This window comes from Schistocerca serialis, chromosome 1, assembly GCF_023864345.2.
Source record: "Schistocerca serialis cubense isolate TAMUIC-IGC-003099 chromosome 1, iqSchSeri2.2, whole genome shotgun sequence".
Classification (NCBI taxonomy): domain Eukaryota; kingdom Metazoa; phylum Arthropoda; class Insecta; order Orthoptera; family Acrididae; genus Schistocerca; species Schistocerca serialis.
In genome coordinates this window covers 280,908,638-281,196,995 of record NC_064638.1, presented here as the reverse complement: position 1 = coordinate 281,196,995, position 288,358 = coordinate 280,908,638, and the positions used below count along the sequence as shown (strand labels likewise).

General features: G+C 42.8%; 1 protein-coding gene across 1 annotated transcript; it reads left to right on the top strand.

Annotated features, from left to right (window-relative positions):
- The first annotated feature begins 80,374 nt into the window (after positions 1-80,374).
- On the top strand, positions 80,375-266,544 carry LOC126457291 (protein couch potato-like). The gene is made up of 8 exons (XM_050093465.1): positions 80,375-80,448; positions 88,367-88,420; positions 94,527-94,589; positions 110,821-110,962; positions 189,985-190,145; positions 213,556-213,767; positions 260,103-260,280; positions 266,293-266,544. Exons 1-8 carry the CDS (start codon positions 80,401-80,403, stop codon positions 266,323-266,325), a joined length of 891 nt encoding a protein of 296 aa, XP_049949422.1. The 5' UTR covers positions 80,375-80,400; the 3' UTR covers positions 266,326-266,544.
- The last annotated feature ends 21,814 nt before the right edge of the window (positions 266,545-288,358 follow it).

Sequence of the window (288,358 nt, the reverse complement as noted above, 5' to 3'; positions counted from 1 at the left end):
AATGGCTGTAGTTACCTTCGCTTTCATCCATTCACAGTAACATAACGGCAAGGCAGTACTGGGTAACGATGCGTGGCCAGATTACTCAGTCACAAAACCTGTTGGCCTTGCAACTACTGAAAAGGCTGCTGCCCGTCTTTAGGAACCACGCGTTTCTCTGGCCTCTTCACGGATACCCCTCCATTGCGGACATACCTACGGTACAGTTATCTGTAGCATTGATGCTATCAAACCCCATCACCTCAGCACGGTCCATGGTTTATGGAGAAAGATGACTCTCTCTCTCTCTCTCTCTCTCTCTCTCTCTCTCTCTCTCTCTGGTCCACTGATTGAGCCCTGCTTTGGGTATCAGATGAGCAGTGGACCGGAGTTCGGGGTATGTCATCTATCTTACGTTCTGATTACAAGTGGTCTATTATTCCTCTTTCTTTCTCCCCCCTTTTTATTGTCATTCTCTTCTACACCTGCTCGCCATCCACATGTCTACACCTCCCAGTGCATATAAATTATAAATGCTATATAGAGCATAATAAATTACAAACACTACATTTCTTTTTCTTCAAGTACAACTAGTACAAAACACACCTTGCATCTCTGCCAAAATTTGGCAGGAAATAAGTTGATGAAAGTTATTAAAGTTTAAAGTTATTTAACTTGTTCGAGTCTATAGAAATACCTGTTTCACAATTTGGCTATAACCAGTAGGATGTTAAATGTGTAAGATTTTAGCCGGCCGAAGTGGCCGTGCGGTTAAAGGCGCTGCAGTCTGGAACCGCGAGACCGCTACGGTCGCAGGTTCGAATCCTGCCTCGGGCATGGATGTTTGTGATGTCCTTAGGTTAGTTAGGTTTAACTAGTTCTAAGTTCTAGGGGACTAATGACCTCAGCAGTTGAGTCCCATAGTGCTCAGAGCCATTTGAACCATTTTTTTTGTGTAAGATTTTTCCTTTTGTATTACAGGTTGCCCGTTAAGGACAGAATTAGGTTTGAACTTCAAACTTCAAACTCATTCCAGATAGTTTTTAAGATTCTAAAACTAAACTGTTAATCGTACATGTTAGGGAATTTTGTAATGAACACAGTTAGGAAGTCTAACTTAATAATTGCAGTTTATTTAAGTGATGTAGGTTGAATGTGTACGAATCTAAGCCCATAAAATGGTCCTACAAGACGTGATTTTGGCCACAGTTCTATGCTGTAATGTACGAAAAGCCATCAGAAAGGAGCACTTGCCTAGTGTTGTGAAGAATACTGAAATCAAACTGACAAGTTTGTGACATCACCCTTGTCCTTCTAAACGATGATGAAATTTAAAGCGATTGTAAGAAGCTGTGGATGATGTGTTAGTACATTTCATAAACTCGCTCACTCACTCGCGTGCGTGCGTGCTTTTGTATGTGTGTGTAAGGGGCAAAGGGGGGGGAGAGACCACATGCTCAAAGTTAACAAGTGATACAATAAGTGCCATCCACCACGCACCGTAAGTGCTTTTGAGGACCATATATTGAGATGTGCTCTTACGTCGACCATCGAAGTCATTACGGTAGCCGAACACGGTCCTGGTTCTGCTTGAACATAAAAAGAGAAAGTCTTGTCACGATTACAGGCGCGGCGGAACTCTCGAGCGAAGACGCGTCAGATATCGTAACCAAGCGTCGTTTTCATGAAAGCTACAAAACGTGTATTCAGGGTGCCCGCGTACTGCGCCATATTCCTTTGTGTCCGGCAATCCGTGGGCTAATTTGTATGCGCGACACGACTCAATCTCGTAACATAAACCGCGCTGGCACGGCGCGGCGGGCGCGCCGGGGATTAAGGGAGGGACCAGGACGGACATACGTGTGCCTGGCACCGGGGCAGGCACCAGCCGGTCCCCGCCTCTAGGTACCCCCCCCCCTTCCCCCCTCCCCAACCCCACACACACAGACCAACTGCGCCGCTCCCACCACCCAACTCCCCAGACGGGTGACATCCGCAGGGTTGTCCCAGCGCGGTCTGCGGTCGTGAGTACCTCGCCCCAGCGACGCGGACTGCGATGGCAACCACGCTCAATAGTTTACACACCTGCATTGTCCACACAAAGCAATGCAGCCAACATCTGCACCTGTGCGAGAGGTACTCATAAAGCTGTAGGGGAGAGTTGCCTAAGTCGTACCACGTTCCAGATTTTACTTATTATAGCGCTATCTTCAACTGCAGTTGCTACACTTAATTTACGAGGGTTATTCGAAAATAAAGGACGTATCCGCCGCGAAATGGAGAATGCAGTGAAAATCGGAACTGACTTATTTTCAACAGTTAGCTTGTAATCTATCCCTTCCTTCCTATATCGATGTATTGTCCACATTAAATTCTTTTATGAATATTTGAGAGTACAATAAACTGTCAAGTTTACTTAGCTTAAACGTGTAGACTTTCACGGCCAACGTCTTCATTAGTTAGAACTTCCGGGCTGAGAGGCCGCGGTCGATTTATAAAACTACTTCTTCCTGATGTTTCGTTGCCAACTGCGGGCAACATTTTCCGAGGTGAATCAACGACTGGATGCCACGCAGGACAGGTCACGTTTACATAGAGCGCATAGAGAGCATCACATCACGTGAAGTGGCGCCGACGTCATTATTTTCGATTTTAAATAATCCTGCGAACGGTCAAAGGTTCGCAGTAGAGCTTCTGTCAAATTTTGAAGGTAGAAGACGAGGTACTGACGGAATTAAAGCTGTGAGGACGGGGAGTGAGTCGTGCTTGGGTAGCTCAGTTGGTAGAGCACTTGCCTGCGAAAGGAAAAGGTCCCGAGTTCGAGTCTCGGTCTGGCACACAGATTTAATGTGCCAGGAAGTTTCAGTGTAAATGTAACTGCACTGTGCCGCCTCGGTGCAAGACCGTGGACACAGTGGCACCCCGCACGCTGAAAGCCCTGTGCAAGCGTTACCACGAAGTGTCAGATACACTGGGCAAACATGATGAATCGCACTCATATCATTGTCGCCCACCTGCGATCAAGTGCACGCCCATGGCCACTAGATACTCTTCCTCCAGCCAGATCACGTAACAGCCGCAACTATGCATTACACGTCAAGCTATCCAGACGTCATCCCACTACTACAACGCGCATCCGGCTGGGTCACAGTTGTTACTCTTCACTTCCTTATAGGATGAAATTTCAGCCCTCTCCGTACTGTGAAGTCCACACAACTGAGATTGCAGACCTCAGCCACGTGATACTAGGGTGTACACGCTATGACAGACAATGCCGCTAGTTTTCTAAGGCTTTGATCAGATCAGGAATTCCCCAGTCGACATCTGTGACGTACCTGTTTCGACAGCTGACAACAACGGACTATGCCAGTATTGCCCGGTTTCTGCAGGAAGCAGATATCCAGTCAGACAAAGGTTCCAGCGAAAGAAGTGGTGATATGTGGATCGTACTGAGTATATGAATGTACTAATTGTTTCATGAAGTCTACCTGGAATTAATGTACGTGGCGTGTTCTTTAAGTAAGTATCGTTTTGAAGTTAAAAAAAGACGTGCTAAGATATCTCAATAATTTTATTTTTACGTGAAAGCCTGTACCTTAATCTACTTTTCTACATAATTTCCGTCAATATTGAAGCACTTGTCCTAACGTTGTACCAGTTTTTGAATACCCTCCTCATAGATGTCTCCCGCCTGACTTGCTAACCACTGCATCTCCACTGTTTTGATTTCGTCGTCGTCTTGAAGACGCTGACCGCCCAGGTGTTTCTTCAAGTGCAGGAACAGACGGAGGATGATCTAGAGTTTCCCATTGAAAAGATGTGATGAGATCTTTGGTCTGATTCGCCACATGCGAACGGGCATTGTCTTGCAGAAAAACGATGCCCTTGCTCAACTTCCATGGACTGTTGCTTTGATTCTGGTGTGACGTAGGCCACCCATGTTTCATCGCCCGTAACAATTTGGCTTAAGAAATCATCACCGTCGTTGTGGTACCGCTCAAGGAAAGTAAATGCACTGTCTAAACGTTTAGTTTTGTGCACAACCGTCAACATTTTCGGTAATTCATGTCGTACAAAACACTACGAGAAACATTAGCAAAGTCATCCCCCAAGGAGGAAATCGTAAAGCGTCTGTTTTCTCTCACCTTATCGTCCAATTCCTGCTCCAAACTTTCATTAACGACCGAAGGACGCCCACTACATCTTAAACGCTCAGTACACAACGTAAACAAGGAAGAATCAGACTGTAGTGGCGTCTGTACGTAGAGTAAGGTACAGGCTTTCATGTAAAAATAAAATTATTGAGATATCTTAGCACGTCTTTTCTTAATTTCAAAACGGTACTTACTTAAAAAACACGCCTCGTAATAAATGGTTCAAATGGCTCTGAGCACTATGGGACTTAACTTCTCAGGTCATCAGTCCCCTAGGACGTAGAACTACTTAAACCTAACTAACATAAGGACATCACACACATCCATGCCCGAGGCGGGATTCGAACCTGCGACCGTAGCGGTAGCGCGGTTCCAGACTGTAGTGCCTAGAACCGCTCGGCCACTCCGACGCTTCGTAATATCTAATGCCTACGCTGTACGTATAAGACTGTATACCAAATCTGTAGTTACTCACTGTTGTTGTTGTTGTTGTGGTCTTCAGTCCTGAGACTGGTTTGATGCAGCTCTCCATGCTACTCTATCCTGTGCAAGCTTTTTCATCTCCCAGTACCTACTGCAACCTACATCCTTCTGAATCTGCTTAGTGTATTCATCTCTTGGTCTCCCTCTATGATTTTTACCCTCCACGCTGCCCTCCAATACTAAATTGGTGATCCCTTGATGCCTCAGAACATGTCCTACCAACCGATCCCTTCTTCTGGTCAAGTTGTGCCACAAACTTCTCTTCTCCCCAATCCTATTCAATACTTCCTCATTAGTTATGTGATCTACCCATCTAATCTTCAGCGTTCTTCTGTAGCACCACATTTCGAAAGCTTCTATTCTCTTCTTGTCCAAACTATTTATCGTCCATGTTTCACTTCCATACATGGCTACACTCCATACGAATACTTTCAGAAATGACTTCCTGACACTTAAATCTATACTGGATGTTAACAAATTTCTCTTCTTCAGAAACGCTTTCCTTGCCATTGCCAGCCTACATTTTATATCCTCTCTACTTCGACCATCATCAGTTATTTTGCTTCCCAAATAGCAAAACTCCTTTACTACTTTAAGTGCCTCATTTCCTAATCTAATTCCCTCGGCATCACCCGACTTAATTAGACTACATTCCATTATCCTTGTTTTGCTTTTGTTGATGTTCATCTTATATCCTCCTTTCAAGACACTGTCCATTCCATTCAACTGCTCTTCCAAGTCCTTTGCTGTCTCCGACAGAATTACAATGTCATCGGCGAACCTCAAAGTTTTTATTTCTTCTCCATGAATTTTAATACCTACTCCGCATTTTTCTTTTGTTTCCTTTACTGCTTGCTCAATATACAGATTGAACAACATCGGGGACAGGCTACAACCCTGTCTTACTCCCTTCCCAACCACTGCTTCCCTTTCATGTCCCTCGACTCTTATAACTGCCATCTGGTTTCTGTACAAATTGTAAATAGCCTTTCGCTCCCTGTATTTTACCCCTGCCACCTTTAGAATTTTAAAGAGAGTATTCCAGTCAACATTGTCAAAAGCTTTCTCTAAGTCTACAAATGCTAGAAATGTAGGTTTGCCTTTCCTTAATCTTTCTTCTAAGATAAGTCGTAAGGTCAGTATTGCCTCACGTGTTCCAGTGTTTCTACGGAATCCAAACTGATCTTCCCCGAGGTTGGCTTCTACTAGTTTTTCCATTCGTCTGTAAAGAATTCGTGTTAGTATTTTGCAGCTGTGACTTATTAAGCTGATAGTTCGGTAATTTTCACATCTGTCAACACCTGCTTTCTTTGGGATTGGAATTATTATATTCTTCTTGAAGTCTGAGGGTATTTCGCCTGTTTCATACATCTTGCTCACCAGATGGTAGAGTTTTGTCAGGACTGGCTCTCCCACGGCCGTCAGTAGTTCCAATGGGATATTGTCTACTCCGGGGGCCTTGTTTCGACTCAGGTCTTTCAGTGCTCTGTCAAACTCTACACGCAGTATCATATCTCCCATTTCATCTTCATCTACATCCTCTTCCATTTCCATAATATTGTCCTCAAGTACATCGCCCTTTTATAAACCCTCTATATACTCCTTCCACCTTTCTGCTTTCCCTTCTTTGCTTAGAACTGGGTTTCCATCTGTGCTCTTGATATTCATACAAGTCGTTCTCTTATCTCCAAAGGTCTCTTTAATTTTCCTATAGGCGGTATCTATCTTACCCCTAGTGAGATAGGCCTCTACATCCTTACATTTGTCCTCTAGCCATCCCTGCTTAGCCATTTTGCACTTCCTGTCGATCTCATTTTTGAGACGTTTGTATTCCTTTTTACCTGTTTCACTTACTGCATTTTTATATTTTCTCCTTTCATCAAGTAAATTCAATATTTCTTCTGTTACCCAAGGATTTCTACTAGCCCTCGTCTTTTTACCTACTTGATCCTCTGCTGCCTTCACTACTTCATCCCTCAAAGCTACCCATTCTTCTTCTACTGTATTTATTTCCCCCATCCCTGTCAATTGCTCCCTTATGCTCTCCCTGAATCTCTGTACAACCTCTGGTTCTTTTAGTTTATCCAGGTCCCATCTCCTTAAATTCCCACCTTTTTGCAGTTTCTTCAGTTTTAATCTACAGGTCATAACCAATAGATTGTGGTCAGAGTCCACATCTGCCCTGGAAATGTCTTACAATTTAAAACCTGGTTCCTAAATCTCTGTCTTACCATTATATAATCTATCTGATACCTTTTAGTATCTCCAGGGTTCTTCCATGTATACAACCTTCTGTCATGATTCTTAAACCAAGTGTTAGTTATGATTATGTTGTGCTCTGTGCAAATTTCTACCATGCGGCTTCCTCTTTCATTTCTGTCCCCCAATCCATATTCACCTACTATGTTTCCTTCTCTCCCTTTTCCTACACTCGAATTCCAGTCACCCATGACTATTAAATTTTCGTCTCCCTTCACAATCTGAATAATTTCTTTTATTTCATCATACATTTCTTCAATTTCTTCGTCATCTGCAGAGCTAGTTGGCATATAAACTTGTACTACTGTAGTAGGCGTGGGCTTCGTATCTATCTTGGCCACAATAATGCGTTCACTATGCTGTTTGTAGTAGCTTACCCGCATTCCTATTTTCCTATTCTTTATTAAACCTACTCCTGCATTACCCCTATTTGATTTTGTGTTTATAACCCTGTAGTCACCTGACCAGAAGTCTTGTTCCTCCTGCCACCGAACTTCACTAATTCCCACTATATCTAACTTCAACCTATCCATTTCCCTTTTTAAATTTTCTAACCTACTTGCCCGATTAAGGGATCTGACATTCCACGCTCCGATCCGTAGAACGCCAGTTTTCTTTCTCCTGATAACGACATCCTCTTGAGCAGTCCCCGACGGAGATCCGAATGGGGGACTATTTTACCTCCGGAATATTTTACCCAAGAGGACGCCATCATCATGTAATCATACAGTAAAGCTGCATGCCCTCGGGAAAAATTACGGCTGTAGTTTCCCCTTGCTTTCAGCCGTTCGCAGTACCAGCACAGCAAGGCCGTTTTGGTTATTGTTACAAGGCCAGATCAGTCAATCATCCAGACTGTTGCCCTTGCAACTACTGAAAAGGCTGCTGCCCCTCTTCAGGAACCACACGTTTGTCTGGCCTCTCAACAGATACCCCTCCGTTGTGGTTGCACCTACGGTACGGCCATCTGTATCGCTGAGGCACGCAAGCCTCCCCACCAACGGCAAGGTCCATGGTTCATGGGGGGGGAGTTACTCACTACTCTGGCAAAATTATTAATGCCAAGTACCAACAAATTTTTTAAAAAATGTATTAGAAGTAGCGAAACGATCGCTGTATCTCTAGCACATCAAACGTCTCGAAATGAATTTCGTTTTTAGTGCATTTTATGATTTCTTTATGGGCATCCCTCCAGGATAAAACTGTTCAGTAGCATTCTGAAGGTTCAAAAGCTGTTTGAAAAATGAGTTGCAAGAGGAGCACGTCAGAATAAGAGCAGACTTTCGGATGTAAGGACAGAAGTTGGAGGATCGGTATTACCGTCTGTGAGAATTCTGGAGCGCGGCGCGTAATGCAGTAAGCTGGTCGCAGCCCCTAAGAGTCCGGAGTTGTCCACAGGAGTCAGCGGCAGCCGCCTGCAGGTGAGGATGAGGCAAAAGGGAGAAAATCCGCCGTGAAGAGCGGCCTGAGGACGCAGTGGTGGGAGGCAGGGGGGGGAGTAGCGGCGACGTAAACTCGATTAAAAGCGCCGCCGGCGGGCGCTGTCCCTGAATTAGCATGCAGATGAGCCCGGCCTGTGTGCTCTGCCGCGGCATGTGTTTAATTACCATTAGAAAAGACGTCCCGGAGTCTGGCGGGGCTGCACCCGCTCTCACTACGGCGACCGCCTTGCAGGGACCCAGCGCTGCTGGGCCAGTAGCCGCACCGCAAATGTTTCCGCACAACGTAGCGAGCAGGCGGGCTTAGTTCTCGGACGGTCCCACAAGTGGTCCAGCGCAAGAGCTGCCACACACTGATAAACCCTACGTGTAAGCGTACATTACTGTTAGACCACGAAACAGTCTTCTTTGCTTATACAGAGCACTGCAGTATTGCTAGTTCTTACTTTCTACATCTACATCTACATTTATACTCCGCAAGCCACCCAACGGTGTGTGGCGGAGGGCAATTTACGTGCCACTGTCAGTACCTCCCTTTCCTGTTCCAGTCGCGTATGGTTCGCGGGGAACCGCGCGACCGCTACGGTCGCAGGTTCGAATCCTGCCTCGGGCATGAATGTGTGTGACGTCCTTAGGTTAGTTAGGTTTAAGTAGTTCTAAGTTCTAGGGGACTGATGAACTCAGAAGTTAAGTCCCATAGTGCTCAGAGCCATTTGAACCATTTGGTTCGCGGGAAGAACGACTGCCGGAAAGCCTCCGTGTGCGCTCGAATCTCAATAATTTTACATTCGTGATCTCCTCTGGAGGTATAAGTAGGGGGAAGCAATATTCGATACCTCATCCAGAAACGCACCCCCACGAAACCTGGATAGCAAGCTACACCGCGATGCAGAGCTCCTCTCTTGCAGAGTCCGCCATTTGAGTTTGTTAAACATCTCCGTAACCCTATCACGCTTACCAAATAACCCTGTGACGAAACGCGCCGCTCTTCTTTGGATCTTCTCTATCTCCTCTGTCAACCCGAGCTGGTACGGATCCCACACTGATGAGCAGTACTTAAGCACAGGTCGAACGAGTCTTTTGTAATCCACCTCATCTGCTTATGGACTACATTTTCTAAGGACTCTCCCAATGAATCTCAACCTGGCACCCGCCTTACCAACAATTAATTTTATATGATCATTCCACTTCAAATCGTTTCGTACCCATACTGCCAGATATTTTACAGAAGTAACTGCTACCAGTGTTTGTTCCGCTATCATATAATCATATAATAAAGGATCCTTCTTTCTATGTATTCGCAATACATTACCTTTGTCTATGTTAAGGGTCAGTTGCCACTCCCTGCACCAACTGCCTATCCGCTGCAGATCTTCCTGGATTTCACTGCAATTTTCTAATGCTGCAACTTCTCTGTATACTACAGCATCATCCGCGAAAAGCCGCATGGAACTTCCGACACTATCTACTAGGTCATTTAAATATATTGTGAAAAGCAGTGGTCCGATAACACTCCCCTGTGGCACGCCAGAGGTTACTTTAACTTCTGTAGACGTCTCTCCATAGAGAACAACATCCCATTCGACCAAAATGGCCAGGGATTAAGTTGGCAGTGCGATAAAAACGTGAATAAATTTCATGGTACTTTATCACTCGTTAGAAGGGTACAAGCTGTGTGATTTGCTACGCTTGACATTGAAATGACGAAATTCATGGGATAGCGGTATGCGCATATACAGATGGCGGTAGTGTCGCGTACACAAGGTATGAAAGGGCACTGCATTGGCAGAGCTGCCATTTGTTCAAAAAATGGTTCAAATGGCTCTGAGCACTATGGGACTTAACATCTGAGGTCATCAGTGCCCTAGAACGTAGAACTACACATCCACGCCCGAGGCAGGATTCGAACCTGCGACCGTAGCAGTCGCGCGGTTCCGGACTAAAGCACCTAGAACCCCTCGGCCACCACGGCCAGCTGTCATTTGTACACAGGTGATTCGTGTGAATAAGGTTCCCATGTGATTATGACCGCACGACGTGAATTAACAGGCTCTGAAGGCGGAATGGAGTTGGAGCCAGACGCATGGAACATTCCATTTAGGATATCGTTAGGCATTCAATATTCCACAGTGTCAAGAGTGTGCCGAGAATACAAAATTTCGGGCATTATTTCTCACAACAACGCAATTATCGACGGTCTTCAGCGAGCGACCGTCCGCACCTCGTGGTCTAGTGGCTAGTGTTGCTGCCTCTGAATCACGGTGTCCCGGGTTCGATTTCCGGCCGGGTTGGGGATTTTCTCTGCCGAGGCACTGTGTGTTTGTATTGCCCTCATCATTTCATCGTCATCTTCATCATTCGTGACAGTGCATCGATTGGACTGTGTAAAAAATTGGACTGTGAAAAAATTTGGTACTTTGAACGCTGATAAGCGCGCAATTGAGCACCCCATAAACCAGACATCATCATCACCACCACCACCACCAACACCATCACCGAGCGACCGAGAGAAGTGGCGTTTATGTAGAGACAAAAATGTGCAAATGTGTATGAAATCGTATGGGACTTAACTGCTAAGGTCATCAGTCCCTAACTACTTAACCTAAATTATCCTAAGGACAAACACACATACCCATGCCCGAGGGCAGACTCGAACCTCCGCCGGAACCAGCCGCACAGTCCATGACTGCAGCGCCAGACCGCTCGGCTAATCCCGCGCGGCTATGTAGAGACGTCAGTGCTGGCAGACAAGCAACACTGCGTGTAATAGCCGCAGAAGTCAATGTGGGACGTACGACAAACGTATCCGTTAGACAGAGCAGGAAATTTGGCGTTAATGGGCTATGCCAGCAGAGGACCGACGTGAGTACCTTTTCTAACAGCGTGACAGCATCTCTCCTGGCCGCGTGACCATATCTGTTGGACCCTAGATGACTGGAAAACATTGTCCTGGTCAGATGAGTCCCGATTTCATTTGGTAAGAGCTGATGATGGGTTCGAGTGTGACGAGTTGTCAGTAAGACATTGCAGGATGGTGGTGGCTCCATAACGATGTGGGCTGTGTTTACATGGAAAATAGACTGGGTCCTCTTATCCAACTCAACCGATCATTGACTAGAAATGACTGTGTTCGGCTACTTGGAAACCATGGCTATTCATGATCTTTCCAAATAACGATGGAATTTTTATGGATGACAATGCGCCATATCACTGGGCCACAACGGTTCGCGATTTGTTTGAAGAACATTGTCGACAGTTCGAGCGAGTGATCTGGCTCCCCAGATCGTCCAACAAGAGTCCCATCGTCCATTTATTGGACGTAATCTAGAGGTCAGTTTGTGCACAGAATAAAACAGCGGCAACAAGTCCGCTGTTATGGACGGCTACAGATGCAGCATGGCTCAATATTTCTGGAGGTTACTTTCAACGACTTGTTGATTCCGTGGCTGCACAACGCCGGGCAGGGGGAGTCCCCATAACCTACGTCAGCTCATTGTACACTAACGTCGTCAAATGTTAAACTAATATCCTTCCTGTAGTGTGGCTAACACCACACTTTTACCAGAGAAGAGGTTAAAGTATGCTTCGTTTCGTGTTAATTATTTTTTCTTATCCGATCAAGTATCAGTTCCCCAGTCGTGAGTCGCTTCACAAGAATGGGCTCTGGAGATCAGTTGTTTGGTCTCCGATTTAGGCAGCATGGTTGCTGTTTCTAATTCAGTATAGGTCGATAAATTCACAGTCAGTCTAACATGTCTTCTTTTTGCTGCTTACAAAGTCACTCCGTTCTCATGAACTAACATTTTTAAAAGCGAGTAGGAGGTTGGCAACCCAGGCACATTAAAAAAAAAAAGTGGAGCGTTTCCACGGGGTAAAATACTGGTTATAGAAGACGTAATGCAGTAGCTATAACCCCAAACCGCTTTACCCACATATGACATGTATTCGCAGTTGCGAATACGGGCAACCACCAGCTGTATAGGCTCATCGAAAATTATTTCTTGCACTGTTTGTGTCAGATGATCTGCCACTGAGAAAAAAAACAAGCAGAGATTGAATTATTCGTAAAATAGTGACTGTGATAAAAACTAATGTAGTAGTTTTCATTACTGCACTAATTATCTTCGTTAGATGTATTTCGATTTCTTTGTTCGCCTGATAACTAGAGGCATATTCACGATTTTGCACTTTAGCTTCCACACAGAATATTTAATTCTCATCATATAAATACAGCACAGTTTTAAAATTCTGAATTTCAAAATACGACATGACACACACACACACACACACACACACACACACACACACACACACAGCAGAGTGCAGCCACGTCCCACAAACCTCATACAACAGGCTCCCACGACTGCTCTCTAAGAAGCACAAAGATTATATATGTATCACAGAAATCCTCTTGCATAACAAGTAAGTTACTTATCAATCGCATTTTCTTTAAAGTTATTTTGTTAAAAGTATATAATTAACAATTCTACTGTTGATGACTTCAAATGGAAATAAAAGTAAATAAGTGAATCTCGAAATAAATCCAATATATCAGAAACAATTAAGTTTTTTGAAAAGTAATAGCTTTAATATTATTTTTTAGACTCACGTATGAACACACATTCTCTGCGTAAATTCAAATGACTCTAAGCACTATGGGACTTAACATCTGAGGTCATCAGTCCCCTAGACTTAGAACTACTTAAACCTAACTAACCTAAGGACATCAGACACATACATGCCCGAGGCAGGATTCGAACCTGTGACCGTAGCAGCAGCGCGGTTCCTGACTGAAGCGCCTAGAACCGCTCGACCAAAGCGGCCGGTTCTGCGCAAGTGTACCAAAACACTTTCTAGATGTTATTAAAACTATGCGGAATGAGAAATTACAATTTCGAACTTATATGTATCGTATAGTAAATTTGTGGTTTATATCGAATAACCTGTCCTTTAAATCAATCGACAAGTACTACGTGTACAGAAAGATGAACTATTGACCAATTCCATTACAAACCGCATTTCCAAAATCAATACTGCGGTGTTTACATTACCAAAGAGAAACGGCATGGCACTTAGAATTCTGTTTATGAATAACGTAGCGGTCGACTGTAGCAGAGAGCTTTACAGTTGTAGGAATACCCGACGTCGTGAATTTACGGTAAGGCGCTCGAAATGCCGGTTAATGGAAGCAATTTCCTGTGGCAAGCACCGGGAACGAACGCTTCTGGAAATTGTTTGTCGGCAGCTCTGACGTTTTAGCTCTTGCAACAATAGGACAAAATACAGCGTAGAAGACGTCGCGATTCCATAACACAAACAGGTCGTCGAAACACTTTAGTCCATAGCTCTATTTACCAATGCCTGATCTTAGTCCTCGTTTAGTATTCCGTTGCTTTGAAGTTGCTTGCAAGCTATTAAAGCCGCTTGCGAGCTATTAAGGCTTCTGATCGCCTATCTACAAGACAAATGAAACCGCCATACTGTCTTAACGCTCACAGTGCAGGAATTTCTCCGGAATTACAGACAATTACGCAGAGTGGCTCGCTTTACCGGGTCTATTGTTCGGGCTGTTTCTGCGTCAGCTCTTCGTGAGTAATTCGTTCGTGTGTAATAAACAATTATCGTTTAACGTAAGATGAGGTACAGCGTCGGTGTGGTAATCGTCGATTGACAGTTGCCTGATATCTTCTGTGAATTATATTCAGCGCACATGCCGTAACTGTTTGGAGACGTGCAGTGATGCAGAGCAGCGCCAAAGCTCTATATTTGCATAACTTTACGTAGCATATAGACTGATAATAACGAAGTTCAGTTTCCTGTGTGAGTAGCCCGTTACCTCTAAATCACTCAGTTGAAATGGTGCGACGATCCTAAAGTTAATGGTTCCTTTTTAAATGACCGGCTGTCAACAAATTGGTCGACTTTAAATAAGAGTAGTTTGAAGGGGCTGTATAATCATCCCGTGCTCGATACATATTTCTTTGTACGAAAAATTAGTCGATATTATAGCGAAAGTAAAAGGGAGGGATTTTGAAATGAAAACTTTTCGTTAATCACCTCAACCACAGTGTCATCTCGCTGGATAAAAAAAGAACAAAAAAAAAACAGAGACATTTGGAGCCAAAGGGCCTGCATACGTATTCTGTTTTGCTACGTGAAATTACCCGACGAGTACCGCCAAAGAGAATTATGTATTCATGAAAATGCATATCTTTTCTGGACAGTCTTTCTTTTCTGCTGTGGTTGTCGCCACATTCCTTTCGCCTATGTATCGAATATTAGTAGGACTTTCAGCTGCTGATATTTATTCCAATGATATTGAATAACCGGGTGGCTGTATTTTATATTTTATTTCGATTATACAAGTACAATCGATTTCAAGACAATATTGCCGCATGTTCAGGTAGCTGGTAGGTGCTCTTTATGTATCGAGTGCCTAAAGTGCGTTAACAGTGATCCCAGCAAGGGGGACGTCTTCCACACAGTTTGATAATCCCTGTCAAACAACCTCTGCTCTCTGCGTTCTGTGACCAGCGAAACAAGCATTCGTTTCATATTCACAAAATAAAGTTTTCCCCAGACGGCGGAACAGAATGTGATGTTCAATTTATTCCACAATCCATTTCAGCATACAGACCATTCGCAACTGGTTCTTAAGCGCCTAAACCCTTGGAATGATCTAGAATCAAACAAGACTGTGCAAAAATATTTGACAATGACAAAGTTCATGAATGTGCACGGGATGATTAAGTGCTCCATTTGATGACCTGCTGAACAGTGCTGAATTTTGTTCGCATCAAATACTTTGGCACATTTTGGTTTGATGTTAGATCACTACAAGCGCTAACGCACTTGAGAACTACTTGCCAAAGTGTTATGTATGCTTAAATGTAACGTGGAATAAATTGAACATCTCACCCCCACACATTCGTCTGACGGAAACCTTGATTAGTCCAGACTGTCAATTGCGGCTCAAAACAACCGTTTTAATAACAAACTTGCTGAAGTTTTTTCTCAGCGGTTCTATACGTTTTTGTGGTGCCAAAACCGAATTTCATATCATCTACCTCGTAAGAGATTAGCATCACAACGAAAAATGTGCAAGACCTCAAAATCTCCAACCTTTTTTCCATTTTACGTTTATATCTAGAAAACTATGTGGTTTTTGAAGATGACCTCTCGATACTAAATCAAAGTTTATAATATTTCCTGAAAAATGCGCTAGTCAGATGTGATTTGCTGACGAGCTGAACTGGCGCTAAAGCACGCTGAAAAGCAGCCATGTTTTGGTTCCTCTGCAAAAACATCAAAAAGCCCAATCCCAACAACTTAATAAACATACCTATTATCAACGAAAACCTCTACACCAAGTGAAAGTACATTGCGTTTTCTGCAAGAGACGACTGTTACAATCAACTTTCTGTCAAGGGTGGTGAAAAAGCAAAACGAAAATTACGAAAAATGCCTTTTTCAGTCAAATGACACGTCTCACCTATCTCTCAACGGCGCCATTCTTTTGGTGTATTTTTTTTTCATCAGATTCTGACTGGTTTGATGTGGCCCGCCACAAATTCCTCTCCTGTGCTAACCACTTCATCTCAGAGTAGCACTTGCAACCTACGTCCTCAGTTATTTGGATGTATTCGAATCTCTGTCTTCCTCTAGAGTTTTTGTCCTCTACAGTTCCCTCTAATACCATGGAAGTCATTCCCTCGTAACAGATGTCCTATCATCCTGTCCCTTCTCCCTATCAGTGTTTTCCACATGTTCCTTTCCTGTCAGATTCTGCGCAGAACCTCCTCGTTCCTTACCTTATCAGTCCACCAAATTTTCAACATTCGTCTGTAGCACCACATCTCAAATGCTTCGATTCTGTTCTGTTCCGGTTTTCCCACAGTCCGTGTCTTGCTACCATACAATGCTGTACTCCAGACGCACATTTTCAGAAATTTCTTCCTCTAATTAATGCCGATATTTGACATTCTCTCGGCCAGGAATGCCGTTTTTGCCATTGCTAGTCTGCTTTTGATGCCCTCCTTGCTCCTTCCCTCATTGGTTATTTTACTGCTTAGGCAGCAGAATTCCTTATCTTCATATAATTCATGACCAGTCCTGATGTTAAATTTCTCCTGTTCTCATTTCTACTACTACTCATTACCTTCATCTTTTTTCGATTTACTCTCAATCCAGATTCTGTACTCATTAGGCTGTTCATTCCGTTTAGCAGATCAAGTAATTCTTCTATACTTTCAATCAAGATAGCAATGTTATCACCGAATCGTATCATTCATATCCTTTCACCTAGAATTTTAATTCCACTCCTGAACCTTTCTTTTATTTCCATCATTGCTTCTTCTAAGTACAGATTGAACAGTAGGTGCTAAAGACTACATCCTTGTCTTACACCCTTTTTAATACGAGCACTTCGTTCTTGGTCGTCCTCTCTTATTACTCCCTCTTGGCTCTTGTACATATTGTATATCACCCGTCTCTCTCTCTCTACAGCTTACCCCTACTTTTCTCAGAATTTCGAACATCTTGCACCAACTCATATTGTCGAACGCTTATTCCAGGTCGACATATCCTATGAACCTGTCTTGATATTTCTTTAGTCTTGCTTCCATTATTAACCGCAACGTCAGAATCGCCTCTCTCGTGCCTTTACCTTCCCTAAAGCTAAACTATCATGTTTGCTGAATCTGTCCTTCCGACAATCATTTCTTTTTCGAGGTCTTCACATTTTTCGTGTAGCCATTTCGTCTTAGCTTCCCTGCACTTCCAATTTATTTTATTGCTCGGCGACTTGTATTTCTGTATTCCTGAGTTTCCCGGAACAGTTTTGTACTTTCTCCTTTCATCGATCAATTGAAGTATTTTGTCTTTTACTCATGGTTTCTTCGCAGTTACTTTCTTTGCACCTATGATTTCCTTCCCAACTCCTGTGATGGCTCGTTTTAGAGATGCCCATTCCTCTTCAGTTGTACTGCCTACTGAGCTATTCCTTGTTGCTGTGTCTATAGACTTAGAGAACTTCAACCGCATCTCGTCATTCCTTAGTACTTCCGTATCCCACTTCTTTGCGTATTGATTTTTCCTGACTAAGTTCTTAAACCTCAGCCTACTCTTCATCACTACCATATTGTGATTTGAGTCGAGATCTGCTCCTGGGTATACCTTAGAATCCAGTATCTGATTTCGGAATCTCTGTCTGACCATGATGTAATCTAACTGAAATCTTCCGATATCACCCGGCCAAGTATACCTCCTCCTCTTGTGATTCTTGAACAGGGTATTCGCTATTACTAGCTGAACCTTTTTTTCTACTCCTTCCCCTACAGCTGCATTCCAGTCCCCAATCACTATTAAATTTTCATCTCCCTTTACATACTGTATTACACTCAAAAGATGTTTCAAATGAACTGACGGGAAAGCATGTTTGATGAAAACACTAAAAAATTATTTTTCCAATATATTAGGTACGTAACACTAAATGGAAAGATGAATATAAAGTCTTTATGCTGCAATGTACATCTGTTCTGAATAAAGGAAATGTAGAACTCAGGGTTGGGTCATCACTTCTAATAGGTTCTCCATCTCGAAAAGAAAGGCGACATTCAGTGAAAGAACATGGATCAAAAAGACGGATAGGTTGTATAATAAAATATAGACGCAAGAAAAAATACCTATACTGATGTCATGAGCGCAGTTTTTTCATTCGTCTCCATTTGGCTTTTGTAGGTTCCTCCATTTTGTTACGGGGAAACCACCATTTGACTGGGCTAGATCGAAACCGGAGCGCGCGGTATTTGGTAGCAATGGCATATCTTGGAGAGAATGTAATTTACCTTTTTTTAAAAGAAATCACAACAGCAAACTAATGATATAGCGGGAATACATATGTCTAGGTAAAACATTTCAGTTATTACTATACGAAGATCACGTTTTAATGTAAGCACGAGATAAACCATTGCAAATGTGAAATTCTGGTATATTAATAACCGGCAGAATGTTGAATGCTAGCATGCAAATGAGCATACGCTGTGTTGTACAGGTGCTGAATGTCAGTTTGTGGGATGGAGTTCCACGCCTATGGTCAATAAAGAGGCGGTTAAAGCTATTTATGGATGACACTGGAGATGTCGTCTGATAATGCCACATATGTATTCGACTGGAGACAGATCTGGTGAGCCAGCAGGCCAAGACATTTCGACTCTCTGTAGAGCATGCTGGGTTGCGATAGCGGTATGTGGGCGAGCGTTATCCTGTTGGAAAACCCAATGGAATGCTGTTCATGAATGGCGGCAGGTCGAATCGCCAGATAGCCGTCCAGTTCTGTAGTCAGGGTGCGTGGGATAACCAATAGAGTGCTACTGCCGTCATACAAAATCACACTCCAGACCAAACTCTAGATGTAGGTCCAGGGTATCTAGCACACAGCTTTGTTGTTAGCCCTCAGCTGGCCTCCTCCTAATGAACACATGGTCATCATTGGCACCTAGGCAGAGCCAGCTTTCATTAGAAAACACAGCACACCTCCACCTTTCCCTTAAATGAGCTCTTGCTTGACTCCACTGAAGTCGTAAATGGTGGTGGTTCGGGGTCAGCGGAATTCACGCTGCACGAGCTGTTTTGAAGTAACAGATTTGTAGCAATCCGTTTTGTCACTGTGTTGCCACTTGCTGGTCAAAGTGGTGCTGCAGATGCTGTACTATGCTCCAGAGCCACACTCCGGAAACGATAGTCTTCTCTCTCAGTGGTGCCACTTGGACGTCCGGAGCCCGTTCATCTTGTGAGCGTACATTCTCGTGAGCACCACTGACAGAAATCACGTACAGTGGCTGCATTCCTATCAAGTCTTTCTGAAATATGACAGGAGGATCATCCACCCTCTCGTATGCGTATTACACGACCTCATTCAAACTCAGTGAGATGTTGATAATGACATATTGGTCAAAGGCATTCTGGATCGACACCATCTCACCACGTCCAGTCTCAAAGATAACGCTCACGATAGCTATGGGTTGTATTTAAAGCAAACTTGATTTGCACCCTCATAGTGGCACTACTAGCGCCATTCTTATGTGACTGGCATAGAATTTGAACAGGTAACATCTATCAGATATAGAAACGGAAGTGCCAACTCCCTTTCATCTCGCACTTCTTGGTATTGCGATTTTTTCGGTCAGTGTGTAAAAAAATGATTGGCGCTACTTTTTAATTTTTGCTGAGGCGTATGAATGACTCTCTCTCTCTCTCTCTCTCTCTCTCTCTCTCTCTCTCTCTCTCTCACTCACTCACTCTCTCTGCCTCTGTATGTCTGTGTGCGTCCGTGTGTGTGTGTGTGTGTGTGTGTGTGTGTGTGTGTGTGTGTGTGTGTGTGAGAGAGAGAGAGAGAGAGAGAGAGAGAGAGAGAGACAAAATATAGTCGATGACTTGCGAGCCGGCAGTAGTACGCCATAAGCGCTGCCTAGGTCCCTGGTATTAGCTGGGGCATCGCTGGTATTGGGGCTGCGCTAATATTGTGGATGTGCCGGCTGCTAGCGGAGCGATTGTCTGCCCGCACCCCTCGCCGCCTCCGCCGCCACCGCCTCTTCATAAAAATAGCCCGCATTCCGAAGGCGGCGGCATCCTCTATCGGCTGTGCCGTGCCTCAGCTCTGGAGGAACAGATTGAGTGCCGCCTGTATTAGCCGCGCCCCCGCCAGTCTGCAGCGCGAAGACACAGCTCGGCGCCATTTAATATTGTCCACGCCAAATTCTAATACCGTTCCTCCGGGCTAAGGATTTCTCAGCGCGCCCTTTTGAAGGTGCCCTCGCAAGAGTAATTATAAATTTTTTCCGTGATTCCTTTCTGATAAGTCGCTCCATCTCTGACACTTTTATAATTATATCGAGTACCTAACTAAGCACGTTGCAACGTGAATCAGAATTACATGAAATGTAAGCGTCGCAAAACTTACGGTACCAACCAAAAATCTACATCTACATCTACATGATTACTCTGCAATTCACATTTAAGTGCTTGGCAGAGGGTTCATCGAACCACAATCGTACTGTCTCTCTACCATTCCACTCCCAAACAGCGCACGGCAAAAACGAACACCTAAACCTTTCTGTTCTAACTCTGATTTCTCTTATTTTATTTTGATGATCATTCCTACATATGTAGGTTGGGCTCAACAAAATATTTTCGCATTCGGAGGAGAAAGTTGGTGACTGAAATTTCGTAAACAGATCTCGCCGCGACGAAAAACGTCTTTGCTTTAATGACTTCCATCCCAACTCGCGTATCATATCTGCCACACTCTCTCCCCTATCACATGATAATACAAAACGAGCTGCCCTTTTTTGCACCCTTTCGATGTCCTCCGTCAATCCCACCTGGTAAGGATCCCACACCGCGCAGCAATATTCTAACAGAGGACGAACGAGTGTAGTGTAAGCTGTCTCTTTAGTGGACATGTTGCATCTTCTAAGTGTCCTGTTAATGAAACGCAACCTTTGGCTCGCCTTCCCCACAATATTATCTATGTGGTCTTTCCAACTGAAGTTGTTCGTAATTTTAACACCCAGGTACTTAGCTGAATTGGCAGCCTTGAGAATTGTACTATTTATCGAGTAATCGAATTCCAACGGATTTATTTTGGAACTCATGTGGATCACCTCACACTTTTCGTTATTTAGCGTCAACTGCCACTTGCCACACCATACAGCAATCTTTTCCAAATCGCTTTGCAACTGATACTGATCTTCGGATGACCTTACTAGACGGTAAATTACAGCATCATCTGCGAACAACCTAAGAGAACTGCTCAGATTGTCACCCAGGTCATTTATATAGATCAGGAACAGCAGAGGTCCCAGGACGCTTCCCTGGGGAACACCTGATATCGCTTCAGGTTTACTCGATGATTTGCCGTCTTTTACTACGAACTGCGACCTTCCTGACAGGAAATCACGAATCCAGTCGCACAACTGAGACGATACCCCATAGGCCCGCAGCTTGATTAGAAGTCGCTTGTGAGGAACGGTGTCAAAAGTTTTCCGGAAATCTAGAAATACGGAATCAACAAGAGATCCCCTGTCGATAGCGGCCATTACAATATAACAAGGAAACTTATGACTGCACAAAAAATGGTTCAAATGGTCTGAGCACAATGGGACTTAACATTAGAGGTCATCAGACCCCTAGACTTAGAACTACTTAAACCTAACTAACCTAAGGTTATCACACACATCCATGCCCGAGGCAGGATTCGAACCTGCGACCGTAGCAGTTGCGCGGTTCCCGTTATGACTGGTAAATAAGCTACTAATCATTCTTACTTTGATTTATTCCGATAAAATTATTGACAAAGCAAATGAAAAACAGTGGTAAAATATGTATAATAAAGCCTTGGCATATCTGACGCAATCATACAAGTGAATTGTCAGTGCAGTCAAAATTCTTTGTCGAACCTCACTTCTGGTTTATTTCGGTAGGGCAATTTCTGGAATTATTACGTCATGTAAACATTTGTTTTTTGCAGAGTAACGCGTCAAACCCTGCCTCGTGTCTTCAAAGGCCCCATTCTATTTTAAGAGAGCTTTGTCTGCGGCATCCGGCGCTGTCCGGAGAAAAACTCTGCTTTCTACTTTTGTGCACGATAGTGTTTTCAGTTCACATTTTTCTCTCTTTTTGAACTCTGTCGTTAGTGGAAGCTCACACAACAGGAGGTCCTATCTTTGTGTCCATGAAACTTGAGGCACTCCAGGGCGTCGTCGGAAAAAATTGCCTACCTATGGGCTACTGACGCTATCTCCCTCGGGTGGCATTCTACAAAATAACTCTAAGGGTGCCGGCCGACTCTTTACTGTCCCTGCACTGTGCAGAATGCTTTCAACATTATCTCACTTCTGGAAGGCATCCAAATCTGAATCAAGAATAACTGAAGAGTAAGATTACCCCGGAAGGAGTGGCCGAGCGGTTCTAGGCGCTACAGTCAGGAACCGCGTGACTGCTACGGTCGCAGGTTCGAATCCTGCCTCGGGCATGGATGTGTGTGATGTCCTTAGGTTAATTAGGTTTAAGTAGTTCTACGTTCTAGGGGACTGATGTCCACAGTGCTTAGAGCCATTTGAACTTACGCAGAGAATGTGCGTTCATACATGAGTCTAAAAAACAATATTAATGTTATTATTTTTCCAAAAAACAGTATATTTTTGTATCTTTTTTAATATTACGGCTATATCCCCCAATAGGAATTTGGTTCTGTACTAACACAATGTCACAATATTTTGATCTGCGATTAATGTCAAATAGTTTGCGACATTGTTGTTTCTGTCTTCAGTCTGGGCGGTGGTTTGAAGCAACTCTTCCTGCTTGTCTATATTGCGAAAGTTTATTTCTGTGTAGCTAATGAAAACCATCCATTTGAACCTTTCTGCTGTATTCGAACCTTCACCCCCCCCCCCCTCCCCACTACCATATTATCATCCATTACCAAACTGACTATTCCTTGATGCCCCACCGAGCGAGATGGCACAGTGGTTAGCACACTGGACTCACATTCGGGAGGACGACGGTTCAAACAGTCAGCCTTCGGCGGCGCAGCGGCTCGGACGGTGTTTACGTCCCTGCCGCACGTCTGAGCGAGAGGTGTTTACGTTAAGTGTGTAGCGGTGTGTCGCGGTATACATAGAACGAATCATGGCCTTGTCGTTCCGCAAATCGACACTGAAATTTAGTTTTGTTAACGAATATGCTCGACCGAAGGCTTACAAGATCGAACGTTATTTACGGGACGAGGTGAAAATCGAACCTGACGTTCTAGTTGGAATACACTTATCTATAGTCAGCAGCGTGGTCTATGTCAAGCTCATCAATGAAGCGGCATGTGACGAACTACTACTTCGACACCGACAAGGACTTCGTTTCTGTCATTCGGACGGGAATGTTGGAGTGGTAACAGTTGAACACGCCGGCATGGGCCTCCGAACGATCCGCGTCTTTGAGCTTCCATTCGAAGTGCCAGAAGAATTGGTGACAGACGCCCTGCGTCCTTACGGAACGGTCCTATCCCACGTGGCTGAAAAATGGGCGAGTTTCAAGACGTATCCTGTCCTCAATGGCGTCAGACAAATACGGATCGAACTCCGAAAACACGTCCCGTCATACTTGTACATCGCCGGTTGTAGGGCGATTGTCATTTACGACGGACAACCGAGGACGTGCTCTGGATGTGGGAAGGAGGGACACATACGTTCTGAGTGTGCTCAACGAAGGTTATTACAGCTGCCACGGGATGATCCACCCCTCACGCCGCATCCGACTGTGCTCCCTATGACTTACGTCGCCTCATTAGGCGATGACGTGAGCCGCGAGACAGACGCGTACCAGAACACACAGCCAGCGGCGGATCGTGGCGAGCCACAGAAAGACGACGTTGCGCTGGACCGTCTGCAGCAGTCACAGGACGCCCTCTCTTCGGTTCCGCTTGCGGCCCCTTCAGATAAGGCACTTGGAGACGTCGATAACACGACGGCGCACGATTCAGACGCCCCCCACGAACAACTGGAGACCATGCTGACCTCTGATTCCGAGGCCCGGCAACGTAAACAGCGATCACCAAAACGCCGGAAGAAGCGCCGCCTCACGGTGGAGAACGACCACTCTGATCTAGCAGACAATTCTGAGAAGTTTACGGGTACAGAACAGACGACCATGGATACAGAAGAACTGCCTAGCATGGATGCAATGGTGGCCAGCGGGACGACGGTACGACCTCCGGCTGACGATGCTCCAGAGACAGCGAAGGAGCTCGATAGACGGCAACAGGCTACTGAGGAGGCTACGGCGCCTGCACCGCACGACAACGATGGGACACTAGGGGACTGGTCAGAAGAGCCACCCCCGTGGGGAACAGATGATGCCGGAGGAACTGCTCCCACGCACTCTCCCGGTGTAAGACCGGCAGAGTGCACGGAATAATGACAGACCATATGAGGGGACGGCGGGGGACGTTGGTCCGACAGCAGCCTATGTACGGCAAAATTAGAGACCGTCCGGTACCCTATCTACGTTGACCGCCATGCAACAAGCTTATCGGATAGGGTCTGTTAACATCAATAGCATTGGGGCGCCGGTAAAAATCAAGATGCTCAGGGACATGATAAAGGCTGCGTATTTAGACATAGCACTATTACAAGAAGTTCGGTTACTTCCCCCCTCAGACTTTTACGGTTACGACATTTACTGTTCCCCGTGTGGCGAGAGAGGCGTTGGCACAGCCATACTATTAAAGGAAGGGATACGTGCAGACGGAGTATTTGCCTTCTGCCCGTGGTACGGCCGTGACCATAGGTGGGATACGTTTGATCACCATATACGCACCGTCAGGCTCGGATAAGAGAAGGGACAGATCAGATTTTTACGCCCATGAGGTTACACCGTTGTTCCAGGGACGATACGATGGTTGCATACTCGGCGGAGATTTTAATTGTGTGCTCGACAGAAAGGACCAACAACCTAACTATACTACTAGCCAAGAACTTAGGGAGCTGATCAACGGGATGGAATTAGTCGATACATGGGACCTGAAGTATCGCAACCAACCCGGATATACATTTTTAACTAGCCACTCCGCTGGCCGTTTGGACCGGATCTACGTTTCGAGGGCGTTAGCAATGTCGACGGTGGACGCAGAAATATGGCCGACAGCGTTTACAGATCACGAGGTATATATTTGTACCGTTAACCTTGATAGACAGCAGGTGTGGAGACGGAGGGGTAATTGGAAGATGAACGCCTCCCACCTACGAGATGCAGAATGCCGACGCATGGTGGAGGACGCGTGGCATGGCTGCCTCCGTCGACGAAATTCTTTCGGTTCTGTCCTGCAGTGGTGGATCGAGTGCGCGAAGCCAGCTTTACGGAGGACGTTAATAGGTTACGGGAAGGAGGTTTCTCAATGGCACCGCACGACCACTGAGTTTTACTTTACGGCTCTCCGGGAACTGTTAGCTCAACCGCCTACACCAGAACGCCAGACGGCCGTCCACAGAGTTAAGGCGAAGCTGGTACAACTTGCGACACAGAGGATGGCAGGTACGATGATACGCGCGAGGTCGCAGGATTTCCTGCCCAACGAGGTTCCCTCGATGCATTATGTGATAAAGGAAAGACGAAGAAGACGCAGAAATTTAATACATGAGATCGATCTCGGCAATGGCCGTCGTTTTACAACACAAAGGGGCATAGCACAGGCGTTCACGGATCATTTTAGCAGCTTCTATGCGAGCAACGGGGAGGGTCAGAGGGAGCTGGGGAACGTCCTGGAAGAGATCCCAAACGCGACGAGTATGAACGAGGAAGCGGACGGGTTATCTGAAATTACGTGTGAAGAGCTGGAGGAAGCGATTACACGAGGTGCTTGCAACAAGTCCCCAGGTCCAGACGGATTCCCGTTGGAATTTTACCGTGCCTTTGTGACCATTATGACGCCGATGTGGCTATGTATGTTTAATGAGCTTCTGCGGCAAGAAGTACCGGTTCACATTCAATTCACGGAAGGGCTCATGATACTGATACCGAAGCCCCGTGGTGGCAAACGGCCTTGTGATTATCGCCCCTTGACCCTCCTTAATAGTGACTACAAGATCTTCATGCGCATCCTGGGAAGTCGTATCAAAAAGTCGCTGGAGAATCGAATACATGCCGATCAGACTTGCCTTGGCGGCATCAGTAATATCCACACAGCCTTGGGAGACTATCGTGACGTCGTCGCCCTCGCGGCTGCATGCCGCCTCCGGGGGGCGATGGTTGCAGTAGATTTCGATCATGCTTTTGATCGCGTGGATCATGTGTACCTCGCGGCGGTGATGAACAGGATGGGTGTCTCGCCATTATTGACCAATGTTGTGATGCGGCTGTTGCACGGCGCCAGATCAGCGATGGTGGTCAACGGAGGGAGAACTGAGTATTTTAAGATCTTAAGATCAGTGAGACAGAGTTGTCCCTCATCGATCCTCCTTTATGCGATCGCCTTAGAACCGTGCCTCGCAGGCCTACGCCGCCGTCTTACCGGGATCTCCCTACGGCATTTGTCATTCAAATGCAGAGCATACGCGGATGATATTGTGTTCCTCGTACGGAATGAGAGGGAGACTCAAACAGCACTGGATTGGCTACAGACGTATGGGATGGCAGCTGGAAGTGTGGTCAACTACCGAAAATCACAATTCATGTATGTGGGGCGTGGACTAGAACCAGGAACGGAAGGACCCTTACCTGCGGTGGAAACCCTCCGCTGTTTGGGTATCACCTTTCATAAGGAGACAGCGAGAACGGCTGCGGACAACTACCGAAGACTGTTACTCAGAGTCCGAACGGCAGTACGACTAAACGCCCTACGGTCGATGGATATGCTGCAGCGAGTGTTACTCGTCAACCTTTATCTCGCGCCCATGATGTGCCACCTGACACACCTTCTCCCCTTGACGCGCACGATGGCTATGAGGCTTCAAGCGGCTTTTGGGTACTATGTGTGCCTGGGACAACTCTTTAAGGTACAGTACAACACGCTTACCCTCCCAGCGCGAGAGGGGGGCGTTGGTTTAGTGAACGTGCACGAGAAGGCGCATGCCATGTACATTAATACTATGCTCAAACGGTGACGCAACAGAAATCACTCGCTTACTGGGACGATCATCGAAGAACTCGTACCAACATCGCATCTTCCTCCAGTCAGTGTCGGCCATATATCGCCCCCTTTAACGTATGTGCGCACGTTCATCGTGGAACACAGTTACGTTCGAGAGCGTTTACCGACGACCCGACAGTCGACATCGAAGGACGTGTACCATCTGCTTCTTCGACAGATCGCCCGGAATAGGGTGGAACGCAAACATCCAGCTGTTAATTGGCACGTGGTGTGGCGCACGGTCCACAACCCCCACCTACCTACATCAGTCAGATCAACATGGTACATTGTCGTGAACCGAAAATACCCTACAAATGATAAAAAGTACGCAATACATTTGGCAGATTCACCCTTGTGTCAGCAATGCGGCGTGCTGGATACGGACGACCATCGGCTGGCCTGAGGCGAGGCATTGGCTGTCTGGACTCTCGCAAGAAAGATAATTGCGTTCATGCGGCGGACTATCTATACAGCAGTCTCTTCTGATATAGTATTTTTTCCAGAGGAAACGTATTTTCCGCGTCATAAGACAAACGCAGTGGCGTGGATCACAGGTATGACGGTCCATTACATCTATAGAGACACACGTACGAACTTACTGAACGTCCTGGATTACTGGCAATACTTGCAAGATGGACACCCAAAAGGATTGGTATGCCAATTTCCTAGTAACGGTTTTTGCGGACCCGCCATTTACTTGGGGTGTGCCGGGTGCGCAAAGATGAGCGGCGGTGCTTTCGTTGTGAAACTGACCAAGTAATGTGAACGACTCAGAACACTATGCGAGTATGAGACTTATGAAAAACACAGGCTTGAACAGTTAGCAAATGGATGTACTTCAAATTTTGTTTTCATATCTATAAATACTTTTCTTCAGGGTGCCGGAGATGGTCAAACTTTGATTTTGTTGTTATTTCATGCTGCATGATAGGACGGCAGCAAGGTTCCTTCCAGGACAGTTGTCATGTGACAGGACGTACAGTATTTATTTTGTGAATAATAAAGGTTTCTGTTTCTCCTACCTTCCTTCATATAAAATAAATAAATAAATAAATAAAAACCCCTCACTCCAAAAAAAAAAAAGGACAGAGCGTATAACAAAAAAAAATGGAAAAAAAATCCCGCGTCCGGCCGTCCTGTTTTAGGTTTTCCGTGATTTCCCTAAATCGCTCCAGGCAAATGCCGGGATGGTTCCTTTGGAAGGGCAGGGCCGACTTCCTTCCCCGTCCTTGCCTAATCCTATGAGACCGATGACCTCGCAGTTTGGTCTCTTCCCCCAAACAACCCAACCTTGATGCCCCCATTATTTCAGTCAAGACGAGTGACTTGGACCAGTTGTTGGCACAATGAATATGCTTTCGGGAGGACAGTGGTTCAAATCCGCGTGTAGCCATCCTGATTTAGGTTATATGTGATTTCCCTATATCGCTCCAGGCAAATGTTACGACGGTTCCTTAGAAAGGATGAAGCTGATTTCCTTCCCCAACCATGAAACACACCTTTCTGTGCTCTGTCTCTGGTGACCTCAACGTTGACGGGATGTTAAACGCTAGTATTCCTTCCTTCCTTCTTTCTTTCGGTCAAACTGTAACAAATTTATTTTTCCCCATTTCGATTCAGAACTCCTTGATTTGTTACTGGGTATATCAGTATAATCTTCAGCATTCTTCTGTAGCACATTTCAGAAGCTTCTATTCTCTTCTTGTCTGAACTGTTTATCGTCTATGAGTTACTTCCGTATAAGGCAACACTCCAGACAAATGCCTTCAGAAAAGACTTCCTAAGACTTAAATTTTTTTCAATATTGATACATTCCACTTTATCAGAAATCAAAAATGCGTTTCTTGGTATTGCCTGTCTGCATTCTATATCCTATCTATTTCAGCCATTATCATTTTGCAGCCCAAACAGAAAAACTCATATATTACCTTTTGATTTAACTCGAGTACACTGCATCACTCTGTTTTACTTCTGTTGATGTCCTTTTTATAACCTCCTTTCGAAAGACTATCCATTCTGTTCAACTGATCTTCAAAGTCCTTTCCCGTTTGCAACAGATCAAGCCATCGGCAAAACCACAAATTGTTTCTCTCTTCTGCCTCAGCTTAGCCCAAATGCCCTTTCCAGATTTCTCCTTTGATTACTATCGGCGATAGCCTAAAACTCTCTCCCATTCCCAATTACTGATTCTCTTACGTTTTCTTCTCTGACAACTGCAGTATACCGCAGTTTCTGCTCAAACTGCAGATAACCTTTCGTCCACTATATTTTCTTCCTCCAACCTTCAAAATTCGCTAGAGTGTATTTCGGTCAACTTTGCCAAAAGCCTCCTTTTAATCTACAAATTTTACAAAAGTAGGTTTGGCTTTTTTCAATATGACTCCCAAGTTAAGACGTCGATTCACTTTTCTCCCGCATTTTTCTATATTTCTGCGAAACTTAAAGTTATGCTCCCCAAGGTCAGCTTCTTCCTATCTTTCCATTCACCTGTAAATGAATCGTTCATCGGAATAACGGCACTAAATATATCATTTTATCCCTAGCATCCTACTATTTCATTTGTTCGTACAATTCTATCTACATTTAACCAATTATTAGGTTTACCCTATTTGTCATTCACTCTTATTGAGACCTTCAGTCACCTTTTATATTTCACTACTTCATCTCCATTTTTTGTCTTTTCCCTGATTTTCAACTTATTCTCTCTCTCTTCTCTCCTGGTGCGAAAATATTTCAAATTTCGTCCAGGAAATTATTTGTGTCGTAGGGAAGTTAACAACTCTTTTCTACCCGCATTTTTATGCACTGCCGAAAGTAAATTACGTCTTCAAGAGAGGAAACGTTATTCATATTAGCGTGAAATATGATTGCAGAATCAGCTACGCACGATTATACATACCGCCATGATGTTTCTGCAGTCATGATTGTAATTTCCATTTGGAATGCTTCTAACATCCTGAGCAAAATTTCGTTCTCTGTGACACTGCATACATGGAGTTTTCTCACTGCGTTGTTAGTTCACTTGAATTAATATTTTAAGTAAGATATTGTTGAATTTACAGTACAGTCAACTAACAAAAGTCTTCATACGGACGGACCACTTCATGCTACTGAGAGCGCATTACGTAGTAATGGTTATTGGAGGGATAGCATTTCGTAAAAGATGTTGGACGGAAGAGTTGGGCTGGAAAACCCCGAATGTAACATTTGGAAAGGGAGGGAGGAAAGGGGGGGAGCGCGGGAGTAGGGAGCCTTGATGTGGTGACAACTGTTCTGTTAAAGCTGTAAGCATGGATTGATTGTAGCGGTTATGAATTTACTATGGTTGGGATCCTCCCCCCAGGAACCATGGACCTTGCTGTTGGTGGGGAGGCTTGCGTGCCTCAGCGATACAGATAGCCGTACAGTAGGTGCAACCACAACGGAAGGGGTATCTGTTGAGAGGCCAGACAAACGTGTGGTTCCTGAAGAGGGGCAGCATCCTTTTCAGTAGTTGCAAGGGCAACAGTCTGGATGATTGACTGAACTGGCCTTGTAACAATAACCAAACCGGCCTTGCTGTGCTGGTACTGCGAACGGCTGAAAGCAAGGGGAAACTACGGCCGTAATTTTTCCCCAGGGCATGCAGCTTTACTGTATGATTAAATGATGATGGCGTCCTCTTGGGTAAAATATTCCGGAGGTAAAATAGTCCCCCATTCGGATCTCCGGGCGGGGACTACTCAAGAGGATGTCGTTATCAGGAGAAAGAAAACTGGCGTTCTACGGATCGGAGCGTGGAATGTCAGATCACTTAATCGGGCAGGTAGGTTAGAAAATGTAAAAAGGGAAATGGGTAGGTTAAAGTTAGATATAGTGGGAATTAGTTAAGTTCGGTGGCAGGAGGAACAAGACCTCTGGTCAGGTGATTACAGGGTTATAAACACAAAATCAAATAGGGTAATGCAGGAGTAGGTTTAATTATGAATAGGAAAATAGGAATGCGGGTAAGCTACTACAAACAGCATAGTGAACGCATTATTGTGGCCAAGATAGATACGAAGCCCACACCTACTACAGTAGTACAAGTTTATATGCCAACTAGCTCTGCAGATGACGAAGAAATTGAAGAAATGTATGATGAGATAAAAGAAATTATTCAGATAGTGAAGGGTGACGAAAATTTAATAGTCATGGGTGACTGGAATTCGAGAGTAGGAAAAGGGAGAGAAGGAAACGTAGTGGGTGAATATGGATTGGGGGAGAGAAATGAAAGAGGAAGCCGTCTGGTAGAATTTTGCACAGAGCATAACTTAATCATAGCTAACACTTGGTTTAAGAATCATGAAAGAAGGTTGTATACATGGAAGAACCCTGGAGATACTAAAAGGTATCAGATAGATTATATAATGGTAAGACAGAGATTTAGGAACCAGGTTTTAAATTGTAAGACATTTCCAGGGGCAGATGTGGACTCTGACCACAATCTATTGGTTATGACCTGTAGATTAAAACTGAAGGAACTGCAAAAAGGTGGGAACTTAAGGAGATGGGACCTGGATAAACTGAAAGAACCAGAGGTTGTACAGAGTTTCAGGGAGAGCATAAGGGAATAATTGACAGGTATGGGAGAAAGAAATACAGTAGAAGAAGAATGGGTAGCTTTGAGGGATGAAGTAGTGAAGCCAGCAGTAAAAAGACGAGGGCTGGTAGAAATCCTTGGGTAACAGAACAAAAATATTGAATTTAATTGATGTATGGAGAAAATATAAAAATGCCGTAAATGAAGCAGGCAAAAAGGAATACAAACGTCTCAAAAATGAGATCGACAGGAAGTGCAAAATGGCTAAGCAGGGATGGCTAGAGGACAAATGTAAGGATGTAGAGGCTTATCTCACTAGGTATAAGATAGATACTGCCTACAGGAAAATTAAAGAGACCTTTGGAGATAAGAGAACCACTTGTATGAACATCAAGAGCTCAGATGGAAACCCAGTTCTAAGTAAAGAAGGGAAAACAGAAAGGTGGAAGGAGTATATAGAGGGTCTATACAAGGGCGATGTACTTGAGGACAATATTATGGAAATGGAAGAGGATGTAGATGAAGATGAAATGGGAGATACGATACTGCGTGAAGAGTTTGACAGAGCACTGAAAGACCTGAGTCGAAATAAGGCCCCCGGAGTAGACAACATTGCATTGGAACCACTGACGGCCTTGTGAGAGCCAGTCCTGACAAAACTCTACCATATGGTGAGCAAGATGTATGAAACAGGCGAAATACCCTCAGACTTCAAGAAGAATATAATAATTCCAATCCCAAAGAAAGCAGGTGTTGACAGATGTGAAAATTACCGAACAGTCAGTTTAATAAGCCACAGCCGCAGAATACTAACACGAATTCTTTACAGACGAATGGAAAACCTAGTAGAAGCCGACCTCGGGGAAGATCAGTTTGGATTCCGTAGAAAGGTTGGAACACGTGAGGCAATACTGACCTTACGACATATCTTAGAAGAAAGATTAAGGAAAGGCAAACCTACGTTTCTAGCATTTGTAGACTTTGAGAAGGCTTTTGACAATGTTGACTGGAATACTCTCTTTCAGATTCTGAAGGTGGCAGGGGTAAAATACAGGGAGCGAAAGGCTATTTATAATTTGTACAGAAACGAGATGGCAGTTATAAGAGTCGAGGGACATGAAAGGGAAGCAGTTGTTGGGAAAGGAGTAAGACAGGGTTGTAGCCTCTCCCCGATGTTATTCAATCTGTATATTGAGCAAGCAGTAAAGGAAACAAAAGAGAAATTCGGAGTAGGTATTAAAATCATGGAGAATAAATAAAGACTTTCAGGTTCGCCGATGACATTGTAATTCTGTCAGAGACAGCAAAGGACTTGGAAGAGCAGTTGAACGGAATGGATAGCGTCTTGAAAGGAGGATATAAGATGAACATCAACAAAAGCGAAACGAGGATAATGTAATGTAGTCGAATTAATTCGGGTGATGCTGAGGAAATTAGATTAGGAAATGAGACACTTAAAGTAGTAAAGGAGTTTTGCTATTTGGGGAGCAAAATAACTGATGGTTGTCGAAGTAGAGAGGATATAAAATGTAGACTGGCAATGGCAAGGAAAGCGTTTCTGAAGAAGAGAAATTTGTTAACATCGAGTATAGATTTAAGTGTCAGGAAGTCATTTCTGAAAGTATTTGTATGGAGTGTAGCCATGTATGGAAGTGAAACATGGACGATAAATACACTCCTGGAAATGGAAAAAAGAACACATTGACACCGGTGTGTCAGACCCACCATACTTGCTCCGGACCCTGCGAGAGGGCTGTACAAGCAATGATCACACGCACGGCACAGCGGACACACCAGGAACCGCGGTGTTGGCCGTCGAATGGCGCTAGCTGCGCAGCAATTGTGCACCACCGCCGTCAGTGTCAGCCAGTTTGCCGTGGCATACGGAGCTCCATCGCAGTCTTTAACACTGGTAGCATGCCGCGACAGCGTGGACGTGAACCGTATGTGCAGTTGACGGACTTTGAGCGAGGGCGTATAGTGGGCATGCGGGAGGCCGGGTGGACGTACTGCCGAATTGCTCAACACGTGGGGCGTGAGGTCTCCACAGTGCATCGATGTTGTCGACAGTGGTCGGCGGAAGGTGCACGTGCCCGTCGACCTGGGACCGGACCGCAGCGACGCACGGATGCACACCAAGACCGTAGGATCCTACGCAGTGCCGTAGGGGACCGCACCGCCACTTCCCAGCAAATTAGGGACACTGTTGCTCCTGGGGTATCGGCGAGGACCATTCGCAACCGTCTCCATGAAGCTGGGCTACGGTCCCGCACACCGTTAGGCCGTCTTCCGCTCACGCCCCAACATCGTGCAGCCCGCCTCCAGTGGTGTCGCGACAGGCGTAAATGGAGGCACGAATGGAGACGTGTCGTCTTCAGCGATGAGAGTCGCTTCTGCCTTGGTGCCAATGATGGTCGTATGCGTGTTTGGCGTCGTGCAGGTGAGCGCCACAATCAGGACTGCATACGACCGAGGCACACAGGGCCAACACCCGGCATCATGGTGTGGGGAGCGATCTCCTACACTGGCCGTACACCACTGGTGATCGTCGAGGGGACACTGAATAGTGCACGGTACATCCAAACCGTCATCGAACCCATCGTTCTACCATTCCTAGACTGGCAAGGGAACTTGCTGTTCCAACAGGACAATGCACGTCCGCATGTATCCCGTGCCACCCAACGTGCTCTAGAAGGTGTAAGTCAACTACCCTGGCCAGCAAGATCTCCGGATCTGTCCCCCATTGAGCATGTTTGGGACTGGATGAAGCGTCGTCTCACGCGGTCTGCTCGTCCAGCACGAACGCTGGTCCAACTGAGGCGCCAGGTGGAAATGGCATGGCAAGCCGTTCCACAGGACTACATCCAGCATCTCTACGATCGTTTCCATGGGAGAATAGCAGCCTGCATTGCTGCGAAAGGTGGATATACACTGTACTAGTGCCGACATTGTTCATGCTCTGTTGCCTGTGTCTATGAGCCTGTGGTTCTGTCAGTGTGATCATGTGATGTATCTGACCCCAGGAATGTGTCAATAAAGTTTCCCCTTCCTGGGACAATGAATTCACGGTGTTCTTATTTCAATTTCCAGGACTGTAGTTTGGACAAGAAGAGAATAGAAGCTTTCGAAATGTGGTGCTACAGAAGAATGCTGAAGATTAGATGGGTAGATCACATAACTAATGAGGAAGTATTGAATAGGATTGAGGAGAAGAGAAGTTTGTGGCACAACTTGACCAGAAGAAGGGATCGGTTGGTAGGACATATTCTGAGACATCAAGGGATCACCAATTTAGTATTGGAGTGCAGCGTGGAGGGTAAAAATCGTAGAGGGAGACCAAGAGATGAATACACAAAGCAGATTCAGAAGGATGTAGGTTGCAGTAGGTACTGGGAGATGAAGAAGCTTGCACAGGATAGAGTAGCATGGAGAGCTGCATCAAACCAGTCTCAGGACTGAAGACCACAACAACAACATGGTTGAGATGCAAATGGATTAATCAATTGTTCTTGCTGCTGCTACTTCCCTACGAGCAAGAAAAGTAAATACTACCACCACATCTTGTGTCCACTGACAGTAAATTTATTCGACACCTTCTCTTCCTGCAGGTATTCTGGTGCAGTAGTAAATGATATTAGAAAGGTGCAGAGGGGAAGCTACAAACAAATCCGTAACAAGCAGTTACAAGAAAACATATTGCGACCTAGAATAAAGCGAGGTAGCTTGTTACACTGTTGGCCGACATAAACTCACAGTTCTGAGCTACTCTTCTAGCAGGAAAAGTTAAATTCATTGAAACGCAAAAAATGAATATGAGGGTTCCGTTTACGGAAATGATATGGAACGTTGGATGTACATGACGAGGGGGAACATAGTTGGATATGAGGAGTATCGCTTAATGTCACAAATGGGAGGTAAGCACAACAGTTAAACTGTTATCCCGGAATCCAGCATCATTGCATGTATGCCTATCTGACGACTTCCAAGAAGGAAAAAAATTCTTTTCATTATTTTTCTTGATTATTTACCAACTAACCAAATTTAAAATGCTGTCATAATCTACCCACTTAGAGGTGCGATCGTATATTACAGATTTTTACGGATTTAGACAGGCGTTTCAGTTGGAAACTGTTTATGTATCGAGGCAGCGTAACACACAGCACGCAAATACATGGATTATATCCAGTATTTGGGAATGAGACCACTTAGCGACTTCCTACATATTTAATACATCCTGTTCATGCAGTAACACTGCCACATCAGACATTCAGTTTTAATGTATTACTTCTTTACTGACAATTCTATTCGCAACACATTTTGCAGACAGTATTCATATATAGCACTGAATGCACGTGCAAAATTATATCATAGTACGACACATAGTTCATGAGATATGAGATCACTGTTGAGATTGGTGAAAAACTTCCTTTTAACTAAAATATTACGCAATAAATCTGCAAGATCACGGATGACGCTTTAACCTATTACTTCATCACTACACAGTTTACAGACAGTATCTTCATAGATCGCTGAATGTACCTGGAAATTTATGTCAGTCTACGACATTTAGTTCTGGAGATACGGCGGTGTAAACATTGAGGTGCTTTGCTTAAAATGGAGATGAAATTACCCAGACTATATTCATCCGTTCGTTCATAATAAAAGTATTTAGCGCATTCCAATAAGCTTCAGGCACAATTTAAAACATTTCTTAAGCCTCTTCTGGCGCACATTCTTACAGTCAAATATTTAACACGTTTACTCATTTGCCAAGTAAGGAGAGATTTGAAGCTGTTTTATACTGCACGTGGATAACAGGAGTTTACTGGTACTTACTAAGAGAGCACCGTAGAATTCGTGATACCGACAGTAACTCACGGCTAGGTCTAAGCTGAAGGAAGACAGTACGTATTCAATAAAAATCGTGGCAACTTCCATGCTACCGTCGTAAGCTCTGTACCGAAGTGTTACCTTCTAATGTGTGCAGTGTAACAGGACGGAGAGCATCTCTACGTGGTAGAGCGGGTTGCAGCACAGTCCAGAGAGAAATACTTCCCATTGCCAAATAACGGGGGGAGGGTGGGAAAGGCTGTGAAGACAGTTCCAGAGATTTTCACCCTAGGGGCGAGTAGACATCCTGGAATTGGAGTTGGGATACCTTTCGTGATGCCATTACAACGAACACGTGAAAGTTTCGTCTAGATGCCCGACGGGGTCGGTCTGCGGCCTAAATTTTGAAGCAACACCTCTGGGCCCTCCTGATTTACGCCACTTTACGACTTTCTCAGTGAAAGTACGTGTAGGATATTAAAACTGAACCGCCCCCCCCCCCCCCCCGACCCCTCCGATGGCCCTGCAACTAGGTAACACATAGACAGGTACAGATTGCTGAAAAAAATTAGTATTCATGCTTTAATTTGCTTTTTACATCTACTGACTTGCGAATTAATTATGAAATATATCGGTCCCAGCTGTTGATATATTCATAAATAAGTATCCTTTCTCAAACTGTTGAGGCAACGCAGTGGATACACCGGTTCCCGTGAGATCACCGAAGTTAAGCGCTGTTGGGCGTGGCCGGCACTTGGATGGGTGACCGTCCAGCCGCCATGCGTTGTTGCCATTTTTCGAGGTGCACTCAGCCTCGTGATGCCCACTGAGGAGCTACTCGACCGAATAGTAGCGGCGTCGGTCAAGAATACCATCATAACGACCGGCAGAGCGGTGTGCTGGCCCCACGCACCTCCTATCCGAATCCTCCTCAGAGGATAACACGGGGGTCGGATGGTCCCGGTAGGCCACTCGTGGCCTAAAGAGGGGGTGCTTTTTTTTTAATTAAACCGTTATCTGATGCTTGATTGTTACTCAGTGTAACTCTCTTTGTATTGGACTGGATAGCTGTTGAGGTTTCTCCAAGCATGAGGCGTAAGACCAGCAAACGGCTTCGTGAGGTTAGTGAAGGCAGTGCACGAGACATAAAGGGGAGGAGAGAACAGAGGCTTATTCGCACACAAGCAGTAGGGTGGCAGTTATTTGTATTTTTAATAGCGGCAGAGGATGGTTAAGTAGTTAAGATAGTTGCAATAAGCGCAGAAGTCTGGTGTGGAAAGCAGGCCAGAATGCCATACATAGTCACACGCTTTCTCAAGATAAAGGTTGGAGAAACTGGGGTGGAAGCGATAATAACAATAGTAAAAGGCTGGTCGTGGTTCAGGTGTTCATGGACGTGTGAAAAGAGGATGGAGTCAAAGACCTTGTTAAACACTGAATATACGGAGACAAATCAAGAAATTAAAAATGGCCACTAGGGACCGAAGTAGGCCAGCAGTGGGTTCAGCGACGCCATCTGTGCGTAACGAGACAAGGACGTTCTTTCAGCTCGTGGAGACGGAGACGGCAGTTCTCTGCTACCGTGCCCCACCCTCGACCATCCCCCTGGCAGCCGGGCGCCGTAATCCCGCACAGTTTATCTCGCTGTAAATGGGCGCCCGGCAGACGTCAGCGCCGCGCCACGGCCGGCTGCGGAATTAAAAGCGGGCGATGGCGCCGGAATCGCTGATGGCTGCGATAAGGCCGCGGCTTTACCGGCTCAGCTCTCGCCAGTGCGACTGCCGACACATTACCCCGCCCCTCACCCCTTCACCACCGTGCCTCTCCTTTGCCAGCCCCTTCCATCCCATCCCCTCCCCACTCCCCCTTCTCAAGACTTACATCTACTTTCACGTCATTTCCGGGCTGCTGTCACCTCCCGGCTGAAACAATTACCGACACCGGAAATAAGGCACACCAACTCTTCCCTCCACGTGTGCGCTGTACAGTCTGATGTTGCTCCACGGTTAACGTAGCAACCATATTCAGCCTTTAGCGGCATGTAAACATCAAAACAGTAAGGTTTACTGCCTAGGACAGACTGAGGTCATTTTAGTAGTATGTAACAATTGACTGTAGGGTTGACAATACTGTTGTTGCTGCAGACTTCAGAGACTGGTCTGATGCAGCTCTCCATGCTACTGTATACTGTGCAAGCTTCTTCATCTCCCAGTACCTATTGCAACCTACATCCTTCTGAATCTGTTTAGTCTATTCATCTCTTGGTCTCCCTCTACGATTTTTACCCTCCACGCTGCCCTCCAGTAGTAAATTGGTGATCCCTTGATGCTTGAGAATATGCCCTACCTACCGATCCCTTCTTCTAGTCAAGTTGTGCCACAAATTTCTCTTCTCTCCAATTCTATTCAATACCTCCTCATTAGTTATGTGATCTACCCATCTAATCTTCTGCATTCTTCTGTAGCACCACATTTCGAAAGCTTCTATTCTCTTCTTGCCTGTTTATCGTCCACGCTTAACTTCCATACATGGCTACACTCCATACAAATACTTTCAGAAACGACTTACTGACACTTAAATCTATACTCGACGTCAACAAATTTCTCTTTTTCAGAAATGCTTTTCTTGCCATTGCCAGTCTACATTTTATATCCTCTCTATTTCCGCAATCATCAGTTATTTTGCTCCCCGAATAGCGAAACTCCTTTACTACTTTAAGTGTCTCTTTCCTAACCTAATTCCCGTAGCATCACCCGACTGAATTCGACTACATTACATTATCCTCGTTTTGCTTCTGTTGAAGTTCATGTTATATGCTCCTTTCAAGACACTGTCCATTCCGTTCAACTGCTCTTCCAAGTCCTTTGCTGTCTCTGACAGAATTACTATGTCATCAGCGAACCTTAAAGTTTTTATTTCTTCTCCATGGATTTTAATACCTACTCCGAATTTTTGTTTTGTTTCCTGTACTGCTTCCTCAATATACAGATTGAACAACATCGGGGAGAGGCTACAACCCTGTCTTACTCCCTTCCCAACCACTGCTTCCCTTTCATGTCCCTCGACTCTTATAACTGCCATCTCGTTCCTGTACAAATTGTAAATAGCCTTTCGCTCCCTGTATTTTACCCCTGCCACCTTCAGAATTTGAAAGAGAGTATTCCAGTCAACATTGTCAAAAGCTTTCTCTAAGTCTACAAATGCTAGAAACGTAGGCCACTAGAGAAAACACTGTAGGATTACCTAATTTTGTCCTGATCTTCAAGCACAATTATTTGCACCAGTGGTGTAGAAATCAGCGATGGTGGGCTTTTACATTACTGCTTCCTACAACAGTTACACATTTATAAGCAAAAACACAAACTACTGGCGTTGTGCAGCTCCGCATTTTTCTTGTTAAGCTGTTTTCGACTCACAGGATCTTTATCATAAAACTGACTGAAGGATTGTTGTTCAACTTGAAAGTAATCGTTATATTCGATAGTACAACCATAATAACGAAGAAATTGTAAAAATATTAACAATGATTGAGCTGTGTAGATGTGAAACAAAATCGCGTATCAGTTACATTCTGATCAATTAAATTAAATTTTTGCAGTAAGAAATTATTTTCATTTATTTGTTTAGCCTGATCTGATCACGGTCATGAGGCCCTCTCTTTCATCAGACCAGGGTTGCACATGTACGTTATCTATTGTATCATAGTTATCTAGGAAACAATAGTTTAAATGTGACAAAGTATTAAATGATTTGAGTGTCTCTAGTGGCAGCGTGAATAAATTATACTATGAAATAAATTTAATATTGGTAGTACTAGTACCACCGCAGCCGCTGCCACTGATAGTGATAATAATAGTAGTAGTAGTAGTAGTAGTAGTAGTAGTAATAGCAATGAAATTCGTAACGGTAATGATGGTGGCAGATTTAAGAAGAATTTATAGATGCACAAAACAGATGTTTTCTGATATAGCGAGTTCTGGGAAACTGTATCAGCTAAGAATATTGGAAAATGAAGTCGTTCGGATTGGAAAGAGCGATGTACAAGGGTTAAGAGTGCGTGCAGGACAGTGGTAATTCTTATTGTTGCTTTAGTGGATATGTCATTACCCTGAAAGTTCCTGGCAGATTTAAACTGTGTGCCGGACCGAGACTCGAACTTGGGTCCTTTGCCTTTCGCGAGAAAGTGGTCTACCATCTGAGCTACCCCAGCTTCATTTCCGACAGTACCTCGTCTCCTACCTTCCAAACTTCACAGAAGCTCTCCTGCACTTTCCCGCGGAGGCAAAGGTCCCCAGTTCGAGTCTCGGTCGGGAACACAGTTTTAATCTGCCAGGAAGTTTCATATCAGCGCACACTCCGCTGCAGAGTGAAACTCTCATCATGTCATTACCCTACTTCTGAAGCTGGAAATTACCTGCTCTCATAAATTTTAAGTTCATTGGAGAACAATTTTTAACCAGGAATGTAATTAGTTTCATCTGTTTGCACGCTCACGTACATACAGGGTGATAATTATTGAACTATATGAAATAAAATCGTAATAACGTCTCAACACTTCGCGTGAGGACGTTCAAACTGCACTGTTGGCCGCGGGGCATGATGGGAATTAGTATGCGCATATGGTTTGGTTTAGCGACGAAGCCCACTATCATTTGAATTTGGGGGACTGAAACTCTGCATTTCGCGATCCAGAAGTCTGTACACCCTCAACAGGTGACTGTGTGGTGTACAATGTCCATTCATGGAATAATCGGTGCGGATATTCCGTGATGACACGATGACTACGCCCGCATCTCGTGGTCGTGCGGTAGCGTTCTCGCTTCCCACGCCCGGGTTCCCGGGTTCGATTCCCGGCGGAGTCAGGGATTTTCTCTGCCTCGTGGTGGCTGGGTGTTGTGTGCTGTCGTTAGGTTAGTTAGGTTTAAGTAGTTCTAAGTTCTAGGGGACTTATGACCACAGCAGTTGAGTCCCATAGTGCTCAGAGCCATTTGAACCATTTTGAACCACGATGACTACCGAAAGGTACGTGTAGGTTTTGGAACACGATTTAATATCCATTATCAAAGTGACACTGATTTCAACAACATGTGGTTCGTGCAAGACGGAGCTCGACCCCATCTAAACAGTAGAGTGATGTTCTGGAGGAGCATTTTGGGGACCACACTCTGGCTCTTGGGTACCCAGAGATCACTGGCATGGGCCACGATTGGCCGCCATATCCTCGCGATCTGAACACATGAGACTCTTTTTGTGGGGGGGTATATTAAAGGTGTACAGCAATAACACCAAAACGATTGCTGAGCTGAAAACAGCCGTTCAGGTGGTCATCGATAGTATCGGAGTTCCGACAGTTTAGCGTGTCATGCAGAATTTCACTATTCGTCTGCGCCACAACGTCGCCAATGATGGCAGGGATATCGAACATTTCATAACCTAAATCCTAATACCTGTAGTGACGTTTACATGTTGAATCAACTGTGTGCACGCCGTAGTTTGTAAATAATTTACATTTTTTTTTCATACAGTTCGATAATTAACATTCTGTATGTACACAAACGTTTTTTGTTGCTGTCACAGCTGTTTCACCAAGATAATACTTACTCTGAAAAATTCACCAGGACATCTCTCAGCTGTACTAATTTGGCCAGTATTGGCCATCAGCATTCCGACATGTCTGTAACCAACAGTTAGCCTTTATCTAAAAATGGCCTTCTAATTGAAGACTAATTAAGACCCGCACCCATTGTTGTTCGCTATTCATACTTTGTTTTCATTCATTTACTGAGATCAAGAAAAAAAAGTTCTACTGTAATCTTTATATTGACAAACCTTAATTGTAGTAACCAAGTCTGTAGATATAAGATAGCGTAATTGTTATGCTATACTTGTGTCGAACCTCCATGCTATGGTTTCTAAAAACGGGAGATAATTAGCTTTTACATTAACACAACAAATTTTTGTATCACCCTCTGGTGGCATGCATACAACACAGGCTGGAGAGGTTAATTCTCCACAGTAGATTTTCTTTCTGAAGAAACAACTTCATAAGTATCATAAATAGGTGATAAAGAAAATATTATGATTGGAATGTTACGTACTGATAAGATTTCTCTATGAAATGTCACTAGGTGACGCAGAAAATGTCGCATCTCCGGTATGTGCTCAAATGTGTAAAATATGGAAAGAGGAACGGCTCTTTCCGCACAGGAAGCGAATAACGACGATTTCACATGAAAAACGAACAACGGATAATTTCAATAGGCCTTCCATAATAATTACTACAGATTTAGTATGGCTGAAAATGCGGATCAGAACTTTTTCATTCTTTTTACTTCGATGTGCAGCAGCGTGTGATTAAAAATGAACGCCACGAAGAATTTCGTTCGTTTGTATCAGTCTAAGTATCGATTGATAGCGACGACTGGTATTTGCGCATATTAATTCATCCATCAAACGCGTTCTGAATTACATCGGAGGCCTGATAGCGATTGATAATGAATGATGGGACCCGTTTTGTGCGCGGACGAGACAAAAGGGCAGGCCGGTCTTTCCGCGATGAATCTGTCCCACAGGCAGACAACGCAACCGCGGCAGCGAGCGACCACTGCGGGCAAGCATACCACCCAGGCGCGCAAAAACATGGGCATGCATTCCGTCAGGGAGCCTTTTGAATAACGCGTGCTAGCGTGCTCGGTTAGACCAGATCACGTGAACACTTTATGGTGTATAATGAAAATTCGCCATACTTTTCCGCCAAAGTCAGTATCCTGCAAACCGCAGACGTAGGTGAACGTAGAACATCCCTGTCCAATACTCCAATGTAATATAAAAACCCTTTACCTATTCGTATGTTACGACCGGCAAGAGATTAAAACGTTCTCCTGAAATCAGCATCCACTTAAAATTGCCTCAGTTTCATATTTAATTATTTGGCATCTGAATGAAAATGGCTACGTCAATTGTATAAATCACGGAAAGGGTTTTATTCTCCCAAATACAGAAATGGCTTAGTTCCCTGTCTTGTTTTTGCGTCAGTGCAGCCAATACCACAGCAAGAGCAAACATGAACCTTGTCTTTCATCTTTATTTTCGTAAGCTCGGAAGTACTTTACGATCGCTGGCATGAGTCGGCTACGTAGATAAAGCCAAACAGACCTCCGCTTCCGCTGCTGCTTTCCTTCCTTTTCAGAGTTCTTATCCCGTTATCTTCACCGGGTCCCATCCTTTCCCTATCGATACGAAGTTTACTTACCGCCCCTGTCTGCGTGTACTGGTGTCTCATCTGAAAGTGTGAGAAGGAATCCGAAGTGTTTGTGAATCGTAAAACTGAGGCGGGATATGAGTACCAACACAGATGTGGAATACCGCCTAAAAACCACATCCAAGCTGACCGGCGCACCTGTGCTCGTTAATTCGTTTCAGCGTTGGTACATCTCCCCAAATCCCAGAAGCGGCGCGTTAACGCACCTGGCTATCTAGGCGGATCACAAAACTCAATGGACCTCATCGACTGCAATAGTAAAACAAGCACAAAGACGACACTGACGCGAAACTGTGCTTTTCACCTTACTTCGTCCACGCTGCACTCTCTCCTGCTATGAATAGTAGCTTCGCAAATGAGTATTTGGCTTGCAGAACACAGTAAGTTATACTAAATGGCGCATATTCGACAGGAACAAAAATAAAATCCAGTGAAGTCCGATGAAATGTGCTAGGACGCATCATGCCCTGAATATAATAAAACATTTACCAATAGGACCAGCAAAAGTGTCACATTCATCGCTGAGAATATTACTGTCTGCAGGATAGTATGGTCGTTGGAGGGTGTCGAGGAAATGCAGTAACACTTGGAAAAAAACTGTCATTTCGAACACTCCAACGAAACTTCAGGTTGGGTATTCGATTCTGTCAATTATGTCAACTGCTGCTTTAAATCAGCGCCATTTTTGCTCTAAATAACAGTTCTAAAGTAAATCTTTGCTGTAGTGTTTCATATATGTATATTTATTTCGGTTATAGGCACTTCCCGCCCCCTTCTTTAGGTTTAGCCGTGATGTGCCTCGAAGGCAAACGGTGGTTTTGTTCCTCTGAAAGGAGTGGGGCAACTTCTTTCCACGTCTTTCCGCAGTCCGAGATTTTACTCAGTCTCTAATGATGTCATCGCCGACGGGACCCAAAACTAATATTTTCTTCCTTTATTTAGCATTTATGGGTAGAAAATATAATAAATAAACGTAAGACTGCAGTAAATATGTAATTAAAGCCAAAATAGTGTCGCCAACAGGCAGTTAAATGAGAGACATTGTAAAGACAAGATGACCGTGCACTGATACCTCAGGAACTAACGGAAGGTGCAGAATAACAAAAGAAAATTTGTCTACTACAGTGTTAGAAGTTATCTGTAGGCTTCACTTCCCCTAAACGAATGCAGACGTAAAATTACACGTGATTACAAATTTTATCACCTATGTTGTGAAGAAAAACTGGCACAATAAACAAACGCTGTAATCCTCATCTTGTTGTATTTGCAGCATTCTTCTAATTGATCTTTTAATTATTCGTAAGTTGGTATCTTCATATTATAAAACAAAATGCCATTTGATAATCTCCTGTTTATTTTGTTTTGACACATATTAAGGCAAATGTTAATCCCATCTTTTCCTCTCGATGAATTTGACAACACAGCTTTGGAAAATTCTACGCTACGAATCATACATTACATATTTTCACCAAGGGCTCTTCTTAAAAGCTATCAGAAGTGCTTTCTACAGACAGTCTTCAACATTGTTCGTGACAAAAAAAATAATACAACACAATATTTAATGTGACGTTGGTGTATAAAATTGTTATTTTATATGAGAATATTTTTAAATCAATGATCGGTTCAGCTGGACGAGAGGATCCAGTCCATTCTATGCAAACACAGCTCAGTCCGTTATGGATCCACCACCATCTTTCACAGTGCCTTGTTTACAACTTGGGTCCATGGCTTCGTGGGGTCTGCACCACACTTGAACTCTACCATCAGCTCTTACCAACTGTACTATCAGCTCTTATCAACTGAAATCGGGACTGATCTGACCAGGCGACGGTTTTTCAGTTCTCTAGGGTCCAACCGATATCGTCACGAGCCTAGGAGAAGTGCAGCAGTCGATGTCGACTGTCAGCAAACCCACTCGCGTCGGATGTCTACTGGCACAGCCGATTAACGCCAAATTCTGCCGTACTATCTTAATGGGTAAGTTCGTCGTACGCCATTGCGCTTGTCCCTTAGCACTGACAACGGTACTCAAACGCCATGTTCTTAGTCCTTAAGTGATGGCCGTCGAACACTGCGCTGTTCGTTGTCCGTAGTGACAGGTAATGCCTGAAATCTGATATTGTCGTCACGCTCTTGATACTGTGTATCTCGTATTAGTGAAATACACTCCTGGAAATGGAAAAAAGAACACATTGACACCGGTGTGTCAGACCTACCATACTTGCTCCGGACACTGCGAGAGGGCTGTACAAGCAATGATCACACGCACGGCACAGCGGACACACCAGGAACCGCGGTGTTGGCCGTCGAAAGGCGCTAGCTGCGCAGCATTTGTGCACCGCCGCCGTCAGTGTCAGCCAGTTTGCCGTGGCATGCGGAGCTCCATCGCAGTCTTTAACACTGGTAGCATGCAGCGACAGCGTGGACGTGAACCGTATGTGCAGTTGACGGACTTTGAGCGAGGGCGTATAGTGGGCATGCGGGAGGCCGGCTGGACGTACCGCCGAATTGCTCAACACGTGGGGCGTGAGGTCTCCACAGTACATCGATGTTGTCGCCAGTGGTCGGCGGAAGGTGCACGTGCCCGTCGACCTGGGACCGGACCGCAGCGACGCACGGATGCACGCCAAGACCTTAGGATCCTACGCAGTGCCGTAGGGGACCGCACCGCCACTTCCCAGCAAATTAGGGACACTGTTGCTCCTGGGGTATCGGCGAGGACCATTCGCAACCGTCTCCACGAAGCTGGGCTACGGTCCCGCACACCATTAGGTCGTCTTCCGCTCACGCCCCAACATCGTGCAGTCCGCCTCCAGTGGTGTCGCGACAGGCGTGAATGGAGGCACGAATGGAGACGTGTCGTCTTCAGCGATGAGAGTCGCTTCTGCCTTGGTGCCAATGATGGTCGTATGCGCCGTGCAGGTGAGCGCCACAATCAGGACTGCATACGACCGAGGCACACAGGGCCAACACCCGGCATCATGGTGTGGGGAGCGATCTCCTACACTGGCCGTACACCACTGGTGATCGTCGAGGGGACACTGAATAGTGCACGGTACATCCAAACCGTCATCGAACCCATCGTTCTACCATTCCTAGACCGGCAAGGGAACTTGCTGTTCCAACAGGACAATGCACGTCCGCATGTATCCCGTGCCACCCAACGTGCTCTAGAAGGTGTAAGTCAACTACCCTGGCCAGCAAGATCTCCGGATCTGTCCGCCATTGAGCATGTTTGGGACTGGATGAAGCGTCGTCTCACGCGGTCTGCACGTCCAGCACGAACGCTGGTTCAACTGAGGCGCCAGGTGGAAATGGCATGGCAAGCCGTTCCACAGGACTACATCCAGCATCTCTACGATCGTCTCCATGGGAGAATAGCAGCCTGCATTGCTGCGAAAGGTGGATATACACTGTACTAGTGCCGACATTGTGCATGCTCTGTTGCCTGTGTCTATGTGCCTGTGGTTCTGTCAGTGTGATCATGTGATGTATCTGACCCCAGGAATGTGTCAATAAAGTTTCCCCTTCCTGGGACAATGAATTCACGGTGTGCTTATTTCAATTTCCAGGAGTGTAGAATAGCCCATGCGTCTAGCTCCAACTACCATTCCGCGTTCAAACTCTGTTAATCGCTGTCGTGGTTAAGACCACATGGGAAACATTTTGACATGGACACCCGTGAGTATAAAAGACAGCTTCTCCAATGTACTGCCCTTTTATACCTAGCGCACGTAATACTGGCGCCATCTGTAAATGTGCGTGTAGTGTAAAGCAAACGTTGCCATATGAAGATGGGCATAATGGCCCGAAACCGGTTATACCTATAAAATAAAGGTTCTTCAGAACAATTCTCACTTTTGAAGTAGTAGATGAATCGCCTAATTACACGAGTGCGGAACGTTCAGTGGCATGCACCAGGCACTGCAGTTGCTGTGTGGAATGCAGCGACAGGTGCGCAACAAGTCGGCCGCTGTATTTTTGGAGCGAGCACAGTGGATTCCCCATCTGCAGTCGGCAGCCATTATTCATCTTTCAGCACAGCGGAGCGGACGTCTGCGCTACAAAGAAAGGCAGCACCGGAAGAGGGGCCACCGGGAGAGAGAGAGAGAGAGAAATTCTGCTCCGCCCCGACTGGCACAGCACCGCGATATTGCGCCGAAGAAACCCTGCCGCGGCAACTTCGCTACAGTCTGTCGCCCCACTAGCTGCTCCCCGGCTCACACATCGCGTGCCACATAGGACCGGCGTTTGCCTCAGAAGCCAATAATGGCGCGGGATGGCGAAAATCCCTCTCTCTCCACCCGGCTGCTAGCGTTCGATCCCACCCGCCGAGATATTAACGGCATAAAATTTCGCGGTATTTGCCTCTCTTATATGCTCCTGCGCGGACCTCGCCGAGCTGAAACGAAGGAATCGCCAAAGAAAGAGCCTCCTCTGCGCCAGTGTATAAAGAGGGGCTACATCTCCCTTGCGACACCTGTTTCGTCTCCTTGCCGGTTGCGCTTTCCACCTAGTCACTGTATGCATTTGTCAGTTCTTTCGCTTCTCCAGTACAGCCTCTTTTTTCCACGGGTTTTTCATCATCGCTTCAAGGTTACGAGCTCATTTCACGTGCTACCGCGGTTCAGCTCTCGGTTAGCATTACCGGGTGGTACCACCCGGTAAAGTACAGCTAGCGTCAGAGCCATTGCGACGTTGGTTTTCACGACAGAAGTACTGGTTTAATTTTAGACATTAGCGCTAGTGTTGCTTCCGTGACTGTATTACAAACAGGCTTCAGTCACATAACGCGTTTTCTACACTCCTGGAAATGGAAAAAAGAACACATTGACACCGGTGTGTCAGACCCACCATACTTGCTTCGGACACTGCGAGAGGGCTGTACAAGCAATGATCACACGCACGGCACAGCGGACACACCAGGAACCGCGGTGTTGGCCGTCGAATGGCGCTAGCTGCGCAGCATTTGTGCACCGCCGCCGTCAGTGTCAGCCAGTTTGCCGTGGCATACGGAGCTCCATCGCAGTCTTTAACACTGGTAGCATGCCGCGACAGCGTGGACGTGAACCGTATGTGCAGTTGACGGACTTTGAGCGAGGGCGTATAGTGGGCATGCGGGAGGCCGGGTGGACGTACCGCCGAATTGCTCAACACGTGGGGCGTGAGGTCTCCACAGTACATCGATGTTGTCGCCAGTGGTCGGCGGAAGGTGCACGTGCCCTTCGACCTGGGACCGGACCGCAGCGACGCATGGATGCACGCCAAGACCGTAGGATCCTACGCAGTGCCGTAGGGGACCACACCGCCACTTCCCAGCAAATTAGGGACACTGTTGCTCCTGGGGTATCGGCGAGGACCATTCGCAACCGTCTCCATGAAGCTGGGCTACGGTCCCGCACACCGTTAGGCCGTCTTCCGCTCACGCCCCAACATCGTGCAGCCCGCCTCCAGTGGTGTCGCGACAGGCGTGAATGGAGGGACGAATGGAGACGTGTCGTCTTCAGCGATGAGAGTCGCTTCTGCCTTGGTGCCAATGATGGTCGTATGCGTGTTTGGCGCCGTGCAGGTGAGCGCCACAATCAGGACTGCATACGACCGAGGTACACAGGGCCAACACCCGGCATCATGGTGTGGGGAGCGATCTCCTACACTGGCCGTACACCACTGGTGATCGTCGAGGGGACACTGAATAGTGCACGGTACATCCAAACCGTCATCGAAACCATCGTTCTACCATTCCTAGACCGGCAAGGGAACTTGCTGTTCCAACAGGACAATGCACGTCCGCATGTATCGCGTGCCACCCAACGTGCTCTAGAAGGTGTAAGTCAACTACCCTGGCCAGCAAGATCTCCGGATCTGTCCCCCATTGAGCATGTTTGGGACTGGATGAAGCGTCGTCTCACGCGGTCTGCACGTCCAGCACGAACGCTGGTCCAACTGAGGCGCCAGGTGGAAATGGCATGGCAAGCCGTTCCACAGGACTACATCCAGCATCTCTACGATCGTCTCCATGGGAGAATAGCAGCCTGCATTGCTGCGAAAGGTGGATATACACTGTACTAGTGCCGACATTGTGCATGCTCTGTTGCCTGTGTCTATGTGCCTGTGGTTCTGTCAGTGTGATCATGTGATGTATCTGACCCCAGGAATGTGTCAATAAAGTTTCCCCTTCCTGGGACAATGAATTCACGGTGTTCTTATTTCAATTTCCAGGAGTGTATTTCAACGCACGATGCCTTTCGAGCCATAGCAACTCATCTTCACGTACTTGATCAATCTACGTCGGTTTTCGACTTTAGGCGTATATTGGTCCTCTTACGTCGAAGTACATACAGGATGCAATGGTTATATGTGCAGACACTTTTATTACGTCGTACTGTAATGTGTATGCACATCACTGTGCTGGATGATTTTCTCTCTGCATTGAACACTCTTCTGACAAACATAGCACAGACTTTAAGAGCTGATGTTTTCTTTATGGACATAACTGAAACATTAAGTGGGCTACACTGGTCAATGTCGTGTGACTAGGGCCTCCCGTGGGGTAGACCGTTCGCCGACTTGCGGGTCGATGGGGATGAAATGATGATGATTAGGACAACACAATACCCAGTCCCGGAGCAGAGGGAATCTCCGACCCAGCCGCGAATCGAACCCGGGCCCTTAGGATTGACATTCTGTCTCGCTGACCACTCAGCTACCGGGGGCGGACACACTAGTCAATAAAGACTAACCATTTAGCATCCACGCATCCACATTTCAACACCTCGCCTGCTGCACAGAGGAAAATAAACATTAATGGCTTGCTCTTGCCGCACTTGAGTGTACTAACGAGTCTCAAAACGTGCTACCCCTAATGGCTGTAACCATTAGATGACAAAAAATGCTGATGTAATGTTGTTCAGTACAGCGCCCCTGTAACCAATTGTGCGGTAATACCCATTACACTCTGTATATTACAAAGTGACACATCGTGACATCAATTTTTACAAAACTAAGTCAACACCGAAAAATATCTTACTGCTTCCAAAGTTTTAAGTACAGTATGAGTAGATATATTAATATACATAGAAATCCTTTAAGTCCTATAGGACATCACAAACGCTATTCAAAACAAACCAAAATCAAAATGTAAAGATGCCAATTTGTATCTACAAACATGTTATTTCTAAGAAGATACAAAGTGATACTTTATTAATTATGCATAGATGTCATTTGCAAAACAGTTATTTGTATAGATATCCTACTATATGTTATGAAATGATTGCACTTTTAAATTCGTTCAAAAATGAATTTTCTCGCTTTTCTTCTATCGTCTACCCGTTTTCTGTTAGGTCTTCGTCTCGGACTTTCGTATTTCTCGGAATCCAGGGAGATTTCCTGATATAATCATCACCAGTTCGTCTTAGTGCACATCTCGGTCACCTCTAGTTCACTTACATTGCGGACTTAATTACAGGGGACAGGCCAAATAATGTGAAAAGGGGTAGTAATAACATGGTTGTGTTTGACGGCCAACAACGCACGTGTCTCGCTGGATTGTGCATGTTCAGTATGGACTAGTCATCAGTGCAGACTGTTTACGAGTAGTGTATACTTCGTATTTGCATTCAGAGGCCGAGGTTGACGTACAACAGAAGACCTACCAGAGTTCCAAAGAGGGCAGATTGTGGGGGCCGATTAGCTGGAGCATCAGTAACAAAGACAGCCAACTTATTGAATGTTTCAAGAGCAACTGTTGCAACAGTCATGACAGCCGACAAAAAACTTGGAAAGACATCATCGTGTAAACGTAATACTGGACGCAAATAAAAACTAAATGACAGAGACCGTCGTACGCTAACACGAACTGTGTCGAAACAAAAAACTACTGCGGCTAAACTGACGGCAGAGCTCAATAGCTATCTTCGAGACCCCGTATCTATCGACACTATCCGCCGAGAACTCCATAAAGTGAATATTCATAGACGAGCTGCTATATCGAAACCATTTGAGACGAGAGCCAATGGAAAGAAGCGTAAAACATTTAGAAGCATAAATCCTGGACGACTGATCAGTGGAAACACGTCAATGGTCCGACGCGTCAACATTTTCTTTATTTCCAATTTTGGACTGGGTTTAAGTCTGGAGAATGCCAAAAGAAGCCTACAATCTTGATTACTTGATTCCAACGGTTAAGCATGGAGGTGTAAGTGTGATGGTGTGGGCAGCCGTATCATATTCTGCTGGCCCCACACTGCTCTCAAAGTCCGTATTACAGCCAACGATTATGTGAACATTTTAGGTAATCAGGTGCACCCCATTATTCAAATGTTATTCGCCAACAATGATTTCGTATTTCAGGACGATAATGCACTCATTCAACCAGCCAGGACAGTACAATCGTGGTACGAGGAGCATGCAACTTAAGTACTGCTTCTTCCTTGGCAAGCTCAGTCCCCGGACTTGAATATTATCGGACCCTTGAGGGCGGTACTGGAGCGCAGACTCCGGAGAGGGTTTCCGCCTCCCTCGACACCAGGAGTTGGAAGAGCTTCTGATAGAAGAGTGGCATAACATTCCACTGGAGACTATACAATCATTATATGCCAGTATTCCTAGAAGAATTGCAGCTGTATTACGGGCAAATGGGAGTCGAACCCGTGATTAATAAACAAAAAATTGTTCAAATGGCTCTGAGCACTATGGGACTTAACATCTTTGGTCATCAGTCCCCTAGAACTTAGAACTACTTAAACCTAAGTAACCTAAGGACACCACACACAACCATGCCCGAGGCAGGATTCGAACCTGACACCGTAGCGGCCATGCGGTTCCAGACTGAAGCGCCTATAACCGCACGGCCACAGCGGCCGGTATTAATAAACAACTCCCAAGTAATTATAGGCGTACACATTAGTTTGCCTATCCCCCGTATGTCTTCCAGTCCAACGTGATCACTGATCAGTTTGTTCGTTTTTCTGTCTCCCAGTAACCTATAACGTGCTAGCTGGGAAATCCTCAGTTTTTACTGCTTTTCGGCTTGGAGGCTCCACTGGAATTAAATCAAAACAGATAATACACACTGATTGAAAGCTACAAGAGCTATGTAGTGGAAGGAAACGTTAAGTCAGCATTACAGAAAAGGAGCATAAAGTGGATGAAGATGAGATGAATGATGCGATACTGCGAGACAAATTTGAGAGAGAACTGAAAGACTTACTTCGAAGAACTGAAATATCTGAAATTTACTCGTAACTATTAAGGTCATCCTGAGACCCCAACCACTTGAATTTTGTCATGTGCAGCCACTTGATTGAAGACAATATGAAAAGAATGGATAGTGTCTTGAAATGGAATTATACCGTGGAAAGCAGGAAAGTGAAACGCAAGTTAGGTGGTAGAATTATATCAGACACTGCTGCGAGCATTAGACTACGAATTGAGACACTGAAAGTTTTACATGTGTTTTGTTATTCGAAGAGCAAAATAAACGACGGCAGCAGAAGCATAAAGAATGAAAGATGCAGTCTGGTAATCTCGAAGACGGCTTTTCCGCAAAAATAGAAAATATTAAGATCCAACGAAAATCTAAGACTTATAAAAACCGTTTTGAAAGCCTTCGTCTGGAGAGGAGCCGTAAATGGAGCCGAGCGATTCTAGGCGCTTCCGTCCGGAACCGCGCTGCTGCTACGGTCGCAGGTTCGAATCCTGCCTCGGGCGTGGGTGTGTGTGATGCCCTTAGGTTATTTAGGTTTACATAGTTCTAAGTCTAGGGGACTGATGACCTCAGATGTTAGCTCCCATAGTGCTTGGGACCATTTGAACCTGAAATCGAAATTGTTGTTGTTGTGGTCTTCAGTCCTGAGACTGGTTTGATGCAGCTCTCCATGCTACTCTATCCCGTGCAAGCTGCTTCATCTCCCAGTACGTACTGCAGCCTGCATCCTTCTCAATCTGCTTAGTGTATTCATCTTTTTGGTCTCCCTCTACGATTTTTACCCTCCACGCTGCCCTCCGCCATTAAATTGGTGATCCCCTGATGCCTCAGAACATGTCCTACCAACCGATCCCTTCTTCTAGTCAAGCTGTGCCACTAATTAAATATGGATGATAAACAGTGAAGAAAAAAGAGCATTTGAGATTTTTAAATGAGGTTTCACAGAAGAACGCTAAAGATTAGGTGGATAGATCGAGTAAGTAATGAAGAAGTACTCTGCTGAATAGTGGGGTAAGGAGCAGTGTGATTCTACTTAACTAAAAGGAGGGACCGTTTGATAGAACACTTCCCGAGACGTCAGGGAACAGTTACTTTGATAATGGAATAAATGATGGGATCGGAGGGGAGGAGGTGTCGAAATTGTAGACCAAGCCAGCCGGTGTGGCCGAGCGGTTCTAGGCGCTACAGTCTGAAACCGCGCGACCGCTACGGTCGCAGGTTCCAATCCTGCCTCGGGCATGGATGTGTGTGTGGTGTCCTTACGTTAGTTAGGTTTAAGTAGTTCTAAATTCTAGGGGACTGATGACCTCAGAAGTTAAGTCCCATAGTGCTCAGAGCCATTTTTTGTAGACTACATTTAGCACGTTCAAGTGGATGTAGCCTGCAGGATTCATTCGCATATGAAATACGTGTTTGTCACAGGACAGGTTAGTGAGTACAGCTGCATTAAGCCAGTATTGGAAATGAAGACCACAACAAAAATTCGTTTTTCGAAGTAGCAGTTGTAGAGATAACGAACGTGTGAAATGGACCGAAAACAAAAATTATATTGTCGCACATTTCTATAATCCAGTCTCCTGCAATCCATTCCAGTCGAAAAACAAAGCAAACATTCCGATGCTACGCGGTCGAATCCTCTCGGAACACCGGCGATAGCTTATTGCGCGTTGATCGTACCGGAATGATGCGGCATTTCTCTCCGTGAGTAGGCTTTTATTACTAATCCCCGATATCAGGTGGGGCGACGATACCCAACCCAACCGGGCAGTAATGGCGGCCCGCGAATTACTCGCACTGTGTAGAGGACGTTTTAAATTGCTCGCAAATGAGAGCGCAATTTTCTTTATTGAGATAGTCCCCACTCGGTGGTAGTATTTCCTTACCTGTTCCGTTCCGCCCTCGCCACCTTCCTTTCTGTTTTCCAGTCTCTCTCTCTCTCTCTCTCTCTCTCTCTCTCTCTCTCTCTCTCTCTGCGTCACTCTCGACTTCGCCTCTCCTTTCTCCGTTTTCGCGCGCTTTGCCTGCGGAAGTAAAACGCCGAAATAACATTTCTGCGAGCGCAGCAGGGCGATGTCTGCAAAGAGGTTTAAAAATGGGAGTGGAAATGTCCATTACGTTAAAGCCGGCGATAAAAGTCCAATGCGTTAGTCTGAGTCTTGTTTCCACGTAGATCTCTCGCTGCAGCCACTCGCTCCTCGATATAATGACGTCACCATTCTTACTCCGTAGCTTTCAATGCTGAGTCTAGTGTATAAAGCGTATGCGCGCACGTCACTCCTCGCGTTTACAAATGCCCGCGACTTCGTCAGACAGGTCTCTAGCAGTGCCAACGAAATTATTACGTGTCGGTGTCTATTATTAGGACAATTTTTTGTGACGCAAATCTTCTTTTCACGGTATTAATAAGCATGCTTCCGCGACCACATTACTTTGCTCTGTGTAAGCCCTTATGTTATTTTTCATGCATCCACCATTTCATGGAAGCTGAAATCGGTTTTCTCAGTAGATCAAGATTTTTTTCTTAAATGACCACGTCTGTATTTTAGATAAGTTGCACACCTCATGTTTCTTTGAATGGAAACTGTACTATGTACAGGGTGTCACAAAAATATTGCGACAGACATCGAGGAATTGTTGAGGGAATCTTGAGGAATAAATCGAGGATAGGAAACCCTGCCCAGAAACGTCTAGTTACAGGCTCCGCCCCTTGCCACCTCTACGGCAAAAAGCGAGACTTAGTACGCTGACGGACCGTAAGCGGAGCGTTTGCTTCTACATCTACATCACACTCCGCAAGCCACCTAATGGTGTGTGGAGGAGGATACTTTCGGTACAACTATCTGATCGCTCCAACCCTGTTCCACTTGCGAATAGTGCGTGGGAAGAGACACTGAAGACTAAATTTGTCGTGAAGAATTAGAACTTTAATAAATGGAGAAGTACTAGCATAGGCATCCAGCGAAACTTGACTACTTGAAACCTTTGCAATAAGAAGATAGGTTAGTAGAATATGTGATACGTTTCCTTAGCCCACTGCGTGCTGGTTTCCAAGACTGCTCAGACCCATTTAAAAAGCCCAGCAAGCTGAGACAGCAACGAAAATCTGACGATGTTGCAGAAGCCAGTCAAGAGGAAGCGTCGCAGGAAACTATCCTATGTGATGTTTTCGTTCCACGACAAACCCCCAGCTTACTCAGCCCTAGACACACTCATATATACTGTTTATTCAGCCTATCAAATTTTGACTCAAATTTCCCACCGCTCCCGCACGTTTTCCAGACGTGACAGTCAATAACTTTGGTCACTTCTTCTTCTTTCCTCGGATTAAGAAACCACACATGTCAGACATTTCCAGACTGTAAACGATAGGACTCGAAGTCGGCAAGGGATGATCTAAGGGACTGCTTGTGTTAAGAAGAAATCTACTGTTACCAGTCGTTGAATACTGCCCCCGTGTTTGGACAAGAGGTGAGATTCTTCCTGCACGCGAGTCAGAGGTTCTGAAGTTGGCGTAGTGTAGCACTCAAAGTGGTTCCACAAATAAAATGAAACTGGAAATTTAAACGCCTGAAGGTGTTTTGCTTTGACCTTTTAAATAGAAATTCTGTCATCGTGTGTCCTTGTAAAGCCACTCAAGGATGACACTTCCACGTATACTAAGCGTCATCAACAAACAGTCGCAAAAAGAGCTGTCCCACCACACCACCCTGGGCCACTCTTGACGACATCCTTGTCTCTGATGAACACTCGCCGAAGAGGACAATGTACTGGGCTCTTTTACTTAAGAATACTTACAGCCACTCACGTATCTGAGAACCTGTGTCGCATGTTCGGACCTCCTTCAATAGTCTGGCGTCGTGTCAAACGCTTTCCGGATATTTTGGAGTATGGAATCTGCTTGTTGCCCTTCGTCCATGGTTGACAGAATATCATGCGAGAAGATGGCAAGCTGAGCGTATCACGAGCGATACTTTCTAAATCTGTGCTGATTTGTGAACGGAAGCTGTTAGTTGTCAAGGAAATTCATTATATTCGAACTCAGAATAAGTTCAACTAATCTGCAGCATGCCGATGTCAAGGGTATTGGTCGCTAATTTTGCTGGTCCGTTCTTTTACGCGTCTTGTATACTTCACTCGCCCGTTGTTCTTTACAGTAAAAAAAATGGCTCTGAGGACTATGAGACTTAACTTCTGAGGTCATCAGTCCCCTACAACTTAGAACTATTTAAACCTAACTAACCTAAGAACATCACACACATCCATGCCCGAGGCAGGATTCGAACCTGCGACCTTAGTAGTCGCGCGGTTCCAGACTGTAGCGCCTAGAACCGCTCGGCCACTCCGGCCCGCTCTTTACAGTCGCTTGAGAGTTTGCGCTGAGCGAGGAACCCGCGATAAATGCAAGCTATCTAAGAGGCCAACTCAGTAGATTACTCTCTCTAAAAACGAATAGGGATTCCGTAAGCACTTGGCGACATACCGGGTGATTAAAAAGTGAGTAAAAATTTGAAAACTTAATAAACCACGGAATAATGTAGACACAGAGGTAAAAATAGACACACATGCTTGGAATGACATGGGGTTTTATTAGAACAAAAAAAAAGTTCACAAAATGTCCGACAGATGGCGCTGGACAGCAAAACGTCAGTGACAGCGCATGATAATCGTGTATAAAAGGAGCTGTAATGAGAGAGAGAATCAGATGCGCCAGCAGTCGCAGCATGTTGACGTTACCTGAAAAGGCACTTTTAGTGAAGCTGTATTATCAGAATGGAGAATGTGCCAATTCAGCGTTACGATCCTATCGCCATAGGAAGGGGATTCGAACGGGTAAAGGTCCGTCGACAAATGCAGCTGTGGCGAGAATGATACCGAATTTCGAAGCCACGGGTCGTTTAGACGATAGACCCCGAAGTGGCCGACCGAGCACAAGGTGTAATGCTGCTGAGACAGTTCAGGAAGAAATGGAGACTGTAGCGGGTTCGTCTATGCACGGGGATGTCAGTGCTCGTGCAGTCGCACGTCGCACCGGCATTCCACAAACTACTGTTTGGTTGGCACTGACAAGGGAACCTCCCCATCGCACCCCTCTCAGATTTAGTTATAAGTTGGCACAGTGGATAGGCCTTGAAAAACTGAACACAGCTCAATGTAGAAAACAGGAAGAAGTTGTGTGGAACTATGAAAAAATAACCAAAATATAGAAACTGAGTAGTCCGTGCGCAAGACATGCAACATCAAGGACGGTGTGAGTTGGGGAGTGCCGTGGTCCCGTGGGTAGCGTGAGCAACTGCGGAACGAGAGGTCCTTAGTTCATGTCTTCCCTCGAGTGAAAAGTTTAATTTTTATTTTAAGACAATTATCAAAGTTCAGGCACTCACACATAATCAACTTCGCTCTCCAAAATTCCAGGACATGTTGAGATTTGCTTTGACATATGCAGGATTTGACGGTCTACACACGGAAAATTTGAAAACGTTAAAAACATATGTTTTGACAGAGCACAGGGAAAATTGTGCTACTGTGAAACTGTTCCGTTCATTTGTTGCAGTTTATGTGACAAAACTCTTATGTTTTCATCACTTTTTGGGAGTGATTATCACATTCACAAGAAAATCTAAATCGGACAAGGTGGAAGAATCTTTTTACCCATTCGCCAAGTGTATAAGTTACGTGGGTCGACAACATATTCCTGTCATGTGACGCACATGCCGTCACCAGTGTCGTATAGAATACATCAGACGTGTTTTCCTGTGGAGGAATAGGTTGACCTATGACCTTGCGATCGAATGTTTTCGGTTCCCATTGGAGAGGCACGTCCTTTCGTCTACTAATCGCACGGTTTTGCGGTGCGGTCGCAAAACACAGACACTAAACTTATTACAATGAACAGAGACGTCAATGAACGAACGGACAGATCATAACTTTGTGAAAATAAAGAAAGTAAGACTTTCAGTCGAGAGAAGACTTGAACCAAGGACCTCTCGTTCCGCAGCTGCTTACGCTAACCACAGGACCACGGCGCTCCTAAGCTCACACTATTTTGATTTGCCTATCTTGCGCATGGACTACTCAGTTTGTATATTTTGCTTATTTTTTTTTCGTAGTTCCAGACAACTTCTTCCTGTTTTCTCGATTGATCTGTGTTCAGTTTTTCAAGGCCTATCCACTGTGCCAACTTATAACTAAATCTCAGGGGGATGCGATGCGGAGGTTCCCTTGTGAGGTGTACCCTCTGATGCTATCCGTACAAAATCCATCCGCATGATGAACTGTTACCTGGCGATTTGGTGAAGCGGAGGGCATTTGCGGTGTGGGCGTTTCAAAAGATGGCGGAAGATGACGATTGGTTGAGTAACGTGTTGTGGACTGACGAGGCTCATTGCACGCTCCGAGGGTCTGCCAACGCCCACAACTGCAGAATTTGGGCTACCGAAAATCCTGGAACTGTCGTGGAAACTCCATTGCACGACGAGAAAGTCACGGTATGGGTTGGATTTACCACACCTACCGTTATCGGGGCTTTTTTCTTTGAGGAAATGCGTGATTTTGGTTTTGCACCTGCTACCGTGACGGGTGAGAGGTACACCGATATGTTACAGAATCGCATCATCCCCAGCCTGTCTGATAAACGCCTGCTGGAACGTACGATGTTTATGCAGGATGGCGCTCCACCCCATATTGCTAGACGCGTGAAAGATCTCTTGCGGGAGTCGTTTGGTGCTCAGCCGCCACTTTCGTCATGCTTGGCCTCCCAGGTCCCCAGACCTCAGTCCGTGCGATTATTGGCTTTGGGGTTACCTGAAGTCGCAAGTGTATCGTGATCGACCGACATCTTTAGCGATGCTAAAAAACAACATCCGACGCGAATGCCTCAGCATAACTCCGGACGTGCTTTACAGTGCTGTTCACAACATTATTCCTCGACTAAAGCTATTGTTGAGCAATGATGGTGGACATATTGAGCATTTCCTTTAAAGAACATCATCTTTGCTTTGTCTTACTTTGTTATGCTAACTATTGCTATTCTGATCAGATGAAGCGCCATCTGTCGGACATTTTTTGGACTTGTGTTTTTTTGGTTCTAATAAAACCCCATGTCATTCCAAGCATGTGTGTCAATTTGTACCTCTCTATCTACATTATTCCGTGATTTATTAAGTTTTCAAATTTATACTAACTTTTTGATCACCCGGTAGTTCAAGTCTTTTCAGTAACTTCTCAGTGCCAGGGATGCTTGTTACTGTGTTCCTTGTCAATGAGTTGTCGCAAGGAGTTCTCATGCACGCTTTTCCGCTGTCGTATTAGCTTTGTGTTGATGCGTAGACAGAGAGACGTCTCCGGGCAGTATACAGAGAGGTCGGCTGCTTACCTGTTGGCTGTGTCACGTGTAGGGCGTGCTCATCTCTGTGAAGCCACATCGCGGCGCATGCTGAAGCCCCGCTCATCTCATCAATGCCGGGATTACATTGAGCTGCCGGGACGAGCCCCGACTACCCCTCTATGTCCCGGTAACCCTCCAAGGCAGCCGATTATTCACCAGTGCACTACGTCTGTGGAAATACAATAGTACAATACAATACAAATATTCCGTGTCTACAACATAGCAATGTTACATCCTCTTAAAAATATCGCTTGCTATCAAGTTTTGGAGGACCTGGAGCTCAACGCACGATAGATTTCTGTAAGTCTTTGGGTCCGTTCGCCTGTCTCCCCATCTTCGTACGGTTATACAGCGATGAAAAGTACGAGAAGTGGTCATCAAGTTTAATTTATTACCTCGAAATGATCATACTGCAGACATGAAACTTGGCGTTGCTCTCCTCTACGTATGCGTCCATCAGTGCGGCACATTTTTCCCAAAGATGAATTATTAATGACTTGGCGTGCGCTTTGGTGGCACATTATTGCATTTAGATTGTTCAGAAACGTCGATCTCTTTAATAATTCGAGTAAAATACTGTATCGCATTTTTGTCTCGCATCGCATATTACGAAACAGAGAACCACATCTGAGTGATGTGGCGCTCTGTTTATGACACTGGACTTGCATCCGGGAGAATCAGAGCTCAACTTTCCAGTTGACGAAATTACTTCAGGCAAATTAAGTATGGTTCATTTGAAAACGTCACAGCTGATTTACTTCCCCATTCACCTTCAGTCCCAACTTATCTTGTGTCTCTAATACTATTTTTGAATTCTGATGAGCAGAGACGTCCGCAAAAATTTATCCAAGGGAGGGCACTGTCGGAAAATAGCCAATATTTATATTGCTAATTCCTGTCTCAATAAAACTCATTTAACAGGAAAGCTATTTTATCTCAAACATTTGACAGTGACCCATTCAATACTTTTTTGATTCATACTTTTTTCTCTCTCTTCCTAAAGCAGAAAGTAATATTTCCTCTTTGTGACTAATGTACCTGGGTCCCATAGACGAAGCCAGGTACAGTGTCATATGGCAGTGTTTTTGTGTGCCTCCTGCAATCCCTCTGCCATGTACAAGTGCACAGTTTCAAGAAAGTTGGGAAGTCTTTCGTGCCTGCAAGCAAATGGTAACCTACAGCTGTGATTGAGTTGTGGAGCCGGGAAAGAGTGTGCCCTCGTACGAACTGCAGATTTATTTCGGGCTGGTTCAATTTTGTTACTGTAGCGGTGTTTATGTTGTGGTGGTTGTTGCAACTGTTCCTTCCTGGAGCTCTGTAAGAGAAGATGGGCGGAGAGACAGCGAACAAATGGTTCAAATCGCTCTGAGCACTATGGGACTTAACATCTGAGGTTATCAGAACTTAGAACTACTTAAACCTAACTAACGTAAGGACATCACACACATCCATGCCCGAGGCAGGATTCGAACCTGCGACCGTAGCGGTCGCGCGGTTCCTGACTGTAGCTCCTAGAACCGCTCGGCCACTACTGCCGGCGATAGAACAGACTGGACAGACTGGGGCTCTGTATTGGCAATGTTGTGTAAAGGTTCGCATCCGCCAGGATTGCGAAACAGCGCCGAAACAGCTCCAGAGTAAACGTATAATTCAGCATTAAAATAGTGAGAAGCAAAGAAGGCCAATTTATATACTGCTTTCTAAGGCCACTGGGTTTTGGTAGCACTAAAGCTGAAGTTTAGTAGAATCACAGACATCATATCTAAAAATGTGTCAGAGTCTGTATGTAAAGTCCATGCCTCAGACTGCAGGAAGGGCCAAGTGCCCGTGTGCCCCCCCCCCCCCCCACCTAATGAACTGGACCAGCACTAGCATCATGCAGGGAAATATTTCCTTATCCTGTGTAAATCTCCCGAGTTCTAATCACCTCAAAGATTCATTCTTTCTATACGAGTTTTTGACGTGAATTTAGCTACCGAAATGAAGTAAAAGTTACTAAAAAGCATTAAAAATGACATTTTTCGCTTAGTTTCTGCACTTGAAACTGTGTAGTGTATGGCCCCGAATTGTAGCAACATGCAACGCGCCATTCTCATGTCACTGTTTCCATTGGATTACGAGACGAGCACTAAATAGCGTACTGAAATCTATTGAAATGTTACTAAACATTCGTAGAGGAATACAACTTTTATTTTATCCAGGATGTTCTTTCTAAATTGGTAAGATGGTTCAACCTAACGACATCAACACATCCATGCCCGAGGCAGGATGCGAACCTGCGACCGTAGCGGTCGCGCAGTTCCGGAAATTGGTAAGAGATAGACATAAATTAAGACGAGATTTCCAATATGTGAACAGTAATTTTATGCTTACAAGTATTGTAAACATATGAAATATTCATAAACACTGCGAATATATATGACATGACTTGAAATAGGGGCGACATTTGATAGCTGTTTGAGTCGCAGACACATTTCGACGGCTTTCCACAAAATGGGGGAGTTAGGAAAGATGTCTAGCGCGTATCAGCACGTTTGGAGCTGTACTACGTGTATTTAACGCATCTATGCCCAGAGGATCGATAACAACCCAACTTCAACCCGACAGGGTCAACGTATAATTCTCACTGGTTAGTCACAGAAGCTTGCAAAAATAAAACTGTGAAAATGTGTCGCAAATGTAACGTACATTGCATGACATATGCTTTGCAGTGTTTCAAGCATAATGATAACACGTTTTTATTCCTTGCCTGCCTAATATGCTTATTTAATAGTTCATAACTTCTGATAATAAAGAGTGGTTATCAAATTCCTGTTAATAAACACCGACTAGCGTACAATATGTTTTATTTTGATTATTACTATACCACATTAGCGTACGACCTTATGTGCCCATAGGGCCATTGTCAACCCACTGAACAAAACCCTTTGAGAACTCACAACTACAGATTACTTCTGCAGCTGTTGTCTGTGGTCACTAACAAATGACACATGTGAAAATCACAAAACTCCATGTTAAATAAAGTTCTGGGCATATGTGGATTGATCACAATTTACTGCTACGTAAGAAAACTGTCACTATCGTTCAAATGGCTCTGAGGACTATGGGACTTAACTTCTGATGTCATCAGTCGCCTAGAACTTAGAACTACTTAAACCTAACTAACCTAAGGACATCACACACATCCATGCCCGAGGCAGGATTCGAACGTGCGACCGTCGCGGTCGCGCGGTTTTTGACTGTAGCGCCTAGAACCGCTCTGCCACTCCGGCCGGCAACTGTCACTATGCTAGGCTGGTAAATACAATCTGATCATCCTTTGTTAGTACTACCAAAGCAACAAGCAAACATGCCGTCAAACAGAAAGCCAGATTCTGACACGCACAACAAAATTTTCCACCGCTGTGTCGATTTAATCTCCCAGGCGAGAACTTAATTATGGGAGCTCTTCCATAAGTCGGCGTAATCAACTGAATCCTTAACGGTGGAGACATCTGTCGGGAGGTGCACGGCTGCCACTCGCTAATTGGGTGCCGGCGCTGACGTCACAGGAGTTCGCGTCGCTAATTGGCTGCCGGACAATGGCGCGACCGCTGCGCCGCCGGTGGCAGGGCTGTGAAGCAGCCGCAGTATTAATTATGCGCAGTGCCTAATCCGGCCAATTGGGCGGCGGGCGTCGGCCGAGGCGGCGGAATCCTGTCCCCGTGGCTTGCTGCTGCAAATCCCTGCGCGCCGCTTCTACCGCACACACCGCTACGCCACTGTCCAAGAGTTTACCCAACTGTCGCGGAGAGCTGCGGGCCGCAGGTGTTTCAGCCAAGAGCCGCTGCTCCCTCTAGTGCTTGCGCTGTCTGAGGCCTTCCTGTCGGAACCCGAGTTTCCGACGCCCCTCTTTCCTCGTCTACTGCGCCGAACACATACAGGCTTCTCATTACTTCAAGGGGGCGAGGAGGGTGGCGGAAGAGGCTGAAGAATGGAGGCAGGGAAAGATGACATCTGGCTACCTATCTTGTAAGGTTCCTCTGCGCCATTGTTGTGAAATACGAACGTGATCAGAAAATGGATAAGCATCGTTTCATTTAGGAAAACCAGTTTCTTAGCGTCTTTTTTTTCCGAAACCGGCATCTGCTCATTTTCTCAACCCTGAGCTTTCCACGACAGAAACGAGGTTCTTACCTGCTAGTCAAGGGAAGGTAGGATCCGGTTACGATTGTGGACGGGGCTGTAATCAGTTACAATTGGTTGCCTTTTACAGTCACACACAATTTATTTTAAACTAGTAATTCCAGACTCAACAATAAATAAAAATACCACATGTTATTAATGAAGGAATAAACAACTGTGTAAATAATAGTGTTTTCAGTGAGTTGCAATTTAGCAAATCACCATTACATACAGATACAGCAGATAATGTTTTAAAAGCAAGCCACTGCTATCCGGGCAGAAGGCCTTACACGAGAATGGCAATAAATTAAGAATTGATTAAAACTCACTGCAACTTACAAATTAGGTATTGAAATATTTAAGGTAAGTCGCCACAAACACAGCAGAATGCATCAGATGCCAGGAATGGCAGTAAATAAGGTTTTAAGGCTTACTGCTAAAATACCGGGTGATCAAAAAGTTAGTATAAATTTGAAAACTTAATAAACCACGGAATAATGTAGATAGAGAGGTAAAAATTGACACACATGCTTGGAATGACATGGGGTTTTATTAGAAACAAAAAATAGAAATAAACAAAGTTCACAAAATGACCGACAGATGGCGCTGGACAGCAGGTAACTGCTACCGTGACGGGTGAGAGGTACGCCGATATGTTACAGAATCGAATCATCCCCAGCCTGGGCTGATAAACACCTGCTGGAACGTACGATGTTTATGCAGGATGGCGCTTCACCCCATATTGCTAGACGCGTGAAAAATCTCTTACGCGCGTCGTCTGGTGATGATCGTGTGCTCAGCTGCCACTTTCGTCATGCTTGGCCTCCCAGGTCCCCAGACCTGAGTCCGTGCGATTATTGGCTTTGGGGTTACCTGAAGTTGCAAGTGTATCGTGATCGACCGACATCTCTAGGGATGTTGAAAGACAACATCCGACGCCAATGCCTCACCATAATTCCGGAAATTCTTTACAGTGCTGTTAACAACAATATTCCTCGACTGCAGCTATTGTTGAGAAATGATGGTGGACATATTGAGCATTTCCTTTAAAGAACATCATCTTTGCTTTGTCTTACTTTGTTATGCTATTTATTGGTATTCTGATCAGACGAAGCGCCATCTGTCGGACATTTTTTGGACTTTTGTGTTTTTTTTTGTTCTAATAAAACCCCATGTCATTCCAAGCATGTGTGTCAATTTGTACCTCTCTATCTACATTATTCCGTGATTTATTGATCTTTCAAATTTATACTGACTTCTTGATCACCCTGTACAAATGCCAAATTAGAATTCTAAGGAAATTGACCACAATCACGCCTGAAGGCCTTACACGCCAGGAACGGCAGTAATATAAAAAATTTAGAAACCTGCTGTAAAACGGAAAATACAATAGCAAAGGTCAATTTAAAAAAAAAAAAAAAAAAGGGAAACAAGCAACTGATCACCAAACGGGTGATATAAGATGCTGGTAAACTTTGTAACACAACCCTTAACATCCATTGAACACTACACTGCTACATTTATTCCAGAAGGTGACCAGAACTATTAACTAAACATATATAACCTTTAGTGTAGGCATTACAAGGTATTGTAATAAGTAATACAATAATAAAACAAAAGGGCCAGTACATAAGTCCCTTAAAGGGTACTGAGGCAGATTATACCCGCAGAAGTCGTGGACTGAAGGAGCGTTACAATGAACTACTGGCCATCAGACCTCCTTTTAGAACACGCATGTCTTACAAGAACCAAGGGGCTACAGACGGTGCTCCAGAAATCGACCTTTGAGAAGGTCCTGCAACAAACAACTTCGCGAGCGATGAGATAGGCAGCCAAAAGTTGCATTCAATTCACAAGATGGTAACTAGGACTAGTGACAGTCTAACGAATGACTGATGATTCTAGCTGAAGCTACTTGACGTACGATAAACCAAATGCAACTATGGAACAATACGCCAAAGCTGGAACTGGCGGTCTGCACTACGTCCCCAGAATACTGTCCTTAGAGCGTCCGGAACGAGAAAGGAATCACTACCACCAGAGTAGAAGATTCACAAACCAGCCCCCAGGGCAGGTAACTGGGGCGTTAACGGCCACCAGGCAAGAAAAATTACCGCCCGTTGTAACAATTTGAACACAGTAAATAGTAATAAGATGTCGAGGAAAGCTAATCAGATCAATCTTTCCCAATCACTCCACTCGCTGCTCTTTGCCTTGTCGACACTACGAGCAGCAACACGAACCCAAGTCACTGCGGAATCGCGAGATATCACAATGGTGGAGGTTTCTCTACTTGGATTGAAATGCACTCATCTTAAAGCTTGCTAGACCCGGTTTACGACCAGGTCGAGCACGCTCGTGACCACAGCCCTTCCATGCGGCAGTCCATGTGTGCCGCCAGCGGTCCCGGCGTGTTCTGGCACTGCGCGGACCTGGCTTCCCCTGAGTCCCCAACCGAACTGCTACACTCACACGACACGGAAAACCGACAACGTCGCCCCAAAGATAGGGCAACAGTTACTACATATCGATAACCGCCGCGGCTGCCACTAGCGGGCAGGCAACGATTGCTAAACGAGTGGCGCCAGTCAAAACGAGAAGAAGAGAAACAACCGCAACCATGCCAACTAAACGATACCGTCTGGCCTCCAAGAGAGAGCGAAAACCTACCAACAGCACCAACGCGAGCCGCAGCACGGCTCAGAGGTACTTAGGTTTTCCATTGCATTTTTTTTTTTTTTTCATCGATCTACTGACTGGTTTGATGCGGCCCGCCACGAATTCCTTTCCTGTGCTAACCTCTTCATCTCAGAGTAGCACTTGCAACCTACGTCCTCAATTATTTGCTTGACGTATCCCAATCTCTGTCTTCCTCTACAGTTTTTGCCCTCTACAGCTCCCTCTAGTACCATGGAAGTCACTCCCTCATGTCTTAGCAGATGTCCTATCATCCTGTCCCTTCTCCTTATCAGTGTTTTCCACATATATCTTTCCTCTCCGATTCTGCGTAGAACCTCCTCATTCCTTACCTTATCAGTCCACCTAATTTTCAACATTCGTCTATAGCACCACATCTTAAATCCTTCGATTCTCTTCTGTTCCGGTTTTCCCACAGTCCATGTTTCACTACCATACAATGCTGTACTCCAGACGTACATCCTCACAAATTTCTTCCTCAAATTAAGGCCGGTATTCGATATTACTAGACTTCTCTTGGCCAGAAATGCCTTTTTTTGCCATGGCGAGTCTGCTTTTGATGTCCTCCTTGCTCCGTCCGTCATTGGTTATTTTACTGCCTAGGTAACAGAATTCCTTAACTTCATTGACTTCGTGACCATCAGTCCTGATGTTAAGTTTCTCGCTGTTCTCATTTCTACTACTTCTCATTACCTTCGTCTTTCTCCGATTTACTCTCAAACCATACTGTGTACTCACTCATTAGACTGTTCATTCCGTTCAGCAGATCATTTAATTCTTCTTCACTTTCACTCAGGACAGCAATGTCATCAGCGAATCGTATCATTGATATCCTTTCACCTTGTATTTTAATTCCACTCCTGAACCCGCTTCAGTACGGAACTGCGCGACTGCTACGGTCGCAGGTTCGAATCCTGCCTCGGGCATGGATGTGTGTGATGTCTTTAGGTTAGTTAGATTTAAGTAGTTCTAAGTTCTAGGGGACTGATGACCTTAGAAGTTAAGTCCCATAGTGCTCAGAGCCATTTTTGAACCTGAACCTTTCTTTTATTTCCATCATTGCTTCCTCGATGTACAGATTGAAGAGTAGGGGCGGAAGGCTACAGCTTTGTCTTACACCCTTCTTAATACGAGCACTTCGTTCTTGATCTTCCACTCTTATTATTCCCTCTTGGTTGTTGTACATATTGTATATGACCCGTCTCTCCCTATAGCTTACCCCTACTTTTTTCAGAATCTCGAACAGCTTACACCACAGCTTACACCATTTTATATTGTCGAACGCTTTTTCCAGGTCGACAAATCCTATGAAAGTGTCTTGATTTTTCTTTAGCCTTGCTTCCATTATTAGCCGTAACGACAGAATTGCCTCTCTCGTCCCTTTGCTTTTCCTAAAGCCAAACTGATCGTCACCTAGCGCATTCTAAATTTTCTTTTCCATTCTTCTGTATATTAATCTTGTAAGCAGCTTCGATGCATGAGCTGTTAAGCTGATTGTGCGATAATTCTCGCACTTTTCAGCTCTTGCCGTCTTCGGAATTGTGTGGATGATGCTTTTCCGAAAGTCAGATGGTATGTCGCCAGACTCATATATTCTACACACCACCGTGAATAGTCGTTTTGTTGCCACTTCCCCAATGATTTTAGAAATTCCGATGGAATGTTATCCATCCCTTCTGCCTTATTTGACCGTAAGTCCTCCAAAGCTCTTTTAAATTCCGATTCTAATACTGGATCCCCTATCTCTTCTAAATCGACTCCTGTTTCTTCTTCTATCACATCAGACAAATCTTCACTCTCATAGAGGCTTTCAATGTATTATTTCCACCTGTCTGCTCTCTCCTCTGCATTTAACAGTGGAATTCCCGTTGCACTCTTAATGCTACCACCGTTGCTTTCAGTGTCACCAAAGGTTGTTTTGTCTTTCCTGTATGCTGAGTCTGTCCTTTCGACAATCATATCTTTTTCGATGTCTTCACATTTTTCCTGCAGCCATTTCGCCTTAGCTTCCCTGCACTTCATATTTACTTCATTCCTCAGCGACTTGTATTTCTGTATTCCTGATTTTCCCGGAACATGTTTGTACTTCCTCCTTTCATCAATCAACTGAAGTATTTCTTCTGTTACCCATGGTTTCTTCGCAGCTACCTTCTTTGTACATATGTTTTCCTTCCCAACTTCTGTGATGGCCCTTTTTAGAGATTTCCATTCCTCTTCAACTGTACTGCCTACTGCGCTATTCCTTATTGCTGTACTATAGCGTTAGAGAACTTCAAACATATCTCGTCATTCCTTAGTACTTCCGTATCCCACTTCTTTGCGTATTGATTCTTCCTGACTAATGTCTTGAACTTCAGCCTACTCTTCATCACTACTATATTGTGATCTGAGTCTATATCTGCTCCTGGGTACGCCTTACAATCCAGTATCTGATTTCGGAATCTCTGTCTGACCATGATGTAATGTAATTGAAATCTTCCCGTATCTCCCGGCCTTTTCCAAGTATACCTCCTCCTCTTGTGATTCTTGACCAGGGTATTCGCTGTTACTAGCTGAAGCTTGTTACAGAACTCAATTAGTCTTTCTTCTCTTTCATTCCTTGTCCCAAGCCCATATTCTCCTGTAACCTTTTCTTCTACTCCTTCCCTTACAACTGCATTCCAGTCGCCCATGACTATTAGATTTTCGTCCCCCTTTACATACTGCATTACCCTTTCAATATCCTCATACACTTTCTCTATCTGTTCATCTTCAGCTTGCGACGTCGGCATGTATACCTGAACTATCGTTGTCGTTGCTGGTCTGCTGTCGATTCTGATTAGAACAACCCGGTCACTGAACTGTTCACAGTAACACACCCTCTGCCCTACCTTCCTATTCATAACGAATCCTACACCTTTATACCATTTTCTGCTGCTGTTGATATTACCCGATACTCATCTGACCAGAAATCCTTGTCTTCCTTCCACTTCACTTCACTGACCCCTACTATATCTAGATTGAGCCTTTGCATTTCCCTTTTCAGATTTTCTAGTTTCCCTACCACATTCAAGCTTCTGACATTCCACGCCCCGACTCGTACAACGTTATCCTTTCGTTGATTATTCAATCTTTTTCTCATGGTAACCTCCCCCTTGGCAGTCCCCTCCCGGAGATTCGAATGGGGGACTATTCCGGAATCTTTTGCCAATGGAGAGATCATCATGACACTTCTTTAATTACAGGCCATATGTCCTGTGGATACACGTTACGTGTCTTTAATGCAGTGGTTTCCATTGCCTTCTGCATCCTCATGTGGTTGATCATTGCTGATTCTTCCGCCTTTAGGGACAATTTCCCACCCCTAGGACAAGAGAGTGCCCTGAACCTCTATCCGCTCCTCCGCCCTCTTTGACAAGGCCGTTGGCAGAAAAAGGCTGACTTCTTATGCTGGAAGTCTTCGGCCGCCAATGCCGATTATTTATCAAAATTTAGGCAGTGGCGGGGATCTAAACCGGGACCTAAGACGTTTTGGGTCAATGCATTTATTTCTCGGCCAGTTTTGGTTGAAAAAAGTAGGGAATTTGTTGTGAGACATCGTGGAATATTCCCACCTCAGTTCCAAAAGGTAGCGGCGATACATGCAGCCTTCAAAGTGGGATCTTTATCGGACGAGTTTCTTTTGGTGGAAAATCGGAGCATCGCACATATTCAATGGAGAGAGCAGGATGTCTACGGAGATTTGGCAGTAAACAAAAGCACGGTGAGTCGCTGGGCGACTCGTCTGTCATCATCGCAACAAGGTCACGCAAACCTGATGATTAAAATAGCTCTGATCACTAAGGGTCTTAACATCTGTGGTCATCAGTCCCCTACACTACTTAAACCTAACTAACCTAAGGACAGCACACACATTCATGCTCGAGCCAGGATTCGAACCTGCGACTGTAACAGCAGCGCGGTTCCTGACTGAAATGCCTACAACCACTCGGTCACAGCGGCCGGCCCGCTGGGTTCCTTGCCCCCTAATAGAAGAACATAAAGGGCAACGAAATACCATCTGGGCTGAATCACTTACGCGTTACGAGGCTGATTGTGAAAATTTTTCTCGAACATCGTCACAGGCGATTAAACATGGATTCATCCTTTCGAACTGGAAACGAAAGGGCAGTTGCTGGAGTGGCGCCACACTAAATTTCTTCCGAGGGAAGCCCCGCCTTCTATCGGAGAAGACATAACGATGGTCTTCTGGGACTCTGAAGGAGTTATTCTGTTTGTCCTGCCTGGTGAGGCAACGATCAACTTTGATCATCCATCATACAGCCCGGATCACGCATCTTCCGACTTCCATTTGTTTGGTCAATGAATGATGCCACCGCGGGAAGCAGTATGTGGATGATGGGGACATTATTGATGCAGGAAGATGTCTCCGACGTTGACCAATAGAGTGGTAACAGGCAGTCATACCGAGCTCCCGAGTAATGTGGCGTAAGGTCGTCATATTGAAAGCAGATTATTTTGCCATCGGTTTTTTGTATCCAAAAGAGTGGGGAATAGTGTGTTGTATTGGAATCCTGAATAAAACCAACCTAATTTCAGGAAAAAAAGTGTTTCATTACTTACTGAACGCCCTCGCACAAAGAGCACTCAATACGTTCGATGAGCAGACCGATACAGAAACAGCAAAAGCGTTTGTAATACGTGCATATCAAAACACAGAGATTGCCGCCCATGTTGATCACACATGCAATTACGGACCCCGTCTCGCCTTTTGACCACGGGATGGACATAGATCGTGGTGAGTTGAGTGTAATAATTGTCTTTGAATAAAAATGTTATTTCAGTTCGTCTCATTGCTTTTGTCTTTCAGTTACTTCGTGTACTATACAGCATCAGTTCTTCCTATTTATGGTCCAAGTTTTAGCGAGGTGTGTTACTTGGCAGTCACGTATCATTTGAAAGATACTTTCGTCCTGGAAATGGAACTATGCTGAAATGGAACTATGTACACTACTGGCCATTAAAATTCCTACACCACGAAGATGACATGCTACAGACGCGATATTTAAACGACAGGAAGAAGATGCTGTGATATGCAAAATATTAGCTTTTCATAACATTCATACGAGGTTGGCGCCGGTGGCGACACCTAAACCGTGCAGACATGAGGAAAGTTTCCAGCCGATTTCTCGTACACAAACAGCAGTTGACCGACGTTGTCTGGTGAAACGCTGTTGTGATGCCTTGTGTAAGGAGGAGAAATGCGTACCATCATGTTTCCGACTTTGATAAAGGTCACATTGTAGCCTATCGCGATTGCGGTTTATCCTATCGCGACAGTGATGCTCGCGTTGGTCGAGATCCAATGACTGTTAGCAGGATATGGAAACAGTGGGTTCAGGAGGGTAATACGGAACGCCGTGCTGGATCCCAACGGCCACGTATCACTAGCAGTCGAGATGACAAGCATCTTATACGCATGGCTGTAACGGATCGTACAGCCATGTCTCGATCCCTGGATTCAGCAGATGGGGACGTTTGCAAGACAACAACCATCTGCACGAACAGTTCGACGACGTTTGCAGCAGTATGGACTATCAGCTCGGAGACCAAGGCTGCCGTTACCCTTGACGCTGCATCACAGACAGGAGCGCCTGCGATGGTGTACTCGACGACGAACCTGGGTGCACGAATGGCAAAAAGTCATTTTTTTTATGAACCGACGTTCTGTTTACAGCATCATGATGGTCGCATCCGTGTTTGGCGACATCGCGGTGAACGCACATTGAAAGCGTGTATTCGTCATCGCCATACTGGCGTATGATCCGGCGTGATGGTATGGGTGCCATTGGTTACACGTCTCGGTCACTTCTTGTTCGCATTGAAGCTACTTTGAACAGTGGACGTTACATTTCAGATGTGTTACGACCCGTGGTTCTACCCTTCATTTGACCCCTGCGAAACCCTACATTTCAGCAGGATAATGCACGACTGCATGTTGCAGGTCCTGTGCGGGCTTTTCTGGATACAGAAAATGTTCGACTGCTGCCCTAGCCAGCACATTCTCCAGATCTCTCACCAATTGAAAACGTCTGGTCAATGGTGGCCTCATGAGCTGACGCTGATGGAAGCCCAAGAAAATTTTATTAATTCATATCGCCGCGAAACTATGCATTCATACATACATTTATAGCGATTATTTCCTAGTTTCGTTGTCACATACTCGCCCCTTTCGTTTGTACTTACAACAATCAAACAACCTGTACATTTCCGGTCGCAACAGAAGGTATATACCTGTATTGTTTCCCAACTTTGACAAGTAATTAGTTTCACCTCACTTTAGTGTCAACCCACTAGTGCAGCTTTCGTCCAAGACGTTAGAGCGCTAGTACGTCTCCAAGTCTGGAGGCTGTACAGGAAGACGAATGATAAAACCAACTGCTGTTATACACAAATGTACGAGACTAACGAGGAAATTTTTACTGCAAATTCTCGCTTCGGCAAGCTGACAGATTGCTGGATAGCATGGTGCGCTACCAAAGGGACTTGCTGCCACAGTGGGTGTCAAATGCTAATGTTCAGACGAAAGCAAGTTGCAGTACTCTGAGGAGTTCCCCGAAAGTGGTGAGTGTCAGCTGTCTCAGGGTCCCGTGGGCCACTATAGCTCCCCGAGAGGCCGTGTACTGTGTCCGCAAATCCCAGGGGTTGCAACTGACGCCTGACGACACGACACGCAGCACTCTGAGCAAGTCTCCCCTGTTACCCACTGTTCTGTGGTATGGGAGCCTACAACAGAGGTGACCTGTTACGAATACACTACTGTTCGCACATAATTTGTACCATCGCGATACAAGACGCATAAAAAGCCTACTGGAGAAAAATTAGACAACCGCAGGAAACATCGCGCTAATACCACAGTCTAACAGATACAGCCGCGACACCCTTGCTCCATTTTGACATTCACAGCGCCGGCCATTGTGGCCGAGCGGTTCTAGGTGCTTCAGTCTGGAACCGTGCGGCCGCTACGGTCGCAGATTCGAATCCAATATACAATGACATTATACACGTCTTCACGCAGCGCACTACGATCAGGTAGAAGGCGTTGCACGCAGAGAACTGGTAGCCAGACTTAAGAAAGACATACCAGGAGACGTAAGTTTAAAAACGGTTTCCTAATACGGAGGGTATCAAAACATGCAACATAGTTCGTGTTCTGTAATGCGTTTATAATTTTCAGGTGAATGAGAGCGGAGAAAACACTACTGAATCTGCATTTCGAGCAAGCTACAGGGTCACTCGCATCATTGCGACGAGTGGCAAGCCGTTTTCGGTGGGACCAGTTGCAGAATGTTTGTTTCCAAGTGAGGTGCAGGCAATTGAAGGGGTTTGCCTGTCGAAGCAAACAGTGTCTCGTCGAATCCTGGACATGGCAGCGGATTTAGAGACACCGCTCAGGAAAAAGGCGGAGAGCTTTGTTGCATTTTCACTAGCGCTTGACGAAAGCACCGACATATTGGACTGTGCTCAGCTTGCAATCTTTGTGCGTGGTGTCGACATGGAGCTGCAAGTAACTGGAGAACTCTTGGATATGGTACCACTGGATTACACCGCAACAGGACGTGACGTTTTTGAAGCTGTTTGTGAATCAGTGGACAATATGAATTTGCCGTGGGATAAGCTCCATTCTGTAGCGACAGACGGTGCCCCACAAATGATCGAGCGTCATCAAGGTTTTGCTTCTCGTTTGAAAAATAAACTCAGGAACGAATTTGGGAAAGACATTTTGACTCTTCATTGTTTTATTCACCAAGAGGCACTGTGTGCTGAAACAGTAGAGCTAGGTGGCCTAATGAAAAATGCGAAGTGTGTGAATTTTGTGCGGCTTCACGGTATGAATCATCGCCAATTCAAAGGATTCCTGAAAGATGAAAGCGGAGTATGGGGATATACCTTACCACAGTGCAGTTCTTTGGCCGAGTCGGGGAAAAGTTCTTGATGTTTTCTTTTAAATCTGTCATTGCAGGGCAAAGGGCAGCTAATCGTTGACATGCACGATCAGATCAAAGCGTTCATGAAAAAGTTACGTTTATTTGAGTAATGGACATTTAATGTTCTTCAGTCGTCTTGCTTCTTTAAAACTACCTGAAGGTACTACTTTCGGCAATTACCAAGCAAAGTTAAAGCAGCTCATCACGTCGTTTGAAACACGATTCCGAGACCTCACTAGTTTGGAAATGGAACTTAAGCTGTTCAGCACTCCTTTTGCAGTTTCCCCCGATGACTTGTCATCGTCACTTCAATTGGAGATTATTCATCATCATCATCATCATCATTTAAGACTGATTATGCCTTCCAGCGTTCAGTCTGGAGCATAGCCCACCTTATACAGTTCCTCCATGATCCCCTATTCAGTGCTAACATTGGTGCCTCTTCTGATGTTAAACCTATTACTTCAAAATCATTCTTAATCGAATCCAGGTACCTTCTCCTCGGTCTGCCCCGACTCCTCTTACCCTCTACTGCTGAATCCATGAGTCTCTTGGGTAACCTTGCTTCTCCCTTGCGTGTAACATGACCCCACCATCTAAGCCTGTTCGCCCTGACTGCTACATCTATAGAGTTCATTCCCAGTTTTTCTTTGATTTCCTCATTGTGGACACCCTCCTGCCATTGATCCCATCTACTAGTACCTGCAATCATTCTAGCTACTTTCATATCCGTAACCTCAACCTTGTTGATAGGGTAACCTGAATCCACCCAGCTTTCGCTCCCATACAACAAAGTTGGTCGAAAGATTGAACGGAGCACAGATAACTTGGTACTGACTCCCTTCTTGCAGAAGAGAGTAGATCGTAGCTGAGCGCTCACTGCACTGGCTTTGCTACACCTCGCTTCCAGTTCCTTCTCTATGTTGCCATCCTGTGAGAATATGCATCCTAAGTACTTGAAACCGTCCACCTGTTCTAACTTTGTTCCTCCTATTTGACACTCAATCCGTTTATATTTCTTTCCCACTAACATTACTTTCGTTTTGGAGATGCTAATCTTCATACCATAGTCCTTATATTTCTGATCTAGCTCTGAAATATTACTTTGCAAACTTTCAATCGAATCTGCCATCACAACTAAGTCATCCGCATATGCAAGACTGCTTATTTTGTGTTCACATATCTTAATCTCACCCAGCCAGTCTATTGTTTTCAACATATGATCCATAAATAATATGAACAACAGTGGAGACAGGCTGCAGCCTTGTCTTAGCCCTGAAACTACTCTGAACCATGAACTCAATTTACCGTCAACTCTAACTGCTGCCTGACTATCCATGTAAAGACCTTTAATTGCTTGCAAAAGTTTGCCTCCTATTCCATAATCTTGTAGAACAGACAATAACTTCCTCCTAGGAGCCCGGTCATATGCCTTTTCTAGATCTATAAAGCATAGATACAATTCCCTGTTCCACTCATAACACTTCTCCATTATTTGCCGTAAGCTAAAGATCTGGTCCTGACAGCCTCTAAGAGGCCTAAACCCACACTGATTTTCATCCAATTGGTCCTCAACTAATACTCGCACTTTCCTTTCAACAATACCTGAGAAGATTTTACCCACAACGCTGATTAAAGAGATACCTCTGTAGTTGTTACAATCTTTTCTGTTTCCATGTTTAAAGATTGGTGTGATTACTGCTTTTGTTCAGTCTGATGGAACCTGTCCCGACTCCCAGGCCATTTCAATTATCCTGTGTAGCCATTTAAGACCTGACATTCCACTGTATTTCATGAGTTCCGACTTAATTTCATCCACCCCAGCCGCTTTATTGCACTGCAATCTATTGACCATTTTTTCCACTTCCTCAAATGTGATCCTATTTCCATCATCATTCCTATCCCATTCTACCTCGAAATCTGAAACATTACTGATCGCATTTTCACCTACATTGAGCAACTCTTCAAAATATTCCCTCCATCTGCCCAAGGCATCCACAGGATTCACCAGCAGTTTTCCTGACCTGTCCAAAATACTTGTCATTTCCTTCTTACCTCCCTTTCGAAGACTGCTAATTACACTCCAGAATGGTTTTCCAGCAGCTTGACCCATAGTCTCCAACCTGTTTCCAAAGTCTTCCCACGATTTCTTCTTGGATGCTGCAATTATCTGTTTGGCTATGTTTCTTTCTTCAACATTACTTTTCTGTCTACCTGGGTTCTGGTATGTAGCCATTTTTGATACGCCTTCTTTTTCCTTTTACAGGCTGCCTTGACTGTATCATTCCACCAAGCTGTTTGCTTCATCCTACTTTTACACACTACTGTTCCAAGACATTCTTTAGCCACTTCTAGTACTGTGTCCCTGTACCTTGTCCATTCCTTTTCCAATGACTGTAATTGGCTACACTCAACTAACTGGTACCTTTCTGAGATCGCTGTTATGTACTTGTGCCTGATTTCCTTATCCTGAAGTTTCTCCCCTCTTATCCTCCTACATATGGACCTGACCTCCTGCACTTTCGGCCTCACAATTACTATTTATTTGCAAAATTCAACTTTGTTGAAAGAGAGGTACTACAACACGTTGGATTTGTCACGATGGGACCGTTCATGACAGCAAAAAACATCTCCCAAGCTTCACAAGAACGCCGCTCAGATCATGTGCGTGTTTGCATCTACGTACTGTTGTGAGCAACTTTTCTCAGCAATGAAAAGAGTAAAAAGTCAGGAACGATCGTTTCTTCAGGGTGCAACAATGAAGGCCATCCTCCGCATTAACGCTGCGAACACTTTTACGCCTGATATTTCCGATCTTGTAAGGAAAAGAAAATGTCAAGCTACAGAGGCCCAATAAATGTAGTATGCAATTTCTTGTAAAGCAGTTGTTTCTTATTTATTTCCTGAAGATCGTATTTCCTGGTGTAGCATGTCACCACGTCTTAGCAGCTAAGAGTACGAGGTTGTCGATCTTGTAAGACGTAGCTGGCACATCAAAACGCTTGCCTTGGCGCCTGCCTCAGCCAGCCGTGGCACGTGCCGGTGTGCCGGCCCACTTGAATGGCCACAGCGAGTGACACGGTTCCCTGGAGCAGGGAGCGCTCCGCGGCTCACAACGGAGCCGACCAGCTGGAACAGCCTGTTCTAGGGGACTGATGACCTCAAAGTCCCATAGTGCTCAGAACAATTTGAACCATTTTTTGAACATTCACAGCGACAGGAGCGCTCCGTGCGCGCAGAAAACGATTCTGAATACAATATCGGATGAGTGCGAATATTATCGTTTACAGTGATTTGTAACAAAGGTTTTACAACAGGGAGCGTTGTAGTGGCATAACAATCGGCACTGATTAAGAAGTAACACCACGTTTGTCTTGCTTTAGTTTCATAGGAACCATGGAACGGATAATGCAGTATATTACAGGAAAGGTTATTTACGATTCCCTTACTCGTATTACTTCAGAATGTGGTTTTCTTTTAAGAACAAAGTAATTATTTTCAAAAAGAAGACGACCTGGACTTTGGCAGAAAGACGTTATATATCCACTAGACAACATGAAATTATCCTCACTACACTGCCAGTCAAATTAGTGAATGTAGAAAGTAAGAAACTTCTACGGAATTCAAGACCTACGTTATTCAACCTGATAAATAAGCCACCAAAAACTGAAGATGAAGGGAAAAACCAAACAGATGTGATAATAAAACGTCGACAGCAATAAAACTATTTCCCAACACACAAGAAATCAATTCCTCATTTGTTGCTATATCTGAACCACAACCGGAAAGAGCATTTGCGCATTAGACTCTGAAGAAAAAGAATTACATTTACAAAAATATTCGTGATTAGAAATTGGAGTGACATGTACGCACGTGCGAATCATTACATTCCACACAAAACTTATGTATCACGGGAAGTGGATATGATGATAAGAGCAGATAACAACAAAAATGTATACTTTTAATACAAGATTTTTTTTGTAGTCTCTTGCTTTCACCGGAATAAGGTGTATATTCATAGTCGAAAGTACTTCTTCATGATTAACTTGTAGCTTATGTCATTCAATCAGTTTTTACATTTATTTCACAATAATTCATGTCTTTTCATCATTTCTTAATACTTGGAAGACAAAAATATGATGACAGTTTCGGCAACTAAGTAGAAAAACAGTTAAGAAAAAACATTAATTTTACGGCTGGTTTTCTCATCGCTAGGGGTGTTAGTGTCGTTCCAACGATCAGAGGGTAGCAACTTTGACACCAGTAGCCGACGTTACTGTTTATGTTGGACTGTGCTTATACCGTGTAACATCGGCTCAACCCTTGATAATGCTTTCGATTTGGAGAGAAAGATGGTCAACAAGTTTCTTCAAGATGTGACAAGCAACTGAAGCTACCCGTTGATGGTTGAATCCCGTAGAATTACCAAATTGCAAATATATTGATTGTTACGTTTCACCTGCTGTTTCCAAAGACTCCCAAAATCTTCTGTCGTCTAAGATCGACTGATTAAGTGTACCTGCGGAGGTGCAATACTGTGCCTCAGTGCTCGTCATATTAGAACGGTGTATATTCGACCATACATGGCAGTCCTCTATACATGCTATCTATTACGGGTGTGAAGTAACGGTTGTTGTGTTTCAATTAGTTGCACTCAACCGTAGTGTTTGTCATGGACAAAACTCAACAACGCGTTTCAAGACGTAATGCTCTAATTATCAGGTTAAAAAAAAAGTTCAAACGTGTGTCAATTCCTAAGGGACCAAACCGCTGAGGTCATATTATACGTCGCAAGTTTATATACTTGTTCACAAAATTCTGATGAAGAAAATTTTTTCCCACAATGACTTTAATCGGTTATCTCTGCCATTGCGCTTTCATAATGGATATGGAGAAAATAATTATAAAAATATATTCCCATCGCTTATTATATCGTTTCAGTATTCTTGGATCACAAGGTTTTTAACGTGGCTGTCAATCAGCGACTGTAGCAGAGGACACATGGCAGCCCCTAGTGGCTTGCTCTTCTGTTGCATTTCATTTTAATTCTGACTCTCTGACGCTGTCAGTTATGACCGCAGCTTTCGTATTTTTTGGTACTTTATGCTGTAACATTTAGTTTTAATTTTGTCCGTAGAAGGTGTCCCTTGTGATATCGAAACCTAGGTCACAAATTAATTGTGTTTGCGACTGAGGGCTGTGTTTTTCAAAATTTTGTATTCTTGGATCACTTTGCATTCATTGCGCGGATGGTGTACTAACGAAAGATTGTCCGAAGAAAGTCTAACTGAGGTTCTATTCTTTGCAGGTGCGCACGCTGTTCGTGAGCGGCCTGCCTATGGATGCCAAGCCAAGGGAACTGTACTTACTCTTCAGGGCCTATGAGGTGAGTCTGCTGTCGTATGAATTCCACACTTTTACCTAGTTTAACTTCCTAGTGCTTTTCAATCGTAAACAAATTTGTCTATGGCTGCAAAGATGATTTTAATTTCTTTATTGCATAATCGATTTTGCAATAAAGAAATTGAAAACCACCTTTGCAGGCAGAGGCTAACCTATTTATAAGTACACATCATCGAACGAGTTGTTCCCATTGCCAGCTACGATGGAAAGTCAAAATATTCTTTGAAGTGAAGGCGACAGCGATCCAATGTTACAAAATTCTGTAAATGTCAGAACAGTCACAGATCGCAAATATTTGTTTATTCAGTTACTGGTTTCAATCATTTCGATCATCTTCAGATTGATCTAAACACAGAAATGCCCGTATGTTATTAAAAATGTACGTGAAGTTAGGCTTTCTACTGTAATAATCAGTATCGTAATGCACATAGACTGGAAAATTAGCAGACATCCCTGTCTTGATGAAATTAACAGAGAAAACTGTTAAAATACACAGCCACAAGCAGCACTGACACATAAAGTACAGTCATGATAAAACAGATTCCACACACGTCCCGTAAATCCGGGCCCTCGCTTGCATGACAGCTCAAAGTCTTCGGCCGAATAATGTTTGCAATGGTGTAATACAAATTTAGAAATGTGGTCCTAGACCACTCTGCATACGCCTAAACTGAATGCATTAAAATGCAGTTGAAAGGGAGCTACAGTTATAACATGAGTCAAAAGAGAAATTTTACGTTGAGTTTGAAAGGATAGCTGCAGATTTGTGTATGCGGCACATGCATTAAATAAAATTTACAGTAACTTGCCAAACGATAAAAAAAGTCGCGTGCACGGTAGGCGTACCAAAAACAGTTCAGAGGGACAGCTGGCGACACGGGACAAAGAAATAATGAAAGTGGGCAAAATGAGAAATGAAATTAATAAAATGTGCAAACTGTAGTCGGCTAAGGTAATCGAGCGGCCATGCCCCCTCAGCTGTTTGGACGCGTATTCAAAATAAATACACACGTGTTTCTGCCTTTTGCTAGAACTCCCCAGTTTTTTAAAAAATCTGTGTCGAAGATAATGACGGAAAATCGTGTTTTTAGTGCTAGACATCGAAAGCTCGTCTAAAACTAAACATTTTTTTAATATAACGTGGGGTCGAAAGTTAATACTATTCGAGCTGTTAACGTTTTTGTGTTTCCCTGCTGAAGCTATGGTACCCGTCATTGTACGCGTCTACCAAAGTGAGTTCGGCGGTCGAGGCGTTCGACTACCAAACTCCTGATCCGTATTCGATTCTTTATCGTATCTTTTTCTTTCATTCGATTTTTTTTCATTGTATCTGATAACATTCAACTAATGGGAATACCTTTCTATGCCATTTTTGAAGTAAAACGTTGGGAGGCGTGATTAATCAAATTAATATACGAGGGGCGTTCAGAAAGTAAGCTCCGATCGGTCGCGAAATCGAAACGACTATGAAAATCCGATAAAGCTTTGCACAGATGTGTTGGGTAGTGTCTCTAGTATAACCCCAGTTAGCATCACGTCGCTCTTCTCATTTCTGAGCTCGCAGTGAGTCTAGAAAATAGTGTCTGCCGCCAAGTACGAGGGCCTGGTGAGAAATTTCGCCTGAAGCTATGCAGCTAACATTACATAACTGTCGTGCTGTTTCGTCTTCACGACAATTCTCAGCCGCATTCTACAGGGGCAATGAAGATGCTCCTGCATCGTTTTCAAATGGAAATGTTAGATTACCCACAATACAGTCCGCAATTGTCTCCCCCTGAGTTTCATCTCTGGTCACATGAACCGCTGTCTTTGAAGACAACATTTTGACACAGACAACGAGGTGTAGGCCAGCGTGGAGAATTGGCGGAAAGCACTGGCGGCTGCCTTCTATGATGAGGCTATTGAAAAGTTGGTACAACGCTATGACAAAAGTCTAAGTCAGAACGGCGACTACGTAGAGAAGTAGCTGAAAGGTGTAGCTAATTGTTACAAGTAAAACATTTCTGATGTTCACTGTGGTTTCAATTTGGCAATCAATCGGAGCTTACTTTCTGAACGGGCCTCGTATATATAATGTATTGATAGTTATTTTCATCATGACACATGGCGCAATATGATAGATATGATAGAACTGTCGTAGATGATGATGCTCAACGGACCTGCGCGGTGAAAGTGGTATCACCGAATCACCGAATTGTACCTCTCTTTGTCAACCGTGTGAGGTTTACTTCTACCGACAGTTAAAAAATTTCACCGCACGAAGGAATCATGCAACATCACAGCAGAGCAGTCAATTAGAAGTTAGGTCGGATGTTATCAAAATTCGTGCCTTGGACCATAACCAGTTGTCCGAGCCTGTCTTTTCACGATATGCTTTAATGCGCTTGGTACGCATCTATGTTGATATCTGACAGATTTGTTTTTGACAATGTGAATCAAATATGCTTTCCACGAACAATGTACCAAAAAACATATCAATGAGTATGGTGCGAGAATTGTCTGATTATGATAAGTTTCATCACACTGATTGCGAGAACGCTCACGAATAGATGATCAGTTAGGATTACCAAATAACGTACTGTATTTTGGTTCTGTGTACAACGATAAAAATAGCTGTCAGTACATTATATATACTTGTTTGATTATTTATCACACTCACTGATGTTTTACTTTAAAAAAGGCAAAGAAACGTATTCCCATTGGAATATTATCATATACACCGAGGCATATATCGAATGAAACAAAAGGACACCACCAAGAATCGAACACGGACCGGTAGTTAAGCAGTCTAACGCCGTAACAGCTGGACCGCCGACCTGCTCTGCTGGTTGATCAGAATGACGCTTACCCTAGCTACAGCATGAAAAAATGCAAATATTAGTAAGTCCAACTTTGGATCCCATATTACACTTAATGAAAAATATTTTTGAGGATATTTCGAAGTTTAGCACTGATAATACTATTTTCGGTCGACATCGACCTCGATTGTCTCACAAATAAGTGAGTGTCTAGCAATAAGCCCGAATTACCGTGTCTCTTTGTTTTCAATTAAGATCGTCGTCGCTAAACTTGATTAAAATCTGTTACCTATAAGTCAAACCCACTCACTTGGAGACTCCTCAGTGCTTAGTCTTCCTGGTTTGGCGGACAAGAAATGTTTGCATAGATTTTTTGGCACAAAGTTTATTTAACATGAGAGAGTACGTCGTCTCCGGCATGTGTTTTGGTAAATCGTAAGATTTATTGAAATCCTTGACCACGTTTTCGGTATATCTAAGTATACCTTCATCAGAAGCAGACATACACTAAAATCGCATCCTGCAGTGGAGATACATAAAACAACCGTGCCAAAGGCGTCGTCAGGAGTTTAAATTAAAATATCACCTCCATCTGTACAGCATAATTATGAAGAGAAGGTCGATGCGAACACGCCATATTATCTGTACTTTTAACTACTTACGACGCCTTTGGCACGATTGTTTCATATATCTCCACTGCAGGATGTGATTGTAGTGTATTTTTGCTTCTGATGAATCTATATTTAGATATACCGAAACCGTTGTCAAGGATTTCAATAAACCTTTATCCTGCAACCCTTTGGTTGTTACCATTTATCGAAGGTTTTCAACAGCTGCTGCTTCAGCCATTTTTAAAATTGTGATACATTGTAAGAATTAATCACTTGCCAAAGACGACTACTTCATGAACGAGGAATAAACAGTACTAAAAAGAAACTCTCTTCTCAACTAATGAAATCACAGTAACATCATCAGAGAGATCCAAGGCGTGAACGAAAACATTCACTTTTTGGAAGAACGAATAAACATCAATATGGTTTGAAGGCTGAAGGTCTTTAGGTAGGAAACAAACACTGGTCGGAAACGTTCTAACTCTACGCTAGCCAAATTTCAGGTCCTGACGGGACCAGTCCAAAATTTTATACATTCAGACACAGTTCGAGTTAGTCTCAGAAGGACCAGTTTCTAAGTCCCAGTATGCCGAAACACAGTCAAGAAATGTTGCAGGTCCACTAGCTGACTACTGACGTGAAACGTGGCGTCGTCACTGCGGTGGCTCCAAGGTGAGTTCCTGATTGATGGAATTCGGCACCTAGCCCAGTAAGCACTGTCGAAGTGAACTGCTCGTCGTCGCTCCAGCTCCAGGATACCAAAGACACTGACCTGCAGAGGAGAATAGAACCGTGGTGCCAGCGATCTCTATAGGCGCTTGGAATGCCATCTGATGGCCGAGCGAACCACGGCCGAGTTGCGTCTGTCCCCAGGAAGGCTGGCCCCTGCGAGTTATGTGACCACTTTCCTCTGATGTAATGTTGGTGGCTGCCTGCGTAGGGGCAATGCCTACCCACAGCACTCAGAAAATACAGTCTTCCTACGTAGGTGGTAGCCTGTAAAACCCTTCTTAGGGCGATGCTGGTCAGTTGGAGACCCTTGGCAGGTATTGTTCATAGGGAAGTAGAGAAGTTCCAGAGAAAGTCAGCACGTTTCATCACAGGTTTCTTTATAAAGAGCGAATGCGTCACAGGCATGCTCTTCCAACTTCAGTGGCAGACCCTATAAGAGTGCCGCTGTATATCACGGAGTTGCTTACTGCTGAAATTCTGAGAGCATATGTTCCTCGAATAGTCAATCAGTACGTTGCTCCTACCACGCAAATCTCGCGAAAAGGCTATGAAGGTAAAACTGGAGAGTTTCTAGGGCTAACCACTCTCGTTCTTCCCGCCTACCATTCGTGACTGTAGCAGAAAAGGGGGGAAGTGAAAGTGAAATACGAAGTGCCCTCCTCCACACATTAAAGATAGCTTGCGAAATAAATGTAGATGTAGATGACAACCTTCAATGAGGCGCTTAAGCAGTCTCGTTCCTCACCTTCCATATACGAATGGAACGGAAAGGAACCCCAATATTTAGTACAGTGGGAAGTGCCCTCCGCCATGCTCTTCACAGCAGTGTACAGAGTATGACTATAGACATTATAGACGATAAAATAATAGAAACGAATGTCGTTTCTGACTTCAGACTCACCTGTGATTATCACTACATTTCCCCGTTCCCTGAGGAAGACAGGTAGCGAACTTCCGCGATTGTACCCGCCAGGAGCGTCACATCCCTCTTCTTTCCCTTCGGGTTATTGCCGAAAGCTCAAGTGTTTCACTACGAACGTGCAGAACAGGGCGGCGGTGGAAGCGGAAGTTTCCGGTGCCTGCAGCCGAGGCAAGTTATGTGGGAAAATATTTACGGTTTGGTAGATCCCTTCTGCTGCGGCCAAGTTATGAAACAATCCGCAAGTTTGGGATTTCCATCTTCAGCTGGCGCTGGGGTGGGGCGGTAGAAGTTTATCATCGCCCAGATGCCGCTCTGTCCCCGTGTTTTGTAAGCGTCCCGGTCTGCCTGCAGCGCACAAGTTGCGCCGCCCGACGAGAAACGAAATGGATAAGTAAAAAAGAAGTTCATCTTGACAAATGCCTTTTAAAAAAGCTGCTCCGACAAGAAAGAAGTGAAACACGTAACGCTATACCTTGGTTCTTTTTTTAAAGAAAGATGTTTGGAACAGTATTTGTTCAACATGGTGTTATCTGTGGAAAACTCTGAATTGAGAATCAAACGACAAGAAAATCTATGTAGCTACTGCAAAGACAGATGCATTTCAAATATAAAGTTACCTATTAAGTTCACGCCTAATTCGGTTCAGATATTACCCATGGCCCATGGTTAATGAATTTCATAAACGCGTGATAGTTCCGCGGAACATTTTTCTGACTGTGTAAGAAGATATCTGAAGCGGCACTGTGGGCCAAGATGGTTGAAGCCAGCTGGGCATGTGCCCTGGCCTACAATTTCACCTCTGGACTTTTCTGTCTGAGGCCACCTCAGAAGTGAAACATACAGCACTCTCGTTGATGCGGTTGTAAAATGTGGAGCAGTGAGTTGTACAGTCAAAATCCACAAGATGATATGGAAATGTTTGAAAGACTCGGTATTTCACTGCTGATACGAGTGCAGTGTTACATCGAACTGCGAGGAAGACACGTGAAGCCGTTCCTTTAATGGGTCCCAGTATACAGTAAACTGTAAAATGTCAAGTGCTGTAGTACTATCGTATTTCTTGTTACAGTAGACCGTGGGTCAAATTCCAGCCCAATTAGATGGTAACTTAATGCAGAAGTTTTCATTTCAAATCGTTTTTACTACACTGTCCAGTCACATTAATGTCACCACTTGTAAAAAGCCTGAATAAAAACCTTTTACAGCGCATATTGCTGCGAGACGTGCTGGAACGAAATCAGTGAGGTTCTGGAAGCACCAATAGGGATGTGAAGCCTTGACGACTCCAGTGCCTTGGCTAGCTGCACCAGGATTTTCGGTTAACGATCCATGGTGCGAACTGCTCGATCGAGTTGCCCTCACTGATTTTAAATCCGGGAGTTTGGTGGCAAAGGGAGTACGATAAAATTCTCCTGGTGCTTTTCGAGCCACCCACGTCCCTGCGAACTGTATGACACGTTGTATTGTCCTGTTAGTTGATGCCATCGTGCTGACGAATAACAAACTGCATATAAAGCTGGACATGGTCTAGAATGGATGCATACTTCCGACGAGATAATCCAGAGAAACCGGCTATTATTGAAGTACAAGTCAAGAAACACCAGCAGCGCCAAAACCGAATGCTAAAGTAGGTTAAGTTGCGAGAGGTTTTATTTTATACTGAAGAAAATATATTATAAACAAGTGTTGTATCAAATTTAAACGTGATGTAGAACCAGATGGTAGGCGAAAGCTCGAAACATATTAGTATCAAAAGCATGAAAAGAAAAAAAATTAAAATACGTATTTTACTCGTTACAGCCTTAGATATAGATGCTGAGAATAGTAAATAATTTATTTCTGATAACTTCTAACTACCTATTAATTTCCTTCATATTGTTTCATATTTGCACATTATGAAAACCAGGAAAAATAATACATCTGATTAAGCTGTGGTGTTTGGATTTAAGAGGGAACTGCATGTGCATATCATTTTTATAATTACTTTGAAAGCGTATAATCCTACCAATAAAATCGTTTCAAGTTTATATCGCGGACGAAACGTGTATAATGCGACACACAGATAAACCAGGGTACTTTTTTTTACTTCTTTATTTGCTAAGTATATGGTTCCCAGATTCTGAAACTGACTGTTCATTACATGTACAATGATACTCTGATGCACGTAGAATTATACATTTGGCTGTGTATTTCAACATAATGGTACGTGACTCTCTGAAATTATGAAATCACTTGTCTGTACACAGTTTTATTCAGGAAGGGGTTTCTGTCCAATCTCAATGGTATATGATCCAATTAAACGATATAAGTACTAAACTGTGTGAAACTTAATTCAAATATTTTTATTTCGTTGTTTACCGACTACAATATAGTGTTTTCCACGCTCACAGCATACACAACACTGATGTGTTGTATGTAAGATTCAATATTTGATAATGTATGTAAAAATGATTGTAAGCGATTTTTCAAAATGATGTAACTGCCTGTCTGTATATACAGGATACTTAAAATAAAATCTGGCTGAAAAGTGTCTCCAGCATTTTGTGACAACGTAATGTTAACAGCAAAGAAACTAATCATCGAATTGTGTCCATTTTCAGACTCTCTGTAAAGAGCAGAGCTCTGAGTCATTAACTAGGGTACTTTATTTCATTTCGGATTTCCGAAAATTTCTTGGTAAGTTTTATGTTGCCTTGGGGTAGCTTAAGTACTTGATTAATGGGTACTGTATGTGTTACCCCTCCTAAAAACCTAATTCCTTTTAAATAGAGTATATGTATTACGTATTATAGCATACCTTATTTTGCTGTTGGTAAATGTTGGAATACGTTGTTTCAGGGTTACGAGGGATCACTGCTAAAAGTCACAAGCAAGAACGGGAAGACAGCTTCGGTAAGCTACTTACTTTGACTGATTGTTTACATTAGTTTGCTGATGGGTTAGTTTAAATTCATCCGTGCCTGTAAACGTCTCATACGGTTTTTTTGAAAGATGACCAAAACTTCCTTATCGAATCTGATTCTAGTATTTAACACTAAGAAAGTACTTTGCAAAACGTCAAGATTTGCTGTTTTATTAGAAATGCATATGTCTTTTTTTAGGCATTAATCAGGATATTGTAGGGTGTGTGGTGATGTTCGAAGTGACTCCAGTTCTTCAGATTTGCTCAGTTTTCATACTTTTCCGACAGTATATCGCAACTTACAACGTTACACTCTCACAGCTTCTGTAAATACAATACAGTCGTCAGGAACCTACTGTTGACTGCTGGTTGACTTTCGACAATAATGCTCGGCATTAATTGTAGTTCTGTAGACTAATTAAACTGATTATAACGACAGATGTTCCTCCGGAAAGAGCTGCCAACACACAATGAAACGTGTGATTTTCGTACTTAAGATGTCGAATTAATGTTCATTTGTTTCATTTTTGTGTCCACCCCATTTTACATACATATTTGTCCTCTCATTCAGCTACCTGCCCCACGATGAGTGCTAAAAAGAAAGTAATTTTTTCGATTTTCTTGTTCATGACGAACTTCACACTTTCATAATTAATCTTATAATTTTTGGTCTAATTATACATTCATAGAAACGCACGAAAAATGTGAGATGGAAAACATCGAAATTTGGAACGATACAATTAATTCGCGAGGGGGAGCACTCGGTTTTTTACAGTAGCTTCCCTGTTAACAAATACTGAAATAGAATTGAGGAAGAAGTTTCTGTTGATAAAAACAGTCATGGAACTCCTTCACTTACTATTTTAGGTTCTGAATGCGAATGCCCCGGTACTAGACAGGTAGTGGGTTCTTGCATGAGGTTTATCTGGCAGTGAAATTTATCACACAAAGCTCCAATGGAGTTGCCTAGGCAGGTATAGGTCCAAATAAAATTAGCTCACACAAGGAATTCACACTCTCTGTAGTACAGCAGCACTATCTTACTGCCTTGTATCACAGTACGTCATTAAATGTTCGAGAAGCTCTATGTGTTTATTTCAATACTTACTTGTATTAGTTTTAAGTGTTGGTGAAATGAGACTCCTTTTCATTTCTAAAAAAACATTCCCTTAACATGAAATGAGAAAAGTGGCAATGTCATCATCAAACAGTCAAAAGGAAATTAGTATGGATACTAATAAAGTGGTAATAATAATGTTAGTGGTAATCATTGTAATAATATGGCACAGACGATATGAGGCAGCAGTTAGATTTAGAGTGTGGAATTATAATAATAATTATTATTATAGTAATGGGGCACAAAAGGTATGTTTGAATTATGGACTGCATTTTTAGGAGTGAGTATGAAAAAGCGAGGAGAAAGGGCCAAGACAGAAGGATATTACAAAATATGCGATGAGAGCCGAAAAAAAATTGACGAAACAGGATGAAAGCCCAGCGATCAATATAGAAGATAGGAAAATAATGAGAGAATGAATACGGATTTCCTAATCTAGTGGCTTAGAGAACAAAAAATTGGTGTTATTCTAAGCTACTGTCATTACAAGAGAAATAATTTCAGGTTTTTTTAATTAAATGTGACATTCCACTGTAAAACCCTCGACCTTTCCAGATTTGACGGAATACATAGTACAGGTAGAATTCGTGGTAGCGTCTCAGATACATACCACAAGGGGACATCGTCCGGTGACTAAATGTCTTTTGTGAGAATAAAATCAGTCGCTTGTGAGCCTTATTGCTCCACTGAATAAATGTGGCACCTCCCAAAGTGTAACGGATTTATTAATGGAACTCTAATGCTAATGTTTCGGACGTATGGTTCTTGTGAAAACTAGTTAGGAACATTTCGAGAAGTGATACTGAATGTTCACTGCACATAAATTCTTCTCGTTCCATGTATATTTCAGGAGTCAGAAAAATAAGATACGAGAGATCCTGGCGCGCTTACATATGGATAAATGTTTTACCCTCTCTCAGTTCTCGAAAGGAATGTGAAAGAAAGGCTTTTTCTGAAGGCCAAAATCAGTTTGTGGATCAGAGGCTGTTTAGTTTATTGGAACAAGCTGAATGTTTACTTCAATATTTATTTTCCACTACCTCTCTATTCTCTTACCTCACGTCCTACCATCCCTTGCCTCTTTCTTGTCAATTCCTTCCTCGCCGATTCTACTGAAAACCTCCTCATTTCTTCCATTGTTAGTCCATCTAATTTTCAACGTTCTTCTGTTGCACCACGTCTCAAATGCTTCGATTCTCTTCTAATCCTATTTCCCCACAGTCCATGTCACACTGCCATATAACGCTGTGCTCCAAACGTACTTCGTCAGAAACAGCTTCCTGAAATTAAGGCTTATGTTTGATAGTAGTACATTTCTATTGACCAGCTGTCACGATAAACTCGTTAAAAGGTATAGTCTTACGTTGGAACTGTCACACAATATATTAAGTATTCAGTTTATAAATTGTGTCTTGTGGGAACATAGTACACGACGAGCTAATTACTCAGACGATACTCATCCAGTATCGTATTTAAGAATGTGAGCACCTATTGACTTCGAGCAAACCTTCATAATTTCAAACCTTTTCTAAACTTCTCCTTACTCACACCCTCTAGAAAATAATGAAAGCAAAAATATTATCGTCTACTACATTTTCGCTGTTCATGCAGCAGAACTTCAGCATCGGATATTACGTTTTAAGCTGCTGTTCCTTTACTACTAACTCCATTCGTAACATATTTCGCAGACTGTATGCACGCATACCACTGAATGTATTGCAACAAAATTGTGTCATTATACGCCACATAGTTCACTAGACATGACGTCATAAACTTTGAGATGCGTGAAATACTAGCTTACATATTAACTTATTCAGTATTTGATAACGACAGCACTTAACAACTTTAAATGTAATTTCAAAACTTTTCTCGATTACAACTTCACGAAATAATGAAAGGAAAACAGTTTACATTACTAAATGTTGGTTGTCCAACTGTAAAGATCTTACACGCTCAACATTCTAACTAAACGATCGTCGGCTAAGATCACGAAAGTTCCGACAGCAAACAACACGTCAAGAAAAGAGCGGGAAAGCCTCTTAGGCTGTTGATGTTGGATAAAATAGGAACTTTTATCAGTATATTGACGTTGAATATTACAACTGCGTTTGGCAAAGGAACAAAACTAACTATGAATGCAAAGTAAGATCCGAAATAAAAGTCCAGCTTGTTCTAATAAATTAAACACCCTGTGTTGCAAAATGTGATAGTGGCTAATATTGATGTCAAGTGCCCACCAGCATGGGGTACGCACTGGGTGAAAAGAGGTAGTATACAAATTTTTACAGTGTTTAGAGGAAGTAAAAACATCACCTTTTTATATGACAAAAATGTCAGAGATGCATCGTTTCCCCATTAAGGTTCCATGAAGGCTTTGGCGCTGATGATGTTCATAGCAGGTTTTCGCACTCCCGTGTCTCGAATATTGTCTTAGAGATGTTGCTGACCTCCTATAGAATTTTAATGGGAGCAGATGAAGCGTTTGATGTACGAGATACCGACACACACTCCAGAAGTGCAGGTTGCCACTTGGCTGAAGCAGCAGCCATTATTCGTAAACTACCAGCTTGTTTAGGGCACGTTTAATAGTCATCAGCACGCAGATGCCAGTTCTACACTAATGTGAACGGATGACATTTTCAGCAACTTCTCTAAGACTATACTCATCACAAGGGCGTTTGAACACCATCTCTGAACATCACTAGGGTCGAAACCTCCACCTATCCCTAGCGGGGATAAGGTGCATCGGTGACATTTGTCTCACATAATAATGTATTTCTTTTTTTCTCTTTTAAATACCTTGATATTTTGTATATTCTACACAGTGTATATATAAACAAAGCAAGAATGTTATTCCATCATGTGAGACTGTTCTGCCCAAAAAGAGAAAATAATCTTCACACGCTATTCGAAAAGGATTTCTGATACACACCATGTTTCGTGTATTTGCCCTAACATCTTTAGTAAATTGTAGCATCATCAGTAAGTTATTTTATTTCTTCGTTTCAGCGCTTTTGCATTGTTTCCTGCAGCTAAGCTGCAGGATGGGCAAAATAAAACGACCCGAAAAAATACTTAATACGTCTGAAGATAGGCAACCCAACTTACATCATCTGACTTCAATGCAGATGATAAATTCTGGTGGCTATCTTAAGGTGCACAGCGTGACAAAAAGAGTGAAGCATCCAGAAGGGAAGGAGGAAACGAAGTGAAACTTCATGGGTTGATTACAAATCGAGTCAAATTTGTAGAGAATTGGGCAGTATGAGACCAGTTGCCAGTATGACGTTGCACTCCCTTGGCCTGGATGCATGAAGTGACTCGGTTGGGATAAGTGTTATACAGCCTTTGTATCTTCTCCTAAGGAATGCTTTCCCACAACTGTTGTAACTGGTCCTTGGTATCCTGGATGTTAGCACTGGGACACAGTTGACGACCAAGCTGGTCCCATACATGTTATATGAGAGACAGATCTTGAGATCTTACTGTCCGTTGGAGTACCTCAGCAATACGTGGACAGTTCCTGGAGACATGCCTCATGTTTGTAAGAGCATTGTCCTGTTGAACGTGACATCAGAATTCTGTCGCGTATGAGGTAACATGCGTACTCTTGTGATGTCAGGGTTCCCTCAATTGCTACCAGACGTGACCCGAATTCATACCCGAGGTCTCCCCACGCTATGACATGAAAACCCCTCTGGATCCCCAAAAAATGGAAGAATGGGACGCCTCCCCAGGCCGCTCCTATATTTTCTAACGATTGTCATTCAGTGTAGTGAAGAACCACGAGTCATCGCTGTTCACAATGCGACACCGCTCATCAGCAATGTAGGCTTCCCAATCATGGCGTCACTCCAAACACAGCCAATTGTCCTGTGGGGTTAACGGCAACCCACACATGGAATAGTAATTCACTAGACCGGCTACTGCTTTGCCTCTACTGAAGGTACAGGATAACACCAAATATTGCAGAAAGTCCATTACTTGTTCTTGGATGGCAGTCACAGATGTCGAGAGGTTATTATGTGTTTGGTGCACAATAGGGTGATCTTTCCTTGTGGCGATCAGACGTGGTCGATCGGAACCTCAAAAATATGCAGGCCAATATCGAGCCACAGTCACATGAGAATGCCCCGCAAATCTGCATTGCAGTCGTACAAGCCCCATGATGAGGCACCGCTCAAACACTGTCAGACGCTGATAACGCTGTCTCACACGAATACGCGGCATTTCCGTATCCTTCACAGTGATCATTCTACATCTGACTCTGCCTGTCCGTCTTATATGCGTATACCCTACCAGGTCAGATAACAGCAGTAAAGATGAACAAGACTTATGCATTCTGGTAGCCTCTCCTCCTGTCACCGAGAATCGCAACTCCAATCATTTACATACACGGCGACTATGTTTGCGTGTACCAAGCTACGTTGACACTCGACCGAATGTACTGGGTACTTCAGATATAATATCAAGACGTGTGATTTTTGGAGCCAGTTTTATTTTGCCCACCCCGGAAAACCTGGAATTCTCAGGGAATTAGATTTTACCTGGAAAAAATCAATGAAATCTCAGAGAGTTCTCAGGGAATCTCAGGTAATTCTCTGTTTTTAACTTGGCATTGAAATTTATTTTTATTGAGTTTTATAAATCACAAATTTTCAAGCAAAATTTCAAAGCACGTTAATTATGTGAATATGTACCATATAGATGCCTAGAAAATACAGTCAAACTTATGCTTAGGCTAGTATCAGCTGAGCGGCTGAGAGAAAAGGAAAGTTGTTATTGTGATATCACCCTTCCCATCCGCTCACCGTTAATTTATCCTTCCAGTAATGAAAGTTTGTGTAGCCACTAGCCACCCTCTAAATAGTCACGATTTTCTCCATCTCGTTAAGTGCTGCAGTTAGTCTAGTGAATATCAACGAGTGCTGCGACGCTCGCTGTTGAGCTGTTGGTATATGTAACGTGTTCTGTTGCAGCCGGTGGGCTTCGTGACGTTCAACACTCGAGCCGGAGCAGAGGCGGCGAAGCAGGACCTGCAGGTGCGGACCTCCAACTGCCACGACGCCGCCTTCCAAGAGACATCCCATTCCCCAACCCTCACACCCAACCCCCATCCCAATCTCACATCACATACCATTAAAGTTGACGGAGCGACCTATTCCTGTCGTGTAGCAACACGTAGGAAGGATTGATCTAGACACATGATCAATTTCAGGCTCGGTTCATTGTGTGTCTCAAACCAATATAAAAGATCTTAGTTCGATTCCCCGAAACTCGCAACAGAGAACTCACGTAAGCGTAGGAGATCAAGACATTCACTGATTTGGTAAGAAAATGAACAATGATACGTTAATTATAAGGAAAATGAAATATCTGAGAATAGGCCACAGCCTAATCCTAATCAGTCTCGTCTGGCAGGTAGCAATGATCGGTCATCTGTTCAAATCCACAGTAATCGCGTAGTCGTCAAAGTTGATCTGCCGACGACAACCATATTACTATCTCTTGTAGCCGATACTGCTGTTAAAAAAAACACATATAGCTAAGCTCACCGGACAAAATATCACTCACACCATTAGTCGCTTCGGAGCGCTATAAATGGTGTACAACTGGTACCATGAAATTATGAGAAATTCCATTGGTGACGTGAGTCATGCTAATGAGCTAAAGTGTATGTGCCAGTCGGTTGTACAGAATCAGCGCAGTAAGATTAGAATAGCAGAAAAGACCTATCGTGTTTGGATGAGCCAATGACCACACTTGACGTATAAATGTTGACTGACCAACATGTTTGGTTACTCGGAATCGTGCATCGCGGCGTAAAAGCAGTGCTCGGAAAAACATCCTAAGCGACAGTGGCTGGAAACGATTGTCTAGTCTTGACAATGACAATCGGTTTCAAACCTGAAGGCGACTGCTGCTATCAATGAATGCACGGCCATCGCAGTCAAATCGAACATTGAAAAGGGGTATTTCCAATGGGAATTTGCAATTAACTCACGAAAGGCCACACGTAGTGCTGCACGTATTACGTTGACAAGATGATTCTGAACGGTAGCTGACTGGAGGCGTGTAGCATCAGCCAACGATTAGCGGTTTTGCTTCTTTACAAATGATGCAAGGCTTCGAGTGCGCAGACAACACAATGAAACGTTTAACCCCTCACTAACTGGAAGGTTCATTGCATGCTGGATGTCGTTCTGCGATGCTTTGGAGGTGTTTTCCACACCACTACTTGTGCTCATATTGGTTACAATAATCGTGAACCAGGCTGTTTATTCCAACATTGTCAGTAACCAAGTGATGCCCTTCCTACCAAACCATCAGGATGAGTATGCTGTGGTGGCCTGTATTCCTAGAAGACAACAGCCGTATTCACAGGGCTGTTCGCTTAGACCATAGATGTAGCTATGGTCCAACGCTGCATGCATGCGCATCCCATCGCACATTGACTGGCCCTCCACATAACACGGTATTAATGCCACAGAAAATGTTTGGGCCCATTTGGAACAGGGAGTCGAAGGTAGCCATCAACATCTCTGCAGTGTCGTAGCGCTGCGAGACCTAATCATCAGTGAAAGGTCCGTCTCTGCAGCTGAGTCATCAGGCATCTGCCATGCGAAGGGCCCTCTACTGCCAGGGACTTTTCCCTGCACGGAGGACTTCAATTGCGTCTTCACAGCCTAGTGATGCCATTTGAGGAGCTACATGAAGGAGAAAGACCGACTTCAAGATCTCGAAAGCCGACAGCGAGACATAGGGTTCTGTGGCGTATGCCGCAGCACGTGACACTACAGGTCTTACCGGTTGCAGTGATCGCCTTTGGTGGGGAACGAGTTGTTATTTCGCACATATTTTACGCACCACAGCTACACATTCAGATGTAGTCAAGCAGTGGATAACAAATGGCAAAGTTTAAGACATTAGTCGCTACCTTATCATTCAATTCACATACTGAGTTCCTTCCTGGCCCCAGACGTAGGCAAGCGTTCGCGACGTACGTCGGGCAAGGCAACTAGTGTGACAAGTTCGGTGCGAGGCCTGTATTCGCCTGTCTCGAGAACGGTTAAATGGATCAAGCTGAAATGCATTTCTTTTACTAAAATCTACGGTCCTTGGTGTTAAAGGTTCAAGCTTCGCATTCAGTACAGTCAGAAGATACAGCCATTTATGTCATATATTTTGATACTCGAAAACTCATTTATCGAAACCTAAAGGGTGCTTCATGTTGACCTAGAACCATGAAATTCGCCAAGAGGTAAGCTTTCACAGTAAAAATAAATGACAAATTCGTAAATTATCAATTTGTAATCATATCATATAAAATTATTTTTTTGCCATTTTGTCCGTCTGTCTTTCTGTCCGTCTGTAAAGACCCATTTCCTCAGAAACGGGTAGAGGTATCAAATTGAAATTTATGTCAAATGCTAATGTCTGTGGTCCCTTGGTGGTGTAAAGTATTTAAGGTTCTAAGTCAATGTAATCAGAAGATATGGATTCTTTTAAGACCCCTTTCTATCAGGAACGGGTAGGGGTGTGAGGGTGAAATTAATGTCAATACTAAGGTCTACGTTCCCTTGGCGGTGTAGCAAATTTAATATTCTATGTCAATCTAATCGAAAGATGTGGCGTTTATGACACATCATTTGATACTCGCAAACTCCCTCATCGATACGTGTAGATGAACTTTCCGTATACTCCATTAAGTTTACACGGAATTCTGAAAGCGCGAGCCCTACACGCATTTGTCCGCCCTTTTTATTTTTTTGAGTTTTATAGAATAATCTGCCGTGTCACACCGGAAGCAGGTCAATAGTTGTACTGTTTTAGAGTACTGTTATTGTAGAGAATGAACTTTTCGTCTATAAGCAGTCATACAAAGACAGAGCTACACTTTCTCGAAATTGTGCACACACTCGTATTAGTTTAGATTGTAACACGGAAGTAAGACCCCAGAAAAAATTTAGCTACACGCTGTGTCGCTCCGTCACGTTTTACTCCTAGACTCCTGTACTTAACCCATAACTTCACTTTCATAACGATTTGGTATTTCATATTATCACATTAATAACTCTTATTACTGCCATTAAGAGATAATGTTTCATCCAGTAAGTTAGTCAGCATAAATTTTGGCAGATAATCAAGTATATTTATTTACGGCAATAACGCTGGAAAAAATATGAGTTTGATGTATAAGACAGCCACTTCATATGAAGTCACAACATTGAGAGCGGGTCCTCATATGAGGTGGTGTGGGCTGGCGCCGTGGAGTGTGCAAGAGGCCACTGGGTAAGTGACACACATGGTGCGGCCTTCCTCCGCATGGACCTCACAACGAGCTACTCCCGCTCTCACCAGATTTTTTGCAGCACCTTCTCAGAGAACAAAAGTGCACCTCGTTGAGGAAACGGTCGCCGGAGAAGCTTCGTAGGCACTTGTCAAGGCTGCAAGGCACTCTCTACCTCACTGATCTCCTTTCTGCGTCACGCCCTTGCGTTTCAAACCAACCGCGCCACAGAAGCAACTTCCGTGAAACGAGGTTCGTTACTACGAGTCAAAAAAAAAAAAAAAAAAAAACATTCAGCTCATAACCGACCACGGCCAAGAACAAAAAGTGAATTCAGTTCTTTCAAATGTAAAGCTGCTCTTAACCCACAATGATGAGCATTGTTTATAGGATTTTGTTCTTCCTGTTTTTACATTTATGGCTGATTTTTTCCTGTCAGTCATGCTAATTGTAATCTAACTAGAAAGTAACATTCTTAATGTAGGTTAAGAAACACTTTGTTTTACAACAAAGGAGAAGAAAATAATGTTAATGTTTTTTTATGTAGAATCAAGGACTTCATTTCAACTTACTGGCAGATTAAAACTGTGTGCTGGACCGAGACCCTGACTCGGAACCTTTGCCTTTCAGGCAGGCAGTGCCTAAGCCATGTCTCCGCAATATCCTTTCTTCCAGGAGTGCTACTTTTGCTAGATCTGCAGGAGAGCTTTCCTGAAGTTTGGAAGGTAGGAGACGAGGTTCTGGCGGATTCTGAGTCGTGCTTGGGTAGATCAGATGGTAGAGCACTTGAACGTGAAAGCCAAAGGTCCCACGTTCGAGTCTCTGTCAGGTGCACAGTTTTAATCTGCCAGTAAGTTTCATATCAGCGCACACTCCGCTGCAGAGTGAAAATTTCGTCAAGGACGTTATTCGTTGTAGAAAACCAAACAATGCGATTTAATCCAATTATCAGAATTTTTAATATTCATTAAGAAATACCTTTTTCATACTTCGAGAAAAGAGAGCCATAGTGGGTTTAGTAGGCGGAATGATTATTTCAGTTTCTAGAAAAGAATATTTCTCGTTATTTATTTTTCTTTTGTCTTTAATTCCCATTACAAAAGAACTTTTAATGTAAAACAAAAAGAAGTCAAGTTAGTAAAAAATGACTCATTAAAAAATAGCTTTTCCATTGGTTTTTTCGTTGTACCAACAGATGTATTGTGTTTTCATACACAATGTGATAGAGAAGATATCACACTACGTGAAAAGTACAGAAGAAAAAGAAGGCATAGGCAGCAGGCCGAGAAGGCAAGGTGAGTGAGACTGAGGGCTATAAGTGGAGATGGAGGGAACCTTAAAAAAGAATGGTCAAGCAAAGAGGAAGGAAGGAAGCCTAAAGCCCAGCGTGCTAACGAGCCTGATGCTTTGAGCCAGAATCCGTGCAGTGAATCTGTAGTCAGACAGAGTATGGTTTTAGGTGCTTTTCCAAATTCAGTTAGGCAAAAGCTAGGTTAGTTCCCATTCTCCGCCTTGGAAAATACGTCACACAAACTGTTAAATTACGATAACACATAGAATGAAGTTTACACGATTCATTGATGGAGGGGCACTCGATTGGAGATACTGGAACAGGGAATTCCCTGCTCGAGATGGAAAGGGTATGTTCCATGCTCAGAGCTGCTCTACCCACTAGACTACTACGGGCACCTTGCTAAATACAAGAGGCGATCAAAAAGTTTCCTTTCGAAGGCCATACATTCCAGAATGGGTATGCCAATCAGGCAAAATCACCACGAGCAATGAGACAATCATCCCACCGACGTACCAGGTTGAAGATACTCGTTTGGTAGTCTGGCTGCATGAGTAAGTCCGTATCTGCCTGCTGCACATCCTCGTCCAACATGAATTGTCGACACTTGTAATTAATCACATGGAGAGAGATCAGGACTATAGGGCAGATAGTGGAGTGTCTTTCACTTCTGGGTTACGGCGTTTGTGATGTGGGGACGTGCGTTGAGCAGCAGCACCCCTTGGCCATGCATCCCACAACGGCTGTCCCACACACATTCAGTCTCCGATTGATATCTGTTTGTGTTTGTCCTTCAGCTTCCAAGAAAACAATAACAGCGCGCTGGTCCTGTTTGGACGCATTTGGCAATAAGATCGGCACAGTTTACGTTTCCGCATTTACATCGGAAAGACACGAATGCCACACTAATTACTTGCGTACGTGACATTGCTTCAACTGCCCCTTCTGCTGTGTTTTTATATACCTCGCAATACCTTCAGAAACAACAAGCGAGATTTTCTTATTCTCTCACTCGTTATGTGTAAACTATTAGTCCTACAGAAAAAATATACAAGACATTTCTGAAGGAAATTTAATGTAATTAAATTTTGTACTGCGATACGGTTTTACAGGAGACCACGGTTTTTGATTATTCAAGAAAAACACCTTTGCATGTTGCTTTTGTACATCTTGCATCAATAATATGATAACTACAGCCTCTGTTGAAAACATCTCCGATTACAGTATTTAACTACATTAAATTTCCTACATAAAGGTCTTGTTCATTTCTTCTGTAGGACTAATAGTTTGCATGTAGCGAGCGAGAAAGAGTAACAAAATTTTGCCCGTGGTATTTGAAGGCTTTGCAGGGGCAGTTGAATCAACCTCTGTACCCATATCGGAGTTGCGCAGCGTTGCACATAACACTGCAGCAATGTTCTGAAATAGAAACCTTTAGTTTCAAAAAACTCGTGATACTGAGCTGCATTTAGTGGAATTTATTACCAATACCGGTTTCGGCGTAACCCATCGTCTAGTGCCTAACAGCAACACGGCGCCTAGCAGTCACTTAATAATATACTTACGAAAATCACTTAAAACATTTCACTTGTCATGAATATTGAAACACAAAACACTGAATATTTTAATCCACATGAAACACGTAATAAGAAAACTCATTCATAGCATTTACAACTGCAGCAACCGTCCTATTCATAAGAGATGATAACAAAAAAGGCATCACAACCCAAAGATCTCGTTATGCTGAAGATATACCAATGAAGATATATAGACAAGCACATTATTCAATTACAAAACGTGACAAATAATGGAAAGGAAGCTAAATCTTGTCTCAAGTATCGTCATGCAACATAGTAATTCTTTTAATACATTCATGTCATGCTAACAAACAGAAAAAGACATAATGAGAAGCGTACATCAAGGACCCAATTGACCTGGTCACTACGTAAAGACTGAGAATGTAACGTTGTATAAATATCTGCATTACAGTATTTCAAAAACATAACATATAAATGATCCAATAACAATCACGTACTTAAAGTTAGTGACAGGATAAGGTGCTACCTTGTAATTTTGTGGCTCATACAGGTTATTAGAGACCCTGCCCATAAGTTTTTCCAGCTGTATGTAACTTGCTGATGACGTAGATGATGTATACAAGAGTCATTATTCTGTTAACGTACAGTAAAAGTACAGAGAGTGAAGAAGTAGGACACTGGAATTGCTGAACCCATGGTAATAAGATCAACAAACCATACCTATCTCCATAGTAAGTTCAAATAGTAAAAATTTATCTTGATTTCTAACCATTTCAGCCACATCTTTAGGTTATTTATCAAACAATGTACACTCAAATACAGAAATTCAAAGAATAAAAATCTACCTATATTAAAAACTGACAACAGATACATTTATCTAAAAACTACAATTTACCCTATGTCAAAGCAATTTTATAAATACTCTGAAATTTAATACGAAAGGACTATTACAGGTCACTGTGTAAACTACTTCTTCGTGTTAGGATGGCATGATTGTATTAAAAAAAATTACTGTGCTACGTGACGATACTGGATGACATTTCGATTTCTCTTCATGACATAATGAGATCTTTGGACTGTGACGCCAAGTCACTTCATATTTGTTGTTGCCTTCTCATATGAATAGGACGATTGCAGAAGACGTAAATGCTATGAATGAAATTTTTATTACGTGTTTCATGTGGATTAAAATATTCGGTGCGTAGTGTTTCAATATTCATGACAAATGAAATGTTTTAATGATTTTCGTAAGTATGTGATTCCTAGACGCCAATTTGTGTTGTCTTAACGTTGTTCTACAAATTGGAATGTTGTGCTGTTCCGTACCAGATGTTGGCTTACGGCCGAAACCGGTAGTACTAATAAAATCCGGTAAATGCAATTCAGTGTCATGCGTTTTTTGAAACAAATATCGACTGATGTAAATTGCGTTAAAAAACCTATATTCTTTTTATCGGCCCAGCCCTCTCACTAATATTACAGAATAACGACCACTGGAGTATATAGCTCCTTTTCATACATGTCTGCAAGCTTTCGTGGCCGTTGCCATTCAAGGTTAAATTGTCTAGGATGTAAGGGCATGTCATATTGCTCTTCAAATTTCATATCCAATAGTCGCCGTTTCAGACAGTCGAGGACAACGGAAGAGTCCTGAAGAAGACACCAGCAGAAGGGCTGAAACGTCAACAGTTGGAGAAGAAATTGAAGACGATCATGACGCAGCCTTATAACACAGATATTAACTTGAACCTCCTTTACACCTCAGTGAAACGGCCGCCCGCTGAAACACTTGTTGCTTGTTCCGATACCTTTAGAGACAACCGCTATGAAGCAGCAGGTTTTGTCCAGAGTCGGGCAGGAAGCGCCTCGCATCGGCCACAGTCCAGGGTAAGAGGCTTTATCGAGCGCGGTCACACCTCTGCCGGCGGGAGCACCGGCCGTGATGTATGCGTCTCCGGAGCACCATCCCTCAGCCGTTGCCCTCTCGAGGCTGCGGAACGGAATACAGCGCAGCCCTCTCTCTACAACCGGCACCTCCGCAGCCCGGCCGGGGCTTAATGGTTTCCACACGTAACGGCCACTCGGCCAAGTTTTCTGCCCTCAACCCGTTCTCCACAACACACGCCAGCTCTGCGTTTGCCACGAATAGTGAAAACTTTTATAGAACTGGGAACAACGTTGCCCGTGGACAGGTGGTCGGAAACAGTGTCACACATTCTTTAAAAAAATCTTAAGGGTCATTGGAGCGAAAGGTTATTTACAATTTGTACAGAAACCAGATGGCAGTTATAAGAGTCGAGGGGCATGAAAGGGAAGCAGTGGTTGGGAAGGGAGTGAGTCAGGGTTGTAGCCTATCCACGATATTATTCAATCTGTATATTGAGCAAGAAGTAAAGGAAACAAAAGAAAAATTCGGAGTAGGGATTAAAATCCATGGAGAAGAAATAAAAACTTCGAGGTTCGCCGATGACATTGTCATTCTGTGAGAGACAGCAAAGGACCTGAAAGAGCAGCTGAACGTAATGGACAGTGTCTTGAAAGGACGATATAAGACAAACATCATCAAAAGCAAAATGAGGATAATGGAATGTTGTCGAATTAAATTAGGTGATGCCGAGGAATTAGATTAGGAAATGAGACAAAGTAGTTGATGAATTTTGCTATTTGCGGAGCAAAATAACCGATGATGATCGAAGCAGAGAGGATATAAAATGTAAACTGGCAATGGCAAGGAAAGCATTTCTGAAGAAGGGAAATTTGGTAACATCGAGTGTAGATTTAAATGTCATGAAGTCGTTTCTGAAAGTATTTGTGTGTAAGTGAGACATGTACAATAAATAATTTAGACAAGAAGAGAATAGAAACTTTCGAAATGTGGTGCTACAGAAGAATGCTGAAGATTGGATGGTATACCACATAACTAATGAGGAGGTATTGAACAGAATTGGGGAGAATCTTGTAGCACAACTTGACTAGAAGAAGAGATCGGTTGGTAGTATATGTCCTGAGGCATCAAAGGATCACCAATTTAGTATTGGAGGGCAGCATGGGGGGTAAAAATCGTAGAGGGAGGCCAAGAGATGAATACACTAAGCAGATTCTGAAGGATGTAGGTTTCAGTAGGTATTGGGAGATGAAGAAGCTTGCACAGGATAGAGTAACATTTAGAGCTGCATCAAACCAGTCTCTGGACAGAAAACCACAACGACAACAACCGTAAAAGTTATTATAAACATACGTGCAGAAATACTTGTTCCAATTGTTGTGAGTTTTCACTCTGCAGACTGGTTTGATGAAGCTCTCCACACTAGTTCACCCTCATCTCTGCATAAGTACTACAGTTTATAAGAGATGATCCAGAATGATCCATCTGAGGGCGTTGCCCCAGTGTATATGCAACATAGTGCGACTAAGCAGCGATGGTAGGCAAGGGATTAGTGTCTTTCCAACATGTGCAAAGCAAATGAGAAAAATTGAAGTATGGCGACGTTATTACCAAATGCGTCCAGACATGACCAACTTGCTGTTATTTTTTTCTTGGATGCCGAAGGACAAACAGCGATAGATATTCATCGGAGAATGAAGAATGTTGAAACATGGGACTTAGGGAACGACAGGATTCGGCGTGGACGAGGCCTTACTCAGTTACTGTTGGTTGCTCAGCTTTCTTTCGAAATCACGTACACTTTATTTGGAACCAATTGCAAAATGAGGTTGACAATAAGGAACAATCATCAAATTTGACTATTAAGACACAATGTCTAATAAAAAAATTCTTAAGCAAGTTGCACTCACGGATGAAGGCCTCATTAACAATCATCACAATCTGATCAAATCAAGATAGAAGTGGGCCTCAGACAGTGCTCCAAGGATCGACCTGGGAAAGCCGCTCAACTTCGTAAACGATGAGACAGGCAGCCAAGAGTTGTATTCACTGGACTAGATGGCAACTCAAACTAGTGACAGTTTAAACGCAGACCAACACTCTTACGAATTCTACAATGGAATAACCCAGGCAAGGTGGAACTGGCAGACAGCACTCCGTCTTTAGAATCCTGTGTTTAGAACACCCAGAAGCAGAAGGAACCACTACGACCAAAGCAGTCCAACAGAAACGACATATCCGAACCACAATCGAGGAGGCTGTCGAACTACACGCCTTACCGGACAGCAGCGGCATGGCGAAGAAAGGTACACTGCCGCGAAAATACGCTAACCTCCAGGGCAGGTAACTGGGGCGTTAGCGACCACTAGGCAGAAAAATACCGCTGGCTGAACTTCACCAATAAAGGAACTCAATGACTAATAATAAGAAGCGGAGGATGGCTAACTAGTTTCGCCAACTCCAAACACTCCACTTGTTGCTCTTCGTCTCAGCGACCCTGCGAGCAGCAACGCTTGAGGAAATGGCGTGATCTCAAATTAGTGGCGGTTTCACCACTGGGTTAGTGTTCACTCGGCTCAAACGTCCTGGGTCTGGTGGACAACGAGATTGTGGCCCTCGCAGCTACAGCCCCTCGGTCTGGCAGTGCCTGCGTGCCGCCGGCAGTCCCGGCCTGTCCTCACGCTGCCGGACCTCACTGCTGCTCCATCCCAACGGCAACTCATGTCACACTCGGATCCGGAAAACACTTGATGTCCCTCCCAAGATAGTACCACGGTACTAGATATCGATAACCGTTGCTGCTGCTGCCACTCACGGATAACTCTAGCAGACGTCGTGTCGCCAGTAAACACAAGAAGGAAACGAGATGCCACTATCCCTATTACACGATGCCAACTTACCAACGGCACCAACGCGAGCCGCAACATGGCTCAAAAGTTTATGGGGCAGCATGTCTGTCGAAAACCAACTTTGTGGAATGGTGCACCAAGCTCCGTGCTGGTCGCAATTCGACACAAGACGCCTGTCGATCTGGGAAGCTAGCCTCATCCTACGCCATATCAAGTGGGAGACACTGAAGCGCTCGCCCTACATTCCTGATTTGTCCACATGCTATTTTCGTGCCTTTGGTCCCTTAAAAAAAACGCCCTGAATGGTCGACGATTCCTATCGGACGAGGATGCGCAGCAAGTAGTTACGGACTCCTTCGCACAACAGAATGCGGTGTAGTACCAGACTGGTACCTTCAACCTGTTGAGTCGTTGGGATGATTACATCAATGCTCACTGCGTTTTTGCCTGGTTGGCGTAGCTATCTGGACTGTACAGCCTTCTAGCAGGAACTTTTTGATCGCCCTCGTATACCAACCTGAACCTGCTTACTACAGTGAATTCTTTAGTCTCCTCCAACTATTTTTATGCATCACGCTTTCCTCCACTGCCAAACTGACGATTCCTTCTTGATGCTTCTGAACGTACCCCTCAACCTATCCACTTTTTTAGTCGAGTTGTGCCAAGAATTACTTTTTTCCCAAATTACATTTAGTACCTCTTCGTCAGTCAACATTCTTCTGCTGCACCACATTTCGAAAGTTTCTGTTCTCTTCTTACCCACTTTCACGTTGGTATAAGACTACACTCCAGAAAAACAGCATGACAAAAGACTTTCTAACATATAAATTTAATTTCAATATTCCTAAATTTCTCCTTTTCTGAAATTTTTTTCACGCTATTGCCAGTCTGCGTGTTAAAACTTCTCTTCTTCGGCTTTCGTCAGTCATTTTACTACCAAAACATGTCTGATTTTAATGTCTCATTTAGTAATTTCGTTTTCTCAGTAGCACCTAGATTCCATTACCCTTGTTTCTATTTTGTTGATGTTTGTCTTAGAACTTCGTCAAGACGCTATCCATTCCAATCAACTGATCTTGCGAGTTCTTAGCTGTATGACAGAATTACAGCGTCAACACCAGACCTCTAAGATTCATTTCTTCGTACTAAACTTCAGTACCCTTCCCTAAATTTCTCCTTTGTTTCTTTCACAGCTTACTCACTGTACAGATTGAACAACATCGGGGATAAGCTGTAACCATGTCCCACTTCCTCCTCAACTACCGCCGCTCTTTCATGTCGTACGACCCTTATATTGCAGTCTGGTTTCTGTAAAAGTTGTAGACGAAATCTCATTCACTGTATTTTATCCCCCCTACCTTCAGACTTTCCAGGAATGTATTCCAGTCAACACTGGCAATGAACGAGGAGGACCAGATTTTTGGTGATAATGACTCATTGACCGTGTTCACTCATTACAGGTTTGTATATATCATGCACGTGACCAAATCAGAAGGCAGTCAGGTGTGTTCCCATGAGTTAGTGAATTTTTGAGAAGGATGCTACTGTGACTTATTCTTCAGTGCTGCTGAAGTGTTTAGGATCCGCACTGCTCGGATTAAAGGAAGACATCGAAGCAATTCAGAGGCGGGCTGCTAGATTTGTTACCGATGGGCTCGAACTCAAATCGTAATCACTGGAGGAAAGGCGACATTCTTTTCGAGTAATGCTAGTGAGAAAATTTAGAGAACCAGCAGCTGAAGCTGACTGCAGAACGAGTCTACTACATCCAGCGCATATTTCGCGTAAGGATCACAAAGAAAAGATAGGAGAAATTAGAGCTAAAATGGAAACATACAGACAGTCGCTTTTCCCTCGCTCTGTTTGTGAGTGGACCTTGAAAGGAAATAACTAGTAGTGGTATGGAGTACCCTCCGCCATGCACCGTACGGTAGCTTACGGAGTATGCATGTAGATGTAGATGTTTACAGTGGCTACTAATCACGTTGACCACCTGAGTTTTGGCCTCTTTGGCTTTCGCAGCAACAGAGTTACGGCTCTTATTTTAGCATTAAACCTATAAAGATAAAATTAACACTTAGTTCATTTTTGAATTAATTTAAAGAACGCCCTTATAATCCGTCATTATTTAATCGTCAGAGAGTAATAAGCCCATTACCTCATAATTTTTCCCGTGTAATACATTCTGAAAAGTATTACGTCGTTAACATACCACAATTTCCACCATAAAAATTTACGTTGTGTTGGTGATTAAAGAATGACTATCCACAACTATGTTTTGATAGAAACTTGCAAAAAGATTTAGAACAAGCTTGTTACTTTCTGGCATTAGTTAACAGTACAAACTGAGATATCAATATGTATTTGAAACAAGGGCTCAAATGACGCAGAGAGGAGACAATTTCTTAAAACTTTTTAAAAGTTGCTTCACGAAGTAATTAAAAAGTTCTTCAGCCTCTTTCTTTTCCCAGAACACCCTTGCACACTTTACAAAACTAGCCTGTACTAACAATGTATTTTTTGTATATAGAGCTACAGAGACCATAACGTTTTTTGATTTTTTTGTTGTGTTGTGTTGTGTAAGCAACCGACCGCTCACCAGTCCCACGCAGTGCTTTAAATGACCGCCGAATCTGGGTGCCGCAACGACCACCACAGCGCGCATGCTGGCCGGGATGACCTCTCGCTGACCTCTGGAACTAAACGTAGTGACCTCAGCACCGCAGCTTTCCAGAGGGCTAATCACTTGTGTCCATAGCGCTCTGGCGTTTAAGACTTCCGCGGAAACAAATCAGCTCTGTCCGACCTCATCTCGCGCACAAGTTTATTTCAGAACTTTCTCGCCTATAAATGGGAACTGAAATTACACAAACCATAATAACTAATCCACTGAATTTTTTAATCCCAGAGTTCTACCCATTGCGTGAAGGTGACATATTCTTTTGTTGCCCAGCAATATTAATAACTCAGTTTTACGGACAATAGTCTGACAAGTGATCTATTCATCTTCATTACACGCAGCTAGTGATGTTCTTGCAGCATTTGTTTATATTACAGTGCAAATAGTTATCTATTGGATAAACACAACAACCATATCCTAGATAATTATCATTCTATGGCGCTATTCTAGACGCCTAATTGTATCGTAGATATATTATTCAAGTACACGAGTGTTATATTATGTATGGAACTCTCTTGTACATTTTATGCCAGATGCTACACTGACTGAATAATGAGCGCAAAAAAGTTCTGTTGATGACTTAACGAAGTCGAGATTGTATATAAGCGTACAATAGATAGTTATCTGGAACGCACTGAAATGAAATACTTTATTATTATTGATACCTGTAGGCTCCACTTCACATTTTACTAAAAACTATTGACGTTCCTAAATGTGCTCGATGCTTGGACTTCAAACGGACATGTCCTGTTTGTTTCACACACCACATTCACTAAGTTGCGATATAATGTGTCAACCAATTTACAGAAATAAACTGTTTGCTAGGTGACTCTGCAGTTACCCTTTACTTGAATGACCTGTATTTAAAAGAAAACCACTCACCAGCTCTACGAGGAGGAGGAGTTCTAAAGTTTTTAATGACAACCTCGAAAAAAAATCCTGTCGACACAGTACCAAAGTATGCCACTAGAGGAGCCCCCAAAAAATGCTCGCGTTTGTCCACGTTTTGTTGATATGAAATTGGCTTTCGGGACGTGTCTATACATCCATTTCAACGGAGAAAGATACAACAGTGTAATTCGTAGGCTTTCGCTGCCGTTGTCATTTTGGATAAAATAATATTAGGTCACTGAACCGCTCTGAAGAGGGCCGCAGCAACTCGGTTGAAATACAGTCGGTTTACTTGTTTTAGTAATTTACAATGATGTGACCCAATACCCAAAATTACTTTATCCAAACACGAGAGTGGATTTCAAAAATTTAGAACATTCTCTAGCGCAAAGCCGCGCCCAGCTACAAAGTCACATTGGTTGAGACGTGTCATATGACATCATGCAGGCGATTTCGTGTCTGTTATGACGGTACGACAACACGACACACAGTCAGTCCTTTTCTTTTCTTTTCTTTCTTTTTTTTTGGCACCTAAAACGCCGTGCAATGGTACTGTGTCAGGACGATTTCCGTTTGTTCCAGGAGGACTACAGACGGACAAAAACTTCACTGCATAAGTTCATTTTTCCTAGGTTATAATTAAAACCTTTACGAATCCTCCTCGTGGAGTTGATGATGACGATGTTTGGTTTGTGGGGCTCTCAACAGCGCGGTCATCAGCGCCCGCACAAAGTCCCAGTCTTTACACAGTCCAATCTAGCCACTTTCACGAATTATGATGAAATGATGAGGACAGCACAAACACCCAGTCGCTGGGCAGAGAAAAATGCCCGACGCTGGCGGTAATCGAACCCGGGATCCCTTGATCCACACCACGAGCTGCGGACTCCTCGTGGAGTTGAACAGACAGACTTTACTAGGCATGCTCCAATTCTAGATAGTTTATATTTATCGTCCCCGGACCTTAACACTGGTCCACCCAGTTGACGCAAAGATTAATTTGTAATGCAAAATATGGTGCAATTCCTCCTCTTTCACGTACACAAGTCTTGGACGGGTGTGAATTTGGCATGAAGAGAGGGGAAAAGCCTAGTGCTGATCGGGAAGTGAAGCCTAAAACTCACACACACACACACACACACACATACACACATACACACACACATACACACACACACACACACACACACACACATATGGAATAAGAAACGTTCTCATGCAATAATTAGGGCACCTAGTTCCCAGTTTTTTTTAAATCTATAACCACCCTTAACTTAGTAACCACAACTTAATAACTGATAATTTACGGTTGCACCACACAGGTGTGATCAGAATCAATGCAACGAGCACGACTTAAAGCATCCTTCACAACACCAGACGGAAACGGCTTGATTAGATTTCGCATATCGTCAACTGGTTGGACACAAGAAAATATATATTTCATAAACAGATTTGCACTGTCCTCTAAATCGTTGGCAGCTTTATTTCATATTAAACTCACTTCAAATTTTTCTCTTTACTCATTTCCCTACTGATAAAGAGGACCGCACTCACCTGTAAGTTTCCCCGTAATATAGCTCCTGTTGCTTAAATATTTCATTGTCAAACAAATATTAATAAAATAAACTGCACTGATTGGCTGTTAGAACACGCTATATTACATTACCACCCTGCTAAACACATACCGAACGTCCTGACACCCATCTCGCTGTACTGTACTTTATCCGCGACCCCGACAACTGGTGAACACTTGGCCGGAGTCCGGAGTCATTAAAAGCACTGCTTCCTGCCAGTAATTTTCTCTCTCTCTCTTCTTTTTGTTTCCTTCTCCACACAACTTTGTTTGCAGCAGGGCGTACGGTTCGACCCCGACATGCCCCAAACGATCCGCCTCGAGTTTGCCAAAAGTAACACGAAGGTTAGCAAGCCGAAGCAGCAGGCCGCGACCGCTGCGGGCACCCACCCGACTCTCATGCACCCACTCACAGGACGTAAGTAGCTAGAGCAGCTCATCACATCACATCTCACCTCACCTCACCTCACCTCACCACACCACACCAGCCCCGTCCCAACCCACTGACTCACTCGAGCACCAACTCTTCACCGCTAACCGCTCGATTGCCGTCGCCGAACGCACCTCGTCGCCAACTGTCACGCCTGCCACCTGGTGGTCAACTCGTTAACTCGTTGTCGCGACTACTTGTTGATTGGCAACATCCCTATCACAAGTGGGGCACTTGTTTGATTTTGTGACGAGTCAAAGGAGCAACTGGCTGTGAAGAAGCATCCTTGCATTCCTATAGTGCTATTTTGTGATCAGAGGGAGGATATTTAGAGGTATCAACATTGAGATTTTATGAGACAGACGAGTTCACTTCGACAAGGATGGTCGCCTGAGACTTACCATAAGTGTTTATGGAAACCACAGAAAATCGAAATAAATGTAGCTGGACGAGTGTTTGAAACTCAGCCGTTCTGAATACATCACATTAACAACTGTGCCACCTCACTCTGTAATATGGCAGAAATCACAAAACTGAGAGCCATGTCAATGCAAAATAATGCAGCTGCCATCCTTAAATTTAGAGTTGTACCAGCTGGCTCAGTGACAGAAATATGCTTCCAATCCATGCATTCGAGTTGCTTGGGTCAGCAAATACATTTTATCAACAATATTCAGTAAATGTTTCTGTGCATTTGCTAGGCTTTTTAGTGCAGATCCTAGTATCATCAGTTCTGACCCAAACGTGCCACAATGGTCTCTAAATCAAAATTACCGTTGAAAATAAAGGTGGTTGCCTAAATTCCTGGCAAACCACTTTCAGATATTCTATGAACTAATCTGGATGTGCTCCACAAGCCTTTACTGCAATAACATGGGTAAAGTCTTATGTCACCAATATCTGAGGCTTCCTTTTACTCACAATGGGCATTAGGTAGCATTAAGTATCAGTTTAAAACCTCACACTAATGTATTAGTTTGTACAATTTTATTTGAACGCCACTGTCCCTCACTGGATGTGATCGTTAGCTTGGTGTAAACTATGAAAATGAAATGAGCGTTTGGCGTCATTGGCCGGGAGGCCCCTTACGGGGCAGGTCCGGCCGCCTTGGTGCAGGTCTTTTTACATTCGACGCTGCATTGAGCGACCTGCACGCCGGATGGGGATGAAATGATGATGAAGACAACACCCAGTCCCTGAGCGGAGAAAATCCCCGATCCAGCCGGGAATCGAACCTGGGCTCCGGAGGACGGCAGTCTGTCACGCTGACCATTCAGCTATCGGGGCGGACGGTTTGAACTATGAAATGATTTCTCCCAACTGATGCGGGTGGACCTGTAATTTTAACCAACCCAGAATCAAAGTGGAGCGGTGGCAGAACTAATTAACTGTTAGCGAAATCCTAGGACCCACCAGAAGTCTAATCGCGAACTTTTATTTTGTATTCTTACAAGAGACTCCACTATATCTACTGCATGGGGTACAAGAACGCAAACCAAAGAGGATGGATGTTAAATGTATTTTGTAATGGATAACTTTCATCAGCAAGAATGCCCGTTACTATGAGAAGACATACATCTGTAAATCTGTGTTAAAGAATGGTCGTCTAATTGACAAAGATTTTTGAATAAGGTACTAGCCTTTTACATGGAAAGATGTGACATCAAACATATTCCATTCACAATAGAGAACATCGTACGTGGTTTCCATACGTTACATGAGATGAATGCTCGGATGTTTGCTCCCAGACCAATGGATAGCTCATTTATCCTTTCTTGTCTGACCACCTATCTCTCTACGATATTTCAGTGCCTGTGTTACTCCGAATTATGACGCAAAATTTCATCGGACATGCATGCAAGTCCGAAGGAAGAGGCACTACGGCGACTGCTGCCGTTACTCGTACATCCATTATCTACACAGTCACTGAAATATCGTATTTATCCACCGATACCGGGCGAGCCATGTCCCACCTGTAGGGGAATATACGCAATGGATGTGCGAGTACAGGTTGCAGACACATGGTTGACGATATATCGAAGTTGGGGTCTGGCCGTGAACCGTGCACGGATAGCCAAATGGTAAGGCGACCGCTCGCGATAAACGAGGAATTAGGCACAAATTTTCGTTGTCGTCATTCCATTATACAGCTGATGGTTGACCATATTCGCAAATGCGAATATATTTCATATACCCCACTCTCTCTCTCTCTCTCTCTCTCTCTCTCTCTCTCGTGACCACCCTGAAAAGGAATTGTATACTCACAATTGAAAAACACGTACTTTTAAGTACAAAAAGGGCATTAAAATGCTGCTAGATTACCATCTTCCCTCACGTTACAGTTACAAGGTAAAATGAAGTGTTTCCTCCTTTATCATGACGGATCATTTTGCAATGTGTGAAAGATATGATGAGGTGCGTTGGACGGCGATGCAATCACATCTCACCCCCATTTCATCCAACCCGCATTGTACAGTACCATTGTAGCTTAAGAATACTAGTGTAGCGCTGGGTTTTGTTGTATAGCATTTGTAAAACTAATCAAACTGTAGACACAGCAGCCTTTTGGATTACGTAGTGTATAATCTAATTCCATTTAATTTTAGAATGTCCGTCGTGCTACGGGGAGAAGGTAGGTGAACTCTGTCTATGACAAATGATGCCTAACTATGTGAACATGCCTGTATTGTTCCTTCACAAAAATTTGAACTTCCAGGGAATGATTTGTTAGTTTATGTTCGTGTATATGTACAGAGAAGGTGTAACCGAATAAGGTGAGTGCTCTATATGTACAAGTTAATTAGCTTTCTCGATATAAATAGACTTAAGACTTTTGTAAATTGCAAATTAGTGTGGATTGACAGGTAGACCAACAGCAATCAGCTAAGATAATTGCGCTTCTAATTTCTTCATTTCGCAGATACCTCCTCGAGTGCTTCGATGACTACGATTTTTGTTATGTAACATTTAAGAGAAATACTGTGTAAACATGATGTGTCTTCGCCATAATTGTGGAGAAAATATTTCACAAAGCCAAAAAACAGAAGTTATTCTTCCTTTCAAAAGGAAAACAATAAGCATTTGCCATATGTTCAGTCTATATCTATATATTCTTTCCTCTACTGATAACAGAACTGTAAGATCGATGTGTCCATTTGTTTCATTGAATTTTTTTTTTTTTTTTTTTTTTTTTTTTTTTTTTTTTTTTTTGCCGGGGGGGGGGGGGGGGGGCGAGGAGGCTTTCACAGGCAAAATGATCGTACCCTGAGGCAGCGCATAGGCTTTATTTCATCAGAATCAGGTCACGAGAAGAAAAGAGATCGTGATCTAAAGTTTTATCGAAGTCGGTCGTGTCTGTCTGTCTGCTGGAACACGCTGATCTCCATAACTAAAAGACTAATTTTCATGGGGCTGTCACAGGTAACTTGAGCATAGCTTGGGGCTCTACGTCTGTATTTTATCAAAATCAAATCATGAAAAAATGATATCCCAATTTAAAGTTGTATACGTACTAATGCTATAAATGCGAAAATAGTTCTGTTACGTTTTGACGACAAAGCTGCTGAACCGATTTCGAAGAAATTTGGTATGCAGGTAGTCTGAACCCTGAAGAAGAACACAGGCTACTTTAGAGAGCAAAACAAAAAAGAAACGACGACCTTTCAGGCGATGGAGAGGTGAATGGAATATATTTGCACACATCAGTAACAGAAATCGTGTTAAAAATTATTACATTTGTTACATAATAACGTGAAGTCTGGATGACCGGACTGGAATGTGTACCTTGCTCATCTCAAATGCCTACCCAGATTCTCAAGCACTGCCCAGTTGACTCGGTGAAAGAAGGAAACACCTTACGCAATAGAAGCAGCACAAGTTGAAACTGTCGGGACTGCACTATGTTCTGAATCTCCCAGTTAGCTACACTTTGTAAATAAAGCAAAAGCTCAGATAGTTTTCTGCCTTAGAAGACTACCCTTTAACACAGCTGCAAATTTTTCATACACTGCTTCTTCCGCTGCGAGTTTGCGAAAACTTTGGGCAAATTTTGCAGCCGATTTTCCGACAGTACTCAGCCAGCAGACTTAGCGCTCACAATTCGAGGTCGTCTCGTTCCATTTTCACCGAGAAAAAAAAAAGCTTGCGAATTTTCAAGCTTCTCTCTCTCTCTCTCTCTCTCTCTCTCTCTCTCGTTCTCGTTAATTCACAATCTGCATTTTTTTCCATGCATCCCGGAAAGGCGCAAGTTTATCTCGAAAGTAAATTTAATTTTTCCGCCTGCAGGGCTGTGTCACCGGCACAAAGGAGCGGCGCGAGCAAATAGCGTTAGGCTTAATTATTACTTCTAGGCGAAGGTGAGGAAAAGGGTAAAAAGTTCTTTTGCCGTAGTGGGCGCAGTCAGGGATTCCTTCTTCGCTGCTGGCTCCGAGGCGCAGAGACTGCGTGGGTGGCGCTTCCGCCCCGGCAGATGGAGGGTGCAGAACTGTGGGGCGGTCTTCCCCCCCCCCCCCACCCCCACCCTTCCGCCGCCTTTATCCGGGGGCACGCGAGCCGACCTCTCGTTTATTACTCGGGCTGTAAAAACTTGGCAACTAATCTCACGGGAGCGGTGGGGTTCGGAGCTGGTGGGGAGTGGGTGGCAGCACCTCGTCTGGACTCACATTGCTCATTAAAAGCCAGAATTACGATTACGCTAAATAATGTGCGGGAAGCGTGTTATGGCAGCGTTAATGAGGCGCTTGTGCGGGCGCAGAATTACTTGGGGGATGCGTCCTTTGTCGAGAGCACCGGCTGCACGCTGCAGTGGCCCGCCGTTCGCCAGCGCTATCGCCTCGCAGCTCACTCCCCTAACCTACCAGTCCGTCACCCCGCGTTTCTTTGAACTCACCTGGAAAATTTATCTCGGCTAGTTGGTGGGTGAATGAACACATCCGCCAAAAAGCATACTGGACCCGCTGAGAATAAACAGGCTTGAACCTTTCGGCTCAGTGAACGTGGGGTTCGGTTGTTTGGGGGCAGTGACGAAACATCGAGGGCGTCGGTCTTGGTTGGTTGGTTTTTTTGGGGAAGGAGACCAGACAGCGAGGTCATCGGTCTCATCGGAGTAGGGAAGGACGGGGAAGGAAGTCGGCCGTGCCCTTTCAAAGGAACCATCCCGGCATTTGCCTGGAGCGATTTAGGGAAATCACGGAAAACCTAAATCAGGATGGCCGGACGCGGGATTGAACCGTCGTCCTCCCGAATGCGAGTCCAGTGTCTAACCACTGCCCCACCTCGCTCGGTCAGTGAACGTGGACAGTGTTCAGCGACCGCGAGGCTATTACGGTATCTTTGATCGCTGTCGTTGGACAAGAAGTCAATAAATATGAAAACATTTTTCGTCAATATTCTGACAAGTTTGATGCGGCCACCGTTGCTCTGCAGTGTCGAATATCTTCATCTCACAAGGGACACCTATGACCGCGAACACTCGGAACCACACTAAACCATGCTTATATCAGCATTCGATCATAAAAAAGCAGTGGTTGCATTCTACCACAAGTGACATTTTAGTAAAAGAAAACAAAGTAACAAGATATGTGTACCACAGTAGGAAAATTGTCCGTAATTCAATGATGTCAGTGTACCATTACAATCAACAATGCCAAATACAACAGCGCAAAACACACATATCCTACACACCTGATAGTGCTTATATTAGCCCTCGTAGTGCAGATGTGGGATTTCGATGAAGTGGTTAAAACAAACTGGATCAGAACAATATGCTCACCTCAGTAAAGACACGTTTTCACATTTAAAATCTCTTTCCCATTCAAGCAGTCCAATATGAAAAGCCACACTAATTACGTTTACTGATGATCATACGGGTATATCAATGTCATATCCTGCCTTTCGCCAAGCATATTGCAACACAGGCGTATACTTTGGTGCAGAAAATTGATTGCAAATTGCATAGTGAAGTTTGATGATGAAATAACGATCCTGTCTCTTTTCACTTGTGGTTTGGCACATTGTATTCCTATGAAATCAGCAATCCTTCTGATATATACCTCATATTTCCGAAAGAAATAAACATCAAGGGGTTCTCAACATTTTTTTCTCGTCGGTGGCAACATCTTCAGCATAACATCTTTGTTTGGAAAACGTGCATCTAGAAGGGTACGATGTGTATGATACGATGTGTATGACCTGACCAGGAATCACCAGTAGACTACTTTCACTTGACACATGTTCGCCAAGGAGTGAAGTTATAAAACGTTTCATGTGTTCTTTAGTTATTTTTGCATTTCCCTTGCTTCCACATGAATGCTTTGCGGGTAGGCTGTTTCAAGTTTCTGGAAACATTTGGGCCAAAAGTGTCTTGTACCTCTTGAAAACAGATGTAAAATTTGTTTGCTAGTCTGCCTATCATTCACAAAGCCACATCAATTGTGTAGCTGTGGGTAGAGCTCTTTGCAGACTACGATACACTAGCTATAGTTTTCTCTCCTCTGTGAGACTGCGTTAATGATGACGACAACTCATACTGGAACTGACTCTGGTCACTGTTCCAAAGATTTCCTTTCTCCACAAACCGCTATGTCGGAAACATGCTCACTTCCTCCACAGACTGTTATGCCTTCGTACTATTACCGTCTTCCGTGTCCCTAGGTGTGACAAGTGCAGTAATATGCCCGGATGAAATGCCATATTCAGCCTGAAGATTGTCGATAAAAGAAATCAAAACTTTGGATTGCCCATACAAACCATTTTTTGCCCTTCTAGTGACCACATGTGCAGATTTCAATAGTGAACTGTAGATCCATACGATCTTGCTCAATAAAATTGATGTTTTTTTTCCTTTATTGTAATTTTAAACACCTATACAGGAGGGCTGTCAGCAGCATAGTACGCTGCTCTTCAGCCTTAAGTGGAACAATAAACATGACAGAGAGGTGATATATACAATCCAAAAAACGGCGGGCAAAAAATGGAGATACAAAAAAACAATAAACAAGAAGCCATTCACGTTGGACGAAAAAAACACTAACACTTGGAGACACGGCGCACAAAACACGGAGAACGGCGACGGCACATGTCAACAGTTGAGTTGTAACTGCACGAAACACAAAACGATGCACACACACTAAACACTGATGGCGATGAACTCCGGCGCGCGAATGTTCACTGAGCGTGTACGAGTCCGTGGACCTGACAAGAGAGGAGGTGGAGGAGGAGGAAGGGGAAATGGGGGAGAGCAGAGATGCCATGGGCAAAGGAGAGAGGGGGAGGGAGGAAAGGGGGAGGGGAAGCCCAGGGGAGAGGGTAGGAGGGAGGGGGGAAAGAGAAGGGAAGGGAAAGGGCGGGAGGGCGAGTGCCTAAAGGAAAGGACACAGGAGGTGGGGGGGAGGATCAAAGTTGATAGGAGGGGTAGATGCAGGGGAGGAGGACATCATCAGGGAGGGGGAGCTGGCGGAAGCCACCTTGGGAGAGGGTAAAATTGATGATATTACATGCTCTTTTGTAGTTTTTAGTTCCGACAGTATGTTTCTTTTGAAACGAGCTCCCTACCCGATTTCATTTCGATATTCAAAACGTCGAAGCTTTTTCCCTAATATTTGGACCACATTAATAGGATTAATTCTCTTCATGATATCACTGTACTCAACAACACGCATGCGAACACTCCAAGAGACATTAGCACTGCAGCTATACCATTCACGCAGCTCGAGCACTTGATAGTGCAGCTACAACATGCCACCGTCTGATGGCGTAAGCAGACAATCCCTGAGTTTTGCATGGAAATGACGAAAATCACTGTTGTTTTTATGATGTAATGTTAGTCTAAGTATGATTTCGTGTGGTTCCGAACGTTCAAGGTCAAAGCCCTTATCAGAGTAGTACTTTCACTCAACGTCCTCAATACATTTTGTATTCTTCTTTCCGCTACAGTTTTCAAACTCTCTGGCACTGTCTGGTGACACAGAATATATCTCCTGTCACATGCAGACGTTTCGTGGTGCCACTCAATCTGTCATCTCTTCCCGGATTTCCATATTTTCGGCAGAGCCCGTCAAAAAACCGTGATAATAATTTGAAATTTCTCAAAGTCGAAAAGAAGGCGGTACGTTGCACATGTACGTCCTCTGGATATGTTATATTGCAATCTCCATCTTGTAAGCTGTAGTAGCTATACACTTACCCAATAGCCACCATGTACTCGCACCACTTTTCATCTGAACAATTTTTTTCTATATTGAAGATTCTGGAAATAATCTCATATGAGAATGGAAGCTCAATGAACGTATACCACAGACGTAGTAATATGGAGTATCAATTCCGGCACCAGGGTCTAAAAGGCAAACGTAAGATCGATCATGGAATATCAACAAGACTTAGTTAAGTACTTCGTTGACTACACCACTTCTACTGCTTGTATTCGCTCCTTGGCCAGCAAGGTCGCCGAATCTCTCATTAATGGAGAACGTTTGGATCATTGTGGCCAAGGCCCTCCAACATATCCAAGGATTTCGACGATCTAACGCCCCAACTGGACTGAATCTGGCACGATTTCCCTCAGGTAGACATCCAGTAACTCTATCAATTAATACCAAGCCTAATAACTGCTTGAATAACGGCCAGAGATGGACCAACGCGTTATTGACTTGCTCATATCGTGAAGCTCTTTCTCTTGAATGTTGTTGTTGTGGTCTTCAGTCCTGAGACTGGTTTGATGCAGCTCTCCATGCTACTCTATCCTGTGCAAGCTTCTTCATATCCCAGTACCTACTGCAACCTACATTCTTCTGAATCTGCTTAATGTATTCATCTCTTGGTCTCCCTCTACGATTTTTACCCACGCTGCCCTCCAATACAAAATTGGTGATCCCTTGATGCCTCAGAACATTTCCTACCAACCGATCCCTTCTTGTAGTCAAGTTGTGCCACAAATTTCTCTTCTCTCCAATTCTATTCAGTACCTCCTCATTAGTTACATGATCTACTCATCTAATCTTCAGCATCCTTCTGAAACACCACATTTCGAAAGCTTCTTTTCTTTTCTTCTCTAAACTATTTATCGTCCACGGTTCACTTCCATAAATGGCTACACTCCATACAAATACTTTCAGAATCGACTTCCTGACACTTAAATCTATACTCGATGTTAACAAATTTCTCTTCTTCAGAAACGCTTTCCTTGCCAGCGCCAGTCTGCATTTTATATCCTCTCTACTTCGACCATCATCAGTTATTTTGTTCCCCAAATACCAAAACTCATTTACTACTCTAAGTGTCTCATTTCCTAAACTAATTCCCTCAGCATCAGCTGATTTAATTCGACTACATTGAATTATCCTCGTTTTGCTTTTGTTGATGTTCATCTTATATCCTCCTTTCAAGACACTGTCCATTCCGTTCAACTGCTCTTCCAGGTCCTATGCAGTCTCTGGCAGAATTACAATGTCATCGGCGAACCTCAAAGTTTTTATTTTCTCTCCATGGATTTTAATTCCTATTCCGAATTTTTCTTTTGTTTCCTTTACTGCTTGCTTAATATACAGATTGAATAACATCAGGGGTAGGCTACAACTCTGTCTCACTCCCTTCCCAACCACTGATTCCCTTTCATGCCCCTCGACTCTTATAACTGCCATCTGGTTTGTGCACAAATTGTAAATAACTTTTGCTGTATTTTACCCTTGCCACCTTCAGGATCTGAAAGAGAGTATTCCAGTCAACATTGTCAAAAGCTTTCTCTAAGTCTACAAATGCTAGAAAAGTAGGTTTGCGTTTCCTTAATCTATCTTCTAAGATAAGTCGTAGGGTCGATATTGCCACACTTGTCCCAACACGTCTACGGAATCCGAACTGATCTTCCCCGAGGTCGGCTTCTACCAGTTTCTCCATTTGCCTGTAAAGAATTCGTGTTTGTATTTTGCAGCCGTGACTTATTAAACAGATAGTTCGGTAATTTTCACATCTGTCAACACCTACTTTCTTTGGGATTGGAATTATTATATTCTTCCTGAAGTCTGAGGGCATTTCACCTGTCTCATACATCTTGCTCACCAGATGGTAGAGTTTCGTCAGGGCTGGCTTTCCCAAGGCTATCAGTTGTTCTGATGGAATTTTGTCTACTCCTGGGGCCTTGTTTCCACTTAGGTCTTTCAATGCTCTGTCAAACTCTCACGCAGTATCCTATCTCCCATTTCATCTTCATCTACATCCTCTTCCATTTCCATAATATGGTGCTATGTGTGGTGTAAGTTCGAGAACCTTTTGTCGACCCCTATTCAATAGTCTGGGAATTCTGACATTGCCCTCACAGTATATATTTTCTTTAATGTCGTTTGTTGTTAGCAATATTAGCTTATTCCCAAGAGCTAGCAGCTTTCACTCAGTTAATACTAGGCAGAAATGAAATCTGCACGTGGAATGCACTTCCTTGACTCTTATGCAGAAAGGAGTGCAGTATTCTGCTGCATCCATTTTCAATAAGCTACCATAAGAACTCAAAAATCTAAACAGTAGCCGAAACACTTTTAAGTCTAAACTGAAGAGTTTCCTCATGGCTCACTCCTATTATTCTGTCGAGGAGCTGAAAAATTAAGCAAATTCCAGTGTTACATTATGATTTTCTTTATTTAAACTTACGAATTGTCGCCTGAATATGTTACTTATATTTCATTTTATCTGTTTCTACTATCGTGTTATAATTTCATGTATTGACTCGTTCCATGACCATGGAGACTTCTCCTTAATTTGGTCCCACGGAACAATAAATAAATAAACAAAAATAAAAAGTACATCGCCTTTGTATCGACCCTCTATACACTTCCATCTTTCTGGCTCAATTGGCTCTGAGCACTATGGGACGTCACTTCTGAGGTCATCAGTCCCCTATAACTTAGAATTACTTAAACCTAACTAACCTAAGGACACCACACACATCCATGCCCGAGGCAGGATTCGAACCTGCAACCGTAGAGGTCGCGCGGTTCCAGACTGTAGCGCCTAGGACCGCTCGGCCATCTCGGCGGGCCCATCTTTCTGCTTTCCCTTCTTGGCTTAGAACTGGTTTTCCATCTGAGCTCTTTATATTCATACAAGTGGTTTTCTCTTGAATAAAGCACCCAATTCTTCTGAAATTGTAATCATTTGTTTGTCTGTACAAGTACATCGTATCTACTGATTTGGGTCACATTCGGACAATTTTTCTTTCTTTCTTTCTTCACTCTTTTCTTTCGTTCCTTTTTTTTCTTAGAGTGTATAGGGTGATACTATAGCGGTAACAGCTCTTCTGCTGCAGTTCCACATCGCCCCAGTCGCTCAGCCGCGCGCCCAAGATAGCTCCCGTAGCGCCCCTTGCGGCCCTGGGGAGTCGCCTGCCAGTATGAACGGAGACGGTGGCAGGCGGGTCTCGCCAGCTGCCAGCGAGGCGATCGTTATTGGCTGACGGCGATCGGTGACGTCAGTAAGCCCCTTAGGCAAGTGCCGGATCAGGCAGCAGCCAGGTGGCGGCGGCAGAATTCCTCCCGCGAGGCCGGCCGCCTGCTTCTCCCGAAGCCGCAGCCCCCTAGCAACCCTTCCCCGCTTCTCCCCTCTCTGTCTTCAAGCACCCATCCCTGTTTCTGTTCTCATTACGTCCCGTTAATATGTTGCTCTCGTCTCATGTGTAATTAACAGCTGCGCCAACTACAGGCGAGCAACATCTAACAAGGGGAGGCCACGCGGATTTACTGTAAACTTCGTACACTCGTAGTACTCCATGATGACAACAAAATGTGTAAGCAGTATCGCGTACTTCTCAAGCGTTACTGAGAAAATAGCAAGATAATTTCGGTCGTCGAATATATATCTCTGCGTGGCCATTTTAACCATGAAGCGGCTGCAGCCGAGCGATGACGGCACTGTAGCTCAGCGTGTTGTTCGGTCAGAGGGTTACGTACCCTCTGTAATAAAAAAAAAACTGAGTTAATCGATCAACAACGAACTTGATTGGATGTCTTACGACGTCCGCCCCCGCAGGTTCGAATCCTGCCTCGGGCATGGATGTGTGTGATGTCCTTAGGTTAGTTAGGTTTAAGTACTTCTAGGTTCTAGGGGACTGATGACCTCAGTAGTTAAGTCCCATAGTGATGATGATGATGAGCGTTTGGCGTCATTGGCCGGGAGGCCCCTCGCGGGGCAGGTCCGGCCGCCATATCGCAGGTCTTATTACATTCGGCGCCACATTGGGCGACCTGCACGCCGGATGGGGATGAAATGATGATGAACACAACACAACACCCAGTCCCTGAGCGGAGAAAATCCCCGACCCAGCCGGGAATCGAACCCGGGCCCAGAGGACGGCAATCCGTCACGCTGACCACTCAGCTACTGGGGCGGACAGTCCCATAGTGCTCAGAGCCATTTGAACCATTTGACGTCCGCCCCGAGCAGATAGAACGAACAAAAGCGAACAAAAATGAGATTAAAAAAAAAAGCGTGTTCGGCCAGAGCGTTAGCTTCCCTTTCTAATAAAAAAACTGAACGAACGGATGAACAAAGGAACTGAACGGGTGTCATCGGACCTCCGCCCTGAACAAATTCAGCGAACAATATAGAACAAAATGTATTTTTTTTTTTTTTAAGTGGTTGGCGTTCAAGCCGCTGGATCGAGTTCCGCTCGTCAGTTTTTTTTATTTTCAACACAGTCATTTTCTTTACTATTTATATTATAGTTGATATAATGGGAAAAATACGTGGAATCGGATGAACTTTTATTAAATTTACAATGTTATTTGGCAGTCTACTAATTTTTATTATCACAAATAATATAATATTCATAACTATCGACTAGTAAACGACCAAACGCATGAAGTGATACTGAAAATGTATGCTTGTCTGTGTCTTCAAAACTGTTCGTATTTAATCGAAAGAGAACGAGAAATTGCTTCTCGGAAGACGCCACCAAAATACACTCGTTATTGCATAACCAATTATCAGGAAATACTGCGTTATGCATTGCTTGCTTCCAAACTATCGTCTGAAAGAGAGGTCTTTGAAAATGTTAACAAGGTTTGTTTTTCCACAGAAAACGTCAAAAGACCTTGCGTATGCGGAAACATAGTATTTATTCATTGCAGCTGGTGCCGTTTAACTTTATGTTTTCCATGTTTTTACGAAAAGTACCATCCTGCAACTTCACCTCGTAATGTCGAAAGTGACGATTAATTGTACATCTTTCGAAATCCGTCTGTGCCGGTCAAAACTTGGAGGTAACAAGTCGTTTCGGGCTCCTTCCAGGTATAAGGGATTTCTCAAATCACGGACAAGCGTACATTTTCAGTATGACTTTATGCATTTGGTCGTTTACTAGTCGATATGAATATTACATTATTTATGATAATAAAAATTAGTACACCGCGAAATAACATAAATTTAATAAAATTTCATCCGATTACACGTATTTTCCCCATTATATAAATTGTAATATAAATAATAAAGAAAACGACTTTGTTGAAAATAAACAAAAACTGACCAAAGGAACTCGATCCAGCGATTCAGCGGCTTGAACGCCAAACACTTTTTTTTTTAATTGTTCTATATTGTTCGTTGAATTTATTTGTTCAGGGCGGACGTCCGATGACACTCGTTCAGTTTGTTCAATGATCTGTTCGCTCAGTTATTTTACTATAAAGGGTAGCTAACGATCTGACCGAACACGCTGCGCTACCGTGCCGTCATCTTTCGGCTGCAGCCGCTTGATGGTTGAAATGGCTACGCACAGATATTTATTCGACGACCGAAATTATCTTGTGATTTTCTCAATAACGCTTGAGAAGTACGCGCTACTGCTTACACCTTTTGTTGTCCTCATGAAGTACTACGACTGTACGAAGTTTGCAGTAAATCCGCGTTCCAAACGTCGTGACCTCCCTTTGTAAGTTTGCCGACGTATGCTTCTCTGACAAACTGTAGCGCTTTTCAACCGTATTAGCGAATAATTCGGAAAGCCACGAAACTACGAGTACTTTTAAGAGGTCAAGAAGGAAAGCCAAATTTAACAGTGGACAGATTAACTACCTCGTCTCGTTCAAAAGCAGTTTTTAAAAAATGCCGTGGAGGCAATTTATTTTTTATTGCAGTTACAGTTAGTGTAGTGTTTGTATTTGAGAGTGTCTAGCCAGCCGCTGTGACTGAGCGATTCTAGGCGCTTCTGTCCGTAGCCGCGCTGCTGCTACGTTCGAAGGTTCGAATCCTGCCTCGGGCACAGATGTGTGTGATGTCCTTAGGTTAGTTAGGCTTAAGTAGTTCTAAGTCTAGGGGACTGATGACCTCAGATGTTAAGTCCCATAGTGCTTAGAGCCATTTGAGGCTGTCTGTATAATTCGATGGATATGTCCTTCAGACATGCATAATTCTAAAAAGATGAACATCAACAAAAGCAAAACGAGGATAATGGAATATAGTCGAATTAAGTCAGGTGATGCTGAGGTAATTAGATTAGGAAATGAGATACTTAAAGTAGTAAAGGAGTTTTGCTATTTGGGGAGCAAAATAACTGATTATGGTCGAAATAGAGCGGATATAAAATGTAGACTGGCAATGGCAAGGAAAGCGTTTCTGAAGAAGAGGAATTTGTTAACATCGATTATAGATTTAAGTGTCAGGAAGTCGATTCTGAAAGTATTTGTATGGAGTGTAGCCATGTATGGAAGTGAAACATGGACGATAAATAGTTTGGACAAGAAGAGAATAGAAGCTTTCGAAATGTGGTGCTTCAGAAGAATGCTGAAGATTAGATGGGTAGATCATATAACTAATGAGGAGGTATTGAATAGGATTGGGGAGAAGAGAAGTTTGTGGCACAACTTGATTAGAAGAAGGGATCGGTTGGTAGGACATGTTCTGAGGCATCAAGGGATCCCAAATTTAGCATTGTAGGGCAGCGTGAAGGGTAAAAATCGTAGAGGGAGACCAAGAGATGAATACACTAAGCAGATTCAGAAGGATGTAGGTTGCAGTAAGTACTGGGAGATAAAGTAGCTTGTACAGGATAGAGTAGCATGGAGAGCTGCATCAAACCAGTCCCAGGACTGAAGACAACAACAACAACATGCCAAATACGGGCAAGCTGGCGAGAAAAACATTGCCTCTCCCGGTGCTGGTATCACACGAACGGTGTGCAATCGCTATGTGACGTAGACACTATTACATACGGAAGCTTGGATCGGTCCTGGAGGTGAGCACGGATATCCGAAGTGGTGAAATTGAACGCTCGCGGTAAACGGGAAATCCAGGTCCGAGTCCGGTTCCGCACTGTCAGCCGAGAAGCAGGCAAATCTACGTTTATAACATTTGTAGATTTAAAGAATGCTTTTGATAATGTTGTCTAGAATATGCTCTTTGAAATTCTGAAAGCAGCAGGGATAAAGTAAAGGGAATGAAAGTTTACTGATACTTCCTACGTAAGCCAGATTGCAGTTATAGTAGCCGAAGGGCATGAGAGGGAAGTAGTGGTTGAAAATAAAGTGAGACAGGGTTTTAGCCTATATCAGATGTTGCTGAGCCTGTGCATCGATCAGACAGTAAACGAAACCATGGAGAAATATGGAAAAGGATTACATTTGAAGGAGTATAGCCGGCCGGAGTGGCCGTGCGGTTCTAAGCGCTACAGTCTGGAACCGAGCGACCGCTACGGTCGCAGGTTCGAATCCTGCCTCGGGCATGGATTAGTTCGGTTTAATTAGTTCAAAGTTCTAGGCGACTGATGACCTCAGAAGTTAAGTCGCATAGTGCTCAGGGCCATTTGAACCATTTGAAGGAGTAGAAATCAAAACATTTAGGTTTACTGTTGACATTTCAACTCTCTCAGAGACGGCAAAGAATTTGGAAGATTAGTTGACCATCATGAATAGTGTCTTCAAAAGAGAATCGACAGAAGTAAAACTTGGTGTACTAAATGGCGATGAACAAAATTGTGAGATGCTGTAGGCACTGTATTAGGAAACGAGACACAATATCTAGTAGATGAGTGTCGCTAATTAGTAAGCATATGATGGCCGAAATAGAGCGGACAGAAGATGCAGACTTCGTGTAGCGAGAAAAGAATTCTGGAAAAGAGAAATCTGTTAACATCGAATCCACATTTAAATACTAGAAAGTCTTCTCTGAAGAATTTGCCTGGAATGTAAGCTCGTACGGAATTGGAACGTGGTCGATGAACAGTTCAGACAAGAAGGAAACAGAAGTTGTGGCTCTACAGAGGAATGGTGCAGATGAGATGAGTAGAACGAATTAATGCCATTTTAATTTCAAGATTTCTACGGTTAGCCCAGCTCCAGTGGTAATGTTTTTAATGGATTTTACGTTGTTTTACTGCTGGTCACACACACCACGTTACTTCAGATGAGCTTCTCTGCTCCGAAATTTATCGTCACCAATATGTGATTTTTCTGTACACTATCTCATCAAAAGTACCCGAACACCCCCAAAAACATACGTCTTTCAAATTAGGTGCATTGTGCTACCACCTACTGCCAGGTACTCCTTATCAGCGACCTCAGTAGTCATTAGACGTCGTGAGAGAACAGAATGGGGCGCTCCGCGGAACCCACGGATTTCGAACGTGGTCAGGTGATTGGGTGTCACTTGTGTCATACGTCTGCACGCGAGATTTCCACGCTCCTAAACATCCCTAAGCCCACTGTTTCCGATGTGATAGTGAAGTGGAAACGTGAAGGGTCACATATAGCACAAAAGGGTACAGGCCGACCTCGTCTGTTGACTGACAGAGACCGCCGACAGCTGAAGAGGGTCGTAATGAGTAATAGGCAGACATCTATACAGACCATCACACAGAAATTACAAACTGCATCAGGATCCACTGCATGTACTATCACAGTTTGGCGGAAGGTGTGAAAACTTGGATTTCATGGTCGAGCGGCTGCTCATAAGCCACATATCATGCCGGTAAATACCAAACGACGCCTCTCATGGTGTAAAGTGCGTAAACATTGGACGATTGAACAGTGAAAAAGCGTTGTATGGAGTGACGAATCACGGCACACAATGTAACGGTCCGATGGCAGGGTGTGGGTATGGCGAATGGAGGTGAACATCATCTGCCAGCGTGTGTCGTGCCAACAGTAAAATTCAGAGGCGGTAGTGTTGTGGCGCGGTCGTGGTTTTCATGGAAGAGGCTTGTACCCCCTTGTTTTGCGTGGCACTATCACAGCACAGCCCTACATTGATTTTGTAAGCCTATTCCTCCTCCTCACTGTTTAAGAGCAATTCGGGGATGGCGGTTGCATCTTTCAACACAATCGAGCACCTGTTCATAATGTCTGTGGCGGAGTGGTTACACGATAATAACATCCGTTTAATGGACTGGCTTGCACAGAGTCCTGACCTGAATACTATAGAACACCTTTGGGATGTTTTACAATGCCAACTTCGTGCCAGGCCCCCCCGACCGACATCAATACCCCTCCTCAGTGCAGCACTGCGTGAAGAATGGACTGCCATTCCCCAAGAAACCTTCCAGTACCTGATTGAACTTATGCCTGCGAGAGTAGAAGCTGTCATCAAGGCAAAGGATAGGCCAACAACACGCTGAATTCCAGCATTGCCGATGGAGGGCGCCATGAACTTGTAAGTCATTTTCAGCAGGGTGTCCGGATACTTTCGATAACGTAGTGTAAGTAATATCGATCTATTTTATTTTTATCCAGTGGCTTTGTACATCCTGTGCATCTCCAGGGTATTTTTTAGCTATGATGTAAAAAGTTCGCTCTATAGATCTATATGCATTCTTGAAGAAGACGATTTTACAATTGTTGAAACCATAGCCAAGAGCTGTTAATAAACCTTCACATCTGCAACTGGGTGGCTGATTATCTCAAATGTCTCATTAACTTTCACCGCAGCTGAAAGGCAGCTATGTTCAATATTTTAAAGTCAAATAGCATCTAAAATTAAGATCCAGCCTGATTAGTTAGTTTTTTATAATAGTACCGACCTGATTTTTTTGAAAAATGTGATCCGTTAGATGAGGAATATATCACAGCAATATGTTTTAACATTTTTCCCCAACGGAAACTAAAACATCTGAAAGTCTTTAGAATTAACTTTTTCTGTTGCGAGAATCAAAACTTTGAACCTTAACCCTCGTTAGTCGTAAGACTGGCTCGTTAGAAGTTTGTTTCCTCTTAATAACAAAGTTTATCTCGTCGTTACTTTTTTGCCCTCTACTTTCTTCGCTTCTCTGTGCTGGGATCTGAAGGATGGAGCGGTGGGATGGCTTAGAGACAGTGAGCAGACAGGAGAAGTCAAGATACAAGCAGAGGAAGACGACCACGGCAAAGCTGAAATACATTTTCTGAGGGGTGACGCTTTAAACTTCTCCGATTAGTTCGTCAGTCCTCTTTAAGAACAGCGTAACACGTGCGTCTTTTACGAGCCGTTGAACAGGTGACGAGGTCTTCGCGTCTGGGAAAAAAGCTTCCGGTTCACTAGCGACAGATGTTATTCGGCAGAGTCGGCTTCGTGATGGCGGCAAAAGAAAAGATTTGACTGTCTCAGAGGAGCATGAAAGGGCTTCCTCTTGAATAACGCTCCGGTTGTCACAGGGAGTGAAGGAGAGGAGAGGGCGCTTCTGCAAAGCCAGCATCTTCCACGATTGAAAGTTCTGCTCCGACTTCTGACGCATCGGGCCATCTTCCTCCAACGCTTTTCCTTTCTCGTAACTCGAGCACTACTTGACTTCTTGCACACTTTTTTGCTGTGGTTAACCGCTCCACAATGCTTTGGGAGTATCTAAATCGAGGTTATTTATAAGACACCGCTTATTAAATACGAGTAGTAGTGGCTAGACCGATAGTCGAATTGCGGTACGCTTGGTTCTTATCCTTTACTATCTACACATACTAATTTAAAACCGAATCACTAGCGACTTATAAATTTACGAAATCATCGTGTTCGATATGAATGAAGATATCTACATTTATAAATGGCTCACTCTCTCATGAATCTTCTATAGCTGTATGGCTTGAAGTTGTGCCTTTTTTCACTATACCCAGTCTCCTCACAGAAACCCACTGTGGACTTCGAAAAGATCGCAACACCACGACAGCTATCACAAAATCTTTGCACCAAGTCTATAGCTATCCAGATGAACGAAAGGATATTGTAGACACGTTTCTAGATCTCGCGAAGGCTTTTCACCTGGCCAGCTATGCTCTTCTCTAGCAGAAGCTGAGGGCATGCAATATCACACACACATCTCTTGAATGAAAAACATGAATTATCATAATGTTGTAAGGAAAATCATCATTCGCTATACAACTGACACAGTAATTCATGGTACCCCGCAGGATTCAATACTGCGGTGATTTGTGATTTGTTTTTCTTGTGTATGTAAATGATATTTTATATATATATATATATATATATATATATATATATATATATATATATATATATGTGTGTGTGTGTGTGTGTGTGTGTGTGTGTGTGCCTGTGTGTATTTATTTATTTATTCTGATGACACCTGACTACTGTTTCTTGGTGGCAATGAGGAGAATATCGTGTATTTTTCAACGTGTGGGATATCTGAGGTAACTAAATATTTTAGCGATCAAGGCCTAAAAATAAATACCACAATATCACACTTACTGGACTGAAAAGCAGGCAACTCAAGCCACAGATGTGTAGGAGAGATTTGTGGAATTTCGTCTATAGACAATGAAGAGCATACATTTGTTGGTCTGCAGTTGGATGACATTCTTTGGTGGGAAAACCATGTTAACTATATAAGAAAGAAAATAAGCAGTGCATTGTATTTGTTTTGCCAACCGTCCAAAACTGTGTGTAATAAATACTAAAAACAGTGTACTATGGAACAATTTTCCCATTTATAAGTTATGTAATGGAGCTGTGGGGCGTGTCGTTGGTGTGCACTTGAACAGAATATTGCTGTAACAAAAGAGAACTGTTAGGCTGACAAGTGGTTTAGGAAAATGGGAAATCTAACGTAATGCTCTCATCAAAATAAATATCTCACTGTAAATTCGTTTATAAATATATATATCCACATTTTTGTAAACCGTTAGGGTCTAGACCCAAATGCTACGATGTACACAATCACAACACAGGAAATAAGAACAATTATTGCAGACAAAGAAAAAATTTAAGGTAACAGACGACAGTCAATATATCAGTGGCTCAGTGTGGTGCAACAAATTGCCAAAATCAAATAAAGTATGTACTGAGGATCCATTTAAAACAAAATTAAAACTTTTCTTGTAAATAAATGTAACTTTTTTAGTTAAATATGTTACGTGTTTAACCTCTGTAAGAAAATATGATACATACTATACGTTTGTAGCAATATTACGTTTGAAAAAGCCATCATTTGATGACTACACGCTAAAAGAAATACAAATTAAATAAAAATAGAGAGATAAGTAAATAAAAAATCGTCGCCAAATATGACGAATCGCAAGAGGCACTTCACGGCACCACTGGTAATAATAAGACGTTTAATGGCTCCGTCATTGTCAAAGGAGCTTCGTCTAAAGTAAGTTCACGACACAAAACATTAGTCATTCTCTTAAAAAAGGACTCGGGTCATCTTGACGCGCTATGGCACTAAAATGGTATGCCTGTGCCAAGGATTAGCGCAGTAAAATAAGTCGATGCATAAAAGCGATATAACGGCAGAACGACCTGCCGTGTTTCGACGTGCCCATGACAACACGTTGAATCAAATTGCTGCATTTGTTGGTGTATCTCAGCGGTCAGTGGAACGTGTTTACAAGTATCAGTGTCACTCGCAGCCATCTAATATTGCGTAATAACAGTGGCAGTAAAGAGATGTTAACCATCACAGACTGCAGATAAATGTTACGACTTCTCTGTGACAGTTGGTTTCAGTTGTTGTTGTCAGTGAGTGCTTGTTCAATTCAACCATTTTCAGAGCGGACTTTGGGAATGGAATGCCTTGCGATAGACATTTGGAGTAGGGCACCTCGCAAAAGGTAGTTGCTAATATTAGCAATTACAGCTGCTTTTCTTCAGTAGGCCGGATAACATCGAATTGGGACAGCAAATGACTGTAGTGCGGTCCTATGAGATGCGGCTTTGCCTCTTCTCAGATGATACAAGTCGTCGAGTGCGCCCATGGTCCAATGGGGCTTTTAACCTACAAGACATGGAGATGTATTTCGGACTGGACGTGGTACCGTGAAGTTTTGGGAATGTTTTCCGTTCTTATTTATGTCAACTTCAACCAAGATGTTTATTTAATCATTCCCGATGGGCAAAAATAGTTCAGATGGCTCTGAGCACTATGGGACTTAACTTCTAAGGTCATCAGTCCCCTAGAACTTAGAACTACTTAAACCTAACTAACCTAAGGACATCACACACATCCATGTCCGAGGAACGATTCGAACCTGCGACCGTAACGGTCGCGAGGTTCCAGACTTTAGCGCCTAGAACCGCTCGGCCACGTCGGCCGGCCCCGATGGGCAAGTGTAATTCTCTCTTCCGTATCTTCGTGGTGACTGCGCTGTGATTACTCCGTCTTCCAAGATGACAAGAGCCGCATTCACGTTGATGCACGCATACGTTGTCGGTTCGACGAACAGCCACGCACCCCATCGCATCTCGGCTGACCCGCTACACCACCTGATCTTAATGACACGGAGACTGTTTGGGGCTATCAGGAACTGCTGCTGAAACTTAGCAGTCAATGTCCACAAACTTTTATAGCTCTGCAGGATTCAGTCATCAGCGAGTGGATCCAGCTTGTTATGGAACACAAGAGGTAACTTCCTCGCGCAACTGAGACGATTATCAAGGATATAGGCAGTGTCACCTTAAGGACTAATTTCTTTTTTCCAGTGCCCTAACGATGCATGCACGATAGCAAAGCCAACAAAGAACAGGTACTGATGGATAATTACGAATGTGTCTAAGCGTATAGGAAGTAATCTGTAGTCTTCACTGAAATATTTTTACGGAAGAGACTAGCGGTTCTAATATCTGCATAGGAATGCCTCGATAAAGGTAGTCATTGCGAAGTTTAAGAAAGACATTGATCGGAAGAACGCAACAGACATGAGATAAAAGGTTGCATCGGTGTTCTTGGGAAGGAGAACGAAAAACATACTGAAGGAAGTGTTGCAGCAATTGCTATGGAGACATCTTGAAGAAAACTGTGACTGTGACCCCTAATAATATAAATTTTCGAAGAACATTGCAAAAATGATCTGAGCGTTCAACGTATGTAGTGAGAAGACAGAGACAACCGATTTCGTTCAAATTTAGGGTGTATGCGAGGCTTGGCCAGAAATGAAAGTAAACAGAAGTGGGAGCTTAGATGGCCAAGCGTTTAGAAAAACAATTTACGCTCTATGAAATAACAGCACATGCCCTCTCACCCTGTCAAGTTCCACTAAGTTTCTTCCTCCCGTTCAGGCTGCTCCACCTTTTTTGTCAAGCAGTGTTTGAGGCTTTTTCTGTTTCACTCAGGAATTTTTCATTAAATTTTTGAGCTTGTGTTTTCTGTTTGTATGAAATTAATATATTTTCATTATTTTGTAGTTTGCTGGTTACGAGATACATATTGTTCAACGGCCGTTGTGGTCGAACGGTTCTAGGCGCTTCAGTCCGGAACCGCGCGACTGCTACGGTCGCAGGTTCTAATCCTGCCTCGGACATGGATGTGTATGATGTCCTTAGGTTAGTTAGGTTTAAGTAGTTCTAAGTTCTAAGGGAGTGATGACCTCAGATGTTAAGTCCCATAGTGCTCAGAGCCATTTGAACATATTGTCCATCAGTTGTACTTTGTTTACCTTTGGTATGGAGCAAGGATTTAGGTTGAGCGGAAAGCGCCTCGGCCACGAAAATATTAAAAAAAAGTAAACAGTCTATTTAATGGTACCTGAGGATATTAAATACACCTAGGACAAGTGAACCAGTGAACAAAGAGAAGAACATCTCATTACCAAACTTAGTATTCCAGAACAGGAAGAAATTAAAACTAAAACAGAGGTAAGGTACATTGTATAAGTAGCAAAACATAAAATCTTAAAGCCGCGCGGGATTAGCCGAGCGGTCCCAGGCGCTGCAATCATGGACTGTGTGGCTGGTCCCGGCGGAGGTTCGAGTCCTCCCTCGGGCATGGGTGTGTGTGTTTGTCCTTAGGATAATTTAGAGACTGATGACCTTAGCAATTAAGTCCCGTAAGATTTCACACACATTTGAACAAAATCTTAAAGCCGGCCACAATCGGTCACAAATAACCTAAATAATGAAATTCTAAGGATATCTTTTAACAACTAAGCAACAAGTCCTTAAATAATTAAAGCTTTAAGCTTACTTTGGATAGTAAAAAAAATGTTGAAAACTAGGAACGTTAAAAGAAATTAAACAACAAGTAAAATTTAAGACTTGTGGTATTAACTGTAGGAGATGAACGCTTTAAGGACATTTAAATGACAGTGACCTACTGCAAAAATTCAACTTCACGAATATAACGAAGCTAAACTTTAGAGCAAACTCAATAAATCTGTCACTGCACCGCAGCAGACAAATGATTTATAAAAAACAGCTTACGTACTTGTGATAGTGCACAAGATTCACAATGAGATCAACAAGAAGTCGGAGTTCCACAACTTACAGTTTGTGGTAATATTAGTGTTCAACAACTTAACAGTTAAGCAGAGAGCAAATGGCCCGAAGAAACTAATAACGAAAAACCAATAAAATACTTAAACGGTATTTAAGGTGAGTCCTTAGGACACTACCACGCGGAGCAAGTGGCTCAGGCAAACAGCTCGTTTTCAAGGGGGAAAATATGGTTCAAATGGCTCTGAGCACTATGGGACTTAACATCTGAGGTCATCAGTCCCCTAGAACTTAGAACTACTTAGACCTAACTACCCTAAGGATATTACACACACCATGCCCGTGGCAGGATTCGAACCTGCGATCGCAGCGGTCGCGCGGTTCCAGACTGAAGCGTCTGGAACCGTTCGGCCACACCGGCCGGCTTTTAAAGGAAACACCTCACACATTGAACACACGCGATGCTCACCTTTATAAAACAGCGCCCAGCCATTTGGGCCAACAGTTTCTGCAAACGATCTGCTCAATATCTGCGGCCACCATACCACAGAGTATAGCAGGTCATACCTCGTTCCAAAATAACCAACTACGTTCGACGTCCGACAAATGACTCAGGCGTACCAAGACACCAACACATCACGTAAATCACAAGTGATGCCTGAGTGAGAGAGAGGTTTAACCCTTGCACGTAGCCCTATCACTGCTGTGCCTACTCACCTTACGGACTTCGCTCTTAACTCCGGAGATAAACGTACGCCGACAACAAGCCACAGCCATGGGGCAGAACCTTACTGCTTCGCTTACTGGACCGACTCCTGGTGAGCGCCTCGGCTCACCCTAGAAGGAGCCTCGCCAAAACCCACGGTAGGCCACCAGAACGGCCGCTACAAACTTAGGCGTTTCACAGCACGTGTAAAATCGAATCGAACTGTCGCACTCGAGATCGAGCCAACACCAAACTGGCTCATTCCTCTCCTGGCAGAACTGAAGATAGTCATCATGGAGCGAAGTTGATAGTCCGACGCTAGTTTGCTTCTCATCACTGACTGGAATTAAGTAAAGAAGCTTAAATAAGGCTAAATTAGAATTTGTAATTTGAAATCACTAATACACTACTAGCCAGCTACACCAAGAAGAAATGCAAATGATAAACGGGTATTCATTGGACAAATTAATATAGAACTTACATGTGATTACATTTTCACGCAATTTGGGTGCTTAGATCCTGAGAAATCAGTACCCAGAACAACCACCTCTGACCGTAATAACGGCCTCGATACGCCTGGGCATTGTCAAACAGAGCTCGGATGGCGTGTACAGGTATAGCTGCCCATGCAGCTTCAACACGATACCACAGTTCATCAATAGTGACTGACGTATTGTGCCGAGCCAGTTTCTCGGTCACCATTGACCAGACGATTTCAGTTGGTGAGAGATCTGGAGAATGTGCTGGCCAGGGCAGCAGTCGAACATTTTCTGTATCCAGAAAGGCCCGTACAGGACCTACAACATGCGGTCGTGCATTATCCTGTTGAAATGTAGGGTTTCACAGGGATCGAATGAAGGGTAGAACCACAGGTCGTAACACATCTGAAATGTAACGCTCACTGTTCAAAGTGCCGTCAATGCGAACAAGAGGTGACCGAGACCTGTAACCAATGGCACCCCATACCATCACGCGGGGTGATATGCCACTATGGCGATGACGAATACACGCTTCCAATGTACGTTCGCCGCCATGTCGCCAAATACGGATACGACCATCATGATGCTGTAAACAGAACCAGGATTAATCCGAAAAAATGATGTTTTGCGATTCGTGCACCCAGGTAGTCGTTGAGTACACCATCACAGGCGCTCCTGTCTGTGATGCAGCGTCAAGTGTAACCGCAGCCATGGTCTCCGAGCTGATAGTCCATGCTGCTGCAAACGTCGTTGAACTGTTCGTGCAGATGGTTGTCGTCTTGCAAACGTCCCCATCTGTTGAGTCAGGGACCGAGACGCGGCTGCACGATCCGCTACAGCCATGTGGATAAGATGCCTGTCATCTCGACTGCTACTGATACGATGCCGTTGGGATCCAGCACGGCGTTCCGTATTACCCTCCACCGTTTCCATATTCTGCTAACAGTCTTTGGATCTCGACCAACGCGAGCAGCAATCTCGCGATACGATAAACTGCAATCGCGATGAGCTACAATACGACCTTTATGAAAGTCGGAAACGTGATGGTACGGATTTCTCCTCTTTACACATCACAACAACGTTTCACCAGGCAATGCCGGTCAATTGCTGTTTGTGTGTGAGAAATCGGTTGGAAACTTTCCTCATGTCAGCACGTTGTAGGTGTCGCCACCGGCGCCAACCTTGTCTGAATGCTCTGAAAAGCTAATCATTTGCATATCACAGCATCTTCTTTCTGTTGGTTAAATGTCGCGTCTGTAGCACGTTATCTTGGTTGTGTAGCAATTTTAATGGTCAGTAGTGTATGTGTAAGTTTTAATAAGCCTCTCGTCGCATACAAAAAGATAACTTGTGCGTCCGTGTCTCCGTGTCCTTGTGTATGTATGTATGTGTATGTGTGTGTGTGTGTGTGTGTGTGTGTGTGTATTTGAAAGTTGGGAGTGGGGGAAGAGAAGACACCTTGATAAAATGAAAATGATACGGGCATCGGAGAACTTACATGAGACAAAACTGGGGACCGGGAGGAATGACTCTTATTTCAATTCGCTACGGTCGTGCAGGGATGCGGAAAGGGTGGGGAATGGGGAGGGGACCGAGGACGTGCCGCTGCAGACGACGCAGCCCGCAGGGTCTTCTGCGGTCCCAGCCATCCGCCCCCAAACAATATCTCCGCTGCGACGCTTTCTGCAAGCGTCGGCCCCAAATTTATACGCGTCCCGTCGTGGCACAGTGAGCAACGACGCGTCTCACTCGATATCGTACCGCCCCCCCCCCTCCCCCACATTCCCAGTCACATTCACCCCGCCCCCCTACTACGGCCAGGCTCGTCCTCCACAAACGCCGCGACGCGTTTCTGTGGTACGCACCGTCTGACCTGGAAACATTGCTCGAATTTTCTGTATAAAATTTCTTTGCCAGCATAATGCGAGTTGCCTCTCTTTCTCGCTCTCACTCTCTCTCTGTCTCTCCCTCCCTCTCTCTCTCTCCCTCTCTCTCTCTCTCTCTCTCTCTCTCTCTCTCTCTCTCTCTTATTTCCCTCCCTAGAAACTGGAATTTTCGTTATTCTTAGAGTGGTTAATATTTTCCTTCCTTTAACAGAAAAGTCAGATTGATGCAGTTTCATTGAGAGGGAAAATCAGGAAGCAGAAAAAATTTGCCAACTGAAGCACAGTGACGGAAAAAATTTGCAGCACCAAAAATTAATTAATGTAAAATAATGACATTTCGACAATACATTTGTCTAGGTACTATATGTCAGTGATTAACACTGCAAGATCAATGTCAATGTAGCCGTCTGAATGTTAAATGCAAGCATGCAAACTTATATGCGCTGTGTTGTACAGGTGCCGAATGTCATTTTATGCTGTGCCTGTTCCACTTGCTCAATATGGGGGTGGTTAATGCTGGTTGTGCCGGCCTATGTGGCCAAGCGGTTCTAGGCGCTACAGTCTGGAACCGCGCAACCGCTACAGTCGCAGGTTCGAATCCTGCCTCGGGCATGGATGTGTGTGTTGTCCTTAGGTTAGTTAGGTTTAAGTAGTTCTAAGTTCTAGGGGACTGATGACCTCAGATGTTAAGTCCCATAGTGCTCAGAGCCATTTTTTTAATGCTCGTTGTGCATAACGCTGGAGTTGTGGTCCGACAATGTCCCATATGTACTCGATGGGAGACAGATCTGGTGACCGAGCAGGCCAAGGCAACATGTCGACACTCTGTACAGTATGTGGACGAGCGTTATCCTGTTGGAAAACACCACCCGGGATGCCCTCAACTGGACTCCAACTAACCAACGTAGGACCATCAATGGCACCGAGGAAAAACCAGGTTTCATCAGAAAACGGAACAGATCTCCATCCTGCCCATCCCTAAGCTCTTGCTTGACACCACTGAAGTCGCAAATGGCATTGGTTTGGGGCATCTGACTCGTGGCTGTCCTTGAAGGAACCCATTTGCAACAGTTCGTTGTGTCACTATGGTACCAACTGCAGTTCAGATTGCTACTGCAGAAGCTATAAGGTGCGACAGAGCCAAACATCGAACACGCCGGTCTTCCCTCTCGGCAGTGCCACGTGGTCGCCCGGAGTTCGGTCTTCTAGCGAGCGTGTGTTCTCGTGACCACCGCTGCCTGCAGCCATGTACAGTGGCTACCTTGATGCCTAGTCTTTCTGCAGTATCGCAGAAGGAACATGCAACTTCTCGTAGCACTGTTGCGCGACGTCAGTGAGGTATTGATAATGGCGTCTTAATCGCTTTAAAGGCATTGTTGACTAACAACTCACAAATCCAAAGTTAACTACCAAATTTCATATACGTCGCACAACCTCTACCTCGTGTTCCGTTGTTTATTTCGATAGTGTATATACCAAAAGGTGTATTTGTTGTCCTGAAATGATGCTTACCGTTGTATCACATAGTCCACCTCTGTAGTCAAGTCTTCGTTGCAGATGGATGACATACGGAGAATCTGCGGTCGATTCCTGGTACTACCGGACATCTTTCCTCGATGGGAGATCTGAAAGGCGGTAGACTCCTCCACGTGATGCCAATATAGGTATTACGTGAGTGAGAAAGAGCAGCTCCGAGGTCAGCAAAACCGACGACAATGGGCGGGAGAACGGTCAGCTGACCACTTGTCCGTCCAGACCGCACCCAATGACGCCAATGGCTGATGGATGACAGGCGGTCGCTCAGACCCAATTTGCCCGTCTGTGGCCAAAGCGGCGGAGCTTTCTTTCTATTATGTCCGTTCTGGGGGATTCATGAATAAATGACAGTGTTGTCGTTATTAATAATTTTTGAGAACGTCCCTCGTGGAGAAACAGAGGTCTGTGTAAAAGTACATTTAAAATGGGTTAAAAACTTTCCCGACTGCAATAATACATTTATTTACAATGGTTACCGGTTTCGATCATTATGTGACCATCTTCAGACCACATACACCATGACGGTAGAAGGCGCCGGTGAACGGAGCAGGTGTCTCGACTCCAAGAATCTCAGCTGCAGCAGCTGACGTTCCTGCCACTTTGTCTATTATGTATACATTGTCCCCATTTTCATCCTAATTTTTTTATTAGTTATGTTTCTGCTACTCTGTAGTCCTTTCGCATTTCTGTGTTCAGTGTACTGTTCATCTCATTCTACATGTGCTGTAATCCTTCCTCATTGTCACTGAGAACAGTAATGTCATCAGCAAATAGTTTAATTTATATCTGTTCAGTCTTAATTTCAATCTCACTCCTAAACTTCTTCTCCTTTTTTTAAATTTCAATCATTACTTCTTCGCCGACCGTTGTGGCCGGGCGGTTCTAGGCTCTTCAGTCCAGAAGCGCGCTGCTGCTACGGTCGCCGGTTCGCATCCTGCCTCGGGCATGGATGTGTGTGATGTCCTTAGGTTGGTTAGGTTTAAATAGTTCTAAGTCTAGGGAACTGATGACCTCAGATGTTAAGTCCCATAGTGCTTAGAGCCATTTGAACCATTTCATCCTCAAAGTGAAATACCTCATGCTGTCTGTGATGTTACTCAACATATGCTGCTCATTCTTGAGGTGCTTCGTTACCGCCGATGCTGTCATATTCAAAGGATGTGGAGATTTTTCGGACTTGAATGCGCCAACGTGTGAAATTAAAAGACAGAAGGATCCAAGGGGCATCTCTGGGCCCATTTTAGCGTTGTCCTTCTTGGGAAGCAGCTACTTATTCAAATTAGTGGCGGTAGGTTGATCATTCTATATGGATACACATGATGCAACATAGGTGTACTTTTGGTTTTTTTACAATTTTCTGGGATTTGTCATATAATGCTCACAGATTTTATGATAGACAAAAGCACCGGTGAGGGCTGTAACATTGGCGTTGCAAGAATGTACTATCCTTGGTAGGTGGAAGCGACTGCCTTTAATTTACAACTGTGCTATGATAGTGTAAAACGCCAACACAAGATGTTCTGAGTTTTATGTATGATAATACATGTTTGCTGCCAGGATTTTACTTTTGACGTTGCCTAATGGCATAGAAGCTTTAAGGTATGTTATATATAAGACGAAACAAATATTTTATATGGTTATCAGTACGTGTAGTATTGCTGTGAAGTGACTTGTTTCCTTGTTTTATAGCGCTTGATAATGAGATAACGTAGTCAGTCACTTGACTGTGAATTGTAAAGCAATCATGTAAGATGTACATGCAGTCGAGAACCATGTTGTGATAAAAAAAAATCACACGTTTAACAACTGATCCTTAGCATTCTCAGTGTCACTTACCTCTTAGATTTACTGTAACTTCTCCTCGATTTAATTGAGGATAGAAATGTCAATAGCGAATCTTATAATTGATATTATTTCATCCTGAATTTTAGTCCTGGTCTGCCTCGGTAGCTGCGCAGTCACTGCGGCGGATTGCTAAATGACTGGGCACGGATTCGATTCCCGGCCGGGTCGGAGATTTCCTCCGCCGGGGGAGTATGTTTTGTGTTGTCCTCAGTTTCGTATCGTCAGAATCGACATTAGTACTGAGATGGATGGATGGTCACGGCTCTTAAGCTAATAAATTGGAAAAAAATTAATCCTGGTCCTAAGAATTTTACTTGCGCAACAGCTCCAAAAAAAGAACAAAGATGAATTGTGCATTGAACGGTGTTCACTAATAACCAGCACATACCTCTTGTTTTGTGTATACCTCGTGGAAATGAAGGAGAAAAGAAAGGTGAATTCGTTGGGCCCACAAAAATCAGTCGATAACCTAAAGGTACGAAATACGACAGCAGAATGTAAAGACGCGCAAGAATCGTGGACAAATACGATATACGAAAGGGTCTGAGGGAACTGAAGGGCATTCGTGATGCCGAGAGTCGCCGGCACAGGTATTCCGTACCAGAAGCGACGCGACAGGGCGTTCTGTTCACGGTGTCACGTTACCCTCGGCGCTGGCAGCCCGACGGAATCCACGCCGAGTCAGGAACAAATTAAACGGGAGACGCGACCCACCGCTGCTGGGGTCGGCTCTACGATGCAATCTTGTCTTCGCCAGCTCCGGCTTTGAACAGTGCTCCGTGTAGGACAGGATAGGACAGAATAGGGCAGCGAGCTCTAGGCGTCCAGCAAGTCTTCGACCACTAACTGGTGACGTGCTCTGTAACGCTGCATCGTCTTTGCGTGCCCCCACTGCTCGTTCATGTGTAGAAAGCCTAGAGCTGAATAGTAATAGGGAAGAATGTTTCACCTAGGCAACAGCGTACGTAGGAACTCACTGTTTTTTTGGCAGTTACTTCAGTATACTGATTGAATGAATGCTACTCAGAGACCACCATAAGCAGTTTCCACCATTTTCTACAGACTTTGTAGTGAGACTTGTGGTAGTGTTTTGTGCAGCGTTTGAAAATACACTACTGGCCATTAAAATTGCTACACCACTAAGATGAATTGCTACACATGCGAAATTTAACCAACACGAAGAAGATGCTGTGATATGCAAGTGATAAGCTTTTCAGAGCATTCACACAAGGTTGGCGCCTGTGGCGACACCTACAACGTACTGACATGAGGAAAGTTTCCAGCCAATTTCTCATACACAAACAGCAGTTGACCGGCGTTGCCTGGTGAAACGTTGTTGTGATGCCTCATGTAAGGAGGAGAAATGCGTACCATCACGTTTCCGACTTTGATAAAGGTCGGATTGTAGCCTCTCGCGATTGCGGTTTATCCTATCGCGACATTGCTACTCGCGTTGTTCGAGATCCAATGACTGTTTGCACAATATGGAATCGGTGGGTTCAGGAGGGCAATACGGAACTCCGTGCTGGATCCCAACCGCCTCGTATCACTAGCAGTAGAGATGACAGGCATCTTATCCGCATGGCTGTAACGGATCGTGCAGCCATGTCTCGATCCCTGAGTGTACTCAACGACGAACCTGGGTGTACGAATGGCGAAACGTCATTTTTTCGGATGAATCCAGGTTCTGTTTAAAGCATCATGATGGTCGCATCCGTATTTGGCGACATCGCGGTGAACGCACATTGGAAGCGTGTATTCGTCATCGCCACACTGGCTATCACCCGGGATTGATGGTATGGGGTGCCATTGGTTACACGTCTCGGTCACTTCTTGTTCGCATTGACGCCACTTTGAAGAGTGCACGTTACATTTTTGATGTGTTAGGACCCGTGACTCTACCCTTCATTCTATCCCTGTGAAACCCTACATTTCAGCAGGATAATGCACGACAGCATGTTGCAGGTCCTGTACAGGCCTTTCTGGATACAGAAAATGTTCGACAGCTGCCCTGGCCAGCATATTCTTCAGATCTCTCACCAATTGAAAACGTCTGGTCAATGGTGGCCGAGCAACTGGCTCGTCACAATACGCCAGTCACTACTCTTGATGAACTGTGGTATCGTGTTGAAGCTGCATAGGTAGCTGTACCTGTACACGCTATCCAAGCTCTGTTTGACTCAATGCCGAGGCGTATCAAGGCCGTTATTACGGCCAGAAGTGGTTGTTCTGGGTACTGGTTTCTCAGGATCTATGGACCGAAATTGCGTGAAAATGTAATCACATGTCAATTCTAGTATGATATATTTTTCCAATGAATACCCGTTTGTCATCTGCATTTCTTCTTGGTGTAGCAATTTTAGTGGCCAGTAGTGTAATTTAAGTTCTGCACCATACACGGTGATTCAGATGCTCTTGCCCGATGTCTTTTTATGCAACCCGCAATTTAGCGCTGAGATGAGGGAAGTCATGGGATTATTCCTAACACCGTGTCGGACCTTCTTTTGCTCAGAGTAGTGCAGCAACTCGACGTTGCATGGAAACAAGTCGTTGGAAGTCTTCTGCAGAAATTTTGAGCCATACTACCTCTATAGCCGTCCCTAATAGCAGAAGTGTTGCCAGTGCAGGATCTTCTGTACGAACTGATCTCTCGATGATGTTCCATGAATGTTCGATGGGATTCGCATCGGGCGATCTGGGTGGCCAAATCATTCATTGGAATTGCCCAGGATGTTCTTGAAACCAATCGCGAACAATCGTGGTCGGGTGACATGGCGCATTATCATTCATAAAAATTCTGTCGTTTTTGAGACCATTAAGTCCACGAATTGCTGCAAATAGTCTCGAAGTAGCCGAGCATAACCACAACCAGTCGGCGCTGAATGTAAACACAGCCCACACCATTATGGAGCCACCACCAACTTACACAGCGTCTTGTTGACAGTTCGGGCCCATGGCTTTGTGGGGTCTGCACCACTCTAGAATCTTATCATTCAACTCTTACCGAGTGAAATGGAGACTCATCTTACCAGGTCACGGTTTTCTAGTCGTCTAGGATCCATCCGATATGGTCACGAGCCTAGGACAGGCGCTACAAGCGATGTCGTGCTTTTAGCAAAGGCACTCGGGGTAGTCGTCTGCTGCCATAGTCACTTAAAGCCAAATTTCGCCGCTCTGCCGTAACGGGTACGTTCGTGGTACGTTCCACATTGATTGCTGCTGTTATTTCGCGGAGTATTGCTTGTCTCTTAGCACTGACAACTGTATGCAAACGCCGCTGCACTCGGTCGTTAAGTGAAGGCCGTCGGCCACTGCGTTGTTCGTGATAAGAGGTAATGCCTGAAATTTGTTAATCTCGTCACACTCTTGACACTGAGGATCTCGAAATATTGAATTCCTTAACGATTTTCCAAATGGAATGATCCATGTGCCTAGCTCCAATTACCATCCCGAGTTCAAAATTGGTAATTCCCGTCGTGCGGCCATAATCATGTCGGAAACCTTTTCTCATAAATCACCCCAATACAAATTACAGCTCCGTCAATGCACAGCTCTTTCATCCCTTGTGTACGAAATACCATCGTCTCTCTATATATGTACATATCGCTGTCAAAAAAAAAAACCCGCCAGGGTAGACAAGAGTGCTAACGCTCTGCTTTCTGGACTCGGGTAGGCGCGCCGGCCCCGGATCGAATCCGCCGGGCGGATTAACGACTAGGGCCGGTTTGGCGGCCAGCCTGGATGTGGTTTTAGGCGGTTTTCCACATCCCGCTAGGTGAATACCGGGCTGGTCCCCACGTTCCGCCTCAGTTACACGCGTCGCAGACATTTGAAACACGTTCGCACTATTTCACTATTTACACTAGACGCAGACAGTTGGGGTACACTAATTCCGTCCTTGAGGGTACAGGGTGGCGGCAGTTCCGAAGTAATTCAGAAAAGTGGGCATCAACACTGATTCTCTATCAACATACGGGCAGGCGTACTTGCCGATAGATTAATAGAGCCATACATGCTACCACAAAGGTTAACGGGGCGCATTATCTGGACTTTGTGGTTAACGTATTGCCTGCCTTCTTGGAGTTGTGACAGTTCAGCAAAGAATACAAGTATGGTTCACGCATTATGGCGCACCAGCTCACTTTCGTCACAATGTGCGTGCACATCTGACGTAGACATTTCAGAGCCGGGGGATTGGTCAGGGGGGTGGTGGGCACACCTTGGCCTGTTCGTTCCCCAGACCTCAATGCCATAGAGTTTTGGTTACGGAGACACTTGCAGAAATTGGTCAACGCCACACCGATCAACGATGTGCGGACAATACAGGGTCGTGTCTTGAATGCCTGCCAACAGTACAATAACGACTGCGTATGCTTCAAAGGAAGCCGTGCGTTCCCGAAGTGTGGCGGACAAGCCTACTTGTGTGACGTCACAAGTTCTTTGCAGGGCCCTTATATCTCGTTGGCCCCGAATGGAAGAGGGTGACTCCGGCGGTAGCTCCGACAACGTAATCCTCGCCCGCATCTAGAATCGGCGTGCGCAGATCGGCACTGTGTTCTGCTTTCCCGGGTCAGCTCTGCAGACAGTCAAACTGAAATAATCCTCTGCGAAACGAGGATTTAAGTTCTCCCTGAAGCAGCAGAAAGCACTAACATCGCCTGCCCGGAACTGGTGATCATCACCAGAGCCGCGGCCACTGCAGCTGTCGCCGTCCAGTCCACAAGTCACCGCCGCTCTTCTGACCAAGACGTCGTGCTGCCGAAGACCGGACATTGCCAGCTAGGCGGTCTAGGCTAGGACTTCGTACGGGGATTGTTGTGAGGAACTTTAACTTGATATCAATCGTACCCGTAAAAGAACGTAGCATTCAAGACAAGTGGACTAGTACCGTTTCAGAACTTAACCTTATTTCCACTATAACCTCTAGCAAGTGACTTCACTCTTGGCAGTGCGAAGAACAGCATTTACCGCACAGAAGAATTATGTAAGAAGTGTCTGTTGATATGGAGTCTAATCTGGAAGATTCTCCAAGTACATTTAAGTTGTTTGTTCAAATAACCAGAATCGCGTAAATAAACAATTAGTCAATTCATCAGAGCGTGTGTGTCTAGCGTTGGACATAAAACTAGTGAACAGTGTCCTATCTCTTTTCAGTCCTTGTGTGTATCTGGTAGTCATTAATTGCATATAAGCTTGTGAAACCAGATGAATCTTTCCAGTCACCCTGTTCAAATGGCTCTGAGCACTATGGGACTTAACATCTGAGGTCATCAGTCCCCTAGAACATAGAAATACTTAAACCTAACTAACGAAAGGACATCAAACACATCCATGCCCGAGGCAGGATTCGAACCTGCGGCCGTAGCGGTCGCGCGGTTCCAGACTGAAGCGCCTAGAACCGCTCGGCCACACCGTCAAATGATAATGAAAACTAATTCTACGATCTGTTTTGTAACGTCAAAATCACTCAATGAAAAATTTTATAGTTATCAATCAGAAATTCGAAATCAACATTTTATCATTTATTACCGTAGTCACATCGTTCGGCAGTCAAGACACTGGACAGACTACGTCGTTTACACAAGTTTTACATTATAATTCAAGAACAAATTGGCACAAGTATCCGAAATAATTTGCGTAAGTATACATAAATCTTAATAACACGTAGGGTGAGAATTTTTTAGCAAATACACGTTTACTTCACTCCATGTAGTTCTGTATTGTTTTGGCAGTCCAGTTAGCTGTCTCATTGTCAAAGTACTCTTTTAAACGTTGGAGTGGTTTCTGCCGTAGATTTTGTGCCCTCTTTCCCCGAAATTTCATTAGATCCAGGGACTGTGTCTTAGTATTTAGACGGTTGAACATTTTAATAGCTAGTATTGGGAAACTGTCCCGTGTCAGGGTTAGTAGACAGTCTGGGATGTCTGTGTTTTCCTTATTACGCGTGTTAATATTGTGGAGTTCACTTCTGTTGATGAATGTCTCATGATTTTCGTTCACGTCCATGCGACAGCTGAAGACATACTGACTGAAAATTTTCATGTGAAGACGAGTTTGCAGTGGTCCAATTTTCTGCTTGATGTTATGATCCTTACTGCTTTTTTTGTAGTAGCAGTATTTTCTTGCAGAGTTTAGTGTGACCCCACAGTAAGATGCCATAGCTGATCATTTACCACACGCTTCAGTTTCCTCAGGAGGTATATAACTCGTGACACTTTGTCGTGCCCATGTGCAGGGTCTTCTTGACAAGTTTTCTATCCACCATAAAGAGTGAAGTGAGCCATCCCAATTACACAGCTGATAAAAATAAAGCTATAAAAAAGTTAACAAAAACCAACGGAAAGAAAAGAAAACGATAATCGATTGAAAACTATTTTCATATAAAATAAAAATATAATGGTATCGAGAGTTTGAAATTTTATAGGCCAACGTCACATTAAAAATTGTATTGCATTCCTTTTTGGTCACGAACAATGTTGAAGACCGTCTGTAGAAAGCTCTTCCGATAGCCTTTAAGTAGAGCTCATGTTGAAAACTTGTGATGTATGGTTTGTAGCGTAGAATTTTCCAACGCTGTGATGTCCAATTCATCGTGAGGCAGAATAAATAAAGATGGCATTAACATTTGCCTTCATATGTGTCAAATAGAGTAAACAGAAGATTATCAAATGGCATTTTGTTTTATAATAAATATCCGGACACATCCAAAAACATACGTTTCTCATATCAGGTGCATCGTGCTGCCACCTACTGCTAGATACTCGATATCAGCGACCTCAGTAGTCATTATACATCGTGAGAGAGCAGAATGCAGCACTCTGTGGAACTCACAGACTTCGAACGTGATCAGGTGATTAGGTGTCACTTGTGTTATACGTCTGTACGCGAGATTTCCACACTCCTAAACATCCCGGCGTCCACTGTTTCCGATGTGATAGTGAAGTGGAAACGCGAAGGGACACGTATAGCACAAAAGCGTACAGGCCGACCTCGTCTGTTTACTGACACAGTCCACCGACATTTGAAGAGGGTCGTAATGTATAATACGCAGACATCTATCGAGACCATCACACAGGAATTCCAAACTGCATCAGGATCCACTGCAAGTACTATGACAGTTAAGCGGGAAGTAACAACTCTGGGATTTCATGGTCGAGCGGCTGCTCATAAGCCAACATCACGCCGGTAAATGCCAAACGACGCCTGGCTTGGTGTAAGGAGCGTAAACATGGAACGATTGAACAGTGGAAAAACGTAGTGTAAAATGACGAGTTGGCAGGGTGTGGGTATGGCGAGTGCCCGGTGAACGTCATCTGCCAGCGTGTGTAGTGCCAACAGTAAAATTTGGAGCCGGTGGTATTATGGTGTGGTCGTGGTTTTCATGGAGGGGCCATGCACCCCTTGTTCTTTTGCGTGGCACTATCACAGCACAGACCTATATTGATGTTTTAAGCATCTTCTTGCTTCCCACTGTTGAAGAGCAATTCGGGGATGGCAACTGCAACTTTCAACACGACGGAGCGCATGTTCATTTTTTTTATGGTAAGGTCTTATGGGACCAAACTGCGGAGGTCATGTTGTTCAGATGCTCATAGTAAGTTTGGAGGAAAGGATGCAAAGGACTGCAACTGAAGAACGTGCCGTGATTGTATAATAGGGACGTCTGAAACAGCAAGTTGAAAATAATGGTCAGGCTGTGCAAATGGTTGAGAGGAAATAAAACAGATGTAAATGGAGAAGTGGTGGAGAAGGTAAATTCTTTTAAATATTTGGTTTCACTACATCTGCAACTAACGTCAATACTACTTGGCAATACAACATCTTGATATAGCCGGATATATGAAGAAGCATCCACTACTTTCTCCCATCTTTCGGACAGCATACGAATCCCGTGGCGGAATAACTGAGCGTCTTTCGAGAAGATCCATGCATCGATCCAATTTTGCAATTGTTCATATGACAGGAAGCGCTGGACAGCCAGGTCGTGTGCTATTGAACTAAAAAGTTGTTAGTCAAACGGAACAATGTCTGGAGAATACGGCGGCAGGGGTAGGCCTTCCCATTTCAATGTTTCCGGGTGTGTTTTGGCGGGTTTTGCGGTGTGGGGTCGAGCGCTGTCATGCTGCAAAATCACCTTTTCGTGTCTACCGCTGAATTGTGGCCGTTTGTCTTTCAGTGTTGGGCTCAAACACACCAATTGCTGTCGATAAAGATCTCCTGTGATTGCTTCCGTCGGTTGCAGTAGCATCGAAAGCTTTCTCTCTTTCACGACCATGCCGGTATTCAACGTCAAAATCACCGTTCTTGAAGCATGGAAACCATTTTCTGCAAAGTTCTGTCAGTATCATGCGTCTCATTATAGGCCTTACCCAGCTTCTTATGAGCCTCAGCAGCACATTTCTTCATATCAAAGCAGAAAATTAAAACCTCCTGCAGATGACTAGAACTTGGCTCGTAAGTCCACATATTCAGCCGAGAATAACTTTAGGATGCAATCAAAAATCGACTAATATTCTGATGGCGTTATGTTCTCATGTGCCTACGCTTACTGTACGACACTTACGACCTACGAATTGCACCACTACTTTCCACTAATGCCGTCTACTGCAAAACGGCGGAAGCAAAGTTGTAGACCTAATATAAAAAAGTACTGACTAACAATACAAGACAGATAGTACTTACATGTAACGTATAAAATAAATAACAGGCCAGAAGGGCTTTAGTCACAAAATATTTAAAAGGAATGTGTGAAGGCGAGCCTCTAAGGACTGCTCTTACCTGTACAGCCACAGGTTGCAATGGACTGCTTAACAACTGCTAAGAAGCAGACGTTGGACAGGAATAATCACAGGCAATGATGGACGACATGAAACATAATACATAAGCAATAGAGATGGATTGGTATATTTATAACGCAAATTGGTACAGATTTCACCACACGGAAAAGCAGCATAACAATATTTAACGTTCGTGTTTGAGGTAGGTCAGACTACCGCCAAAAATGTCGATACCGAACTTACAGCAAGGAATACGCCCTCCTGAGGCAGTAATACACTTTTATGGCTATCGAATTGTTGAGGGGTCCTTGGGGATATTGTTCCACTCCTCTCTCAAGGCGGTTCTTGCACGATTCGAGAAGGGGGTGTTCATAGGTTCAGTATCTTCACTTTCCAGTGAAGTGGTCCTTTGAGGGCGGGGATTGTCGTTGATAATAAGAAATTCGGGACCCGCTGCACACCTAACAAACAGACATGATCTAGAATAGTCTGCTGCCATATCGATGTGCTGTAACGCTACCTCGTGCAAATATATGCAGTGGTGTTCGGCCATCGTGCATAATGCCTGCCCACACCATAATGTCTAGGCTATACCGATGACGCTCAGGAATAATCTGTGGTGTGTAACGTATTCCCCCCTCCCTCTATAGTAACTGGTGGCCAGAATCACTTGCCACACATAGTGAAGCGGGATTCGCTGCAGAACATCACTCTGCACCACTCTTGCTGGCCCCAACTAACATGCTCCCTACATCAACGAACTCTTTCTTGACGATGGCGTGGTTGAAGTAGAGGCTTCCGAGCATACAAACCAGCCTTATTTAACCGCCGCGAAATGATTCTCTGAGAGACATGTTTAACTGTAGCAGTTAAGTAGTTTGCAGGGATCGTCCTAGGAATGAGACGTCCGTTCCTTTTCGGCACTGGGACTACACATCGAGCCTCGTGCAATGTGGTAGTCCGTCTACGACCAACGGCATGCTTTCGCGTAGCATTTCCATCTTCAGCGCCATTTTTAATCACGAGATGTCAGTTTTGGACACAGCCTTTGCTGGGGCTTGGGCCAGCTTCGAACCGTTCAGCTGCTCATCCACAATTGGAAGCAATCAAATGACATCTTCCTGGCATGCTGCCGTGCCACATGGAAGTCGAACGCATTAATGAGCGTTTGTGCACGGCCTTCGCTGCAGTTAACACTTCCCGCCTCCTACATTTCATTTTACTGGTCGGGTGTTACGTAACAACTATCCGTGGTTCCGCAGCAATTGGCAGCTATCCCCTAGCAAGTGTCAATTGTTCTTTAGCGACTGTCAAGCTGTGTAAAATTTTCTAAGTGCCATTTTTGCACAAAACGCGTTTTCAGTGCTGTTATGTTCTCGTACGCCATTGCATGTCCCGAGACTTGATCCATGTGCCAAATCATGGAGAAAGGGTTTTAAACATGCATCAGTAGATGGCGCATGATCTCTGTGCCAAGCTGTCCTTCCTTCTATTGTATATTTTACATCCTTAAAGAACATGCATTGCATTTTGTAAGTAACAAAAATTAGTTGATCGCTGGACTTATACGCTTTTGTGTAGCCAAATCAGTTATTTTTTATGCGAGTGCAGTTTACATGCACAAACATAAAAATTATACGTCATTACTGTTGTTATTCTGTACTCAAGAGATAGCGGTTATTATTGATAAATGTGAAAGTTGCTTACGAGTAAGAGAAACATGTTGTATGTAAGTTCGACGATATACTGAAATGATACTTGATATAGTTTTGTTGCGTGATTTTTTTATTTCACTTTTTTGTTGAGAAAATCGCGTCTTCTTCATTGTTTTCTTTAATTTTACTACTACAACCCTCAATTTTACGTTACAAATCAACAATTTTCTAATAAAACTTAAATTAAACATTGACAAATTTTTGTTCCTTTTATTTTAAGTAACAGACAGGAAGATGGCTAAGTGGAGCAAAAATGTTCCGCAGGTTACGCCGCCACTTTGTATATTCTCACTCAGTTTTTAGGAGACTCTAGTAAGACACTGATCACATATGTAACGAGAGCGATCGTTACGAAGTAAACCCCGATAGGGATGCAGCACACCTAACGTAGAGGTAATGTGAGTACGATCGTAACCGACCATGGCTGCTAGGAAAGCTACCCTCGTCTACGCTTACTTGTGATAGACTACGGTACCCTATTGTAGTTTTACAACGCTATACACATGCAAAGTCTCTGCGCCCCAGTATCGTAGCTCTCCGCTAGAGGAGCAGGTGTTGTGTGGCGTATCGGGCAAGTCTAGTTGAATTCTTTAGCCGTCTATATTGGTCTGACACATCTCAAACACTTCCTCTGCTACTAAAGATCAATTACCGCGCAATACGTCACGCCAAGCCCGCGACGTTTCGTTTTAGCTGCTCTAGGAGCGTGCTACGGTACTGAGGCATGGAGAGTTTACGCATGTACCAGGACTGCAGATATGTTCAAATGAACTAAGAATCAATTACTTTAGTTTATTTCCTTCCTTCTTTGATGGGCCAAGTAAGAACCGTGTGCTAATTTCAGTTCCTAATTCGTTGTTCTTTTCCTATCTTCCAGTGGTCTTTCATCTGTTTGCTATGATATTTCTCCCTCTCTTCAGACCAGCTTTATCACTCTCTTATCTAGAAATCTTTCCATATTCAATACTTTCCCCCTAAACACTTCTATGTCAATTATTTCATAAGCCTTTACATATTTTTTTCCTAAATGCTTTTTTACTTTGTGGATCCAATTGTTGTTGACTTATTATCCCACAAATATTTTTAAATATTCTTTTGGTTAATCTACGATGCTGCATTCTATATAAATGTCAAAAAATACCAGTCTTCTTTTTCTCATTCTTGTATGTTTAATAACTTCGTAATTTCCAGTATTCTGAAGTTTTTCAGACGACTAATATTTTTCTCATGATGTTTCTAATATATCAAAATTATGATTTAAAGCTAGTCACCCAGTTGTGTATAGACATTCTGGCTTCTTTACTGTAATGCAATGCCTTATTTTTAGATTTTTAGATAAATATTTGTATGTATCCTTCTGTCTAAAAGCAGCTTTTTCCAAACTTGCTTCTTGAACTATCTATTTACGAAATCTGACTTTTTAACCTCATTGTCTCAAGTAAATTTCCAATATCTGTTTGTAAAATTTCCGGTGCATTTTTAATGTTCGTTAAATTTTTATTTTTATTTTTATTTTTATTTTATTTTATTTTTTTTTTTTTTTTTTTTTTTTTTTTTTTGCAGGTATTCTACTATTTCTTCTAACAGGTTAACTTGTATTGTGGCAGACGGTACACGTTTACAAAGTATAGCATAGTCATCTGCAATGCGAGAGAGTTTATGCAAAACATTATCTCTCCCCACACTTGAGTTTATTTCGAAGATCTGGGATATTGCTCCCATAAATTTCACTTTAGATACTGCGCCTTCTAAGTGTTTCACGAATTAGATTTGCTAATTCAGACTTTTACACCGTATTCTCGCATTATTTTATCTGTAGTTTCTCTGTCAAGAAGATCAAAGGCCGTTTTGAAATCGACGAAAATGACTATTGCATCTTCTGAAGTTAACAGCCTTCGGCGAATGATTGATTTCAGATTAAGCATTCGCTCAGAACGTCTGCCCTTCCTAAAACCACCTTAATATTCACCTAAATGAATATTTAGTCGTGTTTCTGCTCGGTTAGTTAGTTTCTTGCAAAATACTTTACATGCAGCTAGAAGAAAGGAAATTCATGTGTCGTTGTTACCGTCTTGTCCATTGCCTTTCTCACGTAGAGGATATATCAAGACTATCTTCCATTCCTGTTTTTTCTGTTTTTTAGATTTCTTGAAGGATTAATTTTAGCTCATTTTTTTCCGAGATGATAATTACAACTGTCTTACGTATCAACGCAAAGAAGACGGATGTAAGCATGATGCAGTCAACAGTTCCATATTTTTAGAACGGAATTTCAGCCAGAACTGTGTTGTGGAAGCAGTAAAAGACCGGAGACTCGCTGTTAAGTCAGTTTTGTCTATGAATGTTGACATGTTACTCGCTGAGTCGCCTACTACTCTTGATTAGCAAGCATAAAGCACTTTGTATAGAGCTGAGTTATACATTCGTTGACAATGATAAAATTCCATGACTGAACGTATTCAAATCCATAATAACATCTACAATATCTACCTATACAGGGTGGTCCATTGATAGTAACCGGGCAAAATATCTCACGAAATAAGCTCAAAACGAAAAAACTACAAAGAACGAAACTCGTCTAGATTGAAGGGGGAAACCAGATGGTGCTATTGTTTGCCCACTAGATGGCGCTGCCATAGGTCAAACGGATATGAACTGCATTTTTTTAAATAGGAACCCCCATTTTTATTACATATTCATGTAGTACGTAAAGAAATATGAATGTTTTAGTTGGATCACTTTTTTCGTACGTGATAGATGGCGCTGTAATAGTCGCTAACGTATAAGTACGTGGTATCACGTAACATTCCGCCAGTGCGAACGGTATTTGCTTTGTGATACATTACCCGTGTTAAAATGGACTGTTTACCATTGCGGAAAAGGTCGATATCGCGTTGATGTATGGCTATTGTGATCAAAATGCCTAACGGGCGTGTGCTATGTATGCTGCTCGGTATCCTGGACGACATCATCCAAGTGTCCGGACCGTTCGTCGAATAGTTAGGTTATTTAAGGAAAGTGTTCAGCCACATATGAAACGTCAACCACGACCTGCAACAAATTATGATGCCCAGGTAGGTGTTTTAGCTGCTGTCGCGGCTAATCCGCACATCAGTAGCAGACAAACTGCGCAAGAATCGGGAATCTTAAAAACGTCGGTGTTGAGAATGCTACATCAACATCAATTGCACCCGTACCATATTTATATGCACCAGGAATTGCATGGCGACAACTCTGAACGTCGTGTACAGTTCTGCCACTGAGCACAAGAGAAATAACGGGACCATGACAGATTTTTTGCACGAGTTCTATTTAGCGACGAAGCGTCATTCATCAACAGCGGTAACGTCAACCAGCACAATATGCACTATTGGGCAAAGGAAAACCCACGATGGCTGCGACAAGTGGAACATCAGCGACCTTGGCTGGTTAATGTATGGTGCGGCATTATGGGAGGAAGGATGCCGCGCGGGATTAGCCGAGCGGTCGAAGGCGCTGCAGTCATGGTCTGTGTGGCTGGTCCCGGTGTAGGTTCGGGTCCACCTTCGGACATGGGTGTGTGTGTTCATCCTTAGGATAATTTAGGTTAAGTAGTGTGTAAGCTTAGGGACTGATGACGGTGGCAGTTATGTCCCATAAGATTTCACACGCATTTGAACATTTTTTGGAGGAAGGATAATTGACCCCCATTTTATAGATGGTTATCTAAATGGTGCAATGTAGGCTGATTTCCTACGTAATGTTCTACTGATGTTACTACAAGATGTTTTACTGCATGACAGAATGGCGATGTACTTCCAACATGATGGATGTCCGGCACATAGCTCGCGTGCGGTTGAAGCGGTATTGAATAGCATATTTCATGACAGGTGGATTGGTCGTCGAAGCACCATACCATGGCTCGCACGTTCACGGATCTGACGTCCCCGGATTTCTTTCTTTGGGAAAAGTTGAAGGATATTTGCTATCGTGATCCACCGACATCGCCTGACAACATGCGTCAGCGCATTGTCAATGCATGTGCGAACATTATGGAAGGCGAACTACTCGCTGTTGAGAGGCACGTCGTTACACGTATTACCAAATGCATTGAGGTTGACGAACATCATTTTGAGCATTTATTGCATTGATGTGGTATATACAGGTAATCACGCTGTAACAGCTTGCGTTCTCAGAAATGATAAGTTCACAAAGGTACACGTATCACAATGGAACAACCGAAATAAAATGTTCAAACGTACCTACGTTCTGCATATTAATTTAAAAAACTTACCTGTTACCAACTGTTCGTCTAAAATTGTGAACCATATGTTTGTGACTATTACAGCGCCATCTATCACAAAGCGAAAAAAGTGGTCCAACCAAAACATTCATATTTCTTTACGTAATACACGAATATGTAATAAAAAATGGGGGTTCCTATTTTAAAAAACGCAGTTGATATCCATTTGACCTATGGCAGCGCCCTGGCCAGCACATTCTCCAGATCTCTTACCAATTGAAAACGTCTGGTCAATGGTGGCCGAGCAACTGGCTCGTCGCAATACGCCAGTCCCTACTCTTGATGAACTGTGGTAACGTGTTGAAGCTGCATAGGCAGCTGTATCTGTACACGACATCCAAGCTCTGTTTGACTCAATGCCCAAGCGTATCAAGACCGTTATTATGGCCAGAGGTGGTTGTTCTGGGTACTGATTTCTCAGGATCTATGCACCCAAATTGCGTGAAAATGTAATCACTTGTCAGTTGTAGTATAATATATTTGTCCAATGAATACCCGTTTATCATCTGCATTTCTTCTTGGTATAGCAATTTAGTGTCCATTGTCGAACGCTTTTTCCATGTCGACAGATCCTACTAACGTGTCTTGATTTTTCGTTAGTCTTGCTTCCATTATCAACCGCAACGTCAGAATTGCTTCTTTGGTGCCTCTATCCTTCCTAAAGCCAAACTTGTCGTCATTTAGTGCATCCTCAACTTTATTTTCCGTTCTTTTGTATCTTATTCTTGTAAGAAACTTTGATGCTTGAGCTGTAAAGCTGATTGTACGATAATTCTCACACTCTTCAGCTCTTGTAGTCTTCCGAACTGTGTAGATGGTATTTTTCCAGAAGTCAGATGGTATGTCGCCAGGGTCATACATTCTGCATACCAGCGTGAATAGTCGTTTTGTTGCCACTTCCCCCAATGGTTTTAGAAATTCTGATGGAATGTTATCTATCCCTTCTACCTTATTTGTCCTCCAAAGCTCTCGTAAATTCTAATTCTAATACTGAAACCCCTATCTCTTCTAAATCGACTCCTGTTTCTTTTTCTATCATATTAGACAAATCTACTCACCACGTGCCCTAATTTATGTTTTCCGTGATTTCCCACACATTGAAAGAGCACGGTCAGTTCCCTTCTCCATCACTCTTCAGTCCTAGATTGTGCTCCGTCTCTGATGATCACCTCGTCGAACTTTAACCTTCCTTCCTTCCTAACGCCTTCTCTTTGGTTTGTGGATATTTTTGGGCACATTGTGTTGTACCCGAGTGCATGAGCGTCACAGGAGTATGATAGCCAACTGAAGCTAGCAGCATTTCTAGATGATTCATCTTCGGGACGCACGAGTGAGTGAAAGTGCAAAGGTACCCTAGGGAGGCGTCGGAGGCAGCGGCGGCGGCGGCAGCCCCTCAGACAAAGGCGTCGCGCTTCGCTTTTGTTCGGCCACGCCCCCGCGCCGCCCCCGCACCCTCCGGCCACCTGCGAGGCGCCCTACCTCTCAGGTCCAACACAGGATTTAATTTACTTAATGCCGTGTGTAATCAAATTTGCTCCGGTATTCCTGCGACTAAGAACTAATACCGAATATTTTGCAAGGCGAAAATTTAATCTACTTAACGCAAGATTGGCCGAACTCTGGATTACAATCTCGATGCTTTTAATTCCACTTTTTTCCTACTACGTACCTCTTCTGAGGGAGGGTGTTCAGTGTCTCATTCGTGACAATTCGACAACTGCTGTGCATTTTTTTTACACCACTTGGCAGTAGCCAGTCATTAAAGGATGTTTTCTTTACCGTATTCAGCAGCGAATCGCTTTGGATACACGGACTGTTGGTGTTCATCTTTGGCTGTTGCATGCAGTCAGAGTGAAGAGTCATCATAGACCAGACTGACTAACATCTACTCTCCCAGAGCGTGTGTGTTTGCAGCACACTACTACTTCTAAGAGACGAATATTGCATCATACTTTCATATACAGGATTTTATTAAATGTTTTTATTTTGAACTTATTATTTTTCTGCCAAAGCAACGATTTTTATTAATCAATTAAATAAGTACATTAGATACCGCTAATCGGTGATGCTTACATTTTATACACATTTCGATTTTACAGTACGTGATGTATCGGTTATTACGGTTCGTGGTACAGTCATAAACGTGGAGTTACACAGACGAACATTTGTTAAACCAGAACACTGGAAGGGCTTCGTCAAATCCATAACACAAAAAAAGAAAGTTTGCACACGTATGATGACCAAGCAATGAAATAACTTGAGAAGCTTGTGTGTAATCGACGATATTGCACTTTGGGTAAAAGTCTTGTAAATACCAGAGCTATACTGTACGTCTGTCAGCTCAAGTTGGATGTAATGAGCAACATCAGCAACCAGAAACGGAAATTTCTGACAAATTTCTGACAAATAAATCGAAATCAATCTTTGGTCACCCAATGTATTAGAATATCTTTGAGAACTCGTGATGAAATGTTTCAAATACTGAAACATAGTCACCGCGCGGGGTAGCCACGTGGTCTGGGGCGCCTTTCCACGGTTCACGCTGCTTCCCCCGTCGGAGTTTCGTGTGTGTGTGTGTGTGTGTGTGTGTGTGTGTGTGTGTGTGTGTGTGTGTGTGTGTGTGTGTGTGTGTGTGCTGTCCTTAGCGTAAGTTAGTTTAAGTTACATTAAGTACTGTGGAAGGCTAGGGACCGATGAGTTCAGCAGTTTTGTCCCACAGGAAATTACCACAAATTTCCAAATTTTCCTGAAACGTAGTCAGTTATATCTGGTCCACAGATGATTGCCTTGCCATCCGGGAAATGTCCTATGTCACGGACTTCAAGCTGATTTGTCCATAGAATTGTTTGATGGTATCCATCTTTCCCGTCATGCACTATGTGATCAGAAGTATCCGGACACCTGGCTGAGAATGACTTACAATTTCGTGGCACCCTTTCTTCGGTAATGTTGGTATTGATCCACCCGTAGCCTTCATAACAGCTTCCACTCTTGCCGGCATACGTTCAATCAGGTGCTGAAAGGTTTCTTGGAGAATAGCATCCCATTCTTCACGGAGTGCTGCACAGAAGAGAGGTATCGATGTCAGTCGGTGAGGTCTGGCACGAAGTCGGTGTTCCATAGGATTCACGTCAGGAATCTGTGCAGGCCAGTCCATCACAGGGATGTTGCTTGGTCATCATACGTGTGCAAACTTTCTTTTTTTGTGTTATGGATTTGACGAAGCCCTTCCAGTGTTCTGGTTTAACAGATATTCGTCTGTGTAACTCCACGTTTATGACTGTACCACGAACCGTAATAACCGATACATGTAACCACTCCGTCATATGCCGTGCATTATGAACAGGTGCTCGATCGTGTTGAAGGGTGCAATCGCCATCCCCGAATTGCTCTTCAACAGTGCGAAGCAATAACATGCTTAAGACATCAATGTAAGCCTATGCTGTGATAGTGCCAAGCAAAACAACGAGAGGTGCAACCCCCTCCAACAAGAACACGACCATACCATAACACCACCGCCCCCGAATTTTACTGTTGCCAATACACACACTGGTAGATGACGTTCACCGGGCATTCGCCATACCCAGACCCTGCCATCGGACCGCCATATTGTGTACCGTGATTCGTCACTCCACACAACGCTTTCCCGCTGTTCAGTCGTCCAATGTTTACGCTCCTTACACCAAGCGAGGCGCCGTTTGGCATTTACTGGCGTGATGTGTGGCTTATGAACAGCCGCTCGACCATGAAATCCAACTTTTCTCACATCCCGCCTAACTGTCATAGTACGAGCAATGGATTCTGATGCAGTTTGCAATTCCTGTGTGATGGTCTGAATAGATGTCTGCCTATTACACATTACGACGCTCTTCAACTGCTACAGTATAGTACTGGAAGAAATACGGATTGAGAGGAATAGAAGTGACGCTTTCATTCAAAGATTTATTCAGTGCGATTTGTAGTGATTCCCTGAGCATTACAGATGCTGGGTCATGGTTCTTAACAGAGTGTGTGGTCACCGCAGACAGCAATGTATGCGCTGCAACGTCCTCCCACACAGGTCTTAAATTTAGTAAGGAGTTCTTGTGGTAAGGCATTTCGTTCCTCCACCAGCACGGATGACGACTGTTGTATGGTCGATGTTGCATGTGGACCTGCTCTAGTACGTCTCCCCACCGCATCCCAAACGTGCTCGATGGCATTTAAGTCTGGGAATTAGGTGGACCAGTCCATTCACCAAATATACTCTGGTTCCAAGAGCTTCTCTGCTTGGGCTGTTCGATGAGGTCGCGCACTGCCACCAAGAAAAATAAAGTCAGGGCCGAATGTATCCGAGAAAAGACACATAGAGAGAAGAGGTACAGTGTCACAATAAACACTGACTGGAGAAAGTACTGAGTTCAAAGATTTGAAGGTCAATACATTGCCGCAACATTATGCCACCACACGTCATATCACCTAGGCCAACAAAACCAACAAGTTCGACTATACTCCTGGATGCATAGCCTGTTCCCACCTCCCGCCGTGTGAAGGTATTCCAGACTTGAACAGTTCTCGCTGTCCCTGCGTTACTAAAGAGGCCATCGAAATCCGACTACAGGACGATATAATTAATAAAGACAGCGGCCTTCAACTTACTCATGCTTGGAACCCTGCCCTCAGCCTGGAGAGAAAGATGCGGTCCCAGAGATCGAGGACCACCCCCCGACTGCGGCAGCAGGGAGACTGCAAAACCCAGTTCAGACCCAGGCGTCGCTTCCCCCACCACCTCCAGTAGCCGCCGCGCCTGCCCCCAGCCTGGAGAGAAAGATGCGGTCCCAGAGATCGAGGACCACCCCCGACTGCGGCAGCAGGGAGACTGCAAAACCCAGTTCAGACCCAGGCGTCGCTTCCCCCACCACCTCCAGTAGCCGCCGCGCCGGCCGCACCGAAGACACCAAGAGAGGAACGATGGAGGGGGTAACGGCTAGTATATATAGGGCGTCGAGAGGAACAGCACTGCTTTGTCGCTGTTTGCATATGTTAGTTTACCATAGGTGGTTATGCTCTAGCTAGCAGTATTAATGGTTAATCCTAACCAGACGTACGCAGACATCGCAGTACCCACATCCTGCGACACCTCACTTTAGTGAATACTAACCCTTATGCAGAGATGGCAGTAGACCTTTTGTGTTGGCCATCATGCCGGTGTGGGCGTGGAGGGGCTCCACCTCTTAAAAAAAGAACAGCACAGCATTCGTCAGGAACCACCTGAAGGTGGCAGCGTGTACGTCTGCCGAAATATTGTGGAGAAATTACGACGCTACCCGGTCGGATACCCGGTAACTGTTCAAATGGGAAATACGCCAGGAAAACTTCAGATCGCGTATTCCAGACTCACTACTCAGGCTGGACCTGCTCTCATCCGAGAAAAGCACCCGACCGCACTCCTCGTCTGTCGAGTTCCTGTGCTCCTGGCACTATCGTAAACGGTACCGCAGATGTGTGGGTGCCAAAGGAATTCAGCGCAATGGTCGTCGGATAAAGAGACTACCACCATGTAGTCGCCGTGAGACTGTGGAGGGTGAAACTGCGTACCTTCCAGTCCTGTGAGGTTGTCATTCCACCCGCTGTTTGATAGGGGTCCCTCCTTGTCTGTTGGAAAATGTAGCGGTCATCTGCTGCTGTCGTTACCGTGGTAGACCAACTCCTCTTCTTTAAGCATCAGTGCCGGTGTTTCGGAATGCCCACCATGCACGAGAAAGAACGCTTTTAGTAATACCAGACTCGTCACACTTCCTCCGTCTTCCAGTTTCCCGGTGATTCTTTCCCGTGTGAAGTCGCCAAAATGTTGCTCGTGGTCACTTTGTAATAAAGGACTCCAGCACAATGCGCCGTAACTGCTTGCTGATTGGTGCACGCAGACACACACACACACACACACACACACACATACACACACACAAGTGCGCACACATTGCCTTTTCCTGTTCCTTCTACTGCCTACTTTCATGTACATACACTACTGGCCATTAGAATTGCTACACCACGAAGATGACGTGCTACAGTCTCGAAAGTTAACCGACAGGAAGAAGATGCTGTGACATGCAAATGATTAGCTTTCAGAGCATTCACACAAGGTTGGCACCGGTGGCGACACCTACAACGTGCTGATATGAGGAAAGTTTCCAACCGATTTCTCATAAACAAACAGCAGCTGACCGGCGTTGCCTGGTGAAACGTTGTTGTGATGCCTCGTCTAAGGAGGAGAAATACGTGCCATCACGTTTCTGACTTTGATAAAGATCGGATTGTAGCCTGTCGCGATTGCGGCATATCGTATCGCGACATTGCTGCTCGCGTTGGTCGAGATCCTATGAGTGTTAGCAGAATATGGAATCGGTGGGTTCAGAAGGGTAATACGGAACGCTGTGCTGGATCCCAACGGCCTCGTACCAATAGCAGGCGAGATGACAGGCATCTTATCCGCATGGCTGTAACGGATCGTGCAGCCACGTCTCGATCCCTGAGTCAACAGATGGGGACGTCTGCAAGACAACAACCATCTGCACGAACAGTTCGACGACGTTTGCAGCAGCATGGACTATGAGCTCGGAGTCCATGGCTGCGGCTACCCTTGACGCTGCATCACAGTCAGGAGCGCCTGCGATGGTGTACTCGACGACGAACCTGGGTGCACGAATGGCAAAACGTCATTTTTTCGGATGAATCCTGGTTCTGTTTACAGCATCATGATGGTCGCATCCGTGTTTGACAACATCGCGGTGAACGCACAGAGTAAGCGTGTATTCGTCATCGCCATACTGGCTTATTACCCGGCGTGATGGTAGGGGGTGCCATTGGTTACACGTCTCGGTCACCTCTTGTTCGCTTTGACGGCACTTTGAACAGTGGACGTTACATTTCAGATGTGTTACGACCCGTTGTTCTACCCTTCATTCGATCCCTGCGAAACCCTACATTTCATCAGGATAATACGCGAACGCGTGTTGCAGGTCCTGTACGGGCCTTTCTGGATACAGAAAATGTTCGACTGCTGCTCTGGCCAGCACATTCTCCAGATCTCTCACCAATTGAGAACGTCTGGTCAATGGTGGCAGAGCAACTGGCTCGTCACAACACGCCAGTCACTACTCTTGATGAACTGTGGCATCGTGTTGAAGCTGCATGGGCAGCTGTGCCTGTACACGCTATCCAAGCTCTGTTTGACTCAATGCCCAGGCGTATCATGGCCGTTATTACGGCCAGAGTTGATTGTCTGGGTACTGATTTGTCAGGGTCGATGCACTCAAATTGCGTGAAAATGTAATCGGATATCAGTTCTAGTATAATATATTTGCCCAACGAATAGCCGTTTATCATCTGCATTTGTTCTTGGTGTAGCAGTTGTATTGGCCAGTAGTGTACTAACTCAAATTCATTAAAATTAGTACAGCTGTGTAGTGCGTTAGATCTATTAGAATATTAGAACTGCGAATGCTAGCTTTACGAAAAAAGTTACTTGGAGCCAAGATGTATAAAATTTTAATTACCTGCAATTTAAGGTACATCACTCTGAAGCGCACAATAGAAAATTTTAACAGGCCTGCAGTTGTGTTGCTGAATGAGACAGCGCTGTAGGCGAGCTGCGAGGCGTTTATTCTCAGCCGCATTAATAATACCTGTAGTTGGCATTGTGCTGAGCATATGAGAGCCAGACACGGCCGGTGTAGGAACTGCACGGAAGTTGGCCGGGCTGCTGCCCAGCGGGGCTTTATTACGGCAGCAGCTGGCGGGGGTGCGAGGGGCGGCGGCGAGAATAATTCCGCAGGCGTAAACGCGAGCACGGCGGAGTGGAATTTAACGCCCGTCCGCTCGGCGAGGACGCGCTCTTTATAAAGTAACGGATGGCGCGAGGGGCACCTCCTTAAGGCAGACCTCTAAGCCGGCAGGTGGGGTGAATGATCCACGCAGCACACCGTGACCAACTCGGATGCGCTCTACAATCATGTTCCCAAAACTCTACAAAAATTACAGATGTGACTATATAGTCATTGATGTGGCGGTTAATCCACCCTAATCACCCAATTGCTGTTGAGCGGGAGGGCCGGGCCACATCAGCAACATTCACAGTTTATAACAACACTTTTATTAACTTTTCATTGCCCAAATAAAATCATCATCATCATCATCTTGGACAGTTTCCAGCCACTGGCTGGGTCTGTCGGGAACACAAGCCTCTCCATCGTGTTCTGTCTTTCCACCATTCCCCCTCTTCCACCTTCGTCCAGTTCTCTCCTCTTCTCGTCACACATTCCTTCACTCCCTTCACCCATCTATCTCTTGGTCTTCCCCTGGGCCTCTTCCCCTCCAGTTGCAGATCAAACATCCTCTTTGGAATTCTTCCCTCATCCATTCTCTTCATGTGTCCATACCACTGCAGTCTTGATTTTTCTATCCTGTCCTGTACTGGTTCCTCCTTTAGTCTTTCCCTCACATACACATTTCGCAATCTGTCTCGTCTTGTTACACTCAACCTGCTCCTCTGGAACTTCATTTCACTAGCTTGTATTCTACTTTTGTCGCTTTTGTGCATTACCCATGTCTCACTTCCGTATGCCAATATGGGGACAAAGTAGGTTCGGTATATAATTCCCTTGGATTTCTGTATTGCCCAAATAAAATATTATCTTTAAAATTCAAAATCCTTACAAGCACGGGCAACCGCCCTATTGAAACAACAACATTAAACCTTAGCCAAGCATTAAGTGACTTGCAAGTTAATTAAATTCTATACACAGTAAAGCTCCCAAAAGGAGAGTACAATAATGAGATATAGTTTAACGAATAATGGATATCACAATTTTTTTAACACAAAAGAAAATACCAACAGATACACCCCTTCGTGACACATTTTCAAAACAGGTGAGTCGCATAGGCACGAGAAAATTCAAGTAGAAGAAGGGGGGCCCACGGGACGCAGACCAGAGGCGGCTAGACCCAGAACCCACTGCAAGCGGGCGAGCTGGACTGGGTGCCGCACACAGTACACTATAACACACAAATCTTTTATGAAATCCGTTACAGATCCAAATCAGGGCCGCACGACTCAATTCAGGTAATGTCGCCGAGTCCAGTTCCCACACTACAAACCAGGTTTGGTCTTGCAAACGTGTCAAACACACCACGACCTCTGCGTCGTTCCCCGGCCTGCTCACCCACGCTCGCCTCCGATTCTGACGCGTCGCGCGGCTCTCCGGCTGTCCCTGTCTAGCGCCACACGCCCGTCGCGGCCAAAAGCACGTCAAACGGCCGAGCCCAAAGATCACACCATGTCGACCCGATCGATCAATCGATACGAACCGTCACGGCTCAATTGACATCTACATACCAGGTGCAGAAGTATGAAACCAGAATTAGGTTGCAATAATTACAAGTCTGTGGTTTGAAAATGATAAATAGTATTTTATTCAAAATAAATCTCCATTCCTGTTTATACATTTTTCCCCATTCTCCGGCAGGCTATGAATTCCACGCCAAAAAACCAGTTCTTCTTCTCTTTCAGCGAGCCATTCTCGTACATTTTCATACGAATTGAAGCGTTTTTCAGCGACAGCCTGTCCCAGTGATGCAAACAGATGTTAATCTGACGGAGCCAAGTCTGGAGAATAAGCCACTTGCCTTAATATTTCCCAGTTGAACGCCTCGATCTTTTCCCTGACCACTTTTGCTGTGTGTGATGGGGCTTTATCATGGAGCAATATGACTTGTCTTTTTCCATACTCCGGTCGTTTTCCACATAATTCTCGATTTAAATCGATCATTTGCTGTTGTTAGCGATCAGTATTAACGGTTTCACCAGATTTTAGCGGCTCATAATAGATGTCTTCCTTCTGATCCCACCAAACACAGAGCATTGTCTTCTTTCCAAAGCGATTTGGTCTTGCAGTGGACGGCGATGCTTTGCCTGGATTCACCCATGATTTACGCCGCTTGGGATTCTCAAATTATATCCATTTTACATCACCTGTCACTATTCGATGCAGAAACGACTTTCTTTTGTATCTGGCGAGCAGCATTTCACAAGTGCTTGCTATCTTTCGTTCAGTTCATGCGGAACCCATTTTCCCACTTTCTGCACCTTTCACTAGCTTCCAACCGAAGAGAAAAGGATTTCTGCGTCACATTCCATTCTTCCGCGAGTTCCTGTTAAGTTTGAGAATCATCTTCATCCAATAAAACCTGCAATTTGTTGCCTTCGAACTTTGGTTTTCCGCGTACGTCGTTTCTCACGTCAAAATCACCACTTCTGAATTTTTTGAACCGCTGGAAACACTGTGTTTTCCCAAGAGCGCGTTTAACAAAAGTTTCGACAAGAATTCGATGCGATTTTGCAGCCGTTTTTTTCAGATGATAATAGAAAACCAATGCTGTTCGGAAATTGTAGTTCTTAAGCACAAAACTCTACATGTTTACGGGTTTGAAACAGATACCGTTTATGGAACTTGGGTGTTGACATTCGTCGTCAGCCGTTACAGGAAGCAGATGGCGCTGCAGACGCAGTCTCTCGAGCCCTACACTGACGTCTAGCACCATGTACAGGAAAATTCCGGTTTCATCCTTCTACACCTGGTAATCAGCGCACACTATGGATTGAGAGTAAATCGAAGAAGAAAGCGAATGAAATGAGAAACACCAGATATGAAAATATTGAGATACTTACCATCAAAATTGTGGAGTCGCAATGTAGACGAAGTGAAGGAATTCTTCTGCCTTGGAAGGAAAATAACGTATCACGCACGAAACAAGGAAAACATAAAATCAGACCAGCAGAGGACATACCTGGCCAAAGGAAGTCTTCTGATGTCACACAATAGTTTTGATTTGGGAATAATGTATTTATGGTGCACAGCATTGCATGGAAATGAATCACTGACTGTGGTGAAATCGGGAGAGAAGAGAATCGAAGCGGTTGAGATATGGTTCTATCGATGGATGATGAAAATTATTAGACCCTCAGACAAGAAATGAAGACGGTCTCCACAGTACTGCGTGCATAGGAATGTGTGAAAAAAAAATGACAAGAAGAGTGGACACAATGATAAGACATGTGTTAAGACATCACAGAATAATTTCAGTGGTACTAGAGGGTGTTGCACAGCTGTAGAAATTGAAATATATCCAACAAAAAATTGAGGATGTTGGGTGTAAGTGCTGGTCTGCGATGAAGCTATAGGAGAGGACGTCATGGAGGTGATGAGCCACGAAAAATTACACTCAGAAAGATTGTCAGAAAATACTAAAAGGTGTTTATCTTAGGTTGAATTAATAGACGGATGTTTTCTATCTGTCCTGACTATTACTACATGACAGTTGGCTTGTCATCTGTGGGGATTAATTTATTTATTCCGGCCCTCGGCCACAGTACCATAGTACGAGGTGCATTCAAGTTCTAAGGCCTCCAATTTTTTTTCTAATTTACTACTCACCCGAAATCGATGAAACTGGCGTTACTTCTCGACGTAATCGCCCTGCAGACGTACACATTTTTCACAACGCTGACGCCATGATTCCATGGCAGCGGCGAAGGCTTCTTTAGGAGTCTGTTTTGACCACTGGAAAATCGCTGAGGCAATAGCAGCATGGCTGGTGAATGTGCGGCCACGGAGAGTGTCTTTCATTGTTGGAAAAGCCAAAACTCACTAGGAGCCAGGTCAGGTGAGTAGGGAGCATGAGGAATCACTTCAAAGTTGTCATCACGAAGAATCTGTTGCGTAACGTTAGCTTGATGTGCGGGTGCGTTGGCTTGGTGAAACAGCACACGCGCAGCCCTTCCCGGACGTTTTTGTTGCAGTGCAGGAAGGAATTTGTTCTTCAAAACATTTTCGTAGGATTCACCTATTACCGTAGTGCCCTTTGGAACGCAATGGGTAAGGATTACGCCCTCGCTGTCCCAAAACATGGACACCATCATTTTTTCAGCACTGGCGGTTACCCGAAATTTTTTTGGTGGCGGTGAATCTGTGTGCTCCCATTGAGCTGACTGGCGCTTTGTTTCTGGATTGAAAAATGGCATCCACGTCTCATCCATTGTCACAACCAACGAAAAGGAAGTCCCATTCATGCTGTCGTTGCGCGTCAACATTGCTTGGCAACATGCCACACGGGCAGCCATGTGGTCGTCCGTCAGCATTCGTGGCACCCACTTGGATGACACTTTTCGCATTTTCAGGTCGTCATGCAGGATTGTGTGCACAGAACCCACAGAAATGCCAACTCTGGAGGCGATCTGTTCAACAGTCATTCGGCGATCCCCCAAAACAATTCTCTCCACTTTCTCGATAATGTCGTCAGACCGGCTTGTGCAAGCCCGAGGTTGTTTCGGTTTGTTGTCACACGATGTTCTGCTTTCGTTAAACTGTCGCACCCACGAACGCACTTTCGACACATCCGTAACTCCATCACCACATGTCTCCCTCAAGTGTCAGTGAATTTCAATTGGTTTCACACCTCGCAAATTCAGAAAACGAATGATTGCACTCTGTTCAAGTAAGGAAAACGTCGCCATTTTAAGTATTTAAAACAGTTCTCATTCTCGCCACTGGCAGTAAAATTCCATCTGCCGTACGATGCTGCCATCTCTGGGACGTATTGACAATGAACGCGTCCTCATTTTAAAACACTGTGAAAGTTTCTATCTCTTTCCAGTCCGGAGAAAAAAAATCGGAGGCCTTAGAACCTGAATGCACCTCGTATATCAGGACAGCTTGATGGACACATCCAGTTGCCTCTCATGCGAAACAAAGACGTCCGGCATTTCTGACAGCGCAAAGAACGGGACCGAGCATAGCGTCACTCGAATGCCACTGTCAGCGAGCGATGTCTCCGGCTGCGACCATGGTGACAGCTGCCCAGCTGACGATACCCGTGAACTTCCTCCAGCGAGCGGGAGTCTCCCTCAGGACTCAGAGCAGGGTGCCCTGCCTCGTGGTCGAACAGTGGACCCCGTACTGAATTCCGGGATGTTGCTTTGGGCGTCACAGGCTCATGCTATAGGCTGTGATACTGGGACGAGAATGATTACACGAGTGGCTGAGTACTCATATGCTCCAGACTATGTTTATTTCAGGCTTAAGGCATGTACTTGAAACACTTTCATGGTGGCAAGTGAGGGAAGTCTTGTGTATTTCCGATAGTGTATTGCAGCGTTGGCTGTTGCTTATCGCGTAATTTTGAATGATAATAAATGACTGATTGAATAATTCATGCAACGATAACCGTGCCGTTATTCTTATCGTATGAAATAGTTTTGAAAAATAGAAATAATGAATCTTTTCTCCTTTATGTACGTTAAATGACACGGTTGATTTTTCTCAGGATGCTACACCAACAATAGCACACACATCCCAACGTAAAGACATCCGTCCTATTCACGATGGATTAAAATCCTTTTTTACTATTACGTGATAATACATTTATACAATTCTTAATTGTTTTTTCTGAGGGGCTGGATGTTCCAGGATAGCTGCCTATGTGTAATGGCAGCGTATGCATTTGTTGATATTGTCATTAATAAAAACTGTACCTCTGGCCTAATATGAATTGAAAAATATTGCAGGACGCAGTTTTCAGATTATTAAAATTATTCTTTTTATACTTTTAGTATTTTATGACTCTTGGAAAAACGTATACAATTTTTATCATTAATGGCGTCGCACAACACTGAGCCTACGCAGAAAGGGCAAGGGCAACATCTAATTATTACGTTCTGAATCATATACAGGATAGGTACTAGCTACTCACAAAAATAAGCACTACAATTACTAATTTCATATGTATTCAACAAAATTATATTCCTACTACAAATAATTATATCAGTTACAGACCGTGAAAATTTAATGTCCGTCAGTGAAGACCGCAGAATCGACCGGACAATGAAACAAAAACCACTCATCCTCCTCCCACAAAAAACACAGATAATTTGTAATTCTTACAGCACATATAACTCTTCTCCATTGTTAAGTTTCTGCAATATATTTCTACTATTTTTTACCGGAGGCAATGCTATATGCTATACTGCGTCCAGTTAGCTCCACTTCACAACACCAGTCGGCCGCGTTTTGCTTTGCAACTCTCGCCCGCCTGCGTCTGATTCTGTTGCAACTCACTTCTGCTCTGGCGTACTTTTTGACCGAATAGCGTCAATACGCTGTAATAGCCAGCAAAACAGGGTACGTCAGAGAGAAGGCCATAATATCAAATAACTTTTTCCAAAGTTCTTTCACTCAGGGAAATGATGCGGTCGATGCTATAAATCTTCGCACGAACGTCAGGATGACAGCTATAGAAACAATTGACCTCGTGGTAGAAAACCAGCTAAAATCGCTAAAGAGAAAATGCGACTGGACAATGCGGCTAGAGCTCATGGAATATCTATACGATTCTACGAAGCGTTCGTAGTGACTGGAAAAACGGGAAACCCTGTTTTCAAAATGGTTCATCGAACAGACACAGGCAACTGTAGGCTCATATCGGCTGGCATGCGTCAGTTGTAGAATTTTAGAACAGTGTGTGTGCTCGCGTATTTTGACTTTTCTAGAGACCAAAAATTCTTGTGCAACCCAGATCACACTTCGTCCATGAGATCCAGAGGGCAGTACGCACTGGTATCCAGGTTGTTGTAGTTTGTGTTCCTTGATTTCCTGTAGGAGTTCGATACAGCTCCACACTGTGACCAATGAACAAAATACCAGTATATGGCATATCAAACCAGCTATCTGACTGGATCGAAAGTTCCTAGCAAACAGAACACTGCACGTCACTTTTAACGAAGACGTAAAAGTAACTTGGAGATATACTCCAACGAAATGCTACAAATCTATTACTATTCGCCCTCGTTCGTACGCTGGAAGCTCCATTAGGCTCTTTGCGAACTATTGTGTTGTATAGAGAGAAATCACAACGCTAGAAAATTGTAACGAAATGCAGGATGACCTGCAGTGAATTGGCGTTTGGTGGAGAGATTGGCAGATGCCTCTCAACACAAACCAATGTAAACTGTTAGCATAAATAGGCGGAAAGACGCGTTATTGTATAATCACACGATAGAAGAACAATCGATGGAATCAGGGACACCCCATAATACATCTGAGATTATGCTCAGGGAGTCATTTAAAATGAAAAGACCACATACAGCTAATCGCAGATAAGGCAGATACCAGACAGATTAATTGGAAGAATCGTGAGGAAGCTTAGTCTATTTACCTCGTATGACGGGGTCACACACTCAGATAATTTTATTGAAAAAAAAACAGGCTAGCGCACAACTACTACATTTAAGCTGTCACTATTCGCATGCTCTATGCGCGAACAGAACGAGAAGAAACTCTAAAAATCTGGTTTTTGTACCCTGTTCTCATGTTCTGCCCCGATGGTACTTTCAGACCTATAAAAAAATTTCAATTCTCTATTCACAGTTTTTGAAACAATCCGTAGAGGGGATAGAAATGAACGTTTTATTGTTAATTTAGGTACATAGTCATTAATATGGATTGAATGTGGAATATCTCAAATGTCCACCAATGGCGGCTTATCATTTCTTATTGTTTTACCAGTATGATTTTTATAACATACTACCTTTTAGTGTCCTGTCTTACTCCTTCATCTTGTTTACTCAGTCCAGTATATATTGTGGATGCAAAATTTGTTTCATGTCGTAATTAGTCCTTTGTTAAGTACTGTGTAACTTCGTACCAGGTTTAGGGTTGCCACATTTCCAAATGAAAAAGCCGGTAGGGTCATTACAACGGCATATTATCGCTTCCTCGGCCTTCTTAAGTAAATCTTTCTTGGATGTGATGTTATCATAGTACTAAAAACATGTGAGATCTTTATACAGGTATAACTGACGATCAACATATTCTTTACACAGTGTGTAGATAGTCAATTTTTTTTCATGAGTCTAATGTATATCTAATAAGGAAAATACCCTCTCCACAGCTGCATTGAAGGCAGGGACTGGTAAAATATTGCACGATTTTGAAAAGTCCTGAGTATTCATCTCCAGAATGATTGTTCATCAAATCACTCTATCACATACAGTTTTCTCTAAAAATGTTGATCTGGTTTCCGGTTTGAGCTGTTCCCTTAAAATCATTTTTAGGCACGTTCGAAACGTCTCTACAATTACAACACCGAATTTCAATGACTATGCCACGACCGTGGCCGATTCGATGCCCACTGCGCAACTCTGGAGGATGAAAACTGAGAACCACGACATTCTACGACCGCGTGAAGGGCTGCCAACGTAACCTTATCTCTTCCAATTTGTGTCCAAAATTTTAGTCCGTCAGATGACACTTGACATCACAGAACAACAATTTGACATGTTGTTGTTGTTGTTGTTGTGGTCTTCAGTCCTGAGACTGGTTTGATGCAGCTCTCCATGCTACTCTATCCTGTGCAAGCCTCTTCATCTCCCAGTACCTACTGCAACCTACATCCTTCTGAATCTGCTTAGTGTATTCATCTCTTGGTCTCCCTCTACGATTTTTACGCTCCACGCTGCCCTCCAATACTAAATTGGTGATCCCTTGATGCCTCAGAACATGTCCTACCAACCGATCCCTTCTTCTGGTCAAGTTGTGCCACAAACTTCTCTTCTCCCCAATCCTGTTCAGTACTTCCTCATTAGTTATGTGGTCTACCCATCTAATCTTCAGCATTCTTCTGTAGCACCACATTTCGAAAGCTTCTATTCTCTTCTTGTCCAAACTATTTATCGTCCATGTTTCACTTCCATACATGGCTACACCCCATACAAATACTTTCAGAAATGACTTCCTGACACTTAAATCTATACTCAATGTTAACAAATTTCTCTTCTTCAGAAACGCTTTCCTTGCCATTGCCAGTCTACATTTTATATCCTCTCTACTTCGATCATCATCAGTTATACAAATGCTAGAAACGTAGGTTTGCCTTTCCTTAATCTTTCTTCTAAGATAAGTCGTAAGGTCAGTATTGCCTCACGTGTTCCAGTGTTTCTACGGAATCCAAACTGATCTTCCCTGAGGTCGGCTTCTACTAGTTGTTCCATTCGTCTGTAAAGAATTCGTGTTAGTATTTTGCAGCTGTGGCTTATTAAACCGATTGTTCGGTAATTTTCACATCTGTCAGCACCTGCTTTCTTTGGGATTGGAATTATTATATTCTTCTTGAAGTCTGAGGGTATTCGCCTGTTTCATACATCTTGCTCACCAGATGGTAGAGTTTTGTCAGGACTGGCTCTCCCAAGGCCGTCAGTAGTTCCAGTGGAATGTTGTCTACTCCCGGGGCCTTGTTTCGACTCATGTCTTTCAGAGCTCTGTCAAACTCTTCACGCAGTATCGTATCTCCCATTTCATCTTCATCTACATCCTCTTCCATTTCCATAATATTGTCCTCAAGTACATCGGCCTTGTATAGACCCTCTATATACTCCTTCCACCTTTCTGCTTTCCCTTCTTTGCTTAGAACTTTGTTTCCATCTGAGCTCTTGATATTCATACAAGTCGTTCTCTTATCTCCAAAGGTCTCTTTAATTTTCCTGTAGGCAGTATCTGTCTTACCCCTAGTGAGATAAGCCTCTACATCCTTACATTTGTCCGCTAGCCATCCCTGCTTAGCCATTTTGCACTTCCTGTCGGTCTCATTTTTGAGACGTTTGTATTTGACATGGAAGTCCAAAAATCATGTTTCCTTTTTTTTTTACTGTTTTATAAATTTGCAGCCGACGATTGAGATATAGCATTAAAAACCGGGTGGAATCCCGGCGAGCCGGGTGATTTGGTAGCTCCAACCAAAAACTTATGAATACTATGACTTGTCAAAAACCAGCAATTTTGTAACATTCCCAGTGCTGAGATGGCTGTGTGAGCGCTTTCCGAAATCGAATAAATTAGAAAAGAAACTCTAATACGTGGTACAATGGGAATTTTCCACTGCCATGCACTTCACAGTAGTCTGCAGAGTATAGATGTACAGGTGTTTCACAATTCATGTTACACACTTCTAGAGGTTGTAGCGGGTAGATCAAGTTTTACATAGTAACCCATGTCTGGAAACGTCATCCAACAACGGTACGATCGTCAAAGTTATAGGCACTGGCCTTTGTAAATGTCTGTATATAGAGGGTGATTTCATCAAGATGTTGCAGACTGTCTAGAATGATGGAGAAGGCTAAATGTATCTATTTGAGGTCAGGGTCCCTGTGCCAGAAACGAACGAGACGAAATTTATAAGCCAAAACTGTGCTGGTACCTCTGACAATGGAATATATATACTGGTTACTGTTATTGCTAAGATTGTTGAGTAGGCAACATTCAGAGGCGGTAGTACGAACCAAAACGAGGAAAAAACGTCCAGTAAACATAAGCCCTGAAATGCATACCTGAGGAGCTATGAGCACTCGTTCATCATCGCGACTGTAAAACACAACTCCTCTATTGAGCAATGCTAATAGCTCTTAAGGTATGCATCTTAGATTCCATGTTTACTAGACATTTATTCCTTGCTTTGGTCCATACTACCACCTCTGGAAGTCACCTATTCTACAGTCTTAGCAACGACAGTACCAGTATACACGTGTGAATTCCTCAGTCAGAGGTATCAGACCGGTTTTCGTTCATAAATTACGACTCGTTCGTTTCTGGGATAAATTGATGTATTTATCCTTTTCCATAATCCTAGAAAGTCTGTGACATCATCATGGTATCATCCTATATATAAATACATTTACAGGAGCCGGCGCTCTGTAGGACATGGTTTCCTACTTAAAACTTGATCTAAAAAGTCCCCTCTACAACCTCTGGAAGTGTGTACCATGAATTGCGAAACACCCTGTACATACTGATAAACGGACACATAAAACGTAATTTTTGTGTCGTGTTACTCGATAATGGCCAAGGGTGCGAAATAAGCTAATCTCGATGAAACAGAGTGTTCGTTTTAAATACATGCATCAAAAAAAGTTTTGCATCATCCCAGTTCCCAGAATTCCTGAAGATACACGTTGATTGTGGATATTGTATCAGAGACACAGCCTCTTAGACTGTTCAGAGATGTCACTAACCCCGGCCAAAGATGTAAACAAGACCAGGGGGTTCGACAGCCGATCAGTTCCAGTCATTCCACCAGGAAGGAGGTACACGGCTCAAGTTGTCTATTGTCAACACCGCGGTTCGATTGCGTCCGTATTGTTGCATTGTGCCAGAAAGGGCTCTCAACAAGAGAAGTGTCCAGGCGTCTCGAAGTGAACCAAAGCAATGTTGATCGGACATGGAAGAGATACGGAGAGACAGGAACTGTCGATGACATGCCCCTCTCAGGCCACCCAAGGGCTACTACTGCAGTGGATGACCGATACCTAAGGATTATGGCTCGAACGAACCCTGACAGCAATGCCACAATGTTGAATAATGCTTTTCGTGCAGCCACAGGACGTAGGATCAAGACTCAAACTGTGCCCAATAGGATGCATGATGCGCGACTCCAGACGTCCATGGCGAGGTCCATCTTTGCAACCACGACACCATGCAGCGCAGTGCAGATGGGCCCAACAACATGCCGAATGGATCGCTCAGGACTGGCATCACGTTCTCTTCATCGATGAGTGACGCATATGCCTTCAACCGGACAATCGTCGGAGACGTGTTTGGAGGCAACCCGGTCAGGCTGAACGCCTTAGACACACTGTCCAGCGAATGCAGCCAGGTGGAGATTCCCTGCTGTTTTGTGGTGGCATTACGTGGGGCCGACGTACGCCACTGGCGGTCATGGAAGGCGCCGTAACGGCTGTACGATATGTGAATGCCATCCTCCGACCGAAAGTGGAACCATAGCGCCAGCATATTGGCGAGGCATTCGTCTTCATGGACGACAATTCGCGTCCCCATCGTGCACATCTTGTGAATGCCTTCCTTCAGGATAAGGTCCACGCTCGACTAGAGTGGCCAGCATGTTCTCCAGACATGAACCCTATCGACCATGCCTGGGATAGATTGAAAAGTTTATAGACAATGTGACTCACCAACCACTCTGAGGGATCTACGCCGAATCGCCGTTGAGAAGCGGGACAACTGGACCAACAGTGTGTCACGACGAATACAGGCATGTGTCAATGGAAGAAGACGTGCTAGTGGGTATTAGAGGTACCGGTATGTAGAGCAGTCTGGACCACCACATCTGAAGGTCTCGCTGTATGGTGGTACAACATGCAATGTGTTGTTTTCATGAGCAATAAAAGGGGCAGAAATGATGTTTAGGTTAATCTCTATCCCAATTTCCTATACAGGTTCCAGAACTCTCGGGGCCGAGGTAATGCAAAACTTTTTTTTTTTGTGTGTGTGGTTGGTTGGTTGGTTGTTTGGGGAAGGAGACCAGACAGCGTGGTCATCAGTCTCATCGGATTAGGGAAGGATGGGGAAGGACGTCGGCCGTGCCCTTTCAGAGGAACCATCCCGGCATTTGCATGGAGTGATTTAGGGAAATCACGGAAAACCCAAATCACGATGGCCGGACGCGTGATTGAACCGTCGTCCTCCCGAATGCGAGTCCAGTGTCTAACCACTGCGCCACCTCGCTCGGTTTGTGTGTGTGTATATGTGTTAAGGAAACAGCTACACTCAGAAAAGCGCCACCTTTTAAGGAACATAAAATAAGCAGCGTCGATTGAGCATTACTCAATAGCGACGAAGCGTATTTGTGCTATAACAAAGGAGACAGAAACCCATGTTTACCCTTTTGCCTCGTAGGATACACTCTTTTGAGGCCTTCTCCACACCGCGGGCAACATTAATCCACGGAGGTCCTGTTCCGGCGGATCCGTCCCAGGCGCCGATGGAACCGTATCAGCGGGACGCGGGGCAGTGAATAAGAGACGGCGGTTCGGCAGGTGCCCCGTAATGAATCACGTGTCGCCCCGCGGGTAACAAAGGCCGGCGAGCGCCCCTGCAGCGGTGCCAGGCGGCGCCGGGCGCAGAGTCCCTCCGATCCACCGGCGCCCTGCGCTTGCGCACCAGCCCGTCCGTGGCCCGAGTCGCGCCAGCGCGCACTTGCACCCAGCCGCTAAACCGCAAACCGCTGATTCTCCGCAGAACACGGGTCAAAAGCAGAGCTAACCAACACTGCTCTCTAGCGTAAACATATCTTGATGACGAAGGTGATGATGACGGTGGCGAACATAACCATGTGAACTTACAAGCGTAGACACAATTGGTTTCCCAGTAGCTTTGGTCAGTTAAGGTCGTTCCCGCTTTACTTGTATGCTAGGTGTGTTGCATACCTATCAGGCGTTACGTCTTAATGATCACACTCTTTACGTATCCGATCAGTATCTTACTAGCTTCCCCTAAAAACCGGAAGCAGTAAACTGTCTAGAAACTGACTGTGGACGTATAAAGGGCTGTTTAACGTATGGAACATTTTTGCTTTACTTAGTTTCCTCCTGTCTATTACTTTTGAAAAATGTACAGTATTGGCAGTCAAATTTAATTTTTTTTTTCCATCACTCTTCTGCTTGGTTTGATGCAGCCCACCACGAATTCCGCTACTGTGCTAACCTCTTAGAGTAGCACTTGCAACTCTCGTCCTCAATTATTTGCTAGAAGTATTCCAATCTCTGTCTTTCTCTACAGTTTTTGCCCTCTACAGCTCCCTCTAGTACCATCTTAACAGATGTCCTATCATCATGTCCCTTCTCCTTATCAATGTTTTCCACATACTCCTTTCCTCTCCAATTCTGCGCAGAACCTCCTCATTCCTAACCTTATCAGTCCACCGATTTCCCAACATTCGTCTGTAGCATCACATCTCAAATGCTTCGATTGTCTTCTGGTTCAGTTTTCCCACAGTCCATGTCTCGCTACGATACAATGCTGTACTCCAGACGTACATTCTCAGAAATTGCTTCCTCTAGTTAAGGCCGATATTTGATATTAGTAGATTTCTCTTGGGCAGCTAGGTAGCAGAATTCCTTAACTTCATCTACTTCGTGACTATCAATCCTGATGTTAAGTTTCTCGCTGTTCTCATTTCTACTACTTCTCATCGTCTTTCTTCGATTTACTCTCAATCCGTACTCTGTACTCATTAGACTGTTCATTCCGTTTAGTAGATCATGTAATTCTTCTTCACTTTCACTCAGGATAGCAGTGTCATCAGCGAATCATATCACTGATATCCTTTCGCCTTGAATTTTAATTCCACTCCTGAACCTTTCTTTTATTTCCATCATTGCTTCCTCCATGTACAGATTGAACAGTAGGGGCGAAAGGCTACATCCTTGACTAATACCCTTTTTAATACGAGCACATAGTTCTTGGTCGTCCACTCTTATTATTCCCTCTTGGCTGTTTTACATGTTGTATATGACCCGTCTCTCCCTATAGTTTACCCCTACGTTTCTCAGAATTTCGAACACCTTGTACCATTTTACATTGTCGAACGCTTCTTCCAGTTTGACAAATCCTATGAACGTGTCTTGATTTTTCTTTAGTCTTGCTTCCATTATTAACCGCAACGTCAGAATTGCCTCTCTCGTGCCTTTACCTTTCCTACAACCAAACTGATGGTCATCTAGCGCATCCTCAATTTTCTTTTCCATTCTTCTGTATATTATTCTTGTAAGCAACTTGGGTGCATGAACTGTTGTGCTGATTGTGAGATAATTCTCGCACTTGTCAGCTCTTCCGTCTTCAGAATTGTGTGGATGATGCTTTTCCGAAAGTCAGATACTATGTCACCAGACTCATACATTCTACACACCAACGTAAATAGTCCTTTTGTTGCTACTTCCCCCAATGATTTTAGAAATTCTCATGGAATGTTATCTATCCCTTCTGCCTTATTTGATCTTAAGTCTTTCAAAGGTCTTTTAAATTCTGATTCTAGTACTGGATCCCCTATCTCTTCTAAATCCTGTTCCCCCTCAGAGAGGCTTTCAATGTATTCTTTCCACCTATCCGGTCTCTCCTCTGCATTTAACAGTGATATTCCCGTTGCACTCTTAACGTTTTCACCCTTGCCTTTAATTTCACCGAAGGCTGTTTTGACTTTCCTGTAGGCTGAGTCTGTCCTTCCGACAATCATTTCGTTTTCGATTTCTTCACATTTTTCCTGCAGCCATTTCGTCTTAGCTTTCCTGCACTTCCTATTTATTTCATTCCCCAGCGACTTGTATCTCTCTATTCCTGAGTTTCCTGGAACATTTTTGTACTTCCTCCTTTCATCGATCAATTGATTTCTTTTGTTACCCATGGTTTCTTCGCCGTTACCTTCTTTGTACCTATGTTTTCTGTCCCAGCTTCTGTGGTGGCCCTTTTCTGAGATGTCAGTTCCTCTTCAACTGTACTGCCTACTGTGCTATTCCTCACTGCTTTATCTACAGCCTTAGAGAACTTCAACCGTATCTCGTCATTCCTTAGTGTTTCCGTATCCCACCCACTTCTTTAGGTATTGATTCTTCCTGACTAATGTCTTAAACTTCAGCCTGCTCTTCATCACTACTATATTGTGATCTGAGTCTATGACTGCTCCTTATCAATGTTTACTTCAGATTTTATTCGAAAATTGTTTAATTTTAACGTGAAACTGAGGTATGTTGTGTAAAAATAAAGGACTCTATACAGATTTATTATAGAGCTCTAGAAGACGCACAAAAAGGTAAAATAAAAGAACCGCAAACCAAAAATATATCAAACATCACATAATACTTTGTCGAACTTATATAAAACACATTTTTGTTATTCATAAGGAAGTTTCGCATTTATCAGTAATGACAGGAATCTCTTGTTTCTCAGCTTGGTGAACATTCTATTGGATACAGAATAACAACAATAATTACATTTTTTGTCCATTTAAACTTTATTTGCGTCATAAGTAATTGCTTAGTTGCATAACAGCACGGAAGTTACGCGATCAATTAATTTTTATTACTTGTAATATGCAACTTATATTCTGTAAGAATGTAAAATACACGATGGACTAATACCGAATGATATGCGGCTCTAATTATGTGCAAAACAACCAAATAAACAATCAAACAAAGCAAAGGGAAATCACCAGCTGTCAGTTTCTCTCTTACACGTTCATTTGTTTCTTTCTCTACCAATGCTATCAGTAATCCTACCATTTACTACGTCATTTATGTAGCGCGCCGAACTACCATACTGTAGTTTTGGTAGATCGCTATTCTATAACGAAGATAACCACACTGGACCAGATATTGGCTACTCACAGGAAACACGGCACTAATGCCTCTCCCAGCCTTCATAATGGCCTCATTTCGGCGAGAAGAGACTCCAGAAGTTTCTTCAGACACGCCATAACCAGCTGAAGCAATTCTTCGATGCTCCAAACGGTCACAGACATTTTGATTTTTACTAAGATCCTGTGATTTAGAGGGCCGGGAGAGATACTTGAGTGTGCGACAAACTATGCACGTATGAGTGCAGCCCTGTTAATATTGCTGTCGTCATTTTGGAAGAAGGTGGTGACTACAAACTACTCATCATGAAGTTGTAATAATAGAGGGTAACACTTGGTCACTGAAGATTTTGAAACAAACATTCTGGTTCATTAAATTAAATTTCGAGCGTGCTGCCGCATAAACTCCGCTTCTTCTTCTAATGTTTCGGATATATATTGTTCAGCCATCGTCAGATAGCCGCATGACTGACGTTCCAACACTCGCTCCATCTTTTTCAACTCTCCGACCGCGCCACTGAGCATGCAGCCACTGATACACAGGCGTCAGAGACGTTCATCGGCGGCAAAGAAAGACACGTATGCGTGAATTATATCTGTGACGATCCACACTGAAATGTCGATGTGTCACTGTGAGTTGCACTGTGGCGACGTCTTTGCACGTTTATTATAGAAAGCGCCGGATTCTATGGCTTATCCAAACTGAGGCCGCCAGCTCTATTAATTAATGTATTTTTACAATACATGTTGCCTAGCCACTTCCAAATGTTTTACTTGTGACTATTTAGTGATCAATATATTACTCGTTTTTGATTTAAACAGTGATCTTCAGTCATGCACGTGAATGTAAACCACCTGAAGATAGGCGCATGCCTGAAACCGGACGTGTGTTAAATAAAATCACCTTCTGTTGTGACTGGTAGCAGTTATTATTCTCCACCCTATAACGAAACAGCCACGGAGTTCAGTTGCATCCATTATCGATAATATACAAATAATTGTTAAGAAAAAAAATTCGATACGTTGCGTCATTTCCCAGTTAATTAGCGTTGAACTTAGCCAACGAGGCCGTCAAGTGACCCTCAGAGACGGTGTCGCCAAAGATGTTCTTCGTTTGGTTTTCTGAAACCGAACAAGAAAGCGAAACAAAAATTTGAACGGTAGGAAGGATCGAACACGACCCAAAGGCTGAGCAGTATCGTGCGCTGTCGTCTTTATGAGAACACATGACGCTAATCGTATTTGGCAGGCCTCCTGAATTTTCGCGTGCAACGGCCTGATTGGCTAACTTCAGTGCTAATTAACTCGTAAACGGCGCAACGTATCGAATTTTTTTTAAACACTTATTTCTCAACACATCTTACAACCTATACTGCATCATCCTTACAAGCTTTCCAGATTCACACAGTTTCTGACCACCCTGTATATGTACTTGTATTTTTTTTGAAAGATTACGCTATCCTGAGGACAGAATATAAAAAATTCAAGTGGGGACCTGCCCCTGTTTCATGTAACGAAGACAGTAATGCTGAAACTTTAACACTTTTAAATTTTATGTGGAGATTTAACTCAAGTCTAAACTTTTAGTGTGGAGGTTTAATAGTGTTGCAGAATAACTTACGTTTGATGTATTGGTTTCTGCAAGTAGTTTGAGGCTGTCCACTTACAGAACACTGAATAGAACAATGTCTTCAATCTAATAAAAATGAACGTAACAGCCTTTCTCACTATTCGTGTCACAAGTGAAACACAAATTTGACAATGAAGTTAACACCTTGTCTGCCTTATTACATTTGATACTAGTGTTTAACTAAGCATACTTTTACTGAATAGAAATAGTTGTCAAAAAATATTAGTCCCGAATAGATGTCAGTAGTTCCTTTGCTGTCTTCCAGAGACGTTATGCTTTATGATAAATGATCAAACATTTTCTGCTGCACAGTAGAGCTGATTCTGATGACATTTAAAATGATCTTTGCAAGTTATAAACAGTGATTAACGTGATCGAACGCACCACAACAGACAGCCATTTCCCATGACCAAAGATGAACACGCCACATGCCAAGACTAAATAGCTGCTTTATTATCAATGTGTACTTCTGTTAAACGTTTTTTGTATTAGCATTGGACCTGGAAACGAGTACCCCAGAAAATGTTGCTGTATTAAATACATTATTAAGTTAGTCAGCAAACTTTTGTGACTGATATCTGTCTCTGAAAAAACCTTTCCATGATTTTGACACAAAGTTACAGTCGATAAACAGTGATTATGGCCTCAAACTAATTAAACAGTTCAAGTTTGTGCCTTCTGTAGGATCAAGTAAGAGGGCTATTCGGAAAGTAAGGAACCATAGGTCACGAAATGGAAACCACAGTGAAACGGTTTTATTTGCAACAGTTAGCTACAACTTCCAGCTACTTATCTCCAAAGTCGCTGATCCGACTTAGACGTTTGTCGTAGCGTTGTACCGACTTTCCAATACCCTAGCCGCCAGAGCTTTCCGCCAATTCTCTATGCTGGCCTACAGCTCGTTGTCTGCGCCAAAATGTCTTCATAACCAGCGGTTCATGTGAGCAGAGATGAAACCCAGAGGGAGACAATTACGGGCTGTATTGTGGGTAATCAAACATTTCCAACTGAAAACGATGCAGGAGCATCTTCATTGCCCCTGCATAATGTGGCTGAGAAATGTCTCGAAGAAGAAAGCGCACGACAGTTATGTAATGTTGGCTGCATAGCTTCAGGCGAAATTTCTCACCAGGCCCTCGTACTTGGCGCGAGACGTTATTGTTCTAGGTATTTTTAAGTGCTCCCTGTGCACTCAGAACCAAAACTAACGACGTAACGCGATCGATGAGCATACTAGAGACACTGCCCAACACACCTGTGGAAAACTTACTCGGATTTTCACTGTCATTTCCACTTCGCGACGAATCGTTCCTTACTTTCCGAATATCCATCGGATTTATACTCCATGTTAATGATACTTCAGTTCAGTGGAATGGCTGTGGGGTTTGTAATTATTGTGTATAATGAACCTGTTACGCTTCTGTTTGAATTATTTAGCACCCCTTTTTGTTAAATATCTTGAGATGAAGAGCTAGGTTGGAAATTTTGGGGCACCGATAAAGGCTGTTCCACTATTCAGTCCTGTGGGACACCTTGCGTCACTTCTCCACAGTGTCTACGATCTTCTTTTCTTTCTTTGAATCATTTGGCGCTACTTGTTGCATTCTTTTTGTCAAGTACAGGGTGTGCCAGAAATGTTGCGACAAACTTCGAGGGGTTATAGAGTGTGTCTTGAAGAACAAATCGAGGATACGAACCCCTGCCCGGAAAAGTCATCCACCGATACTACAGACCGTTGAAGTCAAGGCGCCGGCGCATTCCACTCAGCCACCCCCTCGGTAGCAAACGTGATTTTGTACAGTTGCCTAATGTAAGCGGAATGTCTCGCAATGTTGTTTGTCATTCAGTGATCACCTATCGAGAAAATGGAGCTATTTGCTGTACAGACAAGCCTTGTCTTCTATGAATGCGCTGGTCCGTTGCCCTGGTGGATGAGAAAAATAAACTGCTGCTAGAAACCAGTTTCCGAAGCCGTCATCCAAAGAGGCAACAAAGCGTCGCATTCGTAGGAGACAATGCCTTTCTACGCAGAGCTGGCTCCATCTTCTATGCTAACGATCGTGGCAATCAGTCGCAATGACTGAATAAAAAACAACATTGTGAAACGCTCCGTCTACAGTCCGTCAGCGTACAAAGCCAAGTTTGCTGCCGAAGTGGTGGCCTAGCTATAGGCGCCGACGCTATGCCTTCGGTGCACTGGACCGTCATTGGATGACGTTTCCGGACACGGATTCCTGTCCTAGATTTGTTCCTCTACACGCCCTCTACTCTCGAAGTTTGTCACAACATTTCTGGGACACCACATACAGTGACAGAAAAAAATCGCAATACCAAAAGGGACTTATGGGACATAAAAGGAAGTTGGTAGGCGTGTTTCTACGTCTTAAAGATGATACCTAATCAAATTTCTCTCCAGTAGCGTCACTATGAGGATACCAATCAGGTCTGCTGTAAATACACGCTGTAATCGTCGTGAGTGTTAGTTACCTTCGATATTGGAGGTGGTGACTTGGTTGAAACGCCCTGTTTAAGTCCGCAGGACAGAACAGGTAGTTGGAACTGTGGAAAGGGGCCAAAAGGGACTGTCAGTTACACTCAAACACATATAACTTTATTTAGTTGTTCAAACAATACAGCAAAAATGTTTGAACTTAGTTATCGGCTGAATAGGCCACACTATTTTATGCCTTAAGGGCACAACCACTTAAATTTAAAAACGATTGAAAGCCATTAACTTAAAATTCAGACTCGAAACAGAATATTTTGAAGGCAGAAGGCCTCACGTACGGTTCTATAACTTGGCTGAAGGACCAACAAATCTAACACTTGAAAAGCAAACAAGTTTAATTTAAAGACGGCTGGAGGCCCATGATTTAAGACGGCAAGCAAAATTAATTTTTCAATTAGGCTGAAAGCCCCACACAGTCTGATCTTGAAAGACAAGAACCTTAATTTAAAAACGGCTGAAGGCCGATTACTTAAAACAACTAAAATAATTTTTAGTAGGCAGAGGGGTGAAGGCCCAAACAATCCACTACCAAGTATGCATAAGCTGTCAAACTACACATACGTGTTGGACAGCTACAGCACGGTGAGGAAAGGACGCTATCTGAGTTTTACGTCAGCGGCCAGGGCAGGTAACCGGAACGCTAACGACCACAAGGCTGAAAATTCCGCCGGTGCATTTGGACTTCAAATAACCAAAATACAGTTAAACACCAGAGGATGGTGGCCAAACTTTCGCTGTTACTCACGGGAATACCCACAACAGCCAACCATGAAAACCAACGGAACAATGTGAACAGACGGCTTCGGTAATTAAATCACCACTCAACCCTGATGTCATGGGTCGGTGAGCCACGAACCCCGTAGCAATCGGAACAGCTCCCACACACTCCGACACTACGTAGAGACCGCCGCGCGGAGATTTCCTGGCTGATCTACACCAACCGACCGACTGTACGAGTTGCGGTCGCAGGTTCGAATCCTGTCTCGGCCATGGATGTGTGTGAAGTCCTTAAGTTAGTTAGGTATAAGTAGTTCTATGTTCTAGGGGACTGATGACCTCAGAAGTTAAGTCCCATAGTGCTCAGAGCCGTTTGAACCATTTTTGCACGAGTTGAGACACACACATCGCCAACCCATAAGCGATCGGCGAGCAATCACGTCGTCCCTATTGAAACCATGTGTGCCGGCAACGGTCGGGGGACTCATGGCTATCCGAACCTCACTGCCGCTTCAACCCGGCCGACTCCTGCCGCATCCCAACTTCCGACTGCCAGGTCCGAACTCTACAGCTGCCGCGTTGCAACTCACTGCCAGATACGAACTCCCCTCCCAACACACGACAATCGGGAAGTAATAACAGTCCAGTAAAGATAATACAGCGGGGCATATATCGATAAGCGCTGCTACTGCCGCTCACGGGCAGACAAGGCAGCAACTCAGTAACACCGGTAATTGAATTAACAAAACGAGGTGGCAGTACAGTAAAAACAGAATGTAAAAAGAGAGAGATGGCTCGAAAACGAGCCACACACAGCTCATTGGTGTTAGTCAAGGATGCCTTTAAGCCGACAAAGATGCCATTATCAACACCTCATTGAGTTTGAATGAGGTCGTGTACCAGGGCTACGAGAAGCTGGATGTTCCTTCTGCACTATTGCAGAAAGATTTGGCAGGACTGTAGCCATGTACATGGCTGCTGGCAGCGGTGGTTACGAGAATGTACGGTCGCAAGAAGACCGAGCTGCGGACGGCCACGACGCTAGCACTACCGAGAGAGAAAACCATCGCGTTCGGCGTATGCCACCACCGCGTCGTACCTCATCTGCAGCAGCAATCTGAGCGTCAGTGGGCACCACAGTGACACCACAAACTTTTACAAATCTGTTACTTCAAGGATAGCTACGATTCAAATACCACGTAGCGTGCATTCCACTGGCTCCCAATCACCGCCATTTCTGACCTCAGTGGTGTCAAGCGAGAGCTCGCTGGAGGTTAGGGTGGATATCTATTGCGTTTTCTGATGAAAGCTAGTTCTGCCTCCATGCCACTGATGGCGTTGTGTTGGTTCGTAGGAGGCCAGTTGAGGGCTAGCAACCTACCAGTATGCGTGCCATACATACTGGACCTGCATCTGGAGCTACGGTGAAACGTGCGATTTTGTATGACAGCAGCAGCACTTTCATAGTTGTCCCACATACCTTGACTGCAAAATTGCACATCAGTCTGGTGATTCGACCTTTTGAGCTGCCACTCATGAACAGCATTGTAAGCGGTTACTTTTGAATATACACTCCTGGAAATGGAAAAAAGAACACATTGACACCGGTGTGTCAGACCCACCATACTTGCTCCGGACACTGCGAGAGGGCTGTACAAGCAATGATCACACGCACGGCACAGCGGACACACCAGGAACCGCGGTGTTGGCCGTCGAATGGCGCTAGCTGCGCAGCATTTGTGCACCGCCGCCGTCAGTGTCTGCCAGTTTGCCGTGGCATACGGAGCTCCATCGCAGTCTTTAACACTGGTAGCATGCCGCGACAGCGTGGACGTGAACCGTATGTGCAGTTGACGGACTTTGAGCGAGGGCGTATAGTGGGCATGCGGGAGGCCGGGTGGACGTACCGCCGAATTGCTCAACACGTGGGGCGTGAGGTCTCCACAGTACATCGATGTTGTCGCCAGTGGTCGGCGGAAGGTGCACGTGCCCGTCGACCTGGGACCGGACCGCAGCGACGCACGGATGCACGCCAACACCGTAGGATCCTACGCAGTGCCGTAGGGGACCGCACCGCCACTTCCCAGCAAATTAGGGACACTGTTGCTCCTGGGGTATCGGCGAGCACCATTCGCAACCGTCTCCATGAAGCTGGGCTACGGTCCCGCACACCGTTAGGCCGTCTTTCGCTCACGCCCCAACATCGTGCAGCCCGCCTCCAGTGGTGTCGCGACAGGCGTGAATGGAGGGACGAATGGAGACGTGTCGTCTTCAGCGATGAGAGTCGCTTCTGCCTTGGTGCCAATGATGGTCGTATGCGTGTTTGGCGCCGTGCAGGTGAGCGCCACAATCAGGACTGCATACGACCGAGGCACACAGGGCCAACACCCGGCATCATGGTGTGGGGAGCGATCTCCTACACTGGCCGTACACCACTGGTGATCGTCGAGGGGACACTGAATAGTGCACGGTACATCCAAACCGTCATCGAACCCATCGTTCTACCATTCCTAGACCGGCAAGGGAACTTGCTGTTCCAACAGGACAATGCACGTCCGCATGTATCCCGTGCCACCCAACGTGCTCTAGAAGGTGTAAGTCAACTACCCTGGCGAGCAAGATCTCCGGATCTGTCCCCCATTGAGCATGTTTGGGACTGGATGAAGCGTCGTCTCACGCGGTCTGCACGTCCAGCACGAACGCTGGTCCAACTGAGGCGCCAGGTGGAAATGGCATGGCAAGCCGTTCCACAGGACTACATCCAGCATCTCTACGATCGTCTCCATGGGAGAATAGCAGCCTGCATTGCTGCGAAAGGTGGATATACACTGTACTAGTGCCGACATTGTGCATGCTCTGTTGCCTGTGTCTATGTGCCTGTGGTTCTGTCAGTGTGATCATGTGATGTATCTGACCCCAGGAATGTGTCAATAAAGTTTCCCCTTCCTGGGACAATGAATTCACGGTGTTCTTATTTCAATTTCCAGGAGTGTATTGTGGGAGTGCACAGTGATCAATGTATTAGAAATATTTACTATAAAAAACAGTCTTGTAAGCGGTGTTTTCCAGCAGGATAACGCTCGTTCACAAATCACTATTGTAACCCATCATACTGTACAGAGTGTCAACATGTTGCATTGGCCTGCTTGTCCACCAGATCTGTCTCCAATCGAGCACATATGAGACATAATCAGGCGGTAACTTCAGCATCATTCCACAGACAGCATTAACCGTCCCTGTACTGACAGACTAAGTGCAACAGGCACGGAACTCCAGCCCACAAACTGACATCCGGCAGCCGTACAACACGGTGCATACACGTTTACATGCTTGCATTGAACATTAAGGCGGTTACACTGCTTATTAATGTACCAGCATTACTTATTTTCAATGGCTTATCTGGCACTTATAAACCTGAGATCTTGAAATGTTAATCACTTAGGGGGGGGGGGGGGTAGGATGTCAAATGGGCCGACTTGGAGAAGGTGAGGCACAACAGGACATTTTAATTTCCACTGTCTATACTTTTACAAATAAATTCATAAAACTTTCTCAGCATGACTAAGAAGGATTCACGCTCATAGCAGTGGAAGTTCAAAAACATACAAAATTTTTTTACATATGAAATTTCATCATTTTTCGCTTACTATTGGCTCCATTTGTTGCTATGGGTACATTTTTCTTCACAGGTAAAAGAGATTCTTCGATGAATTTTTCACAGCATACAAACCATATTTATTGGTGTATGAAACTCTAGTATTTCCCAAACCTATTAAAAGTGTGGTAAAAATTGAGATAATTAACTATAAAATTTGACTTGTAAATAATAGATTTCAGCTATCAGTCGTCCTTTTGAAATTTTATTGGCATATCTAGATTTCAGCTAGAAACTAGCCAATGCACTATCCTTGCCTGTTGGTCGGGCTTCATTCACAGTTCATTGTATTCAATGAACTGTGAATGAAGCCCGACAAACAGGCATTACATGCATTGGTCAAAAATGATAGTGCATTGAGGATGGCTAGTTTCTAGCTGAAATCAAGATCTGCCAATAAAAGGACGACTGATAGCTGAAATCTATTATTTACAAGTCAGCCTCTGAATGGAAGAAAACCTGATATAAAATTTGAGTTTTTTCTGAAGATGAAGTTTAAAATGTAATAGCTCATTCATTTTTTCATAAATTAAATAAATTTTAGTGTTTCATACACTTGTAAGTATGGTTTGATTACTGTGCAAAATTCGTCGAAGGATCTCTCTTCCTTACGAAGAAAAGTGTACCTACAGCAATAAATGCAATAAATAAGTGAAAAAAATGATGAAATTTCACATTAAACAAAATTTGTTCGTATTTTCGAACTTCCACTGCTATGAGTGTGAATCCTGGATCCTTCCTTGTCATGCTGACAAAGTTTTATGAATTTCTTTTTAGAAATGTAAACAGTGGAAATTAAAATGTCCTGATTTGCTTCTCCTGCTCCAAGTCGGCCCGTTTCACGTCCTACACCCCTTAAACATGTTATCTAGACAAATGTATTCCGAATTGTGATTGCATTAATTATCTTTTGGTGATGCGCCGGCCGCTGTGCCCAAGCGGTTCTAGGCACTGCTGCTACGGTCGCAGGTTCGAATCCTGCCTCGGACATGGATGTGTGTGGTGTCCTTAGGTTAGTTAGATTTAAGTATTTCTAAGTCTGGGGGACTGATGACCTCACATGTTAAGTCCCACAGCGCTTAGAGCCATTTGAACATTTTTTGTGTGTGTTGCGATTGCTTCCGTCGGTGTATAATTCAGACAAGTGAAGACGGCACAGATGGCCTTGGAGAAGACGTCTTAGTAAGATAGACTAATTATTTCGAGTGCTAGTTATAGTGTAGCGCAGTGAAACCTTTTTTGTGCTGTTGGTCTACCTGTCACTTAGGACGCAGCTCGCCTCATGTGGTGCGGCTGGTCCCGGCGGAGGTTCGACTCCCCCCTGGGGCACGGGTGTGTGTGTTTGTCCTTAGGATAATTTAGGCTAAGTAGTTAAGTCCCATGAGATTTGACACACATGTGAACATTTTTGTCGCCCCGTGTGGCTACAGACGCGCCCTCGCTGTTGCAGACCTGGGCACGCCGTTCTTCCCCGGCGCGGCAGAGCTGTGGCACCACCCGCTGGCGTACTCCGCGGCGGCGGCGGCGGCCGAGCTGCCCGCGGCGGCGCTGCAGCACCACGCGCACGCGCACGCCGCGGCCACGCTGGTGCACCCGGCGCTCCACCCGCAGGTCCCCGTACGTTCCTATCTCTGACTATCCGCGGGCGCAGACAAGCCCGCGGACAACCCCGCCACGCTGCCTCCGCCGACACCCGGCCACCATGTTAGTCAAGTAACAACAACGACAACAAAAACGCTCCGCTCCGCTCGCCACCCACCTAGCATGCCGTCCAGTGCCGTCCGCATGCGCATCCCGCATCACCACGACACTGCCAGCGTTGCCGTGTGTCCCCCTGTGTGTAGCGACACCGTAGCAGTGTGAACACGCCGAGTCTTACGGGCGTGCCGTCACTTTCGCACGTACACGTACACGCACTGAAGTTACCCACGTACTCACCACTCTGTGTAATCACATATATCACAGTATACGATTGCACTTTCAGTCCAGCAGCAAAAAATCGACGCTAATACGGCACTGCAGTTAACAAGAGTCAACAGTTTGTAAACAACATAGACTATAAATACACTACTGTCCATTAAAATTGCTACACGACGAACATGACATGCCACAACGCGAAATTTAACCGACAGGAAGAAGATGCTGTGATATGCAAATGATTAGCTTTTCATAGCATTCACACTACGTTGGCGCCGGTGGTGACACCTACAACGTGCTGACATGAGGAAAGTTTCCATCATATATCACAGTATACGATTGCACTTTCAGTCCAAAAGCAAAAAATCGACGCTAATATTACATGCAAGACTCAACAATTTGTAAACAACATAGAGTATAGATACACTATTGGCCATTAAAATTGCTACACCACGAAGATGACGTGCTACAGATGCGAAATTTAATCGACAGGAAGAACATGCTGTGATATGCAAATGATTAGATTTTCAGAGCATTCACAAAAGGTTGGCGCCGGTGGTGACACCTACAACGTGCTATAAATAAATAAATGTTGTGCGACTAGGGCTTCCCGTCGGGTAACCCGTTCGCCTGGTGCAAGTCTTTCGATTTGACGCCACTTGGGCGACTTGTGCGTCGACGGGGATGAAATGAGAATGATTAGGACAACACAACACCCAGTCCCTGAGCGGAGAAAATCTCCGACCCAGCCGGGAACCGAACCCAGGCCCTTAGGATTGACATTCTGTCGCGCTGACCACTCAGCTACCGGGGGCGCACTACAACGTGCTGACATTACGAAAGTTTCCAACCGATTTCTCATACACAAATAGCAGTTGACCGGCGTTGCCTGGTGAAACTTTGTTGTGATGCCTCGTGTAAGGAGGAGAAATGCGTACCATCACGTTTCCGTCTTTGATATAGGTCGCATTGTAGCCTATCGTGATTGCTGTTTATCGTATCGCGACATTGCTGCTCGCGTTGGTCGAGATCCAGTGACTGTTAGCAGAATATGGAATCGGTGGGTTCAGGAGGGTAATACGGAACGTCGTGCTGCATCCCAACAGCCTCGAATCACTAGCAGTCGAGATGACAAGCTTCTTATCCGCATGGCTGTAACGGATCGTGCAGCCACGCCTCGATCCCTGAGTCAACAGATGGGGACGTTCGCAAGACAACAACCATGTGCACGAACAGTTCGACGACGTCTGCAGCAGCATGGACTATCAGCTCGGAGACCGTGGCTGCGGTTACCCTTGACGCTGCATCACAGACAGGAGCACCTGCGATGGTGTACTCAACGACGTACCTGGGTGCACGAATCGCAAAACGTCATTTTTTGGATGAATCGAAGTTCTGTTTATAGCATCATGATGGTCGCATCCGTGTTTGGCGACATCGCGGTGAACGCACATTGGAAGCGTGTATTCGTCATCGCCATACTGGCGTATCACTCGGCGTGATGGTATGGGGTGCCATTGGTTACACGTCTCGGTCACCTCTTGTTCGCATTGACGGCACTTTGAACAGTGGACGTTACGTTTCAGATGTGTTACGACCCGTGGCTCTATCCTTACTTCAATCCCTGCGAAACCCTACATTTCAGCAGGATAATGCACGCCCGCATATTGCAGGTCCTGTACGGGCCTTTCTGGTTACAGAAAATGTTCGACTGCTGCCCAGGCCAGTACATTCTCCAGATCATTGACCAAGTGAAAACGTCTGGTCAATGGTGGCCGGGCAACTGGCTCGTCATAATAAGTCAGTCACTACTCTTGATGAACTGTGGTATCGTATTGAAGCTGTATCTGTACACGCCATCCAAGCTCTGTTTGACTCAAATGCCCAGGCGTATCAAGGCCGTTATTATGGCCAGAGGTGGTTGTTCTGGTTACCTATTACCCGGGATCTATGCACCCATATTGCGTGAAAATGTAATCACATGTCAGTTCTAGTATAATATATTCATCCTATGAATACCTGTCTATCATCTGCATTTCTTTTTTGTAGCAATTTTACTGGCCAGTAGTGTACATGTGAAATGCGCACGCAGACGCGCAGAACGAGGATACTGTCCGCACATCTCCTGTAGCTCAAGTCGCGTGATTTTGGGAAGCTGCATGTTAGCCAGTACAGCGCTTAGCGTGTTTCACGTGTTATTACTTCACTGTTACAGATAATCACCTTCAGAAGTAACCTCTGTTTTACAGACATTTTAACAATGGCTTAACGATGTGAAGAGCAATGCTGTTGTGCTCTTTCCCCACGGTGTCGTAACTCATACTCCGCTTTATTTGTGTATTTTTCGGTAATAGCATAAAAAGCGGCAATGAACAATACTTTTTTACGCTTGCAATTATTCATATTGTCGAATCTCTGTTCTAACTGATTACGATACAATGACACTGTGGACGGCGCCGAAGATTTACGAAAAAAAATCTCATTTGAAAATGTGAAAATGTTACAGAATTTGCACAAGCTGTTTGTCCATTTTTATCTTCAGTTTTTTAAATTACTCTTCTACTTCTTGTAGACAAGTAAAATATCTATAACATTTTTCGGCATCTCACCACAAAAGTAAAATCATGCACTACGCGCAGAAAAATAAAAATACAAAATCATTGCTCGAATTTTGGAGTAATAAAAGATGTGTCAGCCAACAGTATTTTTAGGTGTTCTATTGCACTATGTTATACTTTCGAATCTGTTCCCTCTTCCCTGTCATTGTAGCGTAATAAACTACGTTGCAATGACACTGAAAAGGGAACTCTCTCGTTCAAAAGCACGTACATATACACAAGACTTTGAAAACCTGTATAAATTGGAGGACATTAATCAGAGTGTCGAGCATAAATTTTACCTGAGTATGAACATAGCTCCAATATATATATTTACTCAGAAACACTTGGAAATTTATCCAGCACTTGTCTCATAAACACGTGGCCATAAAATCGTAGAAATTAACTGCATAACACCGTGTCTCGATATTTTTCAAAACATGCAGTGCCTCCCATCAATATATTTACAGTTACATATTTGTTGTACACACCTACGAAAAGTAAGTGGTCCTCTTTTCACATACTTCTCTTTACATCCCTAGCAACGACAATACTGCTCCACAGCGGTCACTAAAACTCGGACGTGTAAAAAGTATATAAAACAAGGCGAATACGCGTAATATTCAAGTTTCGACATTACTGCAAATTGTATACAAGTAGCGTCTTCCCAAAATCACGTAACTAGCTCGGTTTGATGTGAGACCATGGGCGTTAGACACTGCTCACTCCACAGATGAACATGCTCTGTGGTAAATGATCCAGAACAGTATTATACAGAAGACATAGAAATGTGTGAAATAAATCAAGTCTTAAATAGCGAAAAAGTTTAAAATTGCTGACAGATTAAAACTGTGTGTCGGAACAGGATTCGAATATGAAGGTGTTTACCGGCATAATGGTCCAACAACTTTTTACCTGCCAACATTTTAATCGTTTATTGTAAATATTTTCGGTGAAATAATAATATAATCAGCAGTAATCAGTAAGCCTGCAGTTAACTTGCTATTTTCTCATTATTATTTTCTCAAAGTTCTTGAAACTAATAGTATGATTTCAGTCACCACTTCTGCTCCCTGATACCACGAACAGTTTTCACTTACAGTCTTGGGTGACACATCTGGAGGAGTGTTAAGCTCACCACTACGAGGAAATTACATGAGATTTAGCAATTTTCTTCGCATTGCTTCAAGCCTTCAAAGTTTGTGACACGTCTTGTGATCTAATTTTCCACTCTACACAAGTATATCAGAAAACTCTTCACATGAAGTGTTTCTATAAGAAACTTGCACCTTGTAGAATCACTTGTGCAGAATTCTGCTTCAGTGTATCGCTTGCTTACTAGCCTCAAGTGGCGACTTCTTTGCAGAGGAATAAATCATTTTTGAAACAGTGACAAAGAACATTTTTCGATTTCTCGGTTGCATTTAAAAATTCCTTCTCATCTGACAGCTCTTTGCACTGTGTATGACCCAAAACTATCTAACCTTATTCAAAATGTGCTCTCTCCTTCAAATCCTTTAAACGCCTCACGTAACATTTTTATATGTCTTCCAAGTCTTGTGGTTCTTCATCCAATTTTCCCTCACTTTCTTAAGTACGTTTGAGCACTGTACTTGTCAAATTAGACTGAGCAGGATCTATGACGTTTATTCGCCAAGTAAATGAATGAATAACAAAGCCTGTACTCCAATTCGCCGTGTATTTCATCCGCAGCGACTAAACCATCCTGCCCACATACGAAACTGAGCTATCCAGGCAAGACTACGACCCGTCCTCACAGCTTTATTTACGCCAGTACCTCATCTTCTACCTTCCAAACGTGACAGCGGCTCTTCTGCATACCTTACGGGAGCAGCTCTCCTTGCGGAGAAATAACGTCATCACAGCATAGAAGATTGTTTTCAGGACGAATTTTCACTCTGCAGTGGAGTCCGCGCTGATCTGAAACTTCCTGGCACATTAAAACTACGTCCCGTCGAGTCTCGAACCTTTGCCTCTTGCAGTCAAGTGCTTTGGATACTAAAGCCAAGCACTTGCTCGCCAAAGGCAAACGGGTTTGATTCCCAGTCCGGAAAACAGTTTTAATCTGCTTTGCATTTCCAAATCAGCGCATTATCCGCTGCAGATTGAAAATTCATTCTGAAGAGGAAAATTTACTGGCCAAATTACTACTACAACAAATGGCTCATTGCACGAAGTAGTATCTAGCACTGTACGGTCTTTTCAACTAGTTTAGAGGGCTGTATGAGAAGCAGAAGATGAGGGTTCTTCCCATTATTTAGACTGGTGTTAGAAAATGAGAATAGTGGTGGGATAAAATCCAAGTCTTTCATGTATTGCTGTCACAAGACATTATTGAGGCATATGGCGAACTGAACCAGAAAATCTGTCCAGCACCGCATAGTACCTAGAGCAGCGTATGGACAGGAACGGTATGGAGAGACTAAGGAAGGAAAGAAGGAGGGAACGTGGAGTTATTCAACTTCTCCAACTTATGATGAAATAGTTCACGGGTGAACAGATGAATGTCAGTGTCCAGTGGGAAAAATATTTCGGCAAGCATAGCGGTAGCTCCCAGGCAGTCAATTCATCAACGCACCCGATGATGACGACGTGGTCGCCTGCCGAAATATTATCTCTGTTGGACACCGACGTCTGGCTTTTCACCTGGTACTATTTCGTCAAGGAAGACTAGGTTTAAATACTCGTTGTGACAAAGTCATGGAAAGGATGGGGAAAGACGCCGGCCATGTTCTTTCTAAGGAACCATTCCAGCAGCCACAACAAACCTCTTTGGAAAATCATAGAGAGCCTAAACCTGAATGACCGGACGGCAAATCGAATCGCTGGTGTTCTGAATACACGTTCGGTGTCGTACCACTGAGCCCCCCTCCCTCGATGGTATGGAAGGAGTAAGCTGTCTCGTGCAGTGCCGCCACAATATATGATCGTATTTAGAGGGCAACATGGGAAGTCAGGGAAGGTAAACGTCTATATCTGATCAAAGATTTCTGGACGTCTTTGAGTAGACATTAACATATCGAGTGTCCGTCCTTCCCCTTTAAGACGGTTCGAACTGTGCTGGGGACACTTTCAGAGAGACGTAAATAACCCCACACCATTATGGAGCCACCACCAACTTGCACAGTGCCTTTGTTGAAAACTTAGGTCTATGGCATAGTGGGGTCTGCGCCACAAACGAACCCTACCATCAGCTCTTACCGGCAGTCTGCCCCCGGTAGCTGAATGGTTAACGTGACGGACTGTCAATCCTCTGGGCCCGCGCTCGATTCCTGGCTGGGTCGGAGAATTTTCTCCGTCCAGGGACTGGGTGTTGTGCTGTCCTCATCATCCTATCATCCTCATCGAATGCAGGTCACCGAAGTGGCGTCAAATTGAAAGACCGGCACTCGGCGAACGGTCTGCCCGACGGGGGTCCCTAGCCACATGATAAAATAAAAAGCTCTTACCAACTGCAATCGGGACTCATCTGACCAGACCACGTTTTTCCAGTCGTCTAGGGTCCAACCGAAATGCTCACGAACCCAGAAGAGGTGTTGCAGGCGTGGTCGTGCTGTTAGCAAAGGCATTCGCGTCGGTCGTCTGCTGGCATGGCCCATTACCGCCAGATTTCGTCGCACTGTCCTAACAGATACATTCATCGTACGTCCCACATTGATTTCTGCCGTTGTTTCTTGCAGTGTTGCTTGTCTGTTAACACTTGACAACTCTGCACGAATGTCGCTGCTCTCGGTCGTCAAGTGAAAGCCGACGGCCACTACTCACTGCGTTGTCCGTGGTGAGAGATAATGCCTCAAATTTGGTATTCTTGGAATACTCTTGACACTGCGGATCTCGGAATATTGAATTCCTTAACGATTTCCGAAATGGGATGTCCCATGTGTCTAGCTCCAATTCTCATTCCGCTTTCAATCTTTGTCAACTTCCGCCGTGCGGCCATTATCACGTCGGAGGCCTGATCACATGAATCAGCTGCGCCAATGCACTGCCCTTTTATACCATGTACACGCTATACTACCACCTTCTGTATATGTGCATACGCTGCCCCATGACTTTTGTCATTTCACTGTAAAGCTGCGTTGTGTTCAAACCGACCTTAGGGGTATTGATACCTTTACCGTTTACATGACTAGGAAATTCAGTAAAACTACAGAACTGGTGATGAAATCTCCCTTCTTAGAACCACCACCACAAGCAAAAGCCGACCGCTGTGACCGAGCGGTTCTATGCGCTTCAGTCCGGAACCGCGCTGCTGTTACGGCCGCAGGCTCGAATCTTGCCTCGGGCATGGATGTGTGTGATATCCTTAGGTTAGTTAGGTTTAAGGTTCTAAGTCCAGGGGACTGATGACCTCAGATGTTAAGTCCCATAGTGCTTAGAGCCATTTAAACCATTTTTTGAACAAAGCAAAAACAGAATGAAATTTTCACTCTGTGCGCTGATATAAAACTTCCTGGCAGATTAAAACTGTGTGCCGGAGCGAGACTCGAACTCGGGACCTTTGCCTTTCGCGGGTAAGTGCTCTACCAACTGAGCTACCCAAGCACGACTCACGCCCCGCCCTCACAGCCTTACTTCCGCGGGATGTGAGTCGTGCTTGGGTAGCTCAGTTGGTAGAGCACTTGCCCGCGAAAGGCAAAGGTCACGAGTTCGAGTCTCGCTCCGGCACACAGTTTTAATCTGCCAGGAAGTTTCAAAAAAAAAACAGTTTCCTAAAATGGCAAACGTTTGACACACGAATGGAAACTGAAACTTTCAATCAAGACAAGCTGAGAACTGTCAGATCATAGAATCTCCTAAGGTTGGATCGAGTTCGAGACCTTGTCCTGCACACGGTTCTAATCTGTCAGCAACCCTTCTTTAAGTATCTCTGGTGTAGAGAGGGACATTCCGATTCAGTGACGTAGTTCGTGAAGTCGCTGCATGAAGGGTACATAGTCACCTTCTACACCTGCGTGCACTGACAACAGGAGTTAAGGACAACTCACCCTGTTCCCCTACTCTTTGAGGTACTTAGTCAGTAGGTAGTCAGTCAGTCTCATGGAATCAACGAGCCGTTTACGAAATATGACATCATTTAAAAAAACGCGAAAATTAGAGTTCTGTTTAAAAAACAACCGTATCATCATTTATAAGTGTAGCAAGAAATTTGTACACTTTCCGTGCAACGTTCTACGTCACAGTAGAAATATTGTAAATCTGTCACTAGTAGAACAGATAGAGAGCGGTAGCGGTTTACACGATAGTAACAGATGAAGCTATAGCACTGTCATTATAGTGGTCCGGTTGTACGGAGGCAATCATGATGTACTATAATTAGCACAATGATCCTTAAGTAATTTGCACTCGTATGATTACAATGCAATTTGTCTGACAGTAGTCAGTGTTAGCTGGTAAGTATCATTAGCTATAACGCAAGTGTCGGCTTTAACAAAATTGTGAATATACTTATATATCTTGTGCTTTAACCTGTCACTCTCCTCTGTTTCTAGTGTTGTCCAGTTTGTCTCTTTTACTCTCGCTTCGATTTATGCTGTTTGTTAAAATCCCAAAAATGTGACACTTGCATGCTTATTGTAGTTAAGGCGCAAGCAGTAGTGTATCTCTATCTTGATTTGTGCGCCTATGCAGTAACTTGGAGGTTACCGAGTAACATGGACGAAAAACGTCAGTAGTTTTCAGCCTGGTTCAAGGTAACGTCGAGTTCGCCCAAAGGGGAGCACACGATAGATTAAGTACGTTCCGGATAACCTAACGTAACAACACCTCGATAACAGAATTCTGTTTTCAGTACGTGTCAGTATTCAAGCAAATGCTATGTGTATCACACAGTGTTGTTAGCAAATTAATCTTGCGTATCGGTAAATATTTTACAAAATTCGTCATCATTTCGTCATCACGTCGGTAGCAGAACGCAGGATTAATGGGGAATACTATAACGTCACTATTATACTATGTACCGTGTATACCAAGACATAAATATAAAGGAAGGAACATTTAACCAGCAACGATCTGCGATGTTCTCCTGAGGTAGATGCCCCAGTTTCCCGTTCCTGATCAATACTAAGGGTTACCCAAGCAGTGATGTCATGCAAGACCAAGAAATCGGTCACCATCTCCAACCACCGGGAGGTTTTCATTGATATATCACGACATATTAGGATCTTCCATGAGTTTCTCCTCTCTCTCCCTCTATCTCTCTCTCTCTCTCTCTCTCTCTCTCTCTCTCTCTCTCTCTCTCTCCCTCTCTGACACACACACACACAAACACACACACGCCCGCCTTTATTCACACACGCCTAAAATCATCATTTCTTCTCGTACCAAATTTACAAACATAGAGCTTCTCACTCTTATAACTTTTTGTGAGTAAAGCCGTTTAGATTGCTTAATATAGTACTTTATTTATAAATAAGTTTCGCCCACTGCCATCATCAAATCGAACCTAGGTCCTGTGAAACAACGTTCAGTGTTCAGTTCAATAAAATCTATCTACGTTCTGTTGAATTTGGCTCAAAGTTCTTTTACACACTCTAAGTTTGGTCTGATGACTGCAGTAATAGAGATGTCGTTAAAACTAAAGAAATAAATTAAGCAATCTGGAGGGCTTTATTTACAAAAATCCGCAATGATCCCAGGCGTAGTCAGAAAATCTGCTTAGTTAACAATAATTTTTTACTGAAAATTATAGTTTGGCGCTACATGTTTCGCGGTTTAGCCGCGAGTCTGTAGAAAGCGGAATAGGCAACACACAGCATAACTGGTCGTATCTTGCCATTCAACACTGCGAAATCTAAGTTAACCCTTTCCTGGATTATTTTAATGAAGCGGCGCTTAGGAATTCCTTCTACCTGTTCTCCGCAGATTTCTCGCCAAAGCTGTTCTTACAGCACATTGCACTCGTTTGGAGACCCAAACAGGTGACCTGTGTGGAAATAATTGGGAGTGCAGGTAACTGACTTATTTGAAGTAAATCCCGGGATTCATTACGGTGGATTTATTAACGAAGACCGAAAAACAGTTTACAGTTAAACAGTTGAAACCTTTCATCATACAAACCACAAGAAATCGAGAACATTTGTAAGACAACTGGTACAGATAACAGACTCGGCTTATAACCTATCGCTGATTGACTAGACTGGTGCGTAACAGAAATCTCGCACATACTTCATATAAGCTTGTAGCTTTTAGTATGTGATCGGTTGATGAATAATTTTCATTTGTTTTCAGGTCTAACGGGCTCATTGCACAGTGTACTGCAGTATCAAAGCTTTAACGTGAAAAAAACAAGTGTTATTTCCACTCTCCATGTTCACCAATTATGGCGCCGAAGGACTTCTTTTAATTTCCAAAAATAAACGTCCATATGAAGGATATATACTTTGACGGCATAACCTGCATTCAAGCATTCAGTTGTACAACATCGTTGTATGAACGTGCTGTGCGTTGTTCTTAAGTGGGGGGGGAGGAGGGAGATTACGTGTAACACTTGAAGCACTTAAACCATCTTTTCTCTAGTTTTTGCTAATCCGGTCTCATAAGATTTTGGACACATGGGGTACAGGTTACACACAATCTTCCACCTATGCGCTAATTAGCGTGATGTCACCCACACCCACTCCAATTCCAACAACTTTCCCTTATATTAAGGACAAGACCAGAAAAAGGAATGCTAATTTCGAACAAGACTTCACTTCATCCTGTTATTTTATTACATTGTAGTCATAAGATAACTAAACACGCAAATTTCGTTTTTGTAGCATACTATAAAGCTTTACGCCCACTATATTAGTGTTGTTCAAATGAACACCTGCATTAGTACTTCACCGTCCATACTTTCTTATCTTGATAGCAAGCGAATGATTTATGGCTTTTGCGTCTGCTTGTAAATAAAATTTCATTAAATCTAAAATAAAATTACTCTGTCTAAAGTTGTATATCACTAGCTTGTATTTGTTTATGTCACGGTTTTTGGCTTCGTTATTACAGTTAAATTCTTATGACGATTGTTAAAGTAACATAAAAACCTCATACTGATGGTGAGTGCGACATCATAACTTTAATGTGAAAAGCATTTTCTGACCACTACACGGTGGCCTTGTTGCTTTCACACGTTACTGACCTCTGAGTTGATCTGTTTGGAAAACTGTGAGCGGTCTGATGAGATGTGTTTACAACTGCAGTCTGTCTTCGTTTGTCACGGTCCAGTCGATACTAGACAACTAACACAATGAAATGATATCACTCGTTAATTATTCACTGGGGGTCGTACTTCACATTTTAGAAACATCTGTGAACAATCTCTGAAACTGCTCAGTAGAGGGAATATTCATTCGTCATAAGGTGAGATTTGTGATTTACAGTTACAAGCTATACCCCATGGAATATCAAGAGCATAACTGGATAGTTTATAATGAACTTTGAACCGAGAGGATTGTAACGCTTTATTGCGTAGTCGGATTGTAACGCTTTATTGCATAGTCAGCCTGGAATGTAAGGAAATATACGTTGTATCCTGCCTCTCACAAACCGTTAAACATATTGAAACAAACATTTTTACAAATAATAGTACGCCAAAGAACTAGTATTTATCTGTAGGTTTAAGGTAGGTAACTCCATTTCGAATGACTAGGAAAAATGGAAGTAAGTTATAGGGAAAGACGGATACTACACAATACGTAGAAGAATCAAGAGGGGATAATAAAAATGGAAGACCAAGAACGCAGTGCACTGATTAAAAAGGGTGAAAGATAGAGTTGTAGTCTTTCGCCCTTACTGTTGAATCAATACACCAAAGATGCAATAACGGAAATAAGCATAGGTTCAAAATTGGGATTAAAATTATAGTTGAAAGCAATCAGTAAGATTCCCTGATGAGAAAGACATCGTCAGTGGACCTGAAGAAGACTTACAAGACGTTTTGAATGGAACGAACAGTCTAATGAGTACAGAAAGGCGAAAGTGATGAGTGGTAGCGGAAATGAATTAGCGATAAACTTGACATTTAAACAGGGACCACGAAGTAGATGCTAGCGAATTCTGCTACCTTGGAAGCAAAATAACACATGACGACGAATGTCACATCATTGTATGGTAGTTAATCTTGGCCTGTGGGCAAGCAGGAAAAACGACAGTCGAAGCGTCTTAGATGTGATGCTATAGAAGAATGTTGAAAATTGGGTGGACTGATAAACTGGGTGGACTGGTAAGAGAAGGAATGAAGAAGTTCACCACAGAATCGGCGAAAAGAAGAAAATATTGCAAACACGGACGAGAAACAGGGGCAGGATGAAAGGACATGTGTTAAGACGACGGGGAATAATTTCATTGGTACTAGAGGGAGCAGCAGAGAGGAAAAACAGAAACTGGAACAGAGATTGGAATACATATAGTACGTAATTGAGGACTTAGGGTGCAAGTACTACTCTGAGATGAAAACTTTGGCACAAGAGAGGAATTCGAGGCGGGCCACATCGAACCAGTCAGAGCGGTGATGAGTCAAAAAATAAATAAAATAAAAAATCTTCAATTCATCTCGCCGTTTGGCTTCAAAAAGATCTTGATCATATCTGACACGTTAAACGTATTATCAGCTCTTGATACAACAGCAATATAGAACGTATACTGCGATCACGTTATGTATATTATGCTCAAGATGGTTGAGCTGCAACGGTCTGGAACTACGACGAACTTTCGGAGATACCATCACAACAAGGTCCCCTATAAAAGCCTTATGTGGAATTTGTCGCAACAGAAGTGACGCGTAAGGGCATTTCACTTATCTCAGATTTGAATGCTTCCGACCGCATCCCTGCACTTAAAGCGACGGTACGTAACGGATCGAAAGAAGAGTGGGAATAAACACGACAGTGGATAGGTCGCTATGACCTCTCGTCATAGCAGATCGTGGTTTCCGGAGTGGATTTAAACGTCCAGTCAACGAAGGAAAATTAGGACAACAAAAACGTGTAATCGCAAATTTTTTAACAGTGATAGGAGGGAGTGTCATTTACTACATACCAAAAATCCTGGCCGTGTTCGGGTGAGTTTAAAGGCCAATTTTTTAAGTTTTTCTCGAATAATCTGAAAACATAGCGAAAATATTTCCCATTACAAAATTAAACTACATTAAATTTCTTACAAAAAAGATCCTACACATTTTTCTCAGGGATTAGTGGTTTCCGCTGTGCAGAGGATAGAAAAATCACAGATTATTAAAATTAGTACAAACTTACTGTTTACTGTTAAATTAAGTGAATTAAGAACAAATATTAAATGTGTGTACCACACCTTTGTAAATGCAGTAGAACCGAATTGAGGGATACAATGTGTTCTGGAGGGAGAGGGGACGGCGGGGAGGAGGGTGGAGACCAAGGGGATGGATGGAAGAGGCCCGAGGGAAGATGGGTCGCCTGACTGTGGTCACGCACTTGCGTGCTTCATGATCAGCAATCTGAAGTGTGAGCTTGTGAGTGTCCATTCTATCCATCCCACAGGGGCAGAAGAAGTAACTGCAGGGTGTTTGACAAAGTTATACTGACCTTTCACACCACGCCTTACGAATCGCTATCGCTGGCGGCGCAGTGCGCAGACGTGTCGGGGTGGGACTACACTTATGTGTTATTAATATACTGAAGCGCCAAAGAAACTGCTATAGGCCTGTGGACACAAATACAAAGATATGTAAACAGGCAGAATACGGAAACTTCCTGGCAGATTAAAACTGTGTGCCCGACCGAGACTCGAACTCGGGACCTTTGCTTTTCGCGGGCAAGTGCTCTACCCGCGAAAGGCAAAGGTCCCGAGTTCGAGTCTCGGTCGGGCACACAGTTTTAATCTGCCAGGAAGTTTCATATCAGCGCACACTCCACTGCAGAGTGAAAATCTCATTCAGGCAGAATACGGCTCTGCGGTCGACAACGCCTATGTAAGACAACAAGTGTCCGGCGCAGTAGTTAGATCGGTTACTGCTGCTACAATGGCAGGTTATCAAAATTTAAGTGGTGTTACAGTCGGTGCACGAGTGATGGGACACAGCATCTTCAAGGTAGCGATGAAGTGGGGATTTTCCCGTACGACCATTTCACGAGTTTATCGTGAATATCAGGAATCCGGTAAAACACCAAATCTCCGACATCGCTGCGGCCAGAAGAAGATGCTGCAAGAACGGGACCTACGACTGAAGAGAATCACTCAGCGTGACAGATGTGCAACCGTTCCGCAAATTGCTGTAGGTTTCAACGCTGGGCCATCAGTAAGTGTCAACGTGCGAACCATTCAACAAAAAATCATTGATATGGGCTTTCGGAGCCGAAAGCACACTCATGTACACTGGGCCCATCAACACCGATATTGGACTGTTGATGACCGGAAACAGGTTGCCGAGTCGGACGAATCTTGTTTCAAACTGTATGGGGCAGATGGTCTGTACGGGTATGGAGACAACCTCAAGAATCTATGGTACCTGAATGTCAGCGGAGGACTGTTCAAGCTGGTGGAGGATCTGTAATGGTGTGGGACGTGTGCAGTTGGAGTGATATGGGACCCCTGAAACGTTTGGATGCGACTCTGACAGGTGCCAGGTACGTAAGCATCCTGTCTGATCACCTGCATCCATTCATGTCCATTGTTCATTCCGACGGACGTCGGCAATTCCAGCAGGACAATGAGACACCACACACTTCCAGAATTGCTACAGATTGGCTCCAGGAACACTTTTCCGAGTTTAAACACTTTCGATGGCCACCAAACTCCCCAGACATGAACATTATTGAACATATCTGGGATGCCTTGCAACATGCTGTTCAGAAGAGATCTCCAACCCCTGGTTCTCTTACGGGTTTATGGACAGCCCTGCAGGATTCGTGGTGTCAGCTCCCTCCAGTACTACTTCAGACATTAGTCGAGTCCATGTCACGTCGTGTTGCAGCACTTCTGCGTGCTCGCGGGGACCCTACCATATTAGGCAGGTGTACCAGTTTCTTTGGCTCTTCAGTGTAATACTAACCCAAGAAACGCATATGGATAGAATCTCAAAACCCTTCTACGGTGCAAAAAGGGGAATTGATTCTTAGTCATCCTGCACGGCAGCCGCAGCGTTCTTCCGCGAAAGGCAACTTCCTGCCACCACAAGCACTGCTCGCTTTTCACTTTACAGACAGAGTACACCTCCTCAGCATTTCTTGTCCAGATCTCTTACCTGAGCAGACGAAATAACTTCATTAAGGTCTTGTTTACATACTGGGGGTATTTCCAGTTTATTAAATGACTAATTATTTGCCGTTGTTAATTGAGCTTATAATGTTAAATAGTTCCTACAAACAGTGTCTGAGAAGTGTGTAATTTGTAAGTTTGATGTTGCCAGTGATCTTTGTAGTATTGGTGGGAAAGAAACTGGATTGGTAAATGTGGTCTATTGCTGTGGCTACCGCTGACAGTGGATTGCAAAGCCATTAATTCCGTTGTAGCCACTTGGTGATGAATTAATGAATGACAAGAAAGGTACTGCACTTCTCTCACGATTAATTGTGTTACTAGTGGACTGCATAAATCTCTCTCGTTCAACAATTGCTGTGGTCTGCACAGAGTGAAGCCACTTACGGTACGCCCACGGGAATCTTCGAAGGTGGATGTGACTGTTTGATTGCATGCGACTGATCATGTTCAAGCGTAGAACAGTGTAACCTGGTGTAATGCGTTGCCTGACTTGTTGTTGTTGTTGTTGTTGTTGTTGTGGTCTTCAGTCCAGAAACTGGTTTGATGCAGCTCCCCATGCTACTCTATCCTATGCAAGCTTCATCTCCCAGTACATACTGCAACCTACACCCTTCTGAATCTGTTTAGTGTATTCATCTCTTGGTCTTCCTCCACGCTGCCCTCCAATACTAAATTGGTGATCCTTTGATGCCTCAGAATATGCCCTACCAACCGATCCCTTCTTGTAGTCAAGTTGTATCACGAATTTCTCTTCTCTCCATTTCTATTCAGTACCTCCTCATTAGTAATGTGATCTACCCATCTAATCTTCAGCATTCTTCTGTAGCACTACATTTCGAAAGCTTCTAGTCTCTTCTTGTCTAAACTATTCATCGTCCACGTTTCACTTCCATTCATGGCTACACTCCATACAAATACTTTCAGAAACGACTTCCTGACACATAAATCTATACTCACTCTTCACAAATTTCTCTTCTTCAGAAACGCTTTCCTTGCCAATGCCAGTGTACATTTTGTATCATCTCTACTTCGACCATCATCAGTTATTTTGCTCCCCAAATAGCAAAACTCATTTACTACTTTCAGCGTCTATTTCCTAATCTAATTCTCTCAGCATCGCCCGATTTAATTCGACTACATTCCATTATCCTCGTTTTGCTTTTGTTGATGTTCATCTTATATCCTCCTTTCAAGACACTGCCCATTCCGTTCAGCTGCTCTAATAGGTCCTTTGCTATCTCTGACAGAATTACAATGTCATCGGCGAACCTCAAAGTTTTTATTTATTTCTTCTACATGGATATTAATTCCTACTCCGAATTTTTGTTTTGTTTCTGTTACTGCCTGCTCAATAACATCGGGGATAGGCTACAACCCGATCTCACTCTCTTCCCAACCACTGCTTCCCTTTCATGCCCCTCGACTCTTATAACTGCCGTCTGGTTTCTGTACAAATTGCAAATAGCCTTTCGCTCCCTGTATTTTACTCCTGCCACCTTCAGAATTTGAAAGAGAGTATTCCAGACAACAGTGTCAAAAGCTTTCTCTGAGTCTACAAATGCTAGAAACGTACGTTTGCATTTCCTTAATCTATTTTCTATGATAAGTCGTGGGGTCAATATTGCCTCAAGTGTTCCAACATTTCTACGGAATCCAAACTGATCATCCCCGAGCTCGGCTTCTACCAGTTTTTCGATTCGTCTGTAAAGAAGTCGCATTAGTATTTTGCATCCGTGGCTTATTAAACTGATAGTTCGGTAATTTTCACATCTGTCAACACCTGCTGTCTTTGGGATTGGGCTGCCGGCCAGGGTGGCCGAGAGGTTCTAGGCGCTACAGTCTGGAACTGCGCGACCGCTACGATCGCAGGTTCGAATCCTGCCTCGGGCATGGATGTGTGTGATGTCCTTAGGTTAGTTAGGTTAAAGTAGTTCTAAGTTCTAGGGGACTGATGACCTCAGATGTTAAGTCTCACAGTGCTCAGAGCCATTTGAACCATTTTGGGATTGGACTTTAGATGAAATATTTCAGATTCCGCAATAACTAGACGACCTGCTTCTACCGACGAGGAAGACAGTTTAAGCCTCTGAGCCTCTTCAGAAGCTGGGATGACGTATTTGTAACAACTCATGTTGTGAAAAGTGTTCCAGCCTGTGATAGTGGATATAACGAAATCAATATTGTCGAATTCATATTGGTAGCATGTTACACTTGGGATAGGCTCTTCAGTGTAGTAGATAGTTGAGAGCACCAGCTGTTGGACGTTTTTTACATAATATCTCACCTAACAACTGCAGATAAGTACTAAACTGAAAGTAACTCCACTAAATAAAGTTTTTTTGTCTGGTCATGTAAGAGAACTGGACAGGGAATGCTGAGGAGATACGTAGGTCTGTATCTTAAAAAAGACAGCAGCGTTCGTGGGGATGGATGGAGGATGGGGAAGCCGCCTTTGTCGGAGCAAAGCTACAGGATGACTAAAAATCAATTTCCCCTCTAGCAGTGTAGAGCAATGTGCAGAAGTTTATGTAAATTCTGGACATACTCTTTTTTTTTGCCTTAGTAACAAAAGTGCCTCATTTGTATTCCATGAAGTTCTAACGCACTTTGTGGAAAACACCCCACGAGCACATCTGCCCACCGCATTGCCAGTAATTGTAAGGCGCTATGCGAAGGGTCAGTATAACTTCGTGAAACACCCTGTAGTAGCTTATTGTGGTGTAGTGAGGTAGATAGAGACCTGCTCGCTCCTCATTTTGCGGATCCGAGTAGGAGGGAAACGCATGACTACAATCTGATGACCTACGTCCCCTCGCGCTTCTATGCTCACTCTCATCCCCTTCACCCAGTTTTACCCCAAAGCACTATTTATCCCTTAATACAGCTCTACTGCATTTACACGTGGTACACAGATTCAGTATTTCTTCTTAACCCACTTCATTTAACAGTAAACAGTAATTTTATACCATTAAAAATTATTTTTAATAATCGACGAGTTTTCCTCTCCCTGCAACGCAGAAACTGTTAATCCTGCTGCCTTGGTATTCACTTACTACTAGTGTCCCATTACACACAATCTCCAGTGTGGATTCATTCGTTCCACTCTCTCTGGGTGTTACAACGGTCACGAACTTAAGACTGCATTTGTGGCAGCTGAACGTCCATGTAATAAAGTGTTGCCTGTAAGCTCATATTAATTTTATTCGCCGTAAATGATTATTTTAGAAACTTTGCAGGTGAGTCAATAATGATTTATAAATAAATGTGTGATAGGTCTACCAGTTATGTTTTCCCATGCATAGCACAATATGTTTCAAGACTTTATTCTTATATACTAGTGCTGATGGGGTTTATAGCACTTTTAACGTGGTGTCTGTGGGTGTGTTGTTGTATCTCTTTTTCCCTGCAGTCATCTCTGTGTTATCCCTGCAAACGTAAAATTTAATACCTTGCAAAATTAGATGGTAAAGTTAAGTGATTATATTTTTGTAGATCTACTTAGAGCTGTTGTCCCTCTTCTATCATACAGAAATCCTCATGTCGTTCGTAATATGGTTATTTGCATGATAAAATAATACAAAGATAATGTGACAGTATTGCTTGCCAAACAGTCAGTTACACTCATAGACAATTTCTTTTTTTCTTCATTTGCATTGAAGTATCACTAAGATCTACTACTAACAACAATAATTTTAAATGAATATTGTGAAATTAAAAATAAAATTCTAATACATTAAAATGTTTATAAATTAATAAGATATTATACAAATATATTCATACATTATAGTACATATTTTACACATTCTACATTATATTAAGGTATTTACATCAAGATATTTGTATTTCGTAAGATATTTACAATGCGGTTAATCTATGGAACACAAGAGCAATACCTGAAAAATTGGATTTATTAAAGTTGTTAAAAGCAAGGGACATATTAGAAAAATTGGTGTATTCACTGCTTATGAGCTCTAGCTTTCCTGATTTTCTCGTCGGGGTCACTTTGCGAGAGATATGGAAAACATATGACAGAAAGTAATACGTACCTGCCTGTTCTTGGAATATATGCTCTGAGAACTTCAGCAGTAAACCGCTCCTTGATGCACAACGCCTTTTAGCATATGTCGCTGGAATTTTAGTTTTCGCGCTTACTAAACTCTCCTGACACGAAACTCTTTGCTCTTCGTTGGGTCTTTTGTACCTATTCAACCTGGTGAGCGTTCAAGATGCGTAATAATCAAGAATTAGTCTTACAAGCGATTTGCAGCACACTTATTTCGTGGAGAAATTACATTTCCTTCATATTCTTCCAGTGACTCTCAGCCTGGAATCTGCTTTCCTTACAGTCAGTTTCATGCAGTCATATCACTCCTTTGTTAATTTCGGTTGTTATAGTTTCCAGTCGTTTATCGCTTATAGCGTACAGAGTCCATACTCCCCATCATCGCAGCCGAAATGGATTTAATTATACACTATTACAGACTTCCTAAGGTTGCAATTATTGGTGTAGGGCAGCCAAAACGTTTTAAGACCTTCCACATAGCTTCTCAGAGCACTGTATCAAAGGCCTTTCCTAGGTCATAGAACGCAAATATTAAAGGATTACGTTGTTCCTTGCACTTCTCCTGCAGTTGTCCTGAATAAAAGATAGTAACAATTGTTCCTCTGAAGTGGCGAAATCGGTGCTGAGGTTCAGGAAGTGCAGCCTCGGAAAGAGCGTGCAGGTTATTCAACAGAATTCTAGCAACATGTTACCAGTCACGGAGAGCAAGGATATGCCACATTAATTACCATATATGCTTCAGTCGCCTCTTTTAAGGATGGTGACAGTTGGTTCTTCATGTCAGCTGGTACTTTATAGATTGCCCACTTTATAGGAAACAGAGTTTGGTTCTTAGAGCACGCCACCACTCTGGATGATCTCTAAGGAGATGCTATCAGGCCCAGGTGCCTTCCTCGGTTTTATGTTATCTAGAGCCTTGGTGAATTCATGAAATGTCTGTGGGACTGCCATACAAAGTTAAACTGTGTTCGAGAAATTCTTCAGCAATAGTAGAACTACAGTTTAAGAGTGAGTTGAAATGCTCTTTCCAGCGATTCATGATGTCCTGACTGTCAGGGAGGATGGACTTGCAGTCGGCGGCTTCCTGAGTTCCTGATGAGGAACGGACAAGCACACAGGCTTATTTATTCCTGAATAAAAATTCCGCAGGTAGCTGGCATCTGACTGACTTTGGAGTTCCTTAGCTTTTTGTTGCCACCAGTTGTTCTTGTGTGTTTTTATTTCAGTTTGACATTTCTGCTTTAACTCCTAAAAGTGTGTTTCCTTTTCCATGGAGGATGCATCTTGCGCAAGGTATAGGTAAACATCCCGCTTGACACTTGTGAGGTTCCTAATCACTTCATTGTTGTCGTCAAACCAGTCATTTTTCTTCTCTGTATCAAAATAAATGACTCCTCTGCAGTCTTCTCGATCGTGTTTTTTAAAGTAGACCGTTCCCGTTCAACATATCTTGTGTTAACTGGGATGCTACTAAGTCGTTCCAAAACTGTGTCTTGCAAGAGAGAGCGAACAGTTTCATTATGCAGGCCGTTGATGTTGAACTTTCTCCTAGAAGGATTTGAGAACCGGGATCGTGGTTTACGATGTACGAGGATCCTCAGAGGACTAAACAGCAGTTTGTGATCAGTCCAGCAATCATCGATATTTCGGACTGTTTTTGTGACCAGGATGTCATTATTGTCGCCGGCCGGTGTGGCCAAGCGGTTAAAGGCGCTAGAGTCTGGAACCGCGTGACCGCTACGGTCGCAGGTTCGAATCCTGCCTCGGGCATGGATGTGTGTGATGTCCTTAGGTTAGTTAGGTTAAAGTAGTTCTAAGTTCTATGGGACTGATGACCTTAGAAGTTAAGTCCCATAGTGCTCAGAGCCATTTGAACCATTTTTTGTCATTATCGTCACCCTGCCGAGTGATGAGATAGCCACTAAGATGCTAGTATCTTATAGCAGTTAGGTAAGCGGAATGCTTATTGGTGATAAAAAGCTCGCGCCCTGCTTAGAGACCTAGAACTAACAGCCCGGTTGCATTACTTTTTCCGCGACTATGATTATCCATAATATTTCCCCAAAAAAACATTCTCTCCTCCCACTCTAGCATTCACATCTAGTAAAAAGGCATAACTTCAGTTGGTATCCTGATGAGAACATTGCTCAGCTGATGGTAGAACTGGTTCTGTGTATCCCTCTCACTGCCTAAAGTGGGAGCATAGGCAGATATGAGGGTGACAAAGCTATCTACAGCTAGAGAAATTCGAAGAGTGCTTACGTTGTGAAGCGATCAGGTATTTGTACATCAGTTTGTTTTAAACAGACTTTTTAAACGATATCTGTGGCTGGTTGGTGTTATAAATCCTATAGTTGAAATTAAGAGTCCACGACGGTCTGATTAACAAAGACGGCGGCCTACAACCGAGTCAGGAGTGGAACCATGTACTGAGCCTACAAAGGGGAATGCGTCCGCGTTCAGTGAGGTTCGCAATCGGTGGTAGTTGACAGGCAGGCGTCGCAGCCCCCCACCACTCACCACGGTGGCAACATGGGCACTCGACATGGAGAGATGGAGGATGTAACAGCCAACGTACGTAGGCCACCGACCCGAGCTGAGCAACAGTCATCAGAAAGATGGCTACAAGTCTGTCTGACGAAATACCGTGGAGAACACACGACGTGATACGTGAGAATTCTAAACTACTGGGCATTCAAATTGCTACACCACGAAGATGACGTGCTACAGACGCGAAATTTAACCGACAGGAAGAAGATGCTGTGATATGCAAATCATTAGCTTTTCGGAGCATTCACACAACGTTTGGCGCCGGTGGCGACACCTACAACGTGCTGACATGAGAAAGTTTCCAACCGATTTCTCATACACAAACAACAGTTGACCGGCGTTGCCTGGTAAAACGTTGTTGTGATACCTCGTGTAAGGAGGAGAAATGCCTACCCTCACGTTTCCGACTTTGATAAAGGTCGGATTGTAGCCTATCGCGATTGCGGTTTATCGTATCGCGACATTGCTGCTCGCGTTGGTCGAGATCCAATGACTGTTAGCAGAATATGGAATCGGTTGGTTAAGGAGGGTAATACGGAACGCCGTGCTGCATCCCAACGGCCTCGTATCACTAGCAGTCGAGATGATAGGCATTTTATCCGCATGGCTGTAACGGATCGTGCGGCCACGTCTCGATCCCTGAGTCAACAGATGGGGACATTTGCAAGACAAAAACCATCTGCACGAACAGTTCAACAGCATTTGCAGCAGCATGGACTGTCAGCTCGGAGACCATGGCTGCGGCTACCCTCGACGCTGCATCACAGACAGGATCGCTTGCGATGCTGTACTCGACGACGAACCTGGGTGCACGAATGGCAAAACGTCATGTTTTCAGATGAATCCAAGTTCTGTTTACAGCATCATGATGGTCGCATCCCTGTTTGGCGACATCGCGGTGAACGCACATTGGAATCGTGTATTCGTCATCGCCATACTGGCGTATCACCCGGCGTGATGGTATGGGGTGCTATTGGTTACACGTCTCGGTCACCTGTTGTTCGCATTGACGGCACTTTGAACAGTGCACGTTACATTTCAGATGTGTTACGACCCGTGGCTCTACCCTTCATTCGATCCATGCGAAACCCTACATTTCGGCAGGATAATGCACGACCGCATGTTGCAGGTCCTGGACGGGCCTTTCGGGAATGTTCGATTGCTCCCCTGGCCAGCACATTCTCCAGATCTCTCTCTGGTCAATGGTGGCCGAGCAACTGGCTCGTCACAATACGCCAGTCACTATTCTTGATGAGCTGTGGTATCATGTTGAAGCTGATGGGTGGCTGTAGCTGTACACGCCACCCAAGTTCTGTTTGACTTGCCCAGGCGTATCAAGGCCGTTATTACAGCCAGAGATGGTTGTTCTGGATACTGATTTCTCAGGATCTATGCACCCAAATTGCGTGAAAATGTAACCACATGTCAGTTCTAGTATAACATATGTGTCCAATGAATACACGTTTATCATCTACATTTCTTCCTGGTGTAGCAATTTTGATGGCCAGTAGTGTACAAACGAGAATACACGCTTGAAACGTGTTGTGCTATGAATGAGAATGTTGTGGAAAACTTTGTTATTTTACTTAGTAGAGGCTAGGTTGCGGTGAGAGGAGAGTAGAGGCGCTCCGTGAGCGGCCGGTGTGTGTGGTTGCAGCCGCCGATGGCGATGGCGCACCCAGCTGCGGCCGCGGCGTTGACCTCCATCCACGCGTCGCTGCCGCACTTCCTGCCATCGCCGGCGCTTGCGTCGCCCGTCGGATCCTCCTCGTCGCAGCCGGGCGTCAGCAACGCCCCCTGCTCCACGCTGTTCGTCGCCAACCTGGGCCAGTTCGTGTCCGAGCACGAGCTCAAGGAGCTCTTTAGCAGGTGCGTGCCTCTACCTACACTAACTCACCAAATCCCTACACCGATCGTACAGACTACATTTCTTATGTGGCCTCGAGCACAGAGGGCAGTACGAAGGTCATTCCGAAACTAATGCCGCCCTTTATTTTCGCAGAAACTACAAGAGGGGTTAAATAAAACTGGCCCATAAAATAATATGTGCGCCTGAAGATATGCCACCCAACTTGCATCATCCGCATCTTAGGGCATATGGTGTAAGGTGGGTTGCCTACATTAAGGTGTACGTAACATTCTTACGGGCCAGTACCCTTGTTCCCCATTCAGAATAGTAACAGAAGGTACATGGTGACCCAAAAGTCTGCTAACATTTGAAAATTCAATACTCCACGGAAAAATTTAGGTAGTGGAGTAAAAATTCACACACGTTATTGAAATAACGTAGAGTTTCGTTCAAGCCAAAAAAGTATATAATGAAATAAAATGCAACCAGTTGCATAAAAGAAATTTAATTTCTTTACTGGGGGAATTTAGTGCCCTTCTTCAGAAGGTTATACCTTTCGCATTATCTACATCTACATCTACATCCATACTCCGCAAGCCACGTGACGGTGTGTGGCGGAGGGTACTTTGAGTACCTTCTTTTCCAGTCTCGTATTGTTCGTGGAACGAAAGATTGTCGGTATGTCTCTGTGTGGGCTCTAACCTCTGATTTTATCCTCATGGTCTCTTCACGAAATATACGTAGGAGAGAGCAATATACTGCTTGACTCCTCGGTGAAGGTATGATCTCGAAACTTCATCAAAAGCCCGTGCCGAGCTATTGAGCATCTCTCTTGCAGAGTCTTCCACTGGAGTTTATCTATCGTTTCCGTAACGCTTTCGCGATTACTAAATGATCCTGTAACGAAGCGCGCTGCTCGCCGTTGGATCTTCTCTATCTCTTCTATCAACCCTTGGTACGGATCCCACACAGGTGAGCAATATTCAAGCAGTGGGCGAACAAGTGCAACTTACTTTGTTTTCTGATTGCATTTCCTTAGGGTTCTTCCAATGAATCTCAGTCTGGCATCTGCTTTACCGACGATTAAATTTATATGTTCATCCCATTTAAAATCACTCCTAATGCCTACCCCCTGATTATTTGTGGAATTAACTGCTTCCAGTTGCTGACCTGCTATATTGTAGCTAAATGATAAAGGACCTTTCTATGTATTCGCAGCACATTACACTTATTTGCGAGTGTCAACAATAAGATGCATATAGCAAAATTCCACGATCATGTGACTCATAGTGTCTGAACAAAATTAGCCTAAAGAAGCAAAACAACAAGTGCAGACATCATGCAAGAACAGGAGCTAATTAGCTTCTATATATCTGATGCGCCTTGCCACAGTTCGCGCTGCTCCCCGCGTTCGAGGTTTAGGTCCTCCTTCGGGCGTGGGTGTGTGTGTGTTGTCCTTAGCGTAAGTTACTTTAAGTTAGACTAAGTAGTGTGTAAGCCTAGGGATCGATGACCTCAGCAGTTTGGTCCCATAGGAACTTACCACAAATTTCCAAAGTTTTCCAGCTTCTTTATACAAATTTTGTACAGACACTATGAAGCACATGACCATGGCATTTTGCTGTATGCACTTGACACTCGCCAAGTAATGCGATAGGTATAACATTCTGAAGACGGGCACTAGGTGCCCCGGGAAGGAAATTAAATTCCTGGGGTCAGATACATCACATGATCACATTGACAGAACCACAGGCACATAGACACAGGCAACAGAGCATGCACAATGTCGGCACTAGTACAGTGTATATCCACCTTTCGCAGCAATGCAGGCTGCTATTCTCCCATGGAGACGATCGTAGAGATGCTGGACGTAGTCCTGTGGAACGGCTTGCCATGCCATTTCCACTTGGCGCCTCAGTTGGACCAGCGTTCGTGCTGGACGTGCAGACCGCGTGAGACGACGCTTCATCCAGTCCCAAACACGCTCAATGGGGGACAGATCCGGAGATCTTGCTAGCCAGGGTAGTTGACTTACACCTTCTAGAGCACGTTGTGTGGCACGGGATACATGCGGACGTGCATTGTCCTGTTGGAACAGCAAGTTCCCTTGCCGGTCTAGGAATGGTAGAACGATGGGTTCGATGACGGTTTGGATGTACCGTGCACTATTCAGTGTCCCCTCGACGATCACCAGTGGTGTACGGCCAGTGTAGGAGATCGCTCCCCACACCATGATGCCGGGTGTTGGCCCTGTGTGCCTCGGTCGTATGCAGTCCTGATTGTGGCGCTCACCTGCACGGTGCCAAACACGCATACGACCATCATTGGCACCAAGGCAGAAGCGACTCTCATCGCTGAAGACGACACGTCTCCATTCGTCCCTCCATTCACGCCTGTCGCGACACCACTGGAGGCGGGCTGCACGATGTTGGGGCGTGAGCGGAAGACGGCCTAACGGTGTGCGGGACCGTAGCCCAGCTTCATGGAGACGGTTGCGAATGGTCCTCGCCGATACCCCAGGAGCAACAGTGTCCCTAATTTGCTGGGAAGTGGCGGTGCGGTCCCCTACAGCACTGCGTAGGATCCTACGGTCTTGGCGTGCATCCGTGCGTCGCTGCGGTCCGGTCCCAGGTCGACGGGCACGTGCACCTTCCGCCGACCACTGGCGACAACATCGATGTACTGTGGAGACCTCACGCCCCACGTGTTGAGCAATTCGGCGGTACGTCCACCCGGCCTCCCGCATGCCCACTATACGCCCTCGCTCAAAGTCCGTCAACTGCACATACGGTTCACGTCCATGCTGTCGCGGCATGCTACCAGTGTTAAAGACTGCGATGGAGCTCCGTATGCCACGGCAAACTGGCTGACACTGACAGCGGCGGTGCACAAATGCTGCGCAGCTAGCGCCATTGGACGGCCAACACCGCGGTTCCTGGTGTGTCCGCTGTGCCGTGCGTGTGATCATTGCTTGTACAGCCCTCTCGCAGTGTCCGGAGCAAGTATGGTGGGTCTGACACACCGGTGTCAATGTGTTCTTTTTTCCATTTCCAGGAGTGTACTAAGCCAAAAAAGGTATACAGATGGCGCTTCATATAATACAAGAGCAGTAATTAACATAAAAATTCACTTTTAGCAACGACGATATTCTTTATAATGCTCCACATATCGTCCGCCATTCATCAACAATACCTGTAGTCGACGGACAATGTTGTGAACAGCACTGTGCAGCATATCAGAAGGTATGGTGAGGAACTGCCATCAGAGATTTTCTTTTAGCATCCCTAATGAGGTCGGGCGATCGCGGTAGACGACAAATAATCATACACACTGAGGTCTGGGGACCATAGCATGCAATCGTCACCAAGAAATGCTTGCAATAGATATTTAACGCGTGTGACAACATGGGGTGGAGCGCCATTCTGAATATAAGTTGTACCTTGCAACAGGTATTTATCACCCAGACTGGGGATTATGCGATTCTGTAAGAGATCGGCATACCCCGCATCCGTCAAACTGCCAATTTGAAAAGCAGAAGCAGCACCCGCATTTCCTCGAAGAAAAAGGGTCCTATCACGATCCATGTGATAAATCCACAGCACACCGCGACTTTCTCGTCATGCAATAGGGTTTCTACGACAGTTACAGGATTTTCGATAGCCTAAATTATGCAGTTGCTGATGTTCATTGACCCTCTGAGTGTGAAATGGGCTTTGTCGGTCCAGCGTCATCTGTTGGCAGGATTTGCACTTGCTTTTGTTTACAATAAAACCCCATGTCATTTCAGGCATCTCTGTCAAGTTTTACCTCTCTACCTATATTATTCCGTGAATTAGCGCAGTTACAAATGTTTACGAACTTTAGGGTTACCCTGAACTAGAGGAAGATTTTAGGACGTACTGTCATTTTCCACATAATCATCACCGTTCGTACTGAACTTTTCCCAACGATGAACAAGTATCTGTGCGCCGTGCTCATAAAAACCTGAACCAGCTGGCGCTATCCTCTGTCTTCCAGATTTGGCGACAGCACCAGCAGGTTGAAAACCGTGACTACGTACTCCGCCGGTCGTAGGCTCACACGGGTCGAAGTCTCAGGGCGTCCCACATGGACCGTACAGTGGTCACTATAGGGCAGTCCAGTGAAAATCGACAGTGAGTTTCGTGGTAGCAAGACTGTTGTGGGACCAGGTGTTATCGTGTTTCAAGTGACAGTTTGGCTTCTTTTCTAATCCGACACTGGAATTTCGGGCATTCAGCCGTTATAGTGTCTTCTTGTAGTGCTGTGAATTGACTGTTCTTTCAGTCTCCATTGCATGCAAAACAACCACACTCTGCATGTCCAGAAGATGTTCACGTCATTTTCCCTGCAGATAACTGTGTCTTGAACTTCTTCTTTGTTGGAGAATTCGCATGTCGCCATCCTATCGACTATCTTCTGGATTCTAGCTTATCACAGTGACGCCACGTCGCATATCCGGTGACGATATTTTTTCAAAACTTGTCACCTTCAGTCTAGCTGGTCGCAACAAATTTCCAGTCAGTGATCGATTTCGTCTCTTGTAAGCAATTGCGGGATGCACGATCCATCTAACGCACACTTTCCGGTAACAAACGCCGCGAAACGTCTCATCTAAGGCATTACGGCTGACATTTTGGTGCGCACACATTTCTGTGCGTAAACCGCCAAGCATCACGGATGAGCTGATCGAGATGCTATCAATTACGAGTGTTGGCACCAGAGTACAGTTCACCAAGGCGCGGCTTGATGTGCATATCCTTTACGCCAATACTGAAGCGCATTACCCACTGCCTCACATTACTCATATCTACTGTTTCGTCTCCATACACCTTTAGCAAGCGCCGATGGGTTTCAGTTAGCGTAACTTGTTGAGCAGTGAGGAATTCAATAGTATATTGCTGTTTGATGCGTACCTCGATGCCATATACATTGTAGGACATTCACCCGCTGCAGCTATCTGCCACAGTAGAACGAAACCAAGTGAATGTTAGCGGAAAGATACAAAAGTTACTACTATATCAACACAATCTGGCTCGAACACACAGAAACAACACAAAAAAATAAGAGGCATTACTTTGAGAATGACCATCGTACTATACTGAGTTATATAAGACAACATGGGCACTCCAGTGATATGATGTAGGTCCATATTCGGCGTTCACAATCTTGCTAGGCGGGAAACTGATGCACATAAAGCCTCAATGGTGGGTATACGATTTCGTGTGATTCCTAGTACAGAAACAATTTTAATCCTCTGCAAGATGTTAATGGGCCCTAGAATGTTTTTCCAATAGCGAAGACAGTAAGGTTTAACACTGTTCCGGACAGGACCGGAACCAAGGCCCAGTTCTGGAGTGAGTGGAGGAGTGGGGGGGGGGGGGGGGGGGGAGGGGGGGAGCGGGGAAGGGGAGTAGCCAGGGGGGCACAGTTGGTTAGTGGCTCAGCCCTCCCTCCTACTCCCTCCAAATATTACTTCCAGTCACCACACTTTTAACGTGCCAGAGATGCCTAGGATTTCAATAATAATAGCATTAAATAGAGAACATACTTTAATACAATAACAGTAATCTGTGCTTAGTACATCGCTTTTTGTATAACATCCAAGAAATTGCAATTCAGAGTAACACATCATTTGAAAAGCTGTCGTAATGAAAATTAGAGAAGTACATCTGTGATGCAATTGAGTTTAGAGCTGTAATAGCAACTTGCTCAAACAACTTCGACAACCTCATAATTTGCACGACATAAAATCCAAGCGTGCACTCCCTGGTATCAGTATTTCAGTTAGCACTACGATTCTGAACAAATGTCTGCAGACTGCTTCTTTCAGTCATTCCCTCCCACGTTCGAGAAAGTCAACCTTTCTATTTTCCATAGTGAAGGGTCTTCCTCTTTCTGTCTTGGCAACTTCCTATCATTTCCGGTTCTGCCTCCTGACTCAATAAAAACGTCGGGTTCGTTGTTGACGTCAGGTGTGGTCAACTTTGAACGAGTACCTTCTCCTGTCTCTGCAGTTGATCAGGCTGTAACACTTCAGACATGCGATTGGAAAGTTTCCTACGATCCACACAGTTTGTAATTTTCCACACTACCTTGCCAATTTTAATTTTCATGCAACCTTATCCTCCTAAAGTTACCTGAGAAACTTGGAAATTAATGTACGTAAAAATATAAACCCTTTCAGTAAAATTACCCTTGAAGTGAAGTGGAGAGGGTCGTGACGCCCATATCGCAATCCCCACCCCCACTTTCTTGGATCCGTACCTGTAGTGGTAGTCTCGGACCCGAACCCAGAACCTTTTCTTCCGATGACAATCCTCTTACCAACTCAGCTATCCAGGTGCGCCCTTAAAGCTTCACTTCTGCCAGTGCCGCTCTCCTATATCTTCCTTCTTCAGCGTAGCTTGCTGGACTACCACTTTTGGAAGAAAAGATATACAGTCAACAGGAGTTTGATAGACTGAAAAAAAATCATTCCAATTACACTTCCTGGGAAATCAGCAAACCTAAAACCGTAGATTTCAACACCTCACTGTCTCCATACATTTTAAGAAAAACTGTCAAAAAGTTTTGTGCGTTATTCCTTGGAGTAGCTCTTCTCTTGCTTACTCTCTGTCCTTAACTTCTCTATCCCTAATTTGTTCATTACTACTATCGCATTACCACTTTCTTGTTTCTTACGTTGGTGATAAAAATTTTGTTTATAGTTGAAAATATATTTCTCTGTGTCCTTCTTCGCTAAAATACTATATTTTCATGGCGTGTTTGTGACAGCAGTAACCAGGTTTCGGTTTTGTAATCAGGGCAGAGAATTCTCAACCGAAACGTCGTTGCCTTGCAACGTAAGGACTAAACGAGGTAGTGCAGTAGTTAGTATACGACTCGCATTCGGGAAGGTGACGGTTCAAATTCCCGTCCTGCCATCCTGATTTGGTTTTTCCGTGATTTCCTTTAATTGCTTCGGGCCAATGCCGGGATATCCTTTGAAAGGGCACGGTCGATTTCCATTCCCATCCTACCCTAATCCGAGCTTGTACTTCGTCTCTAATGACCTCATTGTGGACGGGACATTAAATACTAACCTGCTTGCTTTTTTGCGACATAAATGGAAGAAGGAAGACGTCCAGTTGTCTGACGCCGAGTTTCACGTCCTCCTTTCTACATGACCAACAACACAGATAAAACACCTCACAGGACTGCCACGCAGTTACGTCGTAACCTGCACTTTTATCGAACTGGCACGGCTTGAAAACCGAGCGGAAGATTCCGGCTGCCACTCATGTGCAAAACACTTCCTCCTATGACGTAATCGCCTTTCGTGTATGCTTGTCGCGGTATTTTTCGTTTGAAGCTGACTTTAGACGGAAATGTTTACTGAAGTTTTGTTTGAAACAAGCTAGGTGTGTCATGTTCATATACCGTAGCAGCTCGCGCAGTTCAACGTTTCGTATTAGTAACTTCCAAATTAGTCTTTATATTAGCCTTGAGTTGCCCTGAGGTATCAAACAGAGTTAATGAATACCCAGCAAGGGTAGAAAGGCTTTGCGATTAAAATCTGCAAACTGGAATGTTTGAGCATCGTCCGACATTACTCAAATATTTGGGCTGCGCAAAGTTATTTCACAGCAAATATTATTCCTGTTGAACTGAATATAGAGGTATAACTGTGATGTCTACTATGAGACGATACGAAACGATTCGATAATGGTAATACTCGTAATGATGTAATGTCGAGCTCAATGACAATTTTTATCTGCAGCATGAGCCATTTCTCTGCAGCTTTTCCTGGTGCCGTATATTACGTGCCTCTCAGATGTAAGTAAATATCGTTTAATGTATGCTTTAAAAATGAATCATTCCTGGTTAGTAATTTGATGGTGGTTTAAAGGTTGTTTCAAGAACTAAAAGTGCTTGAACTAGTTTGCATCTTCAGCAGTCTATTTCATCATTTTTTGCAGTTCACAGAAAGCAGAAAGAAGAAATACATCAGAAATGAATATAAGCAATAAAAAAAGTTCAAGATTTAAGTCTGACTGTTGCCAAAAGCATAGTTCAGTTACAAAACCATCCTTCAGATTACTTGAAAGTCATCTTTCAGTTATCCTCTTAAGCCACATTTTGTTGCAACTTTTTTCATGTGTATGTTTGCACACACTGAGAAATAGTAGCCTTGTGCCTTGTCTGAGGCTTTCTCTTGAGTGTTACATTTCTGTCCTGCTGAATCACTCTTCATATTTCGAATTATTAAACGTAAAGTAGAGATACCGCAAAAACCATTACTGGATGAAAAACAGATACAAGTGAAAGACCATATTGCTGCCACAAAAGCAGTGGTCTACGAGGCCACTATAAGTTAAAAGAAAACCTTTAGCGCCCCACAAAACTTAATGAAAGAGGCATTTAATGTGTTTGCATAGTTTTGTTTGCCTGACGGATTTCACAGATCACTGGTTTTTGAGGACAATGGTAAAACTCTCCTAAACCTGGATGTTGGTTTGAACACAGCAGTACTTTACAAAACGTGATCCACAGTATTGATAGAAGTCGAAGAAATGCATTAAAATTTGTGCCACGGCCAGGACTTCAAACTAATCTCTTTCCTCACTAGGCAGGTGTGTTGGGAGTGGCATTCCCTTGCCTTGTTCTAACATGTAGACTAACTCAGCTAGTTACAGGGGGTCACACAGTTCAGCAAGGACGCTGAATCACAGAGCTACTTACCATTTTTCACATATACAGATCACTGCCAGAACTGAAAGATGCCTTAAGCTGGAGAAGAAACTCTTAGGACCGCGAATTTTTGAAGAAGGAAATTATCCGTGTCCTTTTCAAAGGGACCATTCCGACATTTTACTTATGCAATCCAGAAAAACCACGGAAAACCTAGGTAGGGACGGCGGAAGAGGTACTTGAACATCCTTCTTCCAAAGTGCGTGTTCAGTGACTGACACATAGAGCAGGAATATCCATGGAGTGAACATTACGTGTACTGCGCAAGACGTCAACATCACACTTAAATTCTTACGTGACTTCTACATAACGCTGATGGTTTATAGCCGGCCGTGGTGGCCAAGCGGTTAAAGGCGCTACAGTCTGGAACCGCGCGGCCGCTACGGTTGCAGGTTCGAATCCTGCCTCGGGCATGGATGTGTGTGATGTCCTTAGGTTAGTTAGGTTTAAGTAGTTCTAAGTTCTAGGGGACTGATGACATTAGAAGTTAAGTCCCATAGTGCTCAGAGCCATTTGAACCATTTTTGATGGTTTACATTTTACGCTAACAAGGGGAGGCCGCCAATTGTGAAATTCGGATTCGATTCATACTGCGCATAATAAAAGCTCATGGCCAGAGGTGTAATGTGGCAAAGCACCAAGATGCACTTCTCAGAAGAAGTCGAGAAGAACTGTCGAGAAAATCGACAGTTAAAAGTAACCGTTGCGGTGAAATACTCTCTACGATTGATAATCTTCTACAGCGTGGTGGCGCAGTGGTAAGCACTCGGGTTCGTAATCCGAAGGTCGCCGGATCGAATCTCCCCCCCATGCAATTTTTTTTTATTATTAGTTTTTTGTAATTCAAACATTAATGTATTGCTTATGCATGTTGGTGAAAGCGGATCGCTCTCCAATTGCACCGCCTCCATTTTTCCGTTTGTTTAACAGGGTGTACCAAAGCTCTCACGTCCGCACTGATTTTCGACGATGTTATAAGTTGCGCTAGGGACCGCATCTACCTTCTTTCGAAGTTAGCAGGCAACTACGCTGTTATGCGGCGGCTCGTTTCGGCCCATTCAACATCTGTCCTTCAAGTGTAACGAGCAAGTAACGGAGTTTATATTTCATACCTGCCACAGCAAATTTGTGTTCGTGGGGTCTCTATTCTAATTCGAACGTTTGACTTACGCTATACGTATACGTTTGGGAATATCGTTTCTACGTCTTCGTTAACTATACGTGGTTAACATTATGAAGACAATTAATAACATTTGTGAAATACAACTTTGTTTGCGAAAAACGTAATGATGTTCGAAGTAGCCAGTTTTTCCACGACAAACGACTTTCAACAACTTATTATATGCATAATTGTTGCAACTGATTTCCGGGAATTATATATATATATATAATCAGTGCGGACGCGAGAGCTTTGTTACACCCTGTTAAACAAACGGAGAAATGGAGGCGGTACAATTGGAGAGCGATCCGCCTTCACCAAGATGCATAAGCAATTCATTAATAGTTTATATATATATATATATATATATATATATATATATATATATATATATATATATATATATATATATATATATGAATAACAAAAACTAATAATAAAAAAAATTGCCTGGCGCAAGATTCGATCCGGTGACCTTCGGCTTACGAACCCGAGCGCTTACCGCTGCGCCACGACGCTGTAGAAAGTTATTAATCGTAGAGAGTATTTCACCGCAACGGTTACTTTTAACTGTCGATTTTCTCGACAACGGCTGAGAAGTGCATCTTGGTGCTTTGCCACATTACACCTCTGGCCATGAGCTTTTATTATGCGCAGTATGAATCGAATCTGAATTTCACAATTGGCGGCCTCCCCTTGTAAGACCAAAATTATAATATATACGCTAAGCAAAAGAAATAAAGGATCATTTTCTCGAAACCCCATAATTGCCACCCATTGCTACATATAAGTCTGAAATTTGGCTCAATGGTGGGTACAACCTTCCTCTGCAATGGTGCAGAAGCGCGGCAGGCACCCTGTGACGGCGTCATCCTCGGGCTCGACGACGCTCCCAACAGCGAAGTGTTGACACATGTGAAAAGAATGTCCGATAGAACAGACACCACTGATGACCTGCAGCCGTCTAGAACGAAATTAGAATTACATATTAATACCCTCAGCTGCTGACGTGCATTGCTTCAGCTGCTGACGGGCATTGATATGTATCAATGGGGCCAGGTGAAAATGTGTGCCCCGACCGGGACTCGAATCCGGGATCTCCTGTTTACATGGCAGACGCTCTATCCATCTCAGCCACCGAGGGCACAGAGGATAGTGCGACTGCAGGGACTACCTCGCGCACACCTACCTCGAGACCCACATTCTCCCCTTATATGTCCACACACTACATTCCTAGTGTCCATACCCAACACACTCATTACTCGTGGAAGACATTCTTACCAAGTCCTGTAAGAGTTCGGGTAATATGTGTGCATCCGCACAGAAGTAGGAGGTCATGGCAGGTATTGCCAGAAATATATACATATGAGACATATAAGGCGAGAATGTGGGTCTCGTGGGAGGCGTGCGCGTGATAGTCCCTGCAGTCGCACTATTCTTTGTGTCCTCGGTGGCTCAGGTATCCACATATTTACGTTTCCCAGAAATATTTTATTTTATAAAGGTCATCGTTTTATATATAAAAAAAATCTGATAGAAGCAGTTTCTGTTTGTTATTGTTACACCATTATGTAAAAAAAAGTGGATAGAGCGTCTGCCATGTAAGCAGGAGATCCCGGATTCGAGTCCCGGTCGGGGCACATATTTTCACCTGTCCCCGTTGATATACACTCCTGGAAATTGAAATAAGAACACCGTGAATTCATTGTCCCAGGAAGGGGAAACTTTATTGACACATTCCTGGGTTCAGATACATCACATGATCACACTGACAGACCCACAGGCACATAGACACAGGCAACAGAGCATGCACAATGTCGGCACTAGTACAGTGTATATCCACCTTTCGCAGCAATGCAGGCTGCTATTCTCCCATGGAGACGATCGTAGAGATGCTGGATGTAGTCCTGTGGAACGGCTTGCCATGCCATTTCCACCTGGCGCCTCAGTTGGACCAGCGTTCGTGCTGGACGTGCAGACCGCGTGAGACGACGCTTCATCCAGTCCCAAACATGCTCAATGGGGGACAGATCCGGAGATCTTGCTGGCCAGGGTAGTTGACTTACACCTTCTAGAGCACGTTGGGTGGCACGGGATACATGCGGACGTGCATTGTCCTGTTGGAACAGCAAGTTCCCTTGCCGGTCTAGGAATGGTAGAACGATGGGTTCGATTACGGTTTGGATGTACCGTGCACTATTCAGTGTCCCCTCGACGATCACCAGTGGTGTACGGCCAGTGTAGGAGATCGCTCCCCACACCATGATGCCGGGTGTTGGCCCTGTGTGCCTCGGTCGTATGCAGTCCTGATTGTGGCGCTCACCTGCACGGCGCCAAACACGCATACGACCATCATTGGCACCAAGGCAGAAGCGACTCTCATCGCTGAAGACGACACGTCTCCATCCGTCCCTCCATTCACGCCTGTCGCGACACCACTGGAGGTGGGCTGCACGATGTTGGGGCGTGAGTGGAAGACGGCCTAACGGTGTGCGGGACCATAGCCCAGCTTCATGGAGACGGTTGCGAATGGTCCTCGCCGATACCCCAGGAGCAACAGTGTCCCTAATTTGCTGGGAAGTGGCGGTGCGGTCCCCTACGGCACTGCGTAGGATCCTACGGTCTTGGCGTGCATCCGTGCGTCGCTGCGGTCCGGTCCCAGGTCGACGGGCACGTGCACCTTCCGCCAACCACTGGCGACAACATCGATGTACTGTGGAGACCTCACGCCCCACGTGTTGAGCAATTCGGCGGTACGTCCACACGGCCGCCCGCATGCCCACTACACGCCCTCGCTCAAAGTCCGTCAACTGCACATACGGTTCACGTCCACGCTGTCGCGGCATGCTACCAGTGTTAAAGACTGCGATGGAGCTCCGTATGCCACGGCAAACTGGCTGACACTGACGGCGGCGGTGCCCAAATGCCGCGCAGCTAGCGCCATTCGACGGCCAACACCGCTGTTCCTGGTGTGTCCGCTGTGCCGTGCGTGTGATCATTGCTTGTACAGCCCTCTCGCAGTGTCCGGAGCAAGTATGGTGGGTCTGACACACCGGTGTCAATGTGTTCTTTTTTCCATTTCCAGGAGTGTATATCAACGTCCGTCAGTAGCTGAAGGTATTAATATATAATTCTAATTGGGTTAATTACATTACATTGGCACCAAATTTCACCAAAATTCTGCCAAATACTACCGTGGACGTGACACATGATCGGAAGGTCACACCCCCTCTTACCCACATTTCACCCGTTCCTTCGGCACCTCGGCGTTGGAGGTCAGAACCGCGACGTTCAGTGTCGAAATCACCCGATTTTCTTATGATTGGTCGGGGCAAGCATTGCAGACATACCGCCGCTCAGAATCGGCAGGAAAATGCCGCAGAAGGTAAAGGGGGCGGGGCAAAAATGACGTCAATCAAACCACCCCTTTCCCTAGGCATTGATTTCCACACATTTCGCGGTAACGACAGTTGGCAGTACAATGAGCGAATGGAAGACGTTCTTTACATCGTGTGACGCAGCTGATACTCTCGAGCATTTCTAGGACACTGTGGAGCTGCAGCCAAAAAAATGGCTCTAAGCACTATGGGACTTAAAATCTGAGGTCAGCAGTCCCCTACACTTATAACTACTTAAACCTAACTAACCTAAGGACACCACTCACATCCATGCCCGAGGCAGGATTCGAACCTGCGACCGTAGCAGCAGCGCGGTTCCGGACTGGGACTGAAGCGCCCAGAAACGCTCGCCACAGCGGCCGGCAATGAAATGATCGGATGGCATTATTGGCCGGGAGGCCCCATTCGGGAGCTGCATCCCCATCGAACATGATCACATCAATTTCAAGCGCAAGGGACCGCATTTTCTGCTCTCGTGTACAGGTCTAAACCACTAGGGACCGTTCAATACCATTCGACGAGATCTGAACGTGATCCGAAGCCTCTAAGGGAGCTTATGCTTTTTCGGCGATCCTCCTGTGGCGTGATCACGGGGGGATGCGACACTGACACAGGCGTGAATAAAACGGCAAAGGATCCCTCTAAGACCCTCCAGTTCGGGAAAACCCTCGGTGCCACACACCAGTATTTGTTGAGAACCTTAAAAAGGTACCTGTACAGACAGAAACCGTGTCAGGAGTGCAGGCAGGCTACACTGCTGCTCTTTCGCCGATGCACTGCTGCTCTTGCGGCTGATAGCAGGCCATTAAAAAAAAAAAACCCTCAGTAAAGGTGGACTGTAACTACCGATGGTTTTGCCGAATTGGGAGCAGGGTGACTCTCCTTCATTCACGCATGTGTCACTGTCGCATCACCCCGTGGTCACGCCTCGGGAGGACAAATAATTGGAGTGCAGAAAAAGGGTAAACACACATAGTTGCTTCAGACCACACTAGAAAAAATGTCGTTTGACTAGAGCCTTCCGTCAGGCAGACCGTTCGCCGGGTGCAAGTCTTCCGATTTGAAGCCATTTCGGCGACTTGCGCGTCGATGGAGATGAAATGATGATGATGAGAACAACACAATACCCAGCCCCTGAGCGGAGAAAATCCCCGACCCAGCCGGGAATCGAACCCAGGTCTTAAAGATTGACATTCTGTCGCGCTGACCACTTTTTTTTCCGGTAGTGTTCGTTGCGTTTGGTCAGGGCGGACGTCACTAGACATCCGTGAAAGTTGATCGTTGATTCCTTTACTCAGTTTTTTTTTTATTAGAGAGAGCAAAAATCCCTCTGACCGAATATTTTTTTTAATCTCATTTTGTTAGTTTTGTTTTTTTTTTTTCGTTCGTTGCATCCGGGCGGTGCGGACGTCATAAGACGTCCCTTTACGTTGATCCATGAACTCAGTTTTATTATTACAGAGGGCAGCTAACCCTCTGACCGAACACGCTGCGCTACCGTGACGGCACCACTCAGCTAGCGGGGACGGACACCACATTCAGATTCGTCCAATGGGTGCGATCACATTTGATAGCGATGCACCACCACAATGTCGTTAGAGAAAGTTTGAAACCCCCAGGGGTGTCAGCAGTGAAACGTTGTGAAGAACGCCTTCTTGCTGCTCATCGTATTGCTAACTGTCGTTCTCGACGGCGAAATGTGTGGGAATCAACGTTCTAGGAAAAGAGGTGGTTTCATGTCGCCCCCCCCTCCCCCCAGCGACCTTTCCGTGCAGATTCTGAGCGACGGTGTGTCTAGAATGATTTTCTTCGACACTCATAAGAAAGTCGCGTGGTTTGAATGCTGGGCGTCGCGTTTATGACGTCCATCGCAGAGATGTGAAAAGATGATGATGATCTTTGGTTATCGACGCCCGTTCAAATGCCCAACCTTTGCTCAGTCCAATCGTGCCACTTTCATGAATGATGATGATGAAATGATGAGGACAGCACAAACACCCAGTCTTCTCGAGGCCGGTGAAAATCCGTGACCCCACCGGGAATCGAACCTGGGACCCCGTGCTCGGAAAGCGAGAACGCGACCGCGAGACCACGAGCGGCGGACCAGGTGTAAAAAGAAGGGGTGGTATTTGGGTAATGGGGAGTTTGGCGACCTTCACAATGTGCGACACGTCTACGGTGGCTCTGGGCAGAATTGTGGTGAAACTGGGTGTCAATGTGACATTATTTACCTACCTTACACGTCACATGAACTTTGTCTCAAGCGTCGTCGAACCAGGGGATGACGCTTTTGCACGTTTGTAGAGAAAGCCAAATCTTAGTTTCGCAATGGATGGAAATTACGGGATTTAGAAAAAGCGATCCTTTAATTCTGTGCAAAGTGTGTTTACTCCTCTTTTACATATTTGTTTATTGCTAACAGCAGTGGTAATAAGAGTTTCTGTCACGAATGCAAATCGAAATACGTCTAGGGAGAAAAGTTTTCGTAGCTAAGTACCACAGAGGTCTAATTATGGTTATCATACTAGCCTGAGGCGTTTTTCCTGTTGAAAAATATAGCCACACAATGTAAAGATTGCTTGACTGTATACAGGGTGTAAATTTTAAGTTGACAAACCAGAATAACTCGAAAAATAAGCTTCACACGAAAAAATGTGTAGAATCGAAAGCTGATTATCTTCGAGGGGGACATCTGCTGGTGCTAAAATTAGCCCGCCACCCCAGCCCCCTGGGGGTGGACCGGGAGGCAACTTTAAAATTTCAAATGGGAACCCCCATTCTTTATTGCAGAATCAGATTCTACATAAAAAACTACGTACATTTTGTCTTAAACATTTGTTTTGATTCCTGGTGGTTGGCGCTGTAATTCAAGAAAATCCATGTTTTCATGTTTGCGTGGAAATTGGTTACGGATGAATAAAAAGTATTCATTTACTTCGTAAATTTTGATAAGCTAAAACTAAAGCTCTCCCTCGCTCCCCATAGGGTGGGGTTTGAGAGAGAGGAATTAGAGTTTTACAAATGTTGACCCAAATATTAACTTTTTCCGCAGATTCGGATAAGGGGATCAACATTTGTAACGCTAATTTTAGCACCAGCAGATGTCCCCCTAGAAAATAATCAGCTTTCGGTTCTACACATTTTTTCGTATGAAGCTTATTTTTTGAGTTATTCTGATTTGTCAACCTAAAATTTACACCCTGTATAGGTTGTTTAGAAAAAATTGTCACTTTTTCTTATGGGAGGTATTATTGTTGAAAACTAGTACGAAATTTCCTGTAATGATATGTCCGGAAATAAATACATGCTGAGGAATGGAGCATTGAAGATCCGCAGGACTGCAACCTTCGTTTTGTTTACAGACGAGGCAGGATTCACAAGAGAAGGCATACTGAAGTACCAAAATACACACTTGTGAGCGGATGCAAATCCTCGAGCGGTCATGCAGGTGAGGCATCAGCATCGCTTCAGTATCAACGTATAGGCAGGAATTGTGGGTAACAGATCATGATGCCACACACTTTACTGAACAGATTCATAGGTATCACTGGTTTCTGCGAGATGAATTACCGGCGCTATTCGAGAATACACTCCTGGAAATGGACAAAAGAACACATTGACACCGGTGTGTCAGACCCACCATACTTGCTCCGGACACTGCGAGAGGGCTGTTCAAGCAATGATCACACGCACGGCACAGCGGACACACCAGCAACCGCGGTGTTGGCCGTCGAATGGCGCTAGCTGCGCAGCATTTGTGCACCGCCGCCGTCAGTGTCAGCCAGTTTGCCGTGGCATACGGAGCTCCATCGCAGTCTTTAACACTGGTAGCATGCCGCGACAGCGTGGACGTGAACCGTATGTGCAGTTGACGGACTTTGAGCGAGGGCGTATAGTGGGCATGCGGGAGGCCGGGTGGACGTACCGCCGAATTGCTCAACACGTGGGGCGTGAGGTCTCCACAGCACATCGATGTTGTCGCCAGTGGTCGGCGGAAGGTGCACGTGCCCGTCGACCTGGGACCGGAGCGCAGCGACGCACGGATGCACGCCAACACCGTAGGATCCTACGCAGTGCCGTAGGGGACCGCACCGCCACTTCCCAGCAAATTAGGGACACTGTTGCTCCTGGGGTATCGGCGAGGACCATTCGCAACCGTCTCCATGAAGCTGGGCTACGGTCCCGCACACCGTTAGGCCGTCTTCCGCTCACGCCCCAACATCGTGCAGCCCGCCTCCAGTGGTGTCGCGACAGGCGTGAATGGAGGGACGAATGGAGACGTGTCGTCTTCAGCGATGAGAGTCGCTTCTGCCTTGGTGCCAATGATGGTCGTATGCGTGTTTGGCGCCGTGCAGGTGAGCGCCACAATCAGGACTGCATACGACCGAGGCACACAGGGCCAACACCCGGCATCATGGTGTGGGGAGCGATCTCCTACACTGGCCGTACACCACTGGTGATCGTCGAGGGGACACTGAATAGTGCACGGTACATCCAAACCGTCATCGAACCCATCGTTCTACCATTCCTAGACCGGCAAGGGAACTTGCTGTTCCAACAGGACAATGCACGTCCGCATGTATCCCGTGCCACCCAACGTGCTCTAGAAGGTGTAAGTCAACTACCCTGGCCAACAAGATCTCCGGATCTGTCCCCCATTGAGCATGTTTGGGACTGGATGAAGCGTCGTCTCACGCGGTCTGCACGTCCAGCACGAACGCTGGTCCAACAGAGGCGCCAGGTGGAAATGGCATGGCAAGCCGTTCCACAGGACTACATCCAGCATCTCTACGATCGTCTCCATGGGAGAATAGCAGCCTGCATTGCTGCGAAAGGTGGATATACACTGTACTAGTGCCGACATTGTGCATGCTCTGTTGCCTGTGTCTATGTGCCTGTGGTTCTGTCAGCGTGATCATGTGATGTATCTGACCCCAGGAATGTGTCAATAAAGTTTCCCCTTCCTGGGACAATGAATTCACGGTGTTCTTATTTCAATTTCCAGGAGTGTACAATAGGGTACCGCCCCATTTTCTACGGATCGTGTGACAGTATCTCACCGCAACTTTTCATGGGCGATGGGTTGGTAAAGGAAGTCATAGCCTCTCCGTTCAACATACCCATTCCGTTGGATTTCTGGGATTGATATATGCCCAACTCACCCAAAACACCCAGACGTTATAGGTGCGTGTGACCAATGCGTGTGACGCAATCCGAATGAAGCTAGGTGTATTTGAAAGTGTGCGTCATTCACTACGAATAAGGGCTGACCAATGTATCAGGATGCGCGGTAATCGAATACAGCAATGTTTATAGTGTCTGCTTCGAGGTAACAAGTAGACAGGAATCAGAGGACAGACTGGCCAATATTGGTTTCCGCACATATCATTAGTGGAAATTTTCCTCTCGTCTTGAACAATAGTGCCTACTAACTTCTGTAGGAATATTTGACACTTTCTTCAATACTCCCTGTATTTACAAGTCCTGGATAAATTCTTTAGCGTGGACGTGTACCGTCAGTCAGTCCCTTCAAGATATACAGAATTCGAGCGGTTTGCACCTCCAGACAGTGTATGAGAACCTAATCATTACCTCTGGATTACACAGGCCTCCGAGTCAAAGCAGTCACAATATGGAACTCTATCACTATTGTACCCATGATGTGGACAGTGTTCGTGTATGATTAATATTTTAGTGTCCCTAAGGACGAAGTAAGGTTAAAAATATGGTACCTAAAGTAAGTACGGAGAATTTCGTCTCCCAAGTAACATTTCGAAACACCGGTCATAGCTCCAAATTTGATGTTTTATGGGATACTTCCAATTTAGAGTACTAGGAAGTCATTTTACAATGCCACCTCAGAACAGTTCATTACAATAGAGACTGGGAAATACGGGAAAGTGCATTACAAAACCAAGAAAATAGCAGTGGCTATCATTTCTTTTCCATATAACAAAAAAAGATAGCGCCATATGATACCTGTCACAGACAACTGAAACGCTCTTGCGTTTGTCTCTTCGAAGCATTAAGCCAACTTCATTGTAAACACTGAATGCAAATTGCTGAGATACCTATGAATAGTGTACACAATATCCACAATGCTTTTTTGCGTGTTCTATCCGTACTAGTAATGTAACGACTTTGATAGTCAGTAGGGAGGTTACGGCAAAACCTTATTCGGTGCATAATCACGTGATCTTGAAGTAGTGATGCTTATTATGAAAATTCTGTTCTGTGCATCTGATAGCTCACTCCAAAGATTTTCCTGCTCTACGGTGTTGCATCGGTACGAGGCAATTGCTGAGTGCTTGTGTGGTATACCATGGAATGGTCGTGCGTCTCCAGAAACGTCACTGCAAGTGTTCGGCACGTCGAAAAGCTATATATTGGGGGTGTACAAGGTAATTTACAATCCATCAAAATAAGATACTTGCTTTCTGTTCGAATGAGTTAAAGCATACTACTGAAAGAATTCAAACGCTTCCACATTCAGTGTGTCCCAAATTAGTAAGAAGGCTTTACTCAAGATCAGGTGCTGTAATTGCGGCAAACGGAAGTCCTGCAAGAAATATCAAAAGTGAATTTTGCCCATATTGTATACTTCACAAACATATCGAAGTCTCTCTGATTTGATGCGACGTTGAGAAGATAGTCTTGCACGAACTTTGGTTATACTCACAAAATGCATTTGTTATCGCTGCATTGTTATCGTATTCGTCTGAAAATTTAATGGTTACTTATATTACAATCGTCCATTTGTAGTGTAAATTTTCTTAGTTTTCACTGAATTTTTCCAGGGTGAAATAAGTTTTTTTTTCCATAAATGAATTTAATGATCACACTTTGTTACTAGAATTGTTAAAAGCGCTGCATCATTTCCACGATAATGCATGTTTATCCAGCTGTTATCATGCCACAAAAACTATTGAAACGGCAGATTAACATTCATAAGTTACACGTAGACAGGTAAAAAACACAAAATTGTAGCGCACAGTAATTAAGAGTGAACACAGGAAACAGCTATTTCAGGGAACCCGTTATTCCGAAATCTACACCAGATGACTTTCTTGGTGCACAGTCTTGAGAATGTTGTAGTACCTTCTGTAGCCTGCCTCACTGATCATCGAAAAAAAATAACTGCACGCTGTAACTGCACGATGTGTTGAATAACTTAACTAATGCAGACGTTTCTTTTGTCTTTGCTAGAGGCCCGTCTCCGAGACGTAGCCCCATGTTCTGACGCCAGTAAGTAGTCACTGTCTCTCTACACTCTGCGTCCTTGTGTGCACTTTGAGTTTGGGGTTGTGGTCGTCATTACACGGCTGTGTGTGCTCTGCACGTGTTTGACAATTCACTAGTTTCCTGCAACTTCTCCTTAACATGTACCGTTTTAGTGACAGCAAATTGAAAAAAAAATGTTGAAATTTCCATTTGTTTTTCAGCACTACGGAATATGCGGAAGAAGTACACTGAGGTGACAAAAGTCATGGGATACCGATATGCACACATACAGATGGCGGTAGTATCGTATACACAAGGTATAAGAGGGCAGCACATAAGCTGAGCTGTCAGTTTTACTCAGGTGATTCATGTAATAATGTGTCCGACGTGATTATGCCCGCACGACGAGAATTAACAAACTTTGAGCGCAGAGTGGCAGTTGGAACTAGACGTATGGCACATTCCATTTCGGAAATCGTTGGGGAATTCAGTATTCTGGGATCCACAGTGTCAAGAGTGTGCCGATAATACTAAGTTTGAGGCATTACCTCTCACCACGGACAACGCAATAGCGATAGTCTTCAGTTACCGACCGAAAACTGTGGCCTTTGCGTAGAGTTGTCAGTGCCTAACAGACTGCATGAAATAACCGCAGAAATCAATGTGGGACGTACGACGAAAGTACCCGTTAAGGAAGTGCGGCGAAATTTGGGGTTAATGAACAGACGACCGACCCGAGTGCCTTTGCCAACAGCTCGACATCGCCTGCAACACCTCGTGACCATATTGGTTAGACGCTAGACGACTGGAAAACCGTGGCCTGGTCAGATGAATCCCGGTTTCAGTTGGTAAAAGCTGATGGGAGGGTTCGAATGTGGTGCAGACCCTACGAAGCTATAAATCCAAGTTGTCAACAAGGCACTGTGCAAGCTGGCGATGGCTTCATAATGGCGTTGGCTGGGTTTACATGGAATGGTCCAACAGAACCGATCATTGACTGAAAATAATGACGTTTGGCTGTTTGGAGATCATTTGCTGCCACTCAAGGACTTCGCTTTTTATGAATGGCAATGCGCCGTCACTGGGCCACAATTATTCACGATTGGTTTGAAGAACATTCTGGACAATTCGAGCGAATGATTTCGCCAACCAGATCACCCGCCATGAATGGCATCGAACATCTGTGGGATATAATCGAGAGGTCAGTTCTCGCACAAAATCCTGTACCGGCAACACTTTCGCAGCTGTGATCGGCTATAGAGGCAGCATGCCTCAATATTTCTGCAGAGGACTTCCAACGACTTGTTGAGTCCATATACTACGCTTGGCAAAAGGAGGTCCAACATAATATCAGGAGGTATCCCACGAATTTTGCCACCTCAGTGTATATTATCACCCAAACAAGCAAAATGAAACCAAAGACAGATGAAGACCACATGGGTACATTTTTTTTATCACTTCTGAGAACACATTACATCCTTACTCTTCCACCAGAAGAGCAGTGGACATCTTGGATCCTCGGCAGATTAACATCCAAACTCTTCAGAAGCACTGAGCTGTTATTCTTTTTTTTTGTAAGGTCCATGTAATCATTTGTGGAGAAGCACGGCAACCGACTGTCGCTGTCGATCAGTTGTTGTGTATTCAACTATGCTAAAGCCTTTTAGATTAGATTTACATTCATTCCAATTGATCCGTAGTGAGGAGGTCCTCCAGGATGTACAACATGTCAGAAAAACAATAATACATGACAACTCTTCGCCAATACATGACAAATATTTACAACTCAAACAAAGAAGCTAATGTACCATTCCACAGGTCCCAAGTGGAATGATCGTCATTTTTTTAATGAACACCATATGAAACAATCATTTTATAAATACTAATGCACTGAATTTAAAATAAAAAAAGTTTTTTATTTATTTATAAGGTAATAAACGTGTAAACAACTACTATAATACTTATTTACAATGCCCATTACTGCACTGAAATGGTGCAGAAGTTAGATTGTACTCACACACACAAACACTTATTTACAATCAACACATTACTGCACTGAAATTGTGGAGAAGTTTTATATATATATATATATATATATATAATCAACTGTATATATATATATATATATATATATATATATATATACACACAGTTGGTGCTACTGAGAAATTCATCAATGGAGTAGGCCACCAATAAATCCTTTAGGTTTTTCTTGAACTGAATTTCATTGGTTGTTAAGCTTTTTATGGCTGCTGGCACGTTATTGTAAATGTGTGTTCCTGAATAGTTCACACCTTTTTGTACAAGACTAAGTGATTTTTCCACATGCAACTCAAAAAGTGTTCAAATGTGTGTGAAATCTTGTGGGACTTAACTGCTGAGGTCATCAGTCCCTAAGCTTACACACTACTTAACTTAAATTATCTTAAGGACAAACACACACACCCATGCCCGAGGGAGGACTCGAACCTCCGCTGGGACCAGCCACACAGTCCATGACTGAAGCGCCTAAGACCACTCGGCTAATCCCGCGCGGCCACATGCAACTAAAGTGACGCCAGAGCAAGTGGCATGACGGCTGATACGGCAGTGACATCGTGCACAGCTGTTCCCAAATGCTCCCAAAATTCTAGTTCTTCATTTTTCAGTAAAACGTCAAATGAAATTGTTCGGAGAGACATTCGTGTTGTCATTCAGCAAGTGACACTTTGATATTTAACATCTGGCGATTACCTGTAATTCTCTCCAGCATTTATGTCATCTCCTAAAAACTAAAATTTCAATGTTCTTGTGTAATGTGTTGGATACTATTTACTCTGCCCTGAAGACTCATTCAAGAGCTATTATTTTCATTCTTACACCGCACATCAGTTAAATACAACGAATTTTGAAGTTATATTTCGTTCAAGTGCACTAAAAGACTGTGTAATATTGATTTCCTTTACTAAAAGCTACACTCTCAAGGAAACATCACCAACCCGACCTCATTTTTCAAAGATCAAAAAGTACACTTGTAAGATATCAGCTCCAGCAACCGACTGCACTTGAAATGTCAGGCCCTGCTCTAATAGTTCGCAGTTATGGACCTCCTGAAAGAATAGTTTGTAAACTTTCGCACTCATCAGTTCTTTGTCACTCGCTCCACCCGATCGCAGCCGCCTATGCCCGAACACTATACAGTTGACTGAGTAAGGGATCTGTGAAATAATGTTTTAACACTGGTAACATGCTTTGTTCACTGTGTCAGAGTGTGTGGTTTCTAACCTGTAGCTGTGTTAGATCGCCTTTCTTTAAGCGTTTTAATGCAGTGACTTACAAAACCAGTGCAAATGAAACGAAGTAGTTTATCGGTATGTTATTATTAACCTCGCCATTGTGCAATATTAAGCTGGCGCCGTTAAAGTGAAGTACATTTGCAGGATATGCGTTAGTCTTCAACGTGATTGGCATGATTAAACTGTAAATCACAAATCTTTTAACTTCATTTCATAATAACTCTTCAGTTGCTTAAGTCTGTTCATATTGATTTTGAGGAATATATAATTAGCTGCACTGTATAATGTAAGAATATTGTTGAAGTATCATTGAATGTGCATGTCCCTGAGGACGACGACTTTGTACTCATATCATGTACAATTTTTCGCATAGAATAACATCTTCTTTAACAAGATTTCAAAACATGTTGGGCAGATGCACCCACCTCCCACCACCTCTTCCCTCGTCTTCGACTCCCCACGAATACGAGGGCCTACAATGTCACTCCGATGTACAAGATTTCGCGCTCGGGCATTATGCTGCTGCACTGGGGCGGGGCGAGTGACAAACAGCCGAATTATGGTCCAAATTTTCGCACAGGATCGATTGTTGGTGCTGATAGCTTGTAAGTGTGCTTTCTCTCTCGATAGTTGGTGCTGATATCTTGTGTGATTTTTTCCTCTTAAAATATGAGGTCACATTGGTTATGTTTCCTTGTCAGTCTGAAATTGTACTGCCAACACAAATCTTGTTGCTTCCTTTCTCAAATACAGTGCACAAGTGTTTAACAGTATTGACACTACACGTACTAGAATCTGAGTACACTACTAGCATTGCGTTAATTTTCAACACGTATAGTATTAAGTGAGCTGCTGCGAAAGCATTACCTTTCACTAATTACTCAGTAACATGTTAATATAATCTTCTGTCGGTTCTTAGTAGAACAACATTATAATAAATGAAAAGCACCAGTTTGCTTTTGTCCTTCAGTATTGATATTTATTGTGTTAAGCAGTTTTGAGCTTACAAGGCCAAACTGGTGCTTTTCATTTATTAGTCAGTAACACTTGCTTACTTACACAAAAATCTTATTCATGCATCATATACTGGAAACATCTCACGCTCTCACAACATACATTAACCGTTATGTGTTAATAAAGGTTTTATACGGTGCAGTCACCCTTCCTGCCTCCGTAACACAACAAACCATGCCAAAAATGATGCATTTTGAAGAGATCTTGAACGTGGTATAGCACTGAATATAATACAAAAGTATAAATACTAAAACCAGCAAATACACATGTTAGTTTTGAAAGCACAGAGATCTAGGTGGCTGCTGCTTGATATGCTTCTGATGTTAATTGAAATGGAGGGGAGAGGGGGTTGTGGGGTCTCAAAGTTGAAGCATCAAAAAATTTTGTGGCCCAACTGAAAGTGGCATTACTCAAGTGGTGCCACAAGCATTTGAGTGTTCCTACACACAGTTTCAGCGATTTCACTCAAGTGGTGTCACTGGTGTTCTGTGTGGAGACCCACCTTTACTCCCCCTAGCAGTAGAGTGACAGAAATCAACTGTGAATAGTGGACAAAAGAAAAAAAAAATCATCAATTTCAGCAAGTATAGGCAGACGCAGATTTGAAAATTATTAGAAGACTAAAGATGTCCACCACAATTGTGAATGAAATATCAGTATCGGGTATATTTATTAATTTCTTTCACAAATCTGATAAAATTTCACTTTTCACAAAAATAATAATAAGTTATTGGTATAGAAAACTTACATTCAATTGAAACAATCATATTTTATGTGCCATATGTAATACTGTATTTTGCTGGCTAATATAAAAATATACTGTAACTGGCAGAACATCTCTGTGAATATCTGTTTATCATCATCATCATAAGTCGTTGTGCTCATTGCTGAGCATCATGACCCCATGAGCCGAGTGTCTCCATCCCGGGCGTTTGCCAGCTTCTCTTGGTGCCTGCTGAAAAGGCAGACCAGAGATCTTCACGATTTGATCTATCCATCTGTTCGCTGCTCTTCGTCTTGGTCTCGTGCCCTTGATCTCTCCTTGCAACATTATTTTCTCTAGATTTTCTGCATCTCTTCTCACAGTGTGGCCAAAGAACTGGAGAATTTTTTCGATGACTCGAAAAGGAAGGCATCTGGACATATTGAGTTGTTCAATAATGGACACATTTGTTGTTCTTTTGGTCCATTTTATGCATATAATCCTACACCAGCACCAAAGCTCAAACGCATCAATGTGCTGTTTGTTTCTGGCCTTAAGTATCCATGTTTAGCAATCATAAAACAAGACAGAAAACATGAGTGTTTCAACTAGCTGGATCTTTGTGCTATTTGTTATTGCTCTGCTCTGCCACATCTTGGTGAGCTCCTTCATAGCCACTTGCCTTAGCATGATCTGTCTTCTTATCCCGTCTTCGCAACTTCCCGTGCTGCAGGTGGTTGACCCAAGATAGATGAAGGAATGCATGACTTCCAGCTTCTTTAATCGACTTGTGAGCTGGATCTGTTCTTCTCAATCAATTACCATGAGTTTGGACTTGCGGAGGTTGATGTCTAATCCATATGTTAGAGTAATGTCCTTTATTTTTGTTAGTAGCTCAGCAAGTTCATCTTCGCTGTTGGCTAAAAGCACAGTGTCATCAGCAAAATGGAGGTTGTTGATAGTTCTCCCACCAATTGAGATGCCTTTGGTCCAACCATCAAGAGCTTCCCTAATGACATGTTCTGCATAGATGCCCTACAGTTGTGAAGATAGGACACAACACTGTCCCACACCTTTTGATACTCTGAAGGAATCAGACGTGCCAGCGAAGTGATTATTGTATAGACTTTTGATCATTGCTATCAAGTGGGGTGGGAGACCAAACTCTGCAAGCACCTGCCACGACTTCCCAGACAACACAGTCAAAGGTTTTCTTATAGTCAAGGAAGCAGATAAAAACAGAAACACAGAACTCTTGCAATTTTTATATTATCTTTCTTATGTTGAGGATCTGTTCATGAGTTCATCTCCCTTCAACAAAATCTGCTTGTTCTGTCGATATGTGAGGTTGAATGTATGGCTTCAAACGTACTGTTTGTATCCACAAAATAAGATTGAACATACAGTTGTAGCAGAGCGCAAACTTTGGTGATTTGCCTACCGCATGGCCAGTGGTAACTGGGGCTTGCATGGTTTAGTAAATACCTGTTTGTTCATGTTACAAGCTGGAGACATTTCCTCCAGGTAACTGATACAATTCATTGTTGCTATCAGGACTATTTATTCCAGATACAAAACTTGTCTTCCTGGTTCCTCGTCTCACCTAAAACATATTCTCGTCCAGCATACCTCTGAATCTTTTTGGAAATTAATGTTTGGTATAATAGCTTGTATTCCATTTTCATTACTTTTTTGTGTTCTCCATATCATATGAGTATGTTGAAATCAAAGTACATGAAGAAGCACGAAAATAGCGTCACAAGTGCTTATCTATGAATCAATTGACATCAAGTTCAAATGATCAAGATACTGATTTCCCTGTGATATTGATATAGGTTAAACAGTGATTTCACCAGGTAACCTATGAAGGCAGTTGAGGATACCATGATGAAATCTTGAGTATAAATCTACAAAGAAAGACTTCCTACAGAAAGGAATGGAAATATAGTATTTCAACCATGAAACATCATTCAAAGTTGATACATTACAAATAATGCATACTAAGAGGTTGCCCAACTTGGACAGTGGAAGACATGCCACCTGTCCGCCTCTGGGGAAAAATAATCTTTGCAAACTGAACTTGGATCCTGCCCCACCAAAATGAAAGAAATATCAATTCAGGATCAGTTCAGAAATATCCAGAATATGTTGTGGAGACTGACTAGTAGTGAGTGTACCCAGTGCCATGTGTCATGGAACTTCAAAACTGTTTCATCATTTACAGAGAAACCAACATCATTAGCTCGCCTCCCTCTAACCTCTACCTGCACCTTCCACCCATTCCCTTTCTTGTGGTCTGGACTCATTCTTAACACAAAGTACAGTAAATTATTTTATGCTGAGTATGGTACTGGACCAGTAGGAAACACAATATATTACAACAGAAAGACAAAGTGCTACATGGGAACCCTCAATATGTAGTAGATAAACATCACCTTAGAAATGAAACAAGGTATAGTAAACTGCTTCTGTAGATTACATTAACAACTTTTATTAAGCATAAGTGGCTTAAGGCATTTTTCTTGTGCAACTGTAACACACTAATTGTACTTACAGAGTATGTAAATTAGCATTTTACATAATTAGCAGAAAAATTGCTGAGATCCAAATTAATAAAATTCGCATGCTGTTCATCCATAGTTTACTTTCTTAATAGTTATGGTGAGTGCATCAATACTGTCAAAGGTTGACAGTTACAATGAAAGCTACTGTATGAAATGAGAATTGTTTACAAGAAAATTTCAAATAGTGGAAATTCCAGGGAGCAATATCAACAATGAAGGAAAAGATAGATTGCTACTTAGCATAAAGAAGACACATCAAGTTGCAGACAGGACACTTAAAAGACACTGACATATAGCTTCCAGCCACAGCATTCTTCAGTAAAGAGGGACACATACACAACATTCACACACAAATACAAACAAGCACACGGCCGCCAAATCCAGCATCTAGAACTGGCCCGAGATGCTGGAGAAGGCTGTCATGTGTCCGTGAGGTGTATTTGCTTGTGTTTGTGCGTGAATGTTACGTGTGTGTGTGTGTGTGTGTGTGTGTGTGTGTGTGTGTGTGTGTGTGTGTGTGTGTGTGTCTCTCTCTCTCTCTCTCTCTCTCTTTACTGATGAAGGCTGTGGCTGAAAGCTATATGGCAGTGCCTTTTAATCATGCCTGTCTGCAACCTGACATGTCTTCTTAACAGTAAGTAGCAATCTGTCTTTTCCTACTTTCTTACAAGAAACTTTTTTTGTATAGTGCTTTTGTAGATGTAATGTAACAACATCCAAACTGCAAGAAGATTTGTGGAAGGGATGACTATAATCATTTTTAACACCATTACATTATTTCCTGTTTTATGCATAAGGGCAAGTTATTGAAAAATATTTCATCGCAATAATGAACTCGGCATTGTAAGGTGAAAGGGATACGTTTATGATGTTCTGTTGAAGTTATTCATGTTACTTACCAAGAACAACACTAAAAAAATCACTTTTATCGGCATATAAGTGTAATAATTGCCCCTAACCAATTCAGAGGATGCACTATGACCAATCTCTGAGGTCATAAATATTGTAAATCATGTACCAATAGTCTGTTACCAAAGTACACACAAAAACATAACACACAACTAATCTCAGGAGTTATTAAGCAGGAAACAAGTTAAACTGGAGGCAAACAAAGTTGTGTTCCCATATGATAGCTGTTGCTGAATGTCACCATATCAAAGTCATTCACCTGAAGTCTCAAGTATTATTACTGACAAATGGCAGCAAATATTTAGCCTACTGAAGAGTAACACAGTATTAATGCATTAGATTTCCTTCAGCAGACACAATTAATGCCACTGTCAACATTCTTTAAAAATACTATACTGTTACAAAATCACAATTCTTCTGGTTGTGGTCATGTTGCTACTACTGTATTAAACTCTCCACTGCCTCAATAGGAGTAATCTTGAGTTTCCTTCATAATCAGTCAATGGACCAAGGAATCTTCCCTGAGTCAAATATGCAGTACTGATACTCATTTATTAAAAATAAATATATCACCTCTGATTACAGTCCCATTTCACTTTCAACTGTCTTTTGAGAAAATGAGCAGAAACAGACTCATTTTCCCCAGCATAACTTATTAACTGCCTCTTAGTTTGGGTTTTTGAAAGGATAGAGAAAACTAATTATGATCTCATAAATGAAGTCTTGTGAAAGGTAAACAACAAAAACAACCCTTTTGACTGTATGCGCCATAAAATTCTACTTTTCAAGCTAAAATGTTGATGGAGTCTATCCTATTGATCATAGTAATTAACTGCACCACTGAAGTAAAACTGCGCCCAGGATGGGGGAACACAAATCACGGAGTCTCTCAAGGTATGTTATTAGATCTGATCCTAACTTTCGTAAATAACCTTCCAATTAGAACTCTAATATTTGCTGATGATACGGCCATACTAATCAAGGATCTAAACTCATCCCTACCAGACACATCCTTGATGACAACTGAAAAGATCTACATGTTGTTCACAGCATACAGCTTAAGTCCCGATCTAGCACAAATTCAAGTTGTGCAGTTTGGAATTAACAAAAATAACCTGTAGCTTCTGAAAAAGACATTAATAATCTCACTCTAAATGAAATACTTGTGGAAAATTCCTTGGAGTTCAGGCGGATTACAAGTTAAAATGGAGTCAACACACTGAAAAACTTATCAAGGAGCTTAGTTCAGTATTTTTCACACTTAGAAATACCTCTGAGTTCACTGAATACCAGTGTGCTGGCTTGTTTTGCATACTTCCACTCACATTAGTTTTAAAGAATTATATTGTGAACCTATGTAGCTAAAGTAAACAAAATTCTTATCAGCAGAAGCAAGCAGTAACAATATGTGAAAAGTAGATACTAAAAGATGTTGCAGAGGTATCTTAGAACATTTTGTATTCTCCCTATCATTTCTCAGGATATTTACTGTTTTTTGGTATTTATTGCTAGTAATAAAAACTATTTTCAGTTTAAATGTGATTTACACAATACATTACAAGACAGAAAAGTAATTCATATGTAGTATTTGCCTCTTTATGTATTTTTCAGAGTGCAATTGTATATGCAGACTCATACAAAGATATTCAACAAGGTCACTTCTCAGACTGATCAAGAAATTTAGAGTCCCATAAATTACAAATAAAGTCAGAAACATACATTATTAGCCACTCATTCAGCTTATTGTCTGCTTATATAGATTCTAGGTTTTAAGATTTGCCAGAACTCCATGGTAATCAACAACGCTCATTATAAACAGACTCCTATTCTTACAGCACAGAAAAAATTATTATTGTATAGTATCAACGTAGTTATGTAGATACAAAGCTTGTAGTAAACAATAACTATTTAATACAACTGAAAAAGCGACAGCTGTTTGGGAAGAAAGCTTCTTCCCTCTTTTTTTGTGTGTGTTGAAGTTACCTTGAACAACCAGAAATAGTTTCTAGCAGTTTAACAATACTGGTAATTATTAATACTATTTCCAAACAGCTGTTTTACTCTGCTAATGTATACCTTGGCTTGTTCCACATGCTTGATGGTTCTTCATCATGGAATCTACAGAACTTTATAAATTAATGAATGTATTATACCATAAGATTTCAGTAACTAAAAGAAAGCAAATCAACCCAAGATTTTGTCTGAAAATCATGGTTGTTTATTTATTTAATAATGTGAGAAGAATATCTCTCAGTGAAGTCAAAACATTAGCACCATACACAAATACATATTGTCAAATCTAGTACACATTTTGTCTATATATATTTAAGACCTGTTACACTGTATTTTCTTTTGGTTTCTTAAAAATGGAGATATATTCACCAGATTAATAGCAACAAGTGCTTGTGTTACTTGTTTAAATTTAACTTTCAAACTGAATTTGAAAAATTAATTAGTAACCAATTCTATAATTTTATTGCCATATATCCATTTCTTATCCAAGCTTCACTGTGTTATGATGATGTGCTTTTAACATTATATACGATATAGTAATTTAACTGCCTAAATGCAGTGATGTGAATGACATGTGGCCCAGTCAGTGTTGTTATGCTTCCCCCTCCCCCCCCCCTCCCCCCATGCGGTCTGTGACATCATGCCACGGATTGCACAGCCCCTCCCACCGGAGGTTTGAGTCCTCCCTTAGGCATGGGTGTGTATGTTGTTCTTAGCATAAGTTAGTTTAAGTAGAGTGTAAGACTAGGTACTGATGACCTCAGCAGTTTGGTCCCTCAGGAATTCACACACGTTTGAACATTTTTACGCTTTTTCTGAAAAATAAAAAGTACACTCCCCAACCAAACAAAAGTGAGACAAATAAGGTCCTTTCTCAATTAATAACTCATAAATACTTATAACAGAGATTGCTTCAAATGTCACACACTTTTCTTGGTTTACCTCAGAACAGAGCCGACCATTTCACAGTGGTTTGCAGAGTACAGGTGTAGAAGTAAACTGATACCTGTTGCCATTAGTAGCAAAAGCTTACACTCCTTTGAAAAGAACTCTAATATAGTATTTTTCAACTTTGGCTTCAATGAGATCTCACTCAGCACAAATTTCTCTAACTCTATAGATGAGATGTGCTCTTCTGCATATTTTTTCATCCTTCTACTCTCTTTCATATAATTTCTGTTAGCCTACCCTCTTTACATAAACAGTTTTTGTTAGAATTGTATTATGTATTTATTTATTTTCCCTCTTCCCCTTCCAACATGTGCAACCCCTTTTATTCTCCTTTCTTTCTGTTCTTTGGTTGCGCCATTCTTTGCACTTTTTTGTAATGTATCTTTGCTTGTTACTCTATTTCTTCTATTATAAAGCAATGAAATAAAAATCATAGTACAGGCATTGCAAAATTCTGAGTCTGCCAGATAAGATGGGCCAAATAGAAGCATATTACATTCCTGCACTGACAACATATCCAGACCCTTTTCCACTGCAATTAACAGTGTATTAACATCAGGAAATTTTCCTGAACCCCAGAAAATAGTCCAGGTAATCCCAGTTCTCAAAAAAGGTGACAGATTGAAAATAGAAAACTAGCGACCAACTTATATCTTGTGTGGCTTCTAAAATTTCATAGAAAAGATATGTTCAATAGAATCTAATCATTGAAAACTGTAACTTTTATTGAAAACAAGGGATGTGATGTAGACATATTCCTTGGTTTGAAAAGCCATTTTACTATGTCACTATAACAATACTCTTAGAGAAATTATAGAACACAGGCATCAGAGTCATTGCTTGTTCTTGTAGTGGTCTTCAGTCCAAAGACTGGTTTGATGCAACTCCCTACGCTGCTTGAATGTGTGCAAGGCTCTTCATCTCCAAATAACTACTGCAACCTACATCCTTCTGAATCTGCTTACTGCATTCTTCTCTTGGTCTCCCTCTACACCTTTTACCCCTTACACTTCCCTCTAATACTAAATTTCTGATCCCTTGATGTCTCAGAATGTGTCACCTCAACCAGTCCCACCTTCCTATCAAGTTGTGCCACAAATTTATTCCCTTATCAGTTCTATTTAGCACCTTCTCATAACTTATGTGTTCAACCCATTAGATCTACAGCATTTTTCTCTAGCACCACATTTCAAAAGCTTCTGTTCTCTTCTTATCTATTTATTGTCCATGTTTCACTTCCATACATGGCTACATTCCAGAAAAATACCTGCAGAAAATGCTTCCTAACGCTTAAATCTGTATTTGATGCTAACAAATTTGTCTTCTTTAGAAATTCTTTTCTTGCCAATGGTAGCCTGTCTTTCATATCCTCTCCACTCCGACCATCATCAGTTACTTTGCTGCTGACACAGCAAAACTCATCTACTACTGTAAGTATCTCATTTCCTAATCCAATTCCCTCAAAGTCACTTGATTTAATTCGGCTATGTTCCATTATCCTTGTCTTCCTTTTGTTGATGTTCATCTTATATCCTCCTTTCAAGACATTGTCCATTCAGTTCAACTCCTCTTCCAAGTCCTTTGTTGTCTCTGACAGAATTACAAAGTCACTGGTAAAGCTCAAAAGCTTTTATTTCTTCTCCGTGGACTTAAATTCCTACTCTGAATTTTTCTTTTGTTTCCTTTACTGCTTGCTTAATATACAGATGAATAGCATCAGAGATAGGCTACATCCCTGTCTCACTCCCTTCTCAACCATTGCTTCCCTTTCATGCTCCTTGACTCTTATAACTGCCATCGGGTTTCTGTACAAGTTGTAAGCAGTATTTCACTCCCTGTATTCTATTCCTTCTACCTTCAGAATTTCAAAGAGGATATTCCACTTTGTCCACTGATCCTCATCACTATCTGTACTTGAGTTAAACTTTTGTGTTGAGCTGTCAAGTACTCTGAAATCTGCTTTTTGTCACTTTTACTAAACAGAAAAATCTTCTTACCTTTTTTTAATATTTCTATTGAGGGCTGAAATCACCAATGCTGTAACTGCTTTATGATTGCTGATTCCCTATTCTGCGTTAACTGTTTCAAATAGTTCGGGTCTGTTTGTCATCAGAAGGTCTAATATGTTATCGCCACAAGTCAGTTTTCTGTTTAACTGCTCAAGGTAGTTTTCAGATAATGCACTTTAAAAAATTTCACTGGATTCTTTGTCCCTGCCACCCGTTATAAACGTTTGAGTCTCCCAGTCTATATCTGATAAATTAAAATCTCCACCAAAAACTGTAATATGGTCGGGAACAATATGTTGTATAATGTGCATAAACATTTGTATATATTATCTTGTTATGAACTGGTGAAATGACACTGTTTTATCTTTGACCTCCTACTCTTTCTGATGCTTTTTCCTTCATGTTTGCATCCCTTCCTCAAAACAGGCAGGTTCCTCAGTCATGGATCTGAGCAAGTGATGTAGCACAGTGGTACAACACTGGATTCATATTCAGAAGGGCAGCAGTTAGAAACACTGTCAAGACATCGATAAATCTCTTAAAGTGAACATTGGAATGGTTCCATTAAAACATCTTTCCCCAGTCTGAACTTGTTCTCCATCTTCAATTACCTCATTGTTCTGTCAGCTGCTAGCTGAGAGACTATGATCAAGAGCAAGTCTCCATTTTTCTCCATTTTTAGAGTTCCAGAAAATTCTTGCTGGGTTGGATGTTACTGTAACTAATAATAAAAATGCATACTAACGCTCTCTCCTAGGCAGTGTAAGCTTCTGCACTAATGGCAATAAGGATCAGTTTACTTCTACATCTGAACTCTGCCAACCATTGTGAAATGCTCCACAGTGTTCTGAGGTAAAATGTGAAAAGTAGGGACAAGTGTTTGATGCTTGAAGCAATCTGTGTTATAAGCATCTATGAGTTACTAAGTGGGTAAGGACATTACTTGTATAATTTTTATTTGGTTGGGACATGTACTTCACATTTTTTCAGTAAATGTATAACAGCATTGACTGCTCCACAAATCATCCCTGTCTACAAATTTAGATTGCTAAATGACTATATCATGTAGAATGTTAAGAGTACCTCATCATCACATAGCTAAGCTAGCATAAGAAAACAATTCTTTATTTGTGTTTGTATGGTGTAGTTCTAACAATATCCGGCTTAATTTTTAACTTAAAATTTAAATCTACATCCAGACTATTTCATTCTTTTTCCAACCAGTAATTTGATAAACTCAGATAAGGCATGTTTTTGTACTCTAATACGTATCTAATTTTTTGGCAACAAATTTGTACAACATTGCACAACACAATTATAGGGTTTCTTTTTTGAAATTCCATAATTTTTTCCCATTGTAATGCAGAATTTTGAAATTTGGCTCGAACCAGCCTGCTTCCTACCTCATTAATGTTGCAAATGTGAGGTACTCTGTGAAGTCACCCTCAGGCTCAGAGATCCTTCAAACAGCAAGGTGCTAACATATGCAAAAAACAAGGCCAGAGCTTGAAAACACCTCTGGGAGTGTCATCAAGGGCGTCAATGAAACCACTCTTTCATTTGGGGAGTTGAATGCTACATACTTTGCAGTAAAAAACAACAGTCCAAAGTGTGATGAGCAACAGTACGACATTCTTGACAACCTTTGACACTGCTGAGTTCAACCCTTCTCTGAGGTCTGGAATCACACTGAACAAGATCACACACCTTTGGAGTAGAGCACAACTGCTATTCTTGCTCTGATATACAGGGTGAAAGCATTTGTGAGCACTGAACAGCATTCGACAAAATTTAAATGTGATCCAAACAGCAAAGATTGTTTATGCTTTCTCAGCCGTCTTGTTTTGTGCCCTCCTGTGGCCTGATGAAAGTGTATGCGTCACTGATATGTGCATGAATAACATATAAAAGAGTCCCTCTAGGCCCCCCTGGCTCAGCAACATCTTCAGTGTCATCTGCACACCTTTGTTGAGGGTTTTAAAAATGTACCTATACAGAGACAGCCAGTCACCAATTATTAGGCACTGGTGTGACAGACGTTCCTTTTGAGACACCTTACTTTTTGCAAGTGGCCAGGGGGCACTAGTTCAATGAGATTGTACCATTCAGTTCAGGTTTGTCAATATAATTGCCTGTCATACCAGCATCTAGTAATCAGTGACTGGCTGTCTTTATGTACATACATTTTTAAAGTGCTCAACAAATATGCGTGTGTGGTGTCAAGAGAGTTGCCAAAATGGGTGGTTTTAATGGGACCATTTGCCATTTTATTCCTGCATGTGTCATTGTCACACACACTACAGGAGAATGCGAAAGAGGAGGCTGACAAAGCATAAACACCCTTTGTTGCTTCAGATCATGCTCAAATTTTGTTGCATTGTCCTTAGTTCCTCTGCCCTGTATACTAGAGCAAAATTCGCAATTGTGCTAAAATAAACAGGAGTGCAATCACTTTCAGTAGGGTTACAGGCCCACAATGTTCTTTTAGAGAAGAGCTGAATCATCTGGGCAGGTATCAAAAGTGTCAAAAAGTGTCAAGGTCATCATTCAGTTGCTCTCAGCCCTGCGATTTGTCATTTGTGATCATGAAACATGGGAAAACCAATGCCCTGTGGAAAGAGTAATTTCATTGACACCATTTACTCCATTCCTAAAGGCCTTTACATGTTGACACTAGTGGCAGTGTGCCACAAATGTCTTCATCAGTCATCCACGAGACAAGTGGACGTCGGAATTCTGATCTCCTTCGCAGAGGCGTGAAAAGGAGGGATGAAATGTGGGTAAGAGGGGGTATGATGACCTTCCCATAGTATAACATGTCCACGGTGCCATTGTGCAGCATTGTGGTGAATTTTAGTGCCAATGTGACATCATTAACCCACCTTGCACCTCACATTACTTTCTGAGTTCTGTTCCATATGTTTCGTAACCTTTCTGTTTGAAGTGTCATCAAGCCTGAGGGTGACATCTCAGAGCAGCATACGTTGTTGTAGGACCTTTGAGCCAAATTTCAAACGTCTGCATTACAATGGGAAATGATTACAGGGTTTTGAAAAAGTTACTTTTTAATTGTGTTGAACAGTGTAGTTACAATTTTATTTTTCAAAATCAATTTACTAGAAAAATTTAAATGGATAATAAAAATTCTTAATGCTATTAATTCATTGAATGTAATTCAATTGAAACAAAAGGGAAAAAACTGGAAAGGATCATACATGTAACCGATTGAAAATATGTATAGACAAGTTGTATAGAATATTTTATAATGTGTATTTATGTCTAGTGTTAATGTAATAAAAATGTTGATTAGTGCAATGCGTAATTATAATTTTAGAAATATGTGTATTGATGTATTGAGTTTTATTAGTAGGCAGGCAAGGTGACAGATTGCAGCTTCAAATCAAAGCCAATTTGAACAAGAATGAAATCTTGAGAATGGGCCTGCATACCCAAAACAAGTAGTGGAGGAACAAACAAAAAAGATAATAAAGTGTAACTGTGGAACTCTCGGAAAAATACTTCCAGCTGCTGAAACCCACATAAAATTTTCCTTATAAAATAATGGGGAAGATCACAAAAACCAGATTAATGATGCTAATTGCCAAGTGTGATGTGGTTCATAATTAGCCCAATATTTATTTCATGCTTTTCTCCATAAAAGTACTCTTACCTGTATGATAGGTTAACCACTTGTAAAACAGAATGTGTTCAGTAATGAACTTGACTCAACTGAGACAATAATAATCAGTAACTATGTATTTTACAATTCAATAACTGATGAAGACATTTTTCTGCATTGGTAGCTCTACAGAAAATTGTGCAGCTGGGAGCTTAGTGTTGTAACTTCATATTTCTCTATCATAATTTCGTGTGTGTCCATTTTTTTTTTTTTTTTTTTTTTTTTCATTTTTTGTTGGGCACAACACTTCCTGATTTTGCGTGCTATGTACCTGATGGGCACAGATTAGACAATCATGTTTTATCATAGTATCTCAATTTTACTGTCACAAACATAATAAACATAATTATTGAGTTTGATGGAGATAGAAAGAGGACATATGAAAGGAGATGCACTAAAAATCCATTTTCAGGGCATAACAGTAAAATTAAATAAAAAACTGCAATTTTAAGTTACTTATATACCAACTGAGATCACTCTCATTCATGCAGAATCAGTGGAATAAATGCATTGACATAAAGAGATGTATTGTTGGAAAAGTGTATTTGCATGTGACATGCAAATCACATTCTGACATTCTTCTGTGATCCATTTTTGATACAAAGGAGAAGTGGTGCTTTATCTTGATCTTCAATATACAGAAATATTTTTTGGGCTGCCTGGCAGCCTGGAAAGAATAATAGTAGTTTTCATATTTCTGCAGTATAGCTGTCTGGGAATAAGTTGATGATCTGACATTTTTGATACTCTGCTCTAATCAGTTTCCCAGTTGATTGCTACCCTGGGAACCAGCACCACCCAATATCAACATTGGCCAGCACTTTGTGTTTTGGCTCATATTGTAATTACCACACATTTGATCTGTAGTTTCAACATCGTCTTTTGTTGAGTTATAGAAAGTAACTATACATAGTTTCTTTTTCCTTCCAAATTTGGGATCAATGTCATCATCATCATCATCGTCGTCATCATTGTCGTCGTCATCATGAACTGAAGATACAACAACCACATTTTTTTTTCTCACACACAGCATGTTGGAAACCAAACCCTTCTCATCATTACACCCAAACATACTGCCAGATTGTTTCTTCCCATTTACATAAACAAAATCTGAAGAGCAATTGCTTTTTTATTTTTTCTAACATTTAAACATACAACACTTTCTTTGTCTTCAAATTATCTTCAGAACCAACATCAGAAAGTCACTTATCAGTAGTAATATTGTGACCAGATCCAGACGCAGGCTTAGCCATTAACTTTATTACTCCTCTTAGCTTGCTGCTGGCACAGAAAGAACATGTTGGCTACCATCGAATATAAAACTCCCAATTAGCTGTATCAGCTATCGCGCATCAGTGAGAGTAAAATTTTGTTGGTTTTGAGGAAACACACATCTACTTCAAAAATCCAAAAGCATTTTATCTATAGTGACATTACCACCATACAGTAATTTTTCTGAGAATTTGCCATGAATGTCAAAGATTGGGTTTGACCACACTTAACCAGGAACATTAGTGATGATGTGAGATCACTGGTCTGAACATCTTTTCCCACATAAAAGTTTCTTGTTTTGTTGTTCTTTTCTTCTTCATCTTCATGAGCCTCCTCATCAGGTTACATTGTTGCAGAATCCCCTTCACATTCTTCTGACTCATCTTGAGAATCACTGTCACTCTTTTTTCCCAAACCCAGTCTCCAGTGGGTCTTCTTTGCTGTTACACATCGCTAAATTTCATTTACTTTTGAAATGGCATGGGTTAGGCAAACCCCAGAAATTCTTGAGAGAAGAACAAAGACATGTCAGCTGTGCCAGTCAGGTTGGTTGCGCAACTTTTTGAAAATGCTGTTAATTCACACAACGATAACTGCGCCGTTATTCCTATTGTATGAAATGGTTTTGAAAAAACTCTTTTATGTTTGTTAAAAGCCATGGCTAAATTTTCTCAGGGTGCTATCGCCAGAAATATCACACGCGTCCCAATGTGAAAACATCCATCTTACTCATAGTGGATTAAAAATCTTTCATTTAATATTACGTGATAATCCATTAAACACAGTGTTTTTTTTTCTGTGAGGCTTGATGCTCCAGGATATCTGCCTATGTGCAGTGGCAGCATAAGCATTTATAGAAATTATTGTTAATAAAGAAACTGTATCTCTGGCCTAATATGAAAAATATTACAAGATGTCGTTTTCCATTTATGGAGATTATTCTTTTTAATACTTTTAGCATGAAATGAGTATTAAAAGAGCTTATATAATTTTTATCATTAATGGCATCACTACAACAACGAGCCTACACAAAAATGGCCGGGGCAACATTTAATTATTATGTAACTAAATCACATTCAGGAAAGGTACTCGCTACTGACAAAAACACATTTTATAACCAGTAGTTTCGTATATATTCAAACAAATTCTAATATTGCTATAGGTAACTGTATGAATTACAGACTGTGAACAATAAGCATCTGTCAGCTAGAACATTCAGAATCGAGAAGACAATGAAACAAAAAACGCAGTCTTTTTATACAAATGCACAAAGATCATAATTATTTCGATTGAGCTTAGATCATGCTTCTTTATTGTTGCATATTGATAACCTATTCATACTACTATTTCTTTCGGAGGCTGTGCTATGTCGGCCGTACCAGTCAGGTTGGTTGCACTCAACAGATGGTTAACTCAAGTTTCTCTTTTTGTCTGGACAACCTACATTTCCACATGTAATTCACCTACATGTGAGGACTTTATGCCTTATCTCTGTGGTTATTATTTCAATTAGTACATGGTTTTGTATAAAATAAAGTAAACCATGCTCATCATTGTTGAGACAACCAGATTATGTTAAGCTAGTTCTATTTTGCTTATGTTCCCACTGAGGGTTCACAGAATGAACAGTGTTCATCTGTATTAGAAATATTAATGCTACAAACATTATTTTCTCCAATTCTAATGATTTCCATATTGAAATGAGTGACACAGACTCCTCTTGTCTGGAAAATTATTATTTTCCATATTAATGACACACTTTTTGATTCACTTAATCTTGAGCTTTCTCAAAACTTTCTTAGTCCTTAGAAAATATCATGTAAAGGGATAGATAAAAAACCTACTCACCCAAGTGGTGGCAGGAGAACACACACACACAACAATGTTTAATTTTTACAAGCATTTGGAGCCAGCAGCTCCTTCTTCTGGCAGCAGAGTTGAAGGGGAAGGGAGAGGTTGTGAAGAAAAAGAACTGGAAAGGTTTAGGAAAAGTGGTACATTTCAGAAAAGTCCCATGATCTGGGGCTCTGGGTGACTCTTCTGAACGGCATCCCTCTTCCTAAACCTCTCCAGTCCTTTTCCTTCACCCCTCTTCCTTCCCCTTCAACTCTTCTGCCAAAAGAAGGAGCCACTGGCTCCAAAAACTTGTAAAAGTTAAACATTTGTGTGTGTGTGTGTATGTATGTGCGTGTGTGTGTGTGTGTGTGTGTGTGTGTGTGTGTGTGTGTGTGTGTGTGCGGGTGTGTGTATTCTCCTGTTGCTACTTTGTGAGTAAATTTTTTATCCATCCATTTACAAAATATCAGTATCATTGGAGTAAAATTGGCCAAGTAAAAGTGGACATATATGCTGTTGACCTAAACTGCTGTAATGTAATGTGTACTACAAAACAGATGTAGATGGTATATGAGGGTGGTTCAGACAGTAACAGCTGTTCTAGCATGGAACTAGTGTTCATGTGCACAGTGCTGGCATTGTCATATATGCATGTACTCTGATTCAGTAAGTTTCCAGCTCTGAAAGCGTAAACTTGTTCTTCCTATAACATCAAAACGTGTATGCTGTAATAAAAAATCCCATAAAATATGAAAGCATTTCAGAAGCAGATATTCATCATCAGTTGTGTACTGTATATGGTCCAAATGTTCATAGTGAAGGTGCTATGCGGCAATTTGTCTGATTTTTTAAAAGTGCAGAACAAACTTTCATGATGAAGAGAGGAGTAGTAGGACTTCTGTTGTGAGTACTGATTTCGTTAAGAAAGCTGACATACAACCCAGTCTTGGCACCATTGATTTTCCATCTTTTCACTCACATTGCAGCACTTCAATAATGATGACAAACTTCAAAATGTCATGAAAGGTTGGCATCCATGTGGGCAAGTTTTATTTAGGAGGAGTAAATTAGTTAAACGCTCTGAACAAACACTTAAATTTAAATGGTGACTGTGTTGAAAAGTAGCAAATAGCTCTAATTTCAAGGTATACAAAATTATTTTTTTCCATGCAAGTTTATTATTTACAGCCAAATGGACACTACTTTCCAAATTGCTCTCATATAATCTCTTGAGTATGTAAATTGGACCTCAAGTATTATTACTAAAGGATACACTAAAGTCTAATTTCAGTGAGAGATAGAAAGTAATAAATATAAATTATCATCACATGAATGTGAACCTCAGTGTGTGGCATATCAATTATGTTCTTCAAATGTACCATACATGGTAATATCACAAGTGTTTTTTTTTTTTTTTGTTTTTTTTTTTTTTTTTTAAAATCCGAGTGTAACAAGATCTGACTTCAAAATGATTTCCAGTTCCATCATTTCGTTCTACTCCCAGATGCTGCTACGTAACATGGTGCATTCTCATGTTAATAAAATCATAGTCTCTGAACTGTTCCTCACTGTGTGCAGTACATATTGCTGTAAAATGTACTTATATTCTCCTGCATTTACGTAAGCATAATAACCAAACCACACACTAATCACAAAAATTCCCCCATACTGTGACACCAACTCCTCCATACTTCGCTGTTGGTACTACACATGATGGCAGGTAAGAAACTCTAGGCATTTGCCAAACACAAACCCTTCCATCGCATTGCGGCAGGGGAACAGAATGACTTTTTACTCCAAATCATTTGTTTAGAGTATTCTGCTGTCCACATTCTTGACATCAACTCAAGTGTCACTTAGCACTGGCTGCTGAAATGCTTGGCTTGTGAGGAGGTGCTTAACCATAGTACCTCACTCTTTTTCACTCTCTGCACACAGTCACTGTGCTAGCTGGACAGTTGATAGTACTTTGGAACTCAGCTGGTAGCACTTTGGAGCTCATGAGAGATTCCTTTCACTGATTTCCTGCAGTATTTTACATCCACCCTTGCCAATGCTTGACAGTTCCTTTCCATCAGTATGTGAGATCTGCCTGGTCCTAGTTTAGCTGTGTTTCTTTCTTTGTTTCCACTCCACAGTCACATCACCAATAGTTGACTTGGGCAGCTTTATAAGGATTGAAATGTTCCTCGCGTATTTGTTGTTGAGGTGACATCCAGTGACTAGTCCACATTTGAATTCACTGAGCTCTCCTGGCTGACCTATTCTTCTGCTGCTGCTTCTGTACTGACAACACAATACTTCTTGCCTCCTTTCATATTGGTTGGTCTGCCTCTCGTCACATCTAGTGGTCAGTACCACACAGGGGTGTCCATACACTTTTGATTAGATGATGCTTATTGTTATAAAATTATCCAGGTGAACATCTAATATTCTGTGTAACCTGCTTGTTTGCTTTTTTTTTTTTTTTTATACCTCTTTTCCAATCAACCACACTGTTCACAGTTGATGGATGCACTAAACCACTGCCAGTCACACTGTACTCATTAATGTGTTGTTTCTGCATAATTCTCTTTGATTTAATAAGAAAGATAGTCACTTTGATTGTTTTCTTCAGTTCCACAAGCTCCTTATTTCCGCACATTATTCAGTAAGTATTACTGTTTTTGCCAAGTAATGCCATCTACCTGGAACATTATTACATGAGATAGGCTGTCCTACTATCTTCACTTTTTGCCATGATCACAGTCAGTGCCTGATATGTGAGAGTTCCTACTGGTACGCCATACCAGCACCTCTGATTAAAAAAAAAGCACTTAAATTTTTAAGACATGAAAATTTACAAAAAAGGAAAACTACTCTCAGGAGGTCACAGTACCAGAACCTCCTTTTCTACGAAAGCACTAAGGGCACTGAATCATAAAAACTTAAGCCCACAGTTTCATTCATCTTTTCTAACCAGTAACATTTTGAAGCATTTCAGGATTTGGAAATGAAAAGTTTCTGATATCCTTAGGGTATCCATATTCCCACAGCAAATTTTTTTTTAAGAGGATGTTTTCTTCATTTACTACACTTTATCCTCCGAATGTGACAGAAGTAATAGCTAGTGACATATAAACTGGGCTAAAGAAATGATAGTATAATGTAAAAGTCCTTTGTTTCAGACACCATTCGTACTGGAAACTTTCAAAAGAAATTTATGTTCTCATTATTGGCACGAAGTTGTAAGAACTAGAGTATATGACTCATTATTCCAAAGCAGTTTATTTTACTCATTCCGGTACTTCAGGGTTTTCAAAAGTAAGACTTCTGAGACTACCATCAAAGTCAAGCTCATAAAATTGTTTCCCATAGCCAACAAACCTCATGACTGCACTTGAAGGTCATGTATCCTCTAAAATCCTTCACTTTTGACCTGCAACTTGTTCACAAAATGAGGACAAAGTCTGATGAGATATTAATGTGATATATGAATAATAAAGTAACATTTGTATTTGTAAAGGCAAAGTAAAGTGCCATGACACCACAGTACAATCAAAGAAAAATCCAGAATGAAATGTAATTATAACTATTACCTATGAGGATAAACCATTTCTCACCAAATAGTAGAGGCCCTGAGCAAGAGACTAGTGTGTAGGAAATGTTAATAACTTCCAAAGTCTAGCACAATCTATTGTCTACCAGTGTTGCAGCTTGACTGTATTGTAGTACTGGAAGACAATATTGACTGCTCAGTGTTCACTAGTTTTTATTAGGGGAATAGTGAACTCTTCTGATGTACATTAAAAGTGCATTTAATTATGTTTTGCTTGTGCAAAAGGGTTATCTGACAAAGACTGAAAAGCAAAGAAGTGCAATAAACAGTAATTACATGATGTACATCATGAAGAGGGGCAATCGTGAGATGAGAAAAAGCAACACTCAGTGTGTTCCAAACGTGTAAGATCTCATGGTTTGACAGCATTGATTATGTATAATGTACCCCTGATACTTCAGTATGTCAGAGAACACCTGGAGCACAACAAGCTGCATTGTTGACATCAAAATATTGTGCCAAGAAGACACAACAATCTGGCAGCATACCTGCAAAAACATTACACATGTGCTAAATGTGTTGGTATTATGGGTACTTGCAAAATATTCCTGTTGTGAAGCTATCTAATCAAGTTTTAAGTGTGCATTGTAATTGTATAGCAATATGACATGAAGTTCTTGTGGGAGGCAAAATTACTATTATGGCTTTTATCTAGGATATATGATGCAACTAATTAATCGCTACACAACACTAAATAATTCATGATTCTGTAACTATCATAGTCCACATATTTACTTAATTTTCCCATTCAGTTTTGTTTAACTTCTTCTGTTGTTAAGGAATGTTGCCTGTTTAAATTATAAATAAAGGGCAATTGTAAAACGAAAAAATATATATATTAGAGGAGAAAACACACCAAGCGTAGAATGTATTTTTAAGTGGGTAGCAAATATTTTCAGTGCATTTAAAAATAATGTTAAAACTATTTAGTAGTAGCCTTACAACATATGTAAATATCCATAAATGCCACATTAAGGTGTGTGTATGTGTGTGTGTCGGTGTGTGTCTGTGTGTGAACACCCATGTGTGCTCGCGCTTGCATACATATTGTGAGTTGTACCTGTGTATTCACTTTGCAGATTGAATGAACTAGTGTATTTTATTGCATCTCTTATTCACAAAATGACAGTTTTAGTACTAAATAGAATAGTTACAACAAGAGGAGATGCACTTGCATGTGGTTGCCAACTTTGTTCCACACTATACTGTACAGCTGCGTCCTGTAGAGTAGTATCGTTGGGCATGTGTGTTGGTCACTGTTGTTGTACTAGTTCGTCCTAAACATCTGAAAGCACACCTTAGTCCTCATCAAATACAGGAAATTAATGTATGTTTCACTACAAATTTGCTGGGGCTCTATCATATTTCTGTTGCAAACAAACGCAATTATATCAAAATTAGAAATCTGCAGACCAGTGCCCATATTTTGCCGAATTATTTGTTCATATAGGTGGACTAACATTTCACACCTGCTTAAAAATACAAAAAAAGAAATTTAAAAATTAAGAGGTCAATTTTTTGTTCTTTGTCCTGTTCCTCTTTCATTCTGAAAAAAAAAAACACAGTGAAACTGAGTATTACACTTTAAATTTTGATTTAAGACGCTGGAACACCCCAAATCTTTCTTAATATAATTCTGATTCATGAAATACAAAATTGGAAACTCATGCCTTGCTTCATGGCATCATGTGAAATAAACAGAATAAAATCTGTCACATAGTTTTCCCTGTTACTGTCAATTATTAACTTATTTAATCTTTAATTCCTCCTTGTAAGCTACTCTGCATGCACTTTTGGGTTTGGTGTGGTGGCTTAGCACTGTTTTGTGTAACAGCAACATAAATTAAATGATTTACAAACTGCAACGCAAAACTAAAAATCAATACCTCTAAGGGTGTCCTAACATTATTCCTGTGGATAACGTTCAATTGGGAACTTTCAGATGTTTGGGCATGTGTCCCCATCCTCTTCCTAACATGGCACATTCTTATCTGTGTGCACAGCTTCCCCGGCTTCTGTCGCCTCCGCATGCACACCAAGGGAGGGTCCCCCGTCGCTTTCGTCGAGTTTCAAGATGTGCGCTGCGCTGCCCAAGCCATGGCCAACCTGCAGGGCTCCTTCTTGCTCTCCTCTGACCGGGGAGCCATTCGTATCGAGTACGCCAAAAGCAAAATGGCAGAGGTTGGTAGGCTGGGTGCTCACAAACTTAGATCAGAACAGGAAGAGCTGAAGAGAAATGAGATATAAACTAGTTCTAAAGATATTTTTTTTAAACACTTAACACTGATGCTGAAACATAAACAGGGAAATTACAACTGAAACATTCCAACACAAAAGGGGTCACAGAAAGCAAAGAGTGTGACATCTTGATAGATACACAAATAATCATTTACAAACCAAAAAATGCATATTTTTGGGCTGAAGAGGAAATAAAGGAAAGAAAGTAAAGTGTCAGAATGGTGAATGGGCAGGTCGCTGTGATTCAGCAGCAGTCAGCTAGCTGCACCAGAAGCAGTTACAGTCCAAACAGAAGGAAAGACAAATGTCCTATGTATTTACTATTTGATTTCTCTCCTCTATTCAGTACATCCTTTGCCATCCAGTTCTGAATCATCTGCACTCATTACCCTTTGGATTCTACTGTTTTTCCCCAACTCTGTTTGGCTTTAAAAGGTCAAGAATCTGATTGACTGTGTTTGTGACAGTTATTATAATCTTCATCTTTGATGGCACACATTTTTTGTATACCTTTCATTCTGCCATGTGAGGAAAAATGATTTTTTATTTATGTATTACTTATATTATGGATACTACTTATTTCACACAGGTTCCTATCACACTCTGCAAGCATGATGGAGAAGAAAGTGAATTTTTGGATGACTTACATTTATAGTTGTTGGAAAAAACCCTGACCATAACTTTTTTTTATTATACAGATATGTTGCCTTCTAGTAAATTAATTACTGTAGAGTGATGCTCTGCACATTGCATTTATAATTAGAGCACCAAATAAATACCCACTTTTGCATTTAATGTAGTTCCCATAACTGGATTTCAAATCACACATGTGCATCATTTCTTGAAACATGTTTTGAATTCCATTACAGCTACATTTACTCTTAGACCCTTCACTGGCATGTATGGTGACATGCTGCTTGTATAACACTTTTTCTGCAGAATTTGATTTTCTTCCTTGTATTGGATGCAGTAAGCCAGATGTGATCAGTAATAAAACAGTTGCTGTATGTGTTTCTGAAAAGTCCGTAAAACTGCTTGCTCACTAATATCATTAACAACTACACTCCCATTCCTAACAGTATGTACATGATTCTTTTAGCATATTTCCCTGGCATTGCCTCCTATCTTTGCAGTAGTATTTGGGATGTTTGTGTCATGTTGGGTAATTAATTAACCATAAGTATACCATATTTGTAAGTATATGAAATTATATGTTATATTATACTATATCTCATATTTTGTCTACATACATTTTAGTTACAGCACATATTTATGAAACATTGTTTTCTTATTTTTTGTGTGTTTTCATGTCTGTGGAATATTTTAAAGAAGCCACACAATATTTACTTGTTCTTATCAATTAGCAGTAATTCTGATTTGTTATAGCAACTACATTACCAAAGATGAAAAGGGGAGTAAGCATGAAATCATGGAATTGGGAGTATATAACAGCACCTACATTACAGTGACAGTTGGCAGAAAACTCCAGGATCAGATGTATAATTTATTTTAGCTACGAATCCATGATACTGACACATATTTTATGATAGAAGCAACAGCCCTATTTATGTCCATTTTAAAATGGAATATAACATTTCCAATTTACCTATGTGTTACAGTGAAAACATCACTGATAGGAGCTTTTGGAAGATTTACTCTGATTCCTGATGATATTAGCTTTGGTGACATTCAAATCCACAAAGATGAATAAGTTCTGGAATGGTCAGTATTATTCACAGAGAGAAAAAAGATTGTCTTCCTTACATGAAAAATCAAACAAATATAACAGTAACAATAAGAATCTTTCTGGCAGCTTGAAACTGTCTGCTGGACCAAGATTCAAACCTCAGCATTCCAGGTTCATGTCATGGTCCGACACACAGTTTTAATCCACCAGGAAGATTCATATTGAGGCACACTCTGCTAGAGAGTGAAAAACTCAGTATGAATTGGACAGATTGCTAATCACCACATACAGGAAGCTCTGAGCAGCAGCTAGGCACCCTTAGATGAAGACTGTTGAATATTGTTAGCTGTTGAACAAAATTCTAAAACACACACACACACACACACACACACACACACACACGGCCACTGTTATTTCCAGGGTGAGGAGCGATCTCAGCTGTGGTGGGTAGTGGGGTTGAAGGAGTAAAGAGAAGGCATGGTGTGGGGATGGGGGTGGGGTAACAGCGTAGTGGTGAAGGGAAATGCTGTGTAGTGCTGCCTGTGTGACTGTGCAGAGGCATGGCAGGAAATGGATGGTGGGCTCCCAGGTGCAGCATCTGGAATCTGTGCTGGGAAGGTGAGCTGGGGGCAGGGCCAAAGGCGCTATTGAGGCTGGAAGGGAAACAGATAAGGAGATAAAGGCACATGGGATGACAACGCTAGAGAAGCTTGAGGCCAAGAGAGTCACAGGAACAAAAGAGATTTTCCACTGGCGCAGTTGAGAAAATCCAGTGGTCATGGGAAGAACCCAGAGGGCAGCAGCTGTGAAGCAATCACTGGAGTCAAGCACACTGTTTTGCACAGCATGCTCAGCAAGTGGATGGTCCAGCTGCCCTTGGCCACTGCCCAACTGTAACCAAGAGAGAACAGACAACCCAGACGTCAAGCAACATGCTATGCTTGACTTCCATGATTTTTTGCACAGCCCATTCTGTCTGGATTCTTCTCATCACCTCTACCTTTTCTGAATTTCAGAGAGGGAGGTTTTCCCCTGCAACACATGCTCTGTCCGTGTAACAGGCCTGGCCTCAACCTTTGGCTGTCTCTATGGCTTATTCTGTGCACTTGCATCCAGATGCTGCACCTAACAGCCTTCCATCTTGTCCCCATCACTTCTTTGCACACAGGCAGCACTCAACATTTTCCACCATCCTTATCTTCCTTCCTCCCCGCACCTCACACCTCTTCTGTGTTGACATTACACTAGTCAACCCAGTTCCTAGAGACAACAGTGGACGTGTACTTTAACAGTTCTACTGGTTTCATCATGTTTCAGCAAAGTGATTTATCATAAACTGTACCATGGCAACCACTGACATGACTGAAGCTTATCAGTTATGGTATGATATATACCCCAGAATCTGCCAAAGAATAATTTTGTGGACTTGTTTTCAGTGAAATATTTTAGGAGTATCAGCCTGTGACAGGAGACTGTCCAAGTAGATAAAAGAAGGCAAGTGTAAGGGATGAGGTACTTGCCTATCATATATGCAAGAGCTGTGAATGAAAGAGACCACATGCATTAATGAATCTTTTGAAAAACTGGCCTCCTGCTATGAGAGGACCAAGTAAATGAGGAAAGAGAAAAATTAAATTGATAAACAGGGTAGTGACACTAGTGACAGATAGGGCGTCAGCTCTTACCATGTCATTGTCTTAGCTGAATTTCAGAATTGTATAGAAATGTGAAAGAAATTTTCATCATCAATTTTCAGTTGGCAAGGGGAGGAGGGGAATTGGTATAATATTCCTTATCACCATACTTGTTCTGGATTAAACTCTGTAGCATCACCTGAAGTGTGGGCATGTGGCATTGTTGATGGTTTTTATAACTTCATTGCATGCTGTGTGGTTCTTTAATGAATACAGGAGTGAGGAACAGATCCTGTTCATGAACTGCAAATTCAGATTGTTTTTTTATTCTACATCTAATATCAAGTAGTAAAAATAATACATAACTTTGTTCTGTAATTGTAGCATCAGTTGCCAACAGTAGCTTTGAAAGTTGAAACATATACAGATACCACAGATTTGCAAATCAGTCAGTCTTCAATACAATAACTAGTCAGTAGATCATGAGACCTGGCCACTATGAAAGTCTGTAAATGTTATTCAACTGGCAAACACACAAAATGGGCTCAGTGCATGAATGTTCAAACATAAGTACACCCGCTGCTGTAGCTCCAGAGAGGGGATGCTTGCTTCTCATTGGCAGTGGGGTAATCATTCATGGCAGTGCACTCGTACCATCTTGTCTCATCATCATCATCATCTCCACCACCATCATACAGCACAAATATGACACTGCACTATACACACATAATTTACAGTCACTTACATTCAATAAATAAATTTAACACACCACTCTTATACACCATTTGGTAAGGGGTCATTGTGCAGTAAAGAAGTTCTTTTTTTTCTGCCCATGAGTTGTGACTACAACTATCTGTCACATTCAGTTTTTAAGTAATTTGGAACCTTTTCAAGTTGTTACCTTCTCTAACATTATCTCTAAGTAGTAACGTAATCTTCCAATTCTTCCTACATGCACTGCAGTTACTTACACCTTAATGAATGGATGTGTCTTTACATACTCTGCAAATGCTAATTGCTGCCATAATTAAATCTCCTACCTCAATACTGGAACACTACCTGCATTTCTTCAACTGAGTTTTCTGTGCTATTTCTTTCTTGCAAGTGAACACCCATTTAACATTTTCCAAGCAATACAGGTAGAAATATCCCTGCACCAAGACCATGTTGAATCAGACATACATAAAAGATAAAAGTCAAATTTGTGGGATGTTGATGAAACTCAAGAAACAGAAAAAAGGAGAAAATGATTTGGAAGATGAGTGACATTACCAAGGTATACAATAGTAGATGAGTAGCTGAAAGTAGCTGAAGGAGCAGAAAAGTTAGTTTATATACACAAATTAGCGTCAGAATTCTGCAGACAGGACTAGTTTCCAGTTGTTGATTTAGTTATTTTGAACATTGCATTGTGCCTTATCAAAGTGTTTCATGAGAACATAAAATACTGCCAAATATTTCATTGTCTCATCTAGCAGCACAACATTTAGTTGTTTTCATCTTGTGTTTATTTGGTCAGCTTTAGACATCAATTAACAAGTTGCTCATCAGGGGTAAAATGCACATAATGTTCTGTTTTCACGATACATTACCGAGTGAGGTGGTGCAGTGGTTAGCACACTAGACTCGCATTCGGGAGGACAACGGTTCAATCCCGTGACAAGCCATCCTGATTAGCCATCCTGATTTAGGTCTTCCGTGATTTCCCTAAATCGCTTCAGGCAAATGCTGGGATGGTTCCTTTGAAAGGGCACTGCCGATTTCCTTCCCCATCCTTCCCTCACCCGAGCTTGCGCTCCGTCTCTAGTGACCTCGTTGTCGATGGGATGTTAAACACTAATCTCCTCCTCCTCCTCCTCATGATACATTATTATTCCAACTCAAATTTCAGCAAAACTGGATGTTTTCTGTTGCACTGACATTCATATTGGAGGCAACAGATTATGACTTTCCACTATTGAGGCTGAAACGAAGACATGTTCAAAAGTACTCTGAATATGTTACCATAAAAATAAATTATACATGAAATATGCCTCAGTGACATAGAATTGCATTTAAATCAGAAAAGGAAATAAAGTTTAGAAATAATAGATGCTGCCTGCTACTGCTTATCAAGAAATGAGCTGAGACAAAAGTGACTGAAATAAATTAGCAAACAATTATCTATTTCTGTTGCAAAATAAATTCAAATTATTTAGATGGTGATCATTTTCATTATTGTATTAATGTGTTACATAAATTCAGTGCCTACTTTGTTTATCAGAAGTAATTCTTACCTCCGTTATTCAGAGAGAGCACTAAGTTACTATGGATTTATGGTCACATTATCCACTGTGCAGCTTTGTACTTATATCAAATTGTAAATAATTTTACTACTATTTCATTGATATTTTCCCAATGTTTCTAAAAGAATATAAATTAAATGCATCTTCACAGTAGTGCTGTTTTCATCATTGTACTATGGTAATACACCACAAAACATTCTTCTGCAAGTTGCTACATGTATTATTTGAAAATTGTTAAGTGCACACTCACTATCAGAATCATTTCAAAATGACATTCCATTTGTGTGATATGATAGTTCTAATTTGTTATCATTTTAAGTTTCCAATATTGATTGCTTTTTCTTTCTAGGGACCCAAGGGAGAAGAAAATGGACAATCTTAATTATCCTTACCTCCAGCTGAGCACCTGACATGAGCATCAGCAACCTGGCTCTGGTGTTGCTATGCCCTCATAGGCCTGAATTCTTGAAGACAGCGAGGCATCTTGATTAAATATGAATACATAAAATGGCGCACACTGTGCCATTGCCATAGGTCAATCTGTTAAAATCTTAAAATTTTGTTATTTTATTCTTCTTTTGATTCATCAATAAGAATATTAACCACAGTAATGATAAATTAATAATAAATAATGTTAATAAATGAAAAAATATTGTTAACGAGAATGGTAGTATGATAAAATCAAGGCCTCTTAATAAATGCCTGTATACCTCCAATCTTACACTTGAAAACGAAAGTGTCTTATTATCATTACTATTGTTATTATTTGTTCAAATTAAATGGTTCAGAAAAATCTTGATTTATATTATACATACATCTGGTGCTTGCAGCTCTTTTATTTGTGAAATTCATTAAATAGTTAATTCAGTAAGCTTCAGACTTAGTTCATATACATTTCCTTTCAGAGTAACACATTTATTTTTAAAGAAAAAGGAGAAAATAATTTTGAAACAATTAACATTTTTAAGTATACCGGAGTGCTTTTTTGATAAATTTCATAGTTGACAGAACTATATTACTCTTGCTGTCAACTAGCTTGAAAAAAAAATGAATGTGAGTAATTTGACATCTTTATGAAATTGTAAACAAAAAAAATTATAAATATAGCAGTTTGTTGCACTTCTGCTTTGTCATTCAGATAGCACAGTATATCATGTAGTTCTTTATGAGCATGAGATATGAGAATTCATTGAAGTTTTTCAGCAATAGGTATGCTGTGCTGTTGATTAATGAATCACTAATGTTAAAAACTGAGATTAGAGCTTGAAAGGCAGTGTAGGAAATACAGAGAAAATTGCTATTTACTTATCAGGGGATTAGATAATTATGAAGGATTATAATTTACTTGTATATGGCATATTTCAAGAGACCTTGATGAATAGCAGACAATGCTTGATACCAAAGGTGCCCTGAAAGTTATGTTTTAGATAACTTATTTGAAAAAAAAAAATGTAGGTAAATTAAATGTATTCATTTAATTTTTCTTATGGATGGTGTAAATACCTCTTTTAGAAAATACTAAATCTTGAACATAACATATTGTGCAGTAGCATGCCATGTGTCTGGCTGTTTATGTGCAGATAGAGTTTACATGCTGTAGGCTACTATCACTATACGTAGGATTAATAAAATTAGTCTGGTTGAAAAGAAACTCAGTGTTAGAAAAGCTATATTTGTTTTTCTAGAGGAAAAGAGAATTGGATCAGACATTTAATGTATTTCTTATTCATAGCAATAAACCAAAAATGTGTATGCTATACTCTATTTCCTTTGATAGAAGGAAAAGAGAGAGAGAATACAAGTAAACTCAGTCTGCGAGTGAAGCAAAAGAATATCATGCATTCATATCAAATAATAAGAATCTTTTCTCTTCTCCTCCTATCAGCACAATTACTCATAGAGTTAAATTTCAAAAGATTGTAGTTTGAACTTCATATCCTTTGAGCATTAGCTGATTTACCTGGTCTGATGGGTAAACTGTACGAAATGTACTTTATATAAACATATGGTAGTTTAATTATTTGTATATACAAATATGCATATATCATCTCATCTAGTTACTTTTAATGAGTGTAATCATATAATATTCCAGTGACTACATGACCACCTGTCTGTAGTTTCTAGTTAGTTTATGTAAGCAATTTAGAAGTGTTGAATCTAACAAATCAGTAAAGAGAGAAATGCTGCGCATTTTATCAATAATGTTTTTAGTTAGTAATGGAACAGTTATTTATTAATAAGTGGTCAAGTTTTTAAGGTAAAACTGCTGAGGATTGAGCAAGTCTGGGATTTTTTGACTGTATACAAGTGTATATAGCTAATGTGTATGAACCAAAGTAGAGACTGACTGCTTTAGTAGCCAGGACAATCCAAAGAGGCAGCATTACAATGCCACATAACTAGCCTGGTGTTATGTTGCAGCTGGGAATATAATTTCCGTTTGTTAAATATCTCTTTGAAAGAAATGACAGATTTATAGAATCTTAAATGTAGTTGCTTTATGTGTAAGGATTGATGTGATATGAAAAGAAACTAACATTTTGGTACAGCTAGTGACTGGAGGAGTAACATTGCTACTAACATCTCAGAGTTTAATAACAACACTCAGCCTTACTCAGTGTGAGTTTATTAATGCTTCGAATGTATTTTTCGAGCAATTGGAAATTGGAAAAAATATCCATACTTATGTAACACCTATTCAGTACCTTAGTATGAACACACAACTACAATATATATGAGATGCTAAATGCTGACAACCAAATGATTCCTCCAGAAACTAGCTAATTTTGTAAGCAGATTTATTAGATCTGTCTGCATTGTGTAGACACAGAAATAAGTGTTCTTGTGTATATCTGTGTACAATGTAGATTAAGTAACTTTTAATTTATACAGTTAATTAAAGTAGCTATCTGAGGATTTATATTATGTGTACTAGATTCAGAGTTTGTTTGGTACACTTTTCTTCAGATAAATGTAGTGACACTATCTTAAAGAAGAAGAATAATTTGATGTGAATTCAGTAATGCTTGATATTTGAAAATAAATATGTAAATCCTCAGTGCTGCTAGCTTTCAATTTTTGCTCTCATTAAAAGATGAAACAATTAAAGTTTCTTTGTACAAATGTATCATGATGTGGAAATTGCTTAGAGTATGATGTAACAGATTTTTAATTTTATCAGTAGTGTAAGATACTTGTTGTTGATCTGCATGTGTGTGCTATGAGCTGTCTACACAGTGTGGCAGATCCACTCTGAAAACTTTTCCGTCCATTATACGTCTTTAGAGAGACAAAACGCAGCTCAATGCTACAAGGGGATGCTAGGAGGGAGGGTCTGAGGAGACGGTGGCACCCTGTGGAGTGCGGAATAAACATATCAGCTTAAAATACCTGTTATGCAATCCGAACCTTTTGACTGTCATATTTCTTGTACATCTGTTTGTTTTAATACTGCAGTAGTGTTTTAATGTGAGTAAGTGCTCGTAATAATTAAATGTGAAAGAAAATATAGAAATAAAAAAAAGAACAGCTATTATAATGGGGCTCAAAGGATGTAAAACTAAAAAAAAAAGTTTGTTTCTTGTTCACTATTCCATTATCTGTTATGATCTTAGTGATACTGACATAATCAGTGAATCTGTAGGAGTTGACATTATCATTTTTATGGAATATTTTTGCATGTACTAAAGGAAGTACAGTAAGTCAAGCGCTGTGATGTATATCTTTTGGAATAATTTATTAAAGTCTGCAATAAATTCAGTGCAGACCAGTTTTTATACTGTCATCTATAGTGTATTTTTTTAAATATTGAGGAAAGCAAATAAGGCATAGATGTCATAATTTGGCATAGGTCAATATTATCATCTTAAATAGATGCTCATGGTAGTTTTATCATTTCATAGAATAATTGAAATCTATTAAAATTCCACCTAAATTCATGGAAATTCCCAAAAACATTTCTTAACACTCAGTGAAATTTAGAAAACTAAGAAAATATTTTAAAAATGAAATCAAGTGTTTAGTGTATAAGGAAAATGAAAACAAAGAGACTACAAATAGCATATCATTTACGCAACAGATGCAAAATCGGATATATGTGTGCTTGTACTGCACAGAATACATATTTTGTAGAGCTTTCACCCAGTTTATTAACCCACATACATTTGCGTTTGTGCATGCACAATCACTGCCTAATGCTTCTTTTTGAAATCAGAGGTAATTGATAAACAGTTATCATTCAATGGAATTTTGTCTACTCAGTTTATCTGGTCACATGTGTGTCATGTTTCTGATGTCACAAATTTTCTTCAGTTTGACATTGTCCATGAAGACTCTTCTGTTTGCCTGTAAATGAAATATAAATTGCTTTACTAAAGCATGTTACTTTTTTTTTTAACTTCTTTAGAGATGTCAATGGGGATAAACTTCCTTTGAAATGATAAAGAAAGAGCAAACTGATTACAAAAATATGTTTTTTGTGCTAACTTCACTTAGTAGAATAGAAAATTTGTAATAACATAGTCTCTATAGCACTCAAACATTTGCATATCACTGCTGCATGACTTATTGTACACATTATATTCTGTCAACCTCTTTCTGTTGTGTTAGATGAATGTAAGTGCATGAATGTTGAGAGTGTAACTTTAAATAATCAGGGCTATATGTAAAAAAAAAAAAAAAAATACTACAAAGCTGCCTGTACCGCCAGGTCAGGAGCCTCTCATGAATATTGCCTTATTCTGCTCGAGCTTTGCGAGGCAACAAGATATTTGTAAGCAGCATTATATAAATGTATGTACGTATGTATGTCCTTCATAAGGTATAGATATTGCAATGATACTTCTAGCTTGCTTAAAGCTACTTCATTCCTTATTGTGCTGTGAAAATGCTTTCTCAAAGGCTGACCAATCATTTATATCATGAATAGATTTTCATACTGAAATAATTTAAATAGAATTTTTTAAATCTCTAAGTATAAATTATTTATTACATTCCATTGTCTTTACAGATGTTGAAGCTTTGGTGTTCATTGTTAGACAAGCGTAAAATGCAAAAATAAATTATGTACATTTATGGTACAATTAATATGTAACCTACTACTCAGTAATGAGTGAAAAGTTCATCTTCAAATGAACACAATGTGATTGACACTAAGACCATTTATCTTAACTCATCACCAGTTTCAAATTTATGCTTTCTTTATTGATCATGAAAATAATAACCTCCTTCGTATCATTTATTATGTGTTATATGACTTACAGCACAAATGTCTTGTATGTCTTCTACATATCCTATCACATTCTGTATCATATATACTGATTATTTGTACCAGTATAGAGAAGGTGACTGCAGACAGACATCTCTCATATTGAGACATGAATAAGCTATGTGACAGAGCACCTGCTGTATTAAACTGTTTTCATTTCGTTACAGGAAAGACATTGAATTGGAGGTAACATCCTCCTCTATAATACAATCAGAACAAATTTCTTTTCTTTTATGCATCCACACAATTAAATATCACATGGATCACACATATAGATAACTGTAACTTTCTGTAGTATCAGCTGTGTTGTTTATGTATGGAGACTGAGGGCATTGCTCTGCCACCTTTAATCACATAACTCTGTGTTATAATTGACAGCATTATGAAACATTGATTCAATGTTTTAAGAACCTGCATTCTAGCATATACTGCAAGTAACATCTCAATGATTACCACTAACATTATTGTCAGTCACAGACTACATAAGAGCTAAAGTGGCTTATTTCAAAAAGTAAGTCCTTCTGCATACAGATATTTACATGTTATAGAGTGAACCATAGCATTCAGATATGGCACTCACTTAGAGACATATATGTGACTCATTATACATATCCATAGAGAAAAAATCATCAGGATTTTTGCGATTGCAAGTAATCTATGACGATCTGAGCTGTCAGTGACTTTAGCATAATGCTGCTGGATAAGGTTTTGCATTTCTGCAAGACATGATTTGTATGTCCAGCTACATTGCTTTTCTTAATGTCTCCTATATAAACTGTGATACTGTCTGCATTTCCTTTCCATTTGTGCCTTTAATAAAGATTTTTGTTTCTTATGATGTGTTAATATAACTGTAATCCTTCTAACTTTTTAAGCTCTTCTTCATCTCAAACACATTCAGCTGTTCATTTTAGTTGTCTCCAAACTTTCTCAGAGCTTTGCACATTGTTTTATGTACACAGTACTTTTCATTGTACATAAACTTCTGTAGAAAGAATTTGCTGAACTGAACATTCCAAATTCTCTTTAAAAGTATTTTGCTTTATATCTGTTGTTAGTTTTTCATGTGTTCTCATAAGCTTTCAAATAACTTCTACTTTATGTTTAATATTTCCCATTTGTTGATGTTCTACATGCTGTCCTACTGCTGTACTTTTGTTGTTTGAAAGACCCCAACCTACAGAGATCAGATGTTTTGTTAGCCACATTTGCAAAAGTTTTTGTCTGAATCTGTTCTGTAAAGAGAATATAGTGTTCAGTTTGTATGATGAGTAATGATAGAGTGATGATTCAGTAAGCTGAATTTTTGAGAAATCTCTTTGTTGACTTTACAAGAGTGCCTGTGCTGATGAAAACACTTTGAGCCCCAAGCTGTAGAATGTTGAGTGTTTCCAAAAGATATGTCAAGAATTAGATACAGCAGGAAACATGTGATAAAATATATATTGTAAATGGGAAACTAGCCATTCTCGCCTTCTTTAATTAACCTGCTTTAGAACATAGGTTAAAAAAAAAAACACCACTTTCTAAACATATCATGATCTGTGCCCCTTTACAAAGTGACATTCTTAAATTTTAACAAGTAATTGTTAATAAAGCAAAGTTTGATATATATTAAAAAACAAGAATTTACAATGAAAAACAAATCCTTTTGTGAAAGTGAGGATTTTTGAAGAATTTCCTATGCGATAAATGTAATTATTACTATGTATTACTACTTATATATTATATTTATGGGTTTTTAAGTTGTTATTGAAGGTTTGGCATATCACTGTTCAACAGTGTATGTATGTGTGTGTGGGTGTATCCATGTGTGGTTGTGTGTGTGAAATAATATTGCAATATTTTATTTAAGCAAATTGAAAATGTATTACTGCATATCTTTTGATGGAGAGATGGGATAGTTTGATTTTACCTTTAGCATGAAAAGATACTTCGTAGCCTTAGCCAGAACATTACACATTAAATTTGGCTGATTGTTGAAGACATGCTGCAGTTCATTGGTAATCCCCTTGCCATATTATTAATCTGTTTTATGTAACAAGCACAAAGTGCATATATCTGAGAGTATCACTTCATATTTTTATTGAAGCTGCTATGATATTCAATGACATTTATGATATTTAAAAATATAAGAATTTCCTTAGAGATTGTACAATACATCAGAAGAAAGTGTGAATCAGTAATGTAGTTTGATAAAGGCTGCCTCAAAGCTATATAAAAAATGAATCATGTAAGGGGAAAGATAGCCATAGAAATGTTATCTTTTGTACCATCTGACAGAACTTTTATTCTCTTTGTATACAGAGAAATTGCTTACGTTGGATTTAAAGAAACTACCTGTGTTTATGATGAGTGAAATAGCAATTTAAAATTAACATATTTATGTTGATTAATATGTCTGGCCAGTCTTCATGATAATTTTTCTTCTGGATATATTAGAGAACTAGATGTATGTATCCAGCAAATATTCTGCAGAAATTGCTTTTTTATACCTCAGATTTTTATGTAATGTGTCAACCATAATAAGCTACTTGTGCTGTAAATAAAAAATATATCGATCACAACATAGAGTTTATTAGATGCTGTATCTTAAAACATAAATCTCTTTCAAACACAATTTTCAGTCAATGTTAGCATCATTTTTGAGAAGCAGGGTGTCTCATGAACTGTAAAGGAAAATTAGATGCATATTACATAAAGTATTTAATACATTTCTGATTTGTAGTTTCTTACACTGTTTTTCAGTGCCTCTATTGGTTTGATTTGGCATTATATTTTTTTGATAGTATCTTTTGATTTTAGATAATATTATAAATTTCAGCTTATAGTCTTGTTAACCATTTACAGATACTTTTTTACCATAATTGTTATCTGTACTAAAATATTATCACATTAAAAATACTATAAGCTAGACCATAATAATAGTTACATCAAAAGAAACCATCTGATACATTAATAATACTGAACTACCAGTCAGACACTTTTTTTAAAGTTAATACTAAAGTGACCTTCTCAGAAGCTCACAAATTTTAATGTGAATTTGCAGTTGATACTGAAGGTGAAGCTACAACAGTCTCTCTCTCTCTCTCTCTCTCTCTCTCTCTCTCTCTCTCTCTCTCTTGCCCCCACCCTATGCCCTGTACTAGATAGTACGCCAATTGAAACTAAAAAGTGATTTAAAGCCAACAACAGAGTGATGAAATAAAGCTGTTGTGCTAATTATCTGCAGTTTTAGACTCATAGTCATGTCTCTTTCGCTGTACAACACAGCCATGATCTTTGACATAAACACTAAGTTAGTAGGCTACCTTCATAGTCTGGTACTGTGTTCAGTCAATAACAAGACTATTATTGAAATAGGTAAAATAAAAAGGAAACATACAGGTTTATTCCCACATTTTCCATAGACAGAATGACTCTTTTTGTTATTCATAATGTGACCACAAATTACCATAATTGATTTTCTCGCATACTTTGTAACAACATAGACACTAAAAGCAATGATAAGTTTAATTTTTATAATCTCAGTTAAGGCAATAGTAGATAAAGAAGTACATCATGTCACTTTGTGGTTGCAGAAATGAGGGGATGCTAAAGTTATGAACAATATTATTCTGATTTAGAAGAATGTTTTGAATTAAAATAATGTTATAATTTCAAGGGCATGGGTCAGTGCTACAACAGAATTGTGCTCATATAATGAAAATGACAGATGTGCTGCTGTATCTGAAAACCACTAAAAGATCTCAGCTGTGTGTGTGTGTGGGGGGGGGGGGTTGGTTCTGCACTTTTTTAAAAAAGTTCTTTATATACTTTTTCTCCACAAGACTTCACTCTTCTCTGCGGCAATTCATTGGTTCCTACAGTTTTATCTATTAAATAATATTGTAAAATTTTATTTAAGCAAATATAATGTATAACTTCTGATGAGGGAGGGACCAGTTTGATTTTCCCTTCAGCATGAAAAGATACGCAATTGTTCTTAAGATTTAAGTTCACAATAAGGACTTTCATAACCAATTTACATAAAAACTGTCTTTCCCTACAGATGATATCATTAATAATTAAAAAAATATCAACACATTTAATGAAGTTGATGAAGTACTCGAATTTTGCCTGTCCATAAAAAAAAAAAAAAGGATGCAGCTGTCCTTTCTGTTCACTCCTTTAAGTTCATTATCAGAAAAAGGTCACTTCAAATGAAAGCTGGCATTTATTAATGTGGCCAATCATTAAGTATGTCTCAGAATGAAATTCAGCCATCAACTGACAACTCAGTTTTTTTCTGAAATATATTCCACAGTTTCTGAGAAACTTGACATCTTGAAATAAAATCATATTAAACATGTCATTTATTTTTAACAAAAGTGAGAGCAATTTTCGTTTATGTATCATGATCTGGTGGAGTCTTTACAAAAGTTTTGCAAGACTTCATTATAAAAGATGGCTGACATGGAAAAAGTTGTACAGTCCCAAATTACCAGTTGTAGTGCTTATTACAATACCCTGCGTTGATATTTTATGTACAGTTATTTCATTCTTTTTGGTGTTCAGAAAATTCTTTGCGACAGAAGATCATTTTAGCTCCAGGTGACATTACTGCTATAGGTTTTCCTTTCTGCACTCTATTGCTCAAATTAATTTACGTGCAGTAACACATTCCCTTAAGAGTATCCCAGTCAGCAATTCTTCAATTCATCGTATGTAACCAGCGGTATTCATAATGCCCAGGGTTCATTTGAGGGGGGGAGGAGGACTATGTTTCTGATCATGACAGCAGGAAAATGGACATCAATGAGTATGTCAAAAGTATAATATACAAATTTGTGACGCTATCTCAATAAAGTAGGATCCGAACAGCACATTTTTGCTATTCATTGTTACATGAAATCAGGCTACAATAATTACTTCAAGAAGTGCAGTCCACCAAGTGAATACACATTAATACAGCCATAGGCTATTCATTAAATATAAAATGACACACAAAATATTTCTGCTAAAGAAAACCTCTTTTGTGCATTGTCAGTCATAGCAGCTTCATTTAATAAGCTTGTAGTATTTAAGTAAACAATTTGTATTCTGTAGCATGTTTAATATGTTTAATTCACAATATGTAATTAAAATAACATCTGCTGAATCAATGAAATGCAAAAAAAGTTTCTGTTACACTTATTCTAAAATACTGTTAGTGATACTAGTCAGGTGCAATTTGTTACCATACTCTGTTGTATGCAATTTAAATGAACTTCAGCATTCAGGTCATGCATTTGTGAATGTACATGATTTATCAGTAAGAGATTAGCCAATAAGTATATAAATGCATAGAGATATAAATTGTATAGGGTCCAAAGGGAGGGAATAAATGTGTAAATGAAAAATAAGACAGATGTATTGTCTGAACTACACTTTTGCCCTTGATATTCCTGATTTTTCCTTCCACAGTCCACAAACAGTGTTTCACCACTTTGTATTTATTTTCAGTATTTTGTATTGTTACTGTAGACACAAAAAGAGAGAAAGAGTGGAACACTTTGGAATGTGTCTTTATATTTCTGTATACAGTATGGAAAAGTACAGTGTTGTGTTGCATAGGTTATATATGACTAAGTTCAGTGAGTGAATTATTTCCAATTGTCTTGCTACTTATCGGTTTTTATTAGAAGTTCAGTTCACAGTGACTAGAGGTGTTATCAATCATAACAAGGATTTTCATTGTGTTACAAGTATCTCAAAATAAATCATGAGAAATTGTGAAATGAAATCGAATGTTTTGTAATTATTGCAATGCTGTCATGTGAAAAGACAGCATAGCAGATGTTCTTCTTGCAGTCCAGAACTGTAGTATAGCAGTGTTGAGCTGTTGTGACAGCGTAGACGTGTTTGTCCCATAAGCTATAAAGGCAATGATTTTGTATATGTTGTACATTTTGACCGGTACATAGTCCGGTCCGTAAGTCCACACTCTTCCTCTCTTCAACAGAATATAGCAAAAAATTATAAACAGATAAATTACTCTGAAATACCAGTTAAAACAGCGTGTTGTACCAAGCTGCAAAAGAAAAAACTGAAGGATAAATATAAATAATGGAAGGAGTAAAAGTAACAACTCACCATATAGTCAAAACATAGAGTGGGTTATTGGTGCATAAACAAGTTTGAAAACATTCGTAAGCTTTTATACAATGTCGTTATTCAGAGATAACTGCAGAAGCACGTACATCTTAACAGCTACATTGCCCCATCTGACTACACTGTGTTGGCACTAGAGCTCAGCTGGGATAAAGTAGCCATATAAGCATATGTATGTGTGTGTGTGTGTGTATATTCCATAGTTAATCCTAATAAAGAATGTCATCCAGAAGCTTAGCAACATTTTCATTCTTGTTTATGTGCCTACTGACCACTCAACAGTATAGTGAGTTGTTACCCTTACTCCTGGTATTCATATTCTGCAAGTACTTTCCATTATGCTACAGATAGATGTATAAATCATAAAAGCATTTGTGGATGATGAATATCTCCAGAATGAATAGAATATGGAAAAAAACAGGGCATCAAGATCTACTTCGCAGGCCTAACAGACACTTCTGTAAGTTTTAAAACACTTCCCTAAAAAAAAAGGGTAGTTCAGTAATATGTCTAGGCAAATGAAGAAAGTGAAATTCCAAATATGGGAAAGCTTCAAAGTGCAGAACAAAAACCAATTCAATTATTATTTATGTTTATAAGACGCTCCTTTTAAAATCACAGTTGGAAGGTACTGCAATGAACACATTGGCAATTATTATTTTTAATCAAAATAATTTCAGGAAATTTGTTATTATGTACATAGATTACTACAGAGTACCCAATACCAAAATTAGGTTATTACTATGCAAATATGATAATGGAAAATCATGAGTGGAATAAGGAAGAAGTAAAGGTAAGAAGTCACCTTATATTTGAGGCTTCGAGCAGTTGATTAGTCCATGCACAAGACTTAAATGTTTTGATGATCTCCATCTTCAGAGCGAGCTGATAAAGAACACATACATCACTACGCTGTTCTGACGAGTTTCAATGCTGCAGTGCTGATACAATGTAGTTGGCCCAGACAATGCAGCTTTCTGTGTGTGTGTGTGTGTGTGTGTGTGTGTGTGTGTTTGTGTGTGTTTGAGTTGAGAGAGAGACAGAGAGAGAGAGAGAGAGAGAGAGAGAGAGAGAGAGAGAGAGAGAGAGAGAGAGAGCATCACTACTTTCACTCCTCCATATATTTATTACTATGTAAGTTGTAGATACAAAAAAACACTGTGAATAAGTAGCAAATAAAGCAAAGAAAAAAATAAAAGTGAAAATGGGGAACCTGATATTCATATTGGGTCTCCAGCCAGAAAATAAACATCATCCTTACACAATATTTTGGTGATCCACCTGGCCACCATCTTCATGTGAGTAAACCATCTCCAGCACCCTGAAGTAACATCTCCTCACTTGAAAGAGATGTGATCCGGTCATTCAGAGAAGACCAGGATTTAGTGGTTCTTCCGGCGGAAAAGGGCAATGCAATAGTTCTTCTTTCAAGGGACAATTGTTTTGGTAAAATACACTACTGGCCATTAAAATTGCTACATCAAGAAGAAGTGCAGATGATAAACAGGTATTCATTGGACAAATATGTTATACTGGAACTTACATGTGATTACATTTTCACACAATTTGGGTGCATAGATCCTGAGAAATCAGTACCCAGAACAACCACCTCTGGCCATAATAACAGCTGTTTACGCCTGGGCTTGAGTCAAGCAGAGCTTGGATGTAATGTGCAGGTACAGCTGCCCATGCAGCTCCAACACGGTACCACAGTTCTTCAAGAGTAGTGACTGGCGTATTGTGACGAGCCAGTTGCTCTGCCACCATTGACCAGACATTTTCAGTTGGTGAGAGATCTGGAGAATGTGCTGGCCAGGGCAGCAGTCGAACATTTTCTGTATCTAGAAAGGCCCATACAGGACTAACCTGTGGTCGTGCATTATCCTGCTGAAATGTAGGGTTTCACAGGGATCGAATAAAGGGTAGAGCCACAGGTCGTAACACATCTGAAATGTAACATTCACTGTTCAAAGTGGTGTCAATGCGAACAAGAGGTGACTGAGACATGTAACCAATGGCACCCCATACCATCATGCAGGGTGATAAGCCAGAATGGCGATGACGAATACACGCTTCAAATGTGCGTTCACCGCGATGTCACCAAACAAGGATGTGACCATCATGATGCTGTAAACAGAACCTGGATGCATCTGAAAAAAATGATGTTTTGCCATTCGTGCACACAGGGTCATCATTGAGTACACCATCGCATGCCCTCCTGTCTATGATGCAGCGTCAAGGGTAACCGCAGCCATGGTCTCCGAACTGATAGTCCATGCTGCTGCAAATGCTGTTGAACTGTTCGTGCAGATCGTTGTTGTCTTGCAAACATCCCCATCTATTGACTCAGGGATCAAGACGTGGCTGCACGATCCGTTACAGTCATGCAGATAGTATGCCTGTCATCTCGACTGCTAGTGATATGAGGCCGTTGGGATCCAGCACGGTGTTCCGTATTACCCTCCTGAACCCACTGATTCCATATTCTGCTAACAGTCATTGGATCTTGACCAACGCGAGCAGTAATGTCGCAATACGATAAGCTGCAATCGCGATAGGCTACAATCCAACCTTTATCAAAGTCGGAAATGTGATGGTACGCATTTCTCCTCCTTAACGAGGCATCACAACAATGTTTCACTAGGCAATGCCGGTCAATTGCTGTTTGTGTATGACAAATCAATTGGAAACTTTCCTCATGTCAGCACGTTGTAGGTGTCGCCAAAGGTGCCAACCTTGTGTGAGTGTTCTGAAAAGCTAATCATTTGCATATCATAGCATCTTCTTCCTGTCAGTTAAATTTCGTGCCTGTAGCATGTCATCTTAGTGGTGTAGCAACTTTAATGGCCAGTAGTGTAGATCTTTTTCTTGCAGACTCTGCATATTGAAGATTACAGAACAATCCAACTGAAAATGTAAAACGCAAGGCCCTTTCACTTTTGAAAAAGATGTTCTTAAAAATCTTCAACCTGCAGCCCCGCTTAGATTATACAGTTTGACTAAGGTACACAAGCAAGAGGTTTCTCATCAGCCTATTGTTAGCAATGTGGGTACTCCTACTTACAACTTGGCCAAGTATTTAGCATCCATTCTCAGTTCCCATTTTGAAAAAAAAGCAAACATGATATTTCCAATTCTCTGGTTTTTATTCAGCATTTGAAGTCTTTGTGTCTCAGTTGCATGGATTTGATCATTAGTTTTGATGTTGTGTCTCTTCTTACCAGAGTTCCTCTTGAAGATTCTTTGCAGTTAATTGGTGAAAAATTGGATAAAGAAACAACTGTGCTTTGTCGCCATGTGTTGACATCAGTGTATTTTGTTATTCAGTGACAAATACTTTGAACAAACTGAAGAACTGGCTGTGGGGGAGTCCATTATCCCCAATAGTCGCCGATTTGTTTATGGAAGATTTTGAGGACACGGCACTCTTAAAACCAACGTGTTCTTGGAGATGTGTTAACAATGTGTTTATGGTATGGCCATATAATAGGGATGCTCTGGATCGCTTCCTAGATTGTTTTAATTGTATGCATCCCAATATTAAGTTCACGATAAAAGTTTAAAAGGATGGAAAACTTCTGTTTTTAGATATCTCAGTCTACAGGAGGGATGATGGGACATTAGGACAGAGTGTTTACCATAAGCCCACACATAAAGACCGATATCTTCATGTGTCAAGTTGTCATCCATTGTACAGACACAAAGGGGTCCTAAGTACATTTTGAAAATGAGCTTATGCCATCTCAGATGCAGATAGCTTGAGACAAGAACTGGATCATCTAAAAGTAATGTTCAAGCAGAATGGTTATACTGACAATCAGCTCTGTCATGTCCTATAGACTGGACCTTCAAGGGAATCAACAGAGGATACAAGCAAATCAGTGGCACTCCTACCTTTTCCAGGGAGCCTATCTTCAAAAATAGGAAGAATTTTAATAGAGATTGATATTAAAAGTCTATCCCATCTGCCAGATACAACTAGAGTACTGCTAGGCTCAGTGAAGCATGTTTAGGGTTTGAGGAAGCCTTGTGTCTACAAACTTCCCTGCCATTGTGAGAAAACCTGTATTGGACAAATGATTCGTATGGTCTCCAGGATGTGTGGAGCACCATCACCACATGCGTTTATTTTCACCCGCAAAATCTGTGGTTCCAGAACATTGTCCTACTGAAGGACATAAAATGCTGCATGATGAGACCAAGTGGTTGCCCCTGCATCGTGTTATTGGGACTGTGTAGTTGAAGGAGCTATTGAAATCTGGATATCTGACAATATTATAAACAGGGTTAAGGGCTATCATTTAAGCAAGAGTTGGAACCCTGTTTTGTTTGAAAAACAACAGCCTTTGTTTCGGTCATCAAAAGGTGACAAAAGTTATTGATATCAGTTTATGATTTCCACAAGCTTTCACCACTGGCATGCTGTTGCGCTTTGTGCTAGAGGGCAGTTATATTAGTACATGCTCAGTGGACCTACAGGCAGTGTATATAAGAGCCACAGCTGCATGTTTGATTTGAGTTCTTGTGACTTAGTGTGATGGCTTACTCACCTGAAGATGGCAGCCAGGTGGACCGCCTAAATATTGCGCCAAGATAATGTTATGATCAGTTGGAGATTCAATATGAGTATCATCAATTACTATACAGGGAAAGTTTACAGAACCACAAAAATGAAACCTCTTTCACAGATCACCTTTTGTCACCTAAAAAACTGAAGCATTTGGGTGTCTCAGTTTCTCTACAGCATCTATCACAGCTTAAATGTACCAAAAGAAGAAGTCTTTTGAGCAAACTACAATATTATAAAGCTGTATAGTGAGTGACTGGCCAGTTCTTACCTTCAGGAGGCAAAATTTAGCACTGTGACAAGCACATTTTAAAAGTGAACAAACGTTAATCCTAGCTTTTAGAACTATTTGTTTCTTCCTGAAGGAGAAATTTGTAAGTTAGTCAGGCATATTCCAATGACTGCTGAACTATCCCTATATTGACTTTCTTCATAGCGTTATTTGTTCTCAGAAACTTTTCCTTCCGGCAAGATGTAAAAAGACTTGCTCGTCGCAGGTGTCAATTTGATTCATTGACATTGTAGCTGTACCATGGATATTTCTGCAATACATTTTCTCTCTATTTGAGTTCTGGAATTTCCAGTAACTGCCATCAGTATATTGGCCTTGTGTATGAGAATACCAGAGACCATTGCATATTCTTAGACATATTCAGCAAGAAGACACGACCTGATGAAGACTGATAAAAATTTCATCTGTTGACATGTTATTCCAGGATATGATCATCTTATTAACCTACCGTGAGAATAATATCTGAAGAATTTGTATAAGCATTCTGGCAAACTTATTTTCCTAAACACTGAGAACAAAGAGGGGCACTAGAGATCATCAAATGCTCCAGCAGCTTCCGCCATGATGACTACAGCATACTTGTCATCATTATTATCTGCTGTTATGATATCCTGATTCACAGCATCATCAGTCAACCATACTCTGTTTTATACATTAGCCATATGCAATGAATGGATTTAACTGCCAAATAGGCCTGTGCAATCCAGAAAATGCTGGGTCTCTGTCCATACCTTGCGTTTCAATAATTGCCTCTCCTACGTCCAGATGACTGATATCCCATCTCTAATCTGACAGATTAAATGTATCATTGTGGGCAATATTTGTTCTACAATTTCATGAAACAGTTTTGAGAACAGGGGCTTTCTACGTCTACATCCACTTTCCTGTTGTCTTTCTACTAGTAGCTGGACAAAAAGCAAGATGAGAGATTAGAGTTTCATCTCCAACTGAGGTAATGGTCATTGAGCACTCCTGAGAGTGACCTCTAACTCAGATACAGAAGGGAGCAGCAATAATGTTAATGGAGCCAGCCCAGGAGTTACCAGCAAAGGGACACCACAGAAAATCCAAATCTGGTAAACAGAGAGGGCATTTGAACTCCTTTACTACTAGAAGAGTTCAGTGTCTCACTTTGTTACTCAGAACAGTGCAAGAAAGAGGGAAAAATCATGTTGATGTAGACAGTGGATAATAAAGGAAAATGAGTAGTAATAACTGCAATAAATTCTTCAGAATAAAATATGCACGTCAAACTTAAAATAACATATGACGAGCAACTAAACAAAAGATATAGTGTCTATTGCTTCAAATTTTGCAGAAGAAGCAAACACTGATATGTGCTAAACTATTCCATAAAATATAATGCTGTTTTCACAATTAGTTCTCTGTTGAGGTACTAAATTTGATTATGTGGTGTCACCGCCAGACACCACACTTGCTAGGTGGTAGCCTTTAAATCGGCCGCGGTCCGTTAGTATACGTCGGACTCGCGTGTCGCCACTGTCAGTGATTGCAGACCGAGCGCCACCACACGGCAGGTCTAGAGAGACTTCATAGTACCCGCCCCAGTTGTACAGCAGACTTTGCTAGGAAAGGTTCACTGACAATTACGCTCTCATTTGCCGAGACGATAGTAGCATAGCCTTCAGCTACGTCATTTGCTACGACCTAGCAAGGCGCCATAGCAGTTGATATTATTTTATGAAGCATGTACAATCAAGAGCAATGTTCTACAATTATGGATTAAAGTTAAGTATTACATCAACTACGTACTTTATTTGCTACTAAAAATTCCCTTAACTGTTCCAGACCTCACGCCAACCTGCGTGAGCTTAAACGCGTGTATTTCGGCCTCCTCTAGCAACACGGTGTTGGCTCTTCTGCCAACACTACATATTTCACATTGCAACAGATCAAAATTTTAGTAGGGAGGTTAGAAAATCCATTTACGTTTTGGTCAATATACTTTCTGATCTGTCATTTTCATTAATTCATGCTAACTTTAATAACTGAAAATGTTAATTTTCATTTGACATTCAATCTCTTCATGTTAATATATCACTTAGAAAAACACAAGATTAGTATTTAGTTCAAGGAAAGTTATGGAGCCTTAAATTACTTTGAAAAGCTGGTTCAACACAATAATTTGTTACAGACTGAGTACTGTTATGTACAATAAATTTACTGCATTTTGTTCACTCCAGGTCCTTCATATAAACAATCACAATCAATATGTTCAGATGTGAATCTACTGCATGGAAACCCTACAGCCCATGGAAAAAAATCAGTTGCTATATGCTGAGAAATCTGTTCACATCTTTCCTTTTCTCTTCCTTTACATTGCTCAATAATGTTGTTATACGTCTTTCAGTGGCAGAGAGCATCTTATGTCCACATTTAGCCAATGTTGTGAATGATTTACAAGGGTCATCAGAATAATACTGAAGTTCTGTTTAAATTTTCGAATCCTGATCACTGATGCCCTTCAACTGTGACTTTTTCAAAATTATTCTTTTTTACTTCACTGATACGATCTATTTTTTCCCATGCCTTTATAATTCTTAAGCTTCCAATCTTTGGAACCTCTGCTAATCACCGGGTATGGTCTGTCATAAGGTGTCTGTAGTGGCTTGCGTATGACATCATTGCACAAGAAAACATGTGTGCAGCTCTCAAGATCTGTGAACACAAATGAGTGTCTCCGAGCCTGACTTCTGGGCACCATTGGTCTACGAAGATGTATGTGCTCTCATAATCTAGGAGCAAAGTCTGATGCATCAACTGTATCATCTGCCATGCAGTGCAATAATTCTCCTGGCACACATAGCATTTGCCCATTTCATAGCTCTGCTGCTGTAGCTATTAGATCAATTTTGAATGATGCCAATTGTCTGAGAAATACAACAGGTAGTGCCTCCATCCAATTCTGCATCATGAGACATTGTACAGCTGCTTTCAGTTGGCGATGCAGGCATTCAACTGCAGGATACCAGGCTGAGCTGCGTATATGCTTCATGCCTAATAATGTAGCTAATGCTCTGAAAAGGTAGGCTTCAAATTGTCATCCCTGGTCTGTGGTAGTCTGTACTAGTATGCCGAAATGGGAGATCCAACCACGAATAAATATCTGCGCCATGGTTTCAGCTGTGATATCCTTCACAGGGAATGCTTCAGGCCACCTAGTAAATCAGTCCACAATTGTAAGGCAATAATTATGGCCTTCTGAGACTGTGAGTGGGCCTACAATATTGATGTGCACATGTTCAACACATTGATTCAGTGGCAGAAATGCACCTAGCAGTGCTCTGACACGTTGTGTAATCTTGTTTCTCTGACATGCAATCCATTTCTTGACAAATGTTTTGCAGTCTGCACATTCCAGGCCAGACAAACCTTTGTTTTACCAATCTAATAGTGGCTTGTACACCTAGATGTGCCAGATTGTGTACTGATGCAATTGTTTATGCTCGAAAGTGTTGCGGGACAAATGGACGTGCTTTCACTCCAGATAGGTCACAATACAATTCAACATTTGCTTCAGGCATCATGACACATTGTAACTTCAGTCATCCTGGTTGTTTCAACAAATCTTTTAACTCATTATCACATTGCTGGGTCTGTGCGAGGGCACCAAAATCAATGGGAGCTGCTACAGCTTCAACATGTGATCAAGTGTCTGCTGCCACATTCACAGCCTCCACATTCACAGCATCCACTGGTATGTTCAGCTTCCCTTGTATATAAGCAATGCAGGTGATGAATTGCCTAATGTAATCTAAATGGCGTAGTGGCCTCAACAATGTTTTCTCTGGTTTTACAGTGTAGATGTACAATAGCGGCTTGTGATCTGTATAAGTAGTGAACTGTCGGCCCTCTAATAAATGTCTGAATTTCTTGACTGCAGCATAAGCTGCATACAGTTCATGGTGATAGGTTGCCCAACATTGCTGTGAAGGTGACAACTTCCGGCTGAAGAATGCTATGGACTGCCAACAATGCTTGAATTGTTGTTGTAGTGCAACACCAAAAGCTGTAGACGAGGCATCAACCATAAGTGCAAGTGGAGCCTGTGCCATAGGGTGTGCTAATTGTGCAGCCTCTGCAACTGCTGTTTCTATGGCTTGAAAAGCATCATCTGCTTCACTTGTCCAATGCAACTCGTCATTTGGCTTTGATGTGCCCTCAAGAAATTCATTCAGGGTCGTTGTTATCAATGCATAATTGTATACAAATCTTTGGTAAAAATTTATGTCCCCTAAAAACCAGCACAGCTCTGATTGTAATGGGATGAGGGTACTTGTTTATAGTTTCTGCTTAATCTTTCAGTGGTTGAATACCATGTGCATCTAACATGTAACCCAGGAATTGCGCTTCCCTTGCTCCAAAAGTACACTTTGAAGGATTAATTACTAAGCCTTGTGTGCATAAACGATTAAATATCTGAGCCAGATGATGCAAATGTTCTTCTTTCATTACAGACATCACCAAAGTAACATCTATGTAAATATATCAGAAGTCTAAGTCCCTAGTGATCTCATCCATGAAATGCTGGAACTTCTGTGCTGTGCTTTACAGACCAAAGGCATCCTAGTGAACTCGAATAGACCGAAAGGTGTTGTCACTGCTGTCTTGGGGATATCTTCTACAGCAACAGGAATCTGATAATGTGCTTGGACTAGATCAACGGTGGAAAATATAGTCTTACCATGAGCGTTTGCAGAGAAGTCTTCTGTATGTGGCACAGCGTACCAATCTGGGATGGTCCTTGCATTGAGCTGTTGGTAATTGCCACATAGATGCCATCCGTTCTTCTTCTTTGGTACCACATGAATTGGGGCTGCCAAACTGCTACTCAAAACTCTGCAAATTCCCAATGACAGCATGCTGTGGAATTCCTGCTTCACCACTCACAAGTTCTCTGGCACCAAACGTCTAGGCCTAGCATGAGATGGCAAGCCTGGCATGGTCAAAATGTGATGTACCATTGTGTGTTTAACTGGTGGGAGAGTATGCAACTGTTGCATGATTTTGGGAAATTCTTTTAGTAATCATGTGAATGGTGTATCCCCTGCTAAAGTATGTACGGTCATCAGAGTGATGCAACACACATTTTCCGGACTATACAAGTTTGTAGTGGAATCGATCAGCTGCTTGCATCAGAGGTCAGGTTTCAGATCATAAAAGGATAAAAAAATCAGCTCCTATGATAGGCTGTGATATATCTGCTATTGTGAAGCGCCACTCAAATGTGCAGCATAGTCCGAGGTTAAACAACAATGTGACCTGACCATATGTTTTAATCTTAGAGATTTTAGCGGGAAGCACACAAGAATTGTTGCAGCTCTGGTGTGGTACATGAGTTACCGGGTACAGGGGGCACTTCTGCCTTTGTGTCCACCAGGTATTGCACTTTCATGCTGCAGTCTGTGACGAAAAGTTGACATGCACTACTGGTATGAGTAGTTGTTGCTGCTACGTTTTCTGCTTCTTGTTTCCACTTGCATGGTGGTGTACACTTTCATGCATTGTTGCCAAATTTCTTGTGGTACCAATACAAATTTTGTGCCAATGGTGAGTGGTTACGGCTTTTTGATGATCAGCGGCGTGGTTGATGACTTGTGTGTGTCATTTGTAATGCGGCTACTTGCATGGTAAGCTCCACTAATTGTGACTTGAGTGGTGCTAATGTGACTGCAGATGTTATCTCTTGCTGTGGTGTCAGTGTTGACACGTTTGTCACAGGATACAACTCGACAATCCTGTCTGCTGTTTGTGCTAGTGCTTTCAAATCACCTGCACACACTATAAGAATTTTTTGAGTGTCAGAGGGTGATTGGGACAACCAAATATTGCACAGCAAGTCACTGCTTACTCTTTTGCTTGCCAGTGTGCAGAGACAGTGTAAAAATTGTGACAGGGTTTGATCACCAAGCTCCTCAGTCCATAAAAGCTTCTCTAGTCACTTGGCTCCCACTTGTGATAAGCACATCACTTGCATGTTCTTAATTGACACATACCATTTGGCATTAGGTGGTGCAGCAAGGATATCTTGTACCTCAGTAGCTAAGCGTTAGTGCTGTGACTACATAGCTATACATTGTTTCATCTGCTGATATCTGTGCAAGGACGAACTGACTTTCAAGCTGCGCAAACCACAA

Excerpts from the sequence above, each read along its gene's own strand:
- LOC126457291 (XM_050093465.1), top strand. The coding sequence starts at position 80,401 with ATGGATGCCAAGCCAAGGGAACTGTACTTACTCTTCAGGGCCTATGAG. Across the intron at positions 213,768-260,102 it reads CTCAAGGAGCTCTTTAGCAG|CTTCCCCGGCTTCTGTCGCC; the intron begins GTGCGTGCCTCT and ends CTGTGTGCACAG. Across the intron at positions 260,281-266,292 it reads CCAAAAGCAAAATGGCAGAG|GGACCCAAGGGAGAAGAAAA; the intron begins GTTGGTAGGCTG and ends TTTTCTTTCTAG.